General features: G+C 36.8%; 50 protein-coding genes and 1 pseudogene across 63 annotated transcripts; 27 read left to right on the forward strand and 24 right to left on the reverse strand.

Annotated features, from left to right (window-relative positions):
- The first annotated feature begins 2682 nt into the window (after positions 1 to 2682).
- LOC18023738 (autophagy-related protein 13b) lies at positions 2683 to 6049 on the forward strand. Its single transcript, XM_006406505.2, has 4 exons — positions 2683 to 3048; positions 3329 to 4681; positions 4780 to 4961; positions 5441 to 6049. Exons 2-4 carry the CDS (start codon positions 3362 to 3364, stop codon positions 5814 to 5816), a joined length of 1878 nt encoding a protein of 625 aa, XP_006406568.1. The 5' UTR covers positions 2683 to 3048; positions 3329 to 3361; the 3' UTR covers positions 5817 to 6049.
- An 18-nt stretch (positions 6050 to 6067) lies between these two features.
- LOC18023739 lies at positions 6068 to 7652 on the forward strand. Its single transcript, XM_006406506.2, has 2 exons — positions 6068 to 6440; positions 7218 to 7652. Exons 1-2 carry the CDS (start codon positions 6258 to 6260, stop codon positions 7449 to 7451), a joined length of 417 nt encoding a protein of 138 aa, XP_006406569.1. The 5' UTR covers positions 6068 to 6257; the 3' UTR covers positions 7452 to 7652.
- Positions 7653 to 7832: 180 nt separating this feature from the next.
- Positions 7833 to 11279, forward strand: LOC18023740 (probable serine/threonine-protein kinase WNK6). 3 transcript variants are annotated; one of them, XM_024159353.1, is made up of 8 exons: positions 7833 to 7996; positions 8524 to 8645; positions 8858 to 8895; positions 9041 to 9268; positions 9361 to 9581; positions 9746 to 9903; positions 9988 to 10411; positions 10496 to 11279. In XM_024159353.1, the coding sequence occupies exons 2-8, from the start codon at positions 8559 to 8561 to the stop codon at positions 11050 to 11052; spliced, it is 1713 nt and encodes a 570-aa protein (XP_024015121.1). In that variant the 5' UTR covers positions 7833 to 7996; positions 8524 to 8558; the 3' UTR covers positions 11053 to 11279. The 3 variants fall into 3 exon arrangements, with proteins under 3 accessions (XP_024015121.1, XP_024015120.1, XP_006406570.1); XM_024159352.1 differs by having other exon boundaries at positions 8547 to 8645; XM_006406507.2 differs by having other exon boundaries at positions 8553 to 8645.
- Positions 11280 to 11349: 70 nt separating this feature from the next.
- LOC18023741 (putative 60S ribosomal protein L30-1) lies at positions 11350 to 12016 on the reverse strand. The gene is made up of 2 exons (XM_006406508.2): positions 11815 to 12016; positions 11350 to 11710 (listed from the first exon to the last, which is right to left on the reverse strand). The coding sequence occupies exons 1-2, from the start codon at positions 11939 to 11941 to the stop codon at positions 11499 to 11501; spliced, it is 339 nt and encodes a 112-aa protein (XP_006406571.1). The 5' UTR covers positions 11942 to 12016; the 3' UTR covers positions 11350 to 11498.
- Positions 12017 to 12746: 730 nt separating this feature from the next.
- On the reverse strand, positions 12747 to 13479 carry LOC18023742 (putative 60S ribosomal protein L30-1). The gene is made up of 2 exons (XM_006406509.2): positions 13237 to 13479; positions 12747 to 13121 (listed from the first exon to the last, which is right to left on the reverse strand). Exons 1-2 carry the CDS (start codon positions 13361 to 13363, stop codon positions 12910 to 12912), a joined length of 339 nt encoding a protein of 112 aa, XP_006406572.1. The 5' UTR covers positions 13364 to 13479; the 3' UTR covers positions 12747 to 12909.
- Positions 13480 to 13649: 170 nt separating this feature from the next.
- On the forward strand, positions 13650 to 21036 carry LOC18023743 (protein TONSOKU). Its single transcript, XM_006406510.2, has 18 exons — positions 13650 to 14019; positions 14235 to 15035; positions 15512 to 15688; positions 15902 to 15993; positions 16433 to 16531; positions 16663 to 17392; positions 17513 to 17642; positions 17857 to 17973; positions 18198 to 18298; positions 18447 to 18567; positions 18709 to 18821; positions 18892 to 19003; positions 19190 to 19294; positions 19385 to 19451; positions 19540 to 19660; positions 19747 to 19920; positions 20126 to 20243; positions 20336 to 21036. The coding sequence occupies exons 1-18, from the start codon at positions 13753 to 13755 to the stop codon at positions 20869 to 20871; spliced, it is 3981 nt and encodes a 1326-aa protein (XP_006406573.1). The 5' UTR covers positions 13650 to 13752; the 3' UTR covers positions 20872 to 21036.
- A 2273-nt stretch (positions 21037 to 23309) lies between these two features.
- Positions 23310 to 23591, reverse strand: LOC18023744 (protein IDA-LIKE 4). Its single transcript, XM_006406511.1, has one exon. The coding sequence runs from the start codon at positions 23589 to 23591 to the stop codon at positions 23310 to 23312; it is 282 nt and encodes a 93-aa protein (XP_006406574.1).
- Positions 23592 to 29646: 6055 nt separating this feature from the next.
- LOC18023745 (U-box domain-containing protein 29) lies at positions 29647 to 31290 on the forward strand. Its single transcript, XM_006406512.2, has one exon. It carries the CDS (start codon positions 29900 to 29902, stop codon positions 31184 to 31186), a length of 1287 nt encoding a protein of 428 aa, XP_006406575.1. The 5' UTR covers positions 29647 to 29899; the 3' UTR covers positions 31187 to 31290.
- Positions 31291 to 33446: 2156 nt separating this feature from the next.
- Positions 33447 to 34320, forward strand: LOC18023747 (protein MKS1). Its single transcript, XM_006406514.2, has one exon. The coding sequence runs from the start codon at positions 33547 to 33549 to the stop codon at positions 34225 to 34227; it is 681 nt and encodes a 226-aa protein (XP_006406577.1). The 5' UTR covers positions 33447 to 33546; the 3' UTR covers positions 34228 to 34320.
- Positions 34321 to 34322: 2 nt separating this feature from the next.
- On the reverse strand, positions 34323 to 36564 carry LOC18023746 (uridylate kinase). The gene is made up of 7 exons (XM_006406513.2): positions 36251 to 36564; positions 35881 to 36022; positions 35735 to 35788; positions 35306 to 35397; positions 34950 to 35176; positions 34693 to 34869; positions 34323 to 34596 (listed from the first exon to the last, which is right to left on the reverse strand). Exons 1-7 carry the CDS (start codon positions 36454 to 36456, stop codon positions 34487 to 34489), a joined length of 1008 nt encoding a protein of 335 aa, XP_006406576.1. The 5' UTR covers positions 36457 to 36564; the 3' UTR covers positions 34323 to 34486.
- Positions 36565 to 38304: 1740 nt separating this feature from the next.
- Positions 38305 to 40635, forward strand: LOC18023748. Its single transcript, XM_024159251.1, has 5 exons — positions 38305 to 38938; positions 39011 to 39160; positions 39284 to 39406; positions 39492 to 39928; positions 40030 to 40635. Exons 1-5 carry the CDS (start codon positions 38305 to 38307, stop codon positions 40633 to 40635), a joined length of 1950 nt encoding a protein of 649 aa, XP_024015019.1.
- Positions 40636 to 41798: 1163 nt separating this feature from the next.
- Positions 41799 to 43221, reverse strand: LOC18023749 (putative F-box protein At2g19630). The gene has a single exon (XM_006406516.2). It carries the CDS (start codon positions 43138 to 43140, stop codon positions 41932 to 41934), a length of 1209 nt encoding a protein of 402 aa, XP_006406579.1. The 5' UTR covers positions 43141 to 43221; the 3' UTR covers positions 41799 to 41931.
- Positions 43222 to 48322: 5101 nt separating this feature from the next.
- On the forward strand, positions 48323 to 51267 carry LOC18023750 (UDP-glucuronate:xylan alpha-glucuronosyltransferase 1). Of its 2 annotated transcripts, none has more exons than XM_006406517.2 (5): positions 48323 to 48440; positions 48539 to 48775; positions 49036 to 49655; positions 49740 to 50512; positions 50908 to 51267. In XM_006406517.2, exons 1-5 carry the CDS (start codon positions 48367 to 48369, stop codon positions 51178 to 51180), a joined length of 1977 nt encoding a protein of 658 aa, XP_006406580.1. In that variant the 5' UTR covers positions 48323 to 48366; the 3' UTR covers positions 51181 to 51267. The 2 variants fall into 2 exon arrangements, with proteins under 2 accessions (XP_006406580.1, XP_024015411.1); XM_024159643.1 differs by having other exon boundaries at positions 48367 to 48440; positions 48536 to 48775.
- A 567-nt stretch (positions 51268 to 51834) lies between these two features.
- On the forward strand, positions 51835 to 52995 carry LOC18023751 (agamous-like MADS-box protein AGL103). The gene has a single exon (XM_006406518.1). The coding sequence runs from the start codon at positions 51835 to 51837 to the stop codon at positions 52993 to 52995; it is 1161 nt and encodes a 386-aa protein (XP_006406581.1).
- Positions 52996 to 54129: 1134 nt separating this feature from the next.
- LOC18023752 (zinc finger CCCH domain-containing protein 38) lies at positions 54130 to 57319 on the forward strand. Of its 2 annotated transcripts, none has more exons than XM_006406519.2 (4): positions 54130 to 54360; positions 54853 to 55190; positions 55283 to 56975; positions 57069 to 57319. In XM_006406519.2, the coding sequence occupies exons 2-4, from the start codon at positions 54904 to 54906 to the stop codon at positions 57099 to 57101; spliced, it is 2013 nt and encodes a 670-aa protein (XP_006406582.2). In that variant the 5' UTR covers positions 54130 to 54360; positions 54853 to 54903; the 3' UTR covers positions 57102 to 57319. The 2 variants fall into 2 exon arrangements, with proteins under 2 accessions (XP_006406582.2, XP_024015237.1); XM_024159469.1 differs by having other exon boundaries at positions 54146 to 54315.
- A 441-nt stretch (positions 57320 to 57760) lies between these two features.
- LOC18023753 (uracil-DNA glycosylase, mitochondrial) lies at positions 57761 to 59724 on the forward strand. The gene is made up of 7 exons (XM_006406520.2): positions 57761 to 58098; positions 58217 to 58446; positions 58528 to 58686; positions 58784 to 58814; positions 58917 to 59052; positions 59197 to 59280; positions 59370 to 59724. The coding sequence occupies exons 1-7, from the start codon at positions 57813 to 57815 to the stop codon at positions 59434 to 59436; spliced, it is 993 nt and encodes a 330-aa protein (XP_006406583.1). The 5' UTR covers positions 57761 to 57812; the 3' UTR covers positions 59437 to 59724.
- A 31-nt stretch (positions 59725 to 59755) lies between these two features.
- On the reverse strand, positions 59756 to 61751 carry LOC18023754 (protein S-acyltransferase 11). Its single transcript, XM_006406521.2, has 4 exons — positions 61734 to 61751; positions 61148 to 61370; positions 60752 to 61050; positions 59756 to 60493 (listed from the first exon to the last, which is right to left on the reverse strand). The coding sequence occupies exons 1-4, from the start codon at positions 61749 to 61751 to the stop codon at positions 60005 to 60007; spliced, it is 1029 nt and encodes a 342-aa protein (XP_006406584.2). The 3' UTR covers positions 59756 to 60004.
- Positions 61752 to 63104: 1353 nt separating this feature from the next.
- Positions 63105 to 67494, forward strand: LOC18023756 (nucleolin 2). 4 transcript variants are annotated; one of them, XM_024159695.1, is made up of 20 exons: positions 63105 to 63229; positions 63325 to 63355; positions 63661 to 63818; positions 63911 to 63994; positions 64077 to 64169; positions 64263 to 64337; positions 64430 to 64519; positions 64604 to 64693; positions 64791 to 64886; positions 64978 to 65076; positions 65175 to 65255; positions 65417 to 65449; positions 65539 to 65730; positions 65848 to 66014; positions 66097 to 66214; positions 66297 to 66391; positions 66476 to 66575; positions 66697 to 66788; positions 66878 to 67143; positions 67241 to 67494. In XM_024159695.1, the coding sequence occupies exons 1-20, from the start codon at positions 63200 to 63202 to the stop codon at positions 67270 to 67272; spliced, it is 2022 nt and encodes a 673-aa protein (XP_024015463.1). In that variant the 5' UTR covers positions 63105 to 63199; the 3' UTR covers positions 67273 to 67494. The 4 variants fall into 4 exon arrangements, with proteins under 4 accessions (XP_024015463.1, XP_024015462.1, XP_024015464.1 ...); XM_024159694.1 differs by having other exon boundaries at positions 63116 to 63232; XM_024159696.1 differs by lacking the exon at positions 65175 to 65255 and having other exon boundaries at positions 63116 to 63232.
- A 708-nt stretch (positions 67495 to 68202) lies between these two features.
- Positions 68203 to 72135, forward strand: LOC18023757 (DEAD-box ATP-dependent RNA helicase 51). Its single transcript, XM_006406525.2, has 13 exons — positions 68203 to 68340; positions 68670 to 69072; positions 69176 to 69361; positions 69543 to 69728; positions 70048 to 70131; positions 70420 to 70461; positions 70544 to 70612; positions 70700 to 70999; positions 71094 to 71132; positions 71222 to 71326; positions 71401 to 71469; positions 71572 to 71697; positions 71792 to 72135. The coding sequence occupies exons 2-13, from the start codon at positions 68698 to 68700 to the stop codon at positions 71951 to 71953; spliced, it is 1743 nt and encodes a 580-aa protein (XP_006406588.1). The 5' UTR covers positions 68203 to 68340; positions 68670 to 68697; the 3' UTR covers positions 71954 to 72135.
- Positions 72136 to 72387: 252 nt separating this feature from the next.
- On the reverse strand, positions 72388 to 73071 carry LOC18023758 (mavicyanin). The gene is made up of 2 exons (XM_006406526.2): positions 72885 to 73071; positions 72388 to 72776 (listed from the first exon to the last, which is right to left on the reverse strand). The coding sequence occupies exons 1-2, from the start codon at positions 73069 to 73071 to the stop codon at positions 72388 to 72390; spliced, it is 576 nt and encodes a 191-aa protein (XP_006406589.1).
- A 626-nt stretch (positions 73072 to 73697) lies between these two features.
- Positions 73698 to 75064, forward strand: LOC18023687 (single-stranded DNA-binding protein, mitochondrial). Its single transcript, XM_006406527.2, has 4 exons — positions 73698 to 74010; positions 74235 to 74461; positions 74630 to 74730; positions 74855 to 75064. Exons 1-4 carry the CDS (start codon positions 73759 to 73761, stop codon positions 74932 to 74934), a joined length of 660 nt encoding a protein of 219 aa, XP_006406590.1. The 5' UTR covers positions 73698 to 73758; the 3' UTR covers positions 74935 to 75064.
- Positions 75065 to 75206: 142 nt separating this feature from the next.
- LOC18023688 (oleosin 1) lies at positions 75207 to 75970 on the forward strand. The gene has a single exon (XM_006406528.2). The coding sequence runs from the start codon at positions 75244 to 75246 to the stop codon at positions 75739 to 75741; it is 498 nt and encodes a 165-aa protein (XP_006406591.1). The 5' UTR covers positions 75207 to 75243; the 3' UTR covers positions 75742 to 75970.
- A 1086-nt stretch (positions 75971 to 77056) lies between these two features.
- On the reverse strand, positions 77057 to 77918 carry LOC18023689. The gene has a single exon (XM_006406529.2). It carries the CDS (start codon positions 77835 to 77837, stop codon positions 77244 to 77246), a length of 594 nt encoding a protein of 197 aa, XP_006406592.1. The 5' UTR covers positions 77838 to 77918; the 3' UTR covers positions 77057 to 77243.
- A 6325-nt stretch (positions 77919 to 84243) lies between these two features.
- LOC18023690 (transcription factor TCP18) lies at positions 84244 to 86163 on the reverse strand. The gene is made up of 4 exons (XM_006406530.2): positions 85467 to 86163; positions 85257 to 85352; positions 84748 to 85169; positions 84244 to 84456 (listed from the first exon to the last, which is right to left on the reverse strand). The coding sequence occupies exons 1-4, from the start codon at positions 86161 to 86163 to the stop codon at positions 84376 to 84378; spliced, it is 1296 nt and encodes a 431-aa protein (XP_006406593.2). The 3' UTR covers positions 84244 to 84375.
- Positions 86164 to 94289: 8126 nt separating this feature from the next.
- On the forward strand, positions 94290 to 98756 carry LOC18023691 (DNA mismatch repair protein MSH2). Its single transcript, XM_024159397.1, has 13 exons — positions 94290 to 94409; positions 94535 to 94584; positions 94789 to 94821; positions 94967 to 96040; positions 96149 to 96703; positions 96814 to 96924; positions 97009 to 97098; positions 97208 to 97279; positions 97358 to 97468; positions 97551 to 97677; positions 97769 to 97962; positions 98123 to 98266; positions 98392 to 98756. The coding sequence occupies exons 1-13, from the start codon at positions 94361 to 94363 to the stop codon at positions 98593 to 98595; spliced, it is 2814 nt and encodes a 937-aa protein (XP_024015165.1). The 5' UTR covers positions 94290 to 94360; the 3' UTR covers positions 98596 to 98756.
- Positions 98742 to 102760, reverse strand: LOC18023693 (histone deacetylase 15). Of its 2 annotated transcripts, XM_006406531.2 has the most exons (18): positions 102730 to 102760; positions 102364 to 102552; positions 102086 to 102268; positions 101834 to 101936; positions 101662 to 101726; positions 101409 to 101484; positions 101255 to 101319; positions 101090 to 101145; positions 100804 to 100927; positions 100574 to 100699; positions 100439 to 100489; positions 100256 to 100324; positions 99974 to 100082; positions 99710 to 99789; positions 99487 to 99569; positions 99355 to 99400; positions 99087 to 99261; positions 98745 to 98991 (listed from the first exon to the last, which is right to left on the reverse strand). In XM_006406531.2, the coding sequence occupies exons 2-18, from the start codon at positions 102496 to 102498 to the stop codon at positions 98861 to 98863; spliced, it is 1677 nt and encodes a 558-aa protein (XP_006406594.1). In that variant the 5' UTR covers positions 102499 to 102552; positions 102730 to 102760; the 3' UTR covers positions 98745 to 98860. The 2 variants fall into 2 exon arrangements, with proteins under 2 accessions (XP_024015166.1, XP_006406594.1); XM_024159398.1 differs by lacking the exon at positions 102730 to 102760 and having other exon boundaries at positions 98742 to 98991; positions 99083 to 99261; positions 102364 to 102703.
- An 826-nt stretch (positions 102761 to 103586) lies between these two features.
- On the reverse strand, positions 103587 to 103742 carry LOC112088829. The gene has a single exon (XM_024159092.1). The coding sequence runs from the start codon at positions 103740 to 103742 to the stop codon at positions 103587 to 103589; it is 156 nt and encodes a 51-aa protein (XP_024014860.1).
- Positions 103743 to 107740: 3998 nt separating this feature from the next.
- On the reverse strand, positions 107741 to 108413 carry LOC18023692. Its single transcript, XM_006406533.2, has 2 exons — positions 108154 to 108413; positions 107741 to 108042 (listed from the first exon to the last, which is right to left on the reverse strand). The coding sequence occupies exons 1-2, from the start codon at positions 108259 to 108261 to the stop codon at positions 107947 to 107949; spliced, it is 204 nt and encodes a 67-aa protein (XP_006406596.1). The 5' UTR covers positions 108262 to 108413; the 3' UTR covers positions 107741 to 107946.
- A 109-nt stretch (positions 108414 to 108522) lies between these two features.
- On the reverse strand, positions 108523 to 111421 carry LOC18023694 (carbon catabolite repressor protein 4 homolog 3). Its single transcript, XM_006406534.2, has 13 exons — positions 111034 to 111421; positions 110757 to 110926; positions 110608 to 110673; positions 110370 to 110422; positions 110184 to 110265; positions 110009 to 110095; positions 109827 to 109919; positions 109705 to 109737; positions 109494 to 109606; positions 109218 to 109329; positions 109012 to 109097; positions 108834 to 108918; positions 108523 to 108738 (listed from the first exon to the last, which is right to left on the reverse strand). The coding sequence occupies exons 1-13, from the start codon at positions 111350 to 111352 to the stop codon at positions 108679 to 108681; spliced, it is 1359 nt and encodes a 452-aa protein (XP_006406597.1). The 5' UTR covers positions 111353 to 111421; the 3' UTR covers positions 108523 to 108678.
- A 1737-nt stretch (positions 111422 to 113158) lies between these two features.
- On the forward strand, positions 113159 to 114950 carry LOC18023695 (protein ASPARTIC PROTEASE IN GUARD CELL 1). The gene has a single exon (XM_006406535.2). The coding sequence runs from the start codon at positions 113237 to 113239 to the stop codon at positions 114743 to 114745; it is 1509 nt and encodes a 502-aa protein (XP_006406598.1). The 5' UTR covers positions 113159 to 113236; the 3' UTR covers positions 114746 to 114950.
- Positions 114951 to 126065: 11115 nt separating this feature from the next.
- On the reverse strand, positions 126066 to 131262 carry LOC18023696 (protein CASP). The gene is made up of 19 exons (XM_006406536.2): positions 130977 to 131262; positions 130440 to 130550; positions 130117 to 130295; positions 129872 to 130021; positions 129578 to 129666; positions 129381 to 129490; positions 129127 to 129221; positions 128969 to 129024; positions 128692 to 128857; positions 128480 to 128572; positions 128220 to 128348; positions 127970 to 128089; positions 127659 to 127739; positions 127190 to 127297; positions 126943 to 127086; positions 126764 to 126865; positions 126596 to 126675; positions 126427 to 126519; positions 126066 to 126318 (listed from the first exon to the last, which is right to left on the reverse strand). Exons 1-19 carry the CDS (start codon positions 131080 to 131082, stop codon positions 126258 to 126260), a joined length of 2073 nt encoding a protein of 690 aa, XP_006406599.1. The 5' UTR covers positions 131083 to 131262; the 3' UTR covers positions 126066 to 126257.
- A 2059-nt stretch (positions 131263 to 133321) lies between these two features.
- LOC18023698 (protein PLANT CADMIUM RESISTANCE 4) lies at positions 133322 to 133886 on the forward strand. Its single transcript, XM_024159982.1, has 3 exons — positions 133322 to 133391; positions 133508 to 133717; positions 133822 to 133886. The coding sequence occupies exons 1-3, from the start codon at positions 133322 to 133324 to the stop codon at positions 133884 to 133886; spliced, it is 345 nt and encodes a 114-aa protein (XP_024015750.1).
- A 1184-nt stretch (positions 133887 to 135070) lies between these two features.
- LOC18023699 (protein PLANT CADMIUM RESISTANCE 7) lies at positions 135071 to 135830 on the forward strand. Its single transcript, XM_006406539.2, has 4 exons — positions 135071 to 135125; positions 135275 to 135346; positions 135437 to 135652; positions 135769 to 135830. The coding sequence occupies exons 1-4, from the start codon at positions 135071 to 135073 to the stop codon at positions 135828 to 135830; spliced, it is 405 nt and encodes a 134-aa protein (XP_006406602.2).
- A 2987-nt stretch (positions 135831 to 138817) lies between these two features.
- Positions 138818 to 139547, forward strand: LOC18023700 (protein PLANT CADMIUM RESISTANCE 7). Its single transcript, XM_006406540.1, has 4 exons — positions 138818 to 138872; positions 138998 to 139069; positions 139170 to 139382; positions 139486 to 139547. The coding sequence occupies exons 1-4, from the start codon at positions 138818 to 138820 to the stop codon at positions 139545 to 139547; spliced, it is 402 nt and encodes a 133-aa protein (XP_006406603.1).
- A 230-nt stretch (positions 139548 to 139777) lies between these two features.
- LOC18023701 (aluminum-activated malate transporter 9) lies at positions 139778 to 142532 on the reverse strand. Its single transcript, XM_006406541.2, has 6 exons — positions 142052 to 142532; positions 141550 to 141687; positions 141201 to 141470; positions 140983 to 141119; positions 140724 to 140870; positions 139778 to 140626 (listed from the first exon to the last, which is right to left on the reverse strand). The coding sequence occupies exons 1-6, from the start codon at positions 142443 to 142445 to the stop codon at positions 139919 to 139921; spliced, it is 1794 nt and encodes a 597-aa protein (XP_006406604.1). The 5' UTR covers positions 142446 to 142532; the 3' UTR covers positions 139778 to 139918.
- Positions 142533 to 143109: 577 nt separating this feature from the next.
- LOC18023702 (calcineurin subunit B) lies at positions 143110 to 145522 on the reverse strand. The gene is made up of 7 exons (XM_006406542.2): positions 145308 to 145522; positions 144648 to 144744; positions 144429 to 144553; positions 144228 to 144324; positions 144024 to 144133; positions 143467 to 143541; positions 143110 to 143327 (listed from the first exon to the last, which is right to left on the reverse strand). Exons 2-7 carry the CDS (start codon positions 144715 to 144717, stop codon positions 143277 to 143279), a joined length of 528 nt encoding a protein of 175 aa, XP_006406605.1. The 5' UTR covers positions 144718 to 144744; positions 145308 to 145522; the 3' UTR covers positions 143110 to 143276.
- Positions 145523 to 145656: 134 nt separating this feature from the next.
- Positions 145657 to 146879, forward strand: LOC18023704 (protein SLOW GREEN 1, chloroplastic). Its single transcript, XM_006406544.2, has one exon. The coding sequence runs from the start codon at positions 145765 to 145767 to the stop codon at positions 146737 to 146739; it is 975 nt and encodes a 324-aa protein (XP_006406607.1). The 5' UTR covers positions 145657 to 145764; the 3' UTR covers positions 146740 to 146879.
- Positions 146880 to 146922: 43 nt separating this feature from the next.
- Positions 146923 to 148441, reverse strand: LOC18023705 (NADH dehydrogenase [ubiquinone] 1 beta subcomplex subunit 10-B). Its single transcript, XM_006406545.2, has 3 exons — positions 148066 to 148441; positions 147744 to 147805; positions 146923 to 147089 (listed from the first exon to the last, which is right to left on the reverse strand). The coding sequence occupies exons 1-2, from the start codon at positions 148352 to 148354 to the stop codon at positions 147768 to 147770; spliced, it is 327 nt and encodes a 108-aa protein (XP_006406608.1). The 5' UTR covers positions 148355 to 148441; the 3' UTR covers positions 146923 to 147089; positions 147744 to 147767.
- Positions 148442 to 151100: 2659 nt separating this feature from the next.
- Positions 151101 to 153472, forward strand: LOC18023706 (NAC domain-containing protein 92). The gene is made up of 3 exons (XM_006406546.2): positions 151101 to 151353; positions 152061 to 152326; positions 152820 to 153472. Exons 1-3 carry the CDS (start codon positions 151200 to 151202, stop codon positions 153318 to 153320), a joined length of 921 nt encoding a protein of 306 aa, XP_006406609.1. The 5' UTR covers positions 151101 to 151199; the 3' UTR covers positions 153321 to 153472.
- A 300-nt stretch (positions 153473 to 153772) lies between these two features.
- Positions 153773 to 157949, reverse strand: LOC18023707 (CRM-domain containing factor CFM3, chloroplastic/mitochondrial). Its single transcript, XM_006406547.2, has 8 exons — positions 156966 to 157949; positions 156033 to 156501; positions 155821 to 155951; positions 155225 to 155656; positions 154962 to 155118; positions 154546 to 154838; positions 154387 to 154446; positions 153773 to 154263 (listed from the first exon to the last, which is right to left on the reverse strand). The coding sequence occupies exons 1-8, from the start codon at positions 157878 to 157880 to the stop codon at positions 154096 to 154098; spliced, it is 2625 nt and encodes an 874-aa protein (XP_006406610.1). The 5' UTR covers positions 157881 to 157949; the 3' UTR covers positions 153773 to 154095.
- Positions 157950 to 158134: 185 nt separating this feature from the next.
- On the forward strand, positions 158135 to 160785 carry LOC18023708 (protein SAWADEE HOMEODOMAIN HOMOLOG 2). 2 transcript variants are annotated; one of them, XM_024159549.1, is made up of 9 exons: positions 158135 to 158325; positions 158822 to 158907; positions 158991 to 159039; positions 159133 to 159337; positions 159503 to 159578; positions 159699 to 159750; positions 159836 to 159979; positions 160079 to 160198; positions 160330 to 160785. In XM_024159549.1, exons 1-9 carry the CDS (start codon positions 158272 to 158274, stop codon positions 160570 to 160572), a joined length of 1029 nt encoding a protein of 342 aa, XP_024015317.1. In that variant the 5' UTR covers positions 158135 to 158271; the 3' UTR covers positions 160573 to 160785. The 2 variants fall into 2 exon arrangements, with proteins under 2 accessions (XP_024015317.1, XP_006406611.1); XM_006406548.2 differs by having other exon boundaries at positions 160333 to 160572.
- Positions 160786 to 160795: 10 nt separating this feature from the next.
- On the reverse strand, positions 160796 to 162611 carry LOC18023709 (APO protein 4, mitochondrial). Of its 2 annotated transcripts, none has more exons than XM_006406550.2 (4): positions 162375 to 162611; positions 162208 to 162274; positions 161761 to 162038; positions 160796 to 161679 (listed from the first exon to the last, which is right to left on the reverse strand). In XM_006406550.2, the coding sequence occupies exons 3-4, from the start codon at positions 162024 to 162026 to the stop codon at positions 160929 to 160931; spliced, it is 1017 nt and encodes a 338-aa protein (XP_006406613.1). In that variant the 5' UTR covers positions 162027 to 162038; positions 162208 to 162274; positions 162375 to 162611; the 3' UTR covers positions 160796 to 160928. The 2 variants fall into 2 exon arrangements, with proteins under 2 accessions (XP_006406613.1, XP_006406612.1); XM_006406549.2 differs by having other exon boundaries at positions 160929 to 161679; positions 162468 to 162605.
- An 811-nt stretch (positions 162612 to 163422) lies between these two features.
- Positions 163423 to 168062, reverse strand: LOC18023710. Its single transcript, XM_006406551.2, has 13 exons — positions 167479 to 168062; positions 166888 to 166962; positions 166679 to 166786; positions 166546 to 166578; positions 166372 to 166461; positions 166154 to 166279; positions 165927 to 166070; positions 165402 to 165836; positions 165183 to 165317; positions 164869 to 165087; positions 164535 to 164795; positions 164313 to 164441; positions 163423 to 164225 (listed from the first exon to the last, which is right to left on the reverse strand). The coding sequence occupies exons 1-13, from the start codon at positions 167671 to 167673 to the stop codon at positions 163656 to 163658; spliced, it is 2520 nt and encodes an 839-aa protein (XP_006406614.1). The 5' UTR covers positions 167674 to 168062; the 3' UTR covers positions 163423 to 163655.
- A 2642-nt stretch (positions 168063 to 170704) lies between these two features.
- On the forward strand, positions 170705 to 171594 carry LOC18024388 (VQ motif-containing protein 20). Its single transcript, XM_006406552.2, has one exon. The coding sequence runs from the start codon at positions 170737 to 170739 to the stop codon at positions 171592 to 171594; it is 858 nt and encodes a 285-aa protein (XP_006406615.1). The 5' UTR covers positions 170705 to 170736.
- A 421-nt stretch (positions 171595 to 172015) lies between these two features.
- Positions 172016 to 175799, reverse strand: LOC18024389. Of its 3 annotated transcripts, XM_024159904.1 has the most exons (11): positions 175589 to 175799; positions 175433 to 175492; positions 175046 to 175271; positions 174464 to 174698; positions 174214 to 174383; positions 173986 to 174125; positions 173731 to 173908; positions 173296 to 173633; positions 172903 to 173150; positions 172472 to 172828; positions 172016 to 172385 (listed from the first exon to the last, which is right to left on the reverse strand). In XM_024159904.1, the coding sequence occupies exons 3-11, from the start codon at positions 175228 to 175230 to the stop codon at positions 172155 to 172157; spliced, it is 2082 nt and encodes a 693-aa protein (XP_024015672.1). In that variant the 5' UTR covers positions 175231 to 175271; positions 175433 to 175492; positions 175589 to 175799; the 3' UTR covers positions 172016 to 172154. The 3 variants fall into 3 exon arrangements, with proteins under 3 accessions (XP_024015672.1, XP_006406616.1, XP_024015671.1); XM_006406553.2 differs by lacking the exon at positions 175433 to 175492; XM_024159903.1 differs by having other exon boundaries at positions 175046 to 175492.
- A 2300-nt stretch (positions 175800 to 178099) lies between these two features.
- LOC18024390 lies at positions 178100 to 179237 on the forward strand (annotated as a pseudogene).
- A 6314-nt stretch (positions 179238 to 185551) lies between these two features.
- On the forward strand, positions 185552 to 188241 carry LOC18024391 (the record flags this gene model as incomplete). Its single annotated transcript, XM_006406555.2, has 1 exon — positions 185552 to 188241. A coding segment is annotated over one exon (2595 nt), but the record flags the coding sequence as incomplete, so codon positions are not given.
- A 204-nt stretch (positions 188242 to 188445) lies between these two features.
- On the reverse strand, positions 188446 to 189837 carry LOC18024392. Its single transcript, XM_006406556.2, has 3 exons — positions 189821 to 189837; positions 189552 to 189587; positions 188446 to 189469 (listed from the first exon to the last, which is right to left on the reverse strand). Exon 3 carries the CDS (start codon positions 189449 to 189451, stop codon positions 188603 to 188605), a length of 849 nt encoding a protein of 282 aa, XP_006406619.1. The 5' UTR covers positions 189452 to 189469; positions 189552 to 189587; positions 189821 to 189837; the 3' UTR covers positions 188446 to 188602.
- Positions 189838 to 190198: 361 nt separating this feature from the next.
- On the reverse strand, positions 190199 to 191592 carry LOC18024393. 2 transcript variants are annotated; one of them, XM_024160031.1, is made up of 3 exons: positions 190887 to 191592; positions 190715 to 190795; positions 190199 to 190321 (listed from the first exon to the last, which is right to left on the reverse strand). In XM_024160031.1, exons 1-2 carry the CDS (start codon positions 191475 to 191477, stop codon positions 190718 to 190720), a joined length of 669 nt encoding a protein of 222 aa, XP_024015799.1. In that variant the 5' UTR covers positions 191478 to 191592; the 3' UTR covers positions 190199 to 190321; positions 190715 to 190717. The 2 variants fall into 2 exon arrangements, with proteins under 2 accessions (XP_024015799.1, XP_006406620.1); XM_006406557.2 differs by lacking the exon at positions 190199 to 190321 and having other exon boundaries at positions 190568 to 190795.
- A 4429-nt stretch (positions 191593 to 196021) lies between these two features.
- LOC18024394 (putative F-box protein At2g19630) lies at positions 196022 to 197401 on the forward strand. Its single transcript, XM_006406558.2, has one exon. The coding sequence runs from the start codon at positions 196075 to 196077 to the stop codon at positions 197359 to 197361; it is 1287 nt and encodes a 428-aa protein (XP_006406621.1). The 5' UTR covers positions 196022 to 196074; the 3' UTR covers positions 197362 to 197401.
- Positions 197402 to 197810: 409 nt separating this feature from the next.
- Positions 197811 to 204067, reverse strand: LOC18024395 (zinc finger protein BRUTUS). Its single transcript, XM_006406559.2, has 14 exons — positions 203502 to 204067; positions 202891 to 203100; positions 202554 to 202748; positions 202113 to 202474; positions 201646 to 201874; positions 201371 to 201539; positions 200034 to 201266; positions 199695 to 199866; positions 199174 to 199392; positions 198941 to 199078; positions 198590 to 198824; positions 198439 to 198498; positions 198265 to 198336; positions 197811 to 198182 (listed from the first exon to the last, which is right to left on the reverse strand). Exons 1-14 carry the CDS (start codon positions 203820 to 203822, stop codon positions 198042 to 198044), a joined length of 3756 nt encoding a protein of 1251 aa, XP_006406622.1. The 5' UTR covers positions 203823 to 204067; the 3' UTR covers positions 197811 to 198041.
- Positions 204068 to 205870: the final 1803 nt, after the last annotated feature.

Below are 205870 nucleotides of genomic sequence, written 5' to 3' on the forward strand. Positions count from 1 at the left end.
ATCTTATCGTTCATGGTCTAGGACTTTTTGTTCATTTTTTCCTCATTTTTTACGTTTTCGTCAACTCTATGTTCTTCTATATGTTTTAATTTATTTTTTTTCTCTTCTTTTTCTACTTCATTTTTCCCTTTTTCCCTTTTTCTGTTTTTCTTCTGCGCCCTGCTAGAGTATTTGGCATCTCTTACATTATTCCAAAAATAAACAGAATTCAGAAAGCCATATTTATAACAAACAAAAAAACAAAAGACTTAAAACCTGTTCATTAGACAATGAAGATGATTTATGATATGTTGACATGGTTTTAATCAAGTTAAGTAAGGAAGAATAACTGACAACACAAAACAACAACATATAATCGAAGAACACTACTACTAGTACTGAAAAACGGAAAAAACAATAGAAAAAATCGAAAATTGATTTATAAAAAATAAAGACGGTAAACAAAACAACGAAATACCGACCAATGTAGAAACCAAACCACAATTGAGCTTAAGATACATTTTATAAAGTAATATATTTATATATAGCTCTCAACTTAAGCTAGGATTTCCCATATCACATGTACATTTTTTCCATATAATCTCGCTCAACAGATAATCCGATTGAAATTATCTTAATATAATCAAAATAACTAAAAGTGGCAGCAAAATTTTTATACAAACTACGAAAATAAATTAATTAAATAAGGATATTAAAAATTTTATTAACGAATAAAGGGGAATTAATTACCTAGATTGAATGAGAAACCTTATAGCGAAAAATTTACTTCGCATATATTATATATGATATGATTTTAAATGTTTTTTTATTAAATTCCAATTTTTAAGTTTTCTTTATTTTCTATTTGAAATATTTTTTGATTAAATTTCGATTTTTAATAATTTTTATTAAATTTAAATGTTTTTTTATTAAATTTCGATTTTCAACAATTTTTTTATTATTTTACGATTTTTAATATTTTTATTTAATTTACGATTTTCATAATTTTTTAATTAATTTACGATTTTTAATAATTTTTTTATTAAATTTAATTTTAAAAAATATAAAGAGAGATAAATGGTAATTAGCCACCCTGGGATTGAATGAGAGAGTTTTAACTCAAAATTTTACTTTGCTTATAATATATATGATATATGATATGATTTTAAATTTTTTTTGATTAACTTCCAATTTTTAAATTTTTCATTATTTTCTATTTGAAATATGTTTTGATTAAATTTCGATTTTTAATAATTTCTATTAAATTTAAATGTTTTTTTATAAAATTTCGATTTTTAACAATTTTTTATTAATATACGATTTTTAATATTTGAATTTAATTGACGATTTTAAATATTTTTTTAATTAATTTACGATTTTTAATATTTTTTTTATTAAATTTAATTTTTAAAAACATAAGGAATGGCAAAAGGTAATTAGCCACCCTAAGATTGAATCAGAGAGCTTTAACTCAAAATTTTATTTTGCTTATAATATATATGATTTAAATGTTTTTTTATTAAATTTCGATTTTCAACAATTTTTTTTATTAATTTACGATTTTAATATTTTTATTTAATTTACGATTTTTAATAATTTTTTAATTAATTTACGATTTTTAATATTTTTTTATTAAATTTAATTTTAAAAAATATAAAGAGGGATAAATGGTAATTAGCCACCCTGGGATTGAATGAGAGAACTTTAACTTAAAATTTTACTTTGCTTATAATATATATGATGATATGATATATGATATGATTTTAAATGTTTTTTTGATTAACTTCTAATTTTTAAATTTTCGTTATTTTCTATTTGAAATATGTTTTGATTAAATTTCGATTTTAATAATTTTTATTAAATTTAAATGTTTTTTTATTAAATTTCGATTTTTAATAAATTTTTTATTAATAGACGATTTTTAATATTTCAATTTAATTTACGATTTTAAATAATTTTTTAATTAATTTATGATTTTAATAATTTTTTATTAAATTTTATTTTTAAAAACATAAGAAGGAGTAAAAGGTAATTAGCCACTTTAAAATTGAATTAAAGAGTTCTAACTCAAAATTTTACTTTACTTATAATATATATGATGATGATATGATATGCAAATAATGTATTTTATCCCAAAAAAAATGCAAATAATGTAAAAGAAACCGGTTATCCTAATGGGCCTTTATGATGTGGGCCTTTACTATCAAACCGAGCAGACCACATTACTAAAGCTAAACGAACCCAATATTTGAAGTTTACAACCCTGTCGGGACATTTATTTATCACATTTATTACCCAAACAAAGGCAAAAGGATAATCGACTTTAATGGAAGCTCAGCCGCTGGCAAACGGTGTCCTCCCCGTCGACGGCGGCTTCAGACGTCGGGAAGTGAGGATTCAACATCTTTGTCAGTCATGTTTCATCTCACATGTCGGATAGGATGAGTGTCTCGGTTTAGTTAATAATTTAAAATATTTGTGCTAAAAGCCGAAAAATTATATATTTAACATTTTTTTTTTGATTTGAGAAACGATTAAACGAACGAGTAAATCTTCTTTTCACATTCCTAACTGCCCTTACCTACGATAATGACTTAGCTGTGGACCCACTGGGAAAGTAAAAAATATATATAAAATTGAAAAAGAAATATAAAATTGAAAGTATAAGTGTGGATCGAACGAGTCATGAAAAAGAAGATATCATCGTCTCTGAATAAACAAAGCAAGCATAGAATGAGCAAGTATTTGAACTTAAAAATGACAAAAAACCTCGCTTTGTTTTGAGACATGTTCCCATGGTTGGTTCGATTCAGTTCTCTTTCCATGGATTTAGATGCGGATTACCAACGAACTCTCTGATTTTTTTTTTTTTTGTAATCGAAAGTTTTGTCCTTTTTTTTTTTCCTTCGTTAGGGTTTTCTTTTTCAAATTTGCCGATAAAATCGTGAAAAATATACCAAAAACCAAAAAAAAACTAGTGAAAAGAAACGAGTTCGAAGAAGAAGGCGAATATAGGGTTTAAAGGAGAGACACAAGCGAGTGAACGGTGGTGATTACTGACTCGATAAGGTAATGATGCTTACTGGGTTATTTTTTCATAAGTTCGTGAGTTTGTATACTCTGTTCTGGATTTAGGATCATACTCTCTGATGCTTGTTTCTGAGTCGGATTTGATCATCGAGAACTTCATAGATTCTGGGTTAATCCTTAAATTCTGGGTTTTTTACCAGAGATTTTGTTCGATTGATCGATCATATGCGGAATCAGTAGCGTTACCGATTTTGAATGAAGCTTTGTTAGTATGATAGTGAGTGGGAGTTACTTAAATTTTCAATTTTTATGTTCCCAGGAACAGTGTTCTCAATTGATTGTAAAGTAAAAGATGAACAAGAGTAGCAATTCGGAAGGTGCTAAAGCAGAACAGATCATATTCGAGTTCTTTGCCAAAAGCCTCCACATAATTCTCGAATCAAGGACTCCTTTTATGTCTTCGAGGAATTTTAGTGGCGAGCAGATGATTTGTTCCCCTTCCTCATCTTCTTCCTCTTCCTCAAGCGTGAGGCCTCGAGACAAATGGTTCAATTTAGCTCTCAGGGAATGTCCTGCAGCCTTGGAGAGTTTCGATATCGGGCGCCGGAGCAGTCTCGAGCCTTTGGTTGTTGATGTGGTTCTTGTGGCCAGGCCACTTGCTAGTGATCAGATGAACTTATCAGGTAAAAGGGAGCTAATCAGGAACTTTTCCGGGAAAGAGTATCAGTCCGGGTGGAATTCTGATCAAGATGAATTGGGGTGTGAAACCAGGAACGAGCAGATAATTGAGAGATGGGTGGTGCAATATGATAATAGGAAGATTAGGGAATCTGCTACTACTAGTGGTAGGAGGTCAAGCAGTAATAAGCTGCAAGTGATGTATAAGAAAGCAACTCTGCTGCTGAGATCTTTGTTTGTGATGGTTAGGCTTTTACCTGCTTATAAGATTTTCCGGGAACTTAATTCCTCTGGGCAGATCTTCAAGTTCAAGCTTGTTCCTAGGGTCCCTACTATTGTTGAGCCATTCACTCGTAGAGAAGAGTCAGAGATGCAGAAGTTTGCTTTTACACCGGTTGATACTATCTGTGGTAGACTTTGCTTGTCGGTGTTATATCGGTCTCTCTCAGATGTCAGCTGCGAACATTCAACTCCTATGTCTCCAACATTTATAACCGATTATGTCGGAAGTCCTTTGGCTGATCCGTTAAAGAGGTTCCCTTCTCTTCCTCTTTCATATGGTTCACCCCCGTTGATGCCATTTCAAAGGCGCCATAGTTGGAGTTTTGATCGCTTCAAAGCCTCTCCACCTTCAGTTTCTTGCTCACCGTCCCCTACACACTCGGATTCACACGCATTGGTTTCACATCCTTGTTCTCGTCGCCTTCCTCCTCATCCTTCTGATATACCCACTGGTCGTAGGAAGGAAAGCTGCATAGAAGAGTATTCTCCTTCTCAAGATTTCTCCCCTCCTTGTTCTCCTTCAGCACCTATACATGCTGTCCCAAGAGGCATCACACGTACTGAGAGTGCTCCTGTCAGAATCCCAGCTCCTGCGTTCCAGTGCAAACAAAATGTGGTGGCACCGTCTCCTCATTTAAAATTGTCGAGACACGCTTCTTTGAAGCTTGTGAGAAACTCTGGTCCTGTTGAACCTGGAGCAGCATTGGAGAAGGTAAACTAACTCTACATGTCTTATCTTTATCTATTTTCTTCATCATGGGAGTGAATGAGTAAAATCCTATATATATTTTTTTTGGTGGGTGGCTCTAGCTGTTTCTTTATGGCAGAGAAGACTTTAAGAGAAATTCTGGGGTGAGGTTATCTTCCAACAGCTCACCGCGTATATCATTTTCTCGGAGTTCCAGTAGATCTTACCAAGATGATTTTGATGATAATGATTTCCCTTGCCCATTTGATGTTGAGTATGATGATATTAGCGATCCTAGTAGCAGGTATGGTCTTAACAAGATAGAAATCTCATTTTGTCATCTCCACTTTTTCGACAACCAAAAGATACAGTCTTTCTATTGCTTTTGGCCCTTATTGTCATTGGAGCTTCCAAAGAAGTAATTTGTTAGAGCTGGCCCATTTATATTTATCAATGTGGAAGCTTGTTCATTTTACTTTCTCACTTTGAGTTTTTGAAGAAAGCAGCAATTAGACCCAAATGATTACTGTCATACTCCTTTATCCGTGCTTCCATCAATTTTGGCGTATTCTTGTACTGTTCTGCTACAGAGAAGATAGAGAGAACTGTTTAATTGTTTCAATCTTTAGTAGAGAAACCAAAGGAATCGTTACTCTTCATTGTCAGTAATATCATGTCTCATATATCTAGTTAATCTTTACCTTCTTTGGGCTGGATTTCTGATCCTGTTCTTGACTGTTATTTTGGAACTGCTTATATGTTTTTTTTATTGCCTTATATCAGACCAGGCTCCTTCGACCAGAGAGGAGATATACATGAACCACTCGAGTCAAGCGGGTACTTGCCAAAGAAGTCACAAGATGCTGCAGTTGGTGCCCTTGTGAGTATGCTGAAGAAAGCTCCACCTCTCAGACAAGATGTCTCAGAACGTTCCATACCTGAAATTTGTTGGAACAACAACAACAACAAACCCGCACAGGCTCACGAGATAGCAGCAGCGTCTATCACAGCCTCAGGGCTTGCTCTGGCCTCAAAGACAACAGCTGATGCCTTGGAAGAGTTAAGGTCTTACAAGGAAATGAAGAATGTGTTGCTTAGCCAATCCACAATGGCCCCTTCCTCGGTTGCTACTTCAGCCTTTGCTGTTTCAGAGTCTTGACCCTTTCTTTGGGTTTTCGGTTTGGTTTTGGTTACTCTCGATGTTTTTCTTTGGGTTTGGGTTTGGGTTTGGTTTTGATGTATCTATTATAAAGCCCCTGAAGTTTGGATGATATTGGTCGGTACCTTATGTAAATAAACTTACACCACAAAAAAAAAAATGTAAAATACCCCCCCCCCCCCAAAAAATCCTATGTAAATTTATCACATACATGTATTAATATGAGAATATCTATCTTTTAAATGTTTTCTACGGAAAGTAAACTATATTTTTTGCCAGAGAGTCGTCCAAAAAAAAGGTTAACAACACGTTGTCGTATTGAGAAAAAAAAACTTCGTCACCCATCGGCGAAATCTGGGAAGACTAAAACCCTAAAAGTAAACCGGACAGACAGTGGAAATCTAATTCGTCTCCCTCGTTGGAAGGAAGAGGAAGATCAAAATGCCGCTCTACGACTGTATGCTTCTGTTCAAGCCAATTATCCGGAAGGAAGGCGTCATCGATCTCGTTTCCCGCATCGGGAAACACGTTTACAGCAGAAATGGCGTCCTCACCGATATCAAATCCTTTGGCAAGGTCGAATTGGGTTACGGTATTAGGAAGCTCGACGGAAGACACTATCAGGTAAATAAAGGAGTGTTGAATTGCTTCAGATACTTGCTGAATCGATGATTTAATGAGTCGATAGAGTTTGTTGGATCAGAATCTGGCCGATTCAATGGTAGTAGCATTAGGGTTTAGTTTGGCCTTTCATACATTAAAAAGCTTTGCTTTTGCATCTTTGTGATCAATTTCTATGATAAAAGTAGTAGATTTGGGGAAGGAATCATACGATCCTGTGTGTATAGGTTGGGATAAAATGTTGTCATTTCTTAAGGTTCCCTCCGAAATGATACTTGTTTTGCCCAGAAAGTATACTCAGTGTAGCTTTTCAGTTGAATTCTTTAAGCAATGTCGTCGAATACCATTCTTGATTCACCTAGTTGAATTTTTACTTTAGTTTAGATAGGGATAACAGAACAGCTAGGATCCTAGAAAAGTTCCTATCTTCACAGTTTTATAAAGAGTTTGATTGTGTTTTGGATCTTCAGTGTGGAGTTTGATGCATCATCACCTTACCTGTTGAAGGATAATCTGGTTCAAACAATCGTTTTTATATATATTTTCTCGCACAGATGTTTTAAACAGTTTCCGTTTATTAGACGCCTGGGAATTGTTGGCTAGGATTAGCATATGTTTGAGAATATCAGCACAAGCTTTAAACACCAATCTCTTATGTCTCTGAAATAGAATCTTCATACAGTGAAGACTGAATACGCATCTTTTTCTTTTTAGTCCCATTTTCTACCTTGGAGGGTTTGAATGTATATGATAGCATAATTATCTCTATGAATGGTGCAGGGACAATTGATGCAAATAACAATGATGGCAACTCCAAACATGAACAAGGAGCTTCACTACCTCAACAAGGAAGACAAGCTGCTGCGCTGGCTCCTAGTTAAACACCGCGACATCAAGATTGGATTATCGGAATTGGAAGATCATCAGGACGAGTCTAACCGAGTTACTAATAGGAGAATGTTTGATGAATCCTCAACGGACGAAGAAGACGATATTTTAGGGTTATCTCGATGAGGAGAAGAAAACAGCTGAAGAAATCGTTTTACTTTGATATGTTACTAAGAACAGATCTTTCATGGGAGCCTCCTTCATCTTTCTCTTAATGGTTATTGATTTTGGTGTGTTTTGTTTACCAAGAAGTGGTTTTTTAGTTTTGTTTTGCTCAGACGATGAAACAAGTTTAATTATGTAATAATCATATTTAGTATTTGGATATTTTCCTACGGGATATTTCAACGTCAGCAATTGGCTGATAAACCCGAGTTAAATGCCACGTGTATTGAACACGTCATTTTTGCATGAACAAGGCGTTTCTCTGTTTTTAGAAGGACTTGAATTTGTTTTTTTAATTTTAGGGTAAATAAGTAATGAATTAAAATAGAGGAAAAACGGAGGTGGTCGTGAACAAACACTTGTTCTATTTCCCCTTGTCGCTGCATCTTCATCCATCGATTTCTCAATTAGGGTTCGGATCTTTCTTCTCATTGTTGTTCTCCTTCTCCGGTTTCGTCTCACGTTGGCGATTTTACCGGAACAGAACAAAAGCTTTATTTATCCAGGTAAAATCGAAGCTCACAATTTATTTACTTTCTACCCCGTTTTTGTGCGATTAAATATCTTCATCGTTTGTTTCGTATGCATGGACGTGAATGGGACCTAGGTTTCTCTCTCTCTCTCAATTTGCTCATTGTGGGTGTTTTTTTCACATTTTTAATTCCTTTTCTCTCTCAAATTATGGAATGATTCATGGTCATTGTTTATGCTATGTCGAATGTGAATATTGATGGAATGCAATCAGGGGAAGAAGAATATTGGATTTTGTTTTTTTTAATAAGAATGTGATGTCAGTTTTCTAAATTTTGGCGAGCTTCACTTGATTATTGTTCCTTTCTTTTTGTTTAAGCTGATTAGTTAAATGATGAGAAGTTTCAAAAAAGATTCCCAGCTGTAATTGGATTAAAGGTTGTATTATTGTGTGGATAACTTGTTGCCTTTGAATATTCTTTCATTGCTTGGTGTATTACTCGAAAAGAATCTAAGGATTTTCTTAAAGATTCTGTGTTTTTGGGATTGTTTCTTTTGTAAGCTTAAAGGTGGATTCTTTTCAAGGTGTAGGAAAGTATGGATGGCTCAGAGGATGCTTCTGTACTTCAAGAGCCTCCTGACCCAGAAGTGCTCGAAGTTGATCCAACTTATCGCTATATAAGGGTATGAGGAAGATCTCTGGAATGATTCTTTTTGAATATCCCATTTTTTAAGTGTTTACCTTTCAATTGGTTAATACTATACAACCAAGCAAAGATGGATTTAGATTCACCTCTATTTAGCTTGTTTTGCTTTTCAATTGCTGTGGTTTGATTTCTATTGTGTGGTGATTTAAATAACTTATGTTGTTAACCAATTAATTGTGTACCTTTCAGTATAAAGAGGTTATCGGAAAAGGCGCATTCAAGACAGTGTATCCTTTTCGGTTCATTTTGATATTTATTTTCTGTGATGATAGCATTTTTTGTAATCAGAAGCTTCCTAGAGATACTTAAGAGAATGAGTATGTTTGTGTTCTGCATCTTTTCTCGTTTTGTACCTTAACTGGAAGAAATCAGGTATAAGGCATTCGATGAAGTAGATGGAATTGAAGTCGCGTGGAACCAAGTTCGAATAGATGATGTTTTGCAGTCACCGAATTCCTTGGAGAGGCTGTATTCTGAAGTGCGTCTTTTGAAATCACTGAAGCACAGTAATATCATTAGGTTCTATAACTCATGGATCGATGATAAGAACAAGACAGTTAACATAATTACCGAGCTATTCACTTCAGGGAGCCTCAGACAGTATGTATCTCCCTTCCTCTCTACCACACAACACTTGTCTTCTGTTATTTTTGTTTGTCATCGTAGAGTTTAAGCAATCTTTTCTGCTCTAGTTACCGTAAGAAACACAGAAAGGTGAATATGAAGGCCGTGAAGTGTTGGGCGAGACAGATTTTAATGGGTCTGAGATATCTTCATAGTCAAGAGCCACCGATTATACATCGGGATCTCAAATGTGATAACATCTTTATCAATGGAAATCATGGAGAAGTGAAAATAGGAGATCTTGGTCTTGCCACTGTGATGGAGCAAGCTAATGCCAAAAGTGTGATTGGTATGGTTTCTATTTCCTCTTTCTTCATGTAGCTTACATATTCACATTTCCGCTTTCACCAAAACTTTGAAGGACTAGAATTTTAATCCACGCTATGTTCTTTCCGTCACATTTTAATTTGTTTTCTTTTGGGTGAAATTGAAGTGTTACTATGTTACCAACAGGAACCCCCGAGTTTATGGCACCCGAGCTTTACGATGAGAACTACAACGAGCTGGCTGATATTTATTCATTTGGGATGTGTATGTTGGAGATGGTGACATTTGAATACCCTTACTGTGAATGCAGAAACTCTGCTCAGATATACAAGAAGGTCTCATCGGTGAGTTTGCAACAAAGTCATATAATCCTTATTATTAGTTTATCGACAAGATTATAACTGAATCTGATTCTTGCTGGTTTCAAGGGAATAAAACCTGCTTCACTCTCTAGGGTTCAAGACCCAGAAGTAAAGCAGTTTATTGAGAAATGCTTGCTTCCTGCATCCGAGAGGCTGTCAGCAAAAGAGCTTCTATTGGACCCTTTTCTTCATGTGAATGGTTTAACAATGAACAACCCTTTGCCACTTCCGGACATTGTAATGCCCAAAGAAGGTGCGTTTGGAGAACGTTGCCTTATGTCTGAAGGCCCTCCTACAACACGGCGTAGTAGAGCCATGTCTATAGATCTCGATGAAGACAACAACCTGCCGATTGTTACTTTTAGCGACAACTCTGGATCCAGGTGTATTGAGGTCAGACGTGCAAAGAGAGGGAATTTTTTTGTCCTCAAGGGTGAAGAAAACGATGAACACTCTGTGTCGCTAATTCTTCGTATAGTAGATGAGAATGGTGAGCATTTTGGTTCAGCTCCAGTTAAAATATCCGTTATGTTCGCATTGTGAAACTTAATATGTTACTGTTTTCTTATTGTAGGACGTGTGAGGAACATTCATTTCCTGTTCTATCAAGACGGTGACACTGCTTCCAAGGTGTCGAGTGAGATGGTTGAGCAACTCGAGTTAACTGACCAGAACGTCACGTTTATAGCTGAACTGATTGATATATTACTTGTCAACATGATACCCACCTGGAAAACCGATGTCACAGTCGATCATCTCATTCATTCGCAACTGAATCAGAGTTCAAGAAGTCACCAGAACGAAGCAAAGCCACAGAAACAAGAGGAGACCGCTTTTCATGATGCTTGTGAGTCGGTTAGTCACTCTTGGACCTCGGATTGTCCACGATCAGACGAGGAAGATAAGCAGGGTGTGGATGCCATTAAAGGAGAGGACGGGAGCTCCAATCAAGAAGCAGAAGAAGCAACGGAACCAGCAAGTGTGGAGGAAGAAGAAAGTTTAAGACAGGAACTGGAGGAGATAGAAGCTAAGTATCAGGAAGAAATGAAAGAGATCGCAAAGAAAAGAGAAGAAGCAATAATGGAGACAAAGAAAAAGCTGTCACTGAAGAAAGTAGAACAAGCTGAGTAGCCAAAAAACACGGCAAAGACGCCCTTTGTTTTTTCTGCTTTATGAGTTGATTTGTTCGTAAGAAGAAGAAGCACTTCGCTTAGGATGAAGAGTTTCTATGCGTTTTACTGTTTCTTCATTGTGGTTGAGGATTTTGATTTGGTAGAATGATTATACGGATGATGTTAGAAAATGTCAGCGATGTTCTTCATTTTTTTTACTCTATACTTGTAGAAAACTACGATGACAATAATTGTGTTGATGAAACATATAATTACTTCGAGCATTACAAATGTAACCAATAGACTGGAACAAAACCATTCGAATGGAGACGATAATTTCATTAAACCATTAAGGAGGAGTTTCGAATCCAAAAACAACCTAACATTTTTGAAGAACACATTAAAGAGTTTCATAAAACAGAGAGATAGGATGGCAAAAACATAACAATCTGGTCGAAATGACAATCACTGATCTCCAGGAAGTGACTTGATGATGTCGGAATCACCTGGATCAACGATGCTGAGGCAAGAAACTCGGAAGTATTTACCACAAGCAGTACCCAAATCCACATTGTTGCCATTGTAGTGATGCACTCCAACTTTAGCAAGCATAGCGTAGTACTCGATCTCTGATCTCCTCAACGGTGGGCAATTGCTAGAGATAAGTATCAACTTTCCTAAACCACAAATCGAAAATCCAACACTAATTCAATTCAACGGAATTACGAAGACGAAGCACGCGATAGATCAATCGATGAGTAAAGCTTTTTGTTTTTGGTACCTTTGGAGCTGCGAAGGGATTTGAGAACAGATTTGTAGCCAAGAGTGTACTTGCCACTCTTCATGACCAGAGCTAATCTGCTGTTGATTCCCTCATGGGACTTCTTCGTCTTCTTTGCCGCAACCATTTTTCGACGCCGGGAAGAGTCACAGCTCGCCGGATTAGCAGGGAGAGGCCTTCGGGGTCTAAGCAGAAGCTGTTGGGCGGCGGAGAAATGAGAGCTTAAATAGTGAGACGGAGGAAGGCTTAGGGTTTCTTTCTTTGTCAGAATTTGAGGCCCAAGACCCAAAATTAACTCGACCTAGGGCTCAAACTAAACCTGGCCCAAATTCAGTTTTTAGTGTCGATCATCTCATTCATTCGCAATTGAATCAGAGAACACTCAAGAAGTCATCAGCACGAAGCTTAGCCAAAGAGACAAGAGGAGACTCAAGACTGCTTTTCATGGCTTATGAGACGGTTAGCCAATCGTAGTCAATGGATTTCCAATGTCCAAACGTGGAAAGATAAGCAGTGTGACATTGCTAATCTAGAAGCAGAATAGGCAACCGAGCCAGAAAGTTTGGAGGAAGAAGACAGGTTAAGACAGGAACTGGCGCAAACTAAAACTAAGTACCGGAAAGAAGGATTAAGATAGCAAGTGCAATTAAAAAAAAAAAAAAGATGTCACCAAAATGACAGAGCAAGTTGATTGAGTAGCCAAAATATAGTACAACCAACACGTTCTATATATTTGCTTTCTGTGTTACGTTACAGGATCTTTTGGTGGTTAAGATTTATTTTGTCGAATGTTAGAACATAAAAGTGATGATGTTACACTGAGAATGTTGTATGTTTTGTTTTCCCTTTCATTTGTAGAAAACCACGATGAAATTTCTTTGTGAATTTACTTGATTTGAGCTTCACGAATATAGCAATCGTGCGTTGGCATAAAAAAACTAAGTAACTACTTCATATAATTGATTCTATCAATAGAGACGAAAGTGTAATAAACCATAAGGAGTCTAGAAACCAAAGAAACCAAACATTACGTCTTTCAACAAAATCTTGCATGAAGCAGAGACAACATTTCATAACAATCTATCGAAATGACAATTACTGATCTCCAGGAAGTGACTTGATGATGTCGGAATCACCTGGGTCAACGATGCTGAGGCATGAAACTCGGAAGTATTTACCACAAGCAGTACCCAAATCCACATTGTTTCCATTGTAGTGATGCACTCCAACTTTTGCGAGCATAGCGTAGTACTCAATCTCGGATCTTCTCAACGGTGGGCAATTGCTAGAAATGAGTATCAGCTTACCTAAACAACAAATCGAAACCCAGCAATTACTCAAGAGAGCTTTGACGAAAAAGCGCAACGAAGACGAAACACAAAAAGATCGAATCGACGAAGAATGTTTTTTTTTTTATCGTACCTTTTGAGCTGCGAAGGGATTTGAGAACAGATTTGTAACCAAGAGTGTACTTGCCACTCTTCATCACCAGAGCTAATCTGCTGTTGATTCCCTCATGGGACTTCTTTGTCTTCTTCGCCGCCACCATTTTTCGACGCCGGGAAGGGTCACAGATCGCCGGATTATCAGGAACAGGCCTTTCTGGTAAAGCAAGAGCAGTTCGTCGGCGCAAAATGATAGGTTAAAAAGCTAAATAAGAGAGATGAAGTAAACCCTTAGGGTTTCTTTCTTTGTCAAGGTTAGAGGCCCAAGGCCCAAACGCAAATCGACCCAAGGCCTAAACTCAACAAGGCTCAAAAACTCATTGTTTAAGGTAATCTACCTGATAATTTCTTATCCACCCTTAACTTTTTGGCGGGAATTTTTGGGATTGGCGAAATTGCAGAAAATGAGAAAATCTGAATAAGGGAGAAACAAAACCCTTTCGTTGGGGGAAATTAGAGAGAATCAACGAATCAAGGAACGAGAAAACCATCGATGGGTCGAATAGATGTAGCTGCGGCGAAGAGGGCGTACCGGACGGCGACGGAAGTGGGTAACCGGAGCGAAGAGGCGAGGTGGGCCAACAATGTCGGCGACATCCTTAAGAATGATGGAGAGTACGTCGAGGCTCTCAAGTGGTTTCGAATCGATTACGATATCTCCGTAAAGTACTTGCCTGGGAAAGATTTGTTACCCACTTGTCAGTCTCTTGGCGAGATCTACCTCCGCCTCCAGGATTTCGAAGAAGCCTTGATCTATCAGGTAAGCCTTTAAAAAATCTGATTTTTCTACTAGGGTATCTTACGGCTTCTGATTTGCCATGATAATTTTTGCTGTTTCGAAAATTTTTTGCCTCATCGAATTTCTCTGAATGTTTGGGATCGTGGAATTGAATACTGTTTAATTTGGGGAAAAATGATGTGATAATTTGATGTTCTGTTTTCGTCTCATAACCTTCTCTTTTCTGGTTATTGCAGAAGAAGCATTTAGAGCTTGCTGAAGACAATAATGACACTGTGGAGAAGCAACGAGCTTGTACTCAGCTCGGTCGTACCTACCATGAAATATTCTTGAAGTCTGAGGATGATTGTGATGCCATTCAGAGTGCTAAAAAGTACTTTAAGAAAGCCATGGAACTTGCACAGGTCCTCAAGGAGAAACCACCTCCTGGCGAATCTAGCAGCTTTCTTGAGGAGTACATCAATGCACATAATAACATTGGTATGCTTGACCTTGATCTTGATAATCCTGATGCAGCCTGCAAAATACTCAAGAAAGGGCTGGAGATTTGCGATGAAGAGGAGGTGAAAGAGTATGATGCTATGCGTAGTAGGCTTCATCATAACCTTGGAAATGTTTTTCTGGAACTGAGAAAGTGGGATGAAGCAAAAGAACACATCGAAATGGACATCAATATCTGTCATAAAATCAATCATTGCCAAGGAGAGGCTAAAGGGTATATCAATCTCGCTGAATTACACAATAGAACCCAAAAGTACCACGATGCACTTTCATGTTATGGTAAAGCTTCTGCTTTAGCGAAATCTATGCAAGACGAGAGTGCGTTGGTTGAACAGATAGAGGAAAATATCAAGACAGTGAAGAAAGCCATTAAAGTTATGGAAGAATTGAGGGAAGAAGAGCTTAGGCTTAAGAAGTTATCTGCAGAAATGACTGATGCCAAAGGCACTTCGGAGGAACGAAAGTCTATGCTCCTAGTACATGCTTGTCTTGAACGTCTTATTGAAAAATCCAGCATGGTATTTGCATGGGGGAAGGTGAGTATTATTTCTTAAATACTCCTTGTCTTTTTCGATCCCAACACTCCATACCATGTCTACATGTGTGTGAAAAGTTCCCAAATGTGAGCATTGTTAGATTTTCAGATTTCATCAGGGTACTATGAGAATGGAGTAGGACAGCTATGTTATTTTCTTGTATAGATTCAGGTTTTGTGAAGTTCTGTTGATGACACTGTCTTATCAAATCAGTCAGGAAGGTTAATTATTCAAGAGCTGCTTGATTTTTGTCCTCTCAAGAAAACATATCGTTTGAAAAGTTAGTGCTGAATTAACATTTTATTTAACACTAGACCAAAGTGGCAAAACTATATTTATTCTGTATCAAACGGATATTGATCTCTGAGCCACAGTTCCCTTGACTCGTAATATATTCTGAATATTAAGTAGGAAACGGCCATTTAATTTTTTCATGCAACTAAAAGGGTTTCAGTTTTCTTCTTTGAATGTCTTAGCATCTTGAATTTTCAAAAAGGAAGAAGAAAATAGCAGTTGAACTCTGTGACAAGGAAAAGCTGAGTGATGCCTTCTTGGTTGTTGGAGAGTCTTACCAAAAGCTCAGAGATTTCAGAAAGTCCCTGAAGTGGTACGATAGAAGTTATGAGAACTACAAAGCAATTGGTAATCTAGAGGTGAGATTTGTTTGCTTGCACGCTTAATTATTACAACTTATATTTCATTGTTGTCATCAGAATTTAATTCACAACACCAGTAAAATATGACGAGGTCTCTACTTCCGCATGTTCTATGTAATAAGAACAGTGATTTACTATTTTGGATTTGTCAATATTATAGCTTTTTCTTCTTTATTGATTCTAACTTTCACTTATGGTGGTCTCTTGTAGGGTCAAGCACTAGCGAAAATTAATATAGGTGATGGTTTGGACTGCATTGGCGAATGGACAAGAGCACTCAAAGAATATGAAAATGGGTACAGGTAGGTCCAATTATCAAATTGTGCATTTGAGATACTGGAGTATTTTTTTGTTTGTGATTTAATCCAAGTAAATGGATCTACTTATTAATCTTCCTTGAGAATATTGACAATTCTATTGGGTAATCCCACTCTGCGCTGAAGATCCTCTTCATTGTTAGAAATTTGAATGAAGGCTTAAGCAGAGCAAACGTAAATCTGATATAAACTAAGTTCAAGAATTATTGCACTATGGCTTATGAATAAGTATTTCATGTATAATGATTCAGTAGTTTTCATGATCACTGTAGATAATTATAGCAGATTTTGCATTTCCAATCACTTAAAAAAATTTCCGCGATATACATATACAGACGTGAATGCACGCACACAAAACTACATATCACATGCTAGTCAATTAAACTGAAGGTCGTTTTGGATGTATTATCATGTGATCCTGCAGAATTGCTTTGAGAGCCAATCTTCCTTCAATTCAGCTTACTGCACTGGAAGATATGCATTATAGCCATATGATCAGATTTGGGAATGCTAAACAAGCCAGGTAATCATTACTATGTAGTCGCTGGTCTGACGATAGATACAAAATTAAACCTGGTGCAAAGTTTTGCAGGGCTGCAACTAGGTTTGCAGTTTCAAAATTTCAGTTTCTCATAGATAAATTCTACTGTGTAGGGAGTTGAAGGAAAATATACAAAATTTGAAGGAGTCAGAACATGGTGAGGGAGCCCAATTTGGTACAGAAGATGAATGCTCTGAAACTGACTCAGAAGAGCATGGGGATATATCAAATGATAGGCCAAATGCATGTAGTTTGCCATATCTCCGAACATCAAATTCACTTAGACCAGAACCGTTAGCAGATCTGGATGAAGCAAATGATGACGTGCCACTAATTTCACTTCTCCAGCCTGGAAAACGTCTTTCCAAAAGGAAACAGTTTTCAGGAAAACAAGATGTTGAGACTGATCAGGCCAAGAAAGATTTCGTCGCACTAACAGATCCTCAGACAGTTGCTGGTCGGAAGCGTATTCGTGTAATCCTCTCTGACGATGAAAGTGAAACCGAATATGAGTTGGGATGCCCTAAAGGCAGTTTTCACAAAATTACAAGCCAGAGTGAAGAATTTTCTGATGAAAGTATGTATTATGATGGTGCTGTTAATTGTACGGATAATCCTGCTATTCAAGATCATGTAGAAGAAGGCTCTTGCTCGTATACGTCTCTTCGTCCCACTAAAGGTGCTCCAAATGTCAACAATTGTAGACCTTTGATCAATACTAGAGCTGTTGAATCCGCTGGTTGTGGTATAAAAGGATCTCAATGTGAAGCTGGCGAATCCAACAGCACGCAATGCAAAAATGGAGCTGCTCTCGTGAACCATGCTTATTCCAAGACTGAGGATGTGAGCATCCTTGACCTTGTTTTTGAGTTATCATTGACTATTCTTGATTGATTGAAGTTCATTTGCTTTTTTTTGTCCACCATTCTTTTCCATGATAGCTATATGTTTTACTGGTTGCAGCAAAATATAAAAATCAAAATTGAGAATGAACATATGGCTTTAGACTCGTGTTCTGGCAATGATGAGTCTGTGAAGGTGGAACTTACTTGCTTATACTATTTGCAGCTTCCTGACAATGAGAAATCTAAAGGTATGTGACCATTTTGGTTTCTCAGCAAACGTTTAGCATGAGTGCATGATCCCAGTTCTGGTCCATCTCTCTATAAAATCTCAGCCTCGTGCTTAACAAATTCTGTTGTGCTATTTAATATTATTCCCCTTGTTAAAAAGTATGCTATTGTATTAAAATTCTGAACTCGAAATGTTTATATGAATCTTTGAACATACAATTTTGATATCATCAGGCCTGTTGCCGATCATTCATCATTTGGAATATGGTGGTAAAGTTCTGAAACCATTGGATTTATATGAGATTCTCACAGGCTCTTCTGAAAATGTTGTTATTGAAGCTTCCGTGAATGGTAAGTATTCTTTTTATATACAAACTGGACCGTCCTAATATTTAAATTAATGATTCTCTAACTGATCTTATTATAAAATTGTTTTTGATCTCAACTTGTTTTTCACTTTTTTTACATGAGTTTGGCTGAACCGTCGTATTGGTTTTTAGTAAACTCATTGATCCATCATCCATCCCTTATTTATATAATACGGCTGAATAAGCCATGTAATTGATTTGTTGCAGGCTGGGTTCACAAGCGCGTGATGAAACTATACATGGACTGTTGCCAGAAGTTGTCCGAAAAACCTAGTATAAAATTGCTTAAGAAATTATATATTTCGGAGGTGAGTACATTACTTCTAGTTTGCCTTTTAGTGGATGAAATAGTTTCTTCTCTTTGTTTGCTTTTCACCTTACTTAAAATCAAGCTAGCTACAAATTATTATTATTTGGTGTGTAGTCTGAATGGTTGTTTATTTGTATGTTTATCAGGTAGAGGATGATATCAATGTGTCAGAATGTAAATTGCAAGATATATCAGCTGCTCCTTTACTGTGTGCCCTCCATGTCCACAATACAGTTGCTATGTTGGATCTCTCCCACAATATGCTAGGTGAGAGATTCCTCTAACATCTTACTTGGCATCATTCCACGTGCAGTATTAAATTTTGTCGTATAGCGAGATGACGGTAGCTGATTATATGATAAGGAACTTACTAAATACTTAATCGTCCATATTCTTATTGGTTGTTAGGGAATGGAACAATGGAGAAACTGAAACAACTTTTTGCCTCATCAAGCCAGATATATGGTGCTTTAACTTTGGATTTGCACTGCAATCGATTTGGTCCAACTGCTTTGTTTCAGGTACCCCACTAGGCTCAAAGCTTGACAAATTCGTGTTATTCTCCTCGTTTAATATACTCCCATTTACCAGATCTGTGAATGCCCTGTTCTGTTCACTCGGTTGGAAGTTCTCAATGTGTCCAGGAATCGACTTACTGATGCTTGTGGATCATACCTCTCAACCATCTTGAAAAATTGTCGGGGTATAGTTTCCTTTTAAGAAACTGTCATCTATGGTATCTAATTGTTCTGTTATTATTTTTTGTTTCTTGGTTTCACTGGTGATCAATAAACCCGGTAGATATATGAGATACGTATTTTTAGTCTAATATTCTTAACTCTTATCTTCGGTTCACGCGCTTATGCTTAAGTGTCCCCTTTTTTTTTAGCACTCTACAGCTTGAATGTTGAACATTGTTCACTCACATCGAGAACAATCCAAAAGATTGCTGATGCCTTGTATCCAGAGTCGGGACTTTCACAACTCTATATAGGTAAACTTTCAAATTTGTTATCTACATTCATTTTTTTTTAATCTCGTTTTATTTTGCTGAGGATGGTATATCCGTACTTGTATATGGCAGGTTATAATAATCCTGTTTCAGGGAGTGCTATTCAAAACCTTTTGGCTAAACTAGCTACTCTAAGCAGGTTGAAAGAAAAACATAAAGCTGTATTTTTGTTAACTTTTCCACTATTGTAAATCAATCTAACGCTATCATATGTTAAACCACTGCAGCTTTGCAGAACTGAGCATGAATGGCATTAAGCTGAGCAGCCAAGTTGTTGATAGCCTTTCTGTACTTGTTAAGACTCCATCTTTGTCAAAACTTTTGGTTGGCAGCTCCGGAATAGGAACGGTAATGATATGGTAAACTTTTAAAATGAATTCTTATATTTTGATAAATGCATCCTTTTTCATCTGACGATGTTCTCCAAATTCTAGGATGGAGCTATCAAAATCACTGAATCTCTATGTTATCAAAAGGAAGAAACTGTGAGGCTAGACCTTTCATGTTGTGGACTAGCGTCTCCTTTTTTTCTTAGGCTCATCCAAGATATTACTCTAACTTCTAGCATTCTTGAGCTTAACGTTGGAGGGAATCCAATCACTGAAGAGGTATATTTTCTATGACCTGAACATCCTAAAGCTCTTATCTCTAATCTCTGTTGAGACTGAAATGGAAGAGAAAAAGTCAAAGAATTGTGCACTCAATTAATTTCGTGATTCTGCTACCATTTCAAAGCTCAAAAACAATCTTTGGACCAATGTAAAATCCTGTCCACTTACATTACTGGTCCTCTGAAACACAATATACAAACAGGGAATCAGTGCACTGGGGGTGCTGCTTACGAATCCTTGTTCAAAAATAAAAGTTCTGACTGTAAGCAAGTGTCATCTGAAGCTCTCTGGAATTCTATGCGTAATTCAAGCGCTTTCAGGTCTGAACTATTATTATATTCCATAAGTCTCTTGTTGTAGCTGCTACTAAACCATCTTCTCCTTTTAAACTATCAACTAAACGTTTTTGCAGAAAATAAGAATCTCGAAGAGCTTAATATTTCTGAGAATGCTAAACTGGATGAGACTGTGTTTGGCGAACTTGTGAAGGAAAGCTCAGAAATGGGACAGCAAGAACATGGTACGTGTGAATCTATCACCGCAATGGACAAAACTCATAGAGTTGAGAGCAAAAACCATTGTCAGAACCCAGAGAAAGAACAAGAGTTATGTGAAACCAGTATGGAGTGTGATAATCTGGAAGTTGCAGACAGCGAAGATGATCAAATAGAGGAACAAACTGCAGCCTCGAGTAGTCTTAGTTTACCACGCAAGAACCATATTATCGAAGAGCTTTCGACCGCGCTTGCAATGGCTAACCAATTGCAGATTCTGGACCTAAGCAACAATGGGTTCTCAGTTGAAGTCTTGGAAACATTATACATGGCATGGTCATCATCAGGATCTCGAACTGGCATAGCCCAAAGGCATGTGAAAGATGAGATTGTCCATTATTATGTAGAAGGAAAGATATGTTGTGGAGTCAAATCATGCTGCAGAAAGGATTGAAGATCTTCCTTGTCTGAAACTGTATTTTGCCAATATGAATCTTCAGGTAGAATGCTTGAGTCAGATTTAAATTATCACCTTCTTTTAAAATTTTGTCGTACTTCAAGATATAACTATTGAGTATTACTGTATTAGACCGTTTCAGAATCTTGTACATAAGTCTTTGTGATGTCTGTAAATACTGAAGTTGAATATTGCTTTCTGCTCATTAAAATAGTGATCTTCACTTTGGTTTTGATTTTGATTTTTAGTTTTGTATCCAAATTAAAAGCATTGTAAGATCTATCAGTTTGGTATAAGTTTTTTAATTTTTTTAGTTTGGATTTGGCTTCTTGAAAAAATATATTTTTGATTTAAAAATAGATATGTAAACTTTTGATCAACTTGATGTATAATTAAATATTTATTTTCGACTGGATAAGTAGGTTAATCAAGATTGATCACCCACTTATAAAAGTGTAGAATTTTTGAGAAAGTAGAACGTTAGTTAAATTTGTATAATTTGATTAAAATAGTAAGAGCATCTCCAATGTATGACTCTATATTTTTCTCTATTTTGGAGTAACTCTAAAATGAAGTTATATTTTACTTCAATGTAAACTTCATTTTTTATGATAAAAAAAATGGAGAAATTCTATTTTTTGCTATATATAGAGTAACTCTATTTTTTACTCCATTTTAAAGTAAAATTTAGAGTAAGGTTGGAGAGAAATTTGCTCCAAACTCTATTTTACAATAAAATTTGCAGTAGGGTTGGAGATGGCCTAAAGCTTAAAGAAATTGGTGAAAATTTCTTAGTAAACCGATGTAATAATAATGAACAATTCAGAAGGAACATTTTTTTTTTTTAATTTTAATTGAGAAGGAACATTACATACGTGTATTTGTAATTTTAGAATCGATTGCGGAATTATCGGATATTAATGTTATCATTTTTTACGATTTAACGTGTAATACCATTATCACCATCATATCCTACGAATCATGCCGTGTTCGCCATTTACTCTTCCAGGAGTCATCATTGTACATAACTGTTGGAGTTATATTTGAATATTGATATATGTAAATGTAACTTGATGGAAGATAAGAAGATAGTAAACTAAGCAAAAGAAATCGTAAAAGTTTAACTTATATAGTTTTTTGTGAGCTTATTCTTTGTAGAGATGAAAAAAGTAAGCTTTTGAACATTTGTCTGCATTTAGAACCTTCGGCGGAAAAATTAAGCTTAACTTTTTGTTAAAACGGCACATCTTTCGGCTTCGTGTCTATTGTGAGTCGATCTTTTTGAATTCTATAAAATCTACTTAATCATGTTTACCATTAAACCATAAACAACTTAAAGTGAAGAAATGTATTATACATGCATGCATTTTATATGTAATCGTTATCAAACAATTAGTTGGTTATATGTACGTACATAACCTTTCGTTAAATCTCGAGATTTCTTATGCCAATATAAATTTTAATGTAAGATTTCTGCTTGACAAGCAAATGAGTTTGTTCATTGTTGTTTTGTCCACCATAATTTTTGTTATGGATTTTTAATTTAATTTTGGTATGAATCAAGAAAAAATCAAAATAAAATCAAAATTGTTTTTTTATAGATTAATAAAGAAAATGTAAACGAGTGTCAAATCAATCCGGGCGTGGCGGAATGGGTTATTGGGACACTCTGTACATGACGAAGGCTACTATTATTATTTTTACGATTTTACGTTAACAACCTAACCTTGCGTGATCTTTTGGACTATCGTCACTATCTCATTTCACTCTTTCTACAATTTTAAAAATAGCTTCATGCAATGCCTATTGTTTCGCTATCTTATTATAATATAGTATATTCTTTATCCAGGAATATAAAAGATTTAGAAGACATATTTTTCTTCTTTTAATATCTCATTGGTTGAACGAGTAAAAGATGACCCACGGTGTTCTCTTGACGGAAAATGAAGTTGTTGGTCTTTCTTTTTAAAAAGAGGATAATTTTTCCATTTTTCACCAATCAAACTTTACCAAATGCAATTATCAACACCTTCGATATTCTTAGAATTCAATAAAGTGATTAATTAGGTGAAGTGGCTAATTAAAGATGTTAAATTACGTATGCATTGAAGTAACGAGAGATTGTTGCATCTAATATCTCCTCTCGTAAACTTTAATTACATATACAAAAGAAAAGAGTAAGAATAGCAAAACCCAGACCTAATCACAATATCTTTCACTTCTACTCTAAAGAAGTTACATGCAAACCAAAAAAATAACCAAAAGATCGAGGAACAATTAAAAGGGGTCAAACATCTGAAACACTAATTACATGTCAAAACAAACATCAAAGATCGATGAATGGCCTTGTACCCTTGTTTTGTGTATGACTGTGCATGCAGTACACATATTATATATAATATATAATGTAATCTAGAGAGTGAGAGAGATAGTGATCATGGAGACAGCAAGGCTTGTATACCAATGTCGTTGTGTTTTCGTGAAGGACCTGAAGCTGGAACAGGGAAGTGTCTTGGCAAGAACCCTAAGAAATGGCCTCTCCTCATAGTGTTTTTGTTGTGATCATTATTGGGGTTTCTGTAGAAAACGCTTGACGGTGAAGAGACTCTCGACGCGTCGCAGTGGTGAATGATGAAGAAGCAGAGGATCAGAAGAAGAAGAGCATGTGGGTTCATTGATAATCTTTCTCTCCAATAATGTGAATGTGTAAGAACCATCTTCTGTGTTTCGAATCTGAATCGGTGAAAGAGATCACTAGAGAGATGTTGTTGTTTTGTTTCAGTTTTGGGGAAGTGGGTTTTAGTTGAGGACTTTTGATGGAGTAAAAGATGGTAAGTAGTGATGAGATCAGCAGATTTTGAGAGACAAAGAGAGGGAGAGAGAAATGAGCTTTTGAAAGCAACCCCTTTTGAATAGGTCTCTTTCTCTTTGGCTGGAACAATTATAATGGGAAACAAAACTAAATAAAGGTAAGGGGAACTGAAAATTCATTTATTGCATTCTATTTGATTGAATCGCTGAACAATCATCACTTTTGTGGATATTTTCTTTTATTTTTTATAAATAAAAGTTTCTTCTTGTGCGTGGAATATGTATCCCTTTTTATACCAAAATATTTCGAGTATATAATATATAGAAAATCATGGATTTAGAATTTATTCTTTTATATACATGCAGTGTCAGGTGGACCGGGGGACCTGAGAAGCAGACTATAAGGAAGCAAATAGTATTAAAACGAAAAAGCAAGAATAGTATTTTTGAGTCATTTGTTTACCTTTTTATTTCACTATGATACAATTTTTATTATTTTATGTTAGTTAACAATGTATTTAATTTTTTACCCACAACCTTCTCTTAATTTGAAGCTAATATATACTGATTTTCCTCCATCGAGGAGCTTGAAACAGTGTATTGAAATACCAAAATAACTAATATACGTTCCCTCTCACCAACTTCAAGGTATAATTTGTCTCTCTATGTTGTAAATCCAATGTTAAAAGATAATTTGTTGTAAATTATTTACAACAAACGTATTGTCCTATGCATGCGTTATATTATATCACACTTTGGTTTACTGGATAAAAAAATGTTAATATAATGCATTGAAAGTTTGAAACAAAGAATGGTTCAGAGAAATAATGATTTATAATATCAAAATGGATGGTCAATTAAGAAGGTTTTTGGGTCCCCAACCCCCAAAGTTAAGGTTTAAGAAGATAGAAAGTGGGAACAAGTTCCTCTGTCCTTTTTATTATATTCTCAGTATTTGTTTCTTGTCTTTCAATTCGTTTATTATTATTAAATTATGTTATTTCATATGGTTAGTGCCACTTGTAGAGTCTGATAAGCCAACCATTTGCCAAAATGCTTTTTCTTTTTGTCAAAGGATAGTCCAATTACTTAATCAATAAAGTTTGTAGGTTAAATGCTACTTTCTAATGTTTAACTAAGCTAGGTCGAAGGAAACTACTTTTTTCAGCTTCATGAAATCTCAAGGTAACAGTGTATAATCTCTTGGAACAGTGTATCTTAATGTTTCTTGATGTTGTTGAATGAAGGGATTGCCGAAAAACAAAACAAAGCGATGTTAGAGATATTTTAATAGTCTATAATCTATATTACTATATAGGTTTCATTGGTGTTGACTGTTGAGATTTGAACACTCTTAAAACTCGAATCTACGATAGACAAACATATCGGTTATAGATCCATTAACTAGGATAGTTCCACTTATTTAACCAAAATATTTCATTGTATACTCAATAAAGATTGTTTATAATTTATCTGCTAGAAAATTTCGAATTCACTATACTTTTAAGACTTTAATTTTCTTTCTTTCGTAGGTTCCGCAATTCCGGCCACTAGTCGTCAAACTACGATTATTACGAAAAATATTAACGGTGGAAATTAAGACATAATTGCTCTGCTTTGACATAAGAAAAACATAATTGCAATGCTTTTTTAATCATCAAATTCAAGCCCATTTAAATGGGCCTATAAGTACCCATTATAGTTACTTTTCTAAAAGTTTTTTTTTAACGGCATTTACTAAAACTTTTTCTCGGATAATAGCACGAATTGTTTTTTTTTTTTTTTGTGACAGCGATAGCACGAATTGTTAATACTCGTTAACGCCTTGTATATTTGTGATTCAACTAACACGAAATTCCGTATGTCTCTGTATAAACATACAATAGCATTTAAGACACTTTACTGGATTTTTTTTTCTTTATAATTTCAAAAGAAAATTGAATTTTGCTTTGATTTGAGAAGTTTTGTTTCTATAACCACAATTCAGACAATGTCATTTGAACTTAAAGTTATAGTGATACATTTAACTGTATATTAATTTTGGTCACTTTAACAATTTATCAACCGAAAATGTTCCAGTTCCTATTTTTAATAGCATCTAGTAAACATTTGTACCAATAATGGATTGCATATGTATTTTCCATACTTTTTCTTTTAAGTATTAGCCCACACGAGCAAATACCCCCTCGTACGGGCGAATTTCAAAAATCCTTTCAATTTTAAATTTTTGCTTCTCTTGATTACATATAAGTGTGATCAAAAGTTTTCCCGTATATTAAGGAACAAAAGGATGATCTTTATTCCATGATATAAGCAAAAATATAATGTTATGGAATTATATGTAATCGCACGCGAATGAATTTATCATTATACCTCTGTTACTTTGCGGTTATTCACTTTACTCTCATCATCTTCCTTAATTACCCGTAGCGTGAGAAAATCTCCATCATTAGAATTTTATTAATTACCATGATTCCTTATTTCTTTTAAAGTTTAAAATTTTAATGGCTTACAGTATTAGCAAAATCAGTTTAATTTTACTCTCATCATCTTCCTTTCTTTGATTACGTGGAGTAAAAGTTTAAGAAAAGCTGACATGTATAATGGATACACATACATGTAACATACAACAATACTATCTACTGCCGAATCTGAGTTGAAGAAGAATAGGTGATCAAATCTGAAAAATTCCTTACAAAACTTTATAGAAAATTCTCATAAATGACTCACTAAAGAATTGGATGATGTCGACTTCGAATGGGAACATGACATTGGATATGTTTTTTTGTTGCATGTGATGCAAACTAGTTGCCTCTGCCTCTGGAAACCTCTGAATGATATGAAACACAACCCCACAATTTTGGAACTCGATTCCTCTTCATATCTCTATCTTAACCCAATATTTATTTTGAACTATATAGACCATCAACTTTTACAAACAAAAAAGAAACTACTTAGACCATCAATTTATGGATAACTAATTTTTGAATACGCGTCATGCAGAATTGTCTTTCGCCATTTAACCACCATATGCGGAAAAAAAAAAAAACCACCATATATAATAAAGCTTTTTTACCGAACATGTAAACTCATAAATTATTTAAAATCGTAAATTCACAGAAAACATATATAGTTATATATCGTATGGAATATGGATAATCTGTATTTATATCAGATGAGATATATAGGAAGAGTTGAGAGATTAAGAGATTCTACACCATGGAGTTGAGATTGAAGTCTCATATTCCCTCCGTTTTATAATAAATGTCGTTTTAGATTTTATTTTTGTGTCAAAAAAAAGTCATTTTGTATTTTCAATGTAATTTTTTACTCTTATTTCCTGTTTTATCTATCATTTAAAGATAATAGTCTTTGTAATTAAATGTTATAAAAGTATATTAGTTAGGAGTATATTTGTATATTTTATTAATTTTTTAATATGTGTGAAATATGTCAGAATGACACTTATTATAAAACGGAGATATGCAAGATTGTGAAATTAAAGTTATGGAAGTCTCAACCTCGTTTAATTTATTGTGGATAGGATTGTCCCCAGTTATAGATACATACAATTATACAAAGTCCTAACATTTAAAATGTATTATTATCAACGTGCTAGAAGAAAAGATATGATGTAAAATCTCGTTTTTTTTACCCATCTCACGTTTATCATTTTTCTGTAAAAAAAACGATACTTGTTTTGTTATTAGGAAATACAATTTTTCCCAGTTAGATATATACATTATATGCAAAAAAAGAGAAAAGTTAGTTACATATGAGGACAAACGAAAATGATTGTCCACCAAGAACAATAATGGATGAATCAGATAATGAGTGAGGTAATTTATTAAAAGGTGAGATAATATGGCGTACATTTTTTTCCGATTTGGCATAATTGCTTATTGTAGACAATGATGCACGTTCGCATCATTATATTTTAACTTTCTTTCGGTGCAAATGTTACCCTGTAATACGCAATTAGCAAATTATATGCTCACGAGTCACGAGTATATATATACCCATTTCAGTCGTCTGCTAGAAAATGATTATAAACAAAAAATAATTTGAAAAAAACAAAAGTATATTAATTAATAGCTACTTAATTACCATTTATTTCACTATAGACCATCGACGTGTTATAATTTCAAGAAATTATGATCATCAGCTATACCAAATATGACATGTTGCAAGATGACATGCACTTACATTGCCAATACCACAATCATCAATCTGATGATTTTTCTTGTTAAAATCGTGATGGAATTCATCAAATTCGGACTAAATCCACATGGACTCAGTAACTAATCGATCCGACTACTATGGTCTATCAATGTCTCTATCATAATGTTGCTAAGGTCTCACGCTTTATAAGCAGCTATTACTGTCATGATCATACCCGTTTAATTATGCTAAACCTAATTTATTATTAAACTAGTTATGAGAAACTTATTTACACCAACTATTAAAATAAATGAGTCGCACGAGTCAGCGAGCATTTCACCCGTCTCCTACCTATGAAATCTGAAGTACTTTCAACACCTAAGTTTGATTATCCTATTAGGCCAGCAACTTTCGGTCACCCTATGCTTATATCATACACGAAAAGTCAAATTCAAATGTTCTTAAAATTCAAAGTAAGAAGCTATACAAGATCATCTAAATTAATTATGCAGGCCAAAAATAAATTAATTGATCAAGAGAGGGATGATAAACAAACTGAAACATTAAAGACAAAAGATAAGCAAAGAAACTGAAACAAAACAAACACGAACTAAAACTATAAACCGAATGTACTAGATGCAAAGCACCCCCACCCTTATTTTATCATTTAGAGTTATGTATTATACAAATGGCACAGCCGTACGTGAGCAATTAAAGCAATAATAGATAATAAACAAAAGGACCAAACTCAAATCCCCTTTGAATTTGAATTATATGCCAAGTACAATCCATTATTTTTGTTAGTCAATTATACAGCTTAATTAGGCAATTAGGCAGTCTAACCACACACACGCACATATATATATAATACTTTTTTTAAGATTTATATATAATAATTATGAGAGAACTACAATGTGTTATGGATCTTCGAATAATTTTATAATTTATATACATTATAGCTCATCACGAAATATTATATTTATTATGTAAAACATTATATTTGACCTGAAGATGACAGTCCAAAAATAAGGAAACGCTTTTGCTTTTCTCCCCGAATCAAACAACTATTACTCGAATAATAAAATTGTTAATTTCTTTTTTCCGTAGTGGAAGCCACAACACTATTATAACAACATTAACAAAATCTTAATAAATAATGCAAACAGAAATGTCAAAATATTATTCGGCCATGACCAATATCAGCTTCTATATTATCTGTACCACAATTTTCAGTATTTGCTGAGTCAGAGTTTGTTCTGGCTTATACACGAATATTGTAACGTTGCTTTTTAATGATTGTTCGGTTTTCTGATTCAAAAATTATCTTTTAATTTCATTTTTGTTTTCCATCAAAAAATGTAGTACTAAATAAAAAGATAGATAATGGACCAAGTCCATGTGCATTGTTGTGCTCTCGACGAGATCGGACTAGGCCCCTCGTGCAGAAGATGGGTCCCACTATTATCCACACGCTTGTGGCCTCCTAACTCACACGTGTATAAAGATCGGCACCGTTGGTCAAAGCTCCCATCAAAATACAGATCTAACGGTTACGACATTTGACCGAGCAAAACACTCACAGTCACAGACGACGGACTTTGATTTTTGACCCAAGACCAGTAATTAGTTGAATCTCTCAGTATTTCGTATTAAATACACAAATTTAATTCTTACATACACCTAATTTCTGACTTGTCAACTGGATTATTCATTTCGTTAACTTTTTTTTTTTTAATACACACTAGTAGTACTATATTATATATCCAGAAACTATCATGTCTAGGGAATATTTAGGACCGAATGTTTTCTTGAATGTAAAATTATTAAGAATATAATGAAAAAAAAAAGAAAAAAGGAAAAGAGAAACGAATAATAATATGTTGTAGGTTCAAAACGGTGACGCAAGCGTGCGTTTGACTCTCTCTCTTTAAAACCACCTCCACTCACTTCCTTCCCCACCTTTCACTTGAGAGCATTTCATCGTTTTCTCTCAATCCTCAAACACTTTATTTTCCCGCATTTTCTCGCCAGATTTTCTCTGATATTTTCTCCGATGGGGAGAGCTGAAACCGAGACGTACATTACGGTGCCTAGCTTCTTCAGGTGTCCGATATCTCTAGACGTGATGAAATCTCCCGTTAGCCTCTGCACCGGAGTTACCTACGACCGTGCAAGTATTCAGAGGTGGCTCGACGGTGGCAACAACACTTGTCCCGCCACTATGCAAGTTCTCCGAACAAAGGAATTCGTTCCGAATCTCACGCTTCAACGTCTAATCAAAGTCTGGTCCGATTCCGTCGGCCGTTACGCCGGTGGTTCTCCGCCTCCGAATCCGGCGTCTGCTCGAGGGATTCCGACGATGGAAGAAGTGAATGAGTCGTTGAAGAGACTGAGTCTCGATAAGGACGATGAGATTCGTCGTCTGGAGACTCTGTCGAGGATTGTTCGATTCGTGAAGTATTCCGACGCGAACAGAGATTTCCTCTCTGGGAAAAAGGATTTCGTGCCAATGCTCGTCGATATCATCTCAGGAACACGCACGACGACGAAGATCAAGCTGGTTCTTATAGCAATTAGGATTTTGGATAGTGTAATCAAGGGAGAGAATGAAGAAGATCGGGAACGGTTATCGAATCTGATGTTGGCGAAAAGTAGCGATTGCTTGAATTCGATTCTCGTCGCGATACAGCGCGGGAATCTGGAATCGAAGATCGAATCGATTAGGGTTTTGGAATTGATCTCCTTCGACGCTCAATCGAAACTGGTGATCGCAGGACGCGACGGGATTTTAACGGAGCTGATCAAATCAATCAGCACAGAGTCCGACCCCGCCTTGATCGAAGCGAGTCTATCTCTCCTAATCACAATCTCGAAACCGAAACGAGTCAGATCGAAACTAATCGCCGCGAAAACAATCACGAAGATCAAAGACATTCTCCTGACGGAGGAGGCAACAAGCGTCGCGGTGACGGAGAAATCGCTGAAGCTGCTGGAGACGCTGTCGTCGAGGAAGGAAGGTAGATCGGAGATCTGCGGCGGAGACGGAGGTAGATGCGTGGAAGGAGTGGTGAATAAGGTGTTGAAAGTATCGACGACCGCGACGGAGCACGCCGTGACGATTCTGTGGTGTCTGTGCTACGTTTTCCGGGAAGATAAGAAGGCGGAGGTGACGGTGGAGAGAAGTAACGGCGTGACGAAGCTTTTGGTGGTGATACAGAGCAACTGCTCGCCGATGGTGAGACAAATGGCGAAAGATGTGATTAAAGTGTTGAAGATTAATTCATCTGCATCTGCTTTGGCTGCTTATGAGACCAAAACCACTCATATTACGCCTTTTTGATTTTTTCACTATTTTGAACGTAGAGATATTATTGTAAATCATTATAAGAAAAAAAGTTTTGTTACTGTGATCAATTTTTCCGATATTCAAATTTTCTATTTCTCGTTATTTTTTTCCTACTGCTTCTGGTTTTGGTTTGAAGATAGTGATATCGTATGTTTCAAGTTTGTATCCTACTTGAAATATTAGCAATTCGTAGTGACATGTTTTTGATATATTTAAAACTATTAAAATCCTGACGTTGAGCAATTAGTTTATAAAATGTCGCAAAAAAAAAAAAATCAAATACTTTATAGAACAGTATTAAAAATTTGTAGCGAGATTAGATGGCAGTGAAGGGATCTCAAGTGAGTGACCATTATCTGATTACTTAGAACTTTTTAGCTGAGGCTATAGATGAAATTCTATTGGCTAGCACTTTGATACTATCAAATTCATATAACAGCTTCATGGACTCAGATTAATCTTAAATTTGGTCCATTGAATCTGCCTAAAAGTTGTATTAACATGCGTAAAATGGATGGTTATATAATCTTTGCTCACTAAACCAAAGTAAAGGAATATGGTTCCTTGGATTGAAGTGACAAATAAAATGTGGTCTCACAAATGTTTAAATCTTGTAAACTACCTTTTAATAATTTACTTTTATTTTTTATGTTAGAGGACGTTGCAACATTTTATGGTCATGCCTCTCTCACACCCACCCGCTTTTTTTATTCTCACTTTTATTTTATTCGAGTTTTGATTTGAATGGTACTTGCTTCAACATTTGATTTGCAACTTATTATTCTACTTGTCATTGTCAAGACACAAAAAAAACTATCCATTTGTCTAGTAGGAAATTATATACTTTTTCAGATTTAATGAAATATTTAAATATTTTTAGGATAGTTAAAATGATCTGATAAAATCATTTGTGTTTTATGAATCGACTATTACACCATCATATACGATGGAAGATATAAACATTAACAAATTTCGATCTGTTGTCTATATAATAAACGAATTTAATTATCTTTAAATAAAAAATAACACACAACACGCATAAACTAGACGCGGGATTCATTCTGAATTTCATAAAACTATGCAAAATGTTACTCTTTTTAAGTTTTGGTATTAAAAAATTTCAGTCATTGAACCAAAAACATCTTACCACAGTTCATATGTTCTGCTAGTTTTTCTGTTCTTACTATTTAAGATCTTGTTTACAAGTTACAACTAACGTTAAGAAAGTATTACCTTTTTCAGATGCTCTTTCTTATTACATAGACTTGTTTTCCTATACACTCTTACCTCTTTCAGATGCTCTTTTTTTACATCTCTTTGAAATTATTGTTCCAGTCCGAGAGTTTGAATCTCACGAGAGTTGAGTGATTAACAAACTAATTTTTGGGCCAAACTAGATGCACAGTGTGGGCTCTGGATAAAGAAATGAAATGCCCACTTCCGAAAGTTTGATCGAAAAGCCGGGTTTTGTGACAACAACAAAACAACAATAATAATGGGTTAACAGAAATAACCGAACATGGTAAAAAAATTCCGATAGAGGTATATGTAATATGTTATTATCATTTTCGTTTGGAAAAAAATACACTTATAACTTGTCCATTTAAAATCAGTATGGCTACGTCATTTTTCATGCAAACAAATTAATTTTCTTTTGTTATATTCCTGAAAATAAATTTATTTTTGAGCTTATGTTTTATTTTACACATTTTATTTGTTTTTTTTTGCAGTAGAGACCAAATACATTCAGTATGTTCTAGCTAGAATACATATTAAATCTCTAAAGGGATCTTTCCTAAAACAATTTTGGTTTTAGACATTTAGTAAAAACATTATTGTGAAACGAAGAGAAAACAACTCATGTTATAAGTCCTTCTCTTAGGGTTGTTACTTCTATGCATGCAGTCATCAATAGCTCAGGTACTAAGAATTGATCGTTACCATATTTTTCGTAAATTCTAGAACATGCATGTTCAATTCTCACAAATAATAGTATTATACGTTAATTGTATGGCTTAGCACTTGATCATTGAAAATAAATTATTATAATGTTGCCGGCTGATAATGAATTGATTCCTAAGATCTTTCCTACTAACTTTCTATGAAAGACAAGATTAGGAGTTTCCTAAATTGAGCATGTGCTGTAAAAGTCTAGTTGGATGCAAAAAGTCAATATTTTGAAGTCAAACTAATCGTTCTAACTTCTAACACTTCTTTTTGTTGGTGTTGATGTTTTGGTCAATTTACTCGTCGACAAAAACATTTCATTCATTCAATTCCCAAACCAAACAAGTAAAAACACACAGAGAGAAACAAAATTCGATTGTTAAGAGAGCTAGAGAGATTTTCTCACAATGGATCCGTCGGAGTATTTCGCCGGCGGTAATCCTTCCGATCAACAGAACCAAAAACGGCAGCTTCAGATCTGTGGTCCTCGTCCTTCACCTCTCAGCGTCCACAAAGACTCTCACAAGATCAAGAAACCTCCTAAGCACCCTGCGCCGCCGCCGCAACATCATCATCGCGACCAAGCTCCGCCGTATGCTGCTCGAGAGCCGGTGGTTATCTACGCCGTCTCGCCGAAGGTCGTACACACCACAGCCTCCGATTTCATGAACGTCGTCCAGCGTCTCACCGGGATTTCTTCTGGTGTTTTCCTCGAATCCGGAAGCGGCGGAGATGTGTCACCGGCGGCGAGACTTGCCGCGACGGAGAATGCTAGTCCGAGAGGAGGGAAGGAACCGGCGGCGAAAGATGAGACGGTGGAAATCGCGACGGCGATGGAAGAGGCAGCTGAATTCGGTGGTTATGCGCCGGGAATACTCTCGCCGTCTCCGGCTATGTTGCCGACAGCTTCTGCCGGGATATTCTCGCCGATGATTCATCAAGGTGGGATGTTTTCGCCGGCGATACCGCCGGGATTGTTTTCGCCGGCGGGATTAATGAGCCCGTTTGTAATGTACAGTCCTGGTTATGCTAGTTTGGCTGCTTCTCCAACTTTTGCTGAAGTCTTTAATCATATTTGGGATCTTTAGAAGAAGAAAAGGTTTAGACTTTTCATTTTGCTCTGTAATTTTATTCATTTTTAGACATATATCCCAAAAAATAGCCCAAAGGGTTCAAAATGAGCTTTCATGTAAACCATAACATCTCAATTTAACTTCAAAAATTTCATACAGATAGATTCCTCCTAGAAACTAAAAAGTTTCTGCAAACTATATACAGGAGTTATAAGATTCTCCTGACCTAAGCTACTATATAAGGAACAAGACCGAGAAGTAGTTATAAGTTTCTTCAAGTGGCTGCAACAATAGAGTTCCAAGTTCCTCCAATCAATGTACCAACTCTCTCTCCTTTGATGGCTTTCGCAATGTTTCCAGGCTCAGATAGGTTGAAAACCACAACTGCAAAGCCGCAGACCAAAACATATACTTATTGTTGAATTTGGATGATGATTTTTGGTTATGATTTGAGAGTGTTGTGTTTTTTCGAAAACAAACCTGGGATGTTGTTTTCTTGGCATAAAGTGATAGCAGTCATATCCATCACGGATAGATCCTTTGAGGTTACTTCTTGGTAAGTTAGTGAATCCAGGAGGCGAGCGTTTGGGTTTCGTTTAGGATCATCGTCAAAGACTCCATCAACATTTGTTGCTTTCAGCACCACTTCCGCATTTACTGTGTCAAAGGCGAAGGATATAAGGGAAAATGAACCAATGGAGAAATTTTTGAACAGAAAGAAACAACCTTTTACTTACTTTCAGCACAGCGAAGAGCTGCTGCAGTATCGGTGGTGAAAAACGGATTGCCTGTTCCGGCTGCAAATATCACAACCCTGCCTTTTTCTAGATGTCTAATTGCTCTTCTTCTTATGTAAGGCTCTGCGACTTCCGACATGCGGAAAGCGGTTTGAACACGTGTTGGGATGCCGATACTCTCCATTGTCGCTTGAAGAAATATTGCATTCATCACAGTTGCCAGCATCCTGTCAAAATGTAGATGAAACCAATGAGAGACCAAAAGCCAAGTTTTGTTCGAAAAATGAGGAACAAGATAACTCGGTAGGGAAAGTTCAGATTTGTGTGGCAGCAGAGGTCAAGTATGGATCTGATACCCGATATAATCAGCAGAGGAACGATCAAGGCCACTGCACCCAGCCCAGGTGGATCCACGAAAGATGTTTCCTCCTCCAACAACAATCGCAACCTGATGTAAAAGCATAAGAAGATCAAGACAGAGGATACAGGACTCTGCGATGCCTAGTACCCATCATCCTTTGCGTATGCTTAAAGCGTAAATCTCCGCCTCATGACTTAAGCTCCCGTTTCTTGCAAGTTCATACTATTTAGTTTTCAGCATAGTTTGTAGCTTCTACACAGGCAGTTATCAATACTTTGGAGAGTAAAAATTGCATTTTATCATACTTGTGTCAATCAACAAGTCTAGGAAGGAGCTCAAAGCTATATACCCAACCACTAAGAACCGCTAAATCCATGTTACAGTTACCCAATCACAACTAGAACAAAAACGTTTCGAGAATAACCTCAATGCCAAGGCGAGTCACTGCTGCAACCTCCCTTGCAATCGACATAGTCACCTAATTAGATTAGTGGGAAGATGGATGAGATTTATGGAGAAGGAAAAAACAGAAACAAGGAGACTTTTTTTTTTTGTTTGCATCACAAAAACCTTAGGGTCAATATTCTGCTCCTCGTCTCCAGCAAGAGCTTCTCCACTGACTTTGAGTAAAACCCTTCTCCATTTAAGCGGTGGTTTGGATGTTCCATCGAAGGAAGGCATTCCAGGAAACGATGACTGCGCATTTAAGCCACTGAAAAATCACAGATAACGGCAGCACAGTTTAACAAAAGCAAACAGAGCTCCACAGTTTTAGTTTTTATGATGCGTTTCAGGTTTACTTCAACAGGGAATAAAAAAGATCAGTTTGTGCAGTATATTTTAATCAAATCCTAAGCCCTATAGCCAAAAGTGTCTTCATTGACGAAATTTCACAAACACTTGGTGGACGAACGTATGGTTAGAAATTGAAGATTAATACCTCCCGTTCATAGACTCTGGAGTTGAACCATTGTTCGAGGACAAAGACGACGAGCAGCTGATAGGTAGACGCCGACTGAAACTCTGATCGGAGAAGAAATTACCCTGGCGAGATGTGAGAGGTACGAAAGAGGTTCGGGAAATAGAAGAAGAAGAAGAAGAAGTTGAGATTGGTGAGTAAGAGGTGAGGGGCAACGGAATCGCCATTGCCGGAGAGAACGATCGAGATCTAAGAAGAGACGAGGCTGATGATATTTACTGATATGTTCAGTAGAGAAACTTTCGCCGGCAAAAGAAGGGTTTGAGTCTGCGAAGATAAGGTTTTATTTCGAATGTCATTAAACTAATTAATAGACTTCCTACAGTGTTGTGATGCTGTTATTCTTTTTTTCTTTATGATAAAAAGAAAATAGAAGAAAAATAACCTACGAAATCCCGCATTTTTAATGTTTATCTTAGACAGAAAATTGAATGCATATAAGAATAGGAGATTATATTTATCTTTTTTTTTTTTGGTCAAACAAGAAGATTATATTATATTTATCACTTTACAAAGTTTTGATACATGTCAAAATGTATTTAGATTGGAAGGAGTATGTTACATCAAATTACAATATGAAACCCTCCAAATCTTATGTAGATATGGGTATTCTTTCCATTTAAAAATTGTAACTTTTTGTTTTGTATAACTTATATCATTAAAATGAAGGCAGAGTCTTACTCTTACAGGACCCAAATCTTATGAAACACTCAATTTTAACCAAGCAATACTTCTACCATCCATCACTTGCCGAACCTATCAGACAGTAGATGGCTGAGAAAGCGCGTATGTGACTAACCCTACTTAGTTACTTGTCGCTGTCAAGGACTAGTAGAGTGCAATTTCAAAATCATTTAGTAAGATGGTTTTTTTTTTCTGTTATAAAGAAAATTGCACGCTTCTCCACTCGAACCCGCGGGACTCGTCATGCACTCATGCTATATGTTGACACCAAACCACGATGCCAAGCTCTTTTATTAGAATACGGACTAAGATGTTATGTACCAATTTTCTCTCAGAAGCTCTTTGATCATTTTTTACACTGGTTCGGTTCATTAGTCTCCGTTCATAGCAAATAACATATGAAGTGCTATTATTTCGATTGTTTTAGTTTTACTTTCAGTTCCAACGTTTTGTTTCTTTTAGGTTTCAGTGTGTTGCACAGAGTTTTGCATAAAACGCATCTCTTTTTATTCGTCCACAATTCCACTGAAATAAAGCAAATGAGACTAGAATTAATAATTTTCTAACGGAGGTAAGGATTAATCGTATTGTTCAATGAATTTATCGTCGCTTAGAAGTTCTTCCTAAGATTACTACTAATATTTTCAAAGGAAAGGATCTTGTTTGTTTATGAGGAAAATCTAACGATTTTTTTATCCTGTTAGTCTATTACTATATCAATTCAGAAGACCTAGTTTGTGGAAGAAAAAACAATTATATGTTAAGGATTTCTACATGGATGCAAAAAAAAAAAAAAAAAAAAAAATCGATTTTGAGAGGTAAAATAGATTTTTTTTTTCGGGAGAAGTAAAGAAAAACAAAAGTTTACTGCATCTTATCTATTTATTTAATGCAAAGAAAAACAAAAGTTCTTTGCTTCGCAATGAGGTAAAATAGTAACACTAAAGCTCCGTCTCCTATTCACAGGAACAGTTAAAAGTAAAAACCAAACAAAAAATGGGAATAAAGAAGAAAATCTTCTTGGCTAGGCCAGGTTTTTATTTAAGTAATAAATTTGCTTTGTCAAAAAAAAGAAGAAAATACTTCAAATACTTCCTATACGAACGGTCAAGATTTCTTGGTATTGTAATGTTAAATCCTTCTCTCGTTTTTTTTTGTTGTCCTTTAAACCTTTCTTCAAAAGCAAGTTACCCTCTTTTGACACTTTACTCATGTCTCTGTCCGAATAACGGAAAGCTCTGTTTGCTTTTACAGAAATTATATATATACGACCAAGTTTACACAGACACAAACCTGCCGTCTCGTTTCTTTCGGGAGAAGTAACCGATAAAATGGATACTGAAAAGGGTTATCCCAGAGGTTTCAGAGCAGACAGTCTACGACCAGAAACCGGCCGCAGAAGTTTTCAGTCAGAGAGTATGCAACTCGATGAAGCACACGAGCTACCACAAGGAGATCAGATACGACAAGAGAACTCGACCTATCTCGTCCTCTTCAAGTCCATAGACAGTGGAAACTTGGAAGCCACGAAAGATTTCTTGGACCGAAACCCTGAGGCTTTAACCGCTAGCTTAACCTCCAACGGAGACAGACCAATCCATAAAGCCGTTTTGTCAGGTCACATAAATATCGTGGAAGAGATCATTAGACGAATCCACGATCCAGAGCAAGTGTTGGAGATCAAGAACGATAATGGTTACACGGCGCTTGCTTATGCTGCCACTGGTGGGATTGTGAGAATCGCAGAGTGTTTGGTGAATAAATGTCCCAGCTCGGTTAGTGTTCGGAACGCAAAAGAGCATATACCGATCGTGGTGGCTTCGTTGTATGGTCACAAAGATCTGGTTCGGTATCTTTACAATCACACACCTCTCAGTGATCTTGATCCTTGTGATGAGTCAGATGAACACAAGGGCAAGAACGGTGCGATGCTAGTGACCAATTGTATTGTCGATGGACTATATGGTAAGTTCCTAATGATGATTATATGATTATATAATGTTCACAGGATGTGGCTAATGTGACGTAGATATAAAGGTATTGCTTTGGATCTGATCCAGAGGTATCCTAAGCTGGCTTATACTCGAGACAGCGATAACGATACAGCGATCATAGCGCTCGCGCAAACGCCTTGTGCGTTCCCTAGCGGTATCCATCTTGCGTTTTGGCAACGCTGGGTATATTCTTGTGAGTTTACACTTAGCTTATGCTTATTAAGTGAAGACTACATATATATAAAAAAATTTCTTTTTATTAGGAAGTTTGGTTTTATCAATTATTGATTGTTAAATTCATGGTTTTCTCTTGAAGGTATTCACATAGAGAAGATTACCAACCCATATGAAGTAATGAATCATCATCACCATCAGTACATGAAATCAGAAGATCATAATACAATTTACGAGAAGTTGTTGAAATACCTCAGTTTTTTTTGTAAGCAGCACAAATCATCTCGAATCATTATCCCTAGTTGTTGATTTAATTTTAATCAGTATCAGATGAAATATTTTATCGACAGTTCCACACATAAGACAAGTATACAAACTAAAGCTAGGACATGCTCAAGCCAAAGAGATACTAGACTGTATCTGCCAAGAGATACCTAACTTTGACGCCACTCAACAGAAGAACGCGGGTCTAAACCAAGCTCTCTTCAAGGCGGTAGAGAATGGTATCGTCGAGTATATCGAGGAAGTGATGAAGCATTATCCTGATATTGTATGGTTCAAAGATAGTTATGGTCTTAACCTCTTTTTCTACGCGGTAAGTCAGAGACAGGAGAAGATCTTTAGTCTCATTTACAAAATGGGTGCTAAGAAGAACATCCTCGCTACAGCTTGGGACAAACTTCATAACAATATGCTTCATCACGCCGCATATCGGGCCCCAGCTTCACGGCTTAACCTCATTCCCGGTGCTGCTCTTCAGATGCAAAGGGAGTTACAATGGTTTAAGGTGATATATAGTTATATATATGAATGTTTCTTGTTAAACAAGAAACTGCTTTGATGCAACAGGAAACTAGGGTTGTAGATATAACTCTGTCTTGTTTTCAGGAAGTGGAGAGGCTAGTGCAACCGAAGCATCGAAAAATGATTAACTTGAAGCAGAAGAAAACTCCAGCTGCTCTGTTTAAAGACCAACACAAGGATCTGGTGGATCAAGGAGAGAAATGGATGAAAGAAACAGCGACTTCTTGCACAGTAGTAGCGGCTCTAATCACCACAATGATGTTCTCCTCTGCGTTTACCATCCCCGCAAGTTACGACCACCATTATAAACTATTCATGATCTTCATCATCTCGGACGCTATCTCTCTCTTCACATCATGTATGTCTCTGCTCATGTTCCTCGGCATTCTCAAGTCTCGTTACCGCGAAGAGGATTTTCTTCGATCGCTTCCGACCAAACTGATCTTGGGTCTTGCGTCTTTGTTTCTCTCGATGGCGACGATGATGGTGAGTTTTGTCGTGACGCTCATGACCCTGTTTAGTGTTAAAACAAAAACAACGACGTGGGTTTCGGCTCAGTTTATGTTGCTCGCGGTGATTCCGGTGGGTATGTTCGGTGTTCTTCAGTTTCCGGTGCTACTTGAGATCTTCTGCTCCACTTATTTCCCTAGAGTTTTTGATAAGCCTCGCCAGTCTCGGCGATTTTTTTAAGCTTTTCTCGAGAGAATAATATTTATCATCGAATATTAATAACTCTAGCCAATCGTATGGAGCACAGCCGCAGCTACTTTCATCATCGAGATATGATCAGAAGGTTGCTTGACCCAGTTCTCTATTCATTTGATACAATTTCGAGTTTTTCTCTCCGATCGACTAATGAAGTTAGTGGGATGAAATAAAAATGGGTGCTCTTGTTCTACTTGTTCGTTTGTACAAGTAGAAGTATCAAATGCTCTTGAAGAATTACAAGACTTGCTTACATAGGCAATGCACCAAAAGTTTAAAACGAGTCTCAATTCAAGAAAGTGGAATATATTTAAGTGTTGGCTGGCCTAAGGAAAATACCTACACACGGTCCTCTCTGTTCTATCTTCGATATATCCACAAAAAGATTAATCTATTAACTTGTTTGTTCTTTCTTTTCTTTCCTATGATTTCTTTAGAAATGCTTTAATTATAATAATACTATTAGACCAGACCGTCTTGATCGAGTTAACTGCTCATGATACAAACATCACAAATAGTGATTAAATGCATTATAATTTTGATTAGGCCATGTTGATCGAGTTAATTGGTCATACACACAGTGATTTGATCAAAAATTATAATCTAGTGAGTTGTGCTAATGTCATCGTCTGGAAGTTCGACAACTGATTTTTAGTATTTTGATCCCTTTCCTTTTTCTTTTAAGAATTTTTTGATCTTGGTTTTCAGAAAGCCCGTTGATAGAATTTTTATTTGTATAGTCTCTGAGATATTAATATTTTGAAGAGTCTTATTTATAGGTTACTCATACATGTGGGCTTTGTTCAAAGCCTAATCCCGTTTGTTTCTGGAACATCTCATACCATTCTCCACAAATCCACTATTTGTTTTTTCCTTTTTGCATAAGCTGAGACTTTTTAAGTTTTAAGAGTGTAAATAGTTACAATTTTTAATGTAAAAAAAACAAAAAAACAGAGTATATTTTATCCTTGTTATCTGTATTTCTTAGTTTTAAATTTATCAGAGCTTGTTATATAAGAAGAAGACATTTCCTGTATGATGTTAAATGTTTTCCATAGAATGATTTTTTTTTTTCTTCACAACTAGTAGAAATCAAAACTAAAAAATGCCACAGGTTGACAAAAAAAAAAAAAAAAAAATGCCACAGATTTGAGTAAAACTGGTCTTTACCTTGAAACAGACATTTCTCCTTAGTGTATGAAACAGACCACTACTAGTTTGGATACAAAACAAGAAATTGTCGTCCAATAAGCCTAAAGAGAAAGTAATAGCCAATGATCTTTACATAATGTTCAAGTTCTCAACATGGTGTAGATTGATGCGAAGTCTAGTAAGATAGCTTATCGCCTCTGCTCCTTGGATTTGAACTCTCCTGACAGTATTATGCACGATGTTGTAGCATAAGACGTAGAAAGGTTCGGTTTTGCTATGATAGGACAACATGATTTCATCTGTTTCAGTCACTCCAACAAAGCATAACAAGGCCCCTGCAACCATATTCTTCAACAAAGTGGGCACTATGTATACATGCTTGGACCATTGATGTTGCTCAGCGTCTTGTAGAACCCACAACTCAAGATTTATCCTTTCGCCAGTAAAATATCCATACCCATCCGACGAAAGAGCACTCAATTTACCCTTGTAATCTACAAGATGTGGATGCTGAAATTGTGATACTTCCATGTCCTCAGCTTTGTTGATGAAACTAAACCTCTCAGACCTAACATCAAAGCAAACAATCCCAGGAACGCTTGGAGAAGCTTGATCTTTCATGTCATGATGAGCCTCATTGACCAAAGCGTGATAATAGACACAACCATTGATGCATATCCCACCACTCCTTATAGGATAATGGGGTATGGAACAATCGATCATCTTCCACGAAAGCTTCTTAGTCCCTAGTGTCAAGATTTGGTGCTCGACACAGCTCTCTTTCTTAACAGATGTCATGGACAAAACCTTGAACTGATTACCAATCGGATCATACCCGAAGAAGGTTTTCACACCAATCCTCCTCGTCTTCACTTTGGGCAAAGATAAGGATTGTCCCGTGGTCGCGTTACATATCACCGTCATTGTATTCTTCGTACTCGCGCTTACGACCTTCAGATACGTGAGACAGACCAAACCGCCGCAAACCCCAGAGCAGTCAACGGGTAACACCATGCGATGATTAGCGGCCGCAAGAATCGAGTTCTCGTCTTGATTTTGGATCTCAGGTGCCGAGTAGAAGACAAAGTCTTGGTTTTTATGGAAGGTGAACAAGATTCGAGGGCGAGACGATGATCTGGTCAAGAACAAATCCGTGAAACTTCGGCTGCGAAGCGTGAAAGCCCAGGACTTTGATAAGCAGAGCCATCTCGTGACAGACTTTGCCGGCGATCTTGAGAGTATCTCAATGACGAGATCGTTTGGGATCCGGTCTAGGTTTTTGATTCGTTTCGTTGAGGTACAAGATTCTGTATTGCTGCGTCGGGGAATTGTTTCCATTTTGAGAATGAGAAGAAGAAAAGAGATGAAGTGACAGAAGAGAGTGAGAATAAGGAAAGAAGAGGTAGAATAGGAGAGATAGTTAATGTGCTGTTCCAAAAAAAAAAGAGAGAGATAGTTAATGTATTTTCATTGCATAAAATCACAACTATCTCAAGCACAAACAATGAAAGCCTAAACCAATACCACCACTTTCAATCGATTTCTTATTCAAATAGATGTGGATCGAAGCAAATTAACCCCCAATGCCAAAGTAACAAAAAAAAATTATCAAAAACAAAATCCCCCAATTCTTACAAAAAAACCCCAATTCTTAGGGTTTAGAAAGCTTATCTGCAGCGACGTCACCAAAGGTTGTCAGTTTTCCAACTAATGTTGGAGAACCGCGACCAGTCGGAAAATCCGTCAGAGAAGAAAGGAAGAATTTTTCATCGATTTCGTCGAGAAGATCCGAAAAGTCGAGGAATAGAAATGATGGGGGAATAGATAAAGAGAGAAAAAAAATGTTATCTTCAAATTTTTTAGCGAATAAAAAGCTGACACGTAAGGGAAAATACGTCTCAAAAAATCTTCAAATAAGAAACATATCTGAAAATAAAAAAATCGATTACAATTTTTTTAATATTAAATTTCTATAAAAAATGCTGTTAGATACATGGTTAATGATGCTCTAAGCTAACCTTAATGTTTGGGGCAGGGCAGCATTAAATACACTATAGCTCGCATTTAAACAACATAATTTCAATATTAAGACAAAACATCCTAAGAGCATCTATGGGGATGCTAAATTTTTTAAAAAAAATTAAGGATCTCTTCTTGTTTTTCATGTCCATCCCTTATACTCCGTTTTTTGCCCCAAGACGAGATGTCCATTTTTTGACCCAATTTTTTCATACCTCCCCCAAACCAATAAAAGCCATACATGTGTTTACAAACCCATTAACAACTGATCCGTATCTTAGAGCTATAACATAAAATCTTTAAGGTTTTTAATGGTTTTTTAAGCTAAGATACCATTAGAGTCTCTAGAATTGAGATGGTCTAAAGCTTGTTTAAATATAAACCCTCTCACTCACAAAGAGGTATCAAACTCCCAATGCTTATCTCTTAGCCACTATCTTCCTGCAATACACCAAAGGAAATGCCAGCTTATAAAAAATCCTAGATTCTCTCGCCGGCGAACTACACTGGTGATTTACTCGCCGTGACTTCTAATCTAATTAGTTTAGCCCAGAACTGAAAACTTTCTAATACAGTAGTACTAATTTAGTATTTTTGTAACGAACCTTAAGAAAAAAATAAATAGCGACAACGCAATATAGTATAGACAAAATTTCATTCTTAAGAGAAAAATTCAAATTAATCATTTGAAAATAAAAATATTTGTTTGGCTAAATAAAAAAAGATGATGATAAAATAAGTTTTAAGTCTGAATAAATCTTTATTATGTTTGCATGAAAGTAACTAAAAGATAAATGAAGTACTGCAACTATTTTAAAACGAAACCAAAGTGTCTATTGACAAAATTTGAGTTTATAATTGGAGGTACACAGAGGTCCTCAAAACATGTATTTCTCTACTCTTGTTGCATTTTTTTTTAATTTTCCTTTATCCTCCTTCTCATTGCTACTCAAATGTAATATGTTGTATAACGATTGTTTATATAATTTTAGAAGAAGGAAAAAAATGAAGTATCCTATTCTTTTGGGTCAAACTTTTATTTCATTTACATTTTTATTCATCTTTAATCGAAGTGAACAGATTCTTAGTAAGGAAAATTCAGACTAATACTAAATACTTAATACTAAAAAAAAAGAGTATTAATCAAAACTTATACAGTCCCTAAAAATTAATCTACGTTTACATTTGCTATAAACTAGTATTAAGTATTGACCCCCTTAAACAAATTAAAAACATAAGCACAAAACACAAAACATTTTATAGTATGAGAATATGAGATGCTATTGAAGAATCACGACTTGCTTATAAGGCAATGCTCCAAAAGTAAAAATCGAGTCTCAATCCAAGAATATGGAATATAGTTGAGTGTTGGCTGGCCGAAGGAAAATACCTACACGGTCCTCTCTGTTCTATCTTCTATATGTGCCACAAAAAGATTAATCTATTAACTTCTTTGTTTTTTTTTTTTCTTTCCTATGATTTCTTTAGATATGCTTTAATAATAATAATACTATTAGCTAGACCATACCGTCTTGATCGAGTTAACTGCTCATACGAACATCACAAATAGTAATTATATGCATTATTAGGCCATGTTTTGACTGAGTTAAAGTTTGACTAATTTAAATGCAGCGGTTGCGGTTACGAATGCAGGAATTTAAAGAAACGGGCGATTGCAGTTTCGTGCGTCATTTAACAGTTTGCACGACTGGTTTAACTGTTGAAAGCAGATTCATTTGTGAGATATTTTTGACTGACTATTGAGGAGATGTATTAGCAGTTAAATATAAAATTACAAAAATAAATATAATATATAATTATAAAAAACACAAAAAACTATATTATTATGCTAATTATCAAAATCACTATTTTAAAATAACTAATAATAAAAAATTATAAATAAATACTAAATAATTTAAAAACTGATAAATTTTATAATAACATAAATTTTATAATAACATGCCTATTGCCTCACCAACTAGCTAATCAGTCCAGTAATGTAACAAACTAGAAAAAATTATTCCAATATATGGCAGGATTTATCCCCAATAGATCTAATTTCTCCAAAATATTATGGTATTTACATTTGTGTTTCTACTTCCTTCGACTGGTATAGAAGTCGTAATTATGGTACGAAAACTAAAACTTGATAAAAAGTGATAGAATTAGGAATTATATATATATATATATATATAGATAATACAGTAAAATTGTAGTTTCATAAATTTTTTTAACATGATTTTTTTTCTATGGCTGTTTTTTTATCCACCTGTTAATGTTCCCAATCGCAAACGCTTGTGTGAAGCAGTTTTGGATTTCAGTACTACAAAACAATATGGAGCAGTTTGAAGCAATTTCTATAATTTTTATAAAACACCACTAACCGTTCACCGCAAACGTAACGAACGAACCAATCAACACGGTCATACAAACAGTGATTTGATCAAAAATTATAATCTAGTGATTTGTGCTAATGTCATTGTCTGTAAGTTCGACAACTGATTTTTAGAATTTTGATCCCTTTCCATTTTCTTTTAAGAATTTTTTGATCTTGGTTTTAAGAAACAACTATAATGTATTCTGGTTCTAGTTTTCAATACTTATTATTGGAATTTCACAATGTTCAAACTAATTCTTAGTTCCAGAAAAAAAAAAAACTATTTGGTGAAAATGTAGGCCATTGGAAAGGAAATATGTACGACATACGAAATACCTTTGCTTTGCTTCCAATACAATGTCACATGTGCGTAAAGATTAATACAGTATATGAACACATATGAAGAAACACAATTTTAGTGATTGAGAAAATTATGATGGATATTCGAATAAAAATTGTGTTACTATATAATATCTTGAATCATACGTAGCGATGGGTGCAAGGCTCCTATCAGAAGCATTCTTTGAGCTTTCAAGTCCCCACCTTCTCTTGTATATGTGTTCAGCTTTTCCATCAGTCCTCTGATCGACACATGTCCCTCCCTGTCTTTGTCTTTCCAAGTGTTGATGATGAGGCTTAGATGTTTATTAATTCATGTATTCAATCTCGTACCATTTTATTTTTATCTATCATTTTGTTATTACTTCATTTAAATCATATACTTTTCCCTCACATTTACGATTATCTTTAACTTTTATTCTGATTTTGAATTAGGGCCGTTCATACATGTAAAACTAAGCGAATATATATTATGATTTTGAGTAAAAAGCTGGTGAACAATATGTAATAAAAACAAACTTAGGCTATTTAATCTCTTTGACTCTGGATCAAATGCGTCAAATGTATCCACGGTGAAATCTAGAGACGTGGCAGTCGACCCACAAATAGATAATTTTTATATTCATACTAATATGTTCCTTTTTGACCAAGTTCCTCTTTCACTTGTAATTTTTCTTTTGCCAATGACGACCAAGTTCCCGACAGCATTAGATTTTCCTTTCCATCTAAGATATTCAAACATTATTCATAATCTGACAGAATATGATTAATATGAACATACTTTGATTAATCAAGAGGTAGTTGTTCCTATACTAATCTCAGTTAGTTAAACGATAAAATCAAGATTAATATATAATGGGATAACTCTTTTTTTTGACAAAGAGGATAACTCAATAAATAAATACAAATTCACAACACTAAGAAGTTTGGTGGAAGCAGTTCTTGACAGGACCTCTGAACCTTGCAAGCCATGAATCAGTGTATTATTGTGTTAGCTGTCTTTCTGCGTTACCTTATCTTCACCTTACTTTGCCACCAAGGTTTAACTACACGTTATATATCTTTTTTAGAATTATCGATTAATTTCTGATTGTTAAATAGTAGCGGTCGCTTTGTTATTAAAATACGTCACTAATATATCTGGTTATGTTCCAAAATACCCAAAACCAGAAAGTTTTTAAATTTGAATAACTGGTTAATTCTATTGCTAAAAAGTATGGGTGTAAATAAAGAAAAGAGTCCTTGGTGTATTATAGTTTATTTTAAAATGGTTAAATCTTGATTTTTTAAAACCATTTATATTTTTGAAAATAAATTATGGTTGTCTCACAAAGAAATTATTAAATATTGCTGGAAGATATCAGTCCTAAGAAAGCTACAAAACTCAGAATGGAGTTTAAAACTAAAGCGTGCAAAATTATCCATAATGGAAAATCATGTTTTTAAATACTTTATTAATTAGCCTGATACAATATAATCTTCATGTAACAACATACATAGTACTCCAATATGGTTAAAATTAAAACTGTATTAATATACATTTTCTTGAAACAACTTTGATCAGTGCATCTTGGACTTTTTTGAAAATCATGTTATATACAAACTTTTAAACATCTTAGTGAAATCATGACAAAATTAAAGAATAAATTAAAAAAAAAAATATAGCAGAAAAGGTGGGTGTGCAAAATACATATCTATTATTTCCAAAAACACAAAAATAGAAACAAAGGTAGTATGATATAAGAAGATTAAAAGAGACGTTATGTCTCATCTATATTGCTCTCTCTTCTCTCTTGTCCAATTCTAGTGTCTAAATCCACCAGTTTTATATGGCTAACTCTCCCGCCGCTGCTGCAGCCACCGCTGCAACCGGAGACTCTCGGCGCCGCCTCTCCGCTTCCATGTAAGTACATACTACTCTCTCATTTATCCATAAATGAGTCAAAATTAGATAATCGTCTAAAGTTTTTGTGTGTTTCTGTTTTTTTAACTTTTAAGCAGTGAAGCAATATGCAAGAGGAGATTCCGGAGAAACAGTAAAGGCGGTGGCAGATCGGATATGGTGAAACCTTTTAATTTCATAAATTTTCCGACACAAGACAAAAACAATAGTTGTTGTTGTTGCAGCAAGTTTCAGATCGTGAAGATTCTCTTATTTATCTTTCTATCTGCTACTCTCTTCACCATCATCTATTCTCCTGAAGCTTATCGTCATTCTCTTTCCCACTCTTCTTCTCGGTAAATCTTTTTTCTTTCTTTCTTTTTAGCAAACCCTTTATTAAAAAAAAAAAAAAAATCATCGCCAAAATTAACAATCTTGACCTCAAATTGTTCAAATGCTAATGAATTGCGTTAGCTTACAATAATTTTCTTGAAAAATAAATTTCCACTTTTCATCATTTCTTCCGTTAGTTATCCAAGTTATAGCGAATAGAATTTTATTCTAACAAAATACTAAAAGTGTTGATATATGTAATACGACCACATGTGGAAACTAGGTGGATATGGAGACGACAAGATTCAAGATATGTCTCTGACCTAGACATTAATTGGGACGATGTGACCAAAACCCTCGAGAGCGTCGAAGAAGGCCGTACGATCGGTGTCTTGAATTTCGACTCGAAAGAGATTCGACGGTGGAGAGAGGTAGCCAAGACTAAGGACAATGAGGATGAGGAAAACGTCGTCGTATTGGATCTGGACTACGCAGAGAAGAACGTGACTTGGGACGCACTCTATCCAGAGTGGATCGATGAGGAGCAAGAAACAGAGGTCCCTGTTTGTCCAAATCTCCCGAAGATCAAAGTACCTACAAGAAGACTCGATCTGATCGTCGTGAAGCTTCCTTGTCGTAAAGAAGGGAATTGGTCGAGAGACGTCGGGAGATTGCATCTGCAGATGGCGGCTGCAACGGTAGCCGCTTCGGCCAAAGGGTTTTTCAGAGGACACGTTTTGTTTGTCTCTAGATGCTTCCCGATTCCGAATATGTTTCGGTGTAAGGATCTTGTGTCTCGGAGAGGTGACGTTTGGTTATATAAACCTAATCTTGATACTTTGAGAGATAAGCTTCAGCTTCCTTTAGGTTCTTGTGAGCTCTCTCTTCCTCTCGGCATCAAAGGTAAGAAAAAAAAAACCCGGAATTACTTTAGGTTCTTGTGAGCTCTCTCTTAAAAGTTTATGTTTTCTTCCATGGATTTAATAGAGAGACCAAGCTTAGGAAACCCTAGAAGAGAAGCTTACGCAACAATTCTTCATTCCGCTCATGTTTATGTCTGTGGAGCAATTGCGGCAGCTCAGAGCATAAGACAGTCCGGTTCGACGAGAGACCTCGTGATCCTCGTAGACGACAACATAAGCGGTTATCACCGTAGTGGACTAGAAGCAGCGGGTTGGCAAATCCGGACGATACAGAGGATACGAAACCCTAAAGCAGAGAAAGATGCTTACAACGAGTGGAATTACAGCAAATTCCGACTATGGCAACTCACTGATTACGACAAAATAATATTCATCGACGCAGACCTCTTGATTTTAAGAAACATCGACTTCTTGTTCTCAATGCCTGAGATCTCAGCGACAGGGAACAATGGAACTCTGTTTAACTCAGGAGTTATGGTGATCGAGCCTTGCAACTGCACGTTTCAGCTTCTCATGGAGCATATAAACGAGATTGAGTCGTATAACGGTGGAGATCAAGGTTACTTAAACGAGGTCTTCACATGGTGGCATCGGATTCCGAAACATATGAATTTCTTGAAGCATTTTTGGGTTGGAGATGAAGATGACGTGAGACGCAAGAAAACAGAGCTGTTTGGAGCAGAGCCTCCGATTCTTTATGTTCTTCATTACCTGGGGATGAAGCCTTGGCTATGTTACCGTGACTATGACTGTAACTTCAACTCCGACATATTCGTTGAGTTTGCGACAGATATTGCTCACCGACGATGGTGGATGGTTCACGACGCCATGCCACAGGTAATATGATACATCACACGACCACATCTTTGTCTTAAACCCTAATTTCACTCATAAACACATACAACTTTCCTAGACTTTAAGCGACCTTTAGCATTTAGATAGATAAATTTCCCCAAAAAAATTAAGAGAAAAAAAAAACAATAATACACGGAATTTTGGCATTTTGCATACTTTAATGATGATGCATATATACGAGTAGTAGATGATGGAATATTAAAACAACAGAAACATTTGAGCTGAAATATTCTCAGCTGAAAATCAAAAATTAAAAAAATCTAACTCGTGTAAGATTAGTGACCCTTTTTTTTGTTTTGTTATTAATCTTAGTTGTTACATTTTTGACATAACAAATAAAAAAATTGAAAACTCGATGTGTGATGATAATTCTGCAGGAGCTTCATCAATTCTGTTACTTGCGATCAAAGCAAAAGGCACAGCTTGAATATGATCGCCGGCAAGCCGAGGCGGCCAATTATGAGGACGGTCACTGGAAGATAAGAGTAAAGGACCCGAGACTCAAGATTTGCATCGATAAATTGTGTAATTGGAAAAGCATGTTGCGTCATTGGGGCGAATCAAATTGGACCGACTACGAGTCTTTTGTACCGACCCCTCCGGCCATCACCGCCGTCCGGAGATCCTCGATTCCTGGCAATAACTTGTGACGCCATACATATACATACATATCAATAAATTTGTTGAGTTTTTTTTTTCTGCGATATTAGGTAAATGTCAGATGTATAACTAAAATTTTCCCATACTTTTTTTTATTCAATTGGAATAAAATGTTTTTTTTTTGCCGTTTAACAATATGATGAACGTACGTACATGTCGTATTTTTTATTTTTTTTTGGAAACGATAGGTACATGTATTTACACCTTTCTATGTTATTATTTGATTATTTATATATATAAAAAGAAATCAATTATAAAGTTAATTTTAAATTCGAAGCAAAAAGATATTAACAATGTTAGCAATGTAAATTACATTCAATTCACCAAAAAAAAAAATGTAAATTACATTCTGCAGTTTTGAAGTATATATGCATACATACTATGTGTAAAGATTTCCTTATTATTTAGCCAAAACAGATACACCGTCGTTTAGCATCGAAATTTAAGTAAAAATGGTAAATCATACAAAGAAAAGGAAACCGAATCTTACAGCTATGATGAGCATTAATGACTGAGATAGTAAGTGAGGGTACCAAAATTAGAAATACTCGAATCAAGCTTTTCTATATATTCGGAAATAAATAAACATTGAGCACACAACTCTTCATTCAATTCACAATAATCACAGAAACAAACACATAACGATGGCTTCTTCTTCTTCGTCTTCTTTTTCTCATTCGTCTTCGTCACCGACGAACAAGAAAACAACTAAATTCTCCAAAATTCAACAAACCCTCTTCCAGAAACCTTCTTCTTCGAAAGCTACGAGCTTAGCTAAAAGACAAGAGACTGTCTTCAAGAAAGCTTACGAGCTTTCAACTCTCTGTGGAACCGACGTCTGCGTCATCAGTTACGGATTAGACGGAGAGCTTAAAACATGGCCTGAAGACAGAAAGAAGGTCGAAGCCATGGCTCGAAGTTACAAATCTTTAGATATTAAGAAGCGACTCAAAGGACAAGTTGATCTTCGCCAGTTTCTCAAGAAGATCAACAAGGGTGATTCCAATACGAAAAAGAAGAAGAAAGTGGCGTCTGGATCCAGTGACAAGTATCCAGATTGGGATCCGAGGTTTAATAATTACTCTGTAGAGCAACTCACGCTGCTGATTCAGTCCTTGGAACGTAGTCTAACCACAATGCAACATAGGCTTCGAGCTCTTGCTGAGTCTCAGAAACAGAGGCAGAATATGCACAACACGAACATGGCTCATCAAGAACAGATGATTACTACTACTACTGCTGCACTGAATCATCTTCACCAACATTCAAACCAGGTTCCAATGGATCTGTTTAACCAAGCAATGTACGGTGCTTCATCGCAAATCCCACCCTCTGCATCATCTTTCAACCAAGCGCAATCTCTGGCTCCGATTCCGAATTCACTGACGATATACCAGAATCCACTGACGATGTATCCGAATTTGAATGTTGAAAGTTACTTACGTGGGTTACAAGGAACTGGAATGAGTGAGTTTCCGAGCAAGAACATGTTACCCTACAACAACATCAACAACAACAACAACAACAGTGTTAATGGTTTTCCAAAACAGTTTTATCAGAATGGCAAAGTGGAAGATTACTCTGGCTATCTTGGGTTACAAGAAACTGGGATCAACAACATGAATGATTATCCCGGTTTACTCTGGGCGCAAGGAATTGGGATTAACGGGTTGCAGAACATGGACATGTACGGCTACAACAACAGCAACATTAACACCAATGGTCTTTCCAATCAGCTTGTTCAATTTCCGACACAAAGAGCCGAGCCCGTTTTTCAATATGGATCGATCAACCCAAAATTTTAGATCTCTATGAGATTTGATCTCTCATCACATTGTCTCTTATAACTTAGAAACATATTCATATATATATTTTGGTTGATGCATTTATTAGTTTGATCAATGTCTGTGTTTTTCAGTTATGTCCGATTATTCGCTATATGCATTGTGACTATTACGTGATTTTGTTTTTTTTTTGTCTATTGATAACTGTCTCCATTTTTTGTTTTTGATAAAGAATTAATAAATGTCTCCATGAGTGACTCTTTTCCTCTTTTGCTATGCTGAGAATTTCGATTATTATTAATGGCAAGCTTTTGTTTTTAATGGCAAACTTTGAAGTTAAAAATACAAAAAAAAATCAGTGATCTCTCTCTAATCATTGGTTGCATACTTGCATATAAAAGGGAAAAAGGGGGAAAAAAAAATCAAATGAAAAATGGAAAAAAAGAACAAAAGATCCAAACTGGTTCCGACTTCCGAGCTAGCTAGCAATAAAGTGTTGCTGTTCGGCTTATTTTAGAAGTATCCAACGGCTGAGATTAATAGAATTTAAATCAACGGTTAGATTCACCGAAGAGCATATTACATTCAGAGTGGGACCGGACCCACAATCACACATAGTAGCAAAATCCCAACCAGGCATTTGGATCTAAGGTTCGGGTTCGGATCGGTTATTCGGTTCTCAGGTATCCGAATAGTGAGAAGATTGGACCCGGATATGACCCGAAAAAAATTTGATTCGGTTCGAGTCTTCTTAGATTTGAGTCGGTTTTATGATTTTTAACTGAAACCATAATGAAACCAAAAATACTATTCGGATCGGCTTTAATCTCGAATTTTCCGAATTACTCAAGAAATAAGATATTTGATACGGATTATATAAAAATGGATCCAAATAACTCAATTTACCCGATAAAATCCGAATTATCTAAGTATATATATGTATATGTGATATATATAATATGATATATCTGTAATTTTTCGGGTACGTGATCGAGTTTTGAGTTAAACCTGAATCAACCCAAAAATCAAATTAGATTTACACAAAAATCGTTCGGTTTTTGCAGCTAAACCGAATCTGACCCGAACCCGGTTTTTCGGGTCGGGTTGCTCTGGTTCGGTTTATATGCCAAGGCCAAATCTCAGCGAAGAAATTGTAAGATTTGTCGTCGGAGGCTAAAAAACAAAAGACCTAGAACTTGGAAAGTCGAAGAAGAACCAGAGTTAAACTCTTTGTCGGTCTTCTTCTATCGTACATCCGACCAGATTCTTACTCGTCTGGAAACCCTAGAAACAAAGAAGCTTCACTCGTGATTCGCGTACGGCGACTTGTCAATGAGAGAGGTTTGTCTCTCTCTGTTGGTGATGGCAAGCTCTATTCGAATTCAAGTGAGTTAGTTAGTTAATGTTCGAGATATTTGTCGCTCCTCCAAGTAGGTTCAATTTAGACTGTTTTTTTTTTGTTTTTTGTTTTTCCATTCGCATTAGCTTTCTTTTCAATTTAGGTTCTATTTGGTACCAATTTCATATTCGGGTCAATTCGTCTACTTCCACGATTGGTGCTTCTTCACTTACTTAGTAGTTGAATTCAATCTTTTCAATTGAAAGACAAGATTTTTCCTCTAGGATTCTGAGTTTAACGGACTCGCATAACATTAAAAGGTTGAAGATTTCGTGGGTTCTCTTTTCTGTGAATGAATGGTTTCATTATTAGAGATCTATACTATGAGGCTATGACAAAGTAAGTCAATGGTGCTTTAAGCAGCTTAATACAACACCAGAAATTTCCACTTAAGAGGAGGTTTTTTAAATTTAGTCATACCTATTCCTTTACTTCATTACTTACTTTCCTCTCTTTATGAACATTTTTGTTATCTGCAGATTACCTGTTGATTCTTGGTGCTATTAGTTTGTGAGCCTTAGGGGTGAAAAATGAGTGGCTCGGGAAGAAAACATGTTTCAAAATGGGACTCTAAAGAAGACACACATCATCATCATCATCATCATCATTCTAGCGTGAATGCAAATTCAGGTTCTTATTACCGCGACAAGGAGCCCGAGCCTGTCCTGTTCAACGGAGAGAGTAACGGTAGTAGGAGGTCTGCTGCTGCAGACGATCAGCACTCGAGCGAAGCTAGGAGTAGAAGCAGAGCTGCGCAGAATAACGATAACAGCTATTATTCTGAACAAGATGAAACTAGGCAGCAGTTTTTCAATAGGTTAGTGTTTGAGAGTTGTTTCAGTAAGTAAAAAAAAAGTAGACTGCTCTTTTCTTCTAAGTCTCTCTTTCTCTTTCCTTTTTCTTTTCCAGGAGTGGTAGTAGAAGTTATAGCAGAAGTAGAAGCCGTAGCAGAAGCCCAGTCTATAGAGCAAGGCGAGATGCAGGATCTTATGATAGACACAAGTCCAGGACACGAGACTCGTCTCTGTCAAGCAGGGAATTCAATAAGAGAGGCGGTGGTCAAAGCAGGATGACATATCAGGCTGATGATTTCAGAGAAAATGCAATGATGAAAGGTGCTAGGTCGTCTGGCTATGATACTGATTTTCCAGAGGATAGTTCAAGAAGGGAGCATTTACATGATGGCGTCTCAGATCCGAGATTGAGAAGGCACAGAAGCGAGTTAACGGGAGAGAAAGAAACGCAAAGAAGGGATGTTGTTGATGGTGAGGGAGTATTCCACAGGAGTTCGAATATTCCGTGCAAGTTTTTCGCTGCAGGGTTCTGTCGTAATGGCAAGCATTGCAGGTTCTCTCATCATGGTGGTGATAGAAAGCAGCCTCAAGAAAGCAACTTTTATAGAGAGGACAATAGAAATCATAGTAGATGGAATGATGTTGAGAGATTGAATAATGGGAAACTCGGTGGGATCGAAGTTTCTCGTGCCAGTAAAGGAATCTCTGAAGCTAAAGGCAACGGTAGTAGCTGGATTGATGGTATGGAGATGTCTCCAGATTGGAATTATGGTGTGAAAAACCCCATGAAGAAGGAAGAGTCTGGTGTTGGCATTATTGGTCAGAGTTCACAATCTCGAGATCTCAAAGATGATCAGAGGAGTAGTGATGTGTTTTCATATGGTGACAAACCCATGGTTGAGAAACCGGTGAACATGGCTGCTCCTCCCGTTCAAGCTTTCAGTCAGAATCATAATGTGTTGCCTTACCAAAACTCACAAACCGCTGGAGGAAGTCAACAAGTGATAGCTGCTGCTGCTGCAGATTTCTCACTAGGCTCGAACTTGAGCAACCCTGAGAGTAGAATGGTTTATGAAGATAATCATCACTCAACTGTGGAGAAACCTGTTCCGGTCCAAAATGACGTGACGAGAGAACAGATGGATAAGATTAGCAACATCTCAGCATCTATAGCGCAGTTTTTTGCTAATGGACAGCCCATTCCACAGCAGCTTACACAGGTTTTGCAGATGCCCTTGCACTCAGAATCTTCCATGGCTGTTCAACCAAACCTGGCTACTACTACGCAAAGTAACTCCGTGAGTAATAATCCCAATCTGCTATGGGGACTTGGGATGAGCACTGGCCCCCAAGGAGTTTCAACGGTTGCTGCGTCACAGGTAAACGATGTTGATGGGACTCGGGAGCTAGCGCTAAATCCCAAGGCTTCTGAGGAAAACGGAGAGAAAAAGACTGATGAAGCTAGCAAAGAAGGAGAGGGTAAGAAAACTGGAGAAGACACCAAAGATGCTGAGAACGTGGTAGATGAAGACGAAGATGACGGTGATGGGAGCGACGAAGAGGACAAGAAAGGGAAAGACCCGAAAGGGATGCGTGCGTTTAAGTTTGCGCTTGTTGAGATTGTTAAGGAGCTATTGAAACCAGCTTGGAAAGAAGGTAAAATGAACAAAGATGGTTACAAGAACATTGTGAAGAAAGTAGTTGAGAAAGTGACTGGTACCATGCAAAGTGGAAACGTCCCTCAAACTCAGGAGAAGATTGACCATTATCTATCTGCTTCAAAACCAAAGCTTACCAAGCTTGTGCAGGTGCCTTTATAGATAAACCTTTATCTTCTACTTTCCAAAACTATAAATCAACCATGTTTCTAACCCTTGTTTTGTTTGTGTCATCTATTCCAGGCATATATCAGCAAATTCAAGAAGGCGGATTGATGTTTTTGTAATATGTTTATCCACGCTATGCGCGGATTGTTAGATTAAATTTTATAAATGTATAATTTTAAAGATTTTTTAGAGAAAACTTGTTTTTAGCATAATTTTTGGCTTGAAGCTTTGAGAATTGAGTGTTTCAGTTTGGAGAGTTTTTTAACTTATTTGATTATATATCCTAATATAATAAAAATTATTAATAAATTGTATACTTTTGCAATCATCTACTTTGACATAACTTATTTTATACAAACTTGATAATTAAGTTTTAATAATTCTCAGTGCATTGAGCAATAAATAAAAAATTATTAAATGGAATATGTAAGTGTGAGTGTTAATATATTTTATGAGAGGAAAAAAAATTGCTCATCTATCCTATTATACAAAGAAAAATGATTTAGGGAAAAATTGCTCATCTACATCTTTATTTTATTATACAGAAGGGATTGTTAGATAAAATTTTTTAATGTATAATTTTAAAGAATTTTTAGGGGAAACTTGTTTTTAGCATAATTTAGCAGATTGTTCTTAAATAGATGCAGCAGCAAATTGATTGGTCTCTTAACCGGTTTAAACCGACCTGTACCGTCGCTCCCGCCATTTTAACTCTTCTCTGAATTTTTTTTCAGGGAATAACTAAAAATTGGGAATTTGGTGAGAATTAAAAAAAGCTCGGAATCTCTTCTTCGCAGTGAATTGATTTCTGAGACGGAAATGGCTTCGTCAACATCCAAAACCCTAATGGATTTTTTTCAACCCGCCAAACGCCTCAAAGCTTCCTCGTCTTCTTCCTCTTTTCCCGCCGTTTCCGCCGCCGGTGGGTCACGCGATCTGGGTTCGGCAGCTAAATCGCCGCCTCGCATTACAGTTAACAATTCCGTCGCCGACGATTCGTCTGGCCTCACACCCGAACAAATCTCTCGCTCCGAGTTCAATAAATTCGTTGCCAAATCCAAGCGCAACCTCGCCGTCTGCACCGAGAAGGTCACAAAAGCGAAAGGTTTGATTTTTTTTTTCTTTTGCTGATTTACTGTCCCCTTGAGTATCCGTGAACTGGGAAATGAGAGACCTTTTCTAGGGTTTAGCGAATCTGATTGATTTTGGGATGGAAATTGCAGCTAAAGGAAGCTGCTACGTGCCGTTGAGTGAGCTCTTAGTGGAAGAATCATGGGTTAAGGCTATTCCTGGAGAATTGCATAAACCCTACGCTCAAAACCTTTCTGATTTCCTTGAACGTGAGATCATCGCTGACTGTAAAGGCCCTCCCATTTATCCGCCTCAGCACTTGGTTTTCAATGCCCTCAACACAACTCCTTTTGATCGTGTCAAGGCTGTCATTATCGGACAGGTACATCATTTGGAATGTACTTCTGTATTCCTCGATGAGATTCATTTTGTGCTTTAACGAGTTTTCCTCTGTTTTGAGTAGGATCCTTACCATGGACCCGGTCAAGCTATGGGTTTGTCCTTCTCTGTGCCTGAAGGAGAGAAGCTTCCTTCTAGCCTTTTGAACATATTTAAGGAGCTTCAGAAAGATGTTGGCTGTTCAATCCCACGTCATGGTAATCTACAGAAATGGGCTGTGCAGGTAACTGGAGTTTCTTTGTGCTCTCTCCACTTGTTTGTTCCATCAATTGTCAGTTAGTTAACTTGGAGAGATTTTAACTTTTGAGTTTTCTTTTTAGGGTGTTTTGCTGCTAAATGCTGTTCTTACAGGTAAAGTTTGTTATCGCATCATGGCCTTGTAAGTATAAAAACTTTTAAAAATTCTGGAATTTCTTCTCACACACATGTCGGTTATCTTGCCTTGAAATCCAGTAAGGAGCAAACAGCCGAATTCACATGCAAAGAAAGGGTGGGAACAATTCACTGATGCTGTTATTCAAAGTATCTCACAGCAGAAGGAAGGTGTGGTCTTTCTCCTCTGGGGAAGATACGCTCAAGAGAAATCCAAGTAGGTTTTTGGTTTTACGACTAGAATTCCATTTTCGACCTCCAAAACATCAGTACCAGTTAAACTTGTAAATTTATTACGCTTATGTATTATTTTCATTGTTTATCTTGTATGAGGGTATAAGCTTTTCTATGATTATTGCAGGTTGATCGATGGGAATAAACATCATATACTCACAGCAGCTCATCCATCTGGTTTATCGGCGCACAGAGGCTTCTTTAACTGCAGGTTAGGTCTAGTCCACTGCCATAATCTGCGCATTGTGCTTATGTTGTCCCAATTCATAATTTAACCATGAGTGTTCCACCTTTGAACAGGCATTTCTCTCGAGTAAACCAGCTACTCGGGCAAATGGGGATTCCACCCATAGACTGGCAACTTTAACCTCTTAACCGTAATGTTAAAGCCAAGACGAACTATGAGTGCTCTTGGGAAGCCTACCATTTTCCATCAATCCCTTTTGGTGAACAGAGCTTGAAGATTTAACAGTTATATAATGCTCCTCTTTTGTGAATTACTATGTTATCACAAAATGTTAGACGACTAGCATAGGTTGTGTCTTCATTTTGTAGTCTTTGAAGAATGTTGTGTATTATATATTAGTGCTGCTTAGTTATAGAACTTCCATGTTGCAACAAAGTATGAAGAAGTTAAAAGTATGGATGGTTGAATATGTTAAAAGTATGGAGAAATGCATGAAAGATATTTGTGCAACCCCATATACTGTTATTCTCGAGTTCAAGGCATTTCGGGGAAAGAAATTTACAATCTTGAAACAAAATTTACTATATTCTATGATCATAAATTTTCACAAACGAGATACAAACTTTGCTAATCTCCATTACCTGTAAGCTCCAAGTATGATTAATGTTTCTGAATAACCAAAACAAGCTCCTAATGTTGCAGGAGGAAATAGAACGAACGTATTGACTTTACCATTCTCTTCTTCTTCTCATGTCTTATGTTTTTTCCTCAAGTTCCTTATAGTTGGCAAGTGCCTTTCAATTGAATATGGACACCCAAAAAACGTCAAAAGATTCATGCAGCTCTTTTCACCATCTTCCTCACTTCCTTGAGATCTTAAATGGCTTAAGTAAGTCTTGCCTTCATAAATATAGCTAAGCTGTTGCCACAGCAAAACACTTAACCCAATCGCCACGGAAACACTCGCCACAAAGAGGTAGACTAGAACAAGGCCTCGAACAGATATGAAGATAGCGTTGGCTATGTAAGCAAGCACGATATTCTTCACAACTCTCATAACTGATAAACTATTAGCATGTGCCACATCGGATGCATACGCTGCTCCATTTTCCAGAGGTGGCAAAATATGAATCAAGGTATACACACACATAGCAGAAGCGTAGATTGTGCTTATGACGGCCGAGATAAGGAAGGCAATGAAGTTTTTGTGATTACCCGCACCAACACAGTTCCCAATCTGCAAATACAACACAAGAAGAGTCATTAACCTTAAGCTCATAAACAGTACGTAAGGACACAAGTTAAGGTATTGATAACCAAGTATCGTAACCAGGTACTCTATGATTGAGGAATACCAAAGGAAGTATGAAATAGTTTGCAATGATAAACCTGGTACAAGTCTGTAACTTCTCTAAAATGCCAAACTCGAAACCCATTCTATATTGAAGTCTTTCGAAGAAATATATGTGAAGTTGGTATTGGCAATGAGACTTACAAAGGGACAATGATGATCCATGTCCAGGACACACATGCCACATGTGCGACAGTGATGGGTTCTAGGTGACTTTGGTTTGGAGCAGTAGTGACAAAAGGTATAGTTGTTAAGTGCACCATTCCCTACTCCAGGGTGGGTTCCATAAAGAATATCTGTTGGTTTCCCAGCGCATTTAAAAGCAACAAGTATGAACGTTGATAATGTTGATATCGCCAGAGACACTGTTGTGAGAGAATGGAAAATCCCGCAAGCCAAGCTGATCGAAAACACGACTGGATACGCAGCCCAAATCCCACCACCTGCAAGTTTATTTTCCAAAAGAGTATATTTCAACAGGAAATTGGCAATTATCATTTCTAAATTTTTGTTATTCTTGGATAATTTAGAGGTGCTTACATATCACAAAGAGCATGAAAACAGCGAGGATAACGACAAAACACCGGTCACGGAAACGTCTCAAACCAAATCTTTTGGTTTCAAGTCTGACTGGATTCTGATTCGTGATTGCACCACACCAACCACACTTGAAAACAGGTGCGTATGATGGAAGAACAAGGTTTAGTCCACAGCCCCAGCAAATTGCTTCATAATCCTCATTTATGGTTGTCACAAAACTCCCCTAGAGTACAAAAAAATGAAAAGCAAAAGTTCTATCTTAGAGAACAGTACCACTATGCAAGGGTCCCTCTATTTTGATGAAAACTGAATTGTGATTTGGTGAAAATTTGCGTTCTTCGTGCATTTTTCCAATCATATAATCTGCAACTAAATTACAAGACCCTATAGACATTCATAAGTTTTTCAAAAAATCCACACTGTAAGCAGGTTTATATTCCTAATTCGGTAAAACAAGCAAACACGTTTTTTGAAACTAGCCAAAATTTCCAAGATTTTATTATTCACACACACTCAGGCATCAGAGGATGAAATACTTCAAGAAAATTCAGTGAAGATAGTCAGAGAGAGAGAAGGATCCACTAACCTGGGAAGACTCTTCCATATCTCAGCTTTATCGGATACGAAACCAAAAAACAAGGTTTCTTCAGAAATCGCAGAAGATTGATGAGAGTTAAGAACCAAGAACACAAAAAAATCCAAAAATCTATTCTCTATTGAAATCGCAAAATTCAAACAAAACCCAAAATCGAGACTTTGGACGAATTTCACAATCAAGACTTCATCCCTCTCTCTATGTATATCAAAAACACTAAACCGAAGAAAATCCCATCAATCATCTGCTAATCAAATGGTAATCAATGAAGCAAACAGAACAGCCACGTTTCCGCTGATTTGTCAGTCAGAATATTCGAAATCTCTAATCTTGGGTGAAGGGTCCAACGTTGTTGATTCGCAGAAACACAAGTATCAGCTCCCTTGAAGCTACGGTCTTTCCACAGAGATCTGATCAGATTGTTGTCCGATTTTCTCAATCTTTCAATCCGGGATTGCTTGACCATGACACAAAGCATCCGATTCTTCACAAGTATTTAGGGTTGACCATCTTTATATTTACAGATACGCATCTCAGGGAATTGAGAGACTCAAGTTCCTTCTCTCTCTCTCTAACTCTACAGAGCCCTCTTCCGGTAACTATCCGCCGATGGCGACGGTGACGATAGACACCGGGAAATTTTTGATCGGAAGTGTGAGGGAGAAGAGAAGAAATCTTGAACAGAGCGACGAAAAATGAATTTACTTTGCATAGTAGGCGCTCTCGATATTTTTATTCTAATTTTTGGTCCTTCTATTATATTTGCTTTTTTGTAATAACCCAAATTATAATGCATTAAGAAAATTATTATTGTAACGCCTGTAAATTAATTTGATTTTTTTTTTTTGTTAATTCGAGGTCATACGAAAAAGAATCCTCGGCAAGTAATTTGATTTTAAAAAAATGTGTCTGTCAATGTCAAATCCCAACACCAATTTGTGTATAGTTTTTTTTTGGTCACGACCAATTTGTCTACGAATGATCACTTTGAAGGACTTGATTGTTTACGAATGGTGGCCTAATGGCCCTGATCACAGAACATTTTTTTTCTTCGCGGATCACTTTAAATGATCTTATCTTTAAAGTTTCATTTGTAAAGCTTGCGAGTCAAGTGTCTAACATTTGTTTTTTTTCGCGGATCACGTTAAATTATCTAATCTTCAAAGTTGCATCTGTAAAGCTTGCGAGTCAAGTGTCTAAAGACTAGAAATCGATCGTTTAAATGGTAAGAGATCAATCGCGTATGAGGTGGACGGTACAGATCAAGTTTCACCGCCTAAGGGAAAAAGGAAAAATAAATAATTAAATGACTTTTATGCCCAAAATCAGGACTAGAGAGAGAGAGCTTAAATACTAATCTTTCTATAAAGCCCTAAACACCAAAAATCTTGAATCCACTGTCGCAAATTCACTCGTAAAACCTAAACAGCAGCGATCGTCAATCTCCAGCAGTTGTCATGGGCATGTCTAAGAAAGAATCCGCCACAGTAGTATTCATCTTTCTCTCCTTCACTTTTTCTTCTCTCTGTTTTGTAGTACGTTTTTTTACCTTCTCCGAAGCTAATCGAAACTCTGTTTCCAGGTCGAAGCTACAACGAAACTATTGAAGAAAGGTAAAAAATTGTTTTTTTTCTTCGATGTGTTCGTTCTCGAATTGTAATTTTGTTGAACGATGAGAAGAATTAATGTTATTGATGCTGAACTTGTTGTTAATTGTGCATTCTATTGAATCTTGGTTCTTTTCTAGTTTCTTACACGAACACTAGAGCATCCGATTTCAATAATAATTGAAAAAAAGTGTATCTTTGTGTTGTGTACAAAGAGGGTTCCATGAAATTTGACTACTTTTGTCTGTTGATGACTATGTCAGCACTTTTGTTTTTGGGATTTTGACTTTGTTCTGTCTCTTCACTTTTAGGTAAGAGAGATGCGGAAGTTGATCTGGACACCAAAGTGAATCCGAAGAAGCAGAAGAAAGAGTTTCAAGCTGAGAAGAAGGCACCTCCAAAGAAGAAGAAGGTGGAGACCAGCAGCTCCGACTCATCAGATTCTTCTGATTCCGAGGAAGAACAGAAAGTATGTTTAGACCTTAGTTAAGCTGAGTTGAATTCATGGAGAATGTTCTGTCTATATTCAAGCTGAATTTATTTGCTTTTGTGAACATTCAGACTAAGAAAGACCTTGCCAAGAAGCCTCTGTCTAAGACGAAAGATGACTCGTCTTCTGAAGATTCCGATTCCTCCTCGGATGAGGTATGAATTGCATCATAGACAACATTCTCTTTATGTTAAAAGGTATCTTGTGCTTACTTTCAATTTATTTTCCCATAATTAGGAGCCTTCCCCGAAGAAGCAACTAGCTGCAAGCGTTAAGAAAGCCAAGGCAGAGAGTAGCTCATCTGATGAGGACTCTTCTTCTTCAGACGAGGTATAAACTGCATAATCACACTTCTATCACTGTTAGAGATGTGTCACGTCATATGCTTAATCTACAAATTGTTTTATGATCAATTATAATTAGGAATCTGCACAGCCAGAGGTAGTTAAGAAAGCCAAAGAAGAGAGCAGCTCATCTGATGAATCTTCTTCAGACGAGGTAGAGGAATCATTACACATTAGCTCAATGTTAATGTTAGAGGAATTTCATATTAATCTACAACTGCCTTTTTTTTAATTTAATTAACTTAGGAATCAGCCCCTCCAAAGCAACCAGCAGTTGTTAAGAAAGCAGCCAAGGCAGAGAGCAGCTCATCAGAGGAAGAATCTTCTTCCGACGAGGTAGAGGAATTATTACGCATTAAACCAATGTTTTGTTAGAGGAATTTCATATTGATCTACACTTTCTTGATAAACTATAATTAGGAATCAGCCCCTCCAAAGCAACAAGCCGTTGTTAAGAAAGCAGACAAGGTAGAGAGCAGCTCATCAGAGGAAGAATCTTCTTCCGACGAGGTATGAATTGACTCATTGCTAGTTAAAAGAAATTTCATGACATATGCTTATGCTTAGAACATCGTCTTAATTGCAATTTCGTTTAAAAAACAATAAGGAATCCGCCCCTGCGAAGAAGCAACCAACAACTGTTAAGGAAGCCAAAGCCAAGGCCGAGAGCAGTTCATCAGAGGATGAATCTTCCTCGGACGAGGTAAAAATTGCATTACATATTGCTAGCTTAATGTTACAGGGATACAGTATGCTTACGTTACAGTTTTGTTTGTTGATAAAAACATAATTAGGAACCTGCCTCTCCAAAGAAGCAACCAACAGTAGTTAAGAATGCCAAGCCAGCTGCAAAAGATTCATCATCCTCAGAGGATGAATCAGAAGATGAAAAGGTTTGGAAATATTTCCAAGTTATTTGTTACTTCAGATTCAGTAACCATCAGCGGAAAAAAAGTAATTGTTTGTTTACTATTTTTTTGTATATAAAAAGGAACCTGCTACAAAAAAGATTCCAGCTTCTGTTAAAAGCATGTCAGATTCAGATTCATCAGAGGAGGATTCTGATGATGAGGTTTGTTTTGACGCAGTTTCTAGTTCTTTGTATACTAATAAAACATGATAATATATGAGTATTTGTTATTTGTTATTTCTGAAGATTTGGCTCTTTAAAAGGTTTTGTGATGTCTTTTATTCTATACACTTACCTAGTCCATATTATTGCGTTACTTGCAGGAAAGTGATGATGAAAAACCTCCTCAGAAGAAGGTATGTTCTTCCGCCAAGTTATCTTTTATTATTTTTTTGTAGCATAAGTGTACGTCGATAGAAGTAAAATGTTTTGCCTTGTTATACAGGCTAAAGTTTCATCAACAAAATCTTCTAAACAAGAAAGCAGCAGTGATGAATCTAGTGAGGAAGAGAGTGAAGATGAGAAAGTAACTCCAAAGAAAAAGGTAGCTACCAATAATGCTTCTAAACAAGAAAGCAGTAGTGATGAATCTAGTGAGGAAGAGAGTGAAGATGAGAAAGTAACTCCAAAGAAAAAGGTAGCTACCAATAATGATGTTACATCTTTTATGTATTTCGTATGAAGAACAGCTCTATATAGAATCTATGATAAAATTTATTTATTCCAACACTAATCATCTTTTCATCAAAACCAGGATTCTGATACTGAAATGGTGGAGGCAGAGCCTAAATCAAATGCAAAACAATTGAAGACACCAACCACTCAGACCCCAACTGCTCAGACACCAACCACTCGGACTCAAGGAGGATCAAGGACACTATTTGCTGGAAATCTTTCCTATCATATCAAGAGATCTGACATGTAAGTATGTACAAAATGTATTTTTTTCTTCTGGATATTCCGATAAAATGTTGGTTGCCTGATACATATAACTCATATCCAGTGAGGAATTCTTCCAAGAAGCTGGTGAAATCGTCGATGTTAGATTTGCTTTGCATGAAGATGGCAGTTCTAAAGGATTTGGGCATATTGAATTTGCTACTGCAGAAGCAGCTCAGAAGGTAAGTTGTTACAGGCTATTTTGGAATCATTAAGTGGTAAGTGGAGAATTACAATTATGACTGGATCTTTTGTTGGATGTAGGCATTGGAGCTGAACGGTAAACCATTGCTAGGCCGCGATGTTCGGCTTGATACTGCTAACGAAAAGCGTGCTTCCAACACTACTCCACGAAGCAGGTACTTTTCTTACCTCCCATATGAGCTTGTTGTGAATGTTGATTGTGTATGATGCAAACACTAAAAATGCTGGAATGTTTTCAGCAATGCTGCTCGCAACTACCAGAGCAGTGACAAAGGACAAGGAAGCCAAAGTAAAACGATTTTTGTTAGAGGATTCGACTCTTCTCTCGGTGAACATGAAGTAAAAATCCTCATCTTCAACTTTGTTTTAAAACCAACTCGACATGTGATAAAAGGTATTTATATTAAAAAATCTCTGAAGCAAACACTAAAAAAAAAAACTCTGTTCTGAACATCTTCAGATCAAGAGTGCCTTGAGAGATCATTTTAGTGCTTGTGGAGAAATCACAAGGATTGCTATTCCAACAGATCCTGAGACTGGTGCTATCAGGGGGTTTGTAACTCTTGTTTTCCCGCGCTAATGAATGATGAATGATGAATGATGATGATGTTGTTACTCATGGAACGTATGTTGTCTTTCAGGAACGCTTTCATAGATTTGAAGGATGGTTTAAACAAGGCATTGGAGCTAAACGGAAGTGAAGTTGGAGGACGGAACATAATGGTGAGCAAGGCTCTACCAAGAGGAGAGAGTGCTGATCGTAGTGGAGGACGTGCAAGGGACAACAACAATGGTGGCCGTTTTAATAACAAACGTGGAAGGGGGCCAAGGGGCAACGACAGTGTCCCTTTTAAAAGAGGACGTGGAAGAACACCCAGCAAACCAAGTTTACTTGCCTCAGCCCAAGGTTTTGTTTCTTTCTTCCTCATCTCTCCCTTGAGCTTCTTTTGTTGCCTTGTATTGAATCTTTTTCTCATAACCTTTGCTTTTGTATTGTCTTGCAGGGAAGAAGACCGTTTTTGGTGATAATGAGTGAAAAAGCTTGGCTCTTCTTTTTCTTCTATTGATTTAGTTCTTTTTCGGCCTAGTTTCTTTTTTTTTTTTTTTTGGAATTTGAGAAAAACATTAAGCTTATGATGAGTTTACCCTTTATGTTAAGGTTGAGAGTTTGGTTTCTTTCTGTGAACTAATAACGCCTTGTGGGTGTTGAATGAATCCCTTAACTCTTGCTTCAGTAATGGTTCCTTACAATTTACAACCGGTCTAATTTACAATTTGAAGTTTTTTTCATTCTAGTTGATAGATTTTTTATGTTAACTATCTTATTGACAGATTCTCAACTAAAAACTAAAGAGACTGAAAGTCCAAACCAAGGTGGTCAAAAACATTATAATGTGAAGGAACAATATATATTAAAAAAAAACAACATACAAATACTGAGAGTGATTACATCAGTTTTATATAGATTACACCATTTCGTGCTCAATTTTTATTTTAGTGAAAGAGCTCAGACAATGTGAAGTTACTGCCTTATCTTCTCTGTGTATTCCATTGCTCAAGCCATACTTTTCGAAACATAGATGGTATTTGATAAAATTAATGTTATGCTTTTGGCTCGACAGATTGCAAGACACAGTGTAACTTTTTTTTTTTTTTGACCAAAGGCTTCACAGTGTAACTTTTTCGTTAACTATTTTAATTTTGTCTAGTTCTTGAGGGATCAAATTACTTAAATACATTAACAAAAATGATAAAAACATTAAAACAAAAAAATGAATCCAAATTTGGCGCATGTGTTGTGTTTGTTCGAAACAATTTTTTTTCTAACGACGGTTGAAACCTTTTAAAAAAAAAAAAACATTAATATTTATAAGGTTTTTCCTTACAATTTAATATTTTAAATATTTTATAATAAAAAACAAGTTTTATTAATAAATAAAAAAACAACTCGAAGGTTTACGAGTTGCACAACACTCGTTAAACCCTAAACCTTTATTTCTGTACGCCGCGTTCTTCCCTCTCATCTCTCTCTCCTTCTCCATCTCTCAAAGTTTCTCCCAAGCTAAATTATCCAATTCTGCTCGCTATCGCATCCTTCAAGTGGGTAAGTCTCTTTTCTGTTTCTCTTTTGCAGTAGTAATTCCTTTTCCAAGCTCTGTATCGATAATAAATCCATTACTGGGATTGAGAAAAACCTAAATTTTTCATGTTCTATTGTAATACACGGGCTCTTACAATCTCTACCCACATTCTTTTGGATTAAGAATTGAAATTCACGGTTTTAGAGACCGATGATTAGGATACAAACCTTAATTTTAGTGGGAGAGAGTTTGCTTTGTCAGTCTTAGAACTTGCCTTCTTTCATAGATTAAAAACATTCTCAAAATATGTTGGTTTTCCTCCATTTACACAAGTCTGTAATTTTTTCTGCAGAGAGTTGATTGATTGAAAGAGCGTAGACATGGTTGAACTGGAGAAGAATTCCAGTGAAGAGATCAAGAAGAGGATAAGAAAGCGAAACCGTGGTAAGAAGAACGACCAGCAAAGGACGGAAGAAGAAACCCACAACGTAGAGGAAAACACAGATGAAGTCCAGAAGAAGAGGGAAAAGAAGGTTAAGAAAGTGAAGTTGCAAGGGAAAGGCAAAATCGAAGAAGAGGAAGATGAAGAGGTGGAAGCAAAGGAAGAAACAGCAGACGAAGAAGAAGAAGAAGAAGAGAAGAAGATCGTGGTTGTCAGTAAAGGGATCATGACTAATGAAACTTTTGAATCCCTGGACTTATCTGAGCAGACTTTTGAAGCTATCAAGGAGATGGGCTTTCAGCACATGACGCAAGTAAGTAGATCTGATACCATTTTTTCGATGTTTTTAACTGGATTTGCAAAACAGGGTCTTTTTAGCAGAGTATGTTTCTAAGTCTCTTAATCTTCTGCTATAGATTCAAGCCGGATCAATTCCTCCCCTTTTGGAGGGAAAAGATGTTCTTGGTGCTGCCAGGACGGGTTCTGGTAAAACCCTTGCTTTTCTCATACCGGCTGTAGAGTTGCTGTTTAAAGAGCGTTTCTCTCCTCGCAATGGGACTGGTGTGATCGTTATTTGCCCCACAAGGGAGCTTGCTATTCAGGTAAATGCCCTGTTCATCTAACCTATGGCATTTTAACTTAGCATCAACCATACTGTAACTGTGAGTACATGAGTCCTGTAATTCTTGCAGTGGGATAGGTAGAAATTTATCTCTCATGTACATGATTCATTGCAATTGTGTTCGATTTTTAAAGTATAAATATTGTTGTACGTTATCTCAGACTAAAAACGTTGCGGAGGAGCTACTCAAGCATCATTCACAGACGGTCAGCATGGTCATTGGTGGCAACAACAGAAGGTCGGAAGCCCAACGTATTGCGAATGGTTCAAATTTGTTGATAGCAACTCCTGGGCGTCTTCTTGACCATCTTCAACATACAAAAGGTTTCATTTTTAAGCACCTGAAGGTACTGTCCTTTTTCATAGTTTCTTTTGGCGCGTGTACTTCTCTTCATTTTGTGGGGTAGATGTTAAAACTGTTACTGTTGAGCCAATAGACATCATTTCTTACAGACAAACAATACTAGTAAAAGAGCCATAGATGAATTGTAGACAGCTTATTATATGGTATTCATTTCCGCCGCACCTGTATTAGAATTAGAGGGAAAACTACAAAATATTTGGCTAATAATTATATTTCTAGCATGGGCTGTAGTGAATACTCTGTTTTATGCTGTCGATGACTCCACTGGGATTTATCTTTGCATATGCTCCTATAAATTGCAGTGCCTTGTGATCGATGAAGCTGACAGGATATTGGAAGAAAATTTTGAGGAAGACATGAATAAGATTCTAAAGATTTTACCAAAGGTAAATCATCTCTTTGGGTCTTAAGTGTATTCAAAGAAGAGATGAGAAAACTAGATGAATATTAACTTTAAGCATCATAAGTTCCTTTTCTTTTCTTTTTGTTTAGTAAATTTTTCCTTCATAGCAACAAGCCATGGTATTGTTAGTCTCTTCAGCCAAAACCTACTAGCGAAATAGTTTTGTTGGATTCCGTATGTTCAAATGTCTACACGAATCATGTGCCAAAGTTTTTGGCAATACTATGGCTTGGATTTTGTTCTGATTAAAGTTCTTACCATGTTTCTGCAGACTAGGCAAACCGCACTATTCTCTGCCACCCAGACCTCTAAGGTATTTTTCTATTAGCTGCGGTACTGTCATTATTAGTATTTTCTGTTTCTTAATTATGCTATGTCTTGGTGAATCGTAACAGGTTCAAGATCTTGCTCGGGTGTCATTGACGTCTCCTGTTCATGTTGATGTCGACGATGGTAGACGCAAGGTATGGATCAAAAGAAACACTCTGGTAATGAAAATTTAAGGAGCATGCCATTGAGATTTTACTTAACTAAGTTTCCAAAACTGTTAGGTGACAAATGAAGGATTGGAGCAAGGCTATTGTGTTGTTCCGAGCGAAAAAAGACTTCTGCTTCTAATTTCTTTTTTGAAAAAGAACCTAAATAAAAAGATAATGGTGTTCTTCTCGACGTGTAAGTCGGTACAGTTCCATGCTGAAATCATGAAACTAATAAAGGTGGATAGCTGTGATATCCATGGCGGACTAGATCAGAACCGAAGAACGAAAACCTTTTTCGACTTTATGAAAGCAGAAAAAGGTATCTTGTTATGTACTGATGTTGCTGCTCGCGGTCTCGACATTCCTTCCGTGGTACGTATCCACACTATGTTCTTTGCATTGATAACTAACGCTTTAATTATACCCAATATTGAAATAACATTGTGTTGAATATTATTATCTGTAGGACTGGATTATACAGTATGATCCTCCAGACAAGCCAACGGTAAGAGAAATACTTCGCTCTGGTCTTAATTATATACCTTCTGTCTGTTTGTGTATCTTAGATTGTTCTTGGGTGCTGTTTGTTTACAGGAATATATCCATAGAGTTGGTCGAACAGCTCGTGGAGAAGGAGCAAAGGGAAAGGCTTTGCTTGTCTTGATCCCTGAAGAGCTTCAGTTTGTTCGATACCTTAAGGTATGAATGGTATTTAGAATCTTTTTTTTTAGGGTAAACCCACTTGTTTTACTGATTTGTACTTTAACCTGCAGGCTGCAAAAGTACCTGTGAAAGAGCTTGAGTTCAATGAGAAGAAGCTTTTGAATGTTCGATCTGCGCTGGTAATAGTTCTGATTCAGTCTATTTGCTGTGTGTGAATAACTTTCCGTTTGTAATTGGGATTCGTTGTGATAATAACATCGTTTCTTGCACTTGTTCCGCAGGAGAAGTATGTTGCCAACGAGTATAATCTGAACAGGTTAGCGAAGGACGCGTACCGAGCTTATATATCAGCATACAATTCACATTCTCTGAAAGATATCTTCAATGTTCACCGACTCGATCTCCAGGTATAAAAACACACAAATAGACTATTTGTTAATTGTGCTTGAGGGGTTAGAAGATAGCAGGTTTTTTCATATCTCTGTCATTGGATTGTCACAGGCGGTTGCTGCATCGTTCTGCTTCTCTTCGCCTCCAAAAGTGAATCTGAACATAGAAAGCGGAGCTGGGAAAGTGAGGAAGGCGAGGAATCAGCAAAGTCGCAATGGCTTCTCTTCTAAAAGTCCCTATGGCAAAGGCAAGTCCAATCCTAAAGAGGCATGAAGTTTCTCAACCAGCCTTTAAATATTAGTGTTCTGCTCCTCATTTTTGGGAAACCTTTTTTGTTTTATTAATTACCACCGAGTTTTGTCTGAAGAGTAACAGTACTCTGCTTTTTAATTATAGATGAAATGTTTCTTGTATTACTTCAGATCTTTGAGTTGTTATAAGAATTGTTTTATTAATTTTATGACAGCTTTCTTTAGGGGCCAGAGATTGTTTTCTTAGAACAAAAAGTGTCAAACGCTAAGACGTTGAAATATAGGAAATCGTAAAGAACATAGTTGAGAAATAATGAGATTACAATAAAAGGGAGAACATGTGAAGATTGAAACCTAGACCGGTCATTGTTATTCGGAATACTCACTGCCTAAGAACGAAAATAGTTGAAAACCTAAAGAGAACAAAATGCTAAACCGGTCTAAAGTTTGCTGTAACTAAACCAAACCAAAAACCGAAACAGCCATAATCGCAAAGACAACAAAACCGGAACTACTGAACTGGACTGCGTTTTTCAAGGCACTGCTCTTCTTGTGAGTTGACGCCGGTAGAGATGGTGAAGAAGAAGATGAAGATGAAGAAGACGAAGACGAGGAAGGAGGAGGAGACTCTGGCGAAGACTCCTCCGTCTCCATGACTTTTATGATCATCTTCTGACCCTTCTCGCAGTGGCCTGATACACCGCTAATGAAGTAAAACAAACCGGGACGGTCTAGTTTGAAAACCGTGTCTTCGTTGTTCGAATAGAGTTGCGGTTTAGTCGCCTTGCATTTCTTGTACTCTTCTTTTGATACCATTAACACCGAGTCTTTCTTGTACTTGAAACCTTCGCCAAAATAAACCAAAATCCCCACAAGAAATTACATATTTTTAAGATGAAAGTTGCATACAAAAAAGAAAAAGAAGGAAAGAACTAAAAAAAAAAAGTACTTACGGATAGTGTCGCCAACTTTAAACCGGTTGTCTGAAGCCCACTGGTTAAACATGTCTCCATGAGCCGTAGATTTTGGCACGATCCAACCATCTTCTCCTCCAACTTCAAATTCAGTGCTTGAAACACATGAAAACATAAAGAATGATACAAGGAGCGTAACGAGAGTGATCATCTTCATTGAACCCATTTGTTGTTTTTGGAATGATATCTAGGGAGCTCTAACAAAAAAAAAAGGGGATTTGTTCTTGGCAGAAATCTAAGTAACGAGGACTATTTTTTTTTTCTTCTCTCTGCTCTTTATGGCTTGTGAACACTCGAGGTCTTGAGTTTAAAAAGAGTGAGATTTCGAGGTCTGTTAGTCTTGACCACATCTTGAGGGATAATTATTGGATATATCTTTGACTTGGTATTTTACATTTTTTGAATCAGAAAGATAACTTGTGAAAACAACATGACTCGAAGTTGTTGAGTAATATCAGATTTTATGGGATACGTGCTTCTTATTCTGAGTTACAAATTTGAAATTATGTGGACGATGTCTTTTTCTAAAGAATTCTTTTAAAGATAGTTTTGGTGAAAATGTGTATCACTTACGCACATATTTTAACATCTAAAATCAAAACTACACCTAAGGATACGGACATACGGCGTGTGACCAGTTATGCTATTGCTTATACGGATTTTCATTTATGGGTTGAAATTGTTATTTAATAAAGTTTTGGTAAATATTCTTAGATTTGGAATAATTCAGGCTCATTGTCCCAAAATGTTCCAATGACTTTCTCAGCTTCGAGCACTTTAGGGTTTAAGACGTTTAAACCCAGAATCCTACATTTCGTCGTTTCGATTCGAAAACTCAGTGAAAGAGCTAAAAATGGCGAATTCAATGGCCACGCTTTCGAGAAGACTCTATCGATCCCTTCTCTCGAACCCTCGATTCTCTCAATCTTCCATGTCCTTCTGCTCCAACAGCATCTCATCCGACTTGGACGAGTTATCGGCTAACTCGGACACTGAATCGCCCCTTGAATCGAAGTATTCGGATCCAATGTCTCGAGTGTCCGGAGAAGAACGCGTGATGGAAGAGCATCCCCTCGAAAATGGCCTCGATGCTGGCATTTACAAGGTACCAAATTTCCTCCCCTCGAAATCGGTTCTAGTTCCAGTTGATTTCTTATAGCCATTTCCATCGGAAATTGTATCCGTTTTGTTATTTTATTTTCTCGAACCATCCATGGAGATCATTGCAATTTAGCTTGTTTAATTCTCGAGTATGATCAGTGTTAGTCAGTTTCTGAATATCTTAGGTCTCCTTTGGTTTGCTTATTAGTGAATTGTGCTAATTTTCAGGCAATTTTGGTGGGGCAAGTGGGACAGCTGCCACTGCAGAAGAAGCTGAAGAGTGGAAGAACAGTGACTCTCTTCTCTGTAGGAACCGGTGGGATCAGGAATAACCGGAGACCGATGATTAACGAAGACCCTAGAGAATATGCGAACCGTTCTGCAGTGCAGTGGCACCGTGTCTCTGTTTACCCTGAACGCTTGGCAGATCTTGTCTTGAAGAACGTTGAACCCGGGTTAGTTCTCTTATTATGTGATGGGTATTTTGATTTCTCTAAGATTCATGTCGGTGAATAAAAAAGGAAGAAGCTTTAGGTGGTTTCTTAGTTGCTAGAATCAAAATGGCTGCTTTCTTTTTCCATGCTTGTGCCAGTGAATAAACATATCCGTGTTCTATGCAACAGCACAATTGTTTACTTGGAGGGTAATCTGGAGACGAAGATTTTCACTGATCCAGTCACTGGTTTGGTTCGACGTATAAGAGAAGTCGCAATTCGTAGAAACGGTATAAATGGCTCAACTCCAAAGAAATCGATTTTGTTCACTCAGATTTAGCATTGTTCATATTTAACTGCAAAAAAAAAAAAAAAAACAAATCAGATGTTGATCTCTGTGTTTTCTTCCTCCAGGCCGAGTTGTGTTTTTAGGTAAAGCTGGTGATATGCAGCAGCCAAGTTCTTCTGAGCTTAGAGGCGTTGGCTACTACTGATTTTTAGCATATAAATTGTCATTACGAGACACAATTCGGTATTGTATCTTTTTCGCTTTTGTTGTCTCTTCTTGTAACTTGATCAATGCATTTTTAGTTAAACCGAGTCTAAACCAAAATTTTTAATTAAACCGAGTCTAAACCAAAATCTCGATTAAAGACAATGAAACAGAGACCTATCTACACGTGTTTGGAAACCTTGCATGAATGCCACCTCGAAGCTGAATATATCCTCCATTTGTTTGTTTCACCCTTTCCTCTTTCTGTTCTCTCAATCACCCACACAAAAGCAAACAATCAGTCTCTACAATGGCGGAAACGTTCTCTAGCGGCGAGGCCCAATATTGGCCCATATACGGTAGCAACACCACCGGCAGCAACAACAGTTCCTATGCTTCCCTTCTCCGCCTTCTCCGATCTCATTCACCAACCTCCTCACAGCTCTTTGGTTTCCTTGCTCTCTTCATATCCACCGGAATCCTCCTCTTCCTCCTTGGTGTAACCGCGACGGCCACCACAATAGCCTTCATTGTGTTTCTTCCGGTGATCATCGTCTCGAGTCCGATCTGGATTCCCATTTTTGTCATCGTTGTCGGTTTCTTAACCGTCACCGGTTTTCTTGTCGGAACGGTGGCCGTTGTGTTGTGGACGTACCGTTATTTCCGTGGAATGCACCCGGTTGGATCGGATCAAATGGATTATGCACGTAGTCGGATCTATGACACGGCCTCTCACGTCAAAGATTACGCTAGAGAGTACGGTGGATATTTCCACGGCAGAGCTAAAGATGCGGCACCTGGTGCTTGATGACCTGAACCAGTCGGTATAGTACTCTTGTTCATGGTGATATTAACCGATCGCGGTTCGGTTTTTATGGAGGATTAATACGGTTCGTGGTAGTATTACATTTTGTTTTTTTTGTTTCCGTTTATAAGAAGAAGAGCCAAAGAATATATTTTGGTTATGTACAAGCTTTTTAAGATTTTGGGTGCGTGTGTTAAATTTCATTCGGTTATGTTTGAATTATAAATTTTGAAGATTCACGAAAGTATATAATATGACTACATAAGATCGCGTTTTCTAAGCAATGCATGATAGATTGATAGGAGTATCTTCCTTGCTTATTTCATACGTTAGGGAAGAACATACTACATCTTTGTTGTGTCCTTTTTCTAATAACGAAGTTTATTTATATGATTTGATAATATAGCCTCGTCAAAGTTTGAAAAACAAAAACACTACTCAAGTTAATTAGAACCTTGTATTCCTATAATTTTATTGATTGCAGCCCTAAGTATACGTTTTGTGAACATGACAATTATCTATCTTTGAATGGTGTTATATACTTATATTACTAGATTGAATCTCTGACCAAAATAAAAACGGACGGATTCTTTGAAGGTTAAATCAGCTACAGAGGGCAAAGAAATTTCTGTTACAATAAATTGTCTTAGTTCATAAATCAACCCACGACTATGATAATATATCAAAATGATTAAAATGAAATTTTGTGAAACGACAAAAGTAGGATAAATGAGTAAAAAAGACAGTTGATGAAAATTACATGAGTGAAATTTCGATTTAAGATTTTATAGCAGCCAACTAATGATCTTTTCATCCTCTCAAACCAATACCAGTGTACAAAATATAAGACTAATTCATGTATAGGCTTTATAATCTTACAACACTTTCCTTTTATTTCTTTTGCATATTATTTAAATACTCGAGACAGCATTTAAGAACAGGACATTAGGGATATATTTAAGAATCTAAAGGTGGAATCGTTTGGATGGACTTCGTTGTGTTATGATTTGAGGTCAAAGTCAGCAGACAAAAAGCATCGGGCCCTCAAGTCAACACCCATATTTGGCCGGACGTCAACCGTTGATTTGGTCAAAGGAAATTATTTTGGCATTAGTAATCATTAACACGGTTAATTAAGGCCATCATCATTGGAACCTTGTTTTACCGCATAATGGATTCAAAGTTTAATCATACCATATATAAATAATAACACATACCCGCAATAGAAAGCTAAAAATACAAATGTAACTCAACCATATTTAGTCGCTTTTTCTATGGTCCCGGTAATGAACGGCTGTAACTGAGCCGTTAGTATATCTTTTAATACTACCACAAAACTTTATAATTTGCCAAAAAGTATTAACTGTATAAAGTACACAATAATAAGCCTGAAACATGTAATATGTCATCTATCAATAACAAGGGAACAAAGTAACTTCTAGCGAAATTTAACACTCACCTGATAACACACAAAACAGAACGAACATCAATCAAATTCACTAAATTTAAATTTCTTTTCCCGTCGGGTTTAACAATGACCCAACATAAGAACGGGTCGGGCGATCCGGCACTAGACTTGCACGTGGCGACCTCGGAGGAACTTCCTTTAGCTGATGTCCACTACAATCGTAGTAGATCACACCGGAATAATCCAACGGCTCACATTTTCCTCCCATCAAAATCTCTCTTTGCCAAACACCGTACTCCTCCTCGTCCTCCTCCACCACCATCTCCGCCGCCGTCTTTCTTGCAGCCGGCGTACCTCCACTACCGTCGTATGCTTTATTTTTCCGGCCAACCATAGTCATTGCCTTGTTGCTCAGAGTCGTCAAAAGCTCCTTAGGACGTGTTCTCATCGGCGAAAAAGCACGTGCCGGACTCCATCCAAACCTTCCTCCTCCGGCGCCTTCTCCTTCGCCGTTAGATTTAGGGTTCTCGAGATAGTCTTCGAGGTGATTTCGTTTCTTAGTAGGCTTGAGTTTAAGCTTCTTAGAGACTCTGTTTGCGTGTCTTGCACAAAGTACCATGAGAGAGACAAGAAAGCTCACGCTTAAACGTTTGTGGGTGGAGGAGACATGTTCCGGCGTCGATCTCTCCATCTCTCCGTCGTTTTCTCCGGCAAGTGAAAAGTGGGTTTAAACTCAAAGTCTCAAACGATAAAATATTAATGAGATTATTCTTCGTTTGAATTGGTTGGGGTTACGTATATTTATATAAATACAGGTCCAAAGGGTGTTAGCTTACCGGCTAATCCGGTAGCCTTTGCGTTGACATCTTTTATTATGTTGACATTTTCTTGGTTCTTTGTGTCAGTGATGATCTCGTTTTATATAATATGATATTAATGCATGAATGATTAGGACGATTTATGATTGCATTCTCTTTATTTTGATATGTTTTGTGTATTAAACCAAACGAGCATGCGAGAGACATGCATCAACGATCTTTTGATAAAACTCCAACGTGTTTCAATTTTATTCCTTGATAAAGTATTTGCTTCAATTCGTGAGTTCTAAAGTAAAAATTATTATAAATTGCTGTATAACATATTTCGTCAGCTCATCCTTATCATTTTTATATATTTGTTTTTTAATATTTTTTTGTAAAGTTTGATTATAATTCTTTTCAAAGACGAGCACTAGTACTGGTGGGGCAAATATCATCAACACAATAAATTGAAGTGAAAACCCCACTCAACGTTAGGTGTTGGCTGATGTGCAATAATTTCTCCTTCCATGTTTATCACAAAATCGCAACAAACATGCGTCAGGCATCACCATTTATAATTAACAATAATATCATAGAAATTCAAACCACAAATATGGCTGATTAATTAAATATGGGTATATAACCACATTACGGCTCAGAAATGCTGATTCCGTCATTGACGAAAAAGGGTTAATTTAGCCAAACCCAATTTGTATTTGTTAGGTTATGCAGCATGACAGATAACTTTAGATGAGATCTTTATTTTCCGAGAGTTTACAAAAAAAAAAAAAAAGTTGGTTGAAAAAGAACTTCTAAATACGAGCTCTGGAACAACTTGCTCATAATGTCAAATGTGTAAAGTGAATAATGTAAATGTGTTTATATCCTAAGTCACAATTGTAAAGTGTTGTTATATTATGATCACGACCTTTCATTATCCTCTACGTGTTGCGAACCACGTGTCTAAGTCTAGCACTCGCGAACCAGATTCGGATCGGGTCAGGTTAATGATAGTGGACCCAGTCGGCTTCTCATCAACTTGATCTTTAATTTGCCACTGAACATCAACACAACACGACGGTGACTGCTAAAAGGTCCCACCGAGGTTTTCTATTTTCGTTTTCGTTTGTGAAACTCTGACTCAGTCTCAGCTCAATCTGTTTATATATTTGTTACAATACAGTTTTATTTTTTGGTATGATCTTTGTTACAGTAGTTTTGTAAGAAGAAGTTGCATACGATTTTTGGGGGTTAGTGTGTTCGTTTAATTGTTATATTATGAACTACCCTATTAGGGGCTTTGGGCTAAGGCAAATATGATACCCACTTGAAGTTTTTTTTACTACTACGAGCAATCGTTTCTTGGCGTTTTCACATCAATATCATATTCTATCGCTTGGATTTCGGCGTATCCATAAATTAATCTCATTAGTCCAATAGTCCACTTGATTAAAAACAAAAATTAACGTATCATTCACATAGAAAAACACCTAACATTTTACGTTGGTGGTTAGCCAATTTTAATTAAGGTTCATTGATTAGAATAGCAAAGGGACGCTAAATGTAGTTGACCGGAACGACCTGTACGTATTTCTTTATTAGCCCACTATAATCAAGTTTCGCTTCAAGTTTGGTTTTCTTGATTTGTTTTTCTGTTTATTTTATGAATTGTCAGAGTCTTCGTAGTACTGGACACCCCTATCTTATTACCAAAAGCTCTCGAATGCGATATATATGTGCATAAAGAACAGCATTTTCAACAAAATTGGTAGAATATGAATAGAAACAATTGAACCTTAAAGTTCAAATAGTTTGGTACAAATAATTAACGAAGAAGAATCGCTGTTGAAGGGGAGTTAGGAAGCACGATATCCTCAAGTGTTAGGTAGCCTCCCTCTTATTAAGAAAACTTTTATTTAAACCAGAACATATAATTCAAAGCTAATACATAACAAGTAATTCAAAATATTTAATCCTTTAAAAAAAAATCAAATTAATTAGCAAATATGTGAATATTGTCACTACGTGTATCCAAGAAAAGTTGACCGTAGTGTAGGTTTTAGATCGTATTGCACTGAATAAATTTTGCTTTTCAGATTTTGATGTTCAATTTTAAGTTAATTATACAGTATTGCTTATAATATTGTGATATTAATTTGGTCTGTTTACAATCCTTCAATATTAAAAACAATTGATTGGGAGAAGCTATTCTAATATTCTTATATATATGATACATGTAATTATAAATTAAAAGAAAAACACAAACACGTCTGTATGAAATATATTTTCCAAACAATCAGTAAGTGCATATATTGAATTAAATTAAATTATAAAAACTGAGAAGTGAGAACACGAGAACTATGAATTATTTATGTTAGTTTCATTTGATATGTAGATCTGGCATCTGACCCGTGGCAAGGCAGACGCCATAAAACCTTTGGGCATTATCTCACGTTGACAGACCTACATTTGAATTTGATTTTATGTTTCAGGCCTGTTTTTTCCAATCTCAATGGGCTCATCTACTACCATATTGATCCATTGGATATGGATGAATCGTATAATATTTTCAAACCTTAATGGCTAACATAACATAAAGCTAATGTAGTTAAGACCCATACAATTTTAGGAAAATATAACATAGAGCTACAACATCGTCTTTATTTGAGCTGAAGAAGTTGGCGGATACGGCTTTACACTTTTTACAAGTTCGCAGGGATTAGGGGATGCGTAGCTATATTAGTGAAGTCACTCCAATAAAAGAAAGAGACCGGCCATGAAAACAGCATATAATTGAGTGTTATGGATTAGACACCCGAAAAAATTGTACAAAAAATGAAATATTAGACCTTAAGAAGCAAGAACCAAGGAGCAACTATAGACGTGATTACTTGTCCCTTTTCTTATGCCAATTATCTGGTTATTGATGATTTGACTATCTGGTCTAGCTAAATTGCTCATGTTTAATGTAATGTCATCAAAAGCTTAAATGGAGATCTAAATTCTTATAGTAGTGAAAAATCATGACAATCGTATTAAAAAAGCGCACTACGAAATTACAAAAAAAATGAAAAACTAACTTGATTCAAAGTCAAAATTTGTGTGCAGAGATAAAAATGAGAAAGAAAAAAAAATACAAATGTAGTATATAGCCATCCAAAAGAAAAGTCGGAAAGAAAAGACTCAAATTCAGACAACGGATAGTTGAAAAGAAGTCTAATCAAGCTCATATGATCTCGAATCCGAAGAGAATATGGGCTTAGATCTGATATTTCTTGATTAAAAAGAAAAACCATTTATGTTGGAAAGAAAATAAAAACCAGGAATAATATGTCAATGCTAAATATCACCGTGAACAAAATATTTTATACGAAAGATTTTAAGAATTAAGTCTAAAATTATACTTAAGATTAGCCTTATTAGCCTAATGAGTCACTTCCCTCTACTGGATATGACTGGTGGTCTTCATGACTCACTTCTCCATTTGGTTCAACCAAACAAAACGCAAAAATCTATTAAAAAAAAAAAGAAAATATCAACAAGATTTTCCGGAAACCCCTAAAAGTCCGCCATTGATGCCGGATGCGTACAGCACTCTCTCTCTATTCCTATTTCTTCTAGGGTTGGTATCTGTCGCTCAAAGCCACACTCTCTCTCTTTCTCTAGGGCTCTTAATTAGTTGGGTTTGAAAAAAAAGGACAATGTCGGGCTAATTAATTTTACAGTTTCTGGGTCTCATTCTCTATATATCTGTCTGGATCTGTATCTCTAACAAGTACATTTGTGGTCGGATTCTTTTGGTTCTTGTAATAACAGTCAAAGTTCTGGTTTCTCACTACCCAGATCTAGGGCTTCTTTCTTTTTTTGCTTTGTTTCTGGTAACTGATCAGATCTTAGGGTTTTTGTTTCCTTCATCATTTTTTTATTCTCTTCTAATATTTTTGCCTCCATCATTAGGGTTTTATTACAGCTTCTTCTTTGTTAAAGGGTATTTTTTTTTTTCTTTGAGAAAGGGTTTTAAAGGGTATTATTACAGCTCCGACTAAATACACTTTATTTTTTAATGTTAATACGCGATTAATAAACTGATCTCGCTCATGCTTGGAACTGAGAAAAATAAAATCTTGCAGATCTATTTGGTTCTTGTTTTGCCTCTGAGCATATGTCTTTCTTGAAGGAAATTAATCTTCTTTTAGTTGTTCCAAATCGAGCATTTGTCCATTTTGGCTTTTTCATTCTCTAAAGATATGAATTAATTTAACTTTTTTAATTTGGGTTTTTAGTTATTGGCACTTTTCTTTTTCATTCTCACAATTACTCTTTGAGGCGTATTGTTATCTACATCTTGACAAATATAGGCATGGGGCCACTTTATTTATATACTTCAACCTTTTGTTGTTCTTCCCAAACAGTCGATTTTCTTTTTCTTTTTACATTTTCTCTTATGCCATTTTTTTTTCCTTGAGAATATATGGTTTAGGAAGTAGAAATCCTCTGAATTTACTTCCCATTATTTTATCATTTTTTTTTTCATCCTTGCTAGTGCTTTGCTTATTTAGAAAAAGAATTGTACTATATTCACCAGGCATTCAAAATTTAACGCAAAATACTTTTGATGAAATTATACTTTACATTTTTTTTTTGTGATTGACTAGAGTCTAAACATCTGCATTCTTGTTGAGCTTTTCTGTTTGGCATTACACTTCACATTATTATAGAGATATATGTAGACACATCTTTTCGTCGACTAGCAAGTTGATATAATATAAACATAAGCATATGTTTTTGTCGATTAGTTTATGTAATTATAAACAAATAAGATAGTATGTTTTAGCGCATAAGTAATGTTCCTTTGTTTTTCTTGGTGTACTTATTCGTTTTTATCCTTTTGTCAACTGTCTTTTTTACTCATTTATCCTACTTTTGTCGTTTCACAAAATTTCATTTTAATCATTTTGATATATTATCATAGTCCTTTCTGTAAATTGACATTTTGTCTTTGGGACTTGTTTGAAAATTTTAATCTGTTCCCTATTGTAGTCTCTTCTTCCATTTTACAATTATCTAGAAACAAAATACAATTAAAGCAAACTTGACATTCCAAAGAAAACAGAAAATCTCTTACCCCATATTGTCTTTTATGTTTGGCAGTAGCTATATACTTAACATGTGAGTCTGTGAGTTTGTTAGTAATTACCAACTATGAGACATGAGTCGTTGAGAACTGAATCAATTTCAAATAAAATCAAGAGAAAGTAAATATTTTAATAAAAATTACGATTCACGACATGTTTGAAATGACTCAAGGTTTGACAGCTAATCATAAATTCATCTGCAAGTGGAACCGAATCAAAGTGATCGACTTCTTGTTGATGCTACCAGAATGGCGATGTAATTGTTATTATATTAGAACAAGCTTATTGTTATTATATATAATAATATTTCTTTTTGTTTTACATATGTATAATTTATTATGTTGGTCAAAAGAACAATGTGAACATCATGTTCATAATCGTCCTTTTGGATTTTTTTTTTCTCTGTACATCCATCCAAAAGTATACTCTATAGAATTCGATAAAATTTTAATATTTTTTCTCTGTATAGTTCTATCCAAAAGTATACTCTATAGAATTCGATGAAATTTTAAATATATATGATCTGTACGGAATTCTAGTTTGGATACATAATATATCCTTTTAAGTCTGAATTGAGTAAGCTAACTCTCCTAATAATTCGGTTTATTGTAAAAGAAGTAAACTTACTACATGTACTCCCAAAACATTTGTTTATCTGGGCAGATGTTACAGATACTATATATCATTTGTTAAAGACAAAGCAAATAGCATCACATCATTTGAATAGAAAACTTATTAAAAAGTGATAACGTCTCTGATTTATCACAAGTTCACTAGCCATTTCATTAGTTGTTGCACTTAAGTTGATAAACTTGAAAGGGTTTGAAATTCTTGATTGTGGCTTGGTCGACTAGCTACTAGAACTGACGTCCAGGACTCATAACAGAGAATCAGTAGAGAGTGAAAAAATGAAATCATGAATTCTAACTTATATTTTTTTTGTTCTCATCAATTTGTCATTCTTTGTTCTTATAATTTTCGAATTCCGAAAGGCAGACGAAAACTCAGAAACATAGCAAACGATTATATTAAAAAAAATGCGTTTAAATGCTATACCTGTACATATAATAGTTAAGGTTCCACTCGAAGTCGCGAACTATAAAAACAAAAGGCATTCACATTTTACATTGTTTTGATATGTGACACTAAAATGAAGAAGAAAACGGCAGTGATTATTTTACATCCATGTAATATGTGACGCTAAGAAGAAAAAGGCTTCATATAAACTTAAAATTCACATATCTCTCTCATAAATTATTATTAGTTTAATTTGAGAAGTTACGATAAGTCGATATCAACACATATTATGGTAGTTGTACATGAGGTCTCTTGGTTTCCCGAAGAAGTGACGAAGATCCGTTAACTGCTCCTGCTGCTGCAAGGTACATAACCAAACAAATCAATCGATGAAATTTGGCAATATCATACATGATATAAGTCAATTAAAAAAAAAAATGGCGCTTTGAATCTTAGTTTGATGTGGAACTATATGATCATTATAAATAACTCCTAATCTATATATAACATTAATGAATTGGTGTTCGTACATATTGCTATATTAGATTTCAGATAGCCTATATATATAAAACTTAATAATATACTAGAAGAAAAGAAAAAACTCTATAAAACTAATAAATTTGAGTCGTAGATATAGAATATAAGGTACCTCTATGGAAGTAGCCGCGCCTTGGCTGCGATGGTGATTAAGCATTGGAAATGATGAATTCAATTTGTTGATCATATCATACGCTTCGTCCGAAATGTGATCTTTCTTATTCAGTAAAAACTCATTGCGAACTGCAAAACGATCGTTATTGCAAAGTTCTTCCATCTCTTCCTCGCAGGTCGTGGCCTGATCAAAAGAACTCCAATTCACATCGCTTTTATTATTCTCACCATATTGATTAGGAGCTTCTTCTTGTACAACATTTACTTGTAATCTTCTCTTCATCATCTTCTCTTTTGTTCTTTCCTTTGCTCTCTCTCTTGCTTTAGCTCTCGAATCCTTAGACAACTTCTTCAAGATGGTCGTTCGAGGTTGCGACATCTTTCTCTTCCCTCTCATCGATCTCTTGTTGCCTTGTGTTTCTAATGCAAACCGAACTTATATAACTTTTTTATAGAAAATTGAAACTGTATAATTTGTAAAACAGTACCAACGGTTAAAGTACGTACCGGTCGTGTTAGTATTGCTGCCTCTATCATCGACTGTCCACATGGATGCAAGTTCGCATAGATCAGAGGATGTGTCCATTGATCCTAACGCCGGTTCTTGATTAAATGTTACAATTTCAGATTAAGCGTGAAGATCAATATTTTCATAAATGATGGAAATTTTAATTAATTACTAGACTTCAAATTAGAAAAGAATGAATGTATACTTACGGGTTTGAGACTCCTCGCCGCTGCTGAAGCCGCCGTGGTTAGAAAGGCTTTTGGCGATCTTTATGATCTCAGGTTTGGCTTGTGTGAGCAACCACTCCACGGTTTTGCTGGCTTTGTCGAAGCCAAGCATGTCTTGTAACCCGAACAATTCTTTGGCAACCTCTAATGAGAGTCTCATCCTACGATCTCGTGTCCCTTTCGCCGTTTTGATCTTGCTATGCCTGTCCTTTCTGCTTGGTCTCTTGAGTCTTTTCATTTCAGGGTCTTGAGAAGTTGAGAATCTCTGGCAATCTTCTATGTGGGTTATGGTTTCAGAAGGCTCAACGAGTTGAGATTCTCCAGTAGGATTGTTCAAGGGAAGAAGTGATGGATGATGATGATGATGGTCAGTGGTGGTGATGGTTTGGTTATCATAATGGCCATTGTTTTGTGGGAGGAAAGAGGCGAGGAGGGTGAAATCCGGGACGAATTCGAATTGAGAAAAAGGAGAGCTAGTTGCTTGTAGGAACTGATGATGAGGATGATGATGGTCAAGATGATTGTTTGGTGTGTTGAAGTTGGAGTGAATCAAGATGTCGTTAATGGAAGAGGAAGGGCTAAAAGGGAGTATGGGCTGTGAGGAATAATGGTCATTATAAGGGAATAACATGTAGTCTTCATTGTTGGTGGAAGTAGTACTGAAAGTGTTGTTGTTCATGTCTTTTTAGAGGGTTTTCAAGCAACAAATTAAATTAAAAACCCCTAAAACAAACTTTTGAGAATGACACTTGTACCAAAATCTACTTCAAACGCACCAAAAAGAGAAGAAAATGAGAGAAAGCAAAAACTCAAAGAGAAGATTACTGTTCCAGTGACGAAGACAATCAAAATTACCTGCAAAAATCAAGAAAAATGAAAGAAAGAACAGTAATAGTGATTAGTCAAATATTACAATATGTCTTTGTTCAAGAGAATCTATGTTTGTGTCATCTAAATGTGTAGAGAGAGAGAGAGAGAGTACCTTTATTGAAGTAAAGGACTATGGCTGAGAAAGACAACACAGGCAATGTACTTAAATGAGTCTATGTGCTATGAATTAGAATGGAGAGAGACAGAGAGAGAGAGAGAAACCTATAGAGAGAGGCAGAGAGATATCATCATGGGGGAAGGAACAACATCCATTCGGAGGAGGGTACGCTTTTGAGGAGGAAATTATTTCTTTAATTTTTACTGAAAAAAATATATTCGTTTTGTTTTTGTGAAAATGTGATAAGTTTCTGTTTTATTTGGGGTTGTAAGGATTGTTTTAATAACTATAGAACCATGTCTTTCATGTTCTTAGATTTCTCTGAGATATTTCAGTATAACAAATTAGATAAGAGATCACATCAAGTCTTTGCTAGATATAAAACTGTTGACAGCTATCAACAAATTAATGATTATATAATCTTTAGAATTTATTGTATGATTTAAGATATGCCTAACAATAGTTAGTTCAAATAAAATATTTCACTATGGAGCTGTTCATCATAGATATATATTTATTAAATTTAGATTTTGGTACAACAATAATAAAATTTAATGAATTTCATAGGATATTTTACATTTTGGGCTAGTTCTGTTTGTTGACACATATATTGACACATTTATGTTTATATATCTAATGATTATATAAAGATTTCGCTTTAAATGAAATGCTCTTTGTTTACTAACCAAATAGACATGTAAAGTTTAGTTAGATAAGTTCTATCAATTTAGTTATATCATTTCACATATTTAAGTAAACAAAGAGAAGGATGTAATAAAATGACAAAATGGAAGGCAGTGATATAATATATATCTAGTTTCAATGAAAATGACAACTAATAAAAAATAGATAGAATGTTGCATATTAAAAAGATCAAAATTAGAAAAGTTGGATACGAAATAAAAAGAAATAAAGAAAATTTCTCAATTATGCAAAAAATAGCTACCATAAATTCTTTTATATAAATTCCTTTATATGGAAAAGGATTTAAGGAGAAATGGAAAAAAATTTAGATTTATTTTTAAGGAAAGTAACATTTTAAATGTTTGCAATTTTGCATTTCCAACATCAGATACAGTTGTTGAAATTTGTAATTAACCAAATATTTTAAATGAATTAAGTTTTGTTAAATTTTAGGTGATTTTAGTTAGTATAATTTTTTTTTAGGTGATTTTAGATTTATTTTTAAAGAAAGTAACATTTTAAATGTTTGCAATTTTGCATTTCCAACATCAGATACAGTTGTTGAAATTTGTAATTAACCAAATATTTTAAATGAATTAAGTTTTAATAAATTTTAGGTGATTTTAGTTAGTATAATTTATGAGAGTTTTTATAATTTGCTATTTTGAAATCTTATTTTTGTCCATTTTTTTTTTGAAATAGCACTTAAAACCATGAAAATTTTGTATCTTATATATATACTTAACAATGGTGAAGTACAAAATCACATGTTAGAGTGACATTTGAGAATGGCCATACATACGTTTTAATTTTGTATCTTAAGATAAAACGGGTCTTGATATAAAACCTCTTCGTTATAAAAAAACTTAAAATCTTATAAAACATTTCTGCAATCATTACAAGTAGTAATACCTTAGATATTTCTAATAACAATAGAGTATTTGAAGATGTTCAAATCTTCAAATTACCAGTGAAACAGCCTTGAATACAAAAAAATTACAAATATGAAAACCAATAATACTGGATTATATAAATTTTCAAAATTTATGATTGAATAGCATAAGATTTTTTTTTTAACATGATTCCAATTTGCAAATGCCTGATACTCATATAACACCCACCCTAAGAAATTATCTTTAATTCCATGTGGTAATTCTAGAATCATTCTAAACGAATGGTTAATTAAGCGACATCATATTTTATAAAGTTGAGTAATCAAAACTAGAATATAAAATTCCGGTAGTTTTTGAAACAGGGGTCCCCTTTTGCTTACGTCGACTTACTACTGGCGATCCAATTGAGTTCAAATAGCAAAAATGACGAAAGCATTGATTTTTTTTTAATAAAAAAAAACTATTCATTTGTTTTGACGTAGCATTGGAATTACTTTTGCAAGTAATCCGCTAACGTCTATCTCTACCTATGAAAATTTAGAATCACTCCTCAAAACGATAAAATAAATAAAAATTTATGGCTTGCATCACGAAACCCGTCTATTCTAAAACATTAATTTTCATTATGAAGAAAATATGAAGTAAATTGTTATAGAAGGTTAGTTAGTAATTATGACATTGTTCCAATTGGAGATTTGGATTATAAAATTTCATTATCAAATTGGAGGGTCACACGTGGCATTGTGAAACCCTAATTAAGAAAAGGAAGGTGCAATAATTTTAGGAAGAAAAGGAAAGAGGTTTAGCTCACTGTTCACTGTTCAGTATGCAATGAGCGACCAATCTTTTATTTTCTTTTGACTCTCACACACACACTCTCTCTCTCGTCTCTCACATACATATGTTACATGTCGTTTTCGCTAAAAAGAGAACTTCTTTCTCTCTCGTGCTTATCTTGTAAGCTTTTGTATCACTATTTTCTCTTATTTTTTCCACGTTGAACTAAGAAAAACATATGCTTGAAATATCTTATCTATACAGAAAAGAGAATACTATACTAAAAGAAGATAATGTGTCATTCCAACATTTAAAGTTGAGTTATATGGTGCATTGTGATGTGTTAATTATTAAGTTTTCTGTTTTGATCATTATAACACATAAATTATTTATATTAAACTGATATTATGATACGATTCATTAATACAAACCACTAAATTTATTTGAATGATTAATCTGTTAAAACAAAATTGAACTTTCAAAAGAATATGCCTTGTCTAACGGAGTGGTCACTGATCACAATATGTAGAAAATTAAAGGAGTGAACACACACACAAAAAAGGGATTGTAAGAAAGTTTGAGGTTGACAATGAAAACAAACTACTAAGTTATATGTTCTTGTTAATGTATGAAATTAAAGCAGAACACAATAGTTGAAAAAGTACTACACTACACAAATATATACGCAAAAAATATATATATACAAAGGTAAAATAGATAAAGAATACATGTACATATATGATATATGCACGTACATACGTATATACAGACAAAGTACAAAGTTAGGAGTTCCGTGGAAAGATGAAACTCTCTCATTGTAAATAAAATCTCCTATTTTGGTCATCCATTGTTATCCACTCTTTCCATTTATACATGCCGTCTTCTCCACCTAATTTATCGAGCATCCCATGCTCTCTCTTCTTTCTCTCTCTTCTCTTTCTCTTTCTCTCTCTCTCTCTCTAGGCCTGCCATTATCAGGAGGACCACATGACTATAATGGAAGGACTCGCTGGCTTCTTCTGAGGTTGCTTTCAATTTTTCTTTCTCATAACCCATGAAGAAGACAGCAACAATTATCATATCCCCATTTTGGGTTTTTTTCTGCGTGAATCATTTTAAGTTGTTTATAGTGAGACTTGAATTAAAGTTTCATCTTTGGTTAGTCATTGAATCCTTTTCTTCTTACAAAAGTGGGCATTGATTTTGCTTTTCCCCTGAGTGCTTTCATTATGTGTTATATTATCTACTTCTGTTCCCAATTTCGTTGGTTACAATCTCATCAGTCACTCATTATCATTCTCAAAGTAGAAAATTTCAACTTTATTTTTCTATATTTTACTTTCGCATGTTGTGATGCGTTTGTCATCTTTTTTGTTTTCTCTGGTTCTTAGGTTGATGCCGAATCATTTTCTATTTATAGCAAAGAGAGTCAATGCTCTTTTAGATTACCGTTCATTTGCGCAATTTCCTTTCATGGAAATATGTTCTGGAAAATAATGTGTGTTTGTCTCCACTTTTCTTCATGGGAAAACTCAATATTGACTTCTTCTTCCTTCCATTTTACTAAACTTATTTTTGTTTCTGGAGAATAATTACTGACATTATAGAAATGAAATTTGAATATTCTTGTTTTGAAATGAAAAACAAAAAAAAAATTATAAGAAAATTAAATAATGACAACCTCAATATTTTGTGCATAATGAGGTACTAGAAGTTCGAATTTCATCACAGAATTTCTGAATAAATCTTCACTAGAACTTTGTTTAAAATTAGTCACAAATTTCAAGGACACAACTTAATAAATAATTCTAAAACCGAACCATTTTATTCAAAGATTTTATAACTAATCTATATATATAAAGATAGCTTTTTTCTTTTCTGGTGCTGCCACCTCAGCAGCCACCTCAGCAGCCACCTGTACAATTATTATTTTTTAAAACTTTTGTTTTGTCTGATTTCTCTAATTACGGCAAATGATGAGACACTTTTAAATAAATCAAATATCACACTACCATAAATTAAAATTAAACAAAATCATATGAATGGCAACAATCACGGAATCACCATCAAAAGGGAATTGCATAAATAGATTTTTCGACGAAAGTGATATTTTCCAGAAAAAAAACTCAACTCAGCTCAGCTTAACCATAAACGCTGGATTTTATACCAATCCCAAAAATGATCCATGAAATCCACGCCAAATTGGAGTCACCAATGGCACACCCAAAAAACCAATTCCAAAGCTGAGAAACCGATCAGCTCCCCAATATGATGACAAATAGAGGTATATCTAAGAAATCATAGGGAGGGGTTAGACCGGCACCGATTCTGGAAAAAAACACCGCAAGAGTGGAGGATACCGAAATTAAACGTCACTGAATCACCCAAGGAAGAAAGAGAAGGAGGATGAAAAAAATGACTCAATTAGAGACCAAAGGAATGGGTATGAACAAAAGGTTGGTCCGACCAAAATTTCAATCACCCTCTTTCAATGGAAGCACCCTCTATCATTAAACCAAAATTCCAACAATAGAAGGGTTTTGCCAACATTTAAGAGAGCTATCGATTAATACCTACAATTATGAAGGGCTAAAAACGGACACGGCTTTGTATAATCAAAATGAGATTTCATAAACATCGAACGAACAAAAAAATATAGCAGAAAAATAAGCCAATATAAAATAATACAAAAAATTACAGACTAAAAAAAAAACTTTCACACTAACCATCCAAACCCGATTTCAATATAGACATATTGTACTTCCACTGACTCAAAGCCTTATACAAAATATACTAACGGAGAAAGTGCTTTCACAATTACAAATTAAAAAAACAAAGAAACAAATACTTCAGAAACAAAAATAAATTAACAAGAATAAACATAGCACATCCATAATATAAACCAAAAAATTATTAAAAAAAAACTCCCAAATAACACCTTCTATAAGAGACATAAGTTCTCTAGATATAAAACTATAAAAACGGGAAAAAACACGTATATAATATAATAGAAAATGGTAAACGCCTGCGCGTAGCGCGGATCGTATATATATAAAACTGGTTCCTTCGAGTTAGTCTGAACTTACTATTTCGGTTTATTATAAGATCTTTCTTCTTAATTTTTTTGGTTAAATATCGGTTCAAAAGATTTGATTACAAATATAATTTACTCATTTAGTTTACAGGAATAAAGAGAACGGATTTTCTCTCAAATATTTGAATTTTAATGAGAATCGAACACATTGTCGCGGCAAACTTAATGGGAGAGGAATAAGTTGATGTAGAGCTTCTTCGAGGTTTAGGGATAGCGAAAAGATAGAAATATAGCCTAGTTCATGCTTTCACGCTTAAGTTATGGAGATTTGACAACACCAAAGTTTCATCTAATACTAAATAATCTAGAGACCCCATATATATTGATCAGAATCGTAAGAGATCAATGAAAAAAGATATTATTTAATTAGAAGCAAATTTGTAACTGTAAGTTTTAATGTCGTAAATGTGAAAAAAGTATATTAGTTTTTTTTTTAATTGTGTTTTGTTCAAAATAACTCGAACTGAACCCACTCCATGCAGTAGGAAATGTTATAGAATAAAAGTAATTTAGAAACTATACTACTTGATTACTAAACTTCAATCACACTCAAATTAATAATATGGCCAATTTGCTTACTTTGTTTTTGCACCATGCTTCACATCTAAATTTGGTGAATGATGTAACAGCCTGTTTACATACAAACATACATCTTTATTTATGTGTCATGTATATATATATATATATATATATATATATTATCATAAGAAGTCATGTCTTGATATACTTAGCAAAAAAAAAAAGTCATGTCTTGATATGGACCATATGGTGTATATAAAGTGTGATTTTATTTAGTCTTACGAATAATCTACTTATATATGATAAATTATCTTTTAATGATTAGAAGTTTTAGCCCGAAATCTATTATAGTCCTTCAACCCCGGGATAAAAGCATATTATATGGTGTTGTTTAGTTTTATCTATACCGTGGTAAAAAAATATTACTTAGCGTTTCCTTATAAATAAATATTTAGATAACAAAATCTAAACCAGATGTTAAAAACAAAAAATCGAAACCGGATAGACATATACATTATATATAGTTTAACCTTGAAAATGATTTTGGTTGGTGGGTTTGATAATTATCAAACGTGTTCTACTTGGAACTTAGTGTTCTTAAAAGTTTGATGTCACACAATGTCGAAGTGGGAAAAGACATAAGGAAATATATATATATATATATATATATATTTCAGTGTGTGTATCAGTGTATGTGTGTGCGTGTGTATGATTATATGAACAGAGATAAGTTTGTACATGTGTTATATCATGGTTTAGTTAGGTTGGCAGTACTCTATAAAGTTTTTGATATATCATCATGACAAGAATTGAGGACACTTAAACAATATGCGATGATAATATCCTGTCAATAACATATTCCCAAATTTATAAAAATAAATAACATAATATTTACGTTAATTTCCGATACTCATTTTCTTGACTTCAACTATATGAAAAAAAGAGTTAAAATTGTCAACATAGGGTTTTGATTACTGAAATTCTTACGATCTAAACAACCTTTCTTTTTTAAAAAAAAAAAATATTATAATCATTTTATATTAAATGTACTTTACTCCGTGTATTTTGAGGATATGATAAACAAAAAAAAATTGTTTTGTACAAACTTATACCTGATGCATTTTTCTTTCAATATCATTAATAATCTTCTCTTCCAAAGAAGAATAAAAAAAAATTTCATAAAGAAAATGACATCCATGAAAGATCAAATATGATCAAAGATCATTAAGAGAATATTTCAAATTAAAATAAAGAATGCAACTCAAGATAAATAAGGAATCAACAGAGAAAGAAAAAAGGGCGAATATACCTGACTATTTGGAACCATAAATGACATAAAGATAAGTTCATATGACTTTTGTGGCTCATCAAAGGCCATCATCGTCCTCTATAGCAATATAGTGCTTTCTAGTACAAACCTTCCACTTCCCTTTGTCCCAAGTTTTCCAAAGTAACTTATCATTTACATATTATTACATATATTAAATCTATATGTATAATAATATGCGAATATCTTATTACCTACCATTGTCCAATTTTATTTTTAGTTAATCATGTTTCTACAAAGAACCAAGTTTTTTCGTGTTTCTTTTTTTCTGTTTCTCTGTGGAATCGTGATTTTGGTAGTAAAATCATTATAGATAGGTGTTTGTTAGCCCAGTAATCTCAATATGGGCCCATAATGGGCCTTTGTCTTTGAAGGACCAACATCGAAATAGTCACGCGTGGCTTATAGAACGTTGATCCACGCGCCGCCGGTAAGGAAAACTTGCCGCCACTCCCTTTCCCGCCAATTTCGACACCATAATCTGCCTCGAAAACTTCCAGTCGCTTTCTATTCCATTTGGTTAGGAAAAACGCCGCCGCGAAAGGAATATTTGCAGAACAGTAGCCGAAGGGTTTCCGCTTTATCTATCTGCCAATGGAGGGCAATTTCGAGGAGCAGAACAAGCTTCCGGAGCTTAAATTAGGTAATGCAAAACCCTAGTTTTTTCTTTTTTTTTTTTTTATATCGTGTTTGATTTTTCATATGGTTTATGGGTTTTGAAAAAGGTCTGATATTGGTTGCGTTGTGAAATTTTTGAATTTTTGGTAGATGCTAAGCAGGCTCAAGGGTTTCTCTCGTTCTTCAAAACTCTACCAACTGTAAGTCTCGTTTTTTTTTAGTTGTTGTTTCTTTCTATTTCTGGGAAAATTACAGATTGAGTCCATAACCGTAGTAAATCCCGCCGATTTAAGTGGGAAATGAGATGCTTTAAGATAAGGGATTAAGCAAATATATGCGTTTGTTCATTATTAGCGATTTCTCGATTTATTCTTATATTGCTTTTGATTGTTCTTTGCTTTCAGGACTCGAGAGCTGTTAGGTTCTTTGATCGCAAGGTGAGTTCTGAATGTCCAACTTTTGTTAGTTTTCACTGGTCTGGGTTTTGGTTGTTTAATCAAATGTACATGAACCTTTGGTTTCTGTATTAAAGAATCTTCTTCTGTCGTTGATTTATTGGAAAAATATCAAATTCTTTTGCAGGGCTATTATACAGCTCATGGAGAAAACTCAATCTTCATTGCAAAGACTTACTATCATACAACTACTGCTCTACGTCAGCTCGGGAGTGGATCAAATGCTCTTTCAAGCGTTAGCATCAGTAAGAACATGTTTGAAACGATTGCTCGGGATCTTCTCCTGGAGCGAAATGATCATACCTTAGAGCTTTACGAGGGAAGTGGATCGAATTGGAGACTTGTGAAAACAGGTTCTCCTGGAAACATTGGGAGCTTTGAAGATGTTTTGTTTGCAAACAACGAAATGCAGGACACGCCCGTTGTTGTCTCCTTGTTTCCAAATTTTCAGGAGAGCAGATGCGTTATCGGGATGGCTTATGTTGATCTAACCAGGCGGATTCTTGGACTAGCTGAGTTTCTTGATGATAGCCGCTTCACCAACCTGGAGTCTTCTCTGGTTGCCATTGGCGCAAAAGAATGCATTTTTCCAGCTGATTCCGGCAAATCCAGTGAATGCAAAAGCCTGTATGAGTCTCTGGAGAGGTGTTCTGTGATGATAACAGAGAGGAAGAGACAAGAGTTCAAAGGACGAGATTTAGATTCAGATCTAAAGAGATTGGTGAAGGGGAATGTTGAACCTGTTAGAGATTTGATATCCGGGTTTGAGCTTGCGACTCCTGCTCTAGGTGCATTACTCTCGTTCTCTGAACTTCTTTCGGATGAGGGTAACTATGGAAACTTCTCAATCCGCAGATATGATATCGGCGGATTCATGAGACTCGACGCTGCAGCTATGAGGGCGTTGAATGTGATGGAGAGCAAAACTGATGCTAATAAGAATTTCAGTTTGTTTGGTCTCATGAACAGAACATGCACCGCAGGGATGGGTAAGAGACTGCTTCACATGTGGCTAAAGCAACCTCTCGTGGATTTGAATGAGATTCAGATGAGATTAGATATAGTTCAGTGCTTTGTTGAAGAAGCTGGGTTAAGGCAAGATCTTAGACAGCATCTGAAGCGAATCTCAGATGTTGAAAGACTTGTGCGGAGTCTCGAAAGAAGAAGAGGCGGGTTACAGCAAATTATCAAACTCTATCAAGTACTTTCCGTACTCTAATCTGATTCTATGTACTTAAAGTTTCTGTAGGTATTTTCTTAAGTTTCTATGAATTTCATTATTAATTCAGTTTTCATCTTCGCTGTGCAGTCAACGATAAGGCTTCCCTTCATCAAAACATCTCTGCAACAGTACACCGGAGAATTCTCATCACTCATCAGCAAGAGATACATGAAAAAGCTTGAGGCTTTAACAGACGCAGATCACCTCGGCAAGTTCATTGAGCTGGTAGAGTACTCTGTAGATCTTGACCAGCTAGAAAATGGAGAATACATGATATCTTCAAGCTACGACACCACATTATCATCTCTGAAAGACCAGAAAGAATCGCTGGAGCAGCAGATTCACGAATTGCACAAAAAGACGGCTATGGAACTTGATCTTCAGGTGGACAAGGCTTTAAAACTTGACAAAGCAGCGCAATTTGGGCATGTGTTCAGGATCACGAAGAAGGAAGAGCCAAAGATCCGGAAGAAGCTGACGACACAGTTTGTAGTGCTGGAGACTCGCAAGGACGGAGTTAAGTTCACAAACACAAAGCTTAAGAAACTTGGGGACCAGTACCAAAGTGTTGTGGACGATTACAAGAGCTGTCAAAAGGAGCTCGTTGATCGTGTAGTTCAGACTGTTGCCAGCTTCTCCGAGGTATGTTTAGTTATTCATATTATGTATTGGACTTACAAAATTGGTTATCTTCAAATAGTAAAATATATTATATATATATATAGAATTTATATGTATATTGTATGGTTTAGGTGTTTGAGGAGTTAGCAGGGTTGCTCTCTGAAATGGATGTTTTGTTAAGCTTTGCTGATTTGGCAGCTAGTTGCCCTACTCCATACTGTAGGCCAGAAATCACATCTTCGGTAATCTAATCTCAAGTTGATTGTTTCGTTTTTTTTTTTTGCAATTTTATATCATAATATGAGAGAATGCTTTATAAATTGCAGGATATGGGAGACATTGTATTAGAAGGAAGCAGACATCCATGCGTAGAAGCTCAAGATTGGGTGAATTTTATACCAAATGACTGTAGACTTGTAAGTATTGTGATGCTAAAATAAACCAGACAGAGCCTTTGTTATTCTGTGTTTCCCTATTGACTTGAAGCAATTCCTTTTTTCCGCTTTTATTGTTCTGTAAAATCAGATGAGAGGCAAGAGTTGGTTTCAAATAATAACAGGGCCTAACATGGGAGGGAAGTCCACTTTCATTCGCCAGGTATGATGATTTCTTATAGTCCCATTTTGTTGCATAGGCATAAGATTAAAATCTGTTTCCTGCCATTGTGAATTCCAGGTCGGTGTGACCGTACTGATGGCTCAAGTTGGTTCATTTGTTCCTTGTGATAAAGCTTCAATTTCTATCAGAGACTGTATCTTCGCCCGTGTAGGAGCAGGCGATTGCCAAGTGAGTTTAACTTGCTGCTTCTTTGTTATTGGACCTTCTGATTTCTTCAAACTCCAATCGTTTTCTTCCTTTTGTGTTTTAGCTACGCGGAGTGTCTACTTTTATGCAAGAAATGCTTGAAACCGCTTCGATATTAAAAGGAGCTACTGATAAATCACTGATAATAATCGATGAACTTGGCCGTGGAACATCAACCTATGATGGTTTTGGTTAGTTTAACTGCAATGTCTCTTGATTTATTTAGATTTTGAGTGAATTTGCTATGATATGTTGGTAACATGATCTTGGTGACAACATTAGGTCTCGCATGGGCTATATGTGAGCATCTGGTTCAAGTGAAGAAAGCCCCTACTCTGTTTGCTACTCACTTCCACGAACTTACTGCTTTGGCTCAAGCAAATTCTGAGGTCGCAGGTAACACTGCTGGTGTTGCAAACTTCCACGTCAGCGCACACATTGACGCAGAAAGCCGCAAACTCACCATGCTGTACAAGGTTGGTTCAATTAAACCGTATCTGCTCCATCCCAAAAAGAAGATTTCTATGCGCTGAATCTTGAATTTCTCTCTTGCAGCCTCTTTAGTAAAAGCGTCTCTGTTTGATTTTCTTACAAACATGAAATTAGATTGTTCTGATGTGATGTTTGTCTGGTTAGGTTGAACCAGGGGCATGTGACCAGAGCTTTGGGATTCATGTGGCTGAGTTTGCCAACTTCCCTGAAAGCGTAGTGGCACTCGCAAGAGAGAAGGCTGCAGAACTGGAAGACTTCTCTCCGTCTTCCATGATTATCAACAACGAGGTCTGGATTCGTTTGTCCCATTTGTATCTGGTTGGAGTTGGGAATCTTCCGCATCTTCTCCAGTTTAAAACATATCAACTGGAGACTTTTGACAAGGATGAAATTCTTGTCTTGTTGTGTTGCAGGAGAGTGGGAAGAGAAAGAGCAGAGAAGATGATCCAGAGGAAGTATCGAGAGGTGCAGCACGAGCTCACAAGTTTCTGAAAGAATTTGCAGAGATGCCACTTGATAAAATGGAGCTTAAAGATTCACTTCAACGCGTACGTGAGATGAAAGAAGAGCTAGAGAAAGATGCCGTGGATTGCCACTGGCTCAAGCGGTTCCTGTGAAACAGCTTTGCATTTCACTTTGACTTGTTTTTTGAGGGTGTTATTCCTTTATGTAGTTATATGGGAATGATTTCGTAATCTTTATAGGATTTTAGTTAATCTTTGTAAATGTGTATGTTCTCCCTTGGATTTGAATATTTGTCGTATTTTTAACTTGAAACTCATTCCACATCCACAAAATTCTCTTATGAAATCAGATCCATAACTAAATCGTTAACAAGTGATTTAAAACCAATGAATCTTAAACTCTAAAAATCTTCATAAATCAATGTTTCAATAACCACCTTGATCTGAGCCTTGAATTCATACGAGCAAAGAGAAAGTTGTACAAAAACTTCTTTCGTCCCCATTTCCACCAAGTGGGAACCCGAACAAGCTTCTTTTTCACCTGATTTACTGTAAAACCAGTGAGATTTTAGTAAAAGAAAGTACAATGAAGAATGATGCACTTTTTTTTTTTTTTTTTTTTTGGTGTGGGAAGGATCACTTACTTTTGTTTTCGATCAGACGTGTTTCCCACTCTGAGAGTAATTTGGAGTAGGCGGTAGCAAGTGATGGCCAGAACTTCATTTGAATATTCAGTACATCAAGAACAGTTTGCAGGCCAGCTCTTGAAGGCGCGTTAGCGATAGGCAAGTCATTCTCCGGATTTTCACCCAGAAGCACCTTTATTAGATTAAACGGGATCATGAATAAACGTTAAGTCTCCATAACAATATGCAGATTTTGAAAGATATGGAGTTTGAAACAGAGATTAACCTTGATCACTGCTGTAGCAGAAGAAGATATGGAGCGAAGATTGTAGCTGCAAATAATGACAAACAAAAAAGGCTTTAAAAGCTGTCACTTGAAAACAACACGAGACTATTGGTAAACTCCAGAAACACGTACCCGCCCTCCAGAATAACTAGCATTTTTCCGCCGCATAGATCACCTAACATCTGTGTCATTCGAGAATAACCAGCCGGAGTTACCTGAAAGTACGTGCAAACTTGATCTATTAAAACCAATATTGAATTGTCAACAGGTTGAACAGAACATCCTCTAATGAGGTGCACACGACAATATTGATTCCGAAAGTTGTCAATTACAGCCCTAGGAATATGAAGCTTACATCACAGCAGCCTAGTGGGTCTCCTCTAGCCGCATCAAATCCCGCTGATACGATAACAAAATCAGGAGAAAATGCAGAAGCTGCAAGGGAAAGGGTTCCAGTTGAAATCAGACCCAGTACAGATTGAACGCCAGCTCAAAAGATCAGTTCACTTGCGAAAGCTTATTAGTAATTAGGCCAAAGCCTGGTTTGTCGAAACCAGACATTTGTAAGGACTAGCGTTGAAACAAACTCAAAAGGGGAATACAGAACACGACTCTGTACCTATGGGAAGAACTACATGCTGAAAGGCATAGATGTAGTCTTTATCACCAACTCCACCGCAGCTCCATGGAACATTTACACAATAACCTTCAGCACCATTTGTACCAACCTGCACCACATAATTAATATTAGGGAACTATAGCTTTTGCTGCATAGAGAAAATAAAAAACTGATTCCGGAAACAAGGTTAAGTAAATATAGCTAATGTATATGCATTTACAACTGCAACTAAATCTACCAAGGAATGCTGGATGAGACTGTAAAACAGAAAAGCATGGGTACCTCATCAGCAGCTCCAGTACCGGGATAGAAGTTTCCTCCTTCATGTCTGTGCAAGGAAATGTACAATACCTATACAATTGTTCCCAATAATTAGTATAAAAAAGGTCAATTCACAAAAATAATTTACTGCATCCAAAACTCCAAGAATTAATGAGGACACATCCATAGAGTTAGGCAGCTTACAGATTTGTTTTGCTCGAATATCTCTTGGGTTCCATTTCCATGATGAACATCCTGCAACAATAAAGAAGATGATTAAGAATTAAGAAGTTTGAAGTTCTACAAAACCACCCAGCATTGAGATATCAGCGACATTACCCAGTCCACAATCAGCACCTTCCTTGCCCCTGCTGCTTGTGCTACTAATGCAGCAACTGCTGCATTATTGTGAAGGCAAAACCCCATAGCATGTCTAATGCCAGCATGATGACCGGGTGGTCTTACCTGAAACAATCAGATAAGCTTCAGCACGGATATGGTGTAATTCCAATTTCAAGCAGATCCGTAGTTGCATCTTTAAATTTTGAAATTATGTGAATTTGACATACCAGAGCGAAACCATTTTTAACGCGCCCAGAGAAAATTTCTGTAGCTAGATCAGCGCACAAACCTGCTGCAAGTCTAGCAGCTCGTGCTGAATACTCATTAGCATATGTGTCGGAAGTGAAGTAGCTGCCAGACAGTGGGACAAAGATGAGCGGTAAGAGTAATAACAGACAAATGAAGAACAGCTTAGGCAAAGGAGACAAACAAATTAGGTAAGGAAGCACGTTTTGCATCCTGAACACTGCAAAGTATCAGATGGTGGGGAGACAAAATGGTTTAAATGCAAACCTATAGAGAAGCTGGCTTGTAATATCAACAGCGTCAACATGGTCTGAAGTGTGGACCTAAAAATTGTCAAATATAAACCTGTTAACAAATTGTTTGCAAAAGTAATGCAATAAACAAACCACTCGCAGTTAGAGATGTCTCTAATAAAATTAAGTAGCAGCTCACCATCTGGAGTTCTTGTTTCGTGATTTCCCTTGCATGAATAGGCAAGCATCTGCCAGGAAAAACGCCTGCAAATTTTCAAATGTGGTGAATACAAAATCTACTCCCAGGCAGAACGGAATATTTTAATATGCTTAACGACAATAAACCAATATACCAGCTGTGGCAAGACTAGCAGCTATAGCTCGAAGACGATCAGGTCTCTCGGGATGTGGATGTGCCTTCACTTCAAACTAATCAAAGCATACCAAAAACACATATATAAATGGATTACTTGCACGGGGGAAAACTTTGGAGATAATAAAGTGTATTGATGTCAACAGATACATGAAAGGCTTTTTCAGAAGGACCCGGTGTCATAGTCATAATATAGATTTCTCAGGAAAAATATAAGGGTAACAGGATCATACTTCTGAGTGTAGCAACATTCTCTCGTCGAACCCAACAGCTGTCGAGCTGGTTGCAGATGAGCTTCCTAAGATCAAGGGAAAAGAGAAGTGAACATGCTTAGATAATGTGGAACAGAAAAACAGTATTTCTCAAGGACATGAGTTCAAAAGAAGCAAAACAAGTAATTCCTACCTCCACATTTCTCTTCGACTTCAGTGAGACCAGTGTCTTTGCAAAACGGAGATGCAAAATATCCATGCCTCAGGATACCAGATTCCTTGTGCTCACCACATATCTGCATCAACATATAAACTTTACTGAGCATATGTCACTTGAGATCACATTTAGAGCACAATTGCATACATTGGTAATACTAAAAGCACCACATCAGCAGCAAAAGCAACACTATTCAAATATGAAAAAAAAAAGTAAACAAAGACGTACATAACAATGAACCATATCACCAGGATTCGCCATAGTGCAATTGACGCAACACCATTTCACAAACTCCACGGGCGTCTGCACAGGTTCCCAATTACTATCATCCTCCTCGTCTTCTTCATTAAGCAACGTATCCGCACCGTAAATATCTTGAAACGTCATCTCCCTTGAAACCCTAGCTCTTTTCTGCATAAGACATAACAATGACCGATATCACCAAATGCAGAGCACAAATAACCGTGGAAAATGCAATAAGAGGAAAGCCATGGTTTTTAGCTTACGGATGAATCACCAGGAGCAGCATTAATGTCTCCATTGCTAAACTCATCTTCCGAACAAGGAACAGCGACATCACCACCGTTGCCGAGTTTTCTCTTTGAACCCTCACAGGAGCTCTCTAGAGTTTCTACAATCATTGTTACCTCACTAGTCACTGAAACTACTGAACCAGCTGGAAAAAATCTCTCGCGCTGTGCCAAAATAGAAGTAAAGAAAAAACCCAATTGAGGATTTGCAGAACAAAAGGCTTCTCGAGCATATAATTTTTTTCTCGAGTATTTTGTAATCGATCGACGATCCTGAACTCACGAATTGCCTTTTCTCTATGGAAACCAAAAAAAAAATCAAGCGACGGAGCAAAAACTTACCTGAAGAACTTCTTCCGGCGAAACCTTCCAGGATAGCGCAAACAGCAGAGATGGGAAACGACGACGTCGTTTAGATTACAAAATTTAAAACATTATTTGAGCTGATTAAGACCCAATGTGAGTATAGGCCCATTACGTCAACTACCCTTTTGTCTCAAGAACTACCCTTTATTTGATTTCTAATTTTCTCCTGTCGGTATTAGAAAACCTAGCCACTTTGGGCTATATAACTTATAAGAAACACCAACAAAATTAATTTTTAGCTTTTTAGCTTTTTCATGCATATTAATTTTTATTTTATTTTTGCAGAGGTAAACACCAACCTCTTTAGCTTTTTCATGCATATTAATTTTTATTTTATTTTTGCAGAGGTAAATATATCCTCTACAATCCCTTGTTATTTACTGGTGATTTGGGAAAATAAAACTAAAAAGTGATATTTGGGAATGTCGTATAAATTATTATGATCACCTAAAAATTTATAGTTTCAAGTAGTCAATTTAGTATAAGGAATGCATATATAACTTAAAAAGAAATCAGATGTCAATTTTTTTATCATCAATATATACAGTATATATAATAATACAGTTCGCATAATGTCCCATGTTTTATAAAGAATTAAACCATCCGTTTACAAGAAAAATATTAAGATGGGGGGGGGGGGGGAAATAGTATATATCTATATATAGTTGATAAGAAAAATATTGTGGGAGATATATACATACAACACAGACCTGCGTAAACATGAGAGAAAAACAACGGGAAAGGTAATGATGTAAATCTGTGAGCAATTCCTTCTCATACCTTTATCATCATCTATATACATGCATATACAAATGTGTGTATTGATGACAAAATTACTCGTGCGAACAAAGAAGCATAGTAATACATTTTCCAATAATGTAGAACGTTCCTCTCTTCTTTTTTACAAACTCCCCAACTCCTTTTGGTGAAGAAGACTTCTTCTTCTTCTCCCAGTTCTTCACTGCCTCTTCCTTTGACTTCTCCCTCATTATTTTTCTCTATCTCTCTCTCTATATATATAAGTTTTTGGTTTTTTAATTATGAGGTTCAGGTGTAACTTGATGATTGTGTGATATTTAGGGGGGTTTAAAAGGAAGTGAAGATTCATCATTATATGGGAGAGAGAGAGAAAGAACAAAAAAAAAAAGAGAGATAAGGAGAACTATTCCCCACCATTGATTCGGGACCTTTCAACGAAACAACCCAAAAACAAATTAAGGCCACTTGGGGAGTGTGACCGACTAGCTTCCCATTATGTTTGAAAATCGTTGATGTATTGTTTTCTTGTCTCCTTTCGATTCAAAGAGATGTTTTGATGAATTTATTCAGTTTTATTGGGATATATGTTAGAACATATATAGTTATGCGGACCGTCCAAATCTGATTTTCTGTTAAATTTGTCATGCAAACTAACCTATGGTTAACTGCTAAATCATCAATTTTATCAACAAAAAAAAAAAACTGCCAAATCATTTTAAAAATGACCGGATTGAAGGATTCGAGTTCGGGTTTGCATATACACTAGCATAGTTATAAATTTCAGTAAACGAATAAACAAAAAAGAAGGCACGGGTCCAAAGAGTTACCGTGGAACATATTACAAATTGCATATAAAGAATTCCAACGAATACGTATAATCACTAGTTAATTTACTTATATTTAGTGTCCATTAGGTTTATAAAAAAGAAATCCGACTAATACATACATATATATATATATATATAAAATTAGGTTTACGATAAAGATTTAATTAAGACTCTTATGCAGTTATGCTTATGCATTATATTTCGGGTATACATTTTTTTATATACTTCTATCTTTCATTTAGAACAAAGAACATATTATATACTAGCATTGTAAGACTCAATCTAATCTTAAATCTCGTTTCTAAAAAAAAAAAAACTTATCATAATTCTCTCATTTTAACATTTAACTGTTAAAATCGAGAGGTTGGCCAACAAACAAATTAAAACTGTAAAAATCTGTGACGTACATTACTATAGCTTTCAAAATAAATCACCCACTTTACTGATTCCAATCATTATGATATTTGGCATTTAAATCTCTGGTCATCTAATAATTCAAATCCATGAATGAAATAAGGTCATGTCAGTCTTCCTTACAATATGGACAGCTCATTTTCGGGTAAATCGCTAGGGACCTCAGTACAATGAAACATACGTTCATAATTAAAAGCTTTTGTGTTGTAATATAATAGACTAATAGTGAACCACATATATACTTTATATAAAATATCATACCTGACGCCAAGAAAGAATGAGTTGAACCTTGTTATGCATAGACAATAGTTACATTATTTTCACGAATACCATGCACTGGTTTATGAGTTGGGTTAAATATCATATCAAAACGTTTTGATAAGAATGTAAAAATAAATATGTTCGGTGCTTGGCAAAAAAAAAAACTTACATTATACATGATCGTTTTTAAGAATATCTGACGCACATATTTTTCTTTCAAATAAAAGTGTAATTTTAAGCAATTGTTTCAAATCCTGTTTCTTAGTATTTTGGCGGTGCATTTGCTACTTTTTTTCTTCTCCTGTAACAAACAACGTTTATTTCTCTTTCCTTTTGGTTTTGAGTACTATAGTAAGACTTGATTTTTTGTCTGTTGCCGGCAATTGAAATTATATAATGTTGAAAATGGTACAGCTACCACCACTTAGTCTAGAAAAACATATATAATCATGATTTATTTTATTTTCTTTTGTTTTATATGAAACATTTGGTGATTCCATCTTTTATTTTATTTATGATTAAGATTTTGGTGATTCTACATGGAAAAAGTGTATTAATTGAATCCAAAACTCTGATTAAACAAAATTTAGAGCTGTGACAAAGATTTATCAATTCTTTCAGATAAGACGAAAATCAGATAATAATTTTGAACTAAGAGATCGATAAAATTCCATAGCCCTACAAGCTTCTAAAAATAGATATTAGGACCACAGAAAAGTACAATTTTCTGATTCTGTTAGTAGTTAGAACCTTAAATGATAAAAAAATCTAGGAGAGTATTCACAAATAAAGATTATATTAATTGTTTCCAGGTTTAATGTTAAGTCTATTAGGCATGAAGAAGGATAATTTGGGTTTAAATCCAAAACAGAAAATATTCAAAAACTGCTTTTAAATCTATGGAGATTAGGACTTCGTAATCTATAATTTGTAAACTTTTTTTGGTCAACCTAAAATTTGTAAACGAAAAACTAAAAACCAAAAAAAAAAGAGAATCAAATTTAGTACTTTCATTTTCAAGAAAAAGTGGAAAATCACATGGGAAAAATTATAGATATTCGAACGTAGCAAGTGAAAGGTCGAATCCGTCATATCTTTTTCATTATGATTGAAGAAGTAATCAAACTTAATGACGATCTTATATAAAACACGAAAGGCCAATGGGTAGGGGATGCACCGTGCACGTGAAGTTCATGATGACAAGACATCCCTTGCCTGTTGTGTTGGCTGTTGCACTCAATACAACCTTTTTTTGGGTATGACACTCAATACAACCTTAATTCGTGATAATATGATTTTGGTTTTTGGTTTATTGGACTTTCTTTCTATTTATTGAATTAATTGGCTGCTCCATCTGCACTCCACAAAATGTGGGGACTTATACCCTCTGGTTATGTGTTTTTTCTTGCCAACTTGGCTTTATGTAAATCCATCAACCTGAGACCATTCCTATTTTTACGTGTAATATAAAGTCAAACAAAAATAGTAAATGTTAGATGGCATGCTCTAATATCATCTCTTTTTATTTCCAACAATCCTTATAAAATAACACTGACAATTCAATTTAGGATAAGATATAACATACAGGACTGCAAAAACACATAAGAAATCGGGCTGGCCACTATATATTCTATTAATTCAGGGAGATCGGAACTAAGAATACATATGGGGTCTGAAGTTATGAAACCTCTTTATGTGTTTACCGGTTGATATATCAGCCTAACCATGTTTCCATACTTATTATATAATATGAGTCGAGGTTTTATTTCATCAGCGATTCATCAATTCTTGAGAGGAGAAAGAATTTGTTATGATAAAGCAAACTGGGATAAACAGACATGTGCCGGCGCCGATCAACCGTAATGAATATAGAGGAAAATGGTGTTTTGTATATACTTACTCTGGTGCAATTGTGGTATGCTATGCAGCCTATGCTCCCCCAAAAAACCAATACACAGTATACAGCTCCAGTCTCTTTCCTGTTAATTAATGTTCTTTTTGTTTAACTTTTTTTTGTTTAAGTTTTAAAACCCACATTTTATGTTATGTTTTAGGCATGTCTTCACTGTGCGGAGTTTACCCTGAAAATTCAGGAGATGAACTGACCCTACTAAAAGAAGATTTTCATTGATCACATATACAAAACATACAAATTCAGATATTAGTATCCATTTTGGGCATTTTTGAAGTTGTAAATTTGTAATGGTGAAAAACATGGAATGATGACATTCTCTCTAGGATGTGACTGCTGAATCAATGAAGTAACATGAAGAAAATAATATAATAGAAATGAATAGTATAAAAAAGAAAAAAAACGAAGCTAAAAACAAAATTTATTGATCTTCTTTTTGATTTGATTGGTGGAAAATTATCTAGAGTAATTGCACTCTTGGCTAAAAAGTGCTATATAAGCTAACTTTTTAGACTTATATTTAAATGGAATTTTTAAAAATATTTATTAAAAATTTATTAAAGTCTTTATTCTAAAAAGTCCAAAAAATGTACCCGACAGAACACTTCAAAAGTTCAAAGTGAACCGGATCGGTCTCAAATCCTTTGTTTCGATCGAACCTCTAAAAAAGTTGGCACCGTAAAACCGTTCTTACCAATTGAAAAATCAAATGTTCCAAAAATAACACAGCAATCGTAGTGTGAGAGAGAGACTTGTTAGTGTATTTTTGTGTTTGCTTAAATGAGTTATAGAAGAAAAAACAAATAACAACAGATTATGGATTTGATTGGAACAGCTGTTCTGATGTAATAAGAATTTAGTTTGCTCTTTAATAATACTAGACCACACCAAAGACCGAAAGAGTGAAAAAAGAAAAGAAAACAAAACAAAAATAAAGATCTCTGGTTGACAAAAAAAAAAATCTCTCTTGGGCATTTCATCGAACACTTTGAATGCATGCTCCCACGCACATAAGAAAAGCTAAACGGAATCTTCACTGATCTGACCAAGATTCTCTTCTTCTTGTCTCTTCTTCATTTCCTTTTCATATTGCTTTAACGCTTCCTCCATCTTCATCTGCGTAAAACCCAAGTGTCAAGCAAAAAAAGATATAAAAACCACCACAGTCTAGGATCGAGGACAACATTTCTTAGAGGAAGACATAGAGAAAAAGAAGAAGAAGCTGACCTTGTAGCTAACTTCGATGCGATGCATTACGTAGAATCCGAGAGTTCCGCCGAGAAGTGTTCCAGCTATGATCCGTGCGTAACCCCATGTCAGCGAGCTCAACGCCATCTCCCCGCTTTCTTCTCTTCTTCCTTTGCCTAGACTCTACAAAGTTCCAATTTTTCAACTCTCAATCTCCCAGGCTTTAGATCTCCTTCACAATTTTCATTTACCATCAAATAGGAACCGTACCAATTGATTCGATTCGCTCCTTTTCGGTTCGATAATTTTCGCACCTAAACCCAGCTTATATCCGGTTCGGTTCAGATATGTAATAAGAATAATAAAATGGTGGATATATCAAAATGAAGAAAAGTGAAACAATTTTGGATGCAATAGGAAAGCTGAAAGATATAATTCTGATTATCTCATTTTCAATTACATGTACGTTCGACGAAGTCGGTATGATACCGTAGGACCGAGAATTTTGGTTCGGTTATAATTGTAGACAAATTTAGTTAATGGTTAAGCAAAAATATAAGCCCTTCAACCGTCCAGTTCAAAGAAAAATTCGGAAACAAGTGCCAAGTGATCGCTTCCCAATTCCTGAAAAAAACAAAGACGAAGAAGGCTAAAGAAGCATTAGGCACCATTGTGTTTAGTAACGAAACCAAGTTCACCAAACAAATTTTTAAACATACTTGACAAGGGAGGCCTCTGGTTTTGCAGAGAACATCGGTGGGAATTGTATCAAGAACTCTCGCAGGTACAAGACCATCAGAGTACCTGAAACCAGACATATGTGTTTCCAAATTGAATCATCAGCCAAGTATTTATATTTCTCAATTCGGTTTTATTTTTATTTACACATGTTATTACCAGAGGTAATCAACCGTTCCCAGAAATTTCGAGTGATACGAGGTTGCTAGAGGTTCACCAACAGAGTCCCTAGTATTTGTTGAGCCCTGTCGTGTACAAACCATGATCATATTCAGTTTTTTTATGCAGATTCGAAATACATATATAAGGACAGTTTATTTCACTCTTTCTTTGTAATGCATAGGCTGTACATCTGTGTATGTTACCTTAACTGAGGCATATGAGCTACGGAGTTTCAAGGGATGCACAGCCCAGTACGAGTTCTCTTGCCCGGTCGCGACACGGATCTCTTCGTTGGTCCAAGAGCTACTTAAGCATCTGAAGCCAATGAGTATCAAAACTGGTTTTAACTTCTAATATTTGTAGTTATGAGACAAAAGCCTCAAACCACAAGTGAGCACAATGGATATTTTCACCAGGCAGTCACTAAACAACCCTTAACGGCAGACCTGATCTAATCTTTCTTTACAAAATAATCTTACCTGCTTATCGAAGTTATTGTACTACTAGATTTTCTTCCTGTCTCAAGAACTTGGTTTGAATGACAATTTCTCTGGCCAGACAACTCTCTTTTGTCATGTTTCATAATATTCAGCTGAAAGATAGAAACATAATCCAACTATAAGAAACCATATATTAGCCGACAAATGAGCAGTTTAACTGAAGCAAGACTCTGTAAATTAATGTTCGTACCTCAGCGGACGCCAAGAAGTTGTACAATGGACTCTGCACGTGATTAGATAATATCAATTATAATGAGATAAACAAATCACACAATACCAAAGTGGATGCGTTATTTTTTAGTTCAAATGTACCTGGGGTGTGCTATTGAAATCTCCGCCTAGAACAATGGGAATATCACCCCACTTCTTAGAGAGCAAGTGAGCCTTTGAGCAGAGCGAACGGATCTATCAAATCAATATTCAGAATTAAGCCATGGAAACAATTAGGAACTCTGGCAAAAAACACAAAGCTATGTATTCACACGGACACTTACCTGACCCAGCTTCACATCTCCTCTACTTGGATTATAAAGAACGTGAATGTTACCCACCAGTAGCTTTCTTGACTTAGACTTCCGCAGCTGATAGAAGAACACCATAGAGCACTGGATCAATACCTAAGCATATATACATGAATATGTTAAAACATTATAAGAAAAGGATTGGTACCTCGAGAACAGAAAGTTGTGCAACATTATCACGCATCCCAAACCGGCTAAACTCAATGTTTTCCCTCTCCAAAACACGAAACCTTGTCAAAAAGAACATAAATCTTCAACAATATATACCGAGTTGATCATTCTGTCCGTTTTATCTTCACGCTGATACAGATTGAGTCAAGCAAACTTTTGCTACCTGTCGGCCTTCCAAAACATTGCGCACCCGTCAATGTTATCTCCAGTTCGCCGCTGCCATTGCAAAGCTTATATTTGTAGTCCTTCTATATAAACAAAAACAAAAACTTTGCAGATAGGCTTCATCAGACGAAAAGGTAAATGAAACCAACCAAACGATGTTTTTACATGTCATTCCACTCATTTTATCAACCTAGCAAATATCATTGATCATATGGGACACAAGGAAGAAAATAAACCTTGTAGGAGCCAGCATATCCAGCTTTCTCCATCATGCTGAATAGATCAAAATACTTGTCTACTTCCTACAAAGATCCGAACAACAACATAACTCTCTTGACCAACGAAACTTAACTGGAGAGAAAGAAAGAAGGAAAGTTTATATTACCTGCATACAGATTATGTCTGGTTTAAGACGAATCATCTCCTCACATATCAACCTTTTGCGGTAGCCCCATTTGAGGTGAGGAAAAGAGACATTGGAGTACAAATCTCTGTGATATGATGAATTTCTATCTCCCAAAATGTTATACGACACTACAGTGAATCTCTCTGAATCTATATATCACAAATAAACACTATTCAAGACGTTTTAAGATCTTTGAATACAATAGTTCATGAGTGAAGAAAAATCAATTCTATATAAGAGAGAAACATCATACTACCTTCGGAAACTGGAGAAGTATCTGAATCGATCCATTCACGAACAATCGTCCGAGAACTAGGCATTTGATCGGCATGTCGACGACGAGGAGGGGGGTTTTTCCATCGACGGCTATAAGATTGATTTGATGATGATTCGAGATGCGAATCGGACGGTCCAGATGCTGTGGAGCAAGAGACGGCGAAGTTTACATTATCGCAAGAGGAACGGGGAGATAGAGACGATAAAGGAGATCGATGAAATCCAGACGAAAGGTGACCACCGGAGGAGATTCGGAAAGCTCCGCTTGGCCGTGACCAATAAAAACCGACGCAACGCATTTGATTTTTGTGGAGATTTTGATACGAAATTCAGAATTTTTGATGAAATTGAAAACCACACACACACCGCTTGGCGCCCTTATGGATAATATCTTTTTTTCCAAGTTTCTTCTGAACCTATACAAAAATAAATACCATTTTGGACACTCCCTTGGCCCATTAGCAGGCCCATAGAAATATAAATTGGTTGTGTCCATTTACAGATATACTTTACTGATTTGTGTGTATTTTCTTAAAAAAATTGGTCGACAAAGGAAACAATCAAGAAATTTTTGCTACGATATCAATAAAGTATTTATCATTGCAATATTCTTCAAATAATATTTCGTAAATTTTATAAATAAAAAATTAAAATTACGCAACAAAATCAATCAACCAAACACGTCAAAGACTACAAAAAACATCACATTTAACCAAACCTAATCAGTTGACATAAAATTTTCGAGCATTTGGCGATACGGTGCGACAAAATAAAACAAATCGATACTATATATTTTTTAATCAGCATTTTTGTTAATTAAAAAAAAAATCGTAGCATGCTTAGTATAATGGCACAGTCGCTCTAACTCACTGAAACATCAATAATACTGTCTGTTTGTTTCTTTTTCGCAATCTTGCCTTTGACAAAGAAAAAACTCTATTATTGCATCTATATTATAATGTTCTTAAAGTTTTACTACTCCCTCCGTTTTACAAAGAGTGTCGTTCTGTTTAAAAAAATATCGTTTTAGAATTCCAATATAATTTTTAACATAAAATACCATTTTTAACCTCAATAAATTCAGAAAATTAATTATAAATATAATTTTAAAAGTCATTTTCTGCAAATTAATAAGAGTATAATAGACTTTTTATCTTATTTCTTAATTTGTGTGAAAAATGTCAGAACGACACTTTTTGTGAAACGGAGGGAGTATAAAATAATATCACAAGAATCCTGGAAAAAAAAACAATAGTTAATGAAGTGTATATGTAAATAAAACTTAAAAGTAAAGGATATAAACCGTTATTAATTGCATAATCTTATTTATGGAAAAAGTAAAATGGGTGTAGAAAAATTGGATATAATAAGATGAAAAACAAAAGAGAAGTAAATGAAACGCAACAACCAAGGGCAAAAAGGGTGCGTTACCATTAATTCAGGGAAAGCGAAATAAACCCAAAGCTCGTCTAACGAAGTAAGAGTAACTACTTACCAACTCCTCTCATTAATTACCCTTTTTTAACCTAATCTCTCCATCTCCAGTTTATTGAAGTCTTAAGTAGAGAATAGAAAACCAAGTGTCCGCTATAGCTATAAGCCTAGTTTCCAAACTTGTACATACGTTTCTCTCAATACCTCAATAGTCTGCTAGGAGTTTCCATTTTTTTTTGGGATAAACAGTTGGGAAATTTGCAATAAAGAAATTAGTAATAATTACATGTAGTCACGCATCTCAAGGATGTTATGTTAATAATAATGGATAATCTTTTTTTTTTTGGTCGAACTATAATGGATAATACCACTCCCTATCGACTACTACCTACTGTTCAGGTCCGTACACTAATTAACCTGTACAGTATTTAATTGGGTATAAGATCAATATTCTACTATGTTGGGATCATACGATAAAAACTTTTATTTATAATTTGATATACACATAGAGATACTTTAGTTATAAACCTTAAATTTTACTGTCGTATAGTAGAAAATACCAAAATTTTATACAAGTCATAATGTAACAAATTTTCCAAAATACTTAACAGTATGATAAATTATTGATGTCGCTTTTATAACCAGAGCAATTCTGGCGTGACTCTCTCCCCAACCTTTTTTTTGGTCTATAAAACATTTTCTTCCTCTTTTTCTCTTCCACTAAACTCATATCACCTTCGCCGGAAAAAATGGCTTTCCCGCGATTTCTCTCTCTCCTTTCCGTCGTCACTCTCTCTATTTGCCTTACCACGACTGATGCTTCCTCTCGCTCTCTATCCACCTCACACAAAACGACAGTGCTCGACGTCGTTTCTTCCCTCCAGCAAACACAACACATCCTCTCAGTCGACCCAACTCGTTCCTCACTTACCGCCCGAATACCCGAGTTCAAACCCGAATCCGACCCGGTTTTCCTCAATTCCTCTTCTCCACTCTCTCTAGAGCTTCACTCCCGAGACACTCTCGTCGCGTCACAGCACAAAGACTACAAGAGCCTAGTACTGAGCCGACTCGAACGCGACTCATCCCGAGTCGCCGGAATCGCCGCCAAAATCCGATTCGCCGTCGAGGGTATCGACAGATCCGATCTCAAACCCGTTGACATCGACGAGACCCGATTCCAACCCGAGGATCTAACGACACCTGTTGTCTCCGGGACGAGCCAAGGAAGCGGCGAGTATTTCTCACGAATCGGAGTCGGAACTCCGGCGAAGGAGATGTACGTGGTGCTCGACACCGGAAGCGACGTGAACTGGATCCAGTGCTTACCTTGCTCCGAGTGTTACCAACAATCCGACCCGATTTTCGACCCGACTTCTTCCTCCACTTTCAAATCTCTCACTTGCTCTGATCCAAAGTGCGCGTCTCTCGACGTCTCCGCTTGCCGCTCAAACAAATGTCTCTACCAAGTTAGTTACGGAGACGGATCTTTCACCGTCGGTAACTACGCCACCGATACGGTGACGTTTGGTGAATCAGGGAAAGTAAACGACGTCGCTTTGGGTTGTGGTCACGATAACGAAGGTTTATTCACCGGAGCAGCCGGTTTACTCGGTTTAGGAGGCGGAGCTTTGTCGATGACGAATCAAATCAAAGCAAAGTCGTTTTCTTACTGCCTCGTTGACCGTGACTCGGCTAAATCGTCGAGTCTTGATTTCAACTCGGTCCAAATCGGCGCCGGAGACGCGACGGCTCCGCTTCTCCGTAACAGCAAGATGGACACTTTCTACTACGTCGGGCTTAGTGGATTCAGCGTCGGTGGTCAACAGGTCTCGATCCCGTCGTCTTTGTTCGAAGTTGACGCTTCCGGTGCCGGAGGAGTGATCTTGGACTGTGGAACCGCCGTGACTCGTCTTCAGACTCAGGCTTATAACTCGCTGCGCGACGCGTTCGTTAAACTCACCACCGATTTCAAGAAAGGAACGTCGCCGATCTCTCTATTCGACACGTGTTACGATTTCTCGTCTCTCTCCACCGTGAAAGTCCCGACGGTGACGTTTCATTTCACCGGAGGAAAGTCGTTGAATTTGCCGGCGAAGAATTATCTGATCCCGATCGATGATGCCGGAACGTTCTGCTTCGCGTTTGCTCCGACGTCGTCGTCGTTGTCGATCATCGGAAACGTGCAGCAGCAAGGGACACGTATCACTTACGATCTAGCGAATAATCTTATCGGGTTGTCAGCGAATAAATGCTAAAAAGTGTGGATTATTATTATTATAGTTTTACAGATATATCAGTAAAACTTTTAGTTCTTGGTTCCTTTACAATGGAAAAACAAAATCTCAAGTGTGAATCCCATTTCTCTTTTATCTCTTCTTTTTTTTTAGTTTATTCAGAAGTTATTTCGACTTTTTATCGATAATATATAATAATAGTATTGATTATTATTAATACAAATTTGAAAAGTGTTGTTGTCTGAGCGAGAGATTTTTAGTTGCCTCTGTGTGAAAAGAACAAGAGAAAAAAAGAATCCCAAAAAAAGTATTTATGGTAAGTTATATATTGTTTGTATGTATCTCTGTGTATTTAGCTTGATTGCCCTTTTAGTTTTTTTTATGGTTTTGGCTGTATATATCGTTCGAGAATCGGTGATACTCTGTTTTTTCTTCATCTTCAATATGAAAGCATCTTGCTGCGTTAAAAAAAAAGGAATCTCTGTTTTTTCTTCATCTTCAATATGAAGGCATCTTGCAATGGAACAAAAAAAAAAGTTATCTATCCAAGGGTGGGCCTTATTGTAAGTAGAGAAAAGTCTTCGAAAAACTTTTGTTGTGGCCCCTATCTTCTAAACTGTTGTCTGAATCTTACTGTATGAAATCAATCAGTGAAAGTAAATTCTCTTTTGTTTGACTCAAATGTGAGAAGTCAAGTCAGGGTAGGAGTACAATTCGCCTTCTCCACACCACGATTTACATATACATGGAACTGTGAGTGATTCGGATTATTTAATCTAATCGCTCGATTGCTGATTAAAATAGTCTAAACACCATACCACGTAATCACGTATCCATAAATTTATATTATAATTAAGGAAATAGAAGACATACAATAAAGTTTTCAGCTAAAAGAGTTTCCACAATAATCACGGAAGAAACAAAATAAATGTGATAACTATGTCATTATGTGCGTAAGCTTTTACATGCAGAATGACACGTCTTGGTACGATAGACGAGGGTGGACTTTAGGGTTTACTTAACGACTACCGAGCAGATCATGTGGATATACAGTGAAGGACGAGTTAGTTTAGCCCGTTTCTGTTTTTTCGTCACTAAAGTCGTCCTTACCTTTGATTTCTTCTAAATATCCTTTTTTCTTTTTCCATAATATAGGGTGCTTCACCATTACAGACTGAGAATGAGATAAATTTATTAAGTTTTACAACTTCAAGAAAATGCCACATCACATATATTAAAGTTAGCTGACGTAAATATGGAACAGGTGACGGCATAACATTCTGATTCGAAAATCAAAATCCTGTTTATGTTTGAGACCAATCTTTGGGAAAATTTTAGAATTGTCGATTGATGTATTTGCTTATTTTAGATCAATCAATTATTTAATAACTATTCAAATTACTATTATTATTCAGTTAGACTCGACTAGACTAAAGAAATTAGTTTTAAAAGCAAAACAGGAAATTTAATGAAGATGAAGTTTTGTTCTCTTTTTTTTTATTCAACTTAAGGAAACGATTACAGAGGAGTTATGTATTTATACACAAAGCTACAGGGCGCTCCACTCAACCCTAATGCCAAGTGTCGCTTAACTAGAGGTCAATCAATGATTAACAAAACACCAAAGCTGTTGCTCGTCGGGATTGCTTCCTCCGTACCACTGCAGCTCATCGTCGTCTTTCTCATCTCTGCAGAGACTCTGGTTTTGTCGTGAAGCTGGAGAGATGACCGTTGGGAGTTGTTGGGCTTATTGGTGGGCTTAGTATTGTTTGGGCCCAACTCCTTTGCCGGTTTTGATTCGACGTCGCATTGTGATACTTCTGAGTGAGCTGGAGGTTTTGTTGTATTGATAGCCCCTCTCAAACTTGGTGTTGGTGGGTAGTCTACACCAAGTTTGTACCTCAAAGAACAGAACGCTTCACAGGGCAAGGACTTGGTAAAGACATCAGCCAATTGCTGCGGAGAAGGGATGTGATTAACGATGAGAGACCCCAAAGCAACTCTTTCACGAACGTAATGGTGGTCTAACTCAAAGTGCTTTGTTCTGCCATGGAAAGTGGGATTCGCAGTGAGTCGAACTGCAGAGAGATTATCACAGAAAAGTTCTGGAGTGGCAGGAATGGATACGCCTATCTCTTTGAGAAGGGAACTAAGCCAAGTGACTTCAGACGCAGCCTCGGACATTGTTCTGTACTCGGCTTCCGTTGAGCTCTTAGAGACTGTAGGTTGTTTCTTTGAGGACCACGAGATGATATTATTGCCTAAGAAGGTACAAAAACCACCAGTAGAGCGTCTGGTCTCCTTGCAGCCCGCCCAATCACTATCGCTGTACACACGCATTACACAGTCTGTTCCCTTGTTGAAGTTAATGCCCATTGTTACTGTCCCTTTTATGTAACGTAAGATCCATTTGAGAAGCATGAAGTCAGATATAGTGGGGGAGTGCATCTTTTGACACACATAGTTGACTGCAAATTGAATATCCGGTCTTGTCAGCGTTAGATACTGAAGCTTGCCTGCTAAACTCCGGAAGTATGTGGGATTGGAGAAGAGTTCATTTTGATGAGGAACTCGATCAAGCTGAATCGGAAGTGGAGTTGGCATAGGTGAACAATCAGTCATCCCTGCAATAGCCAGTAAATCCTCTGCATATTTTTGTTGAGAGAGGAAGAGCCCCTCTGAATGAAAAGGTGCTTGAATCCCAAGAAAATAGTGCAGCTGCCCCATATCTTTCATGCGAAAGTGCTTATTCAACTCGGATAGAAGGGACTGCAGAATACAGGAGCCACTGCCTGTGATGACCATGTCATCAACATAAAGAAGGAGAAGAATAATGTCTTTTTGCTTCGAGTAGATGAAGAGCGAGGGGTCCTTGTTGCTACAGACAAATCCGAAGTCCAGAAGAAATGAGCTGAATTTATCAAACCATGCCCGAGGGGACTGTTTGAGACCGTATAGGGACTTATTCAGTCGACAAACATAGTCAGGATGTGCTTTGTCTTCAAAACCAGTTGGTTGAGTCATGTAAACCGTTTCAGAGAGATCCCCATGTAAAAAGGCATTCTTAACATCCATTTGTTTCACATCCCAATCCATAATGGTTGCAAGATGTAGAACTGATCGAACTGTAGCCGTTCTGACAACAGGACTATACGTTTCCAAGAAGTCTACTCCCTATTGCTGATTATATCCTTTTGCAACCAACCTAGCTTTGAGTTTATCTAATGATCCATCCGCATGAAGTTTGGTTCTAAAAACCCATTTGCTACCTAGTATGTTCATGCCAGGAGCTCGGGGAACTAAACTCCATGTGTTCGTTTCAGAGCAGTTGGACATTTCCTCAGACATTGCATTGTGCCATCCTGGATGCTGCAACGCCGAGGCAACTGAACGAGGCTCTGGATATGCAGCCTATTGTGTAAGTAAGGCGTAACGAGGATTGGGTTTAAAAATACCTTCCTTGGCCCTTGTAATCATCTTGTGACCGGGAAGGGAGGGAGTGGTTTGTCGTGCGGTTAGTTATAACTCAAGGCGCTAGAGCTGTCAGTGGACAAAGGAGATGATGCAACAGAGAGTGAAGCTGGAGTTACCGGTGTAGATGAACGGCGAGATACTGAGGAATCTGTCCCAGAAGGTGAAAGCAAGGAACTGTTGCCTATAGGAACAGGATCTGTGCCTGCCGTACACCCAGAATTCCTGCTTTCACTTCTAGTAGACTGATCAGCTCTGATTGACTGAGAAGAAGGCCTGAGCACTGACACCGGACGTTGCAGAGGTGGAAAGTCAGAGTTTACAAAGATTGATGTTGAGTCTGTGGACTCTGCAGAGGGGAAGTAAGCTGACGATGTTGATCCGGTCGAAGGAATCTGTTCTGAAGAACTTACAGTAGCTGGAAGAAAGCTTTTTTGCCAAGCCTGAAGAAGAGGTGTTGATACTTCTGGGTGAGCATCCGGGTATAAGGTAGCAAAGGGATACACATGTTCATCAAAGATGACATGGCGACTTATTAAAACTCTTCCAGTGGTGGGAAGGTAGCACCGATACCCCTTATACTTGTCGTTGTAGCCAAGGAAGATGCACCTCAAAGACCTTGGATCAAACTTGTTCTTTGAGTAGTCTCGGAGTGTTGGATAACATGCACAATCGAAGACTCTGAGAGATGTGTAGTCAGGTTTTTTCCCATATAGTTTTTCAAAGGGACTTACAGACGATTCAAGAGCAGATGTAGGAAGAAGATTGCTTAAGAAGTTTGCAGTGAAAAACGATTCAACCCAAAACTTCAGAGGCATCTTGCTTTCAAACATCATTGATAATCCCAACTCAGTAAGGTGATGGTGTTTACGTTCAGCTAATCCATTTTGCTGGGGTGTATAGGGGCAAGAAATGTGTTGTTGTATACCAGAATATTGTAGGTGAGTTAAGAATTTCTTGCTTGTGAATTCCCCACCACCGTCACACTGAAATGTACCGATCTTACAGTTAAACTGATTTTCCACCATTTGTTGAAATACACAGAATGTAGCATAAAAGTCTGATTTATATTTCAGTGGGTAAAACCAACAGAATCTAGACCAATGATCTATGAAAACTACATAAAATCTGAATCCCTGACCCGAAACAACAGGTGCTGGACCCCAGAGGTCAGAGTGTACACGTTCAAGAGGCCTAGATGCAGAAAAAGAAGACTGATAAAAGGGTAATCTACTGCTCTTTCCAAGCTGACATGACTCGCACATCCGATTGGTACTGGTGCTTATTTTGATGGCTTGATTAGAAGAAAGAAGATGCAGAACTTGCTTATTTGGGTGGCCAAGTCTCCTATGCCAATACTGACGCAATGTTGCCTAGAGGAGAAGTAAGCTTGAGCCGGTTGGTTCTTCAAACGATAGAGTCCATTAGTGCTGCTTCCCGATAGGAGCACTCTCTTTGTGGTCTTGTCCTTAACAGTTACCCCATGACAATCAAATTCAAACGAACAGGGATAATCCGCAGTAATCTTAGATACAGATAAGAGAGGCTTTGCTATATTCGGACAAACCAGAACATCAACTAGAGGGAGCGTACCTGAAGTCGAAGCTAATGTAGTTGATCCGGTGTGAGTGATGGGGAGGAACTCTCCATTTCCTACCATTACTAAGTCGGAGCCGACATAGGACTGAGACTGCTGCAGGTGATGTGGAGAACTCGTGACATGAGCTGAAGCACCAGTATCAGGGTACCATTCAAGGCCAGAAGACTCTGTGACATCTGTTATTCGCATTGCAGCCATAGCTGAGGGACCGTCTTCATACTGATAAGCATTATCGAATCGGTGCCAGCATTTCAACGCAGGATGGCCCAACTTTCCACAGATCTGACAAGACACTTTGATCGTACCATCAGAGGAGGAGTTTGAGCTGGAGATCTGCTGAGGAAATCCTCTTCCTCGTGTTGAGAATGAGCCCCTTCCTCTGTTGGAGTTGAACCGACCACCAGAGTTATTTCTGTTGTTGTTGTTGTTGAAGGAAAGCGCTCCTGTCTTCTGAGTGGAAAAGGCAAGATGAGGAACAACAGTGAAGCTGGAGGCGTAAGACTGAAGCTTGTCTTCAAAGTTTGAAACTTTTACCACAATATCTTCAAAGCTTGGATAAGGGTAGGTATCCATAGCGTTTTCAATGACTGCAGTAATAGCCTGATATTCTTGGCCCAACCCATGGATGAAACCATAGATCTTTTCATTATCATCAACAGCACAACCGATGGAATCTAGCTGATCACAGATAGTTTTGACTTCATTAATGTAATCAGGCATAGATTTACCATCTTTAGAGACGGTTTGAAGTCTGCGTTGAAGGTCAAATCTACGGGAGGCTGAGATGTGATTGTATTTCCTTGCTAAGGCCAGCCAAACCTCAGTGGCGGTGTGAAGACCGTAGACCGAGCGCAGAGCCTCTTCAGACATAGAACCAAAGAGCCAAGCAAGGACTGTCTGGTCGTTTTGAAGCCAAACCAACAGTTCAGGATTAGGTGCTTCTGTGATGTTGTCTCCAATCCGAAGAACGAGTGAGGCCGGAGGACGGGGAGAACCACCATTAACATGACCAACAAGTTTCTGGCTAGATAGCCAGTGTTCGAACTGAGTCTTCCACAGGAGATAGTTGGAGGCGTTCAAACGAAGAGTCACACAATGAGAGAGATTTAGTGGTGACGAGAAAACGCTGAGAGCAGGCGCTGGTGATGATGAATAAGTGGTGGAGCTGATGCTGGCGTCGCAGGTGGAACTGGATCTCCATTCGCCTGAGTTCGAATCGTGCTCTGTGGAGGTCGAGGAGTAGTCTCCGGAGGCGCAACATTTGTTGGTGGCGCAACGTTTGACGTGCCCGGTGCAGAGGTTGGTGTGGAAAAAGCTGAGCTCGCCATGGGTCCATAAACGACCGGAGGCTCTGATACCATAAAAGCAAAACAGGAAATGTAATGAAGATGAAGTTTTGTTTTCCTTTTTTTATTCAACTTAAGGAAACGATTACAGAGGAGTTGTGTATTTATATACGAAGCTACAGGGCGCTCCACTCAACCCTAATGCCAAGTGTCGCTTAACTAGAGGTCAGTCAATGATTGACAAAACGCCAAAGCTGTTGCTCGTCGGGATTGCTTCCTCCGTACCACTGCAGCTCATCGTCGTCTTTCTCATCTCTGCAGAGACTCTGGTTTTGTCGTGAAGCTGGAGAGATGACCGTTGGGAGTTGTTGGGCTTATTGGTGGGCTTAGTATTGTTTGGGCCTAACTCCTTTGCCGGTTTTGATTCGAGGTCGCATTGTGATACTTCTGAGTGAGCTGGAAGTTTTGTTGTATTGATAAGTTTCAATCAAGTTATAAGTTAATTTAACTTGGGTATATATTCTATTCTATGTCGACGATCCAAGAGTTCGGAAACTACTCTTTGTATTCGCCGCAAGTCCTCTATCAAATTAGCTTGTTTGTTTGTACGTATTACAATTGGTGTGGAACTATTATGATTCCTTAGTGAATTATAGAATTTGAAAGCTCTTTCAGTTGTAACTTCTAGACGATAATCTTGACTTCTCAAAATATTTTTAGGAGACTACATTACATGTTAGACTGAGATATTCATGAATTCTTTAATATTGCTCAAACTTAATCATTTTTCAACTTTTCCAGCTAATCAATTCTTCGTTTACCTGATTAATTTTATGTCCTTGAGATATGATCCCATATATAATCGATGTTTCAGTTAAACTTAAATGTTTACCATATAATCCAAACTATCAAGAAAGATAATCGGAAAATTACACCAACAATTCCTTCCTTTCTTAAACCTATCGTTATGGAAAAATTCAATACCCATTCTTTCAAAGAAAAAAAAATTACCAATGGACGTAAAGGCGTTGGGGGTGGTGAGAGGTGAGGTAAGAATCACATGCAAGAGTGGCCCCCAATTTCATTATGCTCCTTTTGGACAACGCCATATGAATGCTGCCTATGCAATTTCTGTCTTCAAGATTTATAATAATATTCATATTCTACTGCATTATAACTTCCCATTACCAACAAATATTAAACATTATTTGTATCATGGTGACCATATATATATTTTTAACTGATATCTGAAAACACATGTATAAAACTGCGAGTGACGAGAAAGAAAAGAAAAAGAAAAAAAAAAGAAGAAGCTCCGATTACGTACAGTACAATCAATGCTAAAGGTTTCAAATCTGGTAATCACTTGTGATTGGCTTGTCCTTGTGTATTATTTCCTATAATTTGATTGCTGGTGTTTTCGAACATCGATTCTAGATTACTGATCTACGTCGTTTAATAAAACAACCAGAAGATAGTAAATGGTAACAAAAATAAAACGAACATAATTCACATCACAAATTGAAAAATAAAATGATTAAAAAAAATCCGACAATTTATGGTGAATATGGTCCATGCAACTCTATAGGTTGCCCGGCTAGGACGAGTTTTGTTCGACCTTGCTATATGATACATATAAACGCGGGTAAAGAAATACGATCGTCAAAAATTGTGGCAAGATTAATGTTGTATTATCTTATGTTCATGATTGCACACAAAATGATAAAAAGTATCTATGTTCATGTATTGTTTTCTGTTGGGGCTTACATTCAGGTTTGTAGTTAAAAGGTTCAGAAAAAAATCAGGTTTGCAGTTTAGGGAAGTCCCTATTTCAATCTCTCTTGCATTAATTCTCTTGCATTAAACATGAAAGCCTTCTCTCAAAAAAAAAAAATCTGGTTTGTATGCAATTGATTTGTCTGTAATAGTTGCGTAGTAGTGATGGATTAGCAACTATTAATTGCATAGAAGTGATGTATTAACAAATTTAAGGGTCGTAATTTGACAAAAAAGACATGAGAGTAAAGGAGCACCGTTGTCTCGTGGTCCTCATTACGAACGTCGGACCCACTCGAATCTGTTTGTCGGCAAGATCTTAATCCAACAGCATTATGACACGTGTTACTGTAGCCTTTGGATGTTGAGCTTCTTACCAGTAGTACTGTAGTACTATAGCTTCACATTAGATCCTGTGGTCACGTGGATAGTATACATGACGACAAATATTACTTATCATGCAAACTGCAATTATCCTGAAAATAGCACATAATTATATAAACATATTTCTTTATTCAAGATAAACTCAAAAAATTTTCATTTTTCTTTTAATAAGTAGAAGGTTTTGGACCTAAAACCTTTACATGACAAATTTGGATTCACTGTTTCCAATTTAAAGTTAAAATTTTCTACATTATTCAAACTAATTTTGAGTTATTCTAATATTAAATTTGTGCTACTATTGTAAATTTTAGGTAACATTATTTAATTTGGAACAATTTTTGAAGTGTGCTATTTTGGATAATGATCCTTTCATATATATTACCCTTATTCGAGTGTTCGTATGGATATATATTTCTTAGAATCACTCATTAGGCTGGAATTTGTAGGAAGACTTAAGTTTCAGGAAAGTTTTGGTGAAGTCACTGTTATACATTTAATGTTGTGTGGGGCTTGGTAGGGCTGGAACGGAGCCGGATATCTGAACTTTTCAAAGTATCCGGATTCGGCTCCGGATTTGACGGATAATCAATTTTATTATCGGCAAGATCTTAATCCAACAGCATTATGACACGTGTTACTGTAGCCTTTTGGATGTTGAGCTTCTTACCAGTAGTACTGTAGTACTATAGCTTCACATTAGATCCTGTGGTCACGTGGATAGAATACATGACGACAAATATTACTTATCATGCAAACTGCAATTATCCTGAAAATAGCACATAATTATATAAACATATTTCTTTATTCAAGATAGACTCAAAAAATTTTCATTTTTCTTTTAATAAGTAGAAGGTTTTGGACCTAAAACCTTTACATGACAAATTTGGATTCACTGTTTCCAATTTAAAGTTAAAATTTTCTACATTATTCAAACTAATTTTGAGTTATTCTAATATTGAATTTGTGCTACTATTGTAAATTTTAGGTAACATTATTTAATTTGGAACAATTTTTGAAGTGTGCTATTTTGGATAATGATCCTTTCATATATATTACCTTTATTCGAGTGTTCGTGTGGATATATATTTCTTAGAATCACTCATTAGGCTGGGATTTGTAGGAAGACTTAAGTTTCAGGAAAGTTTTGGTGAAGTCACTGTTATGCATTTAATGTTGTGTGGGGCTTGGTAGGGCTGGAACAGAGCCGGATATCTGGACTTTTCAAAGTATCCGGATTCGGCTCCGGATTTGACGGATAATCAATTTTATTATCCGGATCCGGATCCGAAAACTCCGGATATCCGGAGACCGAATATCCGGTTTGAACCGAAGATTTACGGATATCCGACCGGATATCCGGTTTCGTTGATTTAAAAAAAAAAACTTCAATTTTTAAAATTATAATGAAATAACATATATAATTAAAATGTATCATTATAGCAAAAATTACAAATACCAAAAATTTAAAAGCATTCAAGTAGCATTCAAATAACACAAAGTTTAAAAGTTTACATAGCAAAAGAGAAAATAGTAATAAAGTTAATTTATCTTCATATCCTTGTGTTAACTATTTTCATGGTATTCTCTCACAATCTGAAATAGAAAATTATCATACAATATCAATTTCAATCATGTGTAAAAGAGTTAAACCAAAAACAATTTTCAAACATAATTAAAACAAAAAATTAAATGCATATCCAAAGATTTCAAAATTTTCAAAATCTTAATAAACGGATAACGGATAACGAATATCCGATTTTAAAATTTTCTATTATCCGGATCCGTATCCGAAAACCGAATACTTAATTTTACTATCCGGATCCGGATCCGAACTACACGAATATCCAGTATTTACGGATCAGATAGGATCGGATACCGGATCGGATAGCGGATACCGGATAATAATTCCAGCCCTAGGGCTTGGAGTCTAATTGTATGAATATAACAACTCAAACAATCTGCTATAGAATACTAGAACTTCTATAAAATTATCTATTTTTCTAATCATTTTTTCTTCAATTGATAAACTTAATTTAAATTTAAAATATCAAAATATGAAACGAGATCTGAAAATAATGAAACCTCAGATTAACATTTATTATGAAACCGAACTAGTATATTCAGAAGCTGTTTAATAAGTTTAACCAAGGCATATCTGCGCAGAAAAATTTATACGAAAAATTCGATAATGTAAAGACAAGGCAGAATGCGACATTAAATGCGTTTTATTTAGCTGATTTATATAGTAAAGACTAAAGAGTGTCATGCAAATCCATTAAATTCTACTTACAAGTTCCAAGATGCACATCACATTGGATGCTTCTCGTGATTACTCTATTCACATTGGTTTCTTTACCTGAATGGCTGAATCTCGTTTCATAAACTAATTTTTGAATTGGGAGAAAATGTAAAATAGATCTTATATTAAAGAATGAACATATACATGAATGGATAGATAAACAAAGAAGGGCCTAACCAATTATTATAACGTTCGCATCTATGTTTGAGGGGGACTTTTATTTGGAAGAAAAAAGAGGATTGGGTCTCTGAAGCTAAAATATTGAGAGTGAAAATGAAAGGAATGACAATATAATATTGGATTTGTAGGAATAAAACAAAACTCAGATGACCACACACACTTGTTGGCCGGTTGACCAAAGTTGACGGCTGGAGAAAGACTCGTTGAAACTTCAAAGAGTCTGGTCGCCAAGTGGTGTGTTTGTAATCTTTTTTACTTCTTTCTCTCTATATTTCCTCGTTGACGACGTGAACACTTGATATCATTCAGTCTTTACGTATACCTTAGTACATAAAAATTCCTCAATTTCTTAAAGTAGACTTTTCTGTGGCTTTTTATATTAGATGTATATAGTGATTTGGATCCTCTGTACAAAAGATATCGTCATCCCAAAGTGTTTAAAATTGCCCAGAGAAACAATATGTAGGAGAAGAAAGAAACAAAACGACTCAAAAAAAGAACAAAAACAAAGAAGAAAAATGTTAAAAGGATGAATGATTAAAAACCACGAGGAAGGTTTGTGGTTGTTTCTGTCATCGGAGTCTCCTCAGCTCCGTGACTAAACCAAAAAATAAAATAAAAAGAGAAAAAACGTAAATCAAATATAATCAAAATCAAGCAGATAATGGACTTAACAAAATAAAATAAAATAAAACGGTGAATTTACCTGAGATAGCTGAGAGCAGACATACGGTAGAGACAAGTGAAGACAAGTACATGCAATCCTATTGTGTAGAAGAACGCAAATGTCCTCGCATATCTGAAAAAGATACCGAATAAGCGATAACCCTGTGATGCAGTTTGAAAATGGAGAAACTAAAGAACGAGCGGCTTACTTGTTTCCTAGAAGAAAACGGCCACTACTTAGCGTAATCCGATCTCTGATTCCCAAGTCTTTGATCCGTTGCTCTCTTTCCTGTTGGAGTCGAATTTACATTTTGATGAAGCTGGAATGGTTATTTACTAAGGCTTGTGTTGACAATAAGAAAGTTTTCTTTTAAAACCTTTTTTGAGAACGCTGCAAATGGGTTGATATCATCCTCGTAAATTTTCTTGTATTTAGATTCTACATCCGAGCTGAACCCACTTTCGAGATCTTCCACATACTGAGGTTGGAGAACATATCAAACAACTGTGGGGAAAAAAAAAACCCGAGATCGAGACAATGTAGAAAAGAAAATACCTTTTTTGATCCTCGGGAAACAACTTTATCGTGGTTATAGTCTTGGACATAACGGATTTTGCCATAGAGTTTGACGTTGTCAGCTTTGGTCTTCTCCAATTCGTCTGAGAGAAAGCCTATCTTCTCTTTTAATCGCCTTATTTCCTGCAATATTAAGAGAGCCCAGGATATTCAGCTCAAATAAATCTAACGAGAGAAAGGAACTAAAAATAGAGGAAGAGAGAATCTTCCAGTGCACTACTGTTACCTCTTCTGTTTCCCGCAACCGTGCTCGGAACCGATCTCTTTGGCTGCATATAACTTTCAGCATTGAGCTTTGATCTTGATCTGATGAAACATGTTTCTGATCCATAGGCTAATCAAAAGGAAACAAAAATGATAAATTACAGTAATTAGTGATGTGTTTGTTATTAGTTGCGTGGAATATATAACAGTATCTTGAGAGTACCCACATAGTTATATGACAACTTTCAGATATTTAGGCATCAAATTTCAGAGATCTATATCTAATTTTGTTCACGCCATAAATAAAAGGCAGAGTAAGCATACAAGGTAGACGGTTTGAAATGATCTAGCAGACAATGTAAAGCCATATGTTACTGGTTATCTAGATCTTAATTCTGAACCATTTGATCCTTTTTCTTTTCCTTCGGTGAAGTTTCTCCCCTTCAAGAATGTTGCATGATAAATTACAATACTAGGTCAGATAGAAGTACCTCAGACTGCTCAGGCACACCTGCTTCTGAAAACTCCCACTCATCAAACAGAGCACCTTTTCTCTCTTTTGAGCTATAACCCTGTGTAGCAAGTAAAGAAGGTTTTAAGTATAATCATAGTTTTTTGATCTGGTTTCTTCTCTTCCGTAGCGCATTTACAATAATTTTTGTGTATAGAATGAGAAAATCCTCATAATCTCAGAAAATGAATTAAAAAAGAAAGACACAGAAAACCCGTGAAAGGAACTCCTAAACCAACAAACACAATTAGAAGAGACACCTTAAAATGGTAACTAGACACTCTTACATACCTTCAAAATATCATCCTCCAACTTTTGAATCAGTCTTTGCTGTTCATTAACCTTAGCGGTTAGTTCTTCTCCCTTCGCTTCAGCTTTCTCAAGCAAGGAGGTTTTCTCAGAAAGTTTAACCTGGGATAAAAAACGGCATTAATAAACCAATGACATTGACTTGTGTATGCTCATGTCATTCAAAAGGGAAAGAGCAACGAAGACAAAGAATTCCAAATGGTGCCGGTTCATTCTGTAGAGGGTTATGTACCTTTAATTGAGTGACCTCATGTTCCATTTTTCTGTTTTTATCAAGAAGAAGCGACTCCATTCTGCTCATCTCTTCACCAGTTGTAGCAGCATCCCAGTCCTCAGCCTCAATTGAATTGTAACCTACAGCCTAATATGCAATAACAGCATTATACTCTACACGATAGTATCATTACGAGAAAGAGCAGGGAATGGATCTGGGCAACAAGTCAATTAGAAGGAGAAATAAGGAAGCACCACAAAACACCGTAAATGATATACCTGCAAAATTTTCACTTTTTTGCGCAAATCATCAACTAATTTTGCTGATGGTCTTTCTTGAAGTTCTTTCTTCATCTCTTCAATAATAGTATCCTAGTTGACACAGTTAAATGACGGCAGGTTAGCATTAGAAATGGAAAGCGATAAAAAAACTGCAAAAAAAAGAAGTAAAAATTTTCGGCATAACAGACAAAATATAGCACAAATTTCACCTTTTTATTGAGCAAAGAATTCAATTTCTTTATCTCGGCAACATGATGTTCTCGATCATTTGCTAAAGTTGTCTCAACGCTGTGGATCTCCATATTAAGCTCAGAAATAATCTTCTCTTTTGCAGTTAAAGAGTTCTCCAGCATACTATTTGAATCAACATTATCACTGCAGTGAAAAAGCACAGAAAAATCAAAATCAAAACAAAGCAACCACTTCGATAAGACCTTCGAAATTATGGTTCTTGTTAAATGGACGGATAAGCGTCAACTAACTCACCTATTCTTGTTTTCAGTATCTTCATTAGCTGTTTGCAGCTGAGAACGCAGATGTCCCTGTTACAAACCAATAACAAAATTAGAGTGCAAAACCCCCGGTTTATCTTGGGGCATTCCCTTAATATAAACATGACATCCAAAGAGCATTCTGTGCAAGACCTTTTCCCTCTCAAGTGTAAGGAGTCGCGTTTGAGCACGCTCCACTTCATCCATCAATAGACTAACTTCAGACTGCTTTGCCGCTGTTTCTTCATCTGATGTTTTAGATAAAGGTAATTTGTATTAATAAAACAAGGAAAAATGAAATGCGAAAGATTGAAGTGAAACTGACAAATTTTAGAAGGCTGACGTAAATGAGACTCTCAATTATGAAAGTACAGAATGAGTCACCAAATTAAGGGTCAATGCACAACCTGACTGGGCACGTAGTTCAAAAAGTTGGCTCTGCGCTAGCTCATGCAATTTTTGCATAGTGGAGACACTGTCTTTTGCTTGCCTTAACTGATCTTGCAAAGCTTGCTCCCTGTATATAAGGTGAATATGGAAAGGTTGGTGCTGGCTTGAAAACAACTAAACACCCGAAGCATTCACGGAAGAAAAAATATTTTACCTATCCTTTAAAAGCTCCAACGTTTTCTGATTTTCCTCAGCCAGATTTCGTTGCTTGATCTCAACAACCTCCTTAATTTTTTCTTCCATCTGAATCCAAATACCCACACGATATCAATATTAATCCTCGAAATTTATCAAAATCACAGATAGCATTTGTATATAGCTCCTCTTTATGGCTCAGTGTATAAGTTTACACAATTGATCTCCTGGAATAGGAATGCTTTACTCACAGTCACATTGGTTTAGTTTTGTTCCTATACCAATTAGAACACGAGGCAAAAAGCAAGCTGACCTGCTGCTCAAGCTGGCGGTTCCGTTCTTCTAGTCTCCTTATTGTGGCTTGTTGATTTTTAAGATGAGTCGCTTCTGTCCTAAATTCCTCAAGTTCAACTTTCATTTTTCGATTCTCAGATTCCACTTCAGATAATTTACGATCTTGCTCCTGAAATACAGCAAATCATAAGTTCAGTTGCATATCATTCAGGCTAGAGGACTTAAGGTTCCTATTATGTTAACATTAGGTAAGTGGAGAATTACAGCAATAGAAGCAAGAGCAGGAAACGGATCTGGGGCTTCATATAGTTTCTGATAGATGTTTAGGAAAGCATTCTCCCCAAACTTGGCCCTCTTGGTAATATTATCTACTTCTTCTTGATATCCCTTGAGCAAGGAATTAAACATACTAAGTTTATCCTCAGGCGACGCTTTTTTGAAGTCTGTTACCAAGATAAACCATAGAATATGTTAACATCTCCCATTATATTCATATGAATGGTGTAAGAACCATCAATTCGCGCTTAGGTAGAACTATATAGGTCTCCCCAGGGTTTAAGCAATACGAAAGGTGAAACAAAAAGTACCTCGAGTGCTCTCTGCAAGCTTTCGCCGATTCTTCTGGCTGTTTTCTTGATTTTCAGCTATTCTAAGCCCTTGCTCGTCAAGCAGACTTTTCTCCTTCTCCAAATCAAATTCTGAGACAAATAGTTCAAAGACAGGTGAATCATTTGGGAATAGCCTTTTTCTATGATGAGACTCAAACCAGATGAACAGCAAGCAATCGTAGAACAAGCTATCGAATCGAGGCTTGTTTCCATGTCACAAATACAAAATCCAAAAAAATCGAAAACCAGAAAATGAGTTGATATCTTATAAAGCAATCAATGGAGACTTCTCCATCCGATTACATTAAACTAACATTGCCTTCTCCGGAATATCCAATGGCAATCTCACTACGTCTCTACTCTAATGATTTAGCCTTACTTCACTTCAACGGAATCGAAAATAAACCAAACCACGAATTGCTCCTCTACTACAACAAGGCTCCCCCCATCAGCTAATCAGCTTCACCGCGAGTCGAAGCAAACGAATAGATAGCTCGATATGAATCTGAAACAAACCTTTCCAAAAATTGGTGACGACAGGAATAGGAGACGAAGAGGAAGAAGAAGAAGAAGGAGGAGGAGGAGTTTTATCTCTCTCCGATCCATCTTGCAAGGCCTCCATTGATTCTCCTCGTATTCGGATCCCGATCTCGCTCTCCGATTAACACAAGCAAGACTTCAGTACGAAGAAAATTTATGGGAAGTGATTTTTTCTTTCTTTGAATCAACAAGTGAATGAATTAAGAGAATTCCCCGAAAGTTGTTTTGTTTTACTTCTGGAAAATTTTCTACTCCGATCAGATCTGCTGGTACATTAGAGTTTTGGTGGTAAATTAGTAATTTAACACGTAAACGTTCCTGCTTTTGTATGCGTGTGTCTAGTTTGGTCCTTAATTAACAGGTTTCAAGTATTTCAGTAGAAGCTATACGAAGTCCAATGGGTCGATACTTGGGCTGTTTAAAGGCCCAGCTATATGACGAAAACTTAACTTCTTCCAATCCAACTATCCTTACTGTCTTGAAAATTAATTTAATGCTTCAAAATATTATTACAAATAAATTCCATAGATATTTCATTAACACTAAAATTATGAGTTTATAATTTTCCTTTATTAATTTAGCATTTATAGAATATATATACATATAGATACATAAAAATATTTAGTACATTTTTGTATTTTTAAAGTGTTTTTTATGTTAAAGTATTTCTTATAATGATATTAATTATATTGATTAAATCAAATCTAAAACGCGTCTAAATAAATCCCAAGAGATAATATATTCTAAACTTAGAATAGAATCCCAAAAGTTGGCTATTATGGTGTTTATTATAATTTAGAATAGGATCCCAATAGTTTTTACTATTATGGTGTTTATTAAATACAACTTGCCAAAAATAAGTTCGGAATATAATGTAGATTCCATATTAACAAAATATTTTATAAAAAATAACTCATTTTAACCAAAAAAATCCAACAATGAACTAGTTTAAGGAGTGAATAAATTAAACTACTCATCTTTATGTTCAAATATTTTATTTACAACGTTTCTGGATTTTCCTTTCACTGCAATGTACTAAAATCTAAATATCTGTGTTGTCTTCAATTGACACCATTCATTGGCGGAGCCACATTAATCAAGGTGGGGGCGAATGACTCCAGTGAAATTAAAAAATTACTGTATTTTTTAAAAGCTTTATGTTAATGCCCCCATTCATAATATTTTATATATCTTCATTTGTTACCAGCGGAAAAAATTTCTGGCTCCGCCACTGCCATTCAACTTCCATTCCTAAAACTTTTCACACCATACAATTGCTTTTTCAACCTTCTAAATCTATTAAAATATATTTTTGATTTTCGAGCACCGTTTTAATTACCAGAAGAATCAAATACTTTACAATGGAAACAGAATGGAGTTCTGGTCTTTGCAGCTGCATGGAAGACGGCGAAACTGGTTAGAATGCTTTAATAAAAAAAATCAATCGATCGAATTGCTAGTAAATTCTTATACACAGTTTCGTTGTCATTAATTTGGTAATGATTTAATTTTTCTTCCTTTTGTTTTACGTTGGATAAGCTTGCCTCACATGTTTCTGCCCGTGCATCACTTTCGGGCGGATCGCTGAAATTGTCGACGAAGGAGAAACCAGTAAGTCATATAAAGTAGTATATTTTAATTCGATCCTTTGATATGATTGTATGTATTCATGTAACGTGTATATATATGTATGTACGTAGGTTGTGGGAAAAGTGGGATATTTTACGGACTGATATGTTGTGTCATTGGCATGCCATGTTTGTTCTCATGCACTTACCGGACCAAGATGCGAGATTTTTTTGGGGGCTTACCGGAGTCTCCAGCTTCGGATTGCATCACTCACTGCTTTTGTGAATGTTGTGCTCTTTGCCAAGAATACCGTCAACTAAAAGCCCATGAGGTTGACCCTTCTCTTGGTAAAATGCATTCTCGATCATAACACTTTTTATTTTATTTTTTAATCTCTCTCTAAGATATTGATTCTCCTCTATTAGTTATTTGATGTTGACTTTTACTATTATTTTGGTGTATTAGGATGGGATGTCAATGTGCATATGGCGCTGGCTCGTCCTAAGGATCAGCGCATGACTAGTTGATTTAAAAGATATTTGTTACTACAGTATATGTTTTGCAATGTGATTTAAATTAATAATCATGTGGATTAGTAAATTGAGCACTCTCAACTGTAGCCTTCTGTATTTGGCACATTAGTTAAAAATTATTTAAGTTTTATTGATTTTTTCATGCTCATATATGTATAGCAAAAAATCCGAGAATAATTAAACTTTTAAACTGGGTTAATGTGGAAATAATGTCCAAACATGATCACATATATATCTCGGTGTGTCACGTTTGGACAGATCGCTGAAATTGTTGACGAAGGCGCGACAAGTAAGTCGTTCATGGACCATAACATACACCAAAAACAAACACTAGTATAATATTCTCATATACTCCTCATTTGTATAAAAATACGAATATTAGTGTATATGATCAATATCATGCAGGATGTGCGACAAGTGGGTTGTTGTATGGAGCGATATTTCTATTCGGAGCACCGTTTGTGTACTCATGCATGTTCCGGACCAAGCTGCGAAACAAATTCGGGTTACCGGATGCTCCGGCTCCCGATTGGATCACTCATTTATTATGTGGCCATTGTGCACTTTGTCAAGAGTATCGTGAACTCAAACACCGTGGTTTTGACCCCAATATTGGTAAATTTCATTATTATCATTCCATTTTTCTCATTAAGTTTGGTTTTAATGGTTTTCTTCTTAGAAAACGACCAATGCTGGTATAAATATTATTGGTGCAACAGGGTGGAAGCAAGCACAGCAGCAAGAGATGATGGCTCCTCCAACAGGTCAACGGATGATAGGTTGACTTACTATTTTTGTTATTTCTGTCTTTGTTTAAAAACTATTTCATATTTCTTTGTTTTTTGTTACTTTTTAGAAAACCTCATGGCCGAATATAAATGTAAAGCAGCGATTTCATGCTAGTGCCAGCTTGAATTTGAATTTCACGTAATTTTTTTGTCTTTCCGAAATATGAATAAATTTCTTATAACGAGGTCGACTTAATTTTGTCAAAAATAAACCCCCTGTCTTTGTAATATTCTAATATTTCAAACATAAAGACTAAAGATGCATTCTTTGTAAAACAGTTTTTCTGGTTTGCATTATATTACAAAGTCCAATGGGTCGATACTTGGGTTATTTAAAGGCCAACTATATGTCGTAAACTTACACAACTTCTTCCAAATCTAACTATCCTTACGGTCTTGAAAATGAATTTAATGCTTCAAAATATTTTTACAAATAGTTTCAATAGTATTTTATTAACACTGAAACTATGAGTTTATAATTTTCCTTACTTTAGCATTATAGAATATATACACATATAGATACATAAAATCTTTAGTACACTTTTGTATTTTTAAAATGTTTTTATGTTAAAGTATTTCTTATAATGATATTAATTATATTGATTAAATCAAATCTAAAACGCGTTTAAATAAAAATTCAAAAGATAATATGTTCTTAAACTTAGAAATTTTGGTATTGTGGTGTTTATTATAACTTAGAAAAGAATCCCGAATTTTTTGCTATTATGGTGTGCTTATTAAATACAGCTTGCCAAAAAAATTAAGTCCCGAATATAATGTAGATTCCATATTAACAAAATCATTTTAAAAAGATATCTCATTTTAGCAAAAAGTCCAACAATGTACTAGTTTAAGGGGTGAATAAACTACCCATCTTTATGTTCAAAGATTTTCTTAGCAAAAAGTCCAACAATGTACTAGTTTAAGGGGTGAATAAACTACCCATCTTTATGTTCAAAGATTTTCTTAACAACGTTCCTGGATTTTCCTTCAGTGCAATGTACTTAGATCTAAGTATATGCGGTGTCTTGAATTAACACCATTCAACCACTTACATATACCCAACCTCCATTCCCAAAACCTTTCACACCATACAAATGTTTTTTCAACCTTCAAAACCTATTAAAATATATTTTTGATCTTCGAACACCGTTTTACCAGAAGAATCAAATACTTTACAATGGAAAACAAATGGAGTTCTGGTCTTTGCAGCTGCATGGAAGACGGCGAAACTGGTGAGAATGTTTTTTTCTTAAATAAAATCGACCAATCGATTTGCTAGTAAATTCTTATATACAGTTCCGTTGTCATTATTTTTTAATAATTTTTTTAGAATGTTATATAATGATTTAATATGTCTTCCTTTTGTTTTACGTTGGATAAGCTTGCCTCACATGTTTCTGCCCGTGCATCACTTTCGGACGGATCGCTGATATTCTCGACAAAGGAAGTACCGGTAAGTCATATAATATAAGTATATTTTAATTCGATCCTTTGATATGATTGTATGTATTCATGTAACGTGTATATATATGTATGTACGTAGGTTGTGGGAAATGTGGGATGTTTTACGGACTGATATGTTGTGTCATTGGCTTGCCATGTTTGTTCTCATACATGTACCGGACCAAGATGCGAGAAATGTACGAGTTGCAGGAGTCTCCAGCTTCGGATTGCATCACTCACTGCTTTTGTGAATGTTGTGCTCTTTGCCAAGAATACCGTGAACTAAAAGCCCATGATAATGTTGACCCTTCTCTTGGTAAAATGCATTCTCTCATAACAATTTTTTTTTTGTTTGTTAATTTCTCTCTAAGATATTGATTCTCCTCTACTAATTATTTGATGTTGACTTTTACTATTATTTTGGTGTAATAGGATGGGATGGCAATGTGCAAAGGGCGCTGGCTCTTCCTCCGGATCAACACATGACTGGTTGATTCAAAAGTTATTGGTTACAAAATGTTTTGCAATATGATTTATAATAATAATTAAGCGGATTAATAAATAGACCACTCTCAACTGTAGCCTTTTGTATTTGGCGCTTTAATTAAAAAAATATTTCAGTTTTATTAATATATTCATGCCCATATATTATATATACCAAAAAAATTCGAGAATAATTAAAACTTTGGGTTTTTATTTAGACGCAAAATCTTTGGAGTTCTGATCATTTTGATTGCATGGAACGACGGTGAAAACGGTCAGATATTTTAAAATAACAGAAAATAATTAACGCAGTCTTATATATAAATCTAACATCATACTGTATTTTTATTTCTTAGTTTTTGTTGTTTGTTGTGCATTGGATCAGCTGTGATCACATGTATAGCTCCGTGCGTCACGTTTGGATAGATCGCTGAAATTGTTGACGAAGGCGCGACAAGTAAGTCGTTCACTGATCATATTATACATACACTAAAAACAAACATTTATATAATAATTTCATATAATCCTCATTTATGTAAACATACGAATATATATATATATTTTTTTGCTAAATATGTGAATTTCATTTAAAAATGAGATTGTTTGTAAAAATTACAAAAAGACTAAAAACAACAGGCTATCCTTGCCCAAAAAAAAAAAAAAAAAAAACAAGAGATAGCCTAACATGCAACTACGATAGGAGCTACTTAAGCGTGGGTGAGCCAAGTCTGGATCAGATCACCAAAGTTTTTGCGGTTAATTTTTGCCAGGATGGTGTCTCGTATCAGTCTATCAATTCTCTTGAAGATGGCTTGTGGCGTGGAGGAGATTGCGTTGTGAAGCCGGTTGTTTCTTTGATGCCATATCCCATAGATGGTGGCGTGAGCTACTAATCTGCGTAGAGTCCTCGGGGCTACATCATCTTTACAGCCCAGCCAAGTAGAGAAAGCAGTCCAAGTGTGGAAGTAGAAGGGATTGTAGCCTAACCTTTTAATAGAGAGATCCCAGACTTGTTCACTGACTTCACACCGTAGAAACAAGGTGGTCTGGAGATTCGACAAATGCATCACAAAGACAGCAATTTGGGCTTATTTGTAGCCCACAATTTGTGAGTCGGGCTCTTGTTGGCAACCGGTCAAGGTGCGCCACCCACATCAAGAAAGCATGACGAGGGGATATGCTCCTTTGAACCACACATTTGATGTCCATGGTTGATGTATTTCCCTTGGCCGTAGTGCTTCCCAGCATCGTTCACCTGCCAAACGAACTCATCATTGGAGGTGGATTCGGTTGGGAGCGATATAGTAGTAGTTAGGTAGATCTGAAGAGCTTCCGCTTCTGGTGATCTTGCGCCTCTTATCATCCATCCATTTTCGGTACAGCAAGCAGCGACCGTGTATGCATGATATAGAGATCCCAAGCTGTCGAGGTCCAGAATGACCAAATAGATATAGATAAGAGGTCCTAGAGAGGTCCAAGCTTTCCAAGTCCAAGAAGTCTGCTTATTCTCATCAATATGCTCCAGAAATAATTATTCTTCAATCTGTTGTTTCTCATCCATTCAACCCACCGAGAACTTCCCATTTGCAAACAGTAACCAAATCAACCTCAAACACAATGTCTTGTTCCATATCAGAAGATTCCTTAACCCCAAACCGCCTTCTTGAAGAGGTAAACAAACACTGTGCCAGGAAACTTTAGCAGCTGCCTTGGAAGTTGTATTTCCATTCCATAAGAAGCGAGAGCAAAGGATTTCAATCTTTTTTAGGAATCCTTTTGGAAGTATGAATGCAGAACTCCAAAAATTGACAGATGTGCAAGCACAGCAGCAAGAGATGATGGCTCCTCCAACAGGTCAACGGATGATGGGTTGACTTACTTTTTTTTGTTATTTTTCTCACAACGTGATCTAAATACTGTTTCATATTTCTGTCTTTGTTTTTTTGTTACTTTTAGAAAACTTCATGGCCAAATATGTAAGGCAGCGATTTCATCTTCGTGTGAGCTTGAATTTGAATTTCACGTATTTTTTTTTGTATTTCCGAAATATGAATAAATTTCTTTTTAGAAAACTTCTGTCTTTGTAATATTCTAATATTTCACGTAATTAATTAAAGAATATATAAAGATGCATTCTTTGTAAAAGAGTTTTTTGGTTTGGATTAATACTACAAAGTCCAATGGGTTGATACTTAGGTTATTCAAAGGCCAACTATATGTCGTAAACTCACACAACTTCTTCCAAATCTAACTATCCTTACTGTCTTGAAAATGAATTCAATGCTTCAAAATATTATAACAAATGGATTCAATAGATATTTCATTAACACTAGAATTATGAGTTTATATTTTTCCTTTATTACTTTAGCATTTATAGAATATATTTACATATAGATACATAAAAATCTTTAGTACACTTTTGTATTTTTAAAATGTTTTTATGTTAAAGTATTTCTTATAATGATATTAATTATATTGATTAAATCAAATCTAAAACGCGTCTAAATAAAAACCCAAGAGATAATATGTTCTAAACTTAGAATAGAATCCCAAAAATTGGCTATTATGGTGTTTATTATAACTTAGAAAAAGATCCCAATAGTTATGGTGTTTATTAAATACTACTTGCCAAAAATAAGTCCGGAATATAATGTAGATTCCATATTAACAAAAAAAATTTTATAAAAAGATAACTCATTTTAACAAAAAAATCCAACAATGTACTAGTTTAAGGGGTGAATAAATTAGACTACCCATCTTTATGTTCAAAGATTTTATTAACAAGGTTTCTGGATTTTCCTTCAGTGCAATGTACTAAAATCTAAATATCTGTGGTGTCTTGAATTGACATCATTCAACCACTTATATATATACCAACCCAACCTCCATTCCTAAAACCTGTCACACCATAGAATTGTTTTTCTCAACCTTCTCAACCTATTCAAATATATTTTTGATCTTCGAGCACCGTTTTACCAGAAGAATCAAATACTTTACAATGGAAAAAGAATGGAAATCTGGTCTTTGCAGCTGCATGGAAGACGGCGAAAATGGTTAGAATGTTTGAAAACAAAAAAAATCAACCGATCGAGTCGCTAGTAAATCCTTATACACAGTTCTGTTATCATCAATTTGATTATGATTGAATTTTTGTTCCTTTTGTTTTACGTTGTATAAGCTTGCCTCACATGTTTCTGCCCGTGCATCACTTTCGGACGGATCGCTGAAGTTGTCGACGAAGGAGAAACCGGTAAGTCATATAAAGTAGTATATTTAATTCGATCCTTTGATATGATTGTATGTATTCATGTAACGTGTATATATATATATATATGCATGTATGTACGTAGGTTGTGGGAAATGTGGGATGTTTTACGGACTGATATGTTGTGTCACTGGCTTGCCATGTTTGTTCTCATACATGTACCGGACCAAGATGCGAGAAATGTACGAGTTGCAGGAGTCTCCAGCTTCGGATTGCATCACTCACTGCTTTTGTGAATGTTGTGCTCTTTGCCAAGAATACCGTGAACTCCGAAGCCGTGGTCATGACCCTTCTATTGGTAAAATGCATTCTCGATCATAACACTTTTTTTTTTGTTTGTTAATTTCTCTCTAATGAATAATGATGATATTGATTCTCTATTAATTATTTTGGTGTAATAGGATATAGAGAGGATTGGCGAAGGGCGAAGGCTCCTCCCAAGGATCAACACATGACTGGTTGATTTAATAGATATTGGTTACTATATGTTTTGCATTATGATTGAAATTAATAATCATGTGGATTAATAAAATTGAGGACTCTCAACTGTAGCCTTTTGTATTTGGCACGTTAACTAAAAACATTTCAGTTTTATTGAATTTTTTCATGCCCAAAAATACCAAAAAAAATCCGAGAATAATTAAACTTTAAAACTGTGTTAATGTGGAATTAAAGTCAAATACACATTTCTGATTTAGGGGTTAAAATATGCCTCTTGATTTCTTTACTAGTTTAGTCGTATACGTAGTTGGGTTACAATTAACAGTTTTAACTATCATCATATCTCGCGCGTTAAAGAGAAACGCTGATGCAAATTTCCAAAAGAGACAAACCTTACAGCCCGAAACACCGGCAGATCTTACGGCCAAGCCCGAGCCTTTCTCCGGCGAATTCTACATCTGTTGTCGCCGTAACAACCTCCGGCTCCTTAAAGTTGGCTTTCTGGCTCAACTCCTCGAACGCATCAACCACATTCTGCAACCGAGCCACGAACTCTATCAGGAGAGACGCGAACGTTGCGAGAGACAACGCACTCGCGCTCTCGTACGTCTCCGTCGTTTCAAGCAGCGGCGAATCTCCGTTCGTCGTCTCCAGATGCGGCGGAAGCACAAGTCTTGCAGGCCACGACACCTGCTTCGAGAGAGTAGGCCTATTGTTCAACGGCTCACGGTGATTCTTCTCTCCCCAGCTCTTTGGTATCTCAAGAACCGCCTCGCTTTGCGATTTGAAGGCGTAGATTGGAGCCTCGTTGTCTTCTAGTGTATCTGAATCTTCGAGGGAGAGAAGTTCTTGAGGCTCTGACTTTGGTTCCTTGGATCGGTTTCCGATCTCCCAGTATTCGGAATTGACGAGAAGGTAAGATTTCTTGTCGATCTTGTGCTGTAACTCTTCTGCAGCTAGATGTACTTCAAAGAGAAGGTCGAGTGGTCCTAGCTTCTCCATCTTCTTCACTTTCTCACCAAGCTCTCTTAACAATTTGGCTCCTTCTACGCCCACTCTCTGAAGTTCTTGACGGAAAACTTGTCTTCGTTCCTCTGGTGCCTGCCATATGTTTGCAGATTGTAATTTATAAGTTCACAAATTTCCGAATCTCTATCTTTAGTATCATGGATAATGAAGCTAGAGGGAAAATGTTGACCTGGATTTCTGAGAGAATGCAGCCGTGTAATGCCATGACAGTGAATGCACAATGTTTGAGAGCGCCACTGAGCTTGACGTAGTTCTTCCATGGATAGTTAAATGATTTGTATGGTCCGTGAGGAGGCTCCCATATTGCGAAACTCATCTTTCAAATTACGACAGAGAAGAAAAAAACGAACTAATTCAGAGACGAGAAGCAAAGGAAGAAGAAACATAATTTTTTTAATTATGAAGATGATTCCGCAATTGACAAATACCAGAGACTCTTCTTGGCTGGTTGACTCAACCGCTGATCTGTAACCCTTGTAAACCGGATCCTCTGAGGCTTGGTAAGTGAGGATTTTGGATGGGATTCTCTCGTACTCAACACACCGCAAGTATCCGTTGACACAACCTGTAAATGACCAAACGACAATACTATCAGTTAAGCATCTTCTCTAGACTCGGAAAGCCAAAAGCTTTATATTATACTAACCTTCAAGAGAAGTCGCGACATTCATGAAATTCTTCACAACAAGGTTATGAAGATCCTCTCCAGCCCATATAGGATAGATAAACATATTGACACCTAAACTAACACCAGCACCAAGAGCTATAAGCAGAAACCGGGAGATAGCTACTTCTATGAACTGCCCTGTTCTGAACCCGGAAATCAGAATATAGCAATATGTAAGCAAGAAAACGCGGAACCCGTATTCATATGCTTTCATCGCCGGATATAGCTTCATGAAAGTTGCAATGAACCCTGAAACAATGAGAAGCCTATATAAGTTGCAATGATGCTGTAAAAGATTTGAAGGTTGGTGTGATGCAGCAAAACACACCAATGCAGAAGATACTAATGGTGCAGAAGAGCTCTTCCCAGTCTCCGGTTAGTGTAGAAAGCTCGGCCATTCCAAGGGCAAGACCTCCAGCTGATAACGTCCCAAGCGCTCGATTAAAACCTTTGCTTAGAGTTGCTCCTATTAGAAAACCAACAACAGTCATCACAACGTATTAGCTTTAAAGCACAGTTTCTCTTAAACAAACACGATTTTGGTTTAGAGATGTGATTACTGATTGACAAAGTATGATTTAGCTTCAGTAATACAGAAATCGTCAATTCAAGATTTCCAGTCAAACAAAATCCACACTTTGCCTATTATTTTTAATTTAAAAGAAGAAAACGACGAATTCAACAATGAAAGCAACCACGCACACACTCTTTTGTTTAAAAGAAGGAAACAAGCCAAATCCAGATAAACTCCAGTCGAATCATCAATTTCCATATGAGTATTTTTTCAACCGTGATTAAACCCCAAATCGTCAGAAACTAAATTTATTTACCGATCGTGAATTCGAACACAACGACGACAGTGAGAATAGCCCAGACAGAGTAACGGCTGAGATCCGGATTAGGTTCCTGGAAGAATATCAAAACCGCGACAATCGTCAGAGCAAGCCCAATCTTCGCGGAGAAGACGATCTTTCTCGGATCAGACACGCCCATCTCCCAGGCCTTCCTCCCCACATCTTTGGCATCCTGGTACATTCCGGAGATTTTCTCGGATAGGTTTCCGCACGAACAGCAGCAAAACCGAGTCCTTCCATAATTCTCGCTTTCGAGAAGATCGTTCGACTCGATATCGGTGAATCTAAAATCGGAGAAACCATTATTTGACAGAAGCTTTTCGCGTTTCTCGAGTATTCCATGCCTGAAGGAACCCTGCTTCGGCTCCATTAAAAGTACACTTTAATGGCAGAGATATTTTGGACTGACGAGAAACGAAACTGCTTAGTGGTGGTGGTGTGGTGGCCCTTATAGGTGAAGTGAAGGTGAAGAGAGAAAAAAAGCGGAAAAAAAAGTGGTCAAATTATGAGGCAAAGTGACGACGTTTTAATTCCTTTTTTATATATGTTATGTGGGCAATAATAATTCGACGAAAGTAGGTGATTCTTACTTTAGTTACGTTACGTCACGTGACGATTCTTTGTCGACATTCAATTTATAAAATCTAATTAACTAATAATATAGTACTATTATTTGTCCATTTACTTAATCTATTAGTTTAATATGCAGATTAAAAACAATTCCTGTATGCCAACACAACACTTATTTAAGCAATGAAAGTCAGACTCTACAAATCGTAATCATACCCAAAGATAAGATTATCAACTTGACTTTAGGAAAACGGGCGTTTACGTGAACATTCCAAGTCCCTATTTTTTTTTTGTGATAAAAATTCATTTTTTTCTTTATTTTCTGTCGGAGATTTGGTACGTACCATATACGGAATAAACTTTTCTTTTTTGGATGCCATTATTGAATCTGTTGCTAATGCATGAAGGTAATAGGATTATAGGAAACAATTGTGTTTAAGTAATACAGTTCTCCATCTTATCAATTGATAATGCTTTGAGAATGAAACTTAATCTTAAATAGTTAAATCCAGTTTTGGAATAGACAAAACCTGCAATGGTGTGATCAGATTAACAAGGATTATTCTACTAACAAAGTGGACAAACACATGATGAGATATTTGAGTTTAGAGTTTGCTCGTATGATCTAAACCTAATCCACAGGAATTTCAACGTCCATCTCCGGTTTACAATTCCCAAAGACCTGTGACATTGGAGATACAAGAAAGAAGATGCAGCATCAGAATCGTAGAGTACAAATCGGTCTGAAAAATACAGAACATTATGTCGGTATTCAAGCTGCTGCTATTCTGATGCTACAATCACAACAACCAAATTTATACCTTTATGAAATCCTCCAGGGTTAAGAAAGAGTCACTCGTGTAGCCTGCTTCAGTCAAAACCTGGCTCAGTACTTGCTACACCACAGAAATAAAACACAAGACACATAGTGAAAACACTTGTATACTGAGTTTCAGTGCTTATGATCATAACCACAAACACTGAAGCGAAAATTGGAGCCTAAGATGATTGAGTAGAGAAATCCAACATTTAGTACGTCAAATATATAGTGGAATCACGGAATACTAATCGAATAGTGAAAATACGTAGCTGAATAATATTTCCGCAGGGTTATCACTACAGACGCTAAAAAACTAGGTGTAGTGCTGTAAATTATTGATGTTTCGTTTTCTCTAGTTATTTTTGTTATCATGTCCACAGTATATAGCGTAATCACATCTCAACAAACACGAATTTGTGAAATTTTAATGAATGTTTCTAGATTGGTAAAAACTAAAAAGTAGCTGAATTACATTTCCCAAACGTAAAAAGTGGTATACCATTTATAACCAATCTTTTAAGATGGATGATTAGTTCGTTACCAAATTTGTATACATACCTCTCTTTGATCATCAGACATGAATGACCCCGATAAGTCCCGCAACACTTCCATGATATCATTAAAGGAGACTTTCCCATTGCAGTCGGAATCATAGACTTTAAAAATCACTGAAAAAAGCAGTCTGGTGGTCTTAACTTACATAGAATACAGTGGAAGTGAAGATTTTGCCACAAAGTAGCTTTAAGGAAACTATCTACTTACGTGTAACCTTTTGTCTTAGACTTGCCTTGGCACTAAATGCAGACAAGAAAGCCACAAAGTCCTTAAAGTTCAAACCATCAACCATCTTAAGCAGCCTCTGGTATTCACATCAAGCAAAAATTAAAAGACATCAAGTTCAAATTTATGACTAATCTTAACAAGATTTTATAATATATTAGATGAAGAAGAAAGTAAGAATACCTGAGATAGTGGATTCATGGCGAACTCAGGCACAGAGAGAAACTCATCAGAAGATATAAACCCCTTTGCATTCCGATCTAACTGGCAAAACCTTTGATACAGAGATAGAATTTCCTGCTGCTCAACTGAAGAAGAAACAAAGTAGCGAATTTAAATCAAAAGCATAAAAATTTCAGACATATAAGAGAAGAGACAAGGAGAAGTGGAGGAAAATCTCACATAGATCCTGGCAATGGCTCTGAACTTCTTCTATGTCGTATTGAGTCAGCATCGAGGAAGTGTTTCCCATTTTTTCGAATTTTTACACTTTCAAGATCTGATTCAAACATGATTTAATCATCACAACCCGTTTAGTTATAGATCACAGAAATTTTCATATGAGATTCGTGAAACTAGACGAAATTTGGTGACATGAAATCCCCAACTGAGGAAAAATTATTGATTGCTTTCGTCAGAATTATTGGGGGATAGAGGATTGATTCGAGAAAAAATGACACTAATTCAAAACACAAACCATAAATGCCTCTACTGATGTCTGTAACTTTATAGAAGCATTGTAATCCAATAGCTCAATTTATCTTTTTAATCTATATACAACCTCTAAAAATGTACATTTCTCGTTAGCTAAAAGCAGAGGAGATCATTTGAAGGAAGGCATGATACGATTATTATAAAATTAGACGCAACGACCGTAACTGGATTCTGTTAACACCACAAACAATTTCGATTCCCAATTTAAAGACCATTGGATCAATTTTAATTCTGCAATAGAAATGAAACAACTGCGCTTAGCTCATCTCTTTCACCTGATTCCTCACTAATGCGATCTACTCTGAGATCGACAAGAGCTTTCGAAGAAGAAATGAGAGAAAAACTTACATCGAATACGAAAACCACGCGACGAAGATCGGCTTGCTTGTTATGAGGAATCAATCGAGAGAGCTCAACGCAGCGCAGATGAAGAACACCTACAAGGGTTAGCGTTGGGTTTGCTCGCCCTTTTCCCCTCGTCTCTCTCGGAATTGTCGACCACTTATCTCTTTCTTCTACACGTTGAACTGATTCTTCCGGATCGCAGTGTAAAGATTTCGCCGGAGACCTGCCTTAAGAAAACGAAAAGGCCGAAAAGGCTCAATTATTTGAAGGCCCATAATAGAAGACCAAAGCCCAAATTAGAATTTACCGTCGACGTTTTGACGTACATCTCGTGAAGCTGGAGAATGGAGTGGTAGTGGACTCAGTGAACGCCTCTTTCATCTGAAATCGCTGCTTTCTCTTTCGATTTTGAGTTCGCTTCTCTAGCCATTGATAGGATACGAAACGATACTCTGAAGCCATGTTTTCGTCTCTCTCAGCTCCCTCCTCACTTTCTTCTTCGTTGATTTCATCATTCGTCGCCGTCAAAGCGCCTCCGGTCACCGGACCTTTGAATCCCCGTCGAGATCTTCTTTCTGTTCGTATCAGGGCTAGCTCGAAACAGAATGGTTCGGATTATTGTTTTCCCGATAAGCTGAAATCTTTTGCCAAATCAGCGATTCTAATCGGCGCTGCTGTTTCCATGACCGGGAAGTTCTCAGCTTTACCGGTCAAAGCGGAATCTCCGGTTACGACCACCGAAGAAACTCTCTCGGAAGTGAAAGAAGAGAGAAATGCGTCTGACATCGAACCCTCTTCGCCATTGTCCGAGCTTCTAGACTCCACCCCTGAGGCGGTCCAGACGCTGAGATCACTCCTTCAGCAGAAGCTCGAGAAGGGAGAAGATGAGGAAGCTCTCAAGCTCTTAGAGAGACTAGTAACCGCACAACCAGATGAAACAGAGTGGAAGTTCCTAATGGCGAGGCTACTGGGAGAGATGGGCCGTCCGGAAAACGCACGCCAAATGTTCGAGGAAATTCTCAGACGAAACCCGCTCTGTTTCGAGGCTTTGTTCGAGAATGCATTGCTCATGGACCGGTCAGGGGAAGGAGATGCGGTGATGCAGAGGCTGGAAGATGCGTTAGCTGTGGCGCAAGCTGAGAATATGGTGAAGGAAATGAGAGACGTGAGGCTGATTATTGCGCAGATACAGTTCTTGCAGAAGAACGTGGATGATGCATTGAAGAGCTACGAGGAGCTGACGAAAGAGGATCCAAAGGATTTCAGACCGTATTTCTGTCGAGGTATGATCTATAGTTTGCTTGACAAGAACGTCGAAGCTAAGGAACAGTTTGCGAAATACAGGGAGCTTTCTCCCAAGAAATTTGAAGTGGAAGGGTATTTGAGAACTCCGTTATCTAGGATGAAGCTCTTTGGTAGTGGTGAAGATAACTGAGTTTAAGTTGGAATAGGTCTCACATTTGAAGAATAAGACATGGAAGACTAGATTGTTTTCCTGAGAGAATATTAAGCAAGTGTTGTATTTGTTGATTTGAAAAACTCACCCATTTATAGTTTATTTTGTTTCTTCTTTGATTCTTATTTGACAAGAAGGTAAAACCAACGTGAACGTATGGAGATATTGAGTGTACGAATTCATTACTCAAACTTGTAAAACCCTTACATGAATCCGCCAGTCCAAAGACCGACATGTTTTATATAACAAAAAAAGTAAAACAAGACCATATCTGCACAGTCCAAAGACCATTCCATGTCCTGCATTAAAAGCTTGGTCACCTGCAATCACTGAAGCAAAACAAACAAAAAAGAGCATTTGGATCACTAAGCTCGTCATAAAAGTGAAACCAGTAGCTGTTGTGACAATAACTAATGATGTAACGTTTGCCATAGTTTAACACAACGACTTGAGAGGTTTCGCCTAGACTAGAACACTTAGCATAAGTTTCCACAAGATGAGTCCAAAACATTTTTCATCCCTCATGTTGTTATGCAAGGATTAGCTTTGTGGTGGAGTAGACATATTGACAACATAGCAGAGTTTTAAAACTATGAACCAGCAGCATTCTTAAATATCTCAAAATAGAGCAACTCAACATCTCATTGGTGAATGTTATAAGAAATTATCACACCTTGAACTCTAGTTTCTTTCGTCACAGCTTATACAAATGCTTACTAATCAATTAGTTGAGCTAATAGACAAATATCAAATACAGGCCTTTCATTTTATTAACAGGAAACAGACTCTAGCAAAGACAAGCATGGAGGCTCTTAAAGTTTCATATCTGGAAAAACCTAAGCTAATCCACAAAGAAAGCATCACCATCATCAATTTAACGAAGTCTAGAGCCAGTCATGCCACATTTGTCTTACATTATCTTTCAGTTCATTAACAGATAAAAAAAAAAACAATGATTCCAGAACTCGGAACGAGTTACTCACTTCATATTACTCAGGCGTAACACATTATTCAGCTTCAACTTCAACAGCCTCCGGCTTAGGACCTGTACCGGAAAAAAAAATCATTCACATCACTAAAAATGACAGTCCATTCATCAACCAAATCACGAAATTAAGAACTAGCTTTAGCTCAGACCAACCTACATCAATTTCAATTCAATGATTTTGCATACATCATTCATCAGCCGAGTTTAAGAAAAATGGCAAATCCAGGAAGAAATTAACCGATTGAGAAAGAAACAAAAAAACCGAATAAATCGTATCAGCAAATCATCCAATAAGCAAATGAAGAAGAAAAACTCACCGTGGAGGGAGATAGGACGATGATCCTTTCCCCAGCCGACGCCGCGAGTGGAATCGAGGTACTGCTGGACAAGATGACGGCATTTCTGGTAATGGTTTACGCCTTCGACGCGGTAACACCATTTGACCTTCTCGCGCAAGATCTTAGCCTTCTCGATTTGGATCCACTTCTCCCGAACGATGTGCTCTCTCATTTCTACCATCGCCACCGGATCCTTGTAAGGATTCTCCGGATCAAATCCATCCGGCGCCGTCTCTTCGAACTCCGGCAACCCCTTCTTTCTCCCCATTGCTTCTTTCTCTCTCTTCTTCAGTCGTCTCGTCTCTCTCTCCGTGAGTGATTCTCTTCAGGATTGGAGTTGTGACTTTGGGACCTTTTCTGTTCAAATATTCTTTTGGGCCTATTTAATTGGTCCAATAGATGGGCCGAGCTTCAAGCACATCGTCTGTCTGTCCAAAATTTTAAATTTCATCGTAATTAATACTATCCTCTTGTTTCACAAAAAAAAGGAAAAATTATACTATCCTCTACTGGATAATTATTGCATCTAGTATAGTTGTATATTGTTTGATGTGAATAGGGTATAGTTGTATCGTTTATTTTTTCTTACTTTTTTTCTCAACTTCAAATCAAATTACAGGTTTTTTTAAAGTTTAATCTATTCTTACAATCTAGAGAGAATTCATAAGTAGAAGTTATTTTGTTTCCAATAATGCTGAATGTTACTTGGGAAAACTTGTTTTTTGTGTGTGTATGCCAATGTAAAAAAAGACAAGTACTACTCCACGTAGATAATGACAAAACATACGACCTTACAAAATTTGTAGAAAATCCACACGAGAAAAAAATAATCTAATGTGTAGACAGATTTGAAGATTTTGTGGACTCCAATCTTATGATTTTAAATTAACTATAAGGTGAAATTTTTCGGGTGTCACTTCGACTTGATTATCATATTCTAGAGTTTATTTGGAATTTTGGAGTAAATAATATGCCAATTGCAGGGTATGGTCGATTCAGAAAGCTACACATATGAGGAAGAAACTCATAAGTTATACTAAAGTAATTATTCAGTCCGTACAGATTAACTTAATGGTAGAAGAAAATGTTATAAATTATTTAATAACTACTGGCCATTATTAACCTATAAATTATAGGAGTCATGAATTGTAAATTTGTAACTATCAAACATTCATAATGAATTACAACAAACATTTTTACAGCATAGCTTGTGATATAGATTTTGGTTATATAAATTGTAGTGATATATTTATTCATATTCTATATATACAAACAGTTCTTCAGATTTCTAACCACATATATAAGAAATTTTATTTAGAAAAAGCTAGACTACAATATAAGTATATATCTTTTCTTGAAATTTGACAAAAGATTATACTTAGCCCTTTAACCAAAAAAAGATATATGTTACTAGCTAATATACAGTATTGCGTACGTACATAAATATGCAGATGTATACGTGTTGTGGGAATCTAGAAAGCTATATCGAATTAAGCCCAAAAACAAGGAAGGGAAAAGCATGAAGATTAATTGAATTAATTGTCAAAGTTTTCCAATGGTAGGATTGACATTCTAATTACACAGAAGACCCAATCTACCAAAATAATCTCCCAGTAAATCTGCTTTTGAATAACAATAGTTAATTATTTTCATGTGGTTATAATATAATACACACATTCTATTAGGTTGGTGGGATTTTTAACCACTCTTCCAGAGTAATTATTTTAACCTTGTCTTAATAATTAAAGCTTAAAATAACTAGTTAAGACCCGTAGGCCGTAGGCTGCACTCTAAAAGGATTCAATCAGAAATTCCAAGTGAATAAAAAAAATTTATATTCGAAAACGCTTTAAATAAAACATAATCTTTTTTTTTTTGAAACCTAATAAAACATAATCTTAAGAATAACAAATATTGTTTTCGAATAGAACCTTTTCAATTTTCTCCATACCAAATTGCCACTCATCCATTTTTTGGAATTTTTTTTCCCCTACAATTATCAGAAATGAAGCTTATTCGGCAAAAAGAGAAGAAGACAATTTACCGACAGAACGAAAGACATAATGTGATTTCTGTTGTTTTCCAGGAACATACTTTATATGAAAGACATATATATGATTTGGCATATTTATTGGGTCAACAAAATCAAAGTTTTTGTTAACACAGTAACACCCGACAATCGAGGAAACATTTGCACGAAACAATCTAACGTAAAATGTGAGTTATACAATTCGAGTTATGTATATAATAAGATGATCGCAACGCAATCTGATCTTCTATATGCATGTTTTCTTTTGGAACATATAATTAAGCATATGTTTATTTGTATAAATGTATATTGCCGTGAGATAAGCGAAAAGACAAGTGTCGATAGAGTAAGAGGGATGCAATGATAAAATTGGAAGTATTTCTCTATAATCGCTATAAATTTAAGATAGACATTTATATGTATATAATAATAATGATAATAGATATATATTTGACGACTAGTCTAGATTTAGATTTGGAATTTTCATATCATACAAAATAGCCATGCACGCATGTTCACATTACATTGGACATTAGGGTTCCATTCATGGTGGGTAGAATTGGGTGAAGTTGGTTGGACAAATCTCACAAAAATACATTACATGTTTCTATAATGATATTTATGCAGATATTGAGACGGACGTTGTTATTTTATAAACATAGTAATGTAATCTAAAAGGAACATTAATATATACGCCGACAAATATTTTATTAGACTCTACAGTTGATATATATAAGGTCATGTATTATGTATAAACACTTATGGTTTAGGATAATAAAAAAATGGGTACGTATGTGTGGATGAAATACCTTGAATCGTCAAAATGTTAGCTGTAATAATCAACAGTTGAAAAAGACTACCCGTGGCCGCTTCTCCCTCAAGATCGGTATTTGGTGCACAAATTATTTCTTACTTTTATATATAGTTTAGTTATATATATGTGAACGACTATATATATAAACCCCATCTATGTCACATTATTGAAAAGCTTTTTGCTGTCGATCTCCTTCGTTCTCTTCTTGGAGAGAGGAGAACTATTCCTTTTCTTTTGTTGCCTCGAACTGAGATTGACCAAACAGCAAAAATGGAAGAAAATCTTCCTCCGGGGTTTAGATTTCATCCGACAGACGAGGAGCTCATAACACATTATCTTTGTCGGAAAGTCTCCGATATAGGATTCACCGGTAAAGCTGTCGTCGACGTTGATCTCAACAAGTGTGAACCTTGGGATTTGCCAGGTAATTATACTTTGATCATTTTGTATTTGCCTGTGTGTTAGATCATCTTCAAATAACTTGTGTTTTGATTGTGTAATATATACTAATAAATTCATAAGAATATGTGAGCATGGTTACTTTTGTTCTATTGTTTTTGTCTACATGTGTTTCTTACAATTATTTAGAAATCATATAATAATACTAAATGTAAAATCAATCATGTCTTCGGCAAATAGGATAACGTTAATGGATTGATCAAACCATTTAATATCATCAGTTAAAAGACATAAAATACGTACATACAACAATATAAAATATAAATGAAACCATAGTTTCTTTTGCCTTTGATAAAGAATTAAACCATAGTTTTTGTTACTTAATTTCTCTGAGAGAGTATATTAAATGGTTTGAACAATCCATTAATGCGTTGTTTTAGTAACCATAATTTCAATTTCTCTGGGAGAGTAAGTTAAGTACGTTCTAAATATTGGTGTATCTAATCTAGCCTACCAAACATGTGGAGACTAGAGACTATATATCATATATGTACGTACATACATATGTAATATATAAATTCTAGCTAGATGGCGTATAGTAATTATTTAATAACTTCATATTATACTTGAATTATTATTAAAAAAAGAGTTAGTATTCGCACATATGCAGGTCACTGTGATATAACTAAATATAATGTGCGAATACTTGTACATCTATATTTGTATGTGCAGCCAAGGCGTCAATGGGAGAGAAAGAGTGGTACTTCTTCAGCCTAAGAGACCGGAAATACCCAACCGGTTTAAGGACAAACCGAGCAACTGAAGCCGGTTATTGGAAAACCACCGGTAAAGATAAAGAGATATATCGAACTGGAGTGCTGGTTGGGATGAAGAAAACCCTAGTTTTCTACAAAGGAAGAGCTCCAAAGGGTGAGAAAAGCAATTGGGTTATGCATGAGTATAGGCTTGAGAACAAACAACCCTTCAAACCCGCTAAGGTACCTATATACTTACAAAATGTTATCAAACTCTTTGGAAGTTAGATGATTTTTTTTTTAATCAAGGTTAAGCTTAACGCCAATAAAAGATAAGAAAGGTTAAAATTAGGGAAATTATATAATATCAATACATTCAGGCTCGGGTCGATAATATATAGGTCCATGTTGAATATATATAGACCCTAATTTTATGATGAAAAAATATCAATTCTTATTTTGTTTAACATAAAACTACATTTCTTTTGAATATCTGTTTTGAGACACATGCCACGAACCGGACATGTATATATTCAATTTTGATATTGGACTAAATTATCAACCTAGATATGTACCTGTTTCGTGCTTATAATAATAGTATATACATAGTTGCTTTTAATTTTCAGAATTGTTTAGTGGAGTGTATATCATCTGTATGTATAAAATATCATTAATACACATGAACATTTATTGCAATCTAATATGATCTTGAACTGATATCATCTAAATTTTTCAGGAGGAATGGGTAGTGTGTAGGGTTTTCCAAAAGAGCATAGCAACAAAGAAACCACAAGAACAACAACCTCAATCATCTCAACCATCTTTTGGATCTCCATGCGATGCAAACTCATCAATGGCAAATGAGTTTGAAGATATCGAGCTTCCGAATCTGAATTCAAACTCATCAACCGTCGATTACAATCATCTTCATCATTATTCGCAAAGCAGCCTTTACTCAGAAGACAATACTACAAGCACGGCTGGTCTCAATATGAATATGAACATTCCAGCGTGGACAACAAGTCTTCTTGGTCCGCCTTTATCTCCAATCAACTCTCTGTTGCTCAAGGCTTTCCAAATTAGAAACTCTTATAGTTTCCCGAAAGAGATGATCTCTAATATCAATCATTCTCCTCTTCAACAAGGAGTCTCCAATATCATGCAAAATGGTGCAAGTTCGTCTCAAGTGCAACAGCAACCTCAAGAGGACGCGTTTAATATGGACTCAATATGGTGAAGAGATATTCAAATAAATCATATAGTAAATTTGAATTGCCTATTAACTTGTCCTTATTTAACCTCCATCAATTTGAACTGTATCATTACACACAACTAGATCTTCTCTGAGGTCAAGTAAATTAACTATATTAGTGCATCTTTTACGTTAAAGTGGGGAAATAAGTTCCCCATGCATGCCCACGTCCTTTTATGTTTATAGGTTATATAGGCTTTCCCTTTATATATTAAAGGAACAAAGAACCCTTTTATAGCCTCCGTATTTTAATTAATATGTATATTTAAAATGGTTAGACATCTGTTACCTGTCCATTTTTCTTGATTTTAGGTTCTGTCAATCTACATATAAAGACGATTGCTCTGAAAGCAAAGTTTAAAAAATGGCTCACAATTTCTTCACTCACTGAGCCAACATATTTAAAGGAGATCAAAATTGTTGCAAGACAAAAAACATACATCAATATACATTTGTTAAATACTTTATTAAATAGTGATAATACACTGACAAAACATACAATTTTTGTAAAAGAAAATCATAAATTGATGCGTTTTTTTTTTCTCCCTTTGGCTTAGTTCAAATCTTCATGATTCCGAGATCTCCTCTGCCACAGGACTGCTCTGCTCTTTGCTACTTAACATAAATTGCTGATGAATCACCTCTGGCTCCTGATTCTGAATCTCCACGTTCTCTTCTTCACCAATCAATGGAAAGATTCATTTCTGTCACACAGCTCCGACAGACTCGTCGGCTACACCCTACTGAGATTAGTTAGCACTTAGCGTGATGGATAATCAGCTTCTTCTAAACTAGAAATTGCCGATTCACCATCAGCTTCATCCCAATCACTATCATCCTCCACATCATCTTTCTCCTCCTCCTCCTCGTCATCATCATCATCTTCGTTCTCCCATTCGGATTCACTGTACGACGGGTTTTTTGCGGTCTGCAAGAACATGTAGATAGTGAATGAAGTGAACAGAGCAGAACATGCGTGCTTTGTGAAAGAAGAGAGATCACAAAAGTGTATTTAGATTGGAAGTCCCTACTTGAGGAAGAGACCACTTACAAGTTCGTTCTGCATTTGCTCTATTGTTTTCTCCAGTTCAGAGATGTGCTGACTAAGCGCCTGCAAATAATCCACAAAGACAAGTTTTCATAAGCAAGCTGCGACCAACTTGTGAATAAAGAATGCAGTTTGAGTTGAGAAATTTCAGGAATTTCGAACCTCATGGCGTTGCATTGCAATGGAACGTTTCAATGCTTTTGCTTTTGTGAGAAGGTTTCTTGGTCTCAAGCTAATTGGTCTCTGGTAATTCTTTCCACGGTAATAAATAAGCGCAAATCCTTTAGGAACCTTTTCTATTGCCACAAGAACTCCACCGCTCTCGTACTCTAGTAACCGGGCCGTGTCCTCAACAAACGCAAGACTCTTCTGTTTCGATATAAGCTTCACAAGTTCTCTATGCTTCCAATGCAGATGCATATTCTCGATGACCCCATCGAAAACACCACGAATACCTGTTTGTTATCCCCATGTAAATATTCATAAAAAAATTAGACATTTGTTCCATTCTATTATAACCTCTGCTTCACTGCAGCCATACAAGAAACGCCAGAATGCTTTAATATAAAAGGACTCACCTAAGGGTAAGTATGACTTCATTTTCAATCCCACTTTCCGGAACATGATTCTTTCTTCCTCAGAGATGACCTCTTGATCATAATCAGGTCCGTTTGGAATCATGGAGGCTTCTATTTTGGACAACAATTTCTCTGCTCTATGAAATTTCGATTGGGCCTGTCACAAATCGACAGAGAAGTTAAATACAGTAAAACGGCTTAATATGACAGTTGCCAACCAGATATCTCACAGAAGACTTCAACGTTAAAAGAGGTCTACTTACAAGGTTTAGTTTGTGCTGGATTCGTTTAACAACTCTGGCACTTGCGACTCTTGAAGCTTCTTCAATCATCTTTTCTCGATGGTCCGGAGTTATCTCTTTCCCCCATCGGGCTTGAGCCTCATAAAATTCGGCCAGAGTGCCAGCTTCCGCTGGTACTTTGTCTCCAACAGGCTGAGAAGCCTCAATGTCTCGATTATTTACTCTCTCTTCGATATCGGCCAGAGTTCCAGCTTCTGCCGGTACTGTATCTCCAACAGGCTGAGAAGTCTCAATGTCTCGAGTTCTTACTCTCTCTTCGACATCCTGAATCTCTTTAGTTAATTCTTGTCGTTCTGCCAAAGTAGCTGCGACACTAGAAGGAAGGAAGTCCTTTCCACGGTATATTACGATGTAATACTTGTTTCTGAGCAGCAAGACACCCCCTGTCAATGTCTACAACGAACCGACAATAAAATGAAACTTAGCTTTCTGTCTGAATCTTATCTGTTTTTTTTGCTATCTAAGCAATAGCCATTCAGATAACTATCAGTATTTTATCTCAACAGTAAATTTTCCCTAACATCTAACACTAGAGAAACAAAAAAGAGAAGCTATACCTTTATCTCATCCGCCATCAGTTTGTTATTTGTATTCTGGATACCTCGCTTCACCGCGATCTTTGCAATCAGACTTTTCTCCCAGAGCTTGAGTATAGCAGCTGCCAATCCTTGGTGATTTCTGTTTCTACCTGTAAAGTGCATATTAGAATTTGGCACACCAAACAGAACCCTCCGAGAATAATTAATCTAGGAATTTGAAAGCAACTTACCAAGAGCAAAATGGCACGGGAGAGTTTTACCAATCTTCCTGAGATTTGTCATCTCGGCATTGGTCAAATTTGATCTCATCCCAGTAGGAAGAAGCCTGAAAGGTGTTTTATAACCAGGAATTGTAGGAGGTAGTAAGTCAGCGTTCACAGGTAGCACCCCAGTACCCCACCACTCGTGAAAACGTGGGCCTAAACTGTCTAATAGACTGTTAAATTCAGCTTCTTCTTCTGTCATAGTCTCCTTGCGAATCGGGTTCCTGACAATTGGATCTTTGATTTCCGGAGGTGCACTTTGATTATCTTTGGAACCTGTTGCTTCATCGCCAGCAGAAGATACATCTGGAACAAAAAGAGTTTCTTCAGGTCTGGCCATTTGATTAGAGATCATAGAAGGCCCTTGATAGTCACGCCCACGATAAACCACCATTACACTTCCTGCCCTCCATATCACCATTCCACCAGTTCGACGCTGCCCATTAGAGTAAATTCATTCAGTTCTCTATAAACCTAAAAATTAGACATGCATCTATTACAAAGTCTTGTTACGTAACAGTTGTGCTCAGCTCCATATCCTGTAGTTTTTACAGACCTCGAATTCACCTAATTTCACAACTGCGTTACCGTTCCCACTTCCCAAATCCTCCATGATCATATTTCTTTCACTAAGTTTCTACTGTTATAATAATAAAACCATAACCATTCTATTGCAGAACTAAATCGAGATTAGGTGATTATTGTCCCTACAGATCATACAATTCGCTCTCTATTGGGATCATCTAGCAGCATATTTTACACCTCAAATTCAGCTAGTTCATACATCTTTCTCAAAGCTATGACTACTTTGAGAAAACCAATTAGAACTCTTCTGCAGTAATAAGGCAACAATCAAAAGTTCTTTTACCAGGAATCAATGGAGTATGCAAGGGAACTGACCTCAACTATCTCATGGGCCGTCCTCATGTCGCGAGCAAGCACTTCATGGAACTTGAGCCTCACAAGTTCTTCTTTCCTCCACGTATCATGAATCTTCTCCATCACTGCCTGCGTAAGCCCAGCTTTTGGAATACTGATCCTTACCCTCAGATACATCCCGTCTCTCCTCAGCCGCCGCAACTCAGAATCCTCAACCGTAAGCTCCGCCAGCGACGGAGCTCTAGCTCTCCTCTTCTTCACCGCCGCTCCATCTCCTTCCATCCTCTCCGCCGCTTGTTCTTCCTCGTTCTTCTCCCATGGCAACAACACATCATCATCTTCGTCACTCTCTTCTTCTCCTTCAGCCAACATCATATCAGGCCTCACCCACTCTCTCTTCAACAAATCCCCCAATCTCTCTTCTCCAGTCACCGGCTTCACATCTCCGCCGTTAATTCCGTCTCCCTCGTTATCTTCCACATCATCCTCATCGTCCGAGGCTAATCCTAAGTTCCGTAGCCGAAGAACGATCCTCTCAATCGCGCTATGCCCTTTATCCTTCTCCAAGTACCGTCGTTTCGCTTCCGCCTCTTCCTCCGCCGACCGAATTTTACCTCCGCCGTTTTGTTCGGCGACTTTCTTCCCGGAATGATCGCCGGCCCCGGCGGATGACGGAGGCCACTTGTCTATCCAAGGAGGGGTTGGTTTAGAGTGTCGCTGATCCAATCGGCGGTTGTTATGGCTCCTGTTGTTGCTGCTACGCTCGCTCGTACGGAGCGAAGAGAATTGCCGAACAATGGGACGAGAGGGTTTCGCAGACAAGGAATAGAAGAGCAATGCGTGGAGCGAAGGAGACGAACAGTAGCGAGAGCTCGAGGTCAGAGGAAGAGAGCTTCTCAGTGGCATTTCCGTAATATTGGGCGGAACCAGAGCCATTGAACACTGAAATTTATCTAGAAAAGCTTCAGCGAACTGCCTTCTCCATCGTTTGGATACCGAGAAAATTTTTAGCAGGCGGATAAGCTGAAAAAAACAAAATCAAAAGAATACTTGACTAAATGGATAAGATTTTTCTTCGCCTTGTATTGGGCCTATTTAACGGGCCTTTTAAAAAGCCCATTTTTAGAAGTTAAAAAAATACAAAAGTTTACGCAGTTTATATATAATCGGACGAAATTTTAGTCACCGGCCTTGCGTGATTCACCGGAAATTCTAAATTTTAGTGAGACAAACTCCGATTGATTTCAGTTTCTGCCGCCAATTTTCGTTATTGCTGTTCTTCCTAGCTTCGTGCTTGTTCTCGTGAGAAGAAGGAGAGAAACCTACCATGGGTCGGCCTCCCAGTAATGGCGGTCCGGCGTTCCGATTTAACCTGCCTGAGGTAATTGAATCTTTGATGATATTCTCTTTGTAATGTGATGTGTTTGGCTTTGCTAGATGGATTTCGAGCTTCCCGAGTTCAAACTAATTCCTGGGAAGGTTTGGGTCTCTCTTTTTGGGGTTCATGATAGGGTTTCTAGATCCTGAGTTTTAATCACCGAATTCAATTTTCCTCTTTTCGAAGTTTTCTGATTTCTATCATGAAGTGCCTTTTGGGTTTCTAACTTAGAAGGAAGTTTTGGTTTTGGAGCGATTTTTTTTTAATTTTACGGGAGACTTGAAGGTCCTTCGATGAATGTTCTGAAAATCCATTAGCTCTGCTTTATTAAATTAAACGCGTTAGAGGTTAGATTCATAAGTGTTTCCATCTATCTGTTGTATTGAGGAACACCTCTGTGTTGAAGAAAAATTATATTCCAGAAGTTGTTCTATGGTTTTGTGAGTTCTGGGAAGAGGTTCTATCTTGTTTGATTTGGCTAATCTTCAATGTTAATAAGGTAACGGAGATGGAAGCAATTTTGCTACAGCATAATACAGCAATGCCAGGTCGACATGTTCTTGAAGCTCTTGCTGAAAAGTTTAGGTATGTAGCTCAATTCCTTGGCCTTAAAAGCACTTTTGTGTGTTTATCATCTAAGAAGTGGTTACATTTGTTCTCTGTCTCAGTGAATCAGCGGAGCGGAAGGCGAAAAATGTTGTGGTGCAATTCAAGCAAGTACTGTTTTTTTCTTTCACGACTCATGAGTTTTATTCTACGTTGGAGTTGCCTCTTTTTACTTAATGGGATGCTGTTTTTATTTTATCACAGATCTGGAACTGGTTCCAAAATAGGCGATATGCTCTAAGAGCAAGGGGAAACAAAGCTCCTGGGAAGCTTAACGTATCTTCCATGCCGCGCAGTGTGGATTTAACAAATCAGATGAGGAATGTGCTTCCTCCATTAGCCGGTCCTAAACCGACTCACATGTCTGGAAATTTACCTGTCATGACGCCTGCCCCGTCCGATATTTTAGGTGCCTTATATACTCTACTTGCAATCAAATAAGCTGAGAAGATTATTCATTTGAATAAGTTTCATTGGACTTTTCTATTTTACTTACTATACATAAGTCTAGATCAGTATGGGGTATTATTGCATAGAGGCTACCTTTGTAATTGTTAAACGCTTTTTCTCTTAGCTCCCGGTGTCATGAGGAGTGGTCCAGACAACTCTTACTTGGAATTTGAAGCCAAATCAGCCAGGGATGGTGCATGGTGATTCCCTTCCCTTGCATTGGATCTTCAGTATTTTTGGCTTACTTATGATACTTTTCTTCAATCTCATTACATTCCAGTGTTTTTCTCTAACATGTAATATCTTTTGCTTACGTACAGGTATGATGTGCAAGCTTTCCTAGCTCATAGAAACTTGGAGATTGGTGATCCGGTAATGCCTAACCAATTTCTAGCGGACTTCTTTTTTTCACTTCTTCGTTTTGCTAGTAAACAAATATTTCTATTGGGTATTTCAGGAAGTGCAGGTTCGATTTGCGGGTTTTGAAGTTGAAGAAGACGAATGGATAAACGTCAAGAAGCACGTAAGACAACGGTCACTCCCATGTGAAGCATCAGAATGTGTTGCAGTTCTTGCTGGGGATCTCGTACTTTGTTTCCAGGTTTTAGAATTTCTTTCTCTTTAAGTAAATCATTAATGGATGTTATGAACTAGTTTCGAGTTTATCCTCGATGTGACATATTTGTATAACATCTTCCAGGAAGGCAAAGATCAAGCTCTTTACTTTGACGCCATTGTTCTTGATGCACAAAGAAGAAGACACGATGTCAGAGGTTGTCGCTGTAGGTTCTTGGTGCGTTACAGCCACGACCAGTCCGAGGTTGGACGATCATCTCTCGCTGTCTCTAACCCTTTTTTCACTTGTCATGCTCTAGTTGGTTTCATGGTTTCGGAATCTAAAGCAAACCCTCCTCACTCACATATTTTGGATTTCATTTTCCGTTTTCCCAGCAGGAAATCGTTCCCTTGAGGAAGATTTGCCGGCGGCCCGAGACAGATTACAGGCTACAGCAACTTCACAGCGCCGCCAACGACTTTGCTAACTCGAATCAGATCCAGAAACCCACTCCAGACGCAGCTGCAAAAGCCCCTCTTTCACAATCCGGCGCCTCAGCTCCCATTGTTGCACCCGAGCTGAAAGATCCGAGCATGAGCACTCCTCCAACCACTTTGGTTCAGCCTAGATCAGACTAGAAGCAGAACAACATTTTGGGCGAATTGATATAAGCGTCAGTTGTATTCTCTTTCCCTTCTCACAGTAACTAGTTAGAGCAATAGAGGTTAACTTGGGATCCATATGCTCTTGTAATATTACAGAATGACCTAGTCATCTAAAACTGTATTGTGTCATTTTGTTAAATCCTCATGTACGATGGAATAATTATGGTTAGTTCGGTTTATTCATCACCAGTTACTCTTTTGAGACAAACATGCTTGTACCATGTGGGTTATTTTATTCTAAGGATATTGTTTACAATGCCAAAAACCAAAATCGATTACAAAAAACGGACGAGAACCAGTGGGTTGCAGCTACAAACAGGACTATTCTTTTACGTCTCGCGATTTAGAATTGAATAGGTAAAAGGAAAAGATAAACCTTGAGGCTTCATCTCGCAAGCATATTTAGTGTTACAAACAAGTGCACCGGCATGGCTACAAAGGCTCACGATAGCAGGGGCATGTCCGTAATAACTCCTCCCTTCGTCCACAAGAACCACAGGGTCCTGAGGCCTACGGTGCCACACGACTTTCTCAGGTACCAAATCGTTCACGCCGGCTTTTTCCCAGTAATGAGTGCCGTGGTAGCTCTCGTATTTGAACACACCACACAGCCGAGCTTTATGACCACTCGGTCCCACGTGAACCTCTTTGCACCGTTTGCAAACTTTCGATGGATAAACAAGCAAGAGTTTCTTCAGACCAGCTCTAACTCTCTCCCAAGCCATCAGAGCACTTGCTCCAACATATTTGAGATCTTCAGGGGATATACTCCTCATATCTTCGTCTGAGATTTGCGGGTTATCGTGAAATCTTGAATACTGCAGGATTTCTTCGGGATGTATGGCTCCTGCTTGACAACATAGTTCCAAGACTGCGGGAACACGGTCATAATCAAACCTCTGTTGGTGTCTGATAACACCTTGATGCATGTTGCGTAAGTGGAAGGATTCGACGGGGACAAGTATATCGTTTATGGAACCTGGAACCCATTCGTGTAGCTTGGTGTTGCCACGCCGTATATAACTACGACATGTTTGAATCAAATGTCCTTCTTTGCCAACAAATACTTCTGAGCAGAATCTGAAAAGTTTTTAAGTTTCATCAGTATAAAGCAGAGTTTTTGATTCAACACAGCATGGAAAGAAAGAATCTGAAACTTACTTGCATGTCAGGACAGGAAACACTTTAAGAAGCACGTTGACGTTAGCGAGTAGATTTCGTCTGGCTTCAAGGATGTCCTGAGCCACAGGAATAATGTCTTTAATTGGGTAATCTTTTGCTCGATTTTCGATTCTTCTATGAATCATTGGCCGGATTTTTCTAAGGTTGTTAAGCATTGATTTGTTGATTCTGGAAGGCGTAGTTGAGTAAGTAGCTCCTTGAAATGAGCTCAAATGTCGCCACACTTTATGTCTCCAAATCGCCATAGCGAGATTAATCTAGACAGAGAAGAATGTATCATGTTATAGAGATGAATAAGGTAACTCAAATCTTATAATCATATGATTCTTCTTATATCAGTATTCACAGTTAACCATGATTCGATTCCTCCATCAACTCAAAACAAAACAAAAGCTTGAAATTTCTATCATAGTAAGGTAATCTTACTTGCCAAATCGCTGAAGTCTTCTTCTTTGAAAGGGAAATTCTCTGGTCAATCCTCGTGCTTCAATGCCTAAAATTTAACAAAGAAATTCAATTTCAGAAACTGATCGGCGCACACATCCAGGTCGCGAAACTGATCGGCGCTTCATCTAAGGAGGCCGTATTCTTACCCGGCGCGACGGAGGCGAACAATACATGTGACACAAACTCAGAGAAACCTTTTACACTGGAAGGTGCTAATATGCGTATAAGGAAAAAAAAACCTTCTAATTTGCAGATTCGACGACGAAGAGGAAGATAGATTTTGTAGAATCTACTTCGATTCCGATCTCGTCGACGGCGTCCCGAAGCTCTGATCGCCAACTTCACAAATTTTTGTAGATGAGAACTAAACGCGTCGTTTGCCCCAAAAAAAAAAAAAAAAACATTCACTGATTCGAAGAAACTGTATTCCTTCATGTATGATGATTTAATTGTGGTTTACTCCGGTTAATTCATCATCTCAGTTACTCTTTCGAAACAAAAATGCTTGTACATATGGGTTAATTTATTCGCAAATGAGTATTGTTTGGAAAGTTGGGGAATGTGTACCTCAAGCTGAGTCATTTAGATTTGTAGTGAGAATATGTTGTGATTCTCACTTATCCTTCTCTGAAGTTTGTTTTTCTTTTCTCACGTTTAGAAGTTAATTTTCTTTTAACACTTTTTCATTTCATTTTCTTCTCATACCTCACTACACTCATATTCTCCCATACATATATTAGTTTTACTTCAACTACTACTCACTTACTTTTACCATACTTGCACCTCTACTCTAACACTTAGACTATCTTCCACAAGCCACACTACACTTGCTTAGACTCTAACAACTCATCTTAGGACCTTAGCTATACTCTAAATTTAATCATCACATAAATAAACACACACATCTAACTACTTGTACGATTGGGTCTAAGTAGATTCGCAGGCCCATTTACTCATTATACAAACATGTCTTTAAGCCCAAATCTTCCTTTTGTGTTGACTCCCTTTAGTTGACTTTGCTCTTCTTCTCCGATTCTTCAGCTTTTCATCAATCTTCATTACCATCTTTTGATTCTTGTCTTCTTTATCTTTTGCAGAAACAATTAAAGGATCAATACTCAACAGAATACGAACCATGAGGAGAAAATGATATTTGGTTTCTGTAAATGATTTCTCAGACTAGAAAGTTAGAGACAGAACAACAGTTTTTTACAAACAATTACAACTGTTTTTGTTGTTGTTACTGAATAACAATGGAAATGAAAAGAAACTTACAGATTATGTTTTTCTATCTCCAGTAAAAAAAAAGGGGCTCAATTCTCTTTGAACATTTTTATCCAATGCCCTACATATCTATCTATATATACAATAGAATACATCATACAGTAGATGGTTTTGTTGGTTGATCTCAAAACAAGTGATTCCGACTACATCGGCGTTGATGATCTCCGGCTATAGGAACCCGACATTGATGGAGATGGAGAATGAGACGGTGCTTGAACCGGGGACGAGTTAAGAATCTCCTTACCAAGGTCTTTGATCTTGTTTATAAGCAGCGTTTGCTCTCCCTGAAGCTGCCCCAAATACTCTGCTTGTTCGTCCTCCAAACTCTCCAACTCTCCTAAAGCTTCAGCAAGACCTTCAAGATCTCCATCGTCGATCAAATTCTGAAACTTTATCATCACCTGTTTCATCTGGTTCGACAGCAACAGAGCCTTGTTGAATGGAGAGCCAGAATCCGCGCTTGCGCGTCTCGGAATCTCCGTGACTTTCCTCGTGACTCTGACACGGATCTCACCACGTAACACTCCTTGGAGAGGTATCCACTTGTCTGCAGTCTCGTTTGGCTTTAACCGTTGGTACTCCACAACGCAGTTACCGATGCTTGAAGTTGGAAGCAGTGTGTTATAGTCTTTGACAAATAGCTCTAACGAGCTCCCATCATCTTGAAACTCCATTGTCTGGTTCCATTTCGGATGCAATGTCTTAAATATCACCTGCAAAACATCAAAGCATCTCTAAGTTTTGCTTACTTTGTCCCTACTAATGTCTTTCTTGAGTCTAAAAACAGTTTCTTTAAATACCTTAGTCCTCTGTTTCTTCTCTCCATATTGAACCCTAACGTAAGGATCACTTGTTCCTCTAAGATCAGCGGCCACAAGATCCCGCGCTTCAACAAGAACCAATTCAATCAAGCCTTTACTAGAATCCGCCTGCGATTATAAACCAGGAAAACAGACTTAAACATCAATGAAGAAAAAACAACAGAAAACAGAGTGTGTGTGATTAATGTCAAAACACTTTACTTCGTTGTACTCGGGACTAACAGCTTCGATCAACAGCTCTATTTCTCCAGAACTAACTTCTTCAAGAGGAACCCATATATGCATTTCGCTGTTATTGATTCCTTGAAGACTCAGTGTAGCTGTACCGATGTTGTCCGTTCCAAGCATCTCTTCTCTATAGCATTTCACCTTTAGGTATTCTTCTCCTGTTAGCTCCTCAAACTCAAATTTCTGGTTCCAGACACACTCTGCAGAGTTCACCGTCTTTGTCTTCTGTATAGTCTATACACATAAGAAGAATACGTTAGATAAATGCACACTCTTTCAAGCTCAATTATGCAGAGAGATTACTTACTTTTGCATACTGTAACTTCACAGAGGCTTCGCATTTTCCAGTCTTGTCTTTGGAAACAAGATTCTTTCCGGATAAAACAGTGACAATTATTTTCCGGCCGGTTTTCGAGGATAAGCTAGAAGATGCATCGAGTGAGTGCAAAGAACTCGAATTAACGCTGTTCAAGCTATGTGAGCCGTCTGAGAAATGCCATTCTTTCAAAAGTAACCGGACAGTCAACTATATAACAAAACAGGATCAAGTGGTCAAGATATAAAAGAGACATAGAAAAGAAGAGAATGTATTGGTCTAGTTTTTTATATATATATATATACCTCGCCGGAGCTAGCTCCTTCAAAGGGAACAACCATCTCGATTTCTTGACCACAGAACTCAGCGTGTTTCGCAATCACACCGTTATCAGATCCAACGGCCCAAAACATCGTTGAATCATCATTTACATATTTCATCTGTACATTTCAAGAAAATAAAATATTAAAAACGGCTCGTAACAGCAACAAATGGTAAATACTTAAAAGTGTGTGATTAATTACCTTAACTTCACAGCTAGCGAGACTGTCGTTTCTGACAGTCCCAGGATTATTCTCATAGAGATTAAATTTAAGTGTCCCTGTATTGTCGTGTAAGATCATATTAAACGTAGACTGATAAGCTGGATTCGATCCAGATCTCATCTCGGTTCTTCGAGACAGCTGTTCGAGCTCGACCTCCACAAAAGTCTGAACAGGTTTGTCCTTGCTGCTGCTACCACCACTGTTGCTGCTGTTTCCGTTGCTACCGTCTCCAATGTCGGAACTTCTCGAGGGGCTTCCGCGAAGCACGCTCCGGTGAAGATTGCTTCCAGAGACGACGGTTACGTAGATGATTCCCCCGACGGCTGTTTTGTGTAAATCAGTCGCCGGTAACGAGAAACATCCCCGTCTTGGCTCCACCATCTTCTTGTTCAACGTTTCCGTTAAGATTTTGACCTGAAAAATGGAGAATCATATTTACGGTTTTGCCCCTTTGTAGTTTGTCAGTTATTTTTTGGCGGTAAAAAATGAAAAAAGGAAACTAACCAGCCAAGAGGAGACGCCGGGAAGCTCTGTAGCGGGAAGAGATTGGCCACCGCCACCACCGAAAGCAACTCCGATTCTAACTTCAGGGTTCGATACAAATGAATAGAGCATTGCTCTTCCTTCAAGAGTCGGTCTGATCAGAATCTGCAACAAGATTGAAAGTAAATAAACCAGGAAAATTTTACTCTTTTAAAAGGGTTATGTGGTGAACAATAGGTTTCACTTACATCGCCTTTGATGCAAAGACTGTTGACAACGATTCGTGCTGTTCGATTAAACGGTTTGGACAACTTAGCTTGCAACAAGATGCTTAGATCCGTTGTGTCCCAATTAAAATCTAATCGCATGATTTTCTAAATCACAAAGGGAAAGATAACAGAATCAAAAATCAATATCCAACCTTTTCTTCGAATATTTGCAGTTTAAGACAACGAAGTAACTAAACCTGTTCCCCTGATTGCGACCAGCAAGTTCCATGGAGTCCTAGCAAAGGAGGGCAGGAGCCAAGAGAAAACTCCAATAATTGTATATTTTCCTATCGATAACCGATTAAAATTTTAGCATCACTTAGTCTAAAGTCTTTTAAGGAGGTCTCAGGGAAAGGGGAAAGAGTGCTTACTATTAGTCTTGATCTTCGTTGCCTCAATCGTTTCTGCGTTTTAGATAATAAAGGATCAACCGTTTATGTCTAAAAGAATTTTGGCAGAAAACACATTTTAGGTAAAAAGAGCATAAAGAAGAATGAATCTTACCTCTACCATAGAAGAAAATCTGAGAGAGAGTTTCTTGTTCATAAAGTTTAGCCAAATTTCAGACAGTAACTTGTTCAGCCATTGACAATGTTCCAATGGAGTTATCGTCTGAAAGAAAGACGAAAAAACAACAACGTGGTATTCTTATAACATCGAACAATCGAATGAGAATTCCCCAGGAGAAAAACAAGCCAAAAAAAAATTCTCACCGACGCATTGAACACGTTTTGCTTCCACTTCTTGGTTAGATCTTCTGCAAGTAGTGCCCTTTGGTAACTTCCATACTGCAGAGAAACATATGAACACAGTAAAGAAAAAAAACAAAGCTAGACTTTTAACTGAAACATCTTAACTTAATGCGCAGAACAGATGTGTTCATATGAACAAATTGATTAAAACTTTTCCACATATACCAAATTAGCATAATAAAACCCCCAACTTTTTTAGTATACCACAAAAACATGATAAAAGCTCTAGCTAATAGATGAATCACATAATTCAACTTTAAATATTTAAAAATTATAACTCTTCCATGAATAGCAATTTACCATGACTATATCTGAAAGATCAAACTCTGTGTGTATATGGCAAACTTGTAAAAGTTAGTTATATACAAAAAGCATAAAGCTTCAAACTTTATCTGAGGATTCTATAGTATCCATGAACCATCAAATTAACTGGTGGTTTAGCAAGAACCCATGAAAAGGGACAAACTAAAACAAGAAAAGACTTCATCAATTTGTAAGCCTGAATCCAGGAAGCAATGGATTACGAAAAAGGTGATATTTTGGCTAAATTACCTGAAGAGAAGCCCAAACAGCTACAACGAGAGGAACCCAATTGGAGAAAGCAAAGACCCATCTCTCTATTGCCCAGAAAGCTAGGACCAAAGGAACCAGCAACAACAGCGAATGTCTCTCGGCAACAAGATGATTGAGAAATTCTCTTGCAGCTTCGGTGTTTATGAAACCTTTCCTCTTAATCCTCCGAACCATCGCTTCAAATTGCCTTCAAGCTTCTTCAAGGATCCATGGTCAGTCAAGGGAATTTCCCTTTTTTTTCCGGGAAAAACTGAAAGCTTTCTGAGTCAAGTTTGGAATCTGAAGTGTTTACTCAGATAAAAGTAAGAGATATTTCTTTGCGGTGCTTATTCTCCTTTTAAACCCAGCATTTGATTTCTTCGACAAACTTCACAGATCCACCGGTGGGTCGAGATATTTGTTTTTTTTTCTTGCTCCTGAGTGCACGAAGAACAGCAAAATTTCTGGGAAAATCTGAAAAGTCTGTGGGACGAAGTTTCGAATAAGAAGGTCCTCTCAGACAAGAATTTCGATCTCCCAAGTTACTTGTCGGTAACTCTCAGCTTCTGGTAACGGATCTTTAGACAGAATGAACAGTGTTAGAAGGAAAACCTCACACAAATTCTGCCTGTTTTATTTAATTTAAGTATATGCAGGAAAGAAAAAAACTAAAAAAGGAAATACCTGAAAAGTCTTCTTATTTTTATAGAAATATGATCCAATGATATTAATTTACTATGTCATATTATCAGATTTTTAATCATATTTGAGTGAAATAAAATACTAAATGTGAATACATATTTTTGATATAAAAAAGAATATCCGAATTGATGTTTTTTTTTTTTGTCATCGCCTCGAATTGTTGATTTATTATTAAAAATAAAAGGCTCCACTATCATAGTTTTAATAAAGTTTTACTTGGTCCCATGTCATAATGAAATCCTGGCCGTTTGTAAATAATAGCAAAAAAATATCGACCGTCCGATGTGCCTGCCGCGCTGTTATTGACTGTTCACTTCACTGGTCATACTTAGACATTTAAACCGTTGACATTTCGGATTGTCTAAAAGACGCGTGATGATTAGATCTGACTTCTGAGCGGCATTCTGTCAAAAAACAAAAAACGATTAGATCTGAGCGGCACATTTTGTTTTATCGTTGTTGTATAGTGTTCATCAAAGAATAAAATATTGTCAGTTTCTTCTAACAGATTTTTTTGGGTGGATTTTCGTCTAATTTAATACGACACGATACAAATTTTCTAAATACTTTTTCCCCTTTTCTATTCAAGGACGAGCACTATTAAAAATGTTCTACAACTTTTCATATTAATGTTGCTCAGTTTTACTTGTGTAGATAAAATCATTTATTAGTCGTACCCGAACCCTTTAAAACTGGTATATGTAAAGACAGGAGCCCACTGAAAAATTCCCCCAACTCATGCAAAAATTACATATTTGTATCCAAATTTCTAAAGTTATTCCCTTAAACTCAAGATCTGTAAAATATTTTTCAAAAATCAGATCTAAATCAATACAATTTTTAAAATCCAGATACTTCACAATCCAAGCAACATAAGTTAAATAACAATATATTTAAAGGATTCAGATTGATAATTATTGGATTTTTATCTATATTTTAGACGTCGTTTACCATGTGATCCAGACACGTATATTCGTATAGTATTGAAATTCGTAACCCGACTCCAAATCCTTAATGTTTAACAGGTTGAAAATGAGTTAAAGAGTCATTTCGCCTAGCCCCTAATTATTGACATATTGTACGTTTTATTTAATGCGATTTAAAATGGACGTCCTTTTTCTTCTTATATTTTAGAAGTTAGAACTAACACGTTATATGAACTTATTATATGTAAAACATGTCGATTCCAAATATTCAAATCTTTACCGATAGTGAATAGTACAGACCATGGGAAAAAAATTTGTGAATTAGGAATTGCTAAAGTTAGTAAGTTGGACCGCATTGCTTGAGTGATATTAAGATACATACACACAACTTGTGCTCATTATCTGTCAGAAATGTACCTGCAGATTTATTTACATACAAATTTACTTTGTGAAACTCTCTATCTATCTACATGAGAAGACACTCCAAACTTGAATCCCCTTGTCCTCACAGCATCAGTTGCAGCTATCATCTATTTAGCATACTCAAGATCGGAACATCTTACGATCGATATATTACTTTTCTATCTGGAACATGATCAAAAACGAGGTAAGAACGTTTGCTAGTAGAAATTTATTCAAAAGAAGCAAACACTTGTCAGGGAAAAAAGACTATAATGGCGTAATAATGAAGTTGCAGCTAACTAGCAAGAATAATGCAATTTAAATGAAGTTTCTTTTACACCCACAAAACATAATGTTGCTGAGGATTCCAAAAAGGGATTTAAATTAATTATCTTCACAAGCATTTTCAGACAAGATTTTATAGTTGTTCCATAATCAAATTCTCATGGTCTACCGCATCTTCTACAAGCAAGAATCTGGAACAGAGGCAAACTCAAGCAAAACTCAAGATGCAACCAGGAGACAAGTACCCGAAGAGAAATCAGGTCGAGTTGATCCAAAAAGGAACATGGAAGGAGCTTGAGAGGACGCCATTGTTAAAATTCAGAATCAGACTCTGTGCATGTGTAAATTATGTAAATGATGATGATTATGTGGTTGCGGACCTTACGGTTTATTCTGTCCAGAATCGTAATTGCGATCAAAATGGCACATTCGATTCTTTTCTTGTCCTCAATTGGCAAAAACTATTTGTCCACGGTTATAGATAACGGAGCTAAACATCAAAAATGAAAGAAAAACAAAGAAAAAAAAAAGAAAAAAAATATGTGATTATCAATGAGATCCATATTTTTCTCTACTAATTATCTAAATGAATCACTTAGTTATCAACTTATCATCAACTTTTTAAAGTTTAAACCTGGATTTCAGCAATCTAGTGGAGTAAATTGCTTAACCGTATTAGCCTAATAAAAAAAAAACTTTTCACTAAAAACAAAAACACGTGTGCAAACTATCCACTTAGAAAACGCGCGAGAAGACACGTGGCTCGCAGGCATAGGCAAAAGAAGAACCTTATAAAAAGCCACTCTCCTCCTCCACTTCCACATCTCCCCAAAGTTACTAATGAATCAAAATACTGTCGTTTAATAATTTTTTCGATTGGTTATGATTCGTTAATATTTATTTAATCAAAAACAATTACTTCTTTAATTTTCTTCTATGTTAAATGAGCTCAACGTTCAACGACCACCATCATCCCCACCATCCAAAGAGAGAACCTAATGACAACAACTCTAGCGCCGGCGTCGGAATTATTTATCCTCCGTCACCGTCGCCGTCACCATTGCTAAAGCTCAACAAAGACTCTCACGTTATAAAAAAACCGCCGTCTCCGTCGTCATCCTCCTCCACCGCCGCGAAGCCTCGCCAGCCAGTGATCATCTACACTAACACCCCCAAAATTATACACACTAATCCAAAAGATTTCATGTCTCTCGTTCAAAAACTCACCGGAATGTCCCGCTCCGACGTAGATTCCGGCGGCACAACGGATCGCGGAGGAAAATCAATCAACCAGAGCGTCTCTGATCTCACCGTCGACAGAAAAAGCAACCGGAATCGCTGCGGCGGTGGCCATAACAGTTACAATAGAAATTATTCCGGCGCCGGAGCCGGTAACGGAAAGGGAATTTTTTTCAATAACGCGACGATCTGTGAAGATAGTGAATCGTCGTCGGTGATCACAACAGATGAGAACATTGGAGGAGGAGAACATGGACAGGTTAATTCGTCTCTTCCGTATTCGGCGGTGGCGGTGGCGGTGGCTATTCCTCCACCGCTTCATCCTCCTCCTCCGCCGTCGCCGCCACCGTCTCTTTCGATGTACGATACGGCAGGTATTAACTACGGAGCTTATTTCTCGACGTTTTCTATTTTTCCACCGGCGGCGGATAATTTTCTTTGCGGGAATCAGCCGTTTGCGAATTTTGATGATCCGCTTTACTTCGCGCCTAATACGAGGAGCTCCTTCTCTTCTTCTTCCTCTTCTGGGTTCGATGGCTTGACGGAGTTTCGTGACTTTTAACAGTTACCACGTTTTTTCCATGAGAAATTACATTATTCGATTCTTTCTTTTTATTTTTTTCCTATTCAGGAAAATAATTTTTTGTTGTTTTCTTATTGGAGTAAGTTCTGAAAATGGAACTAATAAATTTTGGTATTAGTTAATGGATCCGTTTACTTTGTTGGTGTGACCATTTTCTTAGTTCAGACTTTTTCTTTTTGGCATCAACAGAGATCTCTTTATTTTTTCCAATCTTCCAAGTTCATAATTCTTTTCTAATTTCTACTATAGACTCTTTTTTTCTTAATAATGGATAGCAGAAAAAGAAAAAAAGAATGTTCAAGTGTAAGCAAAAAACTTCTTCTGGTAAGAGTTTAAAAGCCGTTACAAACATCTTTATCAAAGAATAAAAACCTCTTAAGTCTTAATGGAAATTTGTAAATAATTTATTGAATTTAATATTTGGCTCAAAAGATTTACTCATTTACACACAAAATCAGTTGCATACATGCATAAGTATCTATAGGAAATATGTATGTACATACAGTACCGGCTGTGCAACTATAAAAACGGCCGTTTCTTTAATTTTTCTTCTTCTTGTCGTTTTTGTCATGTTGGAGGATCACAGGAGCCGCCGGTATACTAAACCACCACTCTCTCAACCGCCTTATCAGCCGCTCGGTGCTCGCTCTTCGTGGCGGCGAGTATCTCGTTGATAGCTCCACAAACACAACCAGAATCAAGTAGCGTCCTGGAACAAAGGCAATCATCGTAGCTGCAACAACCATCGCAAATGCAAACTTCTCGCTCGCCTGAAAACAGAGGTTTCAAATCGCAGTTAAAACACAGAGGTAGGAGAAGCGTTTTGTGTTATTAAAAAACAAGAGGATAGACAGACCTGCGGGAAAAGCGAGAATAATAAAGCTCGGAACTTGAGAAGAACGATGTTTCCGTCTTGAATGTTCTGTTCGAGCTCCGAGATCCCATTCTGGACCGCCAAAAGCTGTTCCATTGTGCTCATAGGTGGAGGAGCGGTTACTTTCAGCTCGACCATGAGCTTTTCTCTGCTGAAAAATCTTGTGAGAACCATGAAGATTGCAGAGAGTAGAGACGCAAGAGCAAAGACATAAACAAGCCATCCCTTCCAAATTATTAAAGTGGACAGGAGACAGAAAACAACAGACTTCATAGGGTCGTCCCAATACACCAGAGACAAAACCAGGTTCCCGGTTTCCATTATTGGAAGCACCAGTTCCTGCAAAAAAAAAAGGAAAATGCAGATAAACATTTGATAAAACGCGGTTTAAAATGATTTTTGTTTATGTTTACCTTCATTACGGCTAAGTTGGTGTCAATGCCCTCCATTTTGACTCCATTTATCGTCTCTTGCGCAAGAACAACCTTCTCGTAGTTCTTACGCGACTCCTTCACTGCTCTCTCTAATGGATTCACATCTCCGACCACTACTTCACCTACCACAAGACTACTCTTCTCACTTGTTCTGCTCCTTGGACTCGATCCTCCAAACACAGAACCCAGTTGTGAAACCATATCTGAAGCTGAGGAGTGTAATGTCCCTGGTAAATAAATTACATATACATTAAACATTAACTTCCTCGCAGATTTCAGCTTATAACGCATACGCTTTCAGTCATCACACTCTTGGTCAAGATCAAGAAAATACCATTAGGTAGAAATTATTTTGACAAGAAGTGGTGTAACCTGTATCTTTGGATTTATTTGATCGATGGATCTCTCTTGAATTAGACATCTCAGCAAGCGTCTCAAGAATCAGATCTCCACCAGGAAGCTGATCACAGAGATTGAACGGTAGAAGATTTTCGTAACATATGGACTTTGTCAAACTGAGTTCCTGGATAGCTTGCACGCGTATAATCCCAAGTACAGCCTTTGAGAGTGCTTCGTCTCTTGCCAAACCCGTGATCTTGTACTTGTTTATGTATCTGTGAACGTATAGAACTTCTCTTATTGCAGCGAGCCAGTAATCACGGCGTGTGTGGCCTTTAAGCTCTGGGAACTCCATAACCGTTGGTTCTGATCTAGAAAAAAGAGCCAATGAAAGTTGTTAATTGGTCATTCACAAAACATAGCATATTTCGGTTTGTATCAGAGATTGCGATCAGTTTACGGCATTACAGTGATATAGACTTGTAAGAAACGGCCTTGTCAAAAAGCCGAGTGCCCCAAGGACCAGTTAACTCGGGTTTAACTATTTGCTTTAGATCTTCAGATAGGTCATATCGCTTTGGTTTGTCATAAGACACGACCTTTAAGGCCTCAAAATATAGTGAATGGTCCGTCAGGATTAAGCGACCTGAATAGTATCATGGCAATAGTGAGCGGTACGCACACATGCCAAGTCCGTGAATATCGAGAAATTACAAAGAATACCTGGCCAAGTTGATATTCCAACATGTTCAAGAACTGGTTGGGTAGTAACTGTCCCGTCTATTTCCAGAATCTTCTCTCTTTTTGATCGAACACCAGAAAGCAGAGATGATTCGGACTGAGTCCTCATCTTCTTTATTGCTCTATAATGTAAGATAAAAAATATAAAAAAAACTGTCGACAAAGTGATTCCAGAAACAGGAGTTCGGCTTCTAAGGATAGAAAATTAACCTCTCAAGTCCATATAAATACTTGTCATAAACAGAGAACTGGAGCCGACCACACGTTGATGAAGTAAGCATTTCGAACAGATTTTCACATATGATGACATCAGCTATTATAGGAACTGCCGGTGCGATCCGTGAGAAGGCTGCTAAACTCACTGTTGCATCTTCATCTACCTGTATCAAAGGAAACAGATGATAAAGAAAAGTTTTTTTTTATAATGATTGCAAAAGAATGAGAAAAAAAGGAGCCTTACGCTGAGCAAAGCCTGGCTAGCAGCAGCTGGGACTTCCCAGACAACCATCATGTCAAAGGTTAAACGCCGAAACTTTTTATCGGCTAGATGACCTGTTACTCCCACAGAGAGTGAAAGTGCCCTGAAACAACAGTACTCTAGAAAGTTCCTTGCAAATAGAGAGGGCTGCTTCAGAGATTCAAATGCCTCTTGTTTGAAACTATCACACAGCTCGTTTGCAGACACACCGAGTATTCTGCATCAATAGCAATAAGACAGATCAGTAGCCTCATTCTGCATCAAATACATGCATTGAAGTATGTCTATCTAATCTTATTCCTTTTAATCAAAACCCAAAACTTTCTGTAAAATGCATTTTTTAGTTAGAACTATCCCTTGTGGAACCTTATACTAAACTCATTCTTTGGCAAACTATTTCAGCATCATATCACTAATCGACATCAAAATACGGAAAATAAACTAGCTTATCTTGATCAAAGCCGGCACTACTGAAACAAGACAAACCCTTACGAGCCATGTAAATTCATACTGCAATCCAAATTGCCTACTTATGGATGAGAGATACAGATGAAGAGTACTTACTTTGAACACCTGCGGACAACCACATTGGCCACAGGAGAAAGCTCAGGTATCCAACTGGTGCCAGCAGATGGGGAACTTCCCATTTCTTCGATTTCTTCATCGAAGGAGCTTTGTTTCCCGAGCAACCATTTAAAAGAAGTATCTTTAACCAAACCTTCCAGCATATTCCGAGTTTTGCTTGACATAGCACAAACCTTCTTTTACCTTGTTACAGACCTGGTTTTTTCTGATACAATCAACAGAATCATTCAAGAAATTAACCGATTATATGTATTCCAAATATTCTCAATGCAAACTTTATCTGCAATTCAGCTGAAAGGTAGTTGGTCAGTAGGTTTGATACTGATCATAAATCAATTCCAAATAAATTAAGGGCAAAAAAAAAACATGGACTACTATGCGATCTCTGCTGCTTCATTGATCAACCTCAAAGCTAATCTAAAATTCCTGAACATTAACACAGAGGCTAGTCAAGCACCTCAAATCTAGAGAGAAAGCATCAAAGAAGCTGACTAATTTGAATGCATTGCAACAACATCACACCTGAAATTAACTAGAGTGTTTGTCCTCAATCGAGACGCTTCATTCTCGAATTGTCGATCAATTTAGGGCTTTTAATTCTTGGTTCATCCAAGAATTATCCTCTGGGCACTCTAGATTCTCAGATTCTGCTTTGATATGGAATTTAACGAAAAGGGAAATAAGCGGAGGAGAAATGAAATCCACGAAGACGGAGGAGGAGAGGAGCGACGGATGACGGTAGCCGAATATCGTTCACGGCCTGGTTAAGACACGGTCACACGTGATGCAAAACGTGGTTTTAATCCACGTCAGCAAACTTCAACGGTTCCGATTTTATCAGTTGACTTTATCATATCTAAACTAATCTTATCCCTACACGTGTCTATTTGAAAATAATCCACGTCAGCAAACTTCAACGGTTTCTACCCAATCAGAGTCCTTTGTTAGTTTGCATTATAAAAACTAATAAAGATGTTTCCGGACTAAGTAAAATGTTTGTCACTTCATCATCTATGGTTGTAGGATTTGGTCGAGAACCTCGTATCAGTTATATCGAACATTATACTAAAGCAATTTACGATTTTTAGTAACGTGTTATATAGGCGCAGGTTTAATGTAAATGTAATGCGATATAATGTTTTGAGAAGAGACTATATCCCCCAACTCCAAGATTCCTAATGTGATTAGTAAATATAGACCGGGGAACAAGTTTAATGCATGTAGCATACAAGATAAACTAGATGATATAATCCTCCTCGTGCGAAGAATATATTGGAATTGTGGTTTTCATCATCACAAAATTATTTTCACATTAGTTTAGGGGGTGTAGATTATAGGGATGTGTGCTGTGATGAATGAGAAACAACGTACTTATCCATGTATATTAAAAACTTAGAGGGAATGACTGAAATGATAAAGTGAATGCATGTTAAGGGTTTTGATCATATTTTTTTTGATAAATACAGAGGTACGAGCCTATAGAACAGAATAGAACAGATCCTGTTCAAGTAAGGTCACAAATTTTGAGGGTTAGTGATATTATTTATATGAGTTTAATATGTCGCATTTGATATAAAAAAATGTTTAAACAACTTAAAAGTATTATCTTATTATATCTATGATTTTTTTTTGGTATGTTTGTATTTTTCTTAAACTCTACAGTAATTTTTTTTTATTTTGTTTTTTGCGTGTTTGTATTTTCTTAATTTATCATGGTCATGATCTTTGAGTAATCCTTCTCAAAGATATTTCATTAAGAATATGTGGTATTATCAGACAAGTGTTCCTTGCTCGTGCAGCAGATGTGTAGAGAGAGTGTGTTTCCTAATTCAGTGACAAGTAAATAATATACAACATCTATGATTGTAATTAATAGTTGCAAAACAATGGAAAAAAGAAATAAAGCTTGAGTTAATTAAATGTTTTTTGAATATAAAAATTTGAAATGTTTTTATCCTTGTAAATTAATTATAACGGTTACTTTCTAAAACTAGTTGACCGTTATGTTTAGAAAAACATATGTGTCTATATAATCAACCTACATGCCTTGATAAAATAAGCTAACCTAAAGAGAAAATTCATAAGTTAATCATGTGGACCCGCCAAACTTCTGGCCGGAGTTGAGAAATACAAGACTATCGACTGGATCCGAATCTCGTGGTCCATAATGATTCATCGGCAGTCTCGTGATGCCTGCAAAGAACGATTCTAAGAACTTGTTTTCTTTAGATTAGACTCTCAAAGAGGATGAGAAAGTAAAAAGTGTGATTAAAAACCTTAGAAACACAATTTATTAGAGTATTGTTTTAGAAAAGATGAATCCATCTGTATAGTCTTATCAGAACCTATTCAGAGTTTTTGAAGATTTAAAAGTCTAAAACAGAAAAAGTGTGTACTAATTTTGAACATGAGATTTGAATCATTCATCACATTATCAAACTATATAAACTAATAAAAAATCTGTGAAAATTGGCTATCCAAAATTTTATAAATTTAAATGCTCCAAACATATATCAATGACCAACTTTGGCTGCAAAAATAAAAAACCCAAGGTAGTTTTATATGTGATTTTTGTTTCTAATGGTTTAAAAGATGTATAACAAAACTCCTTACCTATGTTACCTAATTGAGTTCAATGCAAACAATATTTTAATAAGCTGAAGGGAGTTGGTCGGTAGGTTTGATACAAATCATTAAAAAATCCAAATAAATTAAGGAAAAAAAAAACATAGATTACTATGCGATTTTTACTGCTTCATTGATCAACTAATCTAAAATTTCTGGACATTAACACAGAGGCTAGTCAAGCACCTCAAATCTAGAGAGAAAAGCATCGGAGAAGCTGACTAATTTGAATGCATTCCAAAAAAATCACAGCTGAAATTAACTAGAGTGTTTGCCCTCAAAATCCGGACGCTTCATTCTCGAATTGTCGATCAATTTAGGGCTTTTAATTCTTGATTCATCCAGGAATTGTCTTTGAACCTCTTGATTCTCAGATTCTTATTGAACACAAGCTCAAGTCCTAGCCCAATGCAGTGTGCTGTTGTAAGCCAATGTCTGTTAGGGTTTAGTTTTTATATGTGTGTAATGTCTTTGGGAAAAACATCTTCCAAATATATGATATCAATCCAAATCTTATTAATCTTGATGATGATGCCATTCAAGGCGGTTTCTTGGGATACACTCAATACAGCTCAGATTTGAATGGAAACACTTACTGGTTTGCTACAGGTGTAACAGAAACGCCCGACAAATGCTTGCTCAGATTTGACTTTTCAACAGAGAAATATCATCTTATGCATCTTCCCACTCAGTGGCATAATTATGAAGTGTGGTTCATATAGACCATCCGGACCCGGAGCTGGAGGTGGTGACAGTTGAAGTCGATGATGATGACCCACGTCCTGTTCCAATTCCATTCAAATCATTTACTCGGTTTGGATTTGGGAAAGACAGCGTCACAGGAAGATATAAGCTAGTGTGGCTATATAATATATATCCTGCTCTTACTGGTCCTGCTTTACTTAACAGCAAGAAGAGGACCAGATGCGAGGTTTTCGATTTACACGATACATGGAGATAATTGGAGATTCGTGACTACCAGACCTCTTGATCATCATCACATCTTATCTAATCAGAGGCCAGTGTTTGCGAACGGATCATTCAACTGGCTTACGGGAGATGAACAAGGATACGCATCAACACAAACCAAGCTCATAGTTTTCGATATTCATACAGAGATGTTTCAAGTCACCGCAACCCCACCTTTTATTACCCGTGATGCCTCTGGTGACAGAATTGGTTTATGTAATCTTGATGGTCGTCTCTGCATTTCCGAGCTCAAGGGAGATTGTAAGCAAGAGTTTTGGTGGAGCCGTGGAGGGTTGAAGAAGAAGACACCTGGGAGAGGATATTCTCGGTTGACTTGAATTATACTTCCACTTGGTTTGGTGGTATCACTTCACACCCTCTTACACCTTTGGCCTTATGCAGGGACAACAATAAGGTCATCCTCTCGCTTACCTATCAATCAGGCCTCGTTGCCTTGGATCTTGATCCTGACTCACCAGTTTATCATTTGTATTATTCTGGTTACTATGGCTTAGCTGTTTCTTTTTTTCCAAATTTATCACTTCATAGCCAATTACACCTTTTTCCAATTTTGTAGCTCTTTTGTGCAACTATTTACTTTCAATAATTATTGAATAAACTTTAAACTGTATATCATCAAATTATGAAATGAGCACTACTTGCTTTCTTTTCTTTTATTTTTGTCATCCATAGCTTAAGAATATCAACTCCATAAACCCAATGCTCTCAGCAGAAATTTCCATAGCAAATTGAGTCTGATTATTATTCATTTTTTTCGAGAGTTTTTTGGTTCCTATCTATTGATTATTATTCATCTTCTTCAAGAGTTTTTCCAAAGCAATGTTCTTTTTTTTTCGAGAGTTTTTTTAAAGCAATGTTTTTTTTTTCCTTCTGATTTCCGCAAATCATCATAATTGTGCATTGTTTTCACACATACACAGTCCATCCAAGAATTTTCTTTGGCCAAGACTTGGAAATTTAAAGATGTTTATGACCCAAAAAAAATGAAAGAATTTCATTAATCTACACTCCAACATATCGAATTAAAATAATTATTAGTACTCCATTCCAATGGAGTAATTTGGTTCTAGCGACAATGGCAATATTTTTCAACAAAAGCAATATATTTAGGATGTTTTCACTTTCTATAAAAAAGAAGTTGATTGCTCGCCGACAAAAAAAAAAAAAAAAGTTGCTTGCTCTCTCACTAAATTGTGGTTTAATGGCTGAGAAGCCATAAATGAAAAAAAATTGATCTACCCTGCTATAAATAAGTCTGAGTGTCATAAAGCACATGATATTCCGAAAATACTCTTAATGAAAAAGGAATATGGCATTGCTGATTTTTTGTTTGTTTTTTATATCGAAAATCAAAAAAAAATTGAGAAATGAAAATTCTAAAATTCTAATACCAAAACCGAATCTGGTTTCTCTGAATTTCTGGGTTAACATCTTAAACCGAAATCCGAAATCGAAAATCTTTTCCCAGAAATCGTCCATCGAATCTCCGATCCGTCTTCGTTTATTATCGCTCGGCGCGGTGCGCCGGCCTTCTCTGAACCCATGGTGTTCGCCAAATCTCGTTGTAGAGCCGTCATTTGGTAATAAGGTAACTTCTTCTACAGTTTGGGGATTAGGGTTTAGTAATCGATTTGTCAATTCCGTTCGTTTTAGGTTGCACATTGGATAGTAGAGTGGCGTATATATGTCGATTTAGTCTTCTGAGTGTTAAAATTGAACTTGTTGCCGTTGAATCGAGCTGAATCGTAGGTTTGTATAGTGAATCAGTGAGATATGGGACAACTGGTACAATTAGGTTAACTGAATGGAAAGGGACAACTGGTACAATTGGGTTAACTGAATGGAAAGAGACAACTGGTACAATTGGGGTAACTGAATGTAATGGGAAAACCTGTACAATTCGGGTAACTAAATGAAATGGGACAACTGGTACAACAGGGTTAACTGAATAGAATTGGACAACTGGTACAATTATGATAACTGAGTTGAATTGGGTTAACTGAAAGGAATGGAACAACTGGGACAATTGGGACAATTGGGACCCGGAATGTATTGGGACAACTGGTACAAATGGGATAACTGAGTTGAATTGGGTTAACTGAAAGGAATGGGACAACTGGGACAATTGGGACATTTGGGACCCGGAATGTATTGGGACAACTGGTACAATTGGGATAACTGATTGAGATAAGTGGGACAACTGGTACAATTGGTACAGTTGTGAGAAAATAGGAAATATTGTTATTCGTTAATGACTTAGTTTTTTTTGGTTTTGTGAACAGAAGAGGATGAGCGGCCACACAAACATACATTTTGAGTATGGAGGATGTTATTATAAGGAAAGAGAGGAGTTTAAATGGATATCAAGAAGCTCCATCTATGCTATATCATTTAAAACCTCTTTGGATGAGGTAACATATCCGATGGTTGTAGATGGTATATGCAAGAAGATTGGGGTAAACGATAGTAAGAAGAAGCTCAAGTTAAGCTACATTCCGTTGGTAGCTAAGCCACTCAATGAGTCATGTATTGTTGATGATTGTGATGTGTATGTCTATCTAACAATTGTGGATAAAGAGGGACTTAGATCTGTATTGCATGTGGAGATAATGGAAGATTTGGAAAGAGATAAGATTCAAGAGTAATGGAATATTTTCATTATCTTGGATTTCTTGCAATATTATGTATTTTGGAGTAATTTGTAACCTAAAAATTAGGTGCAACCTAAAAATTTACGTCCAAACCCAGGCAAACTACGAACAACTAGGACAACTAAAGCACATGATATTCCGAAAATACTCTTAATGAAAAAGGAATATGGCATTGCTGATTTTTTGTTTGTTTTTTTATATCGAAAATCAAAAAAAAATTGAGAAATGAAAATTCTAAAATTCTAATACCAAAACCGAATCTGGTTTCTCTGAATTTCTGGGTTAACATCTTAAACCGAAATCCGAAATCGAAAATCTTTTCCCAGAAATCGTCCATCGAATCTCCGATCCGTCTTCGTTTATTATCGCTCGGTGCGGTGCGCCGGCCTTCTCTGAACCCATGGTGTTCGCCAAATCTCGTTGTAGAGCCGTCATTTGGTAATAAGGTAACTTCTTCTACAGTTTGGGGATTAGGGTTTAGTAATCGATTTGTCAATTCCGTTCGTTTTAGGTTGCACATTGGATAGTAGAGTGGCGTATATATGTCGATTTAGTCTTCTGAGTGTTAAAATTGAACTTGTTGCCGTTGAATCGAGCTGAATCGTAGGTTTGTATAGGAATCATGAAATATGGGACAGACTGGTACAATTAGGTTAACTTGAATGAAAAGGGACAACTGGTACAATTGGATTAACTGAATGAAAAAGACACTGGTACATTTGGGGTACTGACTGTAATGGGAAAACCTGTACAATTCGGGTAACTAAATGAAATGGGACAACTGGTACAACAGGGTTAACTGAATAGAATTGGACAACTGGTACAATTAGGATAACTGAGTTGAATTGGGTTAACTGAAAGGAATGGGACAACTGGGACAATTGGGACAATTGGGACCCGGAATGTATTGGGACAACTGGTACAAATGGGATAACTGAGTTGAATTGGGTTAACTGAAAGGAATGGGACAACTGGGACAATTGGGACAATTGGGACCCGGAATGTATTGGGACAACTGGTACAATACCTGCTGATTGAGATAAGTGGAACAACTGGTACAATTGGTACAGTTGTGAGAAAATAGGAAATATTGTTATTCGTTAATGACTTAGTTTTTTTTGGTTTTGTGAACAGAAGAGGATGAGCGGCCACACAAACATACATTTTGAGTATGGAGGATGTTATTATAAGGAAAGAGAGGAGTTTAAATGGATATCAAGAAGCTCCATCTATGCTATATCATTTAAAACCTCTTTGGATGAGGTAACATATCTGATGGTTGTAGATGGTATATGCAAGAAGATTGGGGTAAACGATAGTAAGAAGAAGCTCAAGTTAAGCTACATTCCGTTGGTAGCTAAGCCACTCAATGAGTCATGTATTGTTGATGATTGTGATGTGTATGTCTATCTAACAATTGTGGATAAAGAGGGACTTAGATATGTATTGCATGTGGAGATAATGGAAGATTTGGAAAGAGATAAGATTCAAGAGTAATGGAATATTTTCATTATCTTGGATTTCTTGCAATATTATGTATTTTGGAGTAATTTGTAACCTAAAAATTAGGTGCAACCTAAAAATTTACGTCCAAACCCAGGCAAACTACGAACAACTAGGACAACTATTTGCAACTAGGACAAAAGAAGGCACACTAGTATAAAGTGGACAATTGGTACAATTGGGACAACTGTGAGAAACTAGGACAACAAGAACAACTACGACAACTATGACAATTTGGACAACTAGGACAACTAGGACAACTATGATAACCAGGACAAACTAATTTCTTTAAATTACTAAACATTAAACAAATACAGCACTAAACCCTTAAATACTGTATACTCAACGACTACCACTAAACACTAAAATAAACCCATTATTTTCTGAAAATAAGATATACCATTTGTGTTTCTAATGAAATAACCCTTATGGTATAAGGCATTCTTTGACAATGGTTTCCATCTTATAAGAGGTTAAACGTAAAAATATGGGAAATACAAAAGTATGGGCGCGAAACCCTTGGGGCAAGTATAAAATGTTCAAGGGTTAAGGGGACAACTAAAAAAAGAATGTTCTTCTTAAAGGACAACTGAAAAAACTTAAAAATCGTCCAAAGGACAACTATGACAATTTTGGGACAACCGGACAACTAGGTACAACTATGATGTCAACAGAAAATGCACGTGTGAGAATAGCGGCTGAGGATAATATTATAAGTTATTTTCCTTTGTATTTGTCTTTTTTGGTTGTCGTTTACCGTTTTCTCTTTCATAGAAAAGGGTCAAAGGGTTCTTCTCCTCTTATTCTCTTTCCTAATTGTTGCCCCCAAATAGGTTTTTTAGGGTTTTCACCGCATAATGGATAAATATCAGATAGCCCTCGCGAAATTGGCTGAAAAGAAGAATGATGGCTCTTCTTCTGTCTTGCCTAAGAAGGATTACGGGATGACCACTAGATGGGGACCCGAAGTCAATGGAGTCAAGACCATTCTGCCATGCCCTGTACAAAAGGGAATTCCAAAGGTTTGTTATTGCGGCTTAGCTCCAATTGGGTGTTTAACTGACAACTCCGGGCTTGACAGGGGCCGGAAATATTACGGTTGCTTCTACGACTGTTGTGGCCCAAAAAATTTCCCAGAAGTAAGTCAATTGGGTTTTCAATTTTGATTTATAATTTGAGTCTCATCTGAATTTCTGAGTTTCGGGATTTCAGGTTCCCAGTTGTGGCTTCAAGAAATGGTGGGATCTCGCAATACTCGAAGAAATTGAAATGTTGAATGATACTCAAGAAGCCATGCGGGCTTTGTTTGACACCGTTTTCTCCAAGTTAAATCAGTTAGAGTCAAAGGTGGCATCCATTGAAGAAGCTATAAAAAAGCGTTAAGGATGAAGAAGATGAGCTTTTCAGTTTCTTATTGACCTTTTTTCCCCTTGTTATGTTGCTACTCTCCTTTGATTTATTTTGAACTATTTCTCCTAAATAAAACAACGCAGTTGTACCAGTTGTCCTAATATATCGCATTAAGTTATACGAGTTGTCCTAAATAAAACAAGGAAGTTGTACGAGTTGTCCTAAATAAAACAAGGAAATTGTACCAGTTGTCCTAAACCCTAAACAGAAAACATAAGATTGTACCACAAAGAAAAACACATAATCTTAAACATAAACAAGACATTTTACTTCTTGGCTTCATGTGGTTGGGCTCCTTGAACATGTGAAAAACCCTGGCTGTACTCGGTTGGACCGAAGTAAAGCTTCTCAGGCACCATCAGTTGACTACCATCATCGGCATCCTGAGATAAAAACAAGAAACACAATCATATGAGATTTAGTTGTCCCAGTTATCCCAGTTGTCCCAGTTGTCCAAATGCCAAACGTAATTTTGTGTAAATAGTTGTCCTAGTTGTCCCAGTTGTCCGTACCGGCTGGTTCTGCTTCCTTCAATGGTTCTTCTTCACCCCGAATTTCTTCGTGGGTTGTTTCTTCATCATTCGCCAGAGGGTTTGGTGTTATTCCGGGTTCTTTATCTTTCATATCTGCTTCTTCGCTGCGCTTGGGTACAGATTCGTTCGAATCATATACCACGCCCTTAAGTCGAATTTTAGCTATCTAGTTAGGCTGGATTTAGGGTTTGTCTTGATGAAGTTAGAAGGCTAAATTATGTAATATATAGTATGGGAATTGAAGAAAGGGAAGTTGAAGAAGAAGCAGTTACAAAATCAAGTGTCGTTTCAAGTTAAAGGGGAAATTGCAGAATTTTCGAAAGAAAGAAGGAAGTGGAGATAGCCGTTCGGGGAAGATGAAGAGAGAAAGAGGAGATCGTATTTGATTTTTGGTAAGTTTATCGAATGTGTTTGGTTTTGGAAATTAAATCCATTCGGTTCGGTTTTGTTTACCTAATTTTCGGTTTAATAATTTCAATTTTTTATTTCTGATTTCAAATTGATAAAGTCTTTTTTTTTTACAGAAATTCTATTTTTTTTGGTATTCGGGTCGGACATAAATCAGGTGGGTTTTACTTTGATATTTTTGTAATAAAAGAGACACATAGGGAGAAGGGTATAATTTACCTAGTTTTTGTTAATAAAATTAATTCATAAAGAAATTAATTTTTAAAGATATGGTTTATCAGCTAACTTTTTTGGTCTCTTATGCCTTTTCAGCCGCGCGCTCCTAAATTGTTTCCCGTACATAATAAATCGGCCATATTTAATCGACCTCCTCTCGCCGCCAATCACCGTTAAAAACCCCTATGGATGTCGTAGATGATTGGGGACGAAAAGCCTTCGTCTCATCTCCCGGAGAATATTCAGTTACTCCTTTCTTCTCGAACCCATCAGATTCGCAGCTACTCTTCTCTTCTCCCTCACTCTCTCCTCCGATTCTCTCTCGCATCCCTCACCTATCTCACGCTCGGTTTCTCGCCGTCTCCGGCGTACCTCCGTCGGATTCTTCTGCAATCGAGGCCTCATTCCGTATCCCCCATCCTAACGATGATGCCGAGAGGGTTCTCTCCTATAATCGCCTCCAGCTTCTACGTTGCCCCGTTAAAAATTGCGTCTTGGTGTTTTTCCCCACAGGGTCTAACCTCGATCAAATTGGGTTCGTTCTGCTTTCCACCGGAGATTCGGGTGCTATCCGGGTCATGGGTACGGACGAAGGTTACGTCTTTGTGGCGAAAGAGCGGTTCTTTTCGAGAATTTTGAAGATATTTGTGCAGCCGATTAGTAATTTGGGAGCATCTTCGATGGAATTTGGATACGTAATGGTTTATACACTGTATTCGATTCATTGGTTCTCTGTCAAGTACGATGAATCTCTAGGCAGACCGGTTTTGAGTTACCTCGGACAAAAGCAGTTTAAGCGTTGTTCGATCGCGAGCGCTTCCTGGAGCCCTCATTTTCCTGGAGAGTGTTTAGTCTTGTTAGAAAACGGGGAGGTCTTTGTGTTTGATCTGAACCAGAGACATCTTGGTAGATTCAGAGGTTGCAAGATGAAAGTTTCTTGGGAGGGTCAAGGTAAATCAGTTAATCGTAATTGGCTAGGATGTGAATTTGGTTGGAGATTTGGGATTTTTATCGTTGCTCGATCCGATTCAGTCTTTGTTATCACTAGAAGCTCTGGAAATTGTAGTGTGAGATCTTTGTTGGAAATTGGGAGTCTGAACATTGCTGAAACAGAAGAGTTTGTTGCGTTTGCCAAGGCTGGTAGTGACTGTTTTCGGTTTATTCTTGCTTCTCGAAGCTATCTATTTCTTTGTGATCAGAGGTCAGAAGTGCCTTTGTTGAAATGGCAGCATGATGTTGAGAAGCCTTGCTTTATGGATGTTTATAGCTTGTCCGATCTCGGGTTTGAGACCCATGACTTAAATACTTCCTGTGTTATAGTAGGGTCATTTTGGAATGCGCAATCTCAAATGTTCTGTTATGGACCTTCTCCTTCTGTTACCAAGGATCCTTCTTCCTTGTATGTATGGGAGCTTCCACACAATCTGCTCTTACCAGCCGGAAAATGTCTCTGCGGAGATTGTGGAATTAAAGAAGTGATAATGAAGGAGTCTCTTCCCGCGTGGATTGATTGGCAGAAAAAGAGGGTTCTTGTTCTTGGCTTTGGCGTTTTAAACAAGCACCTTCCACTTGGGTCATTAGATCAAGCTTCTGGGTTTACTTTGATTCGGTTAACATCCTCAGGGAAGCTTGAAGCAGTCAACTTCTGTGCTTCTCTTGATCATTTAGATAACTTGGAAGTAATAGCTCAAGTAGATTCGGCCTGCAAATCTGATGAGGTGAACTTATTGTACTTCCCTGATGATGACAAATACAAATTTCCGAGACGGTTCAAATATCTGGAACTCGATTATCTCTCTGCTCACACAAAAGGGATTCTTGCCGGGTTGTTAGACTCGAGGTTGAGTAAAAAAGCATCAGGTTCAGAGAAGAGTGATCCTTTTAACTTAAACTTCCACGAGGACTTATGCGAAAAGTTGAAGATTTGCGGATTTGGTCTAGACAGATGTTCCTCTTCTATTACTGCAGTATTCGAGAGTATCAATTCACAAACAAGCGTTTTCGACATTGCATTGAAAGAAACCTGGTCAAGGTTACCTATGGAGCTTTTGATGCTTGCGTTCTCAAGCTACTCTGAGGTTGAGGGTGTTCTGATAGACAAGAAGAAACCGTCTCTCGAGTTCTTAGTTGTTCCGAAATTCCCACAGTTACCACCTTTCTTCTTAAGGAAACCTTCTAGCCGGAGTAGCAAATGGTCAAAGAAGGAGCAACCCGGTGTTGAGCTCATTGGTCCTGTTCTTCCACTTCCAGTCCTCCTCACATTACAAAAATTCGATAGCGGTTGTCCGGATTCAGAAGAAGAGTACTCACCGGATGTGGAGTTCTCTGACCGGTGCAACCAAATCTCCAAAGCAGCCCGCGAGATGGCAAACTCAGGTGTAGACGAGACAATCATTTCACTTGGCGATGACATGTTGGTCGACGAGTATTCACAGAAGGAGAAGAAGCGGTTCATTGCATATTCTCCGATCACAAAGACAGCTGATTCAGACAGGGAACATCAGGAACTCACTACGTTTATCTCCAAAGTGCGTCATTGTAAAGACAATGATGATCATGGTGGTGGAGGAAGAGTAGGGCTTGAGGTGTTGGATGATATGTCTCCGGTCGAGATTTGCTTCGAAGAACGGAATGTGAATTTCGATACAAAAGCTTTGTTTACGTTCAAGACGCTTCTATCCGAATGGCAAGATCGATCTTCTTCATATCAAAACTTCCTTTCTCAGTACCATCTCCAAGAATGAGTAATATCACCTTGTAACCTGTACACAGAATTTTCACGGCTTCGTTATTGTCTTCACCGACCAATTTTGTATGATATTTTTGAGGATTAGGAATTTAGACACCTTGTAACTCGGGTTTAGAATGGATCTTGACGTATATATGGTTATATGGTTGCGATCATGGAGCTTGCAGGAGTTACCTATTAAGGAAAATTTGTGGGTGAACACTATTTGACTGAGAAACTGAAGAAATACAAAAAATACAAAAAGAAAGAGAGTAATAGATCAATCAAGATTTGCATTAGACACAACATGCGAGTTATCACTGATCAGCATCATTATCACTGATACAGATAATAAAATGTATCTACATGGATATTGTTGCAGAATCTCATGCTTTACCCAAAACAAAAATAAAACAATGAGTTCGTAAAAAAGGTTCCTACTTTGGGTTTAAAACAAAAAAAAGAAGTCTTATTACTTGTTCTTCGTCTTCTTCTCTTTCGAAAGTCGTAAGATCGATCCTAAACCAAACGGAGATGGACCACCGATCACGGGAGTAATCCGAAAGCTTCCTCCTCCTGCTTTTTCTCTGCCGCCATTCTTTCCGGCGTGCTTTTGTGGCCTGAACTGATACGAGCTGCAGCAGACAGAGGAAGGAGATGAAGAAGAAGAAGACAAATGAGATGAGTGATCTGCCCCTGGACGTGGAACTCCATGTCTCTGCGAGCTATGCTTGTTAATGTCCCTTAGCATTGCCCTCTTAGAATTCATCACTGATCCTGTTGAATTGCTTCTTGTCAAACGAGGAAATGAACAGATCAGACTCTTCTTTATATCGCAGTTAAGGCTCGAGCTTCTCTTGAAGCTCCAAAACGACTTTGATGATTTCTCTGCCTCCGAGTCCGAATTCGCTCCGCTCCCACGACCGTTAGTTTCCTTGACGCTGCTGTATTTTCTCGAGTTTTGGGGTAACGGCAATGGCTGAGGAGTAAGAGAGGAGGAAGATAAGGAAGGAGCGGAGACGATAGGAGGGAGCTCGTACTTGTAGAGACGTTTTGGCATGGAGGATGCAGTAGTTACTTGGAAAGGAAGGATCGGTAGGATCATCCCGTCGGCGAAGATCTCATCAGCTGGTGAGGAATCTCCGGGGTCGAAGTTTCTGGAAATGTGGAACTCGAAATCAGGGTTTGATGAATCTAAAAGTGTTGTGTCTCTTCGAACAGGGCCTGATGGTTGTTTTTCCATAGGAGGTGCTTTATCTGATTGGCCGAGATCACCCGCGAACGAGATCCTCTGGTGATTTGATTCCGCACAGATAATCATGATGATTGGTCCGTTTTGCTGGAGTTTTCAAAAACAAACGGTCATGTTTAGTGAAACAAATGAGAAACAGAGAAATGCAGGGTAAATGAAGAAAACACACCTTGTTTTGGAGGGAACATGAAACTCTGCTCAGAGACTTTTGCGTAAAGGAAACGATGTTTCCATGAGAAGATGATGAAGGAGAAGGTTTAGGAGATCATAATGTTGAGAAATATTTGAGATTAAAACTCTTAAGTCTATGGATTAGAGGTTGAAAACATCTATTAAAATAATGATTGTGGTGTACCACTACTGCAAGAGACAATGAGCTTAGACAAAAAAAAATCCAACATAATATCTAAAACGAGATTTTAAGGGTTGAATAAGTACCTTACCTTCTACTTCTTTGTCCAAAGGTACGGTTTATTCTCTCTTTCGTTCTCCTCTCTTCTCCTAAGCTGGAGACTGCTAACGTGAACCACCTTCAAGTCTTTCAATAACTGCTTGATCATGGCGCTTTTAACTGCAATCTGGTTTTGATATTCTACAGAACCGTTGGCTAACTGCAGAGAAGTTCTTGACCGTGAAGCACGAAAATGCAAGAACAAGAAGGTTTCTGAAGATTTTTCAGATCATTATCAGTGTATTATCACCATTGCATTATCTTACAAAATAGTAACTAGAGTTTTTTTTTTTTTCATACAACAGTAAACAATGGAACATCAAATTTGCAGCAATTGAGCTGTATTTGTTACTCAGCTTACCAGAGAAAGAGAGAAAGCTGTCTGAAACCTTGGACATGGTGAGATGTTGTTGTGAAAAAAAGCTTGGTCTGAACCATGCAAAGTTGTCAAAATATCCAACCGCAGAAACATTGCTGCTCGGTAAGTTCTTGACACAAACACGCTCAATGTTAGGAAGATCAGATTTTTTTTTTTGGCATAATCTTTTCCAATTTCAGTTACTCCTGAGCTGCTAATGCTAGGCAAGAACAAAAGTAAACAGGGACCAAAAAGTTGCAGAGAGCTGCATTATTTGTAACCAAAACAGCTGGATATTCCATTGCCAAGGAGATTACAATTAGCTTTGGTAATGAAAAAACCACAGTTTTGTCTCTTTTACAACAAAAGAAGAATATTAAGAAACCAAAGTAAAATGGCTTCATTTCACTAAAACTGGGCACATTGCTACATTCTTTCTTCCTTTTTACAACGGAAAGATTCAAAAGTAGAAAACAAGAAGAGAGAAAACAAAGTCGAATACAATTTCTTGGACGAGAATCACCTTTCATGTTTCCGCAGCCTCGGGGACATCGTAAGAGCCTGCCGTTACTTCTTCTGCTAACCACAATCCGGGAAAAAGAGTCTGCAAAGGAAATTCAAAATGAAAAACTTAAGCAGCAAAACACATCAATAAAGAGAAATCGAACAAAAAAAAAAAAAGAGGGAAACTTTACATTCATTTGCTTCTGAACCATCCTTGGCCTCTTCTTTGGTCTTCGAGGAGGTCTTTTCCCAATTAGGGCTGTGAAATCCTCTTCGATTTCTTCTCTCAACAAAGAAACAGAGAATTTAACTTTCTCGTTCTTGTTCGAATCTCCATCACCACCATCTTCGCTACCTCTCTTGACGCCAATCTCATGTCTCCGGAGAGAAGACTCGGCGATCCTCGCCGGTTCATCTCCCGGCTCGTTACAAGCAGCTCTCCTCGTCCTCAGATTCCACGGCCGAGCTGCCGCGACGGCGACTTCATCGCCGTTCCTTGCTTCTCCTCCTCCATTTCCCAAAACCGAAACCTTGAGATCGAGCCTTAGCTTGCCGTCTCCGGGAGCAAACTCACCTCCGGAGATAACCACTCCTCCTCCAGTAACGCCGGGAGATCTATGATCGGGAGAAGGAGAGGAAGAAGAAGAAGGAAATGAAGAAGGAGATCGATGGTGAGGGAGCTTGACGCAGCGGAGGAATCTCTGCTGACCCCATCGGAGATAAGGTAAGGTGAAGTTGTGGAGGCGTTTGGATCTCTCCGGCGGCGGCGGAGGAAATTCCATTGATTTGATTGAATTGAAGAAACTTTGTGCCGTGAAGAAGATTCCTTTTTCTCGTCGTCTCCTCCTTTCTTTTACAATTTGGTGAGTTTCCTTTGGAGCAAGTTCAAAGTTTTTTTTTTCTTGTTTTTTTTTTGTTTTCGTTGTGTATTTATTCTCTCGAAATTTTTCTTTTTTATTTATTTTTCTGTTCGAATTATTCGGGGAAGAGAGAAAGAGAGAGAGAGACGCGATTGTAACGTTGTACTTGATCGATTATTTTTCCGACTCGTCTTTTTTTTTTTCATCTGAAAGATTATATAGATATCACAGAGTTTTCAAAAGTTTACAACAACGGATCCTGAAAGAAACCAAATGCTACCAAACGAGCATGAAGGCTTAATCCTATAAACAACCAAAAATTGAATCCAAAGGACAAGCCCCTTGATTCAAAGCAACAAGAATCTCAGAAGAAAAAACCTTGAAGGATGGCCAAGCTGGAGGTCGAGAAACAGCTCCTATCAACTCTGAAGCTTCAGCCGCAAAAATGACTGAGATAATTTTCAAGCTTTTCATACTTTCAATTGCCCATAGCCAACTTTTCACATGTGCTTCAACATCGGTTGCAACATGACTAAAAGCTCTTCTACTATGCAACAAAACTTTACCTTCTCTATTCCTCAGCACCCAAGACGCTCCACTCAAATTCTTCCTTTCGTCCCACGATGAACCAATATTGCATTTAAGCCACCATTTTGGAGGAGGTAACCATTTAACTCTGTTCTTCTTTTCAGCTTTAGCATTTTTAATGTCTTCCGTATTTCCAAAAGCTTGAGCTTGGAACCATTGAGTAGTGTCTTCTCTGATCTTTTCCATTGTGTCATTGGCTTTGTAAATCAGACCTTCAAACAACAGCTTATTTCTGTTTTTCCAAAGCATCCACAAGATCCAAGGGAATCTTCTTCTAATCTCAATCGGCACTCTGTTATTTTTCGCTGTTATCATCACATCAAAGACGTTTTGATAAACAGATTCAGCATTGAAACCATTATCAACGATTGGGAAATCTGACATTGCCCATACTTGCCTGGCCAAGGAACATGTAAAAAGAACATGATTAGTCGATTCACCTTCAAGACCACATGTTTGACATCTAGAATCAACTTTCATTCCTCTTGATGTTATTTTATCAGCAACTGGGATAGCTCCACTTAGCACTTTCCATAGAAAAATCTTGATTTTTTCAGGAGCCAAACTACTCCACACAATATCTTTTAGCCCAATCAGAGAAGGTTGCATAGAAGCTTCTCTGATAACCTCTTTTTTCTGATCTTGGAGAGCTAGCCAATACCCCGTTTTTACACAATATTCCCCACTTTTATTAAATTTCCAGCAGAAAAAATCTTTGGAGGAACAAACCGGTTTCTTCCTCATGATGATTTCAGTGTCTCTAGGGTAGAATAGCTCCTCTAATTGATCTCTATCCCATTTCCTGGATTCAAAGTCAATCAGATCTTCCACTTTTAAATCCAAATTCACAAAGATATTCTTCATTAGAGGAGCTCTCATAATTCCATCATCAACCCACGGTGATGTCCAAACACTCAAAGATCTCCCATTTCCCACCATCTGCTTTAATCCGGTTTTTAACAAGTCTCTTCCATGGAGGATACTTCTCCAACCAAATGATGGTCTAACTCCTATTCCAGCCTGAAGAAAATCTTGTTCATCATAATATCTGCTTTTCAAGAATTTGGAAAAGAGGCAATCGGGGTTCTGGAGAAGCCGCCATGCTTGTTTGGCAAGTAAGGCTTGGTTAAAAATTTGGATATCTTTAAACCCAAGACCACCTTGATTTTTTGGCAGGCAGATCTTGTCCCAAGCTATCCAATGGGTTTTCCTCACGTTCTCAATCGAATCCCACCAGAAAGATGCCAAAGTACTCGTAAGAATCTTGCAGGATGACTTAGGCAATTTGAAACAGGACATAGCAAAAACAGGCATTGCCATGGCCACTGTTTTCAAAAGAATCTCTTTACCTCCCTGAGAAAGATTTTTTGCATAGAAACCAGAAAGCCGATCTTTCATCTTGTCATGAATGTATGCCAGCATGTCGACTTTCGATCCACTAAAACACTCGGGCAACCCGAGATATGTTCCTGCTCCACCTTCAGCAGAGATCCCCATCATGTTCTTTATCTTGACCTTTAAACTCTCATCAATCTGTTCACCAAAGGTTATGGACGATTTATCCAGGTTAACGACTTGACCAGTTGCACAACCATAAGAATACAAGATCTGTTGGAGAGTGTGGCACTGGTTTTCATCTGCTTTACACATAAACAAGCTGTCGTCAGCAAACAACAGATGATGAATTGCAGGTCCATGAGGAGAGAACTGAATTCCATTGATCAACCCCGACTGCTCAGCTTTGTTAAGGAGATGGGTTAACCCTTCAGTGCATAAGACAAACAAAAATGGTTTAATCGCAGCATGCTCCTTCTCAATCTCATTTTGAATCTGAGAGTTTTTTTCCAAGGAGTTAGTGACATTATCCTTTTTCCATTTACTCAAAGCTTTTCTACATCTTCTGAGCTTTTCAGAGACAGTAGGAAGAAAGGATGACAACGGAACACTCCATGCTTGAGAAATAGCGTCTTTGACCAAAGGCTTATGTAACATTCTTTTATCAAACCTAAAAGAGCCCCTGTACGATTCTTGAGACGTCTGAAGCTTCATCAGAACCGGTCTATGATCAGACCCTCTCTTTTCCAAAAAAGCTTGATTCGACGCAGGAAAGATTCTCAACCATTCCTTATTCACAAAGCCTCTATCCAATTTACACTGAATCCAGAGATCCCATCTTCTACCGCCCCAGGTGAATCCATTGCCTGTACTTGGAAGTTCAATCATTCCACAACCACTAATCATATCAGAGAAACCTTGAAAAGATTGATCACTTCTTCTCGGCCCTCCTATTTTTTCTCCATTGTGTAGAATTTCGTTGAAATCACCAATCATACACCACGGTTCCTTTCTCTGAATACCAATCCTTAACAATCTTTCCCACACCATATGTCGAAAACTGACATTAGGATTACCATATACACAAGAAAGCAGGAAGCTAAGAGACCCAAACTGTACATGAAAATCCATTACATTCTTATCTACAAATTTGAAGTCGATTGTAATGTCTTTCTTCCAAAACAAAGCCAGACCGCCACATCTATCCACAGGGTCAACAGTATATACACCATCGTAACCAAGCCACACTTGCATATCTACCATTACGTTTCTTTTATTCATCGTCTCCATCAGGAACAAGATCTCAGGGAAGTGTTTTTTACGCATTTCCATGAGTCTAGGAACTGTCAAATCTTGATTTCCGACTCGTCTAAAATCAGCTTTAATTTCGACATAATAAAATACGTCCATATATTAGGAGAATTTTTTGGTTTAGAGTAGGTTTTATTTTGGTTTGTTTTCATTTGTTTAAGTAGGTTAATGGCAAAGGTAAACGTAGCTTGAAATATTACATTCAAACGTAAATCAAACCAAAATTCAGATTCAGATTAATGCCTATAAATTATTCAAAGTTTTTTTACCAATTAAAGTATTCACGAATCATGATGACTAAAGATGAATATGTAAATGAAATAACTTTAAAGAGGATAATTTATTTTCTTATATACAAATTATGTACAATTTTTTTAAAAAAAAAATTAAAACTTATTTACTATTACATGTTAGGTGTTTAATTTTATGAATTTATTCTATTTTGATCATATACGTCTCAATTATTCTAATTATATTAATTCACATAATATAAAATCTTATTATATGATTTTAATCCTCTTGGAGTTTATGCAAGATGCATGCAAAACACCTAATAAAAATTATATACAAAATCTTTTTTAAAAAATTACTAAAATATATACAAAATAATTATACAACATTTGAGAGTAATCGAGGAGGACAAATGTAACCGTAGTAGAAATACGTATTTTAATGACCTTTGTCTAGCTCAATTACAGAGGTAAAATCCATATAGAAAACCATCACTGCTCAAGATTTGTCATTGCACACTTTGGTTTCGTTTAAAAAATAGATGTATTTATCTTTTAATTTGTTAAAATAACTAATTTAACTTTTAATTATTTTCAAACTCCGAGAGGATTAAAATCATATAATAAGATTTTATATTATGTGATTTTTTTGTTATGAAACTTCTTCATTGTTGTGCGAGACAGAAAGCAAAACCAAAAAAAAAAAAGTGAAAAGAGAGTGAAAAACCTCTCAAAATTCGTCATTTGGTTTCGTTTTAAAAATAGTTTGCAGTTAATCAATTATCTTTTAGTTACTTCCATGCAAAACATAATAAATATTTATTCAAACTGAGAACTGATTTTCTCTTCAAATTTTTTATTTAGCCAAGAAAAAAAAAATATATCTTCAAATGATTAATTTTGAATTTTTTATTTTCGTTACTAGTAATTAGTAGACAAAAGTAGTACTATTAGTAATGAAATTTTCAGTTTCCGGCTAAACTAATTAGATTAGAAGTCGCGGGAAGCGAATCACCAGTGTAGTTCGCCGGCGAGTGAATCTTGGCTTCTCCGCCATGGAAACACGGCGGCAGCACTCTGAGGATAGTCCAACTCCAACAATTTCTCGAGGCAGCAATACCGGATCTTGTACCTCAACGAATCGAATCCAAAACCCAGACCCGATCCCAAACGATCTCATCATGGAGATACTCTCAAGATCGCCGGCAAAGTCTGTCGCGAGATGCCTCTGCTTATCAAAGTTCTGGGCTTCCACGCTTCGCAGCCGAGGTTTCACGGATCTGTTCGTGACCAAATCCTCGGCTCGACCTCGAATCTTGTTCTCCTTCCGAGAAAACGGTAAGCTGGTCTTCTACTCGGCACCTCAGATCCAAAATCAAGACGAGAACTCGATTCTTGTGGCCGCTAAACATCACATGGTGTTCCGCTTTGACTGCTCTGAGTTATGCCGTCCCCTCCGAGGTTTGGTCTGTCTCACGTATCTGAGGGTCGTAAGCGCGAGTACGAAGAATACAGTGCCGGTGATATGGAACTTGACCACGGGACATTCGTTATCTTTGCCCAAAGTGAAGACGAGGAGGGTTGGTGTGAAAAGCTTCTTCGGGTTTGATCCGATTGGTAAACAGTTCAAGGTTTTGTGCATGACATCGACGGTTTATTGGAAAGAGAGCTGTGTCGAGCACCAAATCTTGACACTAGGGACTAAGAAGCTTTCGTGGAAGATGATAGATTGTTCCATACCCCATTATCCTTTAAGTGGTGGGATATGCATCAATGGTTGTGTCTATTATCACGCTTTAGTCCATGAGGCTCATGACGTGAAACGTCACCCTTTTGTCCCTCCTCCAAGCGTTCCTGGGATTGTTTGCTTTGATGTTAGGTCTGAGAGCTTTAGATTCATCAACAAAGCTGAGGACATGCTAGTAACAGAAGTTCGGCATCCAACTCTTGCAGATTACAAGGGTAAATTGAGTGTTCTTTCGTCGGATGGGTTTGAGTATGTTACTGGCGAAAGTTCATGTCTTGAGTTATGGGTTCTACAAGACGCTGAGCAACATCAATGGTCCAAGCATATATACCTAGTGCCCACTATGTTGAAGAATGTGGTTGCAAGGACTGTGTTGTACTTTGTTGGAGTGACTGGTACAGATGAAATCGTGTTGTCGCCGCAATACAAATCGGACCTCGTGTTGTCGGTGCAACACATACCGGACCAATTCTATGTCTTCTACTACAACATCGAGAAGAATACTATCAGGAGAGTTGAAATCCAAGGAATGATAAGGGATCGTAGGAGAATTCACATCTCTCTAGACCATGTTGAGAACGTGAACATTTTGTAAAGTTCATTGGCTATTACTTCTCTTTAGGCTAGGCTAATTGGACGACAATCTCTTGTCTTTTATTTTCTTATGTGATTCTTTCCTGGATTTTGTATCCATCCCTTTGTAACTAGTAAATCAATCAGAGTTGTTTTAAGCTCAGATTAATTGATCTGTGGCATTTTTAGTTTTGATTTCTACTAGAAGTGAAGAGAAATAATCATTCTATGGAAAACAATTAACAACATCATACAGGCTGTCTTTTTCTTATAACAAGCTCTGACAAATTTATAACTATGAAATGCACAGATAAGAAGGATAAAATAAAAGGAAATAATCTGCTTTTTTTTTTACAGTAAAAATTGTAACTATTTACACTCTTCAACGAAAAAAAAAAGTTTCAGCTTATGCAAAAAGGAAAAAAAATAAAAATAAATAGTGGATATGTGGAGAAAGGGGGAATGTAGATGTTCCAGAAACAAACGAGTTTTGGCTTTGCCCAAAGCCAAAATGTATGGGTAACCTATAAATACGACTCTTCAAAATCTTAACATCTCAGAGACTATACAAATAAAAATTCTATCAACGGGCATTTTTTGTTATAAAACTTGTTCACATTGTTGTGCGAGACAGAAAGTAAAACCAACAAAAAGAAAAAAAAAAAAAAGTGAAACGAGAGTGAAAAACCTCTCGCATTGTTTTCAAGATGAGGTTGAGCAGTCTGGGGCGGTTGTTTCGGACTTGATCACACGGGTATTGTAAGAACCGCATGTACCGCACTTATGGTACAACCAGTGGAACCGTGTAGTTCCTTTGCGTTCACAGTCATTGCACAGAATGTCCTGAAACATTTGTATATGTGTCATCCAGTGAACTGAAAGAGTCAAAGAAACAGTCGAGAAACAGCAGTTTAGTGTTTCTCACCTGACAGCGATCTTTGTATTCTTCTGGAAGCTCTTCTGCAGCTAACAGTGCGTCAAGCATACCAAAATAAACCTGTGTAGTTTCAGAAAGAAACGAAGATGAAATAGTTAAGTGAATGATATTTGTGATGGTGTGATTTGTAGATTGTGCTCTGAGAAACGGGGATTATCTTACCGCCATATCTCCTAGTGATTTTCCACAGATTGGACATGTGTAGTGGCTGCATGTGTAAGCCTGAAAGAGACCGGAGAAACAGCAATTGTTTTGATTTAAGGCGATAAAAATATAAATTTAAGTTTAATGACAAAAAGAGAGATTTGCAAACCTGAAAGCAAGCTGAGTGCATGTAGTGGCCACATGGTAAGGCTCTCACTTGTTCACTCGATGTGAATAGAAATTCGCAGCAGATGGGGCAATTTGTCTCGAGGCTTTTCTCGAGGCACTTGTGGTTTACTAACTTTATCCCCAGGCAACAGTTACATGTCATGCAATGGAAATAATCGATTCCCAGTCCCTCCCCGACCCGGCAAAGGTTGCAGAAGGGACAGTGGTAAACAGCCCTGAAGGAGAATAATAACAGTTTCTGAAGGTTAGAATAGTTTTCAAGTTTGATTTTTGACAAACCCAAATGGCGTAATTAATTATTATATGCATCAAACTGTTGGGTTTTGCTTACCGTTCATCATCGAAAAGTTTGCAAATACTGCAATAGTGCTTTGCCATTGGGAACCCGTCGCATGAAGGCGTTGTGCAAATGGGGCCAACAGGTTGCACCTTGAGACACCTCATGCAGAGCATTTCTGTCACCAATTTTCTGTAGTGTGTTCCAAATATAAAGTCATATCATTGAGAAAGAAAAACAAAAGAGGAGATTCAATAGAGGTAGGGAGCATTGGCATAAGATCTTACCTATCCATGGAGTGGTCGCTTACTTTGTCATGGCAAAATCTACAAGTGAACAACTGACCACAACATGCAGCCCGAAGCTTGCAGTTACGCTTGTAATGCTCGCATCCATATATTTGCTTCTCGGGATCTCGAAAAGATGGGGAACATCCCAATGCGACTTCACCATTTAAAGCAGTTTCTGTTTCCTTAGGTAACTTTTGCTGAGCCGCTATCCATCGACTGATAAAATCACCAACAACCGAAGTTTAAAATAAGATGTTATTCCAGAATAAACAATAATCCGGGTATGAGGGAAATGTGAATGAGATTATAGGTTCGCTATTGTTCAGAAGATTGTTCAATCAAGGACACACACACATCAATATATACAAGAGCATTCTCGTATACTCTTCCACTATGTAAGTTTTATTTTCAAATAATACATGGGATATATTACTGATTTAGGTTCTAAGTTTAAGTCAGGTATGCACGAAAATGTGGAATGAAGTATACGTGCAGGGAAATATTAAAAGATATCTGACCTGGTCCTCCAATTTTGTACTAGATAATCTTTTCTTCTTGGATCAAGTGTTGTGTCCTGATAGACCTTCCTGATCTCAGCCTCTAGTTCGTTCTGATTCATGCGGAAAATATCTTTCCACCCCGGCTTAAATAGTTGACCAGTTTGGTCTAAGATTTCTTGATGATCATTATCTATACGGAAAATAAGCTTGACGTAAGCAAAATAAACTTAGCAGAGAGAAACTACAGCAGCCGGCCAAAGTATGAGTTATGAAGTCCAAAGCTAAAACATTTAAGGTCTACATAAAATACCAGCTAGATATTAAGTTGGTGAAAAATAGTTAGGCAATTGCTGTTACCTCTCTGTAGGATAGGTTTGGATGTTTCTATTGAGGATGAGTCGGGTGATCCTTTCCAGCATTCATTGAGCCATTCATCAAACATTGTGTTCTTGGTTGCCTGCTTCCAGGTATCCATCATTCTATTTTGCTCATCTTCAGAAAGGGCGGACGTCACCCATGGTAACATAGATTGAAGAACTTCCGCACCCGTTGTCCCGATTATACGACCCACAATCTTGTCTTGCTCTTGAATGGAGAAGTGTTTATCAAATAGAGGCCAGAGTTCCAGTTCCTCCAAGAAAATATGCTGATCCAACGTGATTTTAATGGATTTGCACATCCCTTGTAGCTTCGTAGCCAGCTCGTTGTACTTCTTCTTGCAGTCACCGTCATCAATATCAGCCTGAACAGTGTCAATTTGAGCTACGTCCCCCATTAAAGAATCAGTCTGTAACTTCTCATGAAGAACTGAAAGTTCAGTAAGAACACTATAAATATCTCCAAACAACTTCTCCTCCTGTTTATGGTCGAGCGTGTAAGAGTGACTGACATTGTGAAGTGTCTCCTTCGATTCCAACGCTGGAAATAGGATATCATCTTCAGCATTACTATGAGCCTTGTAGAAACCCCAGAGTAGGTGAAACCGACCAATGAATTGACGAATAAACGTTTCATCGCAATCAATGAGTTTCCCAGATTCAACATCCAGAAACTCCAGATCTTTGCTTATGGCCTTGTGAAATTTGAATATTGTAGCAACCGGCCGCTCGGCATGTCCAGTACCAAAGCTGTTGCTATCCATTTCCCAAACAAAGAGGCTGGAATTGAGAGCGGGCGCAGCAGAGTTTAGCGCAGAGGATCTCATAGCTTTAGCTGCTGGAAGAGAACCAAGTCCCAGACAATCACTGTTAACTCCGAGATCCGGAACACAGCATGACCTACCATTTCCAGAAGGCTTGCACCCATTTGCGACTTCAGACGAGTGAGGGGTGGCATTCTTTTCACAAGCCAATACAACAGTTCGCTTAGCTGGCCTTTTATCCTGATGCTGGCAACACGATTCTATACTCCTACTACAGCATGGCACAGACGCACAAGCATTACATGACTGAAGGTCGACTTCTTCAATGTTCTTTAGTGTTTTAGCAGGGCATAAACCATTCCCATTTGGTGACAAGCATTCCCCAGCTTTGCGTCCTTTGCATGCCCAACCAGAGAAAAGAGTAACGAGAGCGGCATCCGATTTAGGTGCTGAGGCCACAAGGAAACCATGTAACCGTGTAAGATTGTGAGTAGCTAATAATTTTTTGACAAAAATGTTAAGTTTCGTCAAAAATTAAAACAGTAGATTGTACCTCCAGCTTGCAAGTTCTTCAGAAAATTCTTAGCTTCGTCTTCTGTTAAAGATGCCGCCAACCACGGCAAAACACGTTCAATCAATCTCAAGGGCATTATACACAGGCTTTGGTAGAGAAGTTCTTGTTGTCTTTTAAAGCTGAAGTTCTTTCGTGCAAGGGGTAGCACCTGAAAACATTATAAACTTAGTCAACTAAAATTATGCCGAACTTTCATAGTTTCACCTGTTTACAAAATCATATGTCACAGCACAGCACTTAAAGCAAAAGTTCACCTGAATTTCCTCGTTGTGGAAGTGCCTTTGAATAGTTTCCATTATTTGATCAGCATGTGAGCAGAGCTTGGTGTAAAATTCGGCAGCGGAAGTAGAAGAGGCTCCAGCACTCTTGATATTTTCTATCAAGCAACGAAACTCGTTAAACTGATTTTCTTCCTCGTCGTGCTCCTCGGAAAATGAAAACTCCCCATCTACTGCTGGGAATATGATCTTGTCCTCTGCAAGACTGCAACAACAAAAGAATATATCATCTCAGAAATAGACTCATGCCACTCCAATCTCTTTCAGAAGATAGAAAATTCTAAATAGTATGTTATATAAAAATTTGAGAGAACTCCATTTATAATGATAAAAATTTCATGCAGAAACGTGCTTAAGCATGAGAAGCGCAAAGCTGGAAAAGATCCACATGCAAAAATGAAAATTTTCCGTTTGCACCATATATAAAAGGATGCAACAAATACCTGTGGAAGATGCATACTTCAGCAATATATTGCAAGCGTTCATCAAATGCAGATAAATCCGAAAAATCTCCAGATAGCTGAATCTTCCTAGCCTCATCGGCTATTTCTTTCATCTCCTTGTTGATAGACTTGTGCCAAAGCTTTATCTCATCAATTGGGTGCATCTGAGCATAAAAAGAATCATACTTGGTAAGCTCTGGGTACTTTCTCTTCCCGGTCTTGGATCCCTCACATGCACACTGTGCTCTACTAGTTTTGCAAGGAAGCATGCTGCTAGAATCAAGACAGCACTGGAACTGAGAATCTTCTATGCGACAGGAAGCCGCAGCATCTCTTTTCCCTCCCAACCAGGTGAAAATAACCTTCAAGAAGGAAAAATATTCACACGACAAGCCAAAAGTCTTTCAACTGCTAAAGCTGGATCGTAATTCTAAAATTTACCTGCTGAAGGAGCTTCTCGCCTGGAACTATTTTGCTTAAGCACGTCTGCATCTCCTTACTTTCATCTATAGAGATGGAGGAAGAAAGCCATGGAAGAAAAACGGCAAGCATATTCACAGGAATGCTGCAGAGAAATCGCCAGACTATGTAAGCTTGCTCCTCATGCTTAAATTTCTCAATAAGTAAGGGAAACACCTGTCAGCAAGCGAAGAAGAACACTAGTTTCAATAAAGACCAATACGTAATCCTAAATGTTGGCTCTGTAGTTAATAGAAATCAACAGAGAAACTACGTCTTTGCTGTGAAAGGAAAACAAAAACATCAAAGAAAACAAGACCTGTTTCTGTTCTTTTGCCAAGTGCTGGCTAACAGATGTCTGAAGTGCTCCGGTACAGCTCGCCAACTCCCTTCGGTAACTTTCATCGATTTCCGTGGCAGAATTTAGCAGCTCAAACAGATGATCGAAAAGGGTGCTTTCACCCTTGTGTTCAAGAGAATATGTCTGGGCCACGTTCTTCACGCGTATGTCAAGAGCTGAAAATATGACCTACATCCACAGGCTTGCAACCGTCAACAGTTTCTCCTCATAATAAAACAATACACATATGTTTCAATAACTTCCAGATCTCCAAAGCAACTCAGAAAATCAAGAAAATGATAAGAAATAAACGAACAACAATAATCAAGACTTGCAAGTGTCGGGTACTAAAAGATAAATAAGATCAAATCAGATTTGGACAAATTTGCATTACAGTAGTGTCAAAGCATAAGCAAAAGAAAACTTAACATTGTTGGCAACCAATACTATATTCGGTCAAAAATCCCCCAATGAGTCCTTTCATTGGTAAAATGTCAAATAAGCAGAAGACGCTTTCAAATTGTGAATTCGAAGTTTCCAGAGAATGAAAAAGAAAATTAAAATAGAAGGGAGCTAGCTTTTGGCATTACCTCGTCCTCGGCATTGCAATGATGCTTATAGATCGATCTCAGGAACCGGTACCGTTCACGAAGCAGCCGGAGATCAACATGGTGGCCAGTAGCAAACTCCAGGGCCAATCTATGAAGAGCTTCAAGCTCACTGCAAACTGCCTTATGAAAGAAGAGGAAAATTAGGATCGGCGAAATCTCCTCCGCGTCATCCGAGAACGAATTCGCCACGGGCGGGCGAGAAGAGGAAGAAGGCACGGAGCTCGCAAGGACCGTGGTTGATGAAGATGAAACTCCTCCGCCGCCTCTCGCCGCCTCAAAATCAGGCAACGGCGTCGCCATTTTCCGTCGAGCTTCTCTCTTCGTGTCCGTCAACAATCCAGAAAGAAATCTCCACGACCCACTCTCCTTCCTTCAGCCTTCGTATACGACCGACAATTTTCAAATCTGAGCTCGCTTCACCATAGAATTATCTGGGTTTTTTTTGTTTTTCTGTGTGTGTGGTGTTGTTCAACGGAGACGATGAGAACGAAAAAAAAAAAGAAAGAAAGGTCTGATATCGATATCAATTTTGATTTTGCTTTTGCTTTCTTTTGGTTTTTTTTTTTTTTTGCCTTTTTTCAATTTATTATGGTTAATCCTCAAAAATACTTTTAACTCTGGCGTTTATATATATTTATACGACCATCGGCATTTTAATACAAGAATACAAATTAAATAATGTATAAAGTGCTTGGGGATTGGGTGGGTGTTTCTCTATACAGAGGTTTTGTAGCACGTGGCCATTACCATCGCCACGTCGGATGCTGATGCAACCAACCCAGGTTGGCACGTGACCGATCGCATGTCGACACGTGCGAGCGTACCTACGAACGCAAATGTTCCGCGAGACAGGGGACGCTCCGCTGGTTCTCGGAGAAAAGGACTTTATTTCACGAGGGGTAAAAGAGTCATTTTCAGATGTTTGACGTGGCATTTCATGGTGCTTATATGGAATTCTTTTTTAATAATGTCGACCTCTTTTGATTATAGATTAATCATATAAATTGATAATGTTTGAGGTTAGCTTTTAAGGGAGCACTTCAAAAGAAAAGATGAATTTGGCTTTGATGTTTTGTAAAATATAATTAAGACAGATTCGTATTTTGTTCGTAAGTTTTCTAAAATATTCAAGAATGATGGAGATGAGATGCAGCACCCATTCGTAATCTAAAGGAGCCACATAGCTTTGATTAAACTATTGCTTACCGGTTTTGCTTTGATTAATAAATGCAGTTACAAAGGTTTGAACATTTTTTATTGCGTTGCATGTGCTCGAAGGTTTTACTAGATTGAGTTGATAATTAAATTTTGTGCCATAATTGAATAGGAGTAGTTATACTATTGCAAATAGTAGTAAAAGAAATGATCGAAAAATTATTATGTTCATTAGTCATATGTAATAAGAAGACAATGCTTTCCAGGCTCATGAGATAAATCAAACAATAATGACGATCATATTTCACAAGTTATTGGTAAAGAGAAAAAAATTTCATCCAAATTAAAAGTTTGAACTTGAATATGCAAAACATTTGGGAGGAACTTAGGTAGTATATCAAAACGTTCACCTATATTAAATTTTAATAATAGATCAGTTCCTTCATTATTCAGTTTGTTCATAAAAAGTATATAACATGAAATAGTGAAGTTAAAAAACTTATTATAATTTAATTATTAGATGAGATGCAGCACTCATTTGTTCAGTATAATGTATTGATAAACCAAGTAAAAAATGGTAATTTGGTGAAAAGGAAGTGGTGAAAAGTAAAGACACAAGAGGGACGTGTGGGAAGTGTGGCGACAATTGGGTAGCAACAAGTTCCACTCGCGCTCTCTTCTCCACAACACATTCCTTTTTTTTTGTTTTCAACAAAATAAGAAAAAACTACATTTATTATTTAGGGGACCAATTTCAATAATAATATTCATTATTCTTTTCCCCGATTTCACAACAACCTCATTATTTTATATCTATAACAAATTAAGAATTCACCGTTCTTGAATCTTGACTATAAGAACAAAAACGAGACTAGTCAACGTATGTAAGCATTTCAACGTTATTACACGTAATTTTGTACGTACGACAACCTTTACCCACATAGAGCAAGTGATAAGCAATTATATTAGTAGATACTTTGTATCATCTAAAGTTTTCTTTGAATCCTTTAAGCTCATAATCATAAATGCATCTACCAGACTTTTCGTTGTTGTTTTGAATTTAATCGATCATACTTTTTACCATCTTATAATCACCTATAGTTTCTTTAAATCCTATAGGACCATCGTCACAGATGGTATGATCTGTATTTACTCGCCCATCAATGAGGCATCTACCAGAGCACAACTTAAAA

This window comes from Eutrema salsugineum, unplaced genomic scaffold (genome assembly GCF_000478725.1).
Source record: "Eutrema salsugineum unplaced genomic scaffold, Eutsalg1_0 scaffold_13, whole genome shotgun sequence".
In the NCBI taxonomy this organism is placed as follows: domain Eukaryota; kingdom Viridiplantae; phylum Streptophyta; class Magnoliopsida; order Brassicales; family Brassicaceae; genus Eutrema; species Eutrema salsugineum.

What these genes read in the sequence shown, in the direction of transcription:
- LOC18023738 (XM_006406505.2), top strand. Translation starts at nt 3,362, where the DNA reads ATGAACAAGAGTAGCAATTCGGAAGGTGCTAAAGCAGAACAGATCATA. An exon ending in CTGGAGCAGCATTGGAGAAG is followed by an intron (nt 4,682 to 4,779) that starts GTAAACTAACTC and finishes GGGTGGCTCTAG; the next exon opens with CTGTTTCTTTATGGCAGAGA. An exon ending in ATTAGCGATCCTAGTAGCAG is followed by an intron (nt 4,962 to 5,440) that starts GTATGGTCTTAA and finishes GCCTTATATCAG; the next exon opens with ACCAGGCTCCTTCGACCAGA.
- LOC18023739 (XM_006406506.2), top strand. Translation starts at nt 6,258, where the DNA reads ATGCCGCTCTACGACTGTATGCTTCTGTTCAAGCCAATTATCCGGAAG. An exon ending in TCGACGGAAGACACTATCAG is followed by an intron (nt 6,441 to 7,217) that starts GTAAATAAAGGA and finishes TGAATGGTGCAG; the next exon opens with GGACAATTGATGCAAATAAC.
- LOC18023740 (XM_024159353.1), top strand. Translation starts at nt 8,559, where the DNA reads ATGGATGGCTCAGAGGATGCTTCTGTACTTCAAGAGCCTCCTGACCCA. An exon ending in AAAGGCGCATTCAAGACAGT is followed by an intron (nt 8,896 to 9,040) that starts GTATCCTTTTCG and finishes GGAAGAAATCAG; the next exon opens with GTATAAGGCATTCGATGAAG. An exon ending in TATACAAGAAGGTCTCATCG is followed by an intron (nt 9,904 to 9,987) that starts GTGAGTTTGCAA and finishes GCTGGTTTCAAG; the next exon opens with GGAATAAAACCTGCTTCACT.
- LOC18023741 (XM_006406508.2), bottom strand. Translation starts at nt 11,941, where the DNA reads ATGGTTGCGGCAAAGAAGACGAAGAAGTCCCATGAGGGAATCAACAGC. An exon ending in ATCCCTTCGCAGCTCCAAAG is followed by an intron (nt 11,711 to 11,814) that starts GTACCAAAAACA and finishes TTTGTGGTTTAG; the next exon opens with GAAAGTTGATACTTATCTCT.
- LOC18023742 (XM_006406509.2), bottom strand. Translation starts at nt 13,363, where the DNA reads ATGGTGGCGGCGAAGAAGACAAAGAAGTCCCATGAGGGAATCAACAGC. An exon ending in ATCCCTTCGCAGCTCAAAAG is followed by an intron (nt 13,122 to 13,236) that starts GTACGATAAAAA and finishes TTTGTTGTTTAG; the next exon opens with GTAAGCTGATACTCATTTCT.
- LOC18023743 (XM_006406510.2), top strand. Translation starts at nt 13,753, where the DNA reads ATGGGTCGAATAGATGTAGCTGCGGCGAAGAGGGCGTACCGGACGGCG. An exon ending in AAACTAGCTACTCTAAGCAG is followed by an intron (nt 19,452 to 19,539) that starts GTTGAAAGAAAA and finishes AAACCACTGCAG; the next exon opens with CTTTGCAGAACTGAGCATGA. An exon ending in GGAATCCAATCACTGAAGAG is followed by an intron (nt 19,921 to 20,125) that starts GTATATTTTCTA and finishes ATATACAAACAG; the next exon opens with GGAATCAGTGCACTGGGGGT.
- LOC18023744 (XM_006406511.1), bottom strand. Translation starts at nt 23,591, where the DNA reads ATGGTTCTTACACATTCACATTATTGGAGAGAAAGATTATCAATGAAC.
- LOC18023745 (XM_006406512.2), top strand. Translation starts at nt 29,900, where the DNA reads ATGGGGAGAGCTGAAACCGAGACGTACATTACGGTGCCTAGCTTCTTC.
- LOC18023747 (XM_006406514.2), top strand. Translation starts at nt 33,547, where the DNA reads ATGGATCCGTCGGAGTATTTCGCCGGCGGTAATCCTTCCGATCAACAG.
- LOC18023746 (XM_006406513.2), bottom strand. Translation starts at nt 36,456, where the DNA reads ATGGCGATTCCGTTGCCCCTCACCTCTTACTCACCAATCTCAACTTCT. An exon ending in AGCAGAATATTGACCCTAAG is followed by an intron (nt 35,789 to 35,880) that starts GTTTTTGTGATG and finishes TAATCTAATTAG; the next exon opens with GTGACTATGTCGATTGCAAG. An exon ending in CCAAGAAAACAACATCCCAG is followed by an intron (nt 34,597 to 34,692) that starts GTTTGTTTTCGA and finishes GCGGCTTTGCAG; the next exon opens with TTGTGGTTTTCAACCTATCT.
- LOC18023748 (XM_024159251.1), top strand. Translation starts at nt 38,305, where the DNA reads ATGGATACTGAAAAGGGTTATCCCAGAGGTTTCAGAGCAGACAGTCTA. An exon ending in GCAACGCTGGGTATATTCTT is followed by an intron (nt 39,161 to 39,283) that starts GTGAGTTTACAC and finishes TTTCTCTTGAAG; the next exon opens with GTATTCACATAGAGAAGATT. An exon ending in GGGAGTTACAATGGTTTAAG is followed by an intron (nt 39,929 to 40,029) that starts GTGATATATAGT and finishes TCTTGTTTTCAG; the next exon opens with GAAGTGGAGAGGCTAGTGCA.
- LOC18023749 (XM_006406516.2), bottom strand. Translation starts at nt 43,140, where the DNA reads ATGGAAACAATTCCCCGACGCAGCAATACAGAATCTTGTACCTCAACG.
- LOC18023750 (XM_024159643.1), top strand. Translation starts at nt 48,367, where the DNA reads ATGGCTAACTCTCCCGCCGCTGCTGCAGCCACCGCTGCAACCGGAGAC. An exon ending in CGCCGCCTCTCCGCTTCCAT is followed by an intron (nt 48,441 to 48,535) that starts GTAAGTACATAC and finishes TTAACTTTTAAG; the next exon opens with CAGTGAAGCAATATGCAAGA. An exon ending in CTTTCCCACTCTTCTTCTCG is followed by an intron (nt 48,776 to 49,035) that starts GTAAATCTTTTT and finishes TGTGGAAACTAG; the next exon opens with GTGGATATGGAGACGACAAG.
- LOC18023751 (XM_006406518.1), top strand. Translation starts at nt 51,835, where the DNA reads ATGGCTTCTTCTTCTTCGTCTTCTTTTTCTCATTCGTCTTCGTCACCG.
- LOC18023752 (XM_006406519.2), top strand. Translation starts at nt 54,904, where the DNA reads ATGAGTGGCTCGGGAAGAAAACATGTTTCAAAATGGGACTCTAAAGAA. An exon ending in AGGCAGCAGTTTTTCAATAG is followed by an intron (nt 55,191 to 55,282) that starts GTTAGTGTTTGA and finishes TTTCTTTTCCAG; the next exon opens with GAGTGGTAGTAGAAGTTATA. An exon ending in AGCTTACCAAGCTTGTGCAG is followed by an intron (nt 56,976 to 57,068) that starts GTGCCTTTATAG and finishes CATCTATTCCAG; the next exon opens with GCATATATCAGCAAATTCAA.
- LOC18023753 (XM_006406520.2), top strand. Translation starts at nt 57,813, where the DNA reads ATGGCTTCGTCAACATCCAAAACCCTAATGGATTTTTTTCAACCCGCC. An exon ending in TACAGAAATGGGCTGTGCAG is followed by an intron (nt 58,687 to 58,783) that starts GTAACTGGAGTT and finishes TTTTCTTTTTAG; the next exon opens with GGTGTTTTGCTGCTAAATGC. An exon ending in GCTAAATGCTGTTCTTACAG is followed by an intron (nt 58,815 to 58,916) that starts GTAAAGTTTGTT and finishes CTTGAAATCCAG; the next exon opens with TAAGGAGCAAACAGCCGAAT.
- LOC18023754 (XM_006406521.2), bottom strand. An exon ending in TTTCATGCTCTTTGTGATAT is followed by an intron (nt 61,051 to 61,147) that starts GTAAGCACCTCT and finishes ATAAACTTGCAG; the next exon opens with GTGGTGGGATTTGGGCTGCG. An exon ending in TGGATCATCATTGTCCCTTT is followed by an intron (nt 60,494 to 60,751) that starts GTAAGTCTCATT and finishes TTGTATTTGCAG; the next exon opens with ATTGGGAACTGTGTTGGTGC.
- LOC18023756 (XM_024159694.1), top strand. Translation starts at nt 63,200, where the DNA reads ATGGGCATGTCTAAGAAAGAATCCGCCACAGTA. An exon ending in ATTCCGAGGAAGAACAGAAA is followed by an intron (nt 63,819 to 63,910) that starts GTATGTTTAGAC and finishes GTGAACATTCAG; the next exon opens with ACTAAGAAAGACCTTGCCAA. An exon ending in AGGAGGATTCTGATGATGAG is followed by an intron (nt 65,256 to 65,416) that starts GTTTGTTTTGAC and finishes CGTTACTTGCAG; the next exon opens with GAAAGTGATGATGAAAAACC.
- LOC18023757 (XM_006406525.2), top strand. Translation starts at nt 68,698, where the DNA reads ATGGTTGAACTGGAGAAGAATTCCAGTGAAGAGATCAAGAAGAGGATA. An exon ending in CAAGGGAGCTTGCTATTCAG is followed by an intron (nt 69,362 to 69,542) that starts GTAAATGCCCTG and finishes ACGTTATCTCAG; the next exon opens with ACTAAAAACGTTGCGGAGGA. An exon ending in ATCCTCCAGACAAGCCAACG is followed by an intron (nt 71,133 to 71,221) that starts GTAAGAGAAATA and finishes GTTTGTTTACAG; the next exon opens with GAATATATCCATAGAGTTGG.
- LOC18023758 (XM_006406526.2), bottom strand. Translation starts at nt 73,071, where the DNA reads ATGGGTTCAATGAAGATGATCACTCTCGTTACGCTCCTTGTATCATTC. An exon ending in TAAAGTTGGCGACACTATCC is followed by an intron (nt 72,777 to 72,884) that starts GTAAGTACTTTT and finishes ATTTTGGCGAAG; the next exon opens with GTTTCAAGTACAAGAAAGAC.
- LOC18023687 (XM_006406527.2), top strand. Translation starts at nt 73,759, where the DNA reads ATGGCGAATTCAATGGCCACGCTTTCGAGAAGACTCTATCGATCCCTT. An exon ending in TCGATGCTGGCATTTACAAG is followed by an intron (nt 74,011 to 74,234) that starts GTACCAAATTTC and finishes GCTAATTTTCAG; the next exon opens with GCAATTTTGGTGGGGCAAGT. An exon ending in TTGAAGAACGTTGAACCCGG is followed by an intron (nt 74,462 to 74,629) that starts GTTAGTTCTCTT and finishes TCTATGCAACAG; the next exon opens with CACAATTGTTTACTTGGAGG.
- LOC18023688 (XM_006406528.2), top strand. Translation starts at nt 75,244, where the DNA reads ATGGCGGAAACGTTCTCTAGCGGCGAGGCCCAATATTGGCCCATATAC.
- LOC18023689 (XM_006406529.2), bottom strand. Translation starts at nt 77,837, where the DNA reads ATGGAGAGATCGACGCCGGAACATGTCTCCTCCACCCACAAACGTTTA.
- LOC18023690 (XM_006406530.2), bottom strand. Translation starts at nt 86,163, where the DNA reads ATGAACAACAACACTTTCAGTACTACTTCCACCAACAATGAAGACTAC. An exon ending in CGGCGAGGAGTCTCAAACCC is followed by an intron (nt 85,353 to 85,466) that starts GTAAGTATACAT and finishes CATTTAATCAAG; the next exon opens with AACCGGCGTTAGGATCAATG. An exon ending in GCGCGGCTACTTCCATAGAG is followed by an intron (nt 84,457 to 84,747) that starts GTACCTTATATT and finishes TGTACCTTGCAG; the next exon opens with CAGCAGGAGCAGTTAACGGA.
- LOC18023691 (XM_024159397.1), top strand. Translation starts at nt 94,361, where the DNA reads ATGGAGGGCAATTTCGAGGAGCAGAACAAGCTTCCGGAGCTTAAATTA. An exon ending in AGTCCACTTTCATTCGCCAG is followed by an intron (nt 97,280 to 97,357) that starts GTATGATGATTT and finishes TGTGAATTCCAG; the next exon opens with GTCGGTGTGACCGTACTGAT. An exon ending in CCATGATTATCAACAACGAG is followed by an intron (nt 98,267 to 98,391) that starts GTCTGGATTCGT and finishes GTTGTGTTGCAG; the next exon opens with GAGAGTGGGAAGAGAAAGAG.
- LOC18023693 (XM_024159398.1), bottom strand. Translation starts at nt 102,498, where the DNA reads ATGATTGTAGAAACTCTAGAGAGCTCCTGTGAGGGTTCAAAGAGAAAA. An exon ending in GAATGTTGCTACACTCAGAA is followed by an intron (nt 101,485 to 101,661) that starts GTATGATCCTGT and finishes TGCTTTGATTAG; the next exon opens with TTTGAAGTGAAGGCACATCC. An exon ending in CTAGTTATTCTGGAGGGCGG is followed by an intron (nt 99,401 to 99,486) that starts GTACGTGTTTCT and finishes CATTATTTGCAG; the next exon opens with CTACAATCTTCGCTCCATAT.
- LOC112088829 (XM_024159092.1), bottom strand. Translation starts at nt 103,742, where the DNA reads ATGAGGGAGAAGTCAAAGGAAGAGGCAGTGAAGAACTGGGAGAAGAAG.
- LOC18023692 (XM_006406533.2), bottom strand. Translation starts at nt 108,261, where the DNA reads ATGGCGTTGAGCTCGCTGACATGGGGTTACGCACGGATCATAGCTGGA. An exon ending in GCATCGAAGTTAGCTACAAG is followed by an intron (nt 108,043 to 108,153) that starts GTCAGCTTCTTC and finishes GGTTTTACGCAG; the next exon opens with ATGAAGATGGAGGAAGCGTT.
- LOC18023694 (XM_006406534.2), bottom strand. Translation starts at nt 111,352, where the DNA reads ATGCGTTGCGTCGGTTTTTATTGGTCACGGCCAAGCGGAGCTTTCCGA. An exon ending in CAGACATAATCTGTATGCAG is followed by an intron (nt 110,674 to 110,756) that starts GTAATATAAACT and finishes GGATCTTTGTAG; the next exon opens with GAAGTAGACAAGTATTTTGA. An exon ending in GATATGCTGGCTCCTACAAG is followed by an intron (nt 110,423 to 110,607) that starts GTTTATTTTCTT and finishes TTGCAATGGCAG; the next exon opens with CGGCGAACTGGAGATAACAT.
- LOC18023695 (XM_006406535.2), top strand. Translation starts at nt 113,237, where the DNA reads ATGGCTTTCCCGCGATTTCTCTCTCTCCTTTCCGTCGTCACTCTCTCT.
- LOC18023696 (XM_006406536.2), bottom strand. Translation starts at nt 131,082, where the DNA reads ATGGAGGCCTTGCAAGATGGATCGGAGAGAGATAAAACTCCTCCTCCT. An exon ending in CGTCACCAATTTTTGGAAAG is followed by an intron (nt 130,551 to 130,976) that starts GTTTGTTTCAGA and finishes TATTTGTCTCAG; the next exon opens with AATTTGATTTGGAGAAGGAG. An exon ending in TTACACTTGAGAGGGAAAAG is followed by an intron (nt 129,025 to 129,126) that starts GTCTTGCACAGA and finishes GGTTTGTAACAG; the next exon opens with GGACATCTGCGTTCTCAGCT.
- LOC18023698 (XM_024159982.1), top strand. Translation starts at nt 133,322, where the DNA reads ATGATCACATATATATCTCGGTGTGTCACGTTTGGACAGATCGCTGAA. An exon ending in TGTTGACGAAGGCGCGACAA is followed by an intron (nt 133,392 to 133,507) that starts GTAAGTCGTTCA and finishes AATATCATGCAG; the next exon opens with GATGTGCGACAAGTGGGTTG. An exon ending in TGGTTTTGACCCCAATATTG is followed by an intron (nt 133,718 to 133,821) that starts GTAAATTTCATT and finishes TTGGTGCAACAG; the next exon opens with GGTGGAAGCAAGCACAGCAG.
- LOC18023699 (XM_006406539.2), top strand. Translation starts at nt 135,071, where the DNA reads ATGGAAAACAAATGGAGTTCTGGTCTTTGCAGCTGCATGGAAGACGGC. An exon ending in CATGGAAGACGGCGAAACTG is followed by an intron (nt 135,126 to 135,274) that starts GTGAGAATGTTT and finishes ACGTTGGATAAG; the next exon opens with CTTGCCTCACATGTTTCTGC. An exon ending in TAATGTTGACCCTTCTCTTG is followed by an intron (nt 135,653 to 135,768) that starts GTAAAATGCATT and finishes TTGGTGTAATAG; the next exon opens with GATGGGATGGCAATGTGCAA.
- LOC18023700 (XM_006406540.1), top strand. Translation starts at nt 138,818, where the DNA reads ATGGAAAAAGAATGGAAATCTGGTCTTTGCAGCTGCATGGAAGACGGC. An exon ending in CATGGAAGACGGCGAAAATG is followed by an intron (nt 138,873 to 138,997) that starts GTTAGAATGTTT and finishes ACGTTGTATAAG; the next exon opens with CTTGCCTCACATGTTTCTGC. An exon ending in TGGTCATGACCCTTCTATTG is followed by an intron (nt 139,383 to 139,485) that starts GTAAAATGCATT and finishes TTGGTGTAATAG; the next exon opens with GATATAGAGAGGATTGGCGA.
- LOC18023701 (XM_006406541.2), bottom strand. Translation starts at nt 142,445, where the DNA reads ATGGAGCCGAAGCAGGGTTCCTTCAGGCATGGAATACTCGAGAAACGC. An exon ending in CATTAGTATCTTCTGCATTG is followed by an intron (nt 141,471 to 141,549) that starts GTGTGTTTTGCT and finishes TCATTGTTTCAG; the next exon opens with GGTTCATTGCAACTTTCATG. An exon ending in TGTCGCGACTTCTCTTGAAG is followed by an intron (nt 141,120 to 141,200) that starts GTTAGTATAATA and finishes GGTCATTTACAG; the next exon opens with GTTGTGTCAACGGATACTTG.
- LOC18023702 (XM_006406542.2), bottom strand. Translation starts at nt 144,717, where the DNA reads ATGGGAAACACTTCCTCGATGCTGACTCAATACGACATAGAAGAAGTT. An exon ending in GAGCCATTGCCAGGATCTAT is followed by an intron (nt 144,554 to 144,647) that starts GTGAGATTTTCC and finishes TTTCTTCTTCAG; the next exon opens with TTGAGCAGCAGGAAATTCTA. An exon ending in CCCTGGAGGATTTCATAAAG is followed by an intron (nt 143,328 to 143,466) that starts GTATAAATTTGG and finishes CCAATGTCACAG; the next exon opens with GTCTTTGGGAATTGTAAACC.
- LOC18023704 (XM_006406544.2), top strand. Translation starts at nt 145,765, where the DNA reads ATGTTTTCGTCTCTCTCAGCTCCCTCCTCACTTTCTTCTTCGTTGATT.
- LOC18023705 (XM_006406545.2), bottom strand. Translation starts at nt 148,354, where the DNA reads ATGGGGAGAAAGAAGGGGTTGCCGGAGTTCGAAGAGACGGCGCCGGAT. An exon ending in TCGTCCTATCTCCCTCCACG is followed by an intron (nt 147,806 to 148,065) that starts GTGAGTTTTTCT and finishes TTTCCGGTACAG; the next exon opens with GTCCTAAGCCGGAGGCTGTT.
- LOC18023706 (XM_006406546.2), top strand. Translation starts at nt 151,200, where the DNA reads ATGGAAGAAAATCTTCCTCCGGGGTTTAGATTTCATCCGACAGACGAG. An exon ending in TGAACCTTGGGATTTGCCAG is followed by an intron (nt 151,354 to 152,060) that starts GTAATTATACTT and finishes TTGTATGTGCAG; the next exon opens with CCAAGGCGTCAATGGGAGAG. An exon ending in AACCCTTCAAACCCGCTAAG is followed by an intron (nt 152,327 to 152,819) that starts GTACCTATATAC and finishes TAAATTTTTCAG; the next exon opens with GAGGAATGGGTAGTGTGTAG.
- LOC18023707 (XM_006406547.2), bottom strand. Translation starts at nt 157,880, where the DNA reads ATGGCTCTGGTTCCGCCCAATATTACGGAAATGCCACTGAGAAGCTCT. An exon ending in TGATGGCGGATGAGATAAAG is followed by an intron (nt 155,657 to 155,820) that starts GTATAGCTTCTC and finishes GGTTCGTTGTAG; the next exon opens with ACATTGACAGGGGGTGTCTT. An exon ending in GAAGTCATACTTACCCTTAG is followed by an intron (nt 154,839 to 154,961) that starts GTGAGTCCTTTT and finishes GATAACAAACAG; the next exon opens with GTATTCGTGGTGTTTTCGAT.
- LOC18023708 (XM_024159549.1), top strand. Translation starts at nt 158,272, where the DNA reads ATGGGTCGGCCTCCCAGTAATGGCGGTCCGGCGTTCCGATTTAACCTG. An exon ending in TTGTGGTGCAATTCAAGCAA is followed by an intron (nt 159,040 to 159,132) that starts GTACTGTTTTTT and finishes ATTTTATCACAG; the next exon opens with ATCTGGAACTGGTTCCAAAA. An exon ending in ACAGCCACGACCAGTCCGAG is followed by an intron (nt 160,199 to 160,329) that starts GTTGGACGATCA and finishes CCGTTTTCCCAG; the next exon opens with CAGGAAATCGTTCCCTTGAG.
- LOC18023709 (XM_006406550.2), bottom strand. Translation starts at nt 162,026, where the DNA reads ATGGCGATTTGGAGACATAAAGTGTGGCGACATTTGAGCTCATTTCAA. An exon ending in TTTCCTGTCCTGACATGCAA is followed by an intron (nt 161,680 to 161,760) that starts GTAAGTTTCAGA and finishes AAAACTTTTCAG; the next exon opens with ATTCTGCTCAGAAGTATTTG.
- LOC18023710 (XM_006406551.2), bottom strand. Translation starts at nt 167,673, where the DNA reads ATGGTTCGGAGGATTAAGAGGAAAGGTTTCATAAACACCGAAGCTGCA. An exon ending in GGTCGCAATCAGGGGAACAG is followed by an intron (nt 166,280 to 166,371) that starts GTTTAGTTACTT and finishes TTTGTGATTTAG; the next exon opens with AAAATCATGCGATTAGATTT. An exon ending in AGAAGAAACAGAGGACTAAG is followed by an intron (nt 164,226 to 164,312) that starts GTATTTAAAGAA and finishes GATGTTTTGCAG; the next exon opens with GTGATATTTAAGACATTGCA.
- LOC18024388 (XM_006406552.2), top strand. Translation starts at nt 170,737, where the DNA reads ATGAGCTCAACGTTCAACGACCACCATCATCCCCACCATCCAAAGAGA.
- LOC18024389 (XM_006406553.2), bottom strand. Translation starts at nt 175,230, where the DNA reads ATGTCAAGCAAAACTCGGAATATGCTGGAAGGTTTGGTTAAAGATACT. An exon ending in TGGAATATCAACTTGGCCAG is followed by an intron (nt 173,909 to 173,985) that starts GTATTCTTTGTA and finishes GATACTATTCAG; the next exon opens with GTCGCTTAATCCTGACGGAC. An exon ending in CCAACTTAGCCGTAATGAAG is followed by an intron (nt 172,829 to 172,902) that starts GTAAACATAAAC and finishes TTTTTTTTGCAG; the next exon opens with GAACTGGTGCTTCCAATAAT.
- LOC18024392 (XM_006406556.2), bottom strand. Translation starts at nt 189,451, where the DNA reads ATGATTATCTGTGCGGAATCAAATCACCAGAGGATCTCGTTCGCGGGT.
- LOC18024393 (XM_024160031.1), bottom strand. Translation starts at nt 191,477, where the DNA reads ATGGAATTTCCTCCGCCGCCGCCGGAGAGATCCAAACGCCTCCACAAC. An exon ending in TGGTTCAGAAGCAAATGAAT is followed by an intron (nt 190,796 to 190,886) that starts GTAAAGTTTCCC and finishes TTTCCTTTGCAG; the next exon opens with ACTCTTTTTCCCGGATTGTG.
- LOC18024394 (XM_006406558.2), top strand. Translation starts at nt 196,075, where the DNA reads ATGGAAACACGGCGGCAGCACTCTGAGGATAGTCCAACTCCAACAATT.
- LOC18024395 (XM_006406559.2), bottom strand. Translation starts at nt 203,822, where the DNA reads ATGGCGACGCCGTTGCCTGATTTTGAGGCGGCGAGAGGCGGCGGAGGA. An exon ending in GTACAAAATTGGAGGACCAG is followed by an intron (nt 199,393 to 199,694) that starts GTCAGATATCTT and finishes TGATTTTATCAG; the next exon opens with TCGATGGATAGCGGCTCAGC. An exon ending in AATACAAAGATCGCTGTCAG is followed by an intron (nt 198,183 to 198,264) that starts GTGAGAAACACT and finishes CAAATGTTTCAG; the next exon opens with GACATTCTGTGCAATGACTG.